Source organism: Xenopus laevis, chromosome 9_10L (assembly GCF_017654675.1).
Source record: "Xenopus laevis strain J_2021 chromosome 9_10L, Xenopus_laevis_v10.1, whole genome shotgun sequence".
Classification (NCBI taxonomy): Eukaryota; Metazoa; Chordata; class Amphibia; order Anura; family Pipidae; genus Xenopus; species Xenopus laevis.
Genome location: NC_054387.1, coordinates 6,074,915 through 6,363,272, shown reverse-complemented (window position 1 = coordinate 6,363,272; position 288,358 = coordinate 6,074,915). Strand labels below are relative to the sequence as shown.

The 288,358-nt window shown below is 42.2% G+C and overlaps 12 protein-coding genes and 1 pseudogene across 29 annotated transcripts in view; 7 read left to right on the top strand and 6 right to left on the bottom strand.

Annotated features, from left to right (window-relative positions):
- Positions 1-8,794, bottom strand: part of mrc2.L (mannose receptor C type 2 L homeolog) — a 32,849-nt gene extending 24,055 nt beyond the window's left edge. The window contains exons 1-2 of one of the 2 annotated variants that reach the window (XM_018234868.2): positions 8,471-8,794; positions 383-775 (exon numbers count right to left, since the gene is read on the bottom strand). In XM_018234868.2, the coding sequence (XP_018090357.1) occupies positions 383-775; positions 8,471-8,579 (502 nt within the window). In that variant the 5' untranslated portion in view covers positions 8,580-8,794. The remainder of the gene's footprint in view (positions 1-382; positions 776-8,470) is intronic. The other variant, XM_018234869.2, reaches the window with a different exon arrangement.
- A 14,079-nt stretch (positions 8,795-22,873) lies between these two features.
- On the top strand, positions 22,874-32,886 carry LOC108700857 (proline-rich protein 29). The gene is made up of 6 exons (XM_018234866.2): positions 22,874-23,173; positions 23,871-23,955; positions 26,097-26,212; positions 26,862-27,058; positions 30,174-30,244; positions 32,177-32,886. The coding sequence occupies exons 1-6, from the start codon at positions 23,084-23,086 to the stop codon at positions 32,206-32,208; spliced, it is 591 nt and encodes a 196-aa protein (XP_018090355.1). The 5' UTR covers positions 22,874-23,083; the 3' UTR covers positions 32,209-32,886.
- A 23,081-nt stretch (positions 32,887-55,967) lies between these two features.
- map3k3.L (mitogen-activated protein kinase kinase kinase 3 L homeolog) lies at positions 55,968-90,968 on the bottom strand. 3 transcript variants are annotated; one of them, XR_005964046.1, is made up of 17 exons: positions 90,475-90,968; positions 87,000-87,121; positions 85,236-85,276; positions 81,917-82,016; positions 81,232-81,345; positions 80,767-80,884; positions 80,246-80,379; positions 79,985-80,058; positions 79,626-79,693; positions 79,407-79,499; positions 78,736-78,927; positions 78,357-78,505; positions 77,381-77,512; positions 77,115-77,244; positions 76,264-76,441; positions 64,852-64,966; positions 55,968-56,100 (listed from the first exon to the last, which is right to left on the bottom strand). XR_005964046.1 is itself a non-coding variant. In XM_041576189.1 (16 exons), exons 1-16 carry the CDS (start codon positions 90,476-90,478, stop codon positions 64,933-64,935), a joined length of 1,683 nt encoding a protein of 560 aa, XP_041432123.1. In that variant the 5' UTR covers positions 90,479-90,968; the 3' UTR covers positions 64,778-64,932. The 3 variants fall into 3 exon arrangements, 2 of the variants coding, with proteins under 2 accessions (XP_041432123.1, XP_041432122.1); XM_041576189.1 differs by lacking the exon at positions 55,968-56,100 and having other exon boundaries at positions 64,778-64,966; XM_041576188.1 differs by lacking the exons at positions 55,968-56,100; positions 64,852-64,966 and adding an exon at positions 74,503-75,187 and having other exon boundaries at positions 90,475-90,967.
- Positions 57,053-63,335, top strand: limd2.L (LIM domain containing 2 L homeolog). Its single transcript, NM_001092803.1, is given in 5 exon segments — positions 57,053-57,063; positions 57,644-57,735; positions 58,925-58,969; positions 59,050-59,189; positions 60,769-63,335. Coding segments are annotated over 4 exon segments (390 nt in total). The 5' UTR covers positions 57,053-57,063; positions 57,644-57,693; the 3' UTR covers positions 60,932-63,335.
- A 298-nt stretch (positions 90,969-91,266) lies between the features above and the next one.
- Positions 91,267-95,223, top strand: LOC108700856 (annotated as a pseudogene).
- A 3,149-nt stretch (positions 95,224-98,372) lies between these two features.
- strada.L (STE20-related kinase adaptor alpha L homeolog) lies at positions 98,373-111,900 on the bottom strand. 7 transcript variants are annotated; one of them, XM_018234859.2, is made up of 13 exons: positions 111,795-111,900; positions 110,120-110,181; positions 108,969-109,026; positions 106,872-106,900; positions 105,114-105,219; positions 104,895-105,016; positions 103,670-103,778; positions 102,492-102,615; positions 101,374-101,545; positions 101,129-101,233; positions 100,775-101,007; positions 100,564-100,606; positions 98,373-99,821 (listed from the first exon to the last, which is right to left on the bottom strand). In XM_018234859.2, the coding sequence occupies exons 2-13, from the start codon at positions 110,129-110,131 to the stop codon at positions 99,675-99,677; spliced, it is 1,260 nt and encodes a 419-aa protein (XP_018090348.1). In that variant the 5' UTR covers positions 110,132-110,181; positions 111,795-111,900; the 3' UTR covers positions 98,373-99,674. The 7 variants fall into 7 exon arrangements, with proteins under 7 accessions (XP_018090348.1, XP_041433181.1, XP_018090346.1 ...); XM_041577247.1 differs by having other exon boundaries at positions 108,969-109,077; positions 111,756-111,888; XM_018234857.2 differs by having other exon boundaries at positions 111,756-111,888.
- ccdc47.L (coiled-coil domain containing 47 L homeolog) lies at positions 111,827-124,686 on the top strand. Its single transcript, XM_018234856.2, has 13 exons — positions 111,827-111,964; positions 115,397-115,686; positions 116,325-116,435; positions 118,233-118,407; positions 118,579-118,700; positions 118,783-118,848; positions 118,932-119,033; positions 119,114-119,224; positions 119,320-119,405; positions 120,617-120,675; positions 122,004-122,113; positions 122,421-122,588; positions 123,768-124,686. The coding sequence occupies exons 2-13, from the start codon at positions 115,411-115,413 to the stop codon at positions 123,846-123,848; spliced, it is 1,467 nt and encodes a 488-aa protein (XP_018090345.1). The 5' UTR covers positions 111,827-111,964; positions 115,397-115,410; the 3' UTR covers positions 123,849-124,686.
- A 6,712-nt stretch (positions 124,687-131,398) lies between these two features.
- Positions 131,399-146,598, top strand: ddx42.L (DEAD-box helicase 42 L homeolog). The gene is given in 18 exon segments (NM_001087100.1): positions 131,399-131,443; positions 134,506-134,724; positions 136,826-136,973; positions 138,362-138,423; positions 139,814-139,850; positions 141,130-141,282; positions 141,369-141,473; positions 141,552-141,671; positions 141,754-141,930; positions 142,802-142,930; positions 143,156-143,255; positions 143,528-143,575; positions 143,702-143,799; positions 143,919-144,195; positions 144,627-144,853; positions 144,997-145,107; positions 145,194-145,295; positions 145,388-146,598. Coding segments are annotated over 17 exon segments (2,844 nt in total). The 5' UTR covers positions 131,399-131,443; positions 134,506-134,512; the 3' UTR covers positions 146,126-146,598.
- A 6,608-nt stretch (positions 146,599-153,206) lies between these two features.
- On the top strand, positions 153,207-162,785 carry myl4.L (myosin light chain 4 L homeolog). Its single transcript, NM_001085756.1, is given in 7 exon segments — positions 153,207-153,376; positions 155,314-155,341; positions 157,683-157,832; positions 160,530-160,703; positions 160,889-160,966; positions 161,402-161,438; positions 162,594-162,785. Coding segments are annotated over 6 exon segments (573 nt in total). The 5' UTR covers positions 153,207-153,262; the 3' UTR covers positions 161,431-161,438; positions 162,594-162,785.
- Positions 162,786-177,048: 14,263 nt separating this feature from the next.
- On the top strand, positions 177,049-222,659 carry mapt.L (microtubule associated protein tau L homeolog). 7 transcript variants are annotated; one of them, XM_018234164.2, is made up of 14 exons: positions 177,054-177,151; positions 201,045-201,212; positions 205,434-205,517; positions 206,684-207,310; positions 210,442-210,491; positions 211,727-211,912; positions 212,355-212,466; positions 212,892-212,945; positions 213,749-214,005; positions 214,525-214,617; positions 214,806-214,887; positions 214,984-215,093; positions 217,629-217,752; positions 220,988-222,659. In XM_018234164.2, exons 2-14 carry the CDS (start codon positions 201,062-201,064, stop codon positions 220,990-220,992), a joined length of 1,935 nt encoding a protein of 644 aa, XP_018089653.1. In that variant the 5' UTR covers positions 177,054-177,151; positions 201,045-201,061; the 3' UTR covers positions 220,993-222,659.
- Positions 222,660-225,492: 2,833 nt separating this feature from the next.
- Positions 225,493-258,078, bottom strand: LOC108700853 (KAT8 regulatory NSL complex subunit 1). 3 transcript variants are annotated; one of them, XM_018234852.2, is made up of 15 exons: positions 257,921-258,078; positions 248,801-249,737; positions 235,004-235,145; positions 233,748-233,861; positions 233,290-233,351; positions 232,290-232,464; positions 231,319-231,478; positions 230,857-231,015; positions 230,357-230,521; positions 230,123-230,244; positions 229,821-229,939; positions 229,660-229,717; positions 229,436-229,542; positions 228,259-228,484; positions 225,493-227,409 (listed from the first exon to the last, which is right to left on the bottom strand). In XM_018234852.2, the coding sequence occupies exons 2-15, from the start codon at positions 249,637-249,639 to the stop codon at positions 227,206-227,208; spliced, it is 2,652 nt and encodes an 883-aa protein (XP_018090341.1). In that variant the 5' UTR covers positions 249,640-249,737; positions 257,921-258,078; the 3' UTR covers positions 225,493-227,205. The 3 variants fall into 3 exon arrangements, with proteins under 3 accessions (XP_018090341.1, XP_018090340.1, XP_018090344.1); XM_018234851.2 differs by lacking the exon at positions 257,921-258,078 and adding an exon at positions 254,045-254,409; XM_018234855.2 differs by lacking the exon at positions 257,921-258,078 and adding an exon at positions 254,045-254,408 and having other exon boundaries at positions 230,123-230,241.
- Positions 258,079-258,632: 554 nt separating this feature from the next.
- On the bottom strand, positions 258,633-261,661 carry LOC121398342 (basic proline-rich protein-like). Its single transcript, XM_041577504.1, has 2 exons — positions 261,607-261,661; positions 258,633-260,950 (listed from the first exon to the last, which is right to left on the bottom strand). The coding sequence occupies exons 1-2, from the start codon at positions 261,659-261,661 to the stop codon at positions 258,633-258,635; spliced, it is 2,373 nt and encodes a 790-aa protein (XP_041433438.1).
- A 14,701-nt stretch (positions 261,662-276,362) lies between these two features.
- The window catches only part of cdc27.L (cell division cycle 27 L homeolog), a 22,016-nt gene continuing 10,020 nt past the window's right edge, over positions 276,363-288,358 (bottom strand). Inside the window, exons 8-19 of the mRNA XM_018234850.2 lie at positions 288,254-288,358; positions 287,459-287,574; positions 286,253-286,352; positions 283,734-283,941; positions 282,669-282,841; positions 281,460-281,612; positions 281,140-281,348; positions 279,646-279,763; positions 279,323-279,451; positions 279,093-279,167; positions 277,352-277,532; positions 276,363-276,669 (exon numbers count right to left, since the gene is read on the bottom strand). The exon at positions 288,254-288,358 is cut by the window's right edge and continues 7 nt beyond it. Of these exons, the coding sequence (XP_018090339.1) occupies positions 276,587-276,669; positions 277,352-277,532; positions 279,093-279,167; positions 279,323-279,451; positions 279,646-279,763; positions 281,140-281,348; positions 281,460-281,612; positions 282,669-282,841; positions 283,734-283,941; positions 286,253-286,352; positions 287,459-287,574; positions 288,254-288,358 (1,650 nt within the window). The 3' untranslated portion in view covers positions 276,363-276,586. The remainder of the gene's footprint in view (positions 276,670-277,351; positions 277,533-279,092; positions 279,168-279,322; positions 279,452-279,645; positions 279,764-281,139; positions 281,349-281,459; positions 281,613-282,668; positions 282,842-283,733; positions 283,942-286,252; positions 286,353-287,458; positions 287,575-288,253) is intronic.

Here is a 288,358-nt window from a genome sequence, read left to right as displayed (position 1 = left end):
GCAAAAGGCAGTTATTTTGTTAGATTTTGTTTGTACTGGAATCAGTTATTTGAGTGAGCTCTAATACATCTGCTAGGAAAGGAAGCCCCTCCTATAAGATATATTGGATCTAACTGTCAGTGAATATCTGACACTCAATTGCTGCAAGAAGAGAGAATAAAGAGAAACAGATGCTGAGAAATTAACATGAACTTGTTTATTTCAGAAACGATGCAGAATATTTAATTGATTGTATTTAGAAAGTTTCTTATTTCAGTATGAGCAAGCTTATGCTAAATTTTCATTTTCGCAATATTTCCCCTTAAATAAGGTGCTTCCTCTTGTTTTTAAAGTCAAGTGCAAGTTGTATTTGCAGTTTATATTCATTTTAATTGTTGCCTACCCCAAAAAACAGCAGAGCAGATGCTTTGATTGGTTGCATTTATGAGCCACTGACTGGCTGGCTTGGCCGGTGGCTCCTGAAGGCCCGTAGCATTAGTAGTCCGTGGCAACAGAGCATTGGAAAGCTGCTCCAGCTGGGACTCGCAGCGCCGGATTGTGTGGAAATTTTCATGGTCGCACTGAAAGGTCGAGATGGTAGAGCTGGTGCCATTAGATGGGGAAGGGACCCATAAGCACTGGAGAGATCCCAAGTTAAAAAGCCGACGCCGTGACACCCATTGCCATTGCTGGTCGAGAGAACTGGAATTACAGGGACGTTGCAGACGCACTATGGAGTCTCGAACTGCCAGGCATCCTCCCGCGTCTGGGCTGTAAACCAAAAATGGGGCATTCTCTGTGGGGAAACAAAAAAACAAAAACAATGATGGAACTGGTGAAGATTGATTTTATCATTGGTATTCCATTGATAATATGAAATGAATGGATAACTGTTATTAACATGCCAATAGAAGGATGCTGGGCGCAGGGAGTTTATGGGGTATATTTATCAAAGAGTGAAGTTAATAGTGAAGTTCTGCCACTAGAGTGAAATTCTGTCACTCTCCATTCATTTCTATGAGACTTTTAAAGGCGTATTTAACTTTCACATTCACCCATTGATAATTACGCCTTTCAAAATCCCATAGAAATGAATTGAGAGCTGCGGAATTTCACTCTAGCGGCGGAACTTCACTCTTTGATATAACTTACCTGTGTGTGTTTTCAATACAAACTACATTTTATTACCGTATAAAAACGTTTTGCCCTCTTGAGCGTCAGTATCCCGTAAAGGTTCCCCATTCCCTGGAGGTTATTTTCCCTTCAAATCCACAACTTACAATTAAAATAAGAGTTAAGTTTTAAGGAGAAATCTGGTATTTGGAAAATGAGTTGAGGAAGTTTTTGGGTGGCGCTCAAGTCTGGGAAGTTACCACAACTGCAGGGGGGGAAGAAACACAGGATGCTGAGCTTTAGATGTGTGTTGGCAGCATTTACACAGGCAAAATATAGCCTTCATACCCACGGTTCAATGTCCAGTTTCCCTTTAAAGTTCAAAGTTAACTTTTGTTTGTATTTATTAATGTTATAGAATGAATAATTCTAAATTGGTCTCCATTATTTATTTTTAATAGTTTTTTAATTATTTGCCTTCTTTTTAAGACTCTTTCAGATGGGGGTCACTGACCCCATCTAAAAACAAATGATCTATAAGGCTACAAAAATGTATTGTTATTGCTGCTTTCTATTACTCATCTTTCTATTCAGGCCTCTCCTATTCATATCGCAGTCTCTTATTCAAATCAATGCATGGTTGCTAGGGTGATTTGGACCCTAGCGACTAGACTGATGAAATTAAAAACTGGAGAGATGCTGACTAAAAAGCTATATAGCGCCAAAACCACAAATAAAATAAAATCAAATCCAATTGCAGATTGTCTCACTACATCATACTAAAAGGTAATTTAAAATTGATCAACCCTTTTAAGGGCAAGTTCACTTAAAGAATTATTTTTTTTTACTATCTTGCAGCCTGGAGTATCCAAAGCAAAAATGTGTTTTCGTTTAGTTATTTTCTACTTTTGTGGGGGTGCCATAGATGTATGAGCACAGAGGCTGTTGTAGCTACCATTGGGATGAATGTAGTTTTACTAATGGGAATTCAAAAGGGAAGGGTAGGAAAAGAACGGCTAGAAAATATAAGGGCAGGAAAGAGAGAGCGAGAGAGCGAGAGAGAGAGAGAGAACGAGAGAGAGAACGAGAGAGAGAACGAGAGAGAGCACGAGAGAGAGCACGAGAGAGAGCACGAGAGAGAGAACGAGAGCGAGCACGAGAGAGAGAGAACGAGAGCGAGCACGAGAGAGAGAGATCTCAGAAGAGAATGGTATGGAGAAAAAGAAGAATTGCAGAGATAAGAATATAAAAGGAAAGAATGGGATAAAAGGGAGAATGTGAAAACAAAATCAAGAGTAATGTTGAAGAACAAGAACAAGGGAAGAAGGGAGTAGAGAATGCAAGTACAATGTGATATGCACAAATATGCAGGATTTTTACCCACAATGAAGACTTTTTCTGCCAAAATTTCAGAGTAGTAGCTGCTGCTTAAATTCCGATACAGACCCAAATAAGTATCGGCTTCAGTAAATTTAGTCCCAGTTTTGTGGAAAGCCACCAGTATATCATGATGGAACTGGTAGTGTAGTTATAGGATCGGTTATCCAGAATGCTCAGGACCTGGGGTGTTCCTAATAAGGGATCTTTTTGCCATTTGGATCTCCAACTTTGTCTACTAAAAAAAACACTTAAAGGGATACTGTCATGGGAAAAGAAATTTTTTTTTCAAAATGAATCAGTTAATAGTGCTGCTCCAGCAGAATTCTGTACTAAAATCCATTTCTCAAAATAGCAAACAGATTTTTTTATATTCAATTTTGAAATCTGACATGGGGCTAGACATATTGTCAATTTCCCAGCTGCCCCAAGTCATGTGACTTGTGCTCTGATAAACTTCAATCACTCTTTACTGTTGTACTGCAAGTTGGAGTGATATCACCCCCCTCCCTTTCCCCCCAGCAGCCAAACAAAAGAACAATGGGAAGTTAACCAGATAACAGCTCCCTAACACAAGATAACAGCTGCCTGGTAGATCTAAGAACAACACTCAATAGTAAAATCCAGGTCCCACTGAGACACATTCAGTTACATTGAGAAGGAAAAACAGCAGCCTGCCAGAAAGCATTTCTCTCCTAAAGTGCAGGCACAAGTCACATGACTGGGGGCAGCTGGGAAATTGACAAAATGTCTATAAAAAAATCTGTTTGCTCTTTTGAGAAATGGATTTCAGTGCAGAATTCTGCTGGAGCAGCACTATTAACTGATTCATTTTGAAAGTTTTTTTTTTTCCCCATGACAGTATCCCTTTAAACATAAAATAAACCCAATAGGCTGGTTTTGCTTCCAATAAGGATTAATTATATCTTAGTTGGGATCAAGTACAGGTACAGGACCTGTTATCCAGAATACTGGGGACCTGAGGTTTTCCGGATAAGGGATCTTTCCGTAATTTGGATCTTCATACCTTAAATTTACTTGAAAATCATATAAACATGAAATAAACCCAATAGGCTGGTTTTGCTTCCAATAAGGATTAATTATATCTTAGTTGGGATCAAGTACAAGCTACTGTTTTATTATTACAGAGAAAAATTAAATATTTGGATTAGTTGAATAAATCTATGGGAGGCGGCATTCCCTTAATCCGGAGGTTTCTGGATAACGGGTTTCCAAATAACGGATCCCATACCTGTATCAGAAATAAGCTGCCCTATGGCCCCAGTGTGGCTTGTTTTCATTACATTTCATTATAGTGCACCCTGAATGTACCCTGAATGTACCATCACCTCAAGGCTCGTGTTAATTCCAGCGTTTGCTCCATACTTTGCATTGTATTTAAGAAAGTATTGTGGTGGCAGGCTCCAAGTATAGAGGGGCGTGTAAGTATCTTTGGGTTAAAAGGAGCATGGCCTCATATATTTTTCACACCATACAATAAACAGAAACTCTCTTACTGTAGTAGAAAAGAACGGCCATAAATGGAATATACTAATCCAACAAGAATGTCTAATACATGTGACTTTTATTTATTTCCTTGTCGTTTTTAACCTAGTAATTGTTACAAACCAACATTTGTTTTTTGTTTGCTGCCAAAATATTTACACTGTTCAGCAATGGGGCATTCCAGGCAAATGACTAAATGCCGCGAGCTCCCTTAACCTGGCAGTGGCACGACCAATTGCTTCTGATAAAAATCGGTGATTCGCAGCAGGACAGAACTGTTTGCTGCAGGGAAAAAAAAGGTTGGTTTGAGGGTATTTACCCAAATTAGTTTTGTACGATATTACCGGTGTGTCTATGGCCACCTTTACTTAGCTTTACTCCTCACTTCTACTTGATGCCTGGCAGGTATTTTACCGACCTGGAGAGTATCAAACAATCCTAGATCCCAATGTTATTAAAGGGATACTGTCATGGGAAAAAAAAATTTTTTCAAAATGAATCAGTTAATAATAGTGCTGCTCCAGCATAATTCTGCACTGAAATCCATTTCTCAAAAGAGCAAACAGATTTTTTTATATTCAATTTCGAAATCTGACATATTGTCAATTTCCCAGCTGCCCCAAGTCATGTGACTTGTGCTCTGATAAACTTCAATCACTCTTTACTGCTGTACTGCAAGTAAGAGTGATATCACCCCCTCCCTTTTCCCCCCAGCAGCCAAACAAAAGAACAATGGGAAGGTAACCAGATAACCGCTCCCTAACACAAGATAACAGCTGCCTGGTAGATCTAAGAACAACACTCAATAGTAAAAACCCATGTCCCACTGAGACACATTCAGTTACATTGAGAAGGAAAAACAGCAGCCTGCCAGAAAGCATTTCTCTCCTAAAGTGCAGGCACAAGTCACATGACCAGGGGCAGCTGGGAAATTGACAAAATATCTAGCCCCATGTCAGATTTCAAAATTGAATATAAAAAAATCTGATTGCTCTTTTGAGAAATGGATTTCAGTGTAGAATTATGCTGGAGCAGTACTATTAACTGATTCATTTTGAAAAATTTTTTTTTTCCCATGACAGTATCCCTTTAAGAAGGAAAAACATAAATATATAGGAAGGTATTTTTTCAGTGGCACCACTATCCACCAGTAATTATTTTATCATTACATAATTGACTTAAGGCATACACGGGCAGATTCTGTTGTGTGAAAAAAACGATATTAGGACGATAGTAAAATTTTTGATCGTTCGGACAACATTGTCCCAACAGACGGTCGGACAGGGTTTTCGTCATGAAACGATGACATTGAGCGGTGGATGGGATTATCAGATAATCATCATTAATTGAACGTGGGAGCAGTGTATGAAACGAGCGTTGGGGCCCCCAAAAGTCAGGGCCACACCAAATCCGGAATGTGGGCATGGCGAATGCGAATATTTAAAAACCTACTTGGATCTTAACTCCAAATCACAATTTGGCACCTGGACTATCGATTTCCAGTTACAGCCATAACAGGGAGCAGCATCTTCATTCTTCTGTGATATGTTAATGATTTTACAGCAAATAGTATCTGGAGCAAACGTTAGCTCTTTAGCACTAAGCTACAAGTGGTTAAGGGATATCGTTTTGTTTCCCAAATATTCAGCAGTGTAGGAGGTTTGGAGATTTAAATTCCAGCCCTGGGATTAGGTCACACCCCATGTGTTGCAGTAACTGCAGAACACAGCTCCTATTATATCATGAGTGACCGCAGAGCTGACCCTCAAGGGAGCCAACTGCTGTGTTCCAGGGGATGGAAAGAGACAGAAAGAGAGAGAGAGGGGTCAAGAGCTCTTCCACCAATTGTTAACACTTTTGGCTCCGCAGCTATAGATTGAGGTGAACAAGAAGAAAGCACTACAGCTTGGAAGTAGGACACAATCATACACCGAACATGAGAAAGAATGTCATTAACAGGAACCAGTGATAAAGATGGAATACTGCAGGGTCAGACTAGCAGAGGATCTCCCAGTGGGCCTCCGCCTGTTGCTAAATTCTAATTAGCTCTTTATTATTTTCATGCTAAACCTCTAAAACGTCTCCATGGAACTGATGTGATATTGGCCCAAGATTTCAGCTTTTCTTGTGGGCCCAGTCCAGCATGGGAATACTGTGCCTGATCAAGAGCAAGTGAGTCAATAGTTATAAGAGAACTAAAGAATAAAATGGCCTTTTTAAATGACAAGACAAAGGTATTTTTTTCAAAGGTTGCCTCAAAAAGTCCTATACACATTCCCTTGGGTGCCTATTTTGAAAATACAGCATCTAAAATACTATCTAAAATGCCATTTAAAAAAAGGGGATTGGCACAGCACAAGCATGCAAAAAGTTCCTTGAGGGTGCCCAATTAGGTTTACAATTAGGGTCGGACTGGGACAGCGGGACACTGGGAAAAAAACTGGTGGGCCCCGACCCAGACCTGCTCCCTCAGCTGCATCAGAAACACTGGTTCCTGTGCCGAATGAGAATTTGGAGGTCAGGAGGGGGCCCCGGGTACTGCCAGGAGGGCCCTACTTTTGCAGCCCCAAGGATACAGTGCGACCCTGGCTGCAACTGGCTATTTGGTAGCCCCTATGTAGACTGGCAGACTGTAGGAGGCTCATTTTGGCAGTACACATTGCCTTTATGCCGCCAAATTTGCCTCCAAGCCAGGAATTCAAAAATAAACACCTGCTTTGAGGCCACTGGGATCAACATACAAGGGGTTGGGGAGCAACATGTACTGGTACAATTCCTGCATCAGCTCCTTTTGGCTTTGGCCAAGATTTCAGACAATAAAGCCGGGGGGGGGGGAGTTTGGCTTCAGTTTCCACGTGGACTGGAAACAGTTTCTGCTGAGCTGTTTTCTATCAGATTTAACCGCAACCGCTTAATGATATAATCTGGGAACATTAGAGCTTTCTCCGATAGGAATCAGCCCTGAAAAAAAATAGTAAATATATATATATATATATTTGCTCTGTTTTGGAACATAGATGACGTCAGGGTGGGACTGTATGTTATATGTATGTGGTCTGTATGTTATCTGTATGTTATCTGTATGTGGTCTGTATGAAGTCATTTGGTGCCCTGCCTCCAGGTCTGGACTGGGATTCAAAATAGGCCCTGGCATTCCTAGTACACAGAGGCCCAATCAGCCCCCCGCCCCACTAGCCTAATAAATAGTGACTGTCTATGGCATGTTACAGCAGTCCCTTTGGCATTTGCCAGAACCCACAGATTGCCAGTCCAGGCCTGATGCAGACCAATTCCAATCAAACACACACAGAGGGCAAACGAAAAAAAAAAAAAAAAATGTAACAACATTACGCTGTATTTCACAGTAAAGTTTAGTGATTTTTGTTAAACCAAGAAATGCAACGATCAGCCTCTGTGAATGTTTAAGGAATGCTGCAGCTCTGAGCCATGCTGACAGTCGTGTAACTGGATATCACTGGGCCCAACAGAAAATAATTTCTCAGGACCCCAAAATGTTTAGAGGTTGACTTGTTTTACCAATATTTATTGAAAGTGTATATGAATTAGGGCCTCATGTGGCCCCTATACCTCCTGCCCCCCTGCAGCCGCAGGGTCTGCTTCCTCTATAGTTCAGTTTTCATCCCCTGATTGTAAGTTTTCCCCCATTTTACATTGTTGTTTTGTGGTCCCACCTATCTATTATGCATAATACATTTCCCTTATTTTACATTTTTCCTGGATTTTACACCATTTTTTTCTGGTTCCCCTAAAAAATGTAAAATGGGGGTTCTACTGTGTATTAAAGTGACACAAAGGCTGTCCCATCAGGGTCGGACTTGGGGGTCCGGGGCCCACCTGTCCAGGGCCGCTGTCCAGAGCCCCCCTCCGGACCCCCAACTGTGACGCCGTGCATGTGCAAAAGGAGCCGCAATTTTTTTTTAGGCCCAGGAGATCGGGAAAGGGGGCCCATGAGGGCCGGGGCCCACCAGGTTTTTTCTCTGTGTCCCTCCAGGGCAGTCCGAACCCTGTGTCCCATTATTGGCCAGCTGCGACGGACCCCCAAGAACAGAGCACTGGGACCCCTCCATTTGGCAGGCTACAAGGGTGGTTCGCCGGTTTCTAGAACCCGTCCCCCCCTTCTACATATCTTACTTTTTTTCCTGATGTCTGAGTTTCTGATGTCTGGTACACCTCCCCCATTTTAACATGAAACTGTCCAATTCACATCTGCTTCTACTTAATTCTCTCTTATTTTCCCTTATTTTCTCTTGGCCAGGCCACCTCTCACTGCCACCCCAAATATTCCTGTTTGTGCCCCTTTATCCTGGGGGGATGCGGAGGAGGAAGCGCCGTGCATTAGAAACCATTACAAGTCTTCCCAAAGAACAATGAAATAAATGAACATTCCCAAAGACAAGTGGAGCATGCAGAGGGGCACGAGACCCCGGGAAGCCCCCCAGCTGGGTTGGCACAGAAGCACGAGCTTTGGACTTACCTCCAATGGGACTTGTAAGTTGCAAATCCGAGGCAGAAATGAGGCAGCAGCATTGGATAAGGAGGCAGATCCAGTGGAAGGCGGCTAGATGTCTGCTGCAGCAATGCATTCTAATACTAACCTACAGGGCTGCTGCAAAGGATGGAGGGGTGAAACGGCACAGATGAGTGGGGGGGGGACAAAAAAAGGAGGAGGAAATTTTGGGAGGGGAAAGGGAGTAGATGAAAAGCTCTAGTATGTCTGGGCTTGTGTGACTGCTGAAGCAAAAGGGCTGGATCAGACATTACGCAAGCAAGTGGGAAAAACCAGGGGGGAAGATTGAGAAAAAAAACAAGTTTTAGTGACTCCTCACCCGTCTCCTATTCCCTCCCATTGCCCCTGTCCTGAGTCATGGCCAGTTACTGTAAGCAAAATCTTTTCTGTGCTGCTTCAACTGACTGGTGAACAATCTCCCATGTACAGCAGCCCCTGTGCAACGTGGCTGGGAGAGGACGAATCCGGCTGCCTGGCACTGCTGGGGTTAAAGTGGCCATAGACGGAACAATTACCATCTTTCTTGGAAAGGATCCTTCCAAGAATGATCATTCGTTTCAATACACACGTGTAGAGCTGAATGGTCAGATATACATATATAGAAACAATAGAATTCTACCTGTATCTGACCATTCAGCACTAACAATGGCCGAACAATTTTCTATCCAGCCCAATCGACAAGCCGATATCGGTCAGCTCGTTTCCAACCATACACGCACCAAATATTTATTATTTTTTTGAATTCCAGGCTTGGAAGCAAGTTTTAATTGCATAAAAACTAAGTATAGTGCCAAGTAGAGTCTCCTGTAGCTGCCAGTCCACATTGGGGCTACCAAATAGCCAATCACAGCCCTTATTTGGCACCCCAAGGGACTTTTTCACGCTTGTGTAGCTCCCCAACTCTTTTTACATTTGACAGTGGCTCATGGGTAAAAAAGGTTGGGGACCCCTGATGCAGAGAGTGAGACAATTTTTATTATTTGTGGTTTTTCAGTTATTTCAGCAGTCTGGTTGTTAGGGTCCAAATTCCCCTAGCAACCATGCACTGATCTGACTATGACTAGGAAAGAGCCTAAACAGAAAGATGAGTAATAAAAAGCAGTAACAACAACAAATGTTTAGCCTTCCACGGCGTTTTTTTTAGTAGGGGTCAGCGACCCCCATTTGAAAGCTGGAAAGGGTCAGAAGAGGAAGGCAAATAATTCAAAAACTATAAAAAATATTAAATACTGTAATGAAAAATTGCTTAGAAGTAGCCATTTTATAACATACTAAAATTTCAGCAGTCTAGTTGATCGGGTCCAAATTACCCCAGCAAGCATGCATTGATCTGAATATGACTAGGAGAGGGCCTGAATAGAAAGAAAGTAGCAATAACAATACATTTGCAGCCTTTTTAGATTGGGTCAGTGACCCCCATTCGAAAGCTGGAAATAGTCTGAAGAAGAAGGCAAATAATTTTAAGCGATAAAAAAATGATGAAGACCAATTGAAAAGCTGCTTAGAATTGGCCATTCTATAACATACTAACAGTTAACTGAAAAGTGAACCGCCCCTTTAAGGAAAAAAAATTGTTATTATTTAAAGGGATACGGTCATGGGAAAAAAGATTTTTCAAAATGAATCAGTTAATAGTGCTACTCCAGCAGAATTCTGCACTGGAATCCATTTCTCAAAAGAGCAAACAGATTTGTTTATATTCAATTTTGAAATCTGACATGGTGCTAGACATTTTGTCAATTTCCCAGCTGCCCCTGGTCATGTGACTTGTGCCTGCACTTTAGGAGAGAAATGCTTTTTGGCAGGCTGCTGTTTTTCCTTCTCAATGTAACTGAATGTGTCTCAGTGGGACATGGGTTTTTACTATTGAGTGTTGTTCTTAGACCTACCAGGCAGCTGTTATCTTGTGTTAGGGAGCTGTTATCTGGTTACCTGCCCATTGTTCTGTTGTCTGGCTGCTGGGGGGGGGGGGAAAGGGAGGGGGTGATATCAGTCCAACTTGCAGTACAGCAGTAAAGAGTGATTGAAGTTTATCAGAGCACAAGTCACATGACTTGGGGCAGCTGGGAAATTGACAATATGTCTAGCCCCATGTCAGATTTCAAAACTGAATATAAAAAAATCTGTTTGCTCTTTTGAGAAATGGATTTCAGTGCAGAATTCTGCTGGAGCAGCACTATAGTATTTAAAGATAAAACAACAAATAAGAGAGCTTCAAGCAGTTACCCAATCAACAGTCACATCGTGACATACTCTATCTGGACTAAAAAATGTTAAAAAGAATATATATATATATATATATATATATATATATATGAAGCAATGAAACAATGTAGCAGAAGTCTAGGCTCCAATTGCTGCAATGCAATGTTTGCTTCTTGACCAGCCTCCTGGCTTTTTCTACATGGTTTCAAGAGTCGCAATCAGCAATGCAGCGAATAGAAAAGGACACGCAGTCACTGCTTTCATTTACAAATAACTATGAAACCCAATGACAATTTGAAATTCACGTATAATGAAAAGTGGCTTCTTCTACGTTTGCTTCAAGAGTCGCAATCAGCAGTGAAGCCAATGGAATATGACAGTTGCAATTACATTCACAAATAACTCTTTAACCACTGGGGTCATTTGCAACCACAAGTGCAATTTTGAAAGTAAGAACTATGGTTTTTTTTTTTTTTCGCCATAATGCAACAATTCCCCCAGAATTCCAGCATGGGCGTCAATGAGAAGGGAAATAAAGATTTAAAGAGACAGGAAGACTTTAATTTCCCTACAAACCACTTTTATAACCAAACCGGTTAAGTGGAAGATGGCGGCGGATTGATCATCAAATAAAATATGTTTTTGACTCTTTTCTTTTTTTTTTTTATGGCCACTTGTATTATTCATTTCCGAAGCGACTTTTCCAGATGCAGCCTGGGGAGATCAGGGAGATTGAATGACTTTCCACAGGTTGCCAAAACCCAATGCTGGATCCAAACTGAACTCCCATAAATCACAGTTTAGCTCCTTCATTTTAAAGTTCTTTACACTGGATTTTTGGAAGGTAGAAAACAAAAAGGATTTGACTCCCAGCGTCTCTTGCCAACAGGGGATTTTATAAACTGACGTCTTGAGGTGACAGGGGGTGATGTTAGGCACCGTGGGACTGTTTTGAATGTTCCATGTGAGCCATTAGCCTCTTAGCCTTCTATATAAAAGGGCTGTGAATATAACTGGAGTGGCATGAGGGACGTGGCCCACCAGCTTTTCTCCCGGTGCCCTGCCAGCCTAGACCCATGCTGTTTACAATCCTCTTTATTATCCTTGAGTCCCCAAATGTTGCTGGTCAACATTTCCAGGGACCCCCCTCTATATAAAATTACTGTGAAAGGATTTGGGTCCTTACTGGCCTCCCCCCTAAACTCACTAACCAGGACCTTTTTGTGTAGCTCCCCAACATTTGCTACTTGAAAGAAGGCATAATTCCTAACCATGACCATGACCCAACTGGCCTTCAGGTTGGGCTCCCCTTAACTACTATGGACCCTTCTTTTTTAGAGGAACCAAAAAAGGCATAATCCTAACTCTTGAGCTAACTAGCCTTCAGGATGGGCTCCCCTTAATTACTATGGATACTTCTATCTAGGAGGAACCAAAAAGGCATAATACCAAATCTTTGCCTAATTGGCCTTCAGGATGGGATCCCCTTAATTACTATGGATACTTCTATCTAGAAGGAACCAAAAAGGCATAATACCAAATCTTTGCCTAATTGGCCTTCAGGATGGGATCCCCTTAATTACTATGTACCCTTCTATCTAGGAGGAACTCAACAAGGCATAATCCCAAATCTTTGCCTAATTGGCCTTCATGATGGGATGCCCTTAATTACTATGTACTCTTCTATCTAGGAGGAACCCAACAAGACATAATCCCAAATCTTTACCTATTTGGCTTTCAGGATGGGCTCCCCTTAATTACTATGGATCATTCTATCTAGGAGGAACCAAAAAGACATAATTTCAAATCTTTACCTAATTGTTCTTCAGGATGGGATCCCCCTTAATTACTATGGATCCTTCTATCTAGGAGGAACCAAAAAGACATAATCCCAAATCTTTACCTAATTGGCCTTCAGGATGGGCTCCCCTTAATTAATATGGACCCTTTTATCTAGGAGGAACCAAACAAGGCATAATCCCAAATTTTGACCTAATTTGCCTTCACGATGGGCTCCCCTTAATTACTATGCATCCTTCTATCTAAGAGGAACCAAAAAGTCATAATCCCAAATCTTGACCTAATTGGCCTTCAGGGTAGGCTCCCCTTAATTACTATGGATCCTTCTATCTAGGAGGAACCAAACAAGGCATAATCCCAAATCTTGACCTAACTGGCCTTCAGGATGGGCTCCCCTTAATTACTATGGACCCTTCTAGGAACTCCACCTTTTAGGAACCACTCCATTTTTGATTAATGTGTCAAAAATGAGTTGCAGCTCTTGAGTCCTAGGTTCTATTCATACCTACTCACGTCACTCTGTCTGTCTACTACAAGAGCCACCCCTTTCCCAGTGGCATATTTGGGAACAGTATAAAGCATTTGGTTCTGAAAGTGTCAAGTCCCTACGAACGTTCTCTCCTGTAGGACTCCCAGGTTCTGATCCATATAAAGTTGTCTTGCCGTCCCTACTGTTATATCATCTGGACTATCTATCTGCCATGGTTATTTTCTGTATAATGTTGAGTTTTTCCTGATTGTGGTGTTACCCAGAAGGCTCCCAGTTTTTCAAAGGATTATATCTATTTAATCTGGGCTCCAGCTGGTTTGGTTCTCTTTAGCCGTCAGTGAAATGTACACTAATTCCATGTTTATTCCATGTCTGTGTCTGCTCTCACTGTGTCTCACCCGCACTGAAGCTTTGAGACTCTCCTTCTGCCCCCACTAATTCCTCCTGCCGTGCAGAGAATTCTTTATTGGAGCGTTTGGATGCTTTTATACAGGTCATGGAACTCCAAGGTAACTTCTAATATCCAGGGTCGGACTGGGCCGGCAGGAAACAGGGAAAAAACCCTGTCGGCCCCGTCGCCCCAGACCCGCTCCTGCACTCCGTCTCTTTTTTTTTGACAACGGTAGCAGCGGAAACTGTAAGCATGCGCGCACTGGGGAGCTTAGCGGCAGAATAACATAGGTATGCGCATGCGCGCGCAGGGGGGACTGGTGAAGCTGGTACAGATGAATTTTTTGCGCCACAGATATGTTTGCGGCTGGGGGGCCCGAAGGACGGTGTGGGGGGCCTCTGAGGCTGTAAGCCCGGTGGGCCCTGTGCCCCCCAGTCCGACACTGCTAATATCCTTATATTTTGCAACTGGGGGTACTTTATTTATTATACTACACACGTTTCAGTGAGTCATGTGACAGAAATGACATCACAACTCACCGTTTATAACTGATGACATCACTACTCACCATTTATAAGGATATAATTTACAAGATAATCATGGCTTTTGTGTAATATATATATATAGTGAATAAAGTACCCCCTCTTGTAAAATATAAGGATATTATAAGTTACCGAGGAGTTTCATGACCATATAAAAACATGATGTCAGAAATGACATCAGAACTCACCGTTTATAAGGATATAATTTACAAGATATTCATGGCTTTTGTGTATTATATATATATATATATATATATATATATATATATATATATATATATATATATATATATATATATACACACACACATATATACACAAGTCTTTTGCTTCAAAATAAAGTAATATTCAAATTATATATATATATATATATATATATATATATATATATATATATATATATATATATATATATAGATATATATTTATGGCCCTGCACTTAACCCCTTCTTGAAGCTATCTAATGTATCTACCAGCACCAGCACTTCAAGGAGAGAATTCCACAACGTCACAGCTCTCCCTGTAACAAACATTTTTCTATTTTAAGAGGGAATCTCCTTTTTTCTAATGAACGGGTGCCTGTGCAGTGTCACAGTGTTTATTGTGTGGTCCCCTGTGGCCAGTATTGTAAGGTATGTGCCCATATAAAATAAAGTAGGTAGCCTATAATATCATGGTCTGTCCCAGGGCTCACATTAGAGAGCACTAGCTACTCCATCTCTCTACTGTACATGCCTGTGGGCTGCAGCTTGTAAGCCCCATACAAGGGAAAGCTAATTTTGCTTCCCTCTCCCCAATAAAGTGCATTTAATCCCAATTGTTACAGAAAGCTCTCCCTCTCGCCTGCCTTCCCCCTCTTTGGCTTCCTTCAAGGATTGTAATAATAGTATATTAAAACCAGATGGAGACGTGGGGGTGAGAGAGGGAGCACAGTCACTTTTGCAGAGTTCCTGCTTTTTATTTTTCCAAATTCCAGTGCCCCCCTTACTCTCAACTGGATGTAGCCCCTGTGATAATATGCACCGTAGCTCTCCTCCTTGCACAAATATAAAAATGTACAGACCTCTGCAGAATTTGGCTGAGCGCCCCTTGCTGTGAGATATAGGGCAGGGGGGGGGGAAGTTTGGATGGGATTTGTAATGTCTGAAACAGATGTGAAGCGTGCAACAGGCCAAGCCTAACCCCCGCCCCAGGCAATGGGCCCACCAGTATATAGAGGCCAGGATTTCAGCAGTGCTTCTATGGACTGTCATACAGTGTCTGGCTGCCATATGGGACCGTTAATGATGGGTCACTCACTGACCTTAATAGTAGCATCCCTATACCCCATGGGAGAAGCATTCCTGATTACCAACTCTCTCTGTTACTCCTTTAAAGGAGAAGGAAAGGCTAAACTAAGTAAGCTTTATCAGAAAGGTCTATATAAATACACCAGTAACCCCTCAAAGTAATGCTGCTCTGAGTCCTCTGTCAAAGGAAACACCACATTTCTTTCCTTCTATTGTGTACTCAAGGGTTTCTGTAATAAATCTCCAAAAATCTAATGCAGGGCTGTATCTACCATATAGGCACCCATGGGCCCTTCTCTAGGGAGGCAGCTATAGGAGAGCAGGCCATGGGTACCCAGATTTGGACTTGGATGCCAGGACCCCCAGAAAGCCTTAGACAGTGGACCTTTCCAAACTATTATTCCTCCTCTCCTCACTCAACCTCTTTATTCTCCTAGTCTTTTATATATACTTACTATATTCTTCCATTAATAAGCATTTTCGACCATAAAGAAATAGGGAATGACCATGAAATAGGCACCCGGGCCCACCGTGAGTTTTCCTGGCATCACGGTGGGCCAGGCCAACACTGGCTCTGTTATACAGATAGCTAGAATCTCTGCCGTAAAGCAGGGCAGGACTGCTGCTTACAATGGGGATCAGATAGGATCTGTGCAGCCACTGGGACAGAATGCTCTGTTATACAGATAGCTAGAATCTCAGCTGCCATAAAGCAGGACAGGACTGTTGCTTACAATGGGGATCAGATAGGATCTGTGCAGCCACTGGGACAGAATGCTCTGTTATACAGATAGCTAGAATCTCAGCTGCCATAAAGCAGGACAGGACTGCTGCTTACAATGGGGATCAGATAGGATCTGTGCAGCCACTGGGACAGAATGTTCTGTTATACAGATAGCTATAATCTCAGCTGCCATAAAGCAGGACAGGACTGCTGCTTACATTGACTTTTCCGATATTGAGACCACTTGGAGAGAATGCTCTCACAAAAGACAATGCTAGAAACGTGTTGTGACTATTATTGTCCTGAAACTGCCATATTTTACAGAGATTATCATTCACATCAGTCCGTGCCCCAGTGGAGCTTACACTCTAAGGTCCCTGTCCCAGCACTGAACACTGCCCTAGGCCCCACTCTAAGCCCCACTATCCCACTTTTATCATCTCCACTTAGGGTTGCCACCTGGCCAGTGTTTTACAGGCCTGGCCGGTAAAAATGATGCTTGACCCCAATGTTATTAATTGGGAAAAAATCGACATATTTAGCAAGGCCGGTATTTTTTTCCAAAAAAAAACTCCTATCTCCACTGCTTCTCAATGTTGTTAAATATGACACAAAGCTTTCACTCGCTAAAACATTATATGATGATTTTTCCTTTATTTCCAGGAATAAACGTTACATTTCTTGCTACACTCACTTCCTGTTTTCTGGGGCTTTCTTTGCTGCACTATTGCAAATGGTGTAGCTTCTAAAGAGCTGAATATTTTGTAATTCCCCTTCAGATCTTTCCCCCACTGCACAATATGCATAAATATTTCTCTTACTAATCCCCGCAAAAAAAACCCATTAAAGAACTGAACGCATTACTTTCCCGTTATGACTTTTTAACCCATATTTATTCCGTTCCATAACTGGAGTCTCGGTTTTATAACCTTGGGTCCCCAGATGGTGTTAAACTACAACTACCAGGATTTAATACATGTTCATGGGTATAAAAAATTGTACAGGTATGGGACCTGTTATCCAGACTGCTCGGGGACCTGGAGTTTTCCTGATAACAGATCTTTCCGTAGTTTGGATCTTAAGTCTTCTAGAAAATCATATAAACATGAAATAAAGCCAAAAGGCTGGTTTTGCCTCCAATAAGGATTAATTATATCTTAGTTGGGATCAAGTACAGGTATGGGACCTGTTATCCAGAATGCTTCGGACCTGGGGTTTTCTGGATAACGTATCTTTCCGTAATTTGGATCTTCATACCTCAAGTCTACTAGAAAATCACAAAACATGAAATAAACCCAATAGGCTAGTTTTGCCTCCAATAAAGATTAATTATATCTTAGTTGGGATCAAGTAAGGCCGTCACTGGGCAATACAAGTATGGGACCTGTTACCTGGAATGCTCAGGACCTGGGGTTTTCCACATAAGGGATTTTTCCGTAATATGGATCTTCATACCTTAAGTCTACTAGAAAACCATATAAACATGAAATAAAGGCAATAGGCTGGTTTTGCCTCCATAAGATTAATTATATCTTAGTTGGGATCAAGTACAAGCGACTGTTTTATTATTACACAGAAAAAGGAAATTTGTATAAAATGGAGTCTATGGGAGACAGCCATTCCGTAATTCGGAGCTTTCTGTATAATAGGTTTCCGGATAACGGATCCCATACCTGTACTAAGAATTGTAGTCCAGCAATTCTAAGATGCTACATTTTTCAGCGTTCAGAGGGTCTGAACGACTTATTCAGAAATCTAACGGTTTAAGCTATTGTGCTTTATGCAGTTGTGGAGCTAAACTACAACTCCCCGCATCCCTTGTTCTAGCATAATGCATCCACTGAAAAAAAGTCAAAGGTCTTACACAAAGGTCTTATTTTATGCTTGCAAAGGAGAAATTGTGTGTGTAATTTACATAAATATAAACTGCTCGTCACCACTGCTGCAAATATGCATTTTCTGGACAAGATTTGCCTGTTGCTTTAACAAGCTGTTGAGTTACATATGGAGTTGTTTTCTTTTGTCTTGCTAAGCTTTCTTATCTTAATAACTCCCATTAAAGGGGTGGTTCACCTTTAGGGTAATGTCACACCTGGAGATTCGAGGAGATTTAGTTTCCGGGCGACTAATCGCCTCTTCTTTGGGGTGACTAATCTCCCCGAACTAGTTCCCCCTCTCTTCCTCCTGTTAAAATGAAAAACCGTCTGCGGCATGGCACTCGCGGTGCGAGGAAACTTCGGCGACTTCGGAAAACGAAGCACCGCGAGATTAGTCGCCCCATAGAAGAGGCGATTAGTCTCCCCGAATCTCCAGGTTTGACATTACCCTTAAGTTAATTTTCAGAATGTTATAGAATGGCTATTTCTAAGCAACCTTTCAACTGGTCTTCATTATTTCTTTTTTTCTTTTTCTTTTTTTTTTTATAGTTTTTGAATTATTTGTCTTCTTCTTCTGACTCTTTCCAGTTTTTAAATGGGGGTCACTGACCCCATCTAAAAAACAAATGCTCTGTGAGGCTACAATTGCTACTTTTTATTCCTCCTCATTCTATTTATATTCCAGTCTCTTATTCAAATCAGTGCATGGTTGCTAGGGTAATTTGGACCCTAGCAACCAGATTGCTGAAATTACAAAATGGAAAGCTGCTGAATAAAGAGCTAAATAACTTAAAAACCACAAATAATAAAAAATGAAAACAAAATGCAGATTGTCCCAGACTATCACTCTCTACTTCATAATAAAACGTTACTTTAAAGGTGAATAATCCCTTTAAGGGCCTAAAACCCTGCAATGATATAAACAGTGGTCAGAATGTTTGGATATAAAGTTTATCTTATGTTTTACAGGGTCGCTAACGTATCTGAAACCTATAATGCTAACAGCAAGCCAATTAAACATAATGATGTAAGATTATCAGTGAAAAAGAAACAGCAGAATGGGTTCAAGGGAAGATGTGAACAGTGCAATAGGCAGGGTGCTCCCTCTAGTGGCTGAATGATTTTATTAATGATTTTACTGAAACTCTTTGGTAGGTTTATATATATATATATATATATATATATATATATATATATATATATATATATATATATATATATATATATATATATATATATATATATATATATATATATATATATATATATATATAGTCCCACAGTGCCTGCACTCAATCCGATGAATGAAGCCAGAGGTGCACGATCCAAAATAGAAAAATAGAGTAATATATGAACAGAAGATCAGAACTCTCTGTAATTTGGTGAAACTGTGTTGATTTATTTCACAAAATATCACATCTTATCCAGATGTGATGATAAGATGTGATATTTTGTGAAATAAATCAACACAGTTTCACCAAATTACAGAGAGTGCTGATCTTCTGTTCATATATATATATATATATATATATATATATATATATATATATATATATATATATATATATATATATATATATATATATATATAGATAGATAGATATGTATATATATATATATATATATATATATAAAATCCGAAGGTGCACGATCAATAAGTGCAAAATACAAATCAAGGAAGGAGATCAGCACTCACAAGTCTTAAAAAGTCAAATAATAATTTATTAAGGAACTATGTGACATCAGAACTCACTGTTTATAACTGATGACATCAGAACTCACAAGAAGATATTCATGGCATTTGTGTATTATATATATATATATATACGTTCATCAGGAAACATTTCCATCTTGTACATATCAGTACTGCCTCTTCCTCTCTCCCTAAAGTGTGATCTGTTATACCCCATGCAGTCTGCACACAATCGGCCATTCTTTTTCAAAGAACACGCCGCAAGCCTTTGCGCTCCTTTTCGGAGTGATTCCCCCGAGCTGGAAAGTCCCGATTTTCTCTGCACTGAACAGCCAGAAAAAGAAACAAAGTTTCTAACGTAATTGGCTTTTTGCAGAGAGCACAAAACAGCTTAGATAAGGAGAAATATTTTCAAACTTTCATAACATGGTAATCAGGGGGTGTGGCCACAGAAAGGGGCATGGTCAAAAAAATCACTGCGCTATGTGCGGAAAAAACTTTTGTCCCTCTTTTTACTTCCAAAATGTTGGGAGGTATGTTACAAGTACAGAGAAGCCCAACCAGCTCCCGACCAGCCCAATAAATAGTGACTTTCTATAGCATCAGTCCAGGCCTGAGCGCAGCAACTTGCAGCCATTCTTTCCATATGCCACACAGTGTGTAAAGTGAAAAAGAAAGGCCAACTATGGGCTTTGCTTACACTGTGCACACTGCATGGGGCATGGAAAATAACGCCTATAGCTTGGTAAAGTCAGGTACGAGGTCTCTTAATATTCCTGACAGTTTTTACCACTAGAGGGCATGCTGCCTATTACCTTTAATTGAGTTCGTGAATTACAATTAGAAATTAACAGGGTGTCTAAAGTAGGCCGAACCCTTGTGGTCCTGGACTGGGACTAGGGTTGCCACCTGGCCAGTATTTAACTTGGTCTGGCCAGTCAAAATTATGGCTGATGCCAATGTTATTAATAGGGGAAAAAATGAATATATAGGAAGGCCGGTACTTTTTCCAGAAAAGGTGGCAACCCTACCTGGGACACTGGCTTAGAGAACTTCTTAATAGCAAAAAAAATGCTGCCTATGGGCCATCGCAAGAGCTTATGCAGCTAAAATACTTGACCACACTACCGAAAGTTTGCTAAAAGAAAAATAAAAAAAAATACATTTAATCATCAATTAAACCCAATAGGCTGGTTTTGCTTCCAATAAGGATTAATTATATCTTAAAGGAGAAGTAAAGGCTAAAATTAAGTACGGTAAGCTTTATCAGAAAGATCTATATAAATACACCAGTAATCCCTCAAAGTAATGCTGCTCTGAGTCCTCTGTCAAAAGAAACAGCACATTTCTTTCCTTCTATTGTGTACTCATGGGCTTCTGTATCAGACTTCCTGTTTTCAGCTTAAATCTCCAGGGCTAGGGCATGAGCATGCTCAGTTTGTTCCTCTCACCTCCTCCCCCCTCCTTTTTTACCCTTCCTCCTCCTCCCCTCCCTGCTGTAATTTGAGCCCAGAGCTATGAGTGAGCAGGGAGAGACTCAGGAAGGAAGTGATGTCACACCAAGCTAATATGGCAGCTGCTATCCTAAACAAACAGAGAGCTTCTAGAGCTGTTTACTCAGGTATGGTAAAGCATTCTGCATAATAAATATAGTGTTATAGATTGCACTATTGTTGTTAATCTATTGGCAATAATCTGCTTCGGTAGCTTTCCTTCTCCTTTAAGGTGGCCATACACGATAATATCTACTCGTTTAGCGAGGTCGCCAAACGAGCAGATCTTTCCCCGATATGCCCACCAACTGTCCCCGATATCGGGTTAATTCGAACTCCAGAGCCGAACGATCAGATTATAACGAAGGAAATGTGTGCTGACGGATTGTAGGACTGCATCAACTAGCCGATGCGCTCCTCGGTCGCAGGAAAAAATCAAACCTGCCTGTTCGATATCAGACCGGTTTTTGGCCTCATATCGATTAGGGAGCCCCACACATGGGCAGATAAACTGCTGAATTGGTCTAAAAGACTGATATCGGCAGCTTGAATCTGCCCGTGTATGGCCACCTTTAGTTCAACTACAAGTTGCTGTTTTATTATTACAGAGAAAAAGGAATTTTTTAAAAAAATATATGAATTATTGGATTAAAATGCAGTTTATGGCAGATGGGCTTCCTGTAATTTGGATGCTTTCTGGATAATGGATCCCATACCTGCAATAACACGAGGCTTGCACTGGTTGCATGTAAGCACAATCAGTGTGCAGTAATAACTTGTATTTATGAAAAGTGCCCCTGATTTTTCTCCATCATCTATATACCGGAGAGCAAAATTAACTCCAGGTCTAGTAACCCAAGAATCAGTGAACTTTTAGTATGATATAGAATGGCTAATTCTAAGCAACTTTTCAATTGGACTTTTATTTTTTATAGTTTTTAAATTATTTCCCTTCTTCTTCTGACTCTTTCTGGCCTTCAAATTGGGGGTCACTGACCCCATCTAGAAATAAATGCTCTGTAAGGCTACAAATTTATTGTTATTGCTACTTTTTATGACTCGTCTTTCCATTCAGACCCTCTCCTATTCATATTCCTGTTACTTATTCAAATCATTGCATGGTTGCTAGGGTCATTTGTACCCTAGCAACCAGATGGCTGAAATTACAAACTGGAGAGCTGCTTTTCATGTTTTTTTTCGCATTTTTCATCCGATTTTCACGATTTCTTCAGATTTTTCACCTGTAAAACTTCGGGTATTGGATATGGATGCACTGAATCCAGGATTCAGGCATTTTCAGCAGGATTTGGATTCGGTCGAATCCTTCTGCCCGGCCGAATCGTATCCTAATTTGCATATGCAAATTAGGTGTGGGGAGGGAAATCGCGTGACTTTTTGTGACAAAACAAGGAAGTAAAAAATTTTTGCATATGCAAATTAGGATTCAGTTCCGTATTCGCCCTAATCTTTCCAAAAAAGTGGATTCGGTATATCCCTAGTATTGCACGAAACCCAGCGAACATCAAAAAATCATTGGGATTTCTCCCATTGACTTTTATGTAACCTCGACAGGTCTGAGATGCCGGATTTTCTGATTCTGACTTTTCTATCCTCGGGGATTAGTAAATTCTGAAAAATTTGTGATTTTTTTTAAACGTCGGATTTTATAAAAAATAAATCGTGAATTTTTCACCATTTTTGCATTCAGAGTTTAGTAAATAACCCCCTAAAAGTTAACACACAGGTTAACAGGTTAAGCAAGCCGGTAAATGCAACAGGTCGATTGGTTGCCATGGGTTACTGCCACTGGAGTAACTTTTTCCTTTTTTATTTTACTAAACCTAAGAGTTCTTTTTCTCTTTCTATTTCTCTAAATTGTAGGAGTCGTGTTACATTCCAGTGTGTGTGTCTGTCCCTGACTCATGGAGCAAGTCTTGTGTACAATCTGTTACTATAGCACCTGTTATAGTGGAGCCTTCCCAGCCCTACCTGCCCAGCCAGGCTCAGTATCCGTATACACAACTTACTGGAATCACTCCACTTTATCTTTTAACTCTGGGCTTTGTCCTGCTCACCATGTCTCAGGGTTGGCCCGCACACAATGCTTGGTACAGTCTTCCCACACAGGACTTCAACTACAGCGGCGGACATGTAATCCCTTCCATGGTAAGTCACTTATGCTAAAAGCCTCAGTGCCTCTAACACCGTGTTTAAGCTGCAGATGTAACCAGAGTGAATGTATATTGTCATGTAGTGATGCTACACATGTCTATTAACTTCCTACAGAGACTTGCAGGGGGTTATTTATCACGGTCCGAATTTATCTCAGTATTTCTAAGTTAGAAATCCGAGCAACTCTGATTGCCCGAATGGACCTTATTTATGAAGAAAAAAGCCCAAAAAAATAGGGTCGGGCAAGCTTCGGAACTTTCCCCGAAAACTCCGAATTGTTCGGAGTTTTGTGCGCAAAAACCACAAACTCATCGGATATCAGTACGGACATCAGCGCAGACACCGGGACCTTACCCATTGACTTATACAGGACCTTGAGAGCTCTTAGATGCCGGGGGTTTCGGATTCTGAGTTTTTAGACCATCTTTAATAAATCTCGAAAAATTAATCGTTTTTTATTTTGCTCCAAAAACTACGAATTATTCGAGGTTTGGATATTCAGACCTTGATAAATAACCCCCATAGAGTTGCGTGGGTACAGCACTGTATACAAGTCATTGGATACAAATATTAATAACAGTCATGGCCATTGTCAGTGACATAATAACAATAAGGGCCATGATGTCACAGGATGTAATATATCACATATGAAATTTCCTTAGTGTTGTCAAACTATTCCCATATTCCCCAGGTTCCACAGCAACCGACAATAATCCAGCAGCTTCCTTTCAGCCCTCCGCTGTCTCACCCTATCAGACAAGGCCGTGCAAAAGAAGGTGAACCCTTTATATTGTCACATTTACTCCTGTCACCTCAATCTGCTCCTCAATATCATATCTTTGCTTATCTTAAAAGCTAGCGTCAAACACAGTATATTCTCTGTGGGTGAAAAAATGCCAGCATTGCCCGTGCCTCATGCCATTGTACAGGTATGGGATCCATTATATGAAAAACCCATTATCCAGAAAGCTCAAAACTACAGAATGCATAACAGGTCCCATACCTGAAATATATATATATATATATATATATATATATATATATATATATATATATATATATATATATATATATATACAGTATATATATATATATATATACATATATATATATACAGTATATATACAGTATATATATATATATATATATATATATATATATATATATATATATATACAGTATATATATATATATATCTATATCTATATATATATATATATATATATATATATATATATATATATATATCTCTCTCAAAGAAGAAGATGTACACCAGGATTTTTATACAAAAAAGTTAAAATTCCATATTTATTGGTTTACATTAAAAATGTAAAAATGTAAACCATGGTCTTGATAAGGGTCTTACGAGCAGACCAAAACATTGGCCGATTCATCTTTTTAATGTAAACCAAAAATAATGGAATTTTAACTTTTTGAATAAAAATTCTGGTGTGCATCTTCTTCTTTGCTATATGCATAATTTTGCCAGTGAAGATAGTACCCAGGTAATTGACTCAGTTATATATACATTACGGTGTGCTATAAGGACTTTTGGAATATATATATATATACATATACACACACACACACACATACATGTTTCTACTTAACCAGTTCTACATTTTGTTAGGGGAATCCAACTCTTGTGTGTTTAACAGAAAGTTCTCCTATGAACTAAATAACATTCATCCACCCCTACATGTTTAATAAACATATGCTAGGGCAGGGATTTTCTTTGATTATGTCAATGTTTTATTATTTTGGTGGAGTTGCCCTTTGATCCTACTCTACCTGTTCTTTATAGCCTCCGCATCTCCGAGGGCTTCCAATTGGAAATTTTAATTGTAGTTTTCCTTACACCTATTAAAGGTCTATGAAGCTCACAGGTCTATTTTCATTTGCTACTTAGCTACTACCCGTGTCACGTCATACCTATCCATGTCACGCCATAGCTACTTGTGCCACCCGTGTCACGCCATTGCTACCCATATCACGCCATGCCTACCAGTGTCACGCCATACCTACCCCTATCACGCCATAGCTCCCCTCGTCACGCCATACCTACCGGTGTCACGCCATACCTACCCCTGTCACACCATACCTACCCCTGTCACACCATGCCTACCCCTGTCACACCATACCTACCCCTGTCACACCATGCCTACCGGTGTCACGCCATACCTACCCCTGTCACACCATGCCTACCGGTGTCACGCCATACCTACCCCTGTCATGCCATACCTACCCCTGTCACACCATACCTACCCCTGTCACACCATGCCTACTCCTGTCACACCATGCCTACCGGTGTCACGCCATACCTACCCCTGTCACACCATACCTACCCCTGTCACGCCATACCTACCCCTGTCACGCCATGCCTACCGGTGTCACGCCATACCTACCCCTGTCACGCCATGCCTACCCCTGTCACGCCATGCCTACCCCTGTCACGCCATACCTACCCCTGTCACGCCATGCCTACCGGTGTCACGCCATACCTACCTGTGTCACACCATACCTACCCCTGTCACGCCATACCTACCCCTGTCACGCCATAGATACTTGTGTCACCCGTGTCACGCCATAGCTACCCCTGTCACACTATACCTTGTGTGAGGTTAGTGGGGCTGCCCAAGACTGTTGTCAAATGAGAGGCATTATAGGGACCCAGTGTAATGTTCTTTGACTGATATACAGGGTTGTAATGTGAATTCCATTAAAAACCCTGTTATTAATCAAAATGGAGGAGCAATGGCTTTTTAGACAAATGAGATGCTTTGCTAATACCCAGTCAATAGCACAGCCCCCCATAATGACTGGTCTCCTCACAGGGGCATAACGTTGTGAGCCCGGGCCCCCCAGCAGAACATATGTTGCCATTGCTCCACATCCATTCTACTTGTTATACCTACAGATTTAATTGAGCTGATGATGATCCAGAACGCTCAGATGCATCAGGTTATAATGAGCAACATGACCATGTCTGCGCTGTCAAGCTTTGGCTATGGGCAAGCCGAGAAGCCCCCCACGGTGAGTAGCAAACATACCTTTCAGTACCCAGAGGAGGTAGTTGAGACAGGGACAACGGTAAATGATAGTGTAGGATTTTCTAGTTTTCATGGTCAAAACTGTCAAATTCGACTAGGGAATTATTCAAATTCGATTAGTTTTGCAAAAAATCATCCTCTGGCCCTAAGAACTCAAATTCGACTAATCGCCACCTAAAACCTGCCAAATTGCTGTTTAAGTCAACGGGAGATGTCTTTCGATCAATTTGGAGTTGTTTGCAGCCTTCCTGACGTTAAAATTGTAATCAAATTCGGGTCGATCCTATTCACCCGAGTTTAAAAACTTTGATTTTCATAATAAATTTTCGATTGGTCGAATTTCAAGTTCATGGGAGTTTTGAAAAACTCACATGATTTCGAAATTCGACCCTTGATAAATGCGCCTACATATGTCAATCATCCTCAACCCCCGACTGCAGCTATCGCCCCCTTATGGACGACGTGTGTAGCGGGACCAGCAACATCGAGACCCATTAGGATTTTTCCTAATATCCCAGTGGGCCATTGTAATTCAGATCTGCAATATTATAGAATACCAGTGCAAGAATGTACAATATATATTTGCAGGGGTCGCAAGGAAAGTATAAACCCTTCTGACTGATATCTTTCAGCCCAGTGTGATACCAGTACAAATGGAGGAGGAGGAGGAGGAGCCAGTTGTTTATCACCATTATGAACCATACCCACCAGTGTACCCATATTACCCAGCATACCCTGCCTGGCAAGAACAGAGACCACCACCTCATCGTGAACCCACCGTCAGGCACATAGATATACAGCCTCACACGCCAACTCATGCCGGAGACCAGTAAGGCACAAATTAAACCGGTTACAGTTTATATTATATATATATATATATATATATATATATATATATATATATATATATATATTTATATAGTCAACTACAAGAGGTCCTCTGCACTCAACCCATTATCAATATATATAAGACAGAGACATGTTGTGCATACTGCTACTGAAAAATGCCTTACCCTTTAAACAACACAGGGATTGTTTGTCCATATATTGCAATATATTTAAGCTGAACAACTACGTCACAGTCATCCCATATCTGGCCAGTCCTATACTCAATTTTCATCTGATTCATTAAGAATTCAATTGCTTCATTATACATTTTACAAAGGGACTAAAGCTCCCCATAGACGCGACGATTCTTCTTGCCGAACGACCGATTTTAGGGAAGCCCGACCAATCCTTCGAAATTATCGTGCGGTTAGTGGTATTCGAACGATCGTACATCTTACGATTTTTCGGCCGACTTCTGTCGGGAAATTGATCGGCCAGGTCAAAAAATCTTTGTCGGTCCCAGTGCAATGTATCTATGTTTGCAGGGCCAAGCAGGCAGCTCCCCTTTGTTTTCCTGGTAAATTGGTCTTTTTAGTTGATGGTAAATTCGTATGATCGTACGATTGTTCTGAGAAGATCCTGGTCTCACGATCAGGATCTGATCTTTTAAAAATCTCAACATCTATGGCCAGCTTTAGTTTTACCTGCAACTTACTTGCTGCTTTCAAAGTAAAACTCCCAAACTTGGCTGCCCTTTTATTAGACACCAGTGGGATCACCTGACTATAGCTGGGAAGGGTGGGAGCTACAACATGGAGCTGGTCACTGCTCCTATATAAACTATAACAAACAAGGGAAAGTTGTGCTCACCACTATTTTTTAATAACCATTAGGCGGGGGTGCAATGAGGCTGTGACCACAAAATACATATAGTCAACTACAAGAGTCCTCTGCACTCAACCCATTATCAATATATTTAAGACAGAGACATTTTATGCATACTGCTACTGAAAAATGCCTTACCCTTTAAACAAAACAGGGATTGTTTGTCCATATATTGCAATATATTTAAGCTGGCCAACTACGTCACAGTCATCCCATATCTGGCCAATCCTACGCTTAATTTTCATCTGATTCATTAAGAATTCAATTGCTTAATTATACATTTTACAAAGGGACTTAGTTTTACCTGCAACTTACTTGCTGCTTTCAAAGTAAAACTCCCATACTTGGCTGCCCTTTTATTAGACACCAGTGGTATCACCTGACTATAGCTGGGAGGGGTGGGAGCTACAACATGGAGCTGGTCACTGCTCCTGTATATATATATGCAAAGCGGCAGCACTCCAAGGATTTTCAAACAAGTTAAAGTGTCAAAATAAGACAGGTTTATTGAATCCGACGTTTCATTTCCATACAGGAATTTTCATCAGGGAAAGCTTTCCCTGATGAAAGTTCCTGTATGGAACTGAAACGTTGGATATATATATATATACTTTACCTAATACAGGTTTTTATTTCATAATACCCTGTGGTTGCTGGTTCTTCTTTGCAAATGTATATTGATATTTAACCGTGCAACTGGGAGTAACCTGGAAGCAGTGTACCTTCCATTGAGCAACTATATATACACACATATATATATATATATATATAAATTAGGTTGTGGAGTGGGAGAGAAAAGAAATCATAGCCAAAACAAACAATAAAAACCCAACAATCTTGTGAAATGTAAGCAAGTGCTTCAAATAGGATGTTATATAATGGCAAAATTTCTATAAATTATTCAAATTAAATATTACTTTTTAGATTTGCAAAGGAACAACTATACCTTAAATAATATTATATCAGTGGTTTCTAACCGAGGGGGGCTTAGCCTGAAGGCCAGTTAGGGTAAGTTTAGGGGGTTATTTATAAAGGTTCGATTTGTGTTTTCCACAAAAATTCGAGGTTTTTGGGTAAAACGCACATTTTCAGGTTAGAAAAAAACTAAAATTTTTTGATATTTATTATACCCCAACCCTGGAATAGCTGTAATCCAAAAATACACCTGTCGAGGTCATGCAGGAGTCAATGGCACAGGTCCCTTGAACCATTTGAAGATGTTAATAGCCTTCATGATGTTCAAATTATTATCGAGTTTTTTTCACCGAAAATTTGATTACTTAAAGAGTTTTCAGGTTTTGCAATTGGCACTCAGTGAATCGAGTTTTTTCTTAAATAAGGAACCATTCGAGTTGTGAGTTCATTCGAGGTATTAAAAAAAACTCTGACGTTCAACCTTTGATAAATAACCCCCTAAATGTCAACTAGGGTAAGTTTTGGGGTAAAATCATATTTGATTTCTTTAAACTACAACAGCATGGCTCATACATTTTTCCGATATCTGTAACGTTGAAAGCGCTAAGGGGGCTTTGAGCAATGATAAGACCTCCAACCATCGCATTCCATGTTCATACCTCCCAACTGTCCCTTTTTCGGAGGGACAGTCCCTCTTTTGACAGCTCAACCCGCAGTCCCTCATTTTTACTGGAAAGTCCCTCTTTTCTATGCACTGAACAGCCAGAAAAAGAAACAAAGTTTCTCACTTAATTGGCTTTTAGCAGTGAGCCCAGAACAGCTAACAGGTGCAAATAAGATACTTTGTAACAATTTTGAGACACAAAAACACAGTTTAGATAAGGAGAAATATTTTCAAACTTTCATAACCTGCCAAATTTTGTAAAACAAACATGGTAATTAGGGGGTGTGGCCACAGAAAGGGGTGTGGTCAAAAAAATTGCTGCGCTACGTGCGGGAAAAATTTTTTTGTCCCTCTTTTTACATCCAAAATGTTGGGAGGTATGAAATGTTCTCTGGCTTTTTTATAGAAAATATCTCCCTGTTTGTAGAGTTACACACTCTGTGGGGCCATTATCAACACTGGGCAAATGTTGTAACCAATCAAATGCTTGTTTTCATTGTTCTACCTGCAGTTGGCTGGAAAAAGCTAATAAATGATTGGTTGCCCAGTAGGGATAGATGAGCCCAACTGAGTGTTCATTAGAGAACTGGCATGTTTATGTAAAGGGTAACTATATCCTGCACTGGCAAAAGGCTGTGTTGTGTCTCCACAGACGGGCTGTACCACCACCACCCCCTCTCAGCGCTACCGGAACTGTAGGTGCGGATGTCCCACCAGCCTCAGGTAAAGCTGAGAATACTAGTTCAGTCTTTCTCCTAAAGCAGCTGCAACATTCTGTGGCCCTTTATGCCCCGACACTTCTACAAACACCAGCTATGGCATCATAAATTCTGGAATTGTGGAAAAGTGAGGAATCAGCCTATGACACTTCATGAAAATGAATTACTATATTAATAATTCATATATAAGTAGGGATGCACCAAATCCAGGATACCCCAAATCCCACCACTTTTCGGATTCAGATTTTGGGGCGCCTGGCCGAACTGATTCTGAACATTTAGGGGTTATTTATTAAAGAGTTAGTTGTTTTTATTACTGAAAAATTCGAGTTTTCAAGGGTAGTTTTCAGTAAAAACCAGGTAAAAACAATTTATTATTTTTTATTTACTATACCCCGAAGCTGGAAATAGGTCAAATCCAAAAATACTCCAGCTAAAACCTGTTGAGGTCATGTAGAAGTCAATGGCAGAGGTCCCTTCATAATGTTCGGGTTTTTTCGCTCGATCAATTTGAGTATTCGAGTTTTTCATCCCGATTACACAGATTGGAGTTTTTTCATATATTAGGAAACATTCGCGTTGTGAGTTTATTCGAGGTATAAGAAAACCTCACAAACTCGACCTTTGATAAACAACTCCCTTAATGTCACAACAACTTGAGTTGACTTTTTTTTTAATTATGCCTTTTTTTTTGCTCAAATTTTAAAAAGCAAGGGTTCGGTTCAGCATTAGGGTTGAGCCCTACTAATAATGGATTTTGTGCATCCGTTTTAAAAAAAAAATTGTTTTTTGGTCAAATGATGTTTTAGTGCTGCCTCTCCCTAGAGAGAAATTATTTACCCAACTATTAGTGATGTGTGGGTTAAGTTTTTCACGACCTGCACCCGCACCCACCCCATCCCAACTCGAACCCAGCCCGGCCTGCTCTGTCCCCTCTACTTATAGACCCACGCCCGTCACGAAAGGGGTGGGGCAGGCGCGAGTCATTAAATTGATGGGGCGGAAGCAGACAGTGTGAGGTCACAGGCAGGAAGAGTGGAAGGGATTGGTCAACCCAAACCTGCCTGCAACCCGAAGATTTTTCTGCGGTAGCCGGCCCGGACCCGTCTGACTCCCAGGGGAAACCCATGGATCCCATGGGTTCCGGCCTGCACATCACTACTAACTACTATTTTCTTCTGGAAAAGGTGGCACTGACCTTCCTATATATTTATCTTAATTCCCTATTAATAACATTGGGATCACTGACCTTCCTATATATTTATCTTTATTCCCTATTAATAACATTGGGATCACTGACCTTCCTATATATTTATCTTTATTCCCTATTAATAACATTGGGATCACTGACCTTCCTATATATTTATCTTTATTCCCTATTAATAACATTGGGATCACTGACCTTCCTATATATTATCTTTATTCCCTATTAATAACATTGGGATCACCTATTAATAACATTGGGATCACTGACCTTCCTATATATTTATCTTTATTCCCTATTAATAACATTGGGATCACTGACCTTCCTATATATTTTATTCTTTATTCCCTTAATGAACATTGGGATCACTGACCTTCCTATATATTTATCTTTATTCCCTATTAATAACATTGGGATCACTGACCTTCCTATATATTTATCTTTATTCCCTATTAATAACATTGGGATCACTGACCTTCCTATATATTTATCTTTATTCCCTATTAATAACATTGGGATCAACCATCATTTTTACCAGCCAGGCCGGTAAAAAACTGGCCAGGTGGCAACCCTATTTGGGTATAAACCAGCTAGGCTAGGGTGGATTTAAAGTAACAGCTGAAACATTGAAACATCCCGATTTTCAGGCAGACAGAGGATTATGTTCTCTCCGTCCCGTCTTTAGTAAAGTTTTGTACCCGAATTAAATCTGTATTTTTATTGTTTTTACAGAATATTATGACTTGGCGGAAGGCAGATTGTAGCGGAACCATGTGCCTCCTTGATGGTCAGATAGGAAATGTTTCCACCTTTGCACCAGGATATGGCACCAGTATTCACACTCACCTATACTCAATGGACTTATCACATCCTACTGCAAAAACCCGAAGGGGGTGTCTTGGAACCTCCATAATCAAAATCACTTCAAGCAATTAAAACTGTACCCGGCACATTCACAATTGATTTCATTATTCGCCAATGCAAATAATGTAATGTATATATTTAATATTTACTTGTCCTTTCTCCTATGGTCATTTAATGTATATTTGCTTTATGTTTGACCCATCCTTGCCTCGTTGTGAACCTGTCCAACATGAAAAGTTGTGGTTCATAATGGGTCCAATACGCAGAACTTTGCTGCAAAAAGTCAAGTGCTTTATTGTGTCACGACATGTTTCGAGCAGAGCTTTTTTTCAAGCGTTGTAAACCTGTGTCTTCAACAAGAGCTGTATTTTATTGACGGATACATTAGGGAGAGAACTGGTTCAGTGCAGACGGTCGCTTCCTTCATGGGGATTTGTTAAATAAGAATGACTGAAACCATTTCTGTTTATTTCTCGGTCTTGTTTTAGGTTGTGTGAAGCCACGTAACTATGGCAAATTCCCTTTGTGTGGTTTATGTCCCCTGAAGAGAGTCTCAAACAATAAACTGTCTATATGTATTTTTGTCAAGGCCTGAGTGTAGATTACATCCTTTGTAAGTTATTACAGGCACCTAGGCAACCTATATATATGTGCACCCATGCACAGCCAGTCTGTTATATACAGTATATAGATGACATAATTACTCACTGACAGACATCAATTGTCTCTGTTGACTTTAGCCAGCAGCCCATAGCATCCATTACCCTTTTGTTTATATATTATAAACGTGTTAATCCTTCTATTTGTCGTATTCAGCAATACAGAGGCAGAGTGTTCTTCTCATATAAACTTGCCTGCTTTGCCTTCCCATAACCTTCCCTTCCCTATGGATGCAACCACCCACTACTGTGACTGAGAACATAGAAGTAAATTCAGTACTTTTCTAACCTTCCAGAAGGTGGCGCCATCATACCCCCACCCAGCTTTATGTGGAAGAGACATAGCAAGCCAAGCAGCAACTATTTAGTGTTGCTAATTCCCACAGCTAAATTCTTCCCCGTAATATTTACATGTCTATCATAGGGTTATAATAATATTTTTTTATAAATATTATAAAAAAAAACGCCCTATGGTGTCGTTCCCCTCTAACTGCAGACGAGACGGCTTGAACATTATTTTTAGACTGATGAGACCTTGAAGTATATGAGTTCAGGGTGGTTTTTACTCAATATACTTCCTTTTTTTTACTATAATAATATAATTATTGTGCTTCCCTTTTCCCCTCATGTCATGGCTGAATTTATTGCTCCTTGTAGATGAACCCAAACACACACGTTAAAAGCTTTACATCAGCACAAATGTAGATGTAGCACACAGATTCAGGGAGATTTAGTAGCCTGGCGACTAATCGGCTCTTCTTCGGGCGACAATCTTCCTGAACTGCCTTCCCCCTGCTAAAATGAAAAATTGCCTGCGGCATTGCACTAGCGGCGCTTCGATTTCGGAAGTTGGCTCACGAGGAAACTTCTGGCGACTTCGGAAATGTAAGCGCCTCGAGTGCATTTTTCGTTATACCAGGTAGAAGGCAGGGGAAAGGCAGTTCGGGGAGATTGTCACCCCGAAGAAGAGGCGGTTAGTCGAATCTGCCCGTGGGCTAACGCCCTTAAAGACAAGATAAAAAAAAAAAATATATATATATATATATATATATATATATATATAATACACAAAAGCCATGAATATGACTAGTGATGTCATCAGTTATAAACGGTGTATTATAATAAATAAAGTACCCCTTGTTGGAAAATATGAGAATATTAGAAGTTACCTCGGAGTTCCATGATCTATATAAAAACACTCGGTCTTCGGCCTCATGCTTTTATATGGTCGTGGAACTGCTCGGTGACTTAATAATATCCTTATATTTATATAATACACAAAAGCCATGAATATCTTGTAAATTATATCCTTATAAACGGTAAGTTCTGATGTCATCAGTTATAAACGGTGAGTTCTGATGTCATTTCTGTCACATGACTCACTGAAACTTGTGTATTATAATAAATAAAGTACCCCAGTTGTAAAATATGAGGATATTAGAAGTTACCTCGGAGTTCCATGATCCGTATAAAAACACTCGGCCTTCGGCCTCGTACTTTTATATGGTCATGAAACTCCTCAGTAAATTATAATATCCTTATGTTTTACAAGAGGGGGTACTTTATTCACTATATATATTTATTATAAATATATTTTTATATACAGTAGTAAACCATATTTTTTATTTAGAACACATTTACAACATTGGTTTGGGCCCTGGATGAGGGTAACAGATGGAACATGTCGAGCACAAGGAGTGGTGTGATGGAGGGTGGCTTACCTTAGGCTAGCTTACAGTACGCCCTGGCACTGGGTTGGGGCTCTAGCCGGTACCCATTCCAAAGAAAACCCAAGTAATCCGTGGTGTAACAACTGGGGGACCAGTGGGTGCGATTTTACCCGGGCAAGTTTCCCCCAGAAGGATCCACCGAAGTTGAAAATCTAAATGTAAGAGCGTGTGCAGGGCCGCCATTAGAAAACACGGGGCCCCGTAAAACAACATTTTTGTAACCCTCCCACACAGATAAGTTACAAAAAGCTATTGATGGTTATGTGTGGTGCCAGGGCCCCCATAAAAGTTTTTTTTTTTTAAAAAAAAACATTGGTGCCAGGGCCCCCCTTACAAGTAAATAAAAATTGGGGCCCCAAAGAATATTTTTAAAAAAACAGTGGCGCCAGGGCTCCCCTTACAAGTTAAACAAAAAAATATTTAAAAGAAAAAAGCATTGGTGGCAGGGGCCTATACAGTATTAAAAACATGCATTGGTGGCCAGGGGATTAAAAAGAATAAAAAAAACACACATTGGTGTTCAGTAGAATTGAACTTGTGGCTTCAGGACTTCAACTTCGCCTCCTATCGTGACTTTTCGCTGCTTCAGGACTTCGATTTTGACTGTTTTCGTGACTTCGGGTCTTTTTGCCGCTTCAGGACTTCAATTTCGGCTGTTATCATGACTTTGTGTCTTTTCGTCATTTCAGGACTTAAATTTCGGCTGTTTTTGTGACTTCGGGTCTTTTCGCCTTTCAATTTCGGCTGTTTTCGTGACTTTGGGTCTTTTCGCCACTTCAGGACTTCAATTTTGTCTGTTATCGTGACTTTGTGTCTTTTCGCTGCTTGAGGACATCAATTTCTGCTGTTTTAGTGACTTCACATCTTTTCGCCGCTTCAGGACTTAAATTTTGGCTGTTTTTGTGACTTCACGTCTTTTCGCCGCTTCAGGACTTCAATTTCGGCTGTTTTGTGACTTCAAGTCTTTTCACCGCTTCGGGACTTTAATTTCGGCTGTTTTCGTGACTTCACGTCTTTTTGCCGCTTCAGGACTTAAATTTCGGCTGTTTTCGTGACTTCACATCTTTTCGCCGCTTCAGGACTTCAATTTCTGCTGTTTTAGTGACTTCATGTCTTTTTGCCGCTTCAGTACTTTAATTTCGGCTGTTTCCGTGACTTCTGGTCTTTTCACCGCTGAAGGACTTCAATTTCAGCTGTTTTCGTGACTTCACATCTTTTCACCATTTCGAGACTTCGGCTGTTCGGCTTTTTCAGCACTTCTGCATTTTGGCTGTTCTGGACTTTCAAAAGAGTGGCACGGGTTCGGCACTGTCAAGGGGGGCTCGGCTCTTTAGAAAAGTTCAGCATTGCTGGGCCCCCCTTCAGGCCCGGGCCCGTTTCACTTGTACCCCCTATGCCCCCCTGATGGCGGCCCTGAGCGTGTGTGGTGCATCTTTTTAACTGCATAGCCCAGCTGCACTACTATACTGCAGCTAGGAATGGACTCTCTGCAAGGCCAATGCTGTTATTGTTTACCAGCAGCCACTTATCAACTGATATGTCAGGAATGTTCCATCCAAGTTGCTCGGACACGTTTGGAAAAGATGTTTCCCAGCTGAACAAGTTAATGCAGCCCAGATGTATGTATTTGTCAGTCCGTGGAGATTTCCATTACGAAACAGTTACAATGATGATGAAGAATATTAAAGGATCTAGCTAATACACAAGCTAATCTATGAGATACTGTGTAGCTTCTACAGTTGTGTATAGTTAAAAAAAGACTGAGCAGAAAGACAGAGGGATGTTTTCAACAGCCACATCATGTACAAATAACGTGTGGTTTACCTTTAAGTTAACTTATAGTAGGTTATAGAATGGCTAATTCTAAGAAACCGTTGAGTTGGCCTTCATTTTTTCTTTTTTATAGTTTATGAACTATTTGCCTTCTACCTCGTTCCAGCTTTCAAATGGGGGGTCACTGACCCCATCTAAATAACGAATGCTCTGTAAGGCTACAAATGTATTGTTATTGCTACTTTTTATTACTCCTCTTTCTATTTAGGCCTCTCCCAGTATCTAATCTAAATGAATGAATGGTTGAGCCGATTCAGTGCACAAAAAAGAGGTGGCTACTGCCCGCGGTACAGCTGATATTAACCAGCATATTTTGGCTAGCTTTAAGGCACTAGCCTTAAAATAACACCATTTTCATTGATCCAGAAGACGGCAAACAAAACAAAAAAACAGGATGACATGGCATATGTCTAACTAGAGCAATAGCTTTAAGGAGATCCCTTCATTCACAGAGTGATGGCCCCATATTAATTCTCCCTATTTATTGTGTCTGCCGTATTATTCCCGGCATTGCACTCTTGCTAAACAGACTAGCCTGCAGCACTATTAGACTTATTTAGATAAAGGACTTTCAGAGAGAGACCAACTGCTGTTGTTTATTGCATTGCCTGTGCTGTAATGATAGGGCTCTGCGAAACAAAGCCTACAATGAAGCAGAAAGTAAAGTGATGCTCTGATTGTACTCAAAGGAATTAATAATGGGTGGGTCCCTCCTGTTCCACAGCTTGGCTACTGTAATACACATACAATGGTAAAAACAAAAGGCAGTGCTCACAGAGAAGATTAACTGCTTCACTCTATAGAAAAGTAAGTAAATAAAAGGTCAGGTGGCACCGGGACATGATAATCTAGATTTTGACCTCATTTAATTTTTTTCTGTGTAATAATAAAACAGTTGCTTGTACTTGATCCCAACTAAGATATAATTAATCCTTATCGGAGGCAAAACAATCCTGTATATAATGTTTAAATGCCTTTTTTTGTAGGCTGAAAGTATGGTCTGATACTGATTAAGGAAAGACCTCTTATCCGGAAAACCCTCGGTCCCGAGCATTCTGGATAACAGGTTTTTTTTTTTTACAGTGTTTTTAATGCAAGTGTTGATAAGACTCATTTACCACATTTACTCTTGTGTGTTACTTCTGCTAAAATGTACTGACAAGAGAGTTGCACGGCTGTGGTTAAAATGGCACAATCATCATGTCTCACCCTCGCAAAAGAAAACAAAAATGTGCACCCTAAAGTGTGAGCTATTTAGCATGCCTGGTGAGAATGCCTTAACTAAAGCAAAAATAACAAAGAAAAAAAAAAAACATGAATACAAAAAGTATTGTAGAAGTGATACTACCCAGGCCCCTTCGTCAGGCAAAATACAAATGAAAGCTAGAAAGGCACAGCATATATACTGTTATATTAGTGAAAAGTATTCATGGGTAATACATTAGGAAGTTACAGATCAATAGAGATCAATTGTACAGATAATAAAAGGTTGTTAGTAAATGGTCCAGGAGTCAGGAATCAGTCAGGTCACATAGTGTGAAACCAGACTCTGTCTTAATGTGTTAAATAACTCCATACCATCCATTTAAATTCATAGATCTTCCGTTCCCGTTCAGTTCCCTTTTAGAATTAAGACCTCTAAATTATCTAAATTAATTTTATTTTACTTTATTATTATTATTCTGATATTTCATTATTTTATGTTATTTGTATTTCCCCTTTTTCTTTGTTTGTTTATTTATTTTGTTGTCTTTCATGTCAAATGTTTACTGTAATGCTCATGAATATTTCTTTTGCTCCTTATTGAAACACTGTATGTTTATCATATTGTCATATACTTGTATTTTATTGAAAATCTCAATAAAAAGAATTTCAAAAGAAAAAAAAGAAAGAAAGAATTAAGACCTATGGGGCAAATTCACTAAAATCCGAAGTTGCGCACAGGGGTAGCGTAAGGTTGCGAAGTTGCGCTAGCGTTGATTCGCTAAGCGAAGCGAAGTTACGCTAGCGATGGTTAATTTGCATACGGCGCCAAATTCAAATTTCAATGGAGGAATACGTAGAATCACTACAAATGCCTGGGAAACCTTCAAAACATCAAGTAAAATGTTTATTTTGCCCTACACATGTGCCCACTGTATAGTTAAGTTGCCATGAGTCAGGAAATGTAGGGGGGAAGGAGGGGAGCCCCAAAAAAAATGTCAAACTTTTTCACCCATAATATAGAAAAAACGCCAGCGTTTTTTGGGACTTAGAAAAAATGTGACCTTTTTTTGAAGCAATCCCTATCTACCCTATTGCGCTTCGCCTGGTCTGAGGTGGCGAAGGAAGTCTAGCGTAAAAGGTAGCGTTCAGTACACTGCGCGCGTTAGTGAATTTGCGTAGTTACGTCTGTAGCGAAAATTCGCCAGGCGTAAGGGTGCAAAGTAACACTAGCGAATTTACGCCAGCGTTCGTTAGTGAATTTGCGAAGTAACGAAAATGGCCAATGCTAGCGAATTGACGCTAGCGTTAGGTGCTTCGGCGTTTAGTGAATTTGGGTCTTTGTGTCCTGAAGACTGTGATTTTGATTGCAGAAGTGTTGCACCATACTATCACATGATTTGGTGTTGATTGTATGTCTGTGATGGTTCATCCTTGTGCGCAATTTTCGTCCTGTTTCGCCAATGTATCTGCCTCCTGTAGAGCACCTAGTACATGTAATCATGGATACCACATTGGATGAAGCACACGAATAGTAGTGCCGATTGGTGTAGACTTTTTGTTTATTTGGTATAGCAACTAGATCTTTGTACAGGATGTATTTGCAGGTCCCATGTCTGCTGCTGTTGCAGGAAAACTTACCTGCTTTATTTGTTTTAGGAAGAGCACTTCTGACAATCATTTTCGTCAGATTAGTTGGTTGTCTATAAGGGTTAGGCCACACAGGGCGTTTTGGGGAGATTTGGTCGCCTGGCGACTAATCGCCTCGTCTTTTGTGGCGCAGAGTCAGGGAAGGCGTTTGGGGAGATTGGTCGCTGCAAAGACGAGGCGATATTTCTTTTAGTCTGGTATCTGTATGGAGCATGGGCTGCAGTTTAAATTAATGGAGTTATTAAACACATTAAGACAGGGTCTTAATTTAGGGTCAGATTTCATGTCACACTATGTGACTTGACTGAATCCACATTCCTGGACTATTTACAACCCACCCTAAAGACCCCCCATACACGGCCGATAAAAGTTGCAGACAGACCGAGTCTGCAGCCTATTGGCCCATGTGTGGGGCCATCTGACGGGCTTCCCCGATCGATATCTGGCTGAAAGTCAGAGAGATCTCAATTGGGCAGGTTAAAAAATCGCGTTGGATCGAGACAGCATCTGTGCGTTTGTGTGGTCCCGCAATTTGACCGCCCGTATTGGATGTATTATGATCCGATTGTTGGGCTCTAGGGCCCACGATCGGATCACCCTATCACCCACCTCAATGTGGGCATATCGGGGAGAGATCCGCTCGTTTGTCGATCTCTACGTCTATGGCCACCTTAATTCATTTTATTATCTGTACAATTGATCTCTATCTGTAACTTCCTAAGGGTCAGGGCACACGCTCAGATTCGGGGAGATTAGTCGTCCGGCGACAAATCTCCTCTTCTGTGCGGCAACTAATCTCTCAGAACTGGCTCCGGAGGGCTAGAATGGCAATCGGAGCAATTCGTTTTCCGAAGTCGCACAAAGTTTCCTCGTGAGGCAACTTCCGAAAATCAAGCGCTCTAAATGCCATTCCGCCAGCGATTTACATCCTAGCTGTCGGGAGGCAATTTGGGGAGATTAGTCGCCCCGAAGAAGAGGAGAAGAGGACTACTTTTTGTATTTGGTTGTTGTTTTTATTTGTTATTTTTGCTACTGGCTAATACAGTACCACGGTTTATTTGTTTTGTGCTTAACTAAAGCAAGAAATAGGTCAGTTTTAATGTGCAGAGAAGGTAACAGTACACCAAAAAACAAAAAGATATTCCAAGGATTAACCTATTGTTATTAAACTGTACAGAAAATGACAAAGTGAACTCCTTGCTAATGTTAATAGAAGGGCTTGCTACACAGACATTGCTTAATTACAGCTTCTAAAAATCCCCAGAGAGAGAGCAATGTAACATGAACACAGATGTCACAGGCTCTGATAAATACATCCATAGTGAGGTGGGCAGTGATAGGTACAGATTATATGGTGCAGAGGTTTCTTTAAATAGTGATACTTTGGTTTTATCCCATACCCCATACGGTGCATCATATATTTTAGTGTAGCAGAGGCTGCTGAAGCACATCGACCCCATTTCCACTATCATGCATCAGGTAAAGTGACAATAGTAAACAACAGACAGACCACAATGCCTATATGCAGGACCGCCATCAGAAATCACAGGGCCCCATACGACAAAATTTCCTGGGTCCCCTGGGCTGCGCCCACCGCAAGCCCCACCTACAGGTCCACCCTCCCCACCCCACAGGTCCGCCCCCCACCACACAGTAAAAAAACAAAAAAAATATTGGTGGCTAGGGTTCCCACATGTTAATAAAAAATAAAAAGATATAGGTGGTCAGGCCCCCCCCCATAAAAAAACATTTGTGGCCAGGGCCCTCCCATTAAAAAAATTGGTGGCCAAAATTGGTGGCCAGGGCCCCCACCCCCACATTATAAGAAAATTGGTGGCCAGGGCCCCTTAAACGTCCATACCTTCCCGAAGTCAGCAGCTCTCAGAAAGATGGGGGGCCCGGCTAATCAAGTAAGCGTGGTGTGGCAGGGCCCCCCTTACCCTTGGGGCCCCCTACAACTCTCCCCCCTGTCCCCCCCTGATGGCTGCACTGCCTATATGGTGAATATAATAGATATAAAACAGCTCACAAAGCTCTCAAGGGAGTTTAGATTGTGTCTCAAAGCATCATATTCTAATGTGATTGACAATTATGGGTGTCAGAATCTCTACACACTGCCGAACTTGAGATCACCCAGCATGAAGTGAACGAGACCAGCAGCAACTCATCCAAGAATGCATGTGGCGCATTTAAAGTGTTTAAACCTAGCCCCATTCCAGATCATCAGGCCACCAGACATGTACCAGTAATTGTGTGAAAATGGTGACAATATTATTGGTACATGTATCGTGAACGTCTGATTGTGATTTCTTGTGTCTTAAAGGTACAGATATTTTTGAGTGCTACATATTCAACACTCACTGCACAACTTCAGAGCTCCATGTAAATGTTAAACCTTAAATGTTTCAGAATAATGTTACCAAGTCATGTGAAAAATTGTTGGGGAGAGTTCTAGATAATGAATGATCTAGAAAGTCTGCACTGACTGCATATAATACGGGTATGGGGCCTGTTATCCAGAATGCTCGGGACCTGGGGTTTTCCAGATAATGGATCTTTCCATAATTTGGCTCTTCATACTTTGTCTAGTAGTAAATCATGTAAACATGAAATAAACCCAATAGGCTGGTTTTGCTTCCAATAAGGATTAATTATAGCTAGGTACTGTTTTATTATTACAGCGAAAAAGGAAATCATTTTTTACAATTTGGATTATTTGGAGTCTATGGGAGACAGCCTTTCTGTAAATCAGAGCTTTCTGGATAACGTTTTTCCGAATTATGTGTTTCCGTATCATGGATCCCATTACTGTATACATGAAATCAACTTAGCCCTGCAAAATGAGTGTGTTAGAGGTGTCTATGAGTTTTCCGGATTTGTGATATACGTGTGAGTGCAGGCTCAAAGTATATTGTTACTTAATCAGTTGCATAGAGCCACACTCCAAAAAGTTTGGGAATAAAATCGTTTTTATTAGCATATGTGTCCAACGTTTCGGCCCCTCTTGGGCCTTTTTCAAGGATCCTTTTTACTTTTTTTTTCCTTGAAAAAGGCCCCAAGAGGGGCCGAAACGTTGGACACATATGCTAATAAAAACGATTTTATTCCCAAACTATTTGGAGTGCTCTATGCAACTGATTATATACAGTATATATATATATATATATATATATATATATATATATATATATATATATATATATATATATATATATATGTATATATATATATATATATATATATTATAGACATTTCTAATATATTTAAAATCAGCTTATTCATACCTTATATAATGTGCAGCCACAAGTTCTTAAGCCATAACTGCTTCTTGACCAAAGTTCAGACCAGAAAGTTCCTCGACTTTTACTGTTAATATGGGCTGTGGAGCAGATAGATATGAAATTTAGGAACAACATTAATACTAAACAAGATTTGAAATAAATGTTAAAGCAAAGTCAAATGCACTGGTTTGTGTGTAGCCATGCAGGAGGCATTGAAATTAATTATTTAATCAGCCTTCGGCACACAGATCTCCTATGTGTCCCCTCTAGATATCAAACTGAATGCAGCTAAACTGATTGCTAAGTTGCATGTAGTTTTATATGTGTAGATGGCAGCCATTTAGACAACCTTACTTAGCTTGAGGCTTCCCTTTTAACTATTGCTGAAGTAACAGTTGGGCCTCGGTTTATTAACCAGCACTGCATTACTTGCATATATGAGCAGCTGGAAGCTCCCAAGTAAATGTACAATTTCATCCTGATTATTTGGTAGCGTTTTGCTGAAACTGACTGGTAAAGAAACCAGGAGGAAAGCCTTGAAGTGGGTGTTCTTGGAGATGAACATCTTCTACTGGTTCCCTTCCTGAAATGAAATACACGCTGTACTTGGTGGTCATTAGTAGTCACCTGTTCTGGAAAAAAATACCAGTCTTCCTCTATTCTTGCATTTTTTTCCTATTAATAACATTGGCATCAAGCATAATTTTTACCGACCAGGCCGGTAAAATACCGGCCAGGTGGCAAACCCTAGCCATGAGGCATGTTTGTCAGACTATTTTAGATGAAGTTGTCTAATCTCTGCTGCTTCATTGAGGGAATTCTAACCTATTTAGGTCTCTCCTGACTCCAAATGATTTGGATTTAGTTCCTCTTTAGAGCAGAATTGTATGCAAACCATGAATGGGTGCTTTTTAATCATTGAATGTTCTTCAGCAATATCAAAATGGAATTGATAGGTAGGCATACAGCAGAGGAGAAACCCCCCCCCCCCTTACAAGTACCTATTTTAGGAAAACCCTATTCTAATTTTACAGCAGTTTTACAGCAGAGGCATAAGGCAGCTTTCTGTTCTGCAAAACTGGAAGTAAATACAACCACGATAATCTTCTTCACCTATCAGTGCTGCATTATCTAGAGATTAGAGTTTTTATGCATGCTGCAAAATGATATTTCATGTAAGACAAAGTGTACTGCTATATCATTATATGATTGTCCTAGGTATTGATATGGTATGAGCTGCAGGAATGCACTGAGATTAATGCAGTCCTACTGGGTGTAGTTTCTAGACTGGGCCTCATCTAAACAGGGCTCTGTCTGTGATAGACTAACCTGCACTCATAGTAATGGGATTTTTATATAATTTGGGATCTTTGGTCATCCATGTGCTGCCCAATGTTGTGATGCACTCCTCATATGAAGTCATTTTCTAACCTGCTTGATAGACTGCTGACAGTCATTGTATTCTGTTTGTTTTCTACATTCAAAAGTAGTCTCCATCTCTGTGGTAGAAACCTATAAAAAAGCATGAAATCAGTTAAAACTCATTGTTGTGTCATTGTTTAGACAAGGCAGCCCATTACCTAAAAAGTAGACACGGTTTAAGGCATATATCTGGGGTGTCTGGATGTCCCCATGACTAAACAAGACATGGCCTGAAAGGGCATGTAAAGGCAAAACAATAAAATCCTATTTTTACTTTTTTTATTGAAAAGAAACCAATCTCCAATATACATTAATTAAAAAATGTGTACCATTTTTATAAGAAACCTGACTGTATGCAGTGACATTCTCCCTTTATTTACTGCTGTGGATAGGAATTGTCAGACGGTCCCTAACTGCTCTGCAGGGAAACAATCATACTTATGAACAGCAGGGGGAGCCCCCGCCTTACTTCCCAGCCATGCAGAACTCATGCAGCTTTGTTTGTTTCCCTGTAGAGCAGTCGGCGACTGTGTAGAGATTTGTATTGGATTTTATTTTCCCTTTACATCCCCTTTACTGTTTCCAACTCCAGCTGCAGGGACAAAGATCATGGAGCCAGATTTAAACAGATAAACTGGGATTCTATTTGGAGGATTATTTTGGTTCTGCAGAGTTGGAGAAAGTTTGTATTAAACAATACAAAACTATAAAATCCTCATTCGATTACATGACAACACAGGACACAGTGCAGTCTGTATATTCTGATTATTAATCAGTCTTGTTGTATAGGCTTCTGGCAGATATTATTTGACTTGCGCTGTTTTGATCATTTATGACGATCCCTAAACAGCTCAGACCACACTGAGCATGTGCACAGTCTTGGTCTTGCAAAGATGTATAACAAAGTTACAAGATGGTGACCCCCTGTGGCCAACTTTGAAAGCATAAATCATTTGTTTGATTAGGCTTGTGGTGCAGTAAGTTCATGTTTATGTTTAGTATACAAAATACAGCATTTCTAGCATTATTCTATTTTAGACTTTACTTCCCATTTAAACATCAAGTTAAACCTAAAGCAGCTCAAACCATTTCACAGCATGTATGTTGGGAAGAGAAGCCAGGCTGGTTTCCAGAGACCTCAGAGAGCAGTTGGTTCCTATATTGGGCAGATCCGTCAACATACCATGTCAGCAAACAGTTAAATGTGCCCATTTGCATCACAGCTGCTGTAAATTTCACAAGTTCTTATCAAAAGCAGAAGTAGAAAAACACACAATGGTAAAGACCGTTGCCCAACAGTGTCAGTTTGGAAGGCAACAAATACCAGTATACCCTTTATCTGATCAATGTTATATGAATATCTTTAATATTCTGATTAATGTGGCATCTGTATATAGACACATTGTACATAGAATTTCCAGCCCTCTGTCTATCGTTGAACCACGCTGCTTTAGGTTTGCTACCTTAGCAGAAAGAGATGCAAAATAGAGAACGTATGCAAAGCAAGCAGGAGCTCAGCACATTGATAACATATGCAAATTGGCTCTGGTATGGAAGGCAAAAATAAATAGGTCATTGTGCATCTGTTCTTAGCCTGTCTCCTTTTATGCCTGCTGGATGCTGAGATTGGCATGAAGACATAGCATTGAGAAATTTGCCATGGATAAACTATCAATACTATCTATCTATCTATCTATCTATCTATCTATCTAACCTGGTTATAACATGGGGGATGACTGCAGATAAATGCAGCCTGTTGGGCAGCAGGCATTCTCAATAAGTAATAGTAAACCTACTGCACTCAGCATTAAAGGGATTCTGTCATCGGAAAACATGTTTTTTTTCAAAATGCATCAGTTAATAGTGCTACTCCTGCAGAATTCTGCACTGAAATCTATTTCTCAAAAGAGCAAACAGATTTTTTTATATTCAATTTTGAAATCTGACATGGGGCTAGACATTTTGTCAATTTCCCAGCTGCCCCTGGTCATGTGACTTGTGCCTGCACTTCAGGAGAGAAATGCTTTCTGGCAGGCTGCTGTTTTTCCTTCTCAATGTAACTGAATGTGTTTCAGTGGGGCATGGGTTTTTACTATTGAGTGTTGTTCGTAGATCTACCAGGCAGCTGTTATCTTGTGTTAGGGAGCTGTTATCTTGTTACCTTCCCATTGTTCTTTTGTTTGGCTGCTGGGGGGAAAAGGGAGGGGGGTGATATCACTCCAACTTGCAGCACAGCAGTAAAGAGTGATTGAAGTTTATCAGAGCACAAGTCACCTGACTTGGGGCAGCTGGGAAATTGACAAAATGTCTAGCCCAATGTCAGATTTCAAAATTAAATATAAAACAAATCTGTTTGCTCTTTTGAGAAATGGATTTCAGTGCAGAATTCTGCTGGAGCAGCACTATTAACTGGTTCATTTTGAAAAAAAAATGTTTTTCCCATGACAATATCCCTTTAAGGTGCCACACACTGAGGTCAGCTCAAGTACATATAAAGGTCACCCTAAAATGTTCTTACATAAAAGTACTAAGTGCAGGAGGACACCAATCATGAGATATTGCTATTGCATTATAACACAATAGAAGACCTGTAGTTGGTGATTAGAAAGTTTGGTAGAGGCTTGACAGATTCCTCCCACTCCTAGACTTATATACTGCTGGTGCTATTTAGCCTAACCCTACATCAGAGGGATCATTTACTACTGCAAAAAATGGGCACAAGCCATCTTTTTTTTTACTTTATTTCCAACCCTGCACATTAGAAAACTGCTGCAGGTCTCGTTTGAACTATAAAAAGAGAACCCCTAATGAATCCATCCCTGCCTGAATTTGTCAGAGCTGTATTTATTGGGGGATAGGTAGGCCCAGACTGGCAATCTGATGATGGCAAATGCCAAAGGGGCTGCTTTTATATGCCACAGATGGACACAATTTATTGACAAAGTTAGCATTTCCAGGTAAAATCCACTCGGTGTTGGCTAACAGGCTGAACCTCTTTCAGAATATACTCCAGTGGGGAAAACAACAGGTGTGCCATTTGCCTTAGTGCTCTTAAGACTTCTGTCTGGGGTCATAGTGAATGGTCCTTCAATTCTATCCTTGGATACACTTAAAAACAAAATTAGCAGGTGGGTGGAGCCTAAATTATAAATATTTGATAAACTTCCACTGATCTGACATTCTTAAAAAAATAGTGGTGCCCAAACAGTCAGCTAAAGTAACTAAAATTGAAACAAACATCATAAAGTTATGGCAGAGACACACTGTCAGATTCGGGGAGATTAACCGACTGACGACAAATCTCCTCTTCTTCGTGCAACTAATATCCTCGAATTGCCTTCCCACCAACTAGAGTGTAAATCTCCGGGGGGATGGCACTCTGATCACTTCGTTTTCCGAAGTCGTCCCGTGAGGCAACTTCGGGCGACTAGGAAAACAAATCGCTCAGAGTGTCATCCCACCGTTGATTTACATTCTAGCCGGTGGGAAGGCAGTTCGGGGAGATTAGTTGCCCCTAAGAAGAGTCGAAGAAGAGTTGCTGGGCGACTAATCTCCCCGAATCTGACTGTGTCTCTGCCCTTAACATCACTCTTTTCATTTTCTGATTTCTCTGCTTGCTCGTCTTCTTTTTATATACCCGCTCTGTCTTGGTGAAGATTCCTACAGGGTCAGAGATCAAAGGATTCCCAGACAAATATCGGAGACTCAGAATCCATTCTAAAGCAAGAGATCAAGGATAAAACAGAAATGAAAGGCTGGGAGGATGGTGACGAGAGAGAGGGGAAATGAAAAGTCAGGGCCAGATGTGGAAAGGCTGAGAGACAAAGGAGTGAACTGGCATTAGGAACTAGAGATAATGAGGTGATTTAGTTGAGGCTTATACACACTGCATAATGGCAGCTGCTGTGGGGCCGATCAGACGGGACTAAAAATCCTGTCTGATCACATCTGTTTGTTGATGCAGTCCCACAATCTAACTGACCATTTACCCATTGTTATGATCCGATCCTTGGGCTCTAGGGCCCACGATTGGATCAGCCCAATAATGCCCACCTCAAGGTGGGCATATCGGCGAGAGATCCGCTTGTATGGCGACATTGCCAAAAGAGCAGATCTCTCCGTGTATGGCCATCTTAAAGGGGGGGAGCAGATACAGAGCCTGACTGGGCCAGCGGGACACCAGGAGAAAAACCCAGTGGGCCCTGCAGACCCATGTCTGACCCCATCCCCAATTCAACAAAAGGTACAGACTGAGAGCGTGTGCAGAAGGGGATGGTGTTGGGTTTGCCATGCAGAAGATCTTGTGGTGGGATGGGGAAGCCCTGGTGGGCCCCGGACAACCCAGTTTGACACTGGTCAGATAGATGTTTTGGAGAACTGGGAGAAGTTTAGGGGAGAGACAGGAAGGGGGAGGCAATAAGTTTAATTGAGGGAGCAGAACCTATGGCTTCTGAGGAGCACTGTGAGTTACAGTAAGGTCCGGACTGAGAATAGGGTTGCCACCTGGCTGGTATTTTCCTGGCCTGGCTGGTAAAAATGATGGTTGATCCCAATGTTATTAATAGGGAATAAAGATAAATATATAGGAAGGTCAGTGATCCCAATGTTATTAATAGGGAATAAAGATAAATATATAGGAAGGTCAGTGATCCCAATGTTATTAATAGGGAATAAAGATAAATATATAGGAAGGACGATATTTTTTTCCAGAAAAGGTGGCAAACCTGAGAATTAAAATAGGCCCTGGCATTTCAGGTACACAGAGACCCAAACAGCCCCCACCAGCCCACTAAATAGTGACTTTCTATGGCACCTTACAGCAGCCCCTCTGGCATTTGCCAGAACCCACAGATTGCCAGTCTGGGCCTTGTCTTGAAAAGAGCAAAAACAACAAAAAAAAAATGTATATCCTAATGACCTATTAATAGATATTTTCCTGCTCTATTGAGGCACCATCTTGTCCTATTCAGTGTGTCGCTCGCTGCTCACCTGACAGGAATAGTGTGGGTTCTGTCTGTAACAGGAAGTAGTCAGAGCTCTGTCCATTCATTGGCTGATATCAGCCAGCATGTATGCGTGCCCTTGGTTTGTGTGAGAGCACAGGTCCTGAGGGACTTGTCTGTGTTTCAGTGTGAGGCTTATCCAAAGGCAAAGTTTCACATAACACAATTATTTCAATATGTTTTGTGTGAAATCTCTTTGTATAGAGACCTGCGGTGCTTACTGGTATCTTTGTATCTTTGCTTATCTTAAATAGTTACAAATGTATCAAAGTGCAGGCCCTGAGTATGCCTCCCTGAAAAACTTGTCCCACGAAAAACGGGACAGTTGGTAGATATGTGCACATTGTCATGGCCTAGGCTAGGGCATTATATATAGTGAATAAAGTACCCCCTTTTGTAAAATATAGGGATATTATAAGTTACCGAGGAGTTTCATGACCATATAAAAACATGAGGCCGAAGGCCGAGTGTTTTTATACAGGTCATGGAACTCCGACCTGTAGGGTACTTATTATTATAATACACAAATTTCAATGAGTCATGTGACAGAAATGACATCAGAACTCACCGTTTATAACTGATGACATCAGAACTCACCGTTTATAACTGATGACATCAGAACTCACCGTTTATAAGGATATAATTTACAGGATATTCATGGCTTTTGTGTATTATAAGGGAATCTATCTGCGAACAGAGGAGGAGAAGTGGGAATGGAGGAGAAAAAGGGAGACCAAGTAAAGGCGACAAATCGCCTCTTCTTCGGACTAGTCTCCCCTAAATGCCTTCCCACCGGCTAGATAGTAAATCATCGGCGGGATGGCACTTGGACTACTTTGTAAGGATACAGCGAATCCAGGATTCGGTTCAGGATTCTGCCTTTTTCAGCAGCATTCAGATTCGGCCGAATCCTTCTGCCCGGCCGAACTGAATCTGAATCCTAATTTGCATATGCAAATTATGAGTGGGAGGGAAATCGTGTGACTTTTTGTCAAAAAACAAGGAAGTAAAAAATGTTTCCCCCTTCCCACCCTGGATTCGGTTCAGTATTCGGCCGAATCTTTCACAAAGGATTCGGGGGTTCGGCCAAATCCAAAAAAGTGGATTCGGTGCATCCCTAGTACTTTGTTTTCTGAAGTTGCCCAAACCTTCCTCGTGAGGCAACTTCAGGCGACTTCGGAAAATGAAGCGTTCCGAGGACCATCCTGCCGGCGATTTACATTCTAGCCGGTGGAAAGGCATTTAGGGGAGATTAGTCGTCCGAAGAAGAGGCGAATTGTCGCTGGGCGACTAATCTCCCCAAACATTTCAAACATTTTTTCAGTTCAATTGTTTTGAGATTCGAACAAAGGAGGTTCCGCCTTAATATTGGGAAGTGTTTTTTTTTACAGTGAGAGCTGTGAAGATGTGGAATTGTCTCCCTGAATCAGTGGTACAGGCTGATACATTAGATAGCTTTAAATGGGAAAAAAAAATTTCTCAAAATAAATCAGTTAATAGTGCTGCTCCAGCAGAACGCTGCACTGAAATCCATTTCTCAAAAGAGCAAACAGATTTTTTTGTATTCAATTTTGAAATCTGACATGGGGCTAGACATATTGTCAATTTCCCAGCTGCCCCAAGTCATGTGACTTGTGCTCTGATAAACTTCAATCACTCTTTACTGCTGTACTGCAAGTTAGAGTGATATCACCCCCCTCCCTTTTCCTCCCGAGCAGCCAAACAAAAGAACAATGGGAAGGTAACCAGATAACAGCTCCCTAACACAAGATAACAGCTGCCTGGTAGATCTAAGAACAACACTCAATAGTAAAAACCCATGTCCCACTGAGACACATTCAGTTACATTGAGAAGGAAAAACAGCAGCCTGCCAGAAAGCATTTCTCTCCTAAAGTGCAGGCACAAGTCACATGACCAAGGGCAGCTGGGAAATTGACAAAATGTCTAGCCCCATGTCAGATTTCAAAATTGAATATAAAAAAATCTGTTTGCTCTTTTGCGAAATGGATTTCAGTGCACAATTCAGCTGGAGTAGCACTATTAACTGATGTGTTTTGAAAAAAACATGTTTTCCGATGACAGGATCCCTTTAAGAAGGGGTTGGATGGTGTTTAGCAAGTGAGGGAATACAGGGATATGGGAGATAGCTCATAGTACAAGTTGATCCAGGGACTGGTCCCATTGTATCTTGGAGTCGGGAAGGAATGGGGTACAAATGGGTTTTTCGCCTTCCTCTGGATCAACTGACAGTTAGGCAGGTTATATAAACATAAGGTTGAACTTGATGGACATGTGACTTTTTTTCAACCTAACTTACTATGTTAGATTGTTAACCAGAAATAAGATTTTTTTTTTCAATTACAATCCATTTTTTTTACAGTTTTTTCAAAATCTAAGATGAAAGTTTAAGGTTCGTGGTCTGGCAGCTCAGTAATTCAGGTGCAGATTCTGCGCTGTTACAATTTTGCAACATTTAGTTGGTACATTTCTCAGCAGCATCTCTGGAGTATCAGCAACTATTGTATCAAGTCTAACAGCTGCCTGTAATGAAACTCAGGGATTCTGCTCAGCAGGGACAAAGATAAGAAATGTATCAACTAAATGTATCAATTTAGATCAGTTTACAGGGTCGGCGACCCCCCCTCCCAGAGCTGCTTTAGAAGATCAAAAATGAAACTTTACACTTTAATATTAGAAAAACGGTCACACATAGAAAATAGAAAGTAATTGGAAAAAGTCTTTATTTCTGGTGAACTGTCTGAAACCAATTGAACTGAAAAAAGTGTTGGAAGGTGAACAACCTCTTTAAAGGGATTATTCACTTTCAATTTATGGTGATGTAGAAAGTGATATTCTGAGACAATTTGAAATAGGTTTTCATTATGTGTTTTTTGAGTTATTTAGCTTTTTATTCAGCAGCTCTCCAGTATGCAGTGTCTGTAATCTGGTTGCTAGGGTTCCAATTACCCTTCCTACCCACTACCCAACCTGAGGCAAATACAGCCAAATAATAGTTGGCAGTGAGACTATGGCAGGACTGGTACCAGTCTCTAATCTTCATTTCCTGGCCCCGTTACATGACGTGTGCTCCCATCTTCCCCTAGTGCTGTGACAGATCCTGCTACCTGGGTCCACAGCTCCTCCCTTCTGTCTCCATGGTAACTGACTCCAGATAACTAGAGCATCCTCTCTGTTGCCAGGGAGACAGCAGCCCTTTCCGCTTTTCATTCCAATACCTTTCCCAACCTGTCAGTTCTTTTGTAAGGTAGATATGTAGAATGCTCCACAGTCTTATGTGTGTCTATATTTATGGAGGAATATTTATGAGAAAAGCCAGTGCACTAAGTTGGCCCTAAAGCTGCTGATTTCCTTTGCAAATAACTGTATTTATGAATAGAGTCCTGCAGGGACCTGTGTGAGGGAAGGTAACATGGGGGTTAATAAATGAACAGGAAATAGAATTAAATACACAGAAAGCGCAGGGATAATGAGATGAGACTGGGGGGGGGGGAGTGAAAGAGAAAGGGGAGCACAAGTAGATGTCCAAAGGGAAAGGGGGGGTCAGGATAATCAGGGGAGAAAGAGACAAGTTGGGGGCACAGGAGGACGAGCCAAGAGGGACAGATGCACACAGTGCAGTATAGGGAAGGGGAGGAGGCAGAGGGCCAGGCTGACCAATAGGAGAATTGCAAGAGCTCAGGGTAACCAATAGAAGAAGAGAAGGAGGTATTGAGGAAAGACATGGGGGAGGGGGCAGAGGATGGAGGGAGATAGATGATAAGGGAGGAAGAGGGGGGGAGGGGGAAGCTGTTGCATGAAGCAGCCACACAAAGAACCTGGGCTGGTGAAAGAGACAGAGTGAGGAAGAAAGAGAGTGAGGAAGAAAGAGACATCTCACTGAGCCAGAGTGGTCTGGAAGGAGGTGAGTGCAGGGGACCAGGCTGGGAGATGCAGTTCAGCAGGTAACCTGTTCCTCGTTGCCAGCAGTCCTGGGGATACAGTGTAAGAGCTGCAGGAGGCAGGGGCATGGGGTTCAGATCCGGTGCCAACAGAGCAGGGAATGGGGGTAATGGGCATGCTCACTAGTGAATGGGGAGCCACATACTGGGAGCCGGCTCACTAGTAAGGGCAAGAGCTGGGGTTGGAGGTTGCCTGGAGCCACAATGTATTTACTCCCTTTTTGTCTTTAGGTTTATTTAACACTATAATACAGTATTTTTAACTGACATTAAAGCTCTGCATATCTATCCCCCATCCCGTCCAGCTGTCCCCTCTCTCTCTCTCTCTCTCTCTAGCTACAGCCCCGTCCAGCTGTCCCCCCCCTCTCGCTATAGCCCCATCCAGCTGTGTCCCCCTCTCTCTCGCTACAGCCCCATCCAACTGTGTCCCCCTCTTTCTAGCTACAACCCCGTCCAGCTGCCCCCCTCTTTCTAGCTACAGCCCTGTCCAGCTGTGTCCCCCTCTCTCTCTAGCTACAGCCCTGTCCAGCTGTGTCCCCCTCTCTCTAGCTACAGTCCCTTCCAGCTGTGTCCCCCTCTCTCTCTAGCTACAGCCCCATCCAGCTGTCCCCCCCTCTCTCTAGCTACAGTCCCTTCCAGCTGTCCCCCCCTCTCTCTAGCTACAGTCCCTTCCAGCTGTCCCCCCCTCTCTCTAGCTACAGTCCCTTCCAGCTGTCCCCCTGTCTCTAGCTACAGCCCCGTCCAGCTGCCCCCCTCTTTCTAGCTACAGCCCCGTCCAGCTGTGTCCCCCTCTCTCTCTAGCTACAGCCCTGTCCAGCTGTGTCCCCCTCTCTCTCTCTAGCTACAGCCCCGTCCAGCTGTGTCCCCCTCTCTCTCTAGCTACAACCCCGTGCAGCTGTGTCCCCCTCTCTCTAGCTACAGCCCCGTCCAGCTGTCCCCCCCTCTCTCTAGCTACAGCCCCGTCCAGCTGTCCCCCCCTCTCTCTAGCTACAGTCCCTTCCAGCTGTCCCCCCCCTCTCTCTAGCTACAGTCCCTTCCAGCTGTCCCCCTGTCTCTAGCTACAGCCCCGTCCAGCTGTGTCCCCCTCTCTCTCTAGCTACAGCCCCGTCCAGCTGTGTCCCCCTCTCTCTAGCTACAGTCCCTTCCAGCTGTGTCCCCCTCTCTCTAGCTACAGTCCTTTCCAGCTGTCCCCCTGTCTCTAGCTACAGCCCCGTCCAACTATACCCCTCTCTCTCTAGCTACAGCCCTGTCCAGCTGCCCCCCCTATAGCTACAGCCCCATCCAGCTGTGTCCCCCTCTGTCTCTAGCTACAGCCCCATCCAGCTGTCCCCCCCTCTCTAGATACAGCCCCATCCAGCTGTGTCCCCCTCTGTCTCTAGCTACAGCCCCATCCAGCTGTCCCCCCTCTAGCTACAGCCCCTGTACAGCTTTCTGATGGAGCAGATACTTGATTAGATGATTTGTGACCTTAAACATAATGACTTGGATCACCCTGGCTTTGCACCACAGTAGCCCTGCTATTGCACATTAGTGCTGCCCATAGTCTACTATAGCCCTGCACTTTTGACCCCCCCCCCCACTATGGCCTGGAGCTGTTACCCCCACACTGGCCCTGCCCAGGGTCTCCCTCTCATACACTGATGCAGCTATGAGCAGAAATTCTCCCACTGGTGGGTGCCAAGGGCCCTCACACATTCCCTCCTTGTCTCTCCCACATCAGCAATAGAGCTCACACTCAGGCCCTGGCCATAACCTGCTGCTTCTGCTGCTGCTGAATTCTCTCCTGACTTGCTCCTGCCCGGCAGACTTAATGGCTACTGGCTGACACTGATTGGCACTTTTATATCTATTCTAAATGCCCATTATATAGAGATGGAAATTACATTAACTGTGCAGATGGCTGAAATGGAATAGACCCATTACACTGAGAGAGAAAATCAATAATACAGGCAAATAAGTCTAGAAGTGAATTCCATCCTGCACCATAGAGACTTACAGAAGCGCTGCCCTGCAGATAAGGAGTAGTCCTGACAAGGCCAGACACGCAGTGGGGGAGGACAGATACAAGGCTAGACTACTGGCAACAGGCACTTTTAAAAAACGTATTTTTCCCTAATGCAATTCCAAGTTTCTAATAGATGTTCAGTAATTTTTAAGTTTATTGAAATATTATCTGTCGGACTGTTTATATTCTCTACACTGCTGGTTCTGACTTCTGAAACACTGTAGCTGATTATCAGAAGGAGAATTGACTTCTGCTACATTGTTTCGAGAGCCAGAACCTTTTTATTGTGCAAAAAAACTGTTTTTGGTTGGAGGATCCTTTTGTGCTTCTCTCCACCAGAAACAAATGAGAGAATCCTGGATGGTAATCTTGGAAGCAAATGCTACAGATCAATACAATGAATAAATAAATAATACTGAAACAGAAATGTTTGTGAAGGGAATCCTGCACACAAGCCTAATTTATACAGCCCTCTACAGACTTCTAATATCCTTATCATTTACAGTAGGGGGTACATTATCCCTTATAATACATGAGTGATACTCAGAGTTCCCTGTATAACTCAGCCTGCAGCCTTGTGTCTTTATATGGTCACAGAACAACCCCTCAGTGACTTCTAATATCCTTATCATTTACAGTAGGGGGTACATTATCCCTTATAATACATGAGTGATACTCAGAGATCCCTGTATAACTCAGCCTGCAGTCTTGTGCCTTTATATGGTCACAGACCCTCGGTGACTTCTAATATCCTTATCATTTACAGTAGGGGGTACATTATCCCTTATAATACATGAGTGATACTCAGAGTTCCCTGTATAACTCAGCCTGCAGCCTTGTGCCTTTATATGGTCAAAGAACCCCTCAGTGACTTTTAACATCCTTATAATATGGATAGTATAATTTAAATGATATCCTACCAGGTGGTCCATAATTACTGCTGCACATTGCATGTTTGTTGCTGCTCCCATTACAGAAGGTGCTTGTGAATGAGCGGGTGGGCATGCTGCTTGGGCCCTGGGGTTATAGTACAGACACTTTTGCACCTATTGAGTACAGAGGGAACAAGACAATATATATATATATATATATATATATATATATATATATATATATATCACCATTGAGTCAATGCCTAGCTGTGTATAGCAATACATTTCTGTTCTTTCCTCCCTTCTGAACACTCTCTCTCGCCTTTTGATCTTCCCTATACAGCTCACCCACATCAGCCCCTTGCACCCTTCCTGTAACCCCATCTCACCCCCCTCGCCCGCCCCTTATCTGCTTCCGCCTCTCAGTTTCCCAAACAAGGTGTTTTCAGCAGTTCTGTACAGTGATTTGCGCCCAGGCAATGACGTCACTAGAGATTTATTTTAATCCGAGCGTCAGCCAAAGAACAAGATCTCCCATGTGCAGGGGCAGAGGTAGGAGAGCGGGCACCAGGGTGCCACCTGGATGTTGGGCTGAGACCAGAATGACAGTGGGAGGGAGAATGGAGATGTATCAATGGTTGTCTCGGGGAGTGGGGGGGGGGGGAGAGAGAGAGAGAGAGAGAGAGAGAGAGAGAGAGAGAGAGAATGAGAGTAAAAGAGAGGGCTGTGTAGGATATAGAGGGGGAATGAGAGAGGGCTGTGTAGATTACAGAGGGGAATGAAAGGGAGAGACAGGGTGAGAGAGAGGGGACTGTGCAGGTTACCGAGGGGGCAAAGGAGGAGAGACTGTGTAGGTTACAGAAAGGGCGTCCCATAGAGAAAATAGAAGTGAGCTTATTATTTGGTAGCAGCAGTTCTGGTTACTGTGTCTTTGCATGGTTGGCTTGATAAGAGTGCAGATGGTTGGCTTGATAAGAGTGCAGATGGTTGGCTTGATAAGAGTGCAGATACTGAGCAATAGAAGAGCTGAAAGTAGATGGGGCACGTTCTCAGGAAATAGCAGAAGCCACAGTGTGACGGGAAATTACAGAAGTGACTTTTGTGCATTCAGCCTTGTGACTCCAACCAGACCAGTCTGTGAGTGAACTCTCATTGCTTTAACTGTTGGCCCAGTATGGGGCTTGGACAGCCTCCAGCTTTTGTCGATATGCACTTCTATCTACTACAACTTCTGTGCACTTCTATCTACTACAACTTCTGTGCACTTCTATCTACTACAACTTCTGTGCACTTCTATCTACTACAACTTCTGTGCACTTCTATCTACTAAAACTTCTGTGCACTTCTGTCTACTACAACTTCTGTGCACTTCTATCTACTACAACTTCTGTGCACTTCTATCTACTACAACTTCTGTGCACTTCTATCTACTATAATTTTTGGCACATTTATGTATGTGTGGCTCCTGTTTTCCTATCTCTTGTGGCCCCCTGCCTTGTGCCTAGGGGTGTAAACCAGCGCCAGGAGCCTTTTGGCTTGACATCGACATTAAGCAATACTCGTCAGGGACATGTTTCAACTGAACGGTTCTGGTTATGGAGTCAACATAGGCCTGGGTAAATGGATAAAAGCCCCGTTTGATTGGCAGTTGAGGGGTGATGGAATGAACCATATCAAACCAGGTAAAATGAGTTTGTTCTCCTTTGTCTTTCTGCAGATGCAAATAACATTGGCTTGAATTGTGCCAGACGCCCACCCACGAGAGAAATGTTCCAGGCCAAACTGCCCAATACCCCGGCATCGGGCAATGTAAGTTTCATGAGTCTATGTGTATTGTAATGGGTTTTCAGCAAGAGTTCTGCTCAGGGCAGAACAGGATTGATCATCAGTATGTATGCAAAATAAGCTGTCAATCACAGGAGGAGTCATACAGCAAAAAAATTCAGATGTAGGCTTTCAGGGTTGTTTGGGTGTGGATGAGGCAGCCTGTCAGTTCTCTTTACTAGTAGGGTAATAAAGCCCAGGGAATACCGAAATCTCAATAATGCCAAAATAATGTGCAGTTTGTTCCATATACAATTTCTCTTTTGGCACAAGCATGACCAACGAATGGTTCAGCCTTCTGCCTTTGGAGACGTTTCTGCTCTGGAGGTCACAACAATCCCAGTGGCAAGAAAGTGAAGATTCCCACCTGCCTCACAAGGAGTTATCCAAGCATTCCCACTGTGTATCCCTCTGTTCCAAAACCAAACACAACGTTTTATCCAGTCCTTAATTCCTCCTTGGTCTCCGTCCCATAGGCCAGCACCCACGGGTGCACGAGATCTAGTCTATATTTTGTTGCATAGTGAATTGCAAACAAGTATGTATGGAGCCAATCTATTTTGCCCCAGAGACATGGGTTGGTGACCCCAGATTCGTTGGGGTTCAATGTTGCAGTTGCAGAGTCCACCTTGGTGTTCGTAGCCAATCAGAATATTCCAAAGAGCAGTCAAATCTGGGTTTCATTTGTGCATGAAAAGTAGTTGGGACACAATGTTCCAGACACAAGAAGTGGAGACTTTTACAATCTGAGCCGAGGATAGAAAAGTGGATTTATCATCCAGCCAGACATTGGTTGCCTTGTGGCTGAAGTATATTTGCACCTATATAGAAGGAAAATGGGCCCTTAGTTTGTGGCAGGGGACCGGTGATGCTTCTTGCTGATTGGTTACTAGGCCTGGTGCAAATAACCTCATCTGTAGCATTCAATCTTCCTATTCCCCTAGCCTCTCCAGAAGTACAATGACCAGTGTTGGTTGGAGGGGTCGGCGCCTCTTCCGAAATACTGCAGCAAGAAATTTACCAAGGGGCACGCCCCCGAAAACGTTACATCACATGACTTAAATAAAAGTGCAGGGGATCTCCCCGCTACACCTGCCTAAAGTGTTTAGCAAATAACCGAATGCCATGGACACTGCCACCTGCAATAACATCTTTGGCTTTTATTTTATTCTAGGATTCCGGGTGCAGCCCTGCGGTCAGTGTAGTACAGAGATCTAAAGTAAGTGCTTGTTCCCTAGCGGGTTCTCTTCCGGGTTTTTTCAGGAAGTACAACTGTCTAATCAGCTCTGTCTCGCTTAGTCTTTTAGCATGAAGCCTGCGGTCAGAGAGCTGTGCTCTTCTTGCCAGAAAACCGTGTATCCCATGGAGCGGCTGGTGGCTGACAAACTCATCTTTCACAACTCCTGTTTCTGCTGCAAGCACTGCAGTGCCAAGCTAAGGTGGGTACCACTGTTCTGTGCCCGCTGCTGGGATTCCATATTCCCTAGAAATGGACTCCTGATGTGATCCTTGTTCATGCAGAGTTTGCTGTCTGCTCTGCAGTGTGCCAGGAAGGGGATCCTTCCCCTCACTCACATACAATGACCTTTACTTCGTTCTACCGTTCAGATTTATTTTTTTTTTTTGGTCAAAACTCTCAAATTCGATTGTGAATTATCCAAACTCGATTCGGGTTTTAATTCAAAATCGAATTTTGAGATTTATCATACTCTGGAACTTAACGAACTCAAATCCGACTATTCACCACCTTAAACCTGCCGATTTGCTGTATAAGGCAATGAGAGAGGTCCAGGGATCAATTAGCTGATGTTTGCAGCCTTCCTGACATTCAAGTTTTTTTTCATTCGAATCGAATTCGATTCGAGTTTTTGGGTCAGTTAATTCATCCGAGTTTGAAAAATTCGACCTTAATTCCTCCTTGGTCTCCATCCCAGATCTAGTGCACAAGATCTAGTCTATATTTTGTTTCATAGTGAATTGCAACAAGTATGTATGGAGCCAATCTATTTTACCCCAGAGACATTCATTGGGGTTCAATGTTGCAGTTGCAAAGTGCACTTTGGTGTTCGTAGCCAATCAGAATATTCCAAACAGCAAGTTGCATCCGGTTTTTATTTGTGCAGGAAAAGTAGATGGGACACAATGTTCCAGACAATCTGAGCCGAGGATAGAAAAGCGGAATTAGCATCTAGCTAATTCTGTATAAGGCAATGGGAAGGGTGCAGGCATCAATTTGATGACGTTTGCAGCCTTCCTGACATTCGAGTTTTTTTAATTTAAATTGAATTAGATTTGAGTTTTTGGGTCGGTTTAATTCATTCGAGTTTGAAAAATTAAATCTTTAATAAATTTCAATTGGTCGAATTTCGCGTTCATGGGAGTTTTAAAATAAAAACTCGCATGAATTCGAAATTCGACCTTTGATAAATGTGCCTCTAAGGGGCAGATTTACCTAGGGTCGAATATCGAGGGTTAATTAACCCTCGATATTCGACTGCCGAATTTAAATCCTTCGGCCTCGAATATCGAAGTCGAAGGATTTAGCGATATTCCGACGATCGAATGATTCGAAGGATTTTAATCCATCGATCGAAGGATTTTCCTTCGATCAGAAAATTGTTAGGAAGCCTATGGAGATCTTCCCCATAGGCTAACATTGACCTCGGTAGGTTTTTGGTGGCCCCATAGGCTAACATTGACCTCGGTAGGTTTTAGGTGGCCCCATAGGCTAACATTGGCCTAGGTAGGTTTAAGGTGGCGAACTAGGGGGTCTAAGTTTTTTTTAAAGAGACAGTACTTCGACTATCGAATGGTCGAATAGTCAAACGATTTTTACTTCGAATCATTTGATTCGAAGTCATAGTCGAAGGTCGAAGTAGCCTATTCGATGGTCGAAGTAGCCAAAAAAAAACATTCGAAATTCGAAGTTTGTTTTCCTCTATTCCTTCACTCGAGCTTAGTAAATGGGCCCCTAAGTGTCAGCAAACTCATGTTTTGTCGAAACTGAATGTTTTTCAGCCTGGGGACGTACGCGGCACTTCATGGAGAGTTTTACTGCAAGCCTCACTTCCAGCAGCTCTTCAAGAGCAAAGGGAATTACGACGAAGGATTTGGTCGCCGACCTCACAAAGATTTGTGGACCCACAAGGAGACAGAGGAGTCGAGGGACAAAGCACCCTGAGTGGTCCCTATGCTGGGTGCCATAGTTGGGGGGGTGGGGTGTATTTTCATGCAGATTAAGGCACTTTCCATAGGTTGTAGCTGGTTTCAATTAACCTCTTTCCTGCTGGGGAAGAGGTTCATACGCCTGTTCCCAGAATTCCTCCCTGGGGTCGTACTGATCCAGGGATTAAAGGCTGTTCACCCTATCCTGTGTACTTCAACGTTTTAAATCTTACATTCCAGGGTGAAGCAGCCTTTTTTTGAATTCTGGGTGCCCATGGCTAGTGGGTTGGGTGGGGGCGGGTGGTGGTTAGGGTTGCCACCAGGCCGGTAAAAATGATGGTTGATCCCAATGTTATTAATAGGGAAAATGATAAATATAGAGGAAGGCCGGTATTTTTTTCCAGGAAAAGGTGGCAACCCTAGTGGTGATTGAGGAAAGGTGTCCTGTTTGATTGTTGGGGGCATTAGCCGACGCTGCAGGGGCTCGGTCCCAATAGTCAACAAGTGCAGCTGTTTTTACATATCTCAGGGGCTGTAGGGGGGTTTCTAAGGGGGAGGGGGACATATGATTCTCAGGAGACACCGCTGATGTGTGTTTCTATAGTGTTCCCTCACCAGACCGTATGTTCAGGTCACCAGGACATTGTCATTTTGAGCTGTGGATAAACACACTGGTCAGTCCCTGAGCCCAGTGCAACTTCCATCCCGACTGCCAGTTCAGGAATTCAAGTGCCACTTCTTGGCCAAGTCTAGTGCTTGCTTCTCTTTCAGGCCCTCTACTTTTTAATTCCTCAAAAACCTCATCAGCCTCTCCTTCTCTAGGGGAAGAAGGGAAGCCGCAACATTCCTTAACTCTTCGGCTGCCGACGGCAGAAGGGGTTACTGGTTCTCTCTCTCTGCACTTGGCTTGATGACTTGTTTACAGAACTTGATCGCTACTTTTCCAGCTCTGATTGTACAATAAGAAGCCTCCCTGCTCCAGATCTAGGGTTTTTACCCTGCTGCAGTGCATTCTGGGTGTGGCCAGTGCCCCCAGTTAACAGTATCTTGGATTTTACACTTGCCACTAACAATATTTGTTTAGAAGCACATGCTGAACTATACCTTTCTGCCATGGACTCCCCTCCAGGAAATGAGTGGAGCAAAGCAATATTGCACCCCCAGCAGCTGTAGGAAATTAAACCTTACCCATAGTGCCCCTTTAGGCTTAAAAAAAGGCATTATTTTCATAAAAAATTAAATTAGCACCTGAAAATAATACCAGCATGCACTGCAGCAATCCTATATAGTGCTGGGGACCAGGCACATGGGTATTCTTGGGCAGATGTACAAAAATCAGAGGTAAAATAGAAATGATACCAAAACCAAATAGTTACTTGGACTATATACATTATAGATGGGGAGTGTAGCACAGTAAAACTCTTTCTGTACATAGGATTTAAACGTCATGCAATGGATTTTCTGCAACCTTTGTCTCTGCGGCCCCTGGCTGCTGAAGGATGCTGGGAGTTTTAATTCAGCCCCAGTGGGGAGAGACAAAGGGTGGCCCCTGGCTTCTGAAGGTTCCCGGGAGTTTTAATTCAGCCCCAGTGGGGAGAGACAAAGGGTGGTCCCTGGCTGCTGAAGGATGCTGGGAGTTTTAATTCAGCCCCAGTGGGAAGAGACAAAGGGTGGCCCCTGGCTGCTGAAGGGTGTTGGGAGTGTTAATTCAGCCCCAGTGGGGAGAGACAAGGGTTGGTCCCTGGCTGCTGAAGGATGCTGGGAGTTTTAATTCAGCCCCAGTGGGAAGAGACAAAGGGTGGCCCCTGGCTGCTGAAGAGTGTTGGGAGTGATAATTCAGCACCAGTAGGGAGAGACAAAGGGTGGCCCCTGGCTGCTGAAGGGTGTTGGGAGTGTTAATTCAGCCCCAGTGGGGAGAGACAAGGGTTGGTCCCTGGCTGCTGAAGGATGCTGGGAGTTTTAATTCAGCCCCAGTGGGGAGAGAAAAAGGTTGGCCCCTGGCTGCTGAAGGGTTCTGGGAGTTTTAACTCGGCCCCAGTGGGGAGAGACAAAGGTTGCAGAAGGCTGTTATTACTGTTATTAGGGAACAGCCCCACCTGGTGGTAATGGGGAGAAAGTACAAGAGAAGCACACACGCACATACAGAGATTTCTAGGCCACAGATTGCACAAGCAATGGATCTCAGGACCCACCTACACTCTGTAGATCTGGAGCTGAACTCTTCTTTTCTGTGTATATTCTACACCCTGGTTCTGCCTTATCCTTCTCCTGGCTCCTCTCTGGCTCGTGCCTTTGGCTGCATATTATCAGGGTGTTGCCCTGGGCCCCCAAAAAGCATAATCTCTCTGTGTGCTTCTGGATATGCCGGTGTACGACTGTTCTGTGATACAGGGTAATTATATAAAGCATCTCGCTGTTTTTGTTCTATGCTCTCTGCCTCTTCATTTCCTGTGTGAGTTATAGTTGCGACTAAGACTCCAGTGAATCAGTCTGGGGCAGGTCTCCAACTCCAAGCTGTTAAAGGGGTGGTTCGCCTTTAAATGAACTTTTAGTATGTTATAGAATGGCTAATTCTGAGCAACTTTCCAATTGGTCTTCATTTTTTATTTTTAGGTTTTTAAGTATTCGCCTTCTTCTTCAGACTCTTTCCAGCTTCATATAACCTGTTACTACAGGTATGGGATCCGTTATCCGGAAACCCATTATCCAGAAAGCTCCGAATTACAGAAAGGCTGTCTTCCATAGACTCCGTTATAATACAAATTTTTTAAAATAGATTTCCTTTTTCTGTGTAATAATAAAACAGTCGCTTGTACTTGATCCCAACTAAGATCTAATTAATCCTTATTGGAGGCAAAACCAGCCTATTGGCTTTATTTAATGTTTATATGATTTTCTAGTAGATTTAAGATATTAAGATCCAAATTAAGGAAAGAAGCCCTCAGGTCCCGACCATTCTGGATAACAGGTCCCATACTTGTACTATTGTTACTTTTTATTACTGGTTTTTCAATTCCAGGCCTTTCCTATTCCATATATATGCCCGTCTCTTATTCAAATCAGTGCATGGTTGCTAGGGGAATGTAGATCCTAGAAACCAGAGAGGCACTGAAATTCTAAACTAGAGAGTTGAACAAGAAGCTAAATAATCTGAAAACCAAAAATAATAACAAATGAAGACCAATGACAGATTGTCTCAGAATACCCCTCTCTTCTACATCATACATCTGTTAGCTAGAATTCTCAGGACCTGGGGCTTTCCGGATGAGGGATCTTTCCATAATTTGGATCTTTGTACCTTAAATCTACTAGAAAATCCTGTAAACATGAAATAAACCCAATAGGCTGGTTTTGCCTCCAATAAGGATTAATTATATCTTAGTTGGGATCAAGTACAGGTATGCTCAGGACCTGGGGCTTTCCGGATGAGGGATCTTTCCATAATTTGGATCTTCATATCTTAAGTCTACTAGAAAATCATATAAACATGAAATAAACCCAATAGGCTGGTTTTGCTTCCAATAAGGATTAATTATATCTTAGTTGGGATCAAGTACAAGCGACTGTTTTATTATTACACAGAAAAAAGGAAATCATTTTTAATCATGTGGATTATTTTTATAAAAAGGAGTCTATGGGAGGCGGCCTTTATGTAATTCAGAGCTTTCTGGATAACGGGTTTCCATATAACGCTATATGCTATACCTGTACTTTGTTTTTTATATAGGATATAGCTAATGGTATGCTAAGTTAGTGGCCCATTTATCCTACCTATTCCAGGTGAAAAAATACAGATTATTCTTGAAATATGTTTTTTTTTTTAAAGGACTGCTATTTCCACCAAGATGTACATTAGCTCTATGGAACCCAAACAACTTGCTATTACTGCTCCTCCCTAATAACAGTTCCAACAGCTTCTACAATGCAAACGCCTACCTGTAGGAATAATCATGCCGGGCTTGTAGAAGAACGTACAGAAATACTGCCCTTGCTCCAGGTATTGTACTGAGCCCATATTCAGAATGTGCTCCGGTGCAGGCAGCAGCAGCAGCTATCAGAAAAACATGAAAGTAGGAAAAAGGCAAGATTAAATACAGAAGGCTCATGTGATCTCTAGTTATTATTAATGGAACAAAAACTGGGTCATTTGTTAACATGGTGTTAAGACATCGAACGCTGCAGATTGGCATTCACAGACAATTTAAAACAACTCATGTTCTGTATTAGGGATAAGCAGCATGAGCCATTTACTGCAGCAGGAAAACAAACTTATTGGTTTGAGAGGTGGCAATAAAGGGATTAAAGGGCAAATATACCCAGCCATATAACTGTAAAATGACTCGGTGTTCTTCTGAGCAATTTCCACAAGTTTTTTTTTAATTTTTTTTAATAGATCTCATGATATTAGCAGTTTGTAGACTTCTACTATCCTGAATGTGTAACAGGAAGGTCCTCTGCTGCTCAGCCCAGTCAGACAGAATGTTTAAAGGGGTGGTTAACTTTTAGTATGTTATAGAATGGCCAATTCTAAGCAAATTTTCAATGGTCTAAATTTTTTTTTTATAGTTTTTGCATTATTTTCCTCATTCTTCTGACTCTTTCCAGCATTCAAATGGGGGTCACTGACCCCATCTTAAAACAAATGCTCTGTAGGGGCAGGGGCACATGAAGCTACTGGGGTAGATAAGTCGCCCAGCAACAATTCGCATCTTCTTCGGGCGACTAATCTCCCAGAACTGCCTCCCCGCCGATTAGAATCTAAATCGCTGGTGGGATGGCACAAGGAGGGATTCATTTTCCGAAGTCGCCCAAATTCTCCTTCGGAAAACAAAGCGCTACAAGTGCCATCCCACCGGCGATTTAGATTATAGTAGCTGTCGGGAAGGGTTTTCGGGGAGATTAGTCGCCCGAAGAAGAGACGATTTGTCGCCGATCTCCCCGAATCTTAGTGTGTGCCCTGACCCTTAGGATACAAATGGATTGTTGTTGCTACTTTTTATTACTCCTATTTCTATTCAGGCCTCTCCTATTCATATTCAAATAAGTGCATGGTTGCTAGGGTAATCTGGACCCTAGCAACCAGATGGCTGAACTTGCAAACTGGAGAGCTGCTGAATACAAAGCTAAATAACTCAAAAACAACAAATAATAAAAAAAGAAAGCCATATGCAAATTGTCTCAGAATATCCCTCTCTACATCATACTAAAAGTAAATTTTAAGGTGAACAACCGTTTTAATTGTTCAGTTTTGAATACCAGCACTTATCTGGTTGCTAGGTTTCAGTCTACCCTAGCAACCAGGCAACGGTTTGAATGAGGGGCTGGGTTATAAATAGGAGAGGGCTTGAATAGAAAAAGGAGTAAAGAAAAAGCAACAGTAAAATTATAGCCCGACATTGGATGAAAATCATTGATTCCCATTTGAAAACTGGAAAGAGGCAGCAAATTTTAAACTGTAAAAAAAAAGACCAATTGAAAAGTTATTTAGAAACTCAATTACATACGAAATCTTAAAGGGATCCTGTCATCGGAAAACATGTTTTTTTCAAAACACATCAGTTAATAGTGTTACTCCAGCAGAATTCTGCACTGAAATCCATTTCTCAAAAGAGCAAACTGATTTTTTTATATTCAATTTTGAAATCTGACATGGGGCTAGACATTTTGTCAATTTCCCAGCTGCCCCTGGTCATGTGACTTGTGCCTGCACTTTAGGAGAGAAATGCTTTCTGGCAGGCTGCTGTTTTTCCTTCTCAATGTAACTGAATTTGTCTCAGTGGGACCTGGATTTTACTATTGAGTGTTGTTCTTAGATCTACCAGGCAACTGTTATCTTGTGTTAGGGAGCTGTTATCTGGTTACCTTCCCATTGTTCTGTTGTCTGGCTGCTGGGGGGGGGGGGAAGGGGGGGGTGATATCACTCTAACTTGCAGTACAGCAGTAAAGAGTGATTGAAGTTTATCAGAGCACAAGTCACATGACTTGGGGCAGCTGGGAAATTGACAATATGTCTAGCCCCATGTCAGATTTCAAAATTGAATATAAAAAAATCTATGGTGAACGACCCCATTTATGGCGACTGCATAGAGTTGGCTGAAACGACCAGCAGGTGGGGCTGTTGTTTGAGATCGATTATATTAGAGCTGTAAAAACTGCTATTATCAGAAGGGCGCTCTGCGAAACGTTTGTTTAGAGGGTTTCCTTACGCTTTCAGAAATCTAGAAAAAGTATTATTATTGAGCAGAACCTTTTCCACGCGCGAAGAAGACGAGACTCGGCTCATAAAAACCACCATTTTTATTGTAAATAGTAACAAATAAAAACAGAATACATTGCAAGGGCTCTGCACTGCAAGCCCCAGGTCAGTATAAAGATATTTATATTTATAGAGATTTATACAGTAAATTGGATATTCCCTTTGGCACTTGGTTCCTCCCACATAAAGGAACACAGTATATACTGCAGCACCATTTAATGGCGGCGCAAAAAATAAAGTTTAACTCCTCCCCTGCCAGGAAGTAGGTCGATGTAATGATACATCCCCGTAATCTACACAAGCACCCCTTATCTTCCCCTATTCGGGGGGAGATTTTGTCTTCACTTTTGGCGACTATTGAAAACGCATCGCTGCGTGTGCTTTAGCGCAGGCGACTTTTCATTGTAGCCTATGGGAAAACACGCTGAGGCAGTTCGGGGAGATTGTCGCTCAGAAGACAAGGCGATTAGTCGCCAGGCGACAAAATCTCCCCGAATCTCCTCGTGTGGACTAACCCTTATGGGATACTACGTTACTGCCTCTTATTCTTTCCGAGGAAGAAAAAGAAAATATCTTTTTAATCTGAGACTTGACATCTGAGTCGTTAAGCAACAAACAAATGTAACATTTACTGATCAAACACATTGACGACGTTCCCTCGGCAGAATTCACGTTGTGTATAATAAGTGCAGGTTTATCAAAGGTCAAGGTCATTTTGGAATTCAAAAAAATTTGAGTTTTGAGCTATTTTTTGTGTACTTCGACTAGGGAATAGTCAAAATTCGATTTGAATTTCTAAAAAAAAAAAAAATGCGAACATCGAAATGTATCATGTACTGTCTTTAAAAATTCAACTTCGACCATTCGCCATCTAAAACCTGCCAAATTGCTGTTGAAAAATTGTTATTTTTGGGAAAAACTTCAAATCGATCGAATGCGCTATTACTTCGATTCGTAGGATACAAATTCACCTGAATACGGATCTATTCATCCAAAAAAAAAAAACTTAGACGTAATTTGGGTTGGTCTTTTTGAATTCGAATTTGGATGTTTTTTTAAATTTAAAATTTGACCCTTGATAAATATGCCCCTTTTTGTCATTGCTACTTTGTTTGTATTTCTCATCTTTCCATTCAGGCATCTCCTATTCATATTCCAGTCTCTTAAAAAAAAAAAAGAAAAGCTAAATAACTCAAAAACCACAAATAATATAAAAATGAAAACCAATTGCAAAGTATCTCAGAATATCCCTCTCTACATCGTACTAACAGTTAATTTAAAGGGGAACAACCCCTTTAAAGGAGCAGTTTTCTTCATTCTGACTGGAAAAGAATACCTCTGCCAGTACATTATATGTCATTATATATACTGTATATATATATATATTGATATCCTTGAGGCTCATGCTGTGTTTCTGCTTGTGGTGGTTTTTGGCCTTTCGATTGGTCGGTGGTATAGTTGCGACTGTGCATTTAATGCTGTAAGCTCATGACTGCCGGCAAGATGATATCACGGGGTATAAATGAAGACGCCCTCTTGCATGTGGTGCAGTGACATCCGTGTGGCTCCTTTAGGGTAGGACTACACAGATGATTTTGGCATGATCCGACGTGCTGCGACAAATCGCATGCGACAGTAATTAGGGTAGGACTACACGGATGTTTTTGGCACAATCTGATGTGCTGAAACAAATCGCATGCGATGGAAATAAGGAAAGAGATAGAAATGTCGGATGAAGTCGCATTGTTGATCCAACGCGGCACGACTGCACCTGCATCTGACAGTCGTGTCACGTCGTATCAACGCTGCGACTTCATCCAACATTTCTATCTCTTACCTTATTTCTGTTGCATGCGTTTTGTCGCAGTGCGTCGGATCGCGATGAAAACATCCATGTAGTCCTACCCTAAGCTTAGTGAATGCATTGTCGCAAATGCATCCGATGCGACATGACTGTTGGATGCAGACGCTGCACGCTGCGTCTGCATCCAACAGTCATGTTGCATCGGATCAACGCTGCGACACCATGCGTCAATGCATTCACTTACCTTATTTCCGTTGTATGCGATTTGTCGCAGCACGACGGATCGTGCTGTGTAGTCCTACCCTTAAACAAACGTGGGTCTGATGTTGAGCACACGCTTCCCGCAGCCCCTGCCATTGGGAAAACTTCTTTAATTCCATTAAAGCTAAATTCATGTGGGGTATTTAGCAGCAGCTTTCTAGAGGCAAGTCCCAGCGCATGGTCCCTAAAGCGCTGCATGCGAAAATCACGTATGTTGGAAAGGAAAACCATAGACAGAACATGCAAAGCTCCTACGTGTCACAACTAGAGCAGAAAAGACGCGTCGCCGCATTAAAGCATAAGTAAACCTTGCAAACCAAATGCCTTTTAGCAACGCTGGTAATACAAATACAAGTGTGGGATCCGTTATCCGGAAATCCATTATGCAGAAAGTGACAAATTACAGAAAGGCTGTCTCCCATAGACTCAATTTTATCCAAATAATCGAAATGTTTAAAAATGATTTCCTTTTTCTGTGTAATAATAAAACAGTCGCTCGTACTTGATCCCAACTAAGAAATAATTCATCCTTATTGGAGGCAAAACCAACGTATTGAGTTTATTTCATATTTAAATGATTTTCTAGTAGATTATGGAAAGATCAGTTATCCAGAAAACCCCAGGTCCTGAGCATTCTGGATAACAGGTCCCATACCTTTATATCCAAAGCACAGAAATACTTCTCCTGCACAGCCCAGAGTTTGAAAAAATGCAATTTCCGTTTCCAGTCTGAATCACTTAAAAAATTATTATTAGTGGTTTTTATGTTATTTAGCAGCTCTGTTTGCAATTTCAGCAGTCTGGTTGCTAGGGTCCAAATTACAATAGCAACCATACACTGATATGAAAAGGAGAGGCCTGAATAGAAAGAGAATCAATAAAAAGTAGCAATAACAATACATTTGCAGCCCTACATTGGTTTTGTTTTTTTAGATGGATAAACTGTCTTCAGTGTCAGCTCTGGAAACATCAGACTTGATATATTCAATGAGACCAATCGCAATGGGCCCGTGGCCCTATCCCGAGCCTCTGGCTGTGACACCGAGCTTAGCTGAAGACACCGCAAGTTTTCCTTTGTCGCTGGAATAAGAATCATCAGATACAGGTATGGGACCTGTTATCCAGATTACTCGGAACCTGGGGTTTTCCAGATAAAGGGTCTTTCTGTAATTTGGATCTTCAACCCTTAAATCTACTAGAAAATCATGTAAACATTAAATAAACCCAATAGGCTGGAGAGTTGAACAAGAAGCTAAATAATCTGAAAACCAAAAATAATAACAAATGAAGACCAATGATAGATTGTCTCAGAATACCCCTCTCTACATCAAACATTTGTTATCTAGAATTCTCAGGACCTGGGGTTTTCCAGTTAAAGGGTATTTCTGTAATTTGGATCTTCATACCTTAAGTCTACTAGAAAATCATATAAACATGAAATAAACCCAATAGGCTGGTTTTGCCTCCAATAAGGATTAAGTATATCTTAGTTGGGATCAATTAAAGGTATGGGACCTGTTATCCAGAATGCTTGGGACCTGTGGCTTTCCGGATAAGGGATATTTCCGTAATTTGGATCTTTCATCCCTTAAGTCTACTAGAAAATCACATAAATATTAAATTAACCCAATAGGCTGGTTTTGCCTCCAATAAGGATTAATTATATCTTAGTTGGGATCAATTAAAGGTATGGGACCTGTTATCCAGAATGCTCGGGACCTGTGGCTTTCTGGATAAGGGATCTTTCCGTAATTTGGATCTTCATCCCTTAAATCTACTAGAAAATCATATAAACATTAAATAAACCCAATAGGCTGGTTTTGCTTCCAATAAGGTTCATTATTTCTCACTTGGGATCAAGTAACTTTTTAGATTTAAGGTACGAAGATCCAAGGTCCAAATTATGAATAGATCTGTTATCTGGAAAACACCAGGTCCTGAGCATTCTGGATAACAGGTCCCATACCTGTATTAGCAAACTAACACTTTGTGTGGGGACGGGGATAATAAAACAGGTGAAATAAAGCGATTCCCTTCGTTATAATTCGGTTGAAATCAGCACCACAATGTAGTTCTCTTATGGTGCCAACGCCGCAACAAAAATGAAAAATAAAATCATAAACATATTCTCTCTGTCTTTAATAATATACTTAGTATACTTAGTAAGCAAAAGTTACCTGGTAACCATTCCTGCTCAATTTCACCGGACAGACAAATAACCGCTATCAATACTGCATTTATACGCCATTTAAAGCTTAACGGGTGCCCCGAGAAACGAGTGCAGAATTTCATGTAAGAGCCGGGGGCAGTTAACATTTAGTATGTTATAGAATGGCCCGTTCTTAGCAACTTTTCAATTGGTCTTCATTTTCTTTTTTTTTATATATATATAGTTTTCGAATAATTTGCCTTTTTCTTCTGTCTCTTTCCAGCTTTCAAATGGGGGTCACTGACCCCTTCTAAAAAACAAAAGCTCTGTAAGGCTACAAATTCATATTCAAATCAATGCATGGTTGCTAGGGTAATTTGGACCCTAGCAACCAGATGGCTGAAACTGGACAGTTGCTGAATAAAAAATTAAACTTAAAGAATAACAAATGAAAACCAATTGCAAATTGTCTCAGAATATCCCTCTCTACATCATACTAAAAGTTCATTTAAAGGCGAACAACCCCTTTAAAGGTAGGACTACATGGACGTTTTCGACGCAATCCGACGCGCTGCGACAAAACGCCTGCGACAAAAATAAGGTAAGAGATAGAAATATCAGACAGTCGTGTCGTGTTGAATCAACGCTGCGACTTCATCCGACATTTCTATCCGTTACCTTATTTCTGTTGCATGCAACTTGTTAGAGGCGTTTTGGCGCAGTTCGTTGGATCGCCCCGAAAACGTCCATGTAGTCCTACCCTGAGTCTCTTTGATATTGACACATCCCTTTCTTTTAAATCTGTTCATTTCTCCACTATATATATTGCACTTTTTGGAATAAAAAAAATAAATAATCGTAACAGCGGGAGCTGTCATCGTATAATAGTTTAAATATTGACGAGTCGAGTTTGGTGACATTAGAGGTTTTTGGAAATCATCTGTTATGTATTTTACTCGCATTGTGCTGTATCTAGTTTACACAACATTTCATACTGTCGACACCTTAGATTGCATTAAACAAGCTAATGACAGATTCCCATATGGCTGAAGGAACAGCAACGGATTCTTTTTTCAATTCCAAGTGCAATATATACAGTATATACATATATAAATATTCATAGATGTGTCATGATCACTTTATATTAAGCCTGAGCCATCTGCGCTCACATGGACTGCAACACTATCCCTTATTTTCAGTGCGGTGCAAAAAAATAGTTGTACAGGTATGGGACCCGTTATCCAGAATGCTCAGGGCCTGGGGTTTTCCGGATACTGGATGTTTCCGTAATTTGGATCTTCATCCCTTAAATGTACTAGAAAATCGTGTAAACATTAAATAAACTCAATAGGCTGGTTCTGCTTCCAATAAGGATTAATTATATCTTAGTTGGGATCAAGTACAAGCGACTGTTTTATTATGACACATTAAAAGGAAATCATTTATTATTGGATTATTTGGATAAAATTGAGTCTATGGGAGGCGGCCTTTCCGTAATTCGGAGCTTTCAGATTCCGGATCCCATACCTGTATCACATTGAATCGAATATATGCAGATAAATCGCAGCTCTTCGTGGGCAGCATTCTGCACTTGCTTTTCAGAAACAGCCTATCATAGTTTCCCGTTCATTTGGTGTGGTCGCACAGTAAGGGGCAGATTTATTAAGGGCCGAATTGAAAATTAGAATTTATGATTTTTTTTTTTATGGTCAAAACTATTAAATTCGACTAGGGAGTTATCCAATTTAGATTCGAGTTTTTAAAAAAATTCGAATTCAATCTCAATTTATCATACTCTGGCCCTTTAAAAATTAGAATTTGACTATTCGCCACCTCAAAACTGCCAAATTAATGTTTCAGTCAATCGGGAGAGGTCCAGGGATCAATTTGGATATGTTTGCGGCCTTCATGACATACAAGTTTTTATCGAATCGAGTTTGATCGAATTTTATTCGAATTTTCAGGTTTTTTAAATTTCGCCCGAGTTTAAAAAATTTGATTTAATTAATACATTTCGGTAAGTCGAGTTTATGGGAGTTTAGGGGAGTTTTAAAAATTCGACCCTTGATAATTGTGCCTCCCAATGTGCTATAACAAAATACAGACAAAAACACTGCTGTAGAAGAAACGCACCTCCCATACACCCCTCGTCATTGGTCGGCACCTCGTTTTCCTGACACAGATTATAATACATCCTACTGCCGTACATAATATGGTCTCGGAGTGATTATTACCCTCCTTGATTCCTATTGGTTTAAACAAAAATATAAAGATACAAAGAAAAGCATTTGCTTTGGTCTGGCAGTAAACGAGCCCTGGGTAGAGTCTCAGGCTGAACAAGCGACATTTTGAGAATGGAAATATCCTATAAAGTGATGCCGGGAACCTCCCGTTCTTTTCGTGTGTGTATAACAAAGAAAATATTGTGTTATAAAGTCATACAATCTCGCTTCCTCTGGCTGCAACAAGGCACGTGATGGCTTCATCCTTTGCATGTTGTCATGCTGATTGTGTTTGGCGTATATGCGTCGTTCCAAGCTAAAGGGCACAAAAGCCTCCAAAATGATTAATACAGAAAGGTGCTTGCATGGCATTGCCATCAACTCTTGGCAAAGCATTGGGTCAACTTTTCTTGTACAGTTTAAAGGGATTCTGCCATGATTTTTATTTCTAAATGACACTGTTTACACTGCAAATAATTCAGTCTAGAATATAAAATTTAATTCCCGAAACAACAAGTGTATTTAGTTGTAATATTGGTGTGTAGGTGCATCTCAGGTCATTTTGCCTGGTCATGTGATTTCAGAAAGAGCCAGCACTTTAGGATGGAACTGCTTTCTGGCAGGCTGTTGTTTCTCCTACTCAATGTAACTAAATGTGTCACAGTGGGACCTGGATTTTACTATTGAGTGTTGTTCTTAGATCTACCAGGCAGCTGTTATCTTGTGTTAGGGAGCTGCTATCTGGTTACCTTCCCACTGTTCTGTGAAAAGGGAAAGGGAGGGGTGATATCACTCCAACTTGCAGTATAGCAGTAAAGAATGACTGAAGCTATCAGAGCACATGACTGGGGGCAGCTGGGAAACTGACAATATGTCTAGCACCATATCAGATTTCAAACTTAAATATAAAAAAAATCTGTTTTTTGAGAAACAGATTTCAGTGCAGAATTCTGCTGGAGCAGCACTATTAACTGATGTGTTTTGTTTCCCATGACAGTATCCCTTTAACTTACAACGAAAAGGGCCGTCTGGAAACAGTCATCTGGCATCCCAGGTACAGGAGGAGTTACTTAAGGCACTTGTCTTGTATATCTTTTATGAATTCAGCTACCAGCATCTGTCTTGTGATGGGTGAGAGGACCCCCAGTTTGACACTCGTCAGGAGACGGAATGAAACAATTGCTCCAATGCTCTAACACTGATCGTGTATCCCCGGCGGCTAAGCTCTAGAACCTGCTCTAGAGACAGCACGGGGGATGATTGTCATAAACGCAAATATGTAATCTGGCTGCTTGATTGGCTCCAGCGTGTCTCTTTGAATGGGTCCAATAAACAAGAAGCAAACAGTGACTCAAAAAGTGAGCTGAGCAAACGGATGCCGAAGCAGTTCTTCGGCAGTCGGCCTCTGTCGTGCCTCCACCAATATCCGCTTTACAAAGTCCCGACATTGCTCTGAAGTGTTTGGCGGCAGCTGCGGGTTTGTCGGCTGGGTGGCGATTTTAAATATGGCCGCCATTGCCTCATATTCTGCCCAAGGAGGTTTTTCTGTTAGCATTTCCACCACTGTGCAGCCCAGGCTCCTGTTTAGTTGTAAGGGGAGAGAGATAGAGTAAGAAGGTTGAGTGAACCACATTAAATGACATTGGCAGAAAGGGTGGGGGGTGCAAGGGAGGAAACAGGAGCACTTGGAGGAAACCCAAACTGAGAGAGGAAGAACACCCAACTACATGCAGATATTCTCTGACTCAATCTCAGGACTGTAGTGCTGCATGGCAACAATTGTGCCCACTACACTACTATGCGGCTATGTCTTGTCTTCCAACCAGTGAAAACTGATATTTTTTAATAGCAGCATTAAGAAATGACATTTCTTACAATTAGGAGTCCTGAGTTTAAAAGAAGCAGTAGGAGGCTGACACAGGAAGAACTTTTGTTTGGTTCTGTTATATTGCGAGAAGTGCAAAGCATGCAATGCAGCACAGAAGAAGAGGCATGGGTGTATGCGCCACAAAAATAATGGGCAAAAACTGTCAAGTGTGTCCCTGAAACAGAGCCAAAACGGACCGTAGTAAAGGTCAATTAAATGGGCATTCATGTAGTCTTCTCCAAAGCAGCAAAGCGATGAGGGTCGGAGCATTTGAAAACAGGATTAATTAGAAGAGCGAATGGGAGAAACAAGAAAAGAAGGATGATACTTAAAGGGTAACCCCCAAGTATGAAAGTATTCATGCATTTTAACGCACTATGTGCTGGATTGCACTACGCCAAAAGTTTTATCACTCATACCGAAGATACCTTGCCTTATGCACTCCTTTTCTGTTTGTGTAACATCATAAAATAACACCATGACCCAATCCCTAGGAGTTATGCAGACCATTCCCACCTGCATCCCACATGCCCAGTATAACTGCTTCTATAGAAGCTGTAGAGGAATCCCTCAAGTAGGTAAATGATAAAGATAACATGCCAAAGCTGGTCTCCCACCATATCCTAGTTAATCCAAAACAGACTATTCATCAGGTATGAACAATCTTGAAAAAGCTTGGAAAAAAATTCCTGGCTCCTAGAGGTGAAATATTTTCTTAGCGGTAAGTCACAAATATAAAAAGCTAAACTCTAAATACACAAGCAATAAACTCTTGTGCCCGCCACTTACCAGACATCGGCTTTTCTTCCGTAGCCCTCCCCGCTGATTACTTCTGGGCTCATCCAATAGGGTGTCCCCGTCACTGAACGGATTCCTGTCCCCGTCAAGCATATAGTCTGGAGACGCTTACTTGCCCCAAAGTCTCCCAGCTTTACATTCCCAGCAGAGTCCCGCAGGATGTTGGCTCCTATGGAAACAAATAGAAAGAACATGAACACGAAAAGTTCTTTTATCAAAATGTATCAAAGTCAGAAGCAAAAAAGGAAGACTTTTGCTTTTAAGATTTGCTTTCTTATACAGAAAATAGAGAATAGACTCCAGATCAGCAGAACTTGCCACATTGGCTGAATATAGTGAATAAAGTACTCCCTCTTGTAAAATATAAGGATATTATAAGTTACGGAGGAGCTCCATGACCATATAAAAATACGAGGCGAAGGAACTCTGACGTGACTTCTAATATCCTTATATTTTACAACTGGGGGTACTTTATTTATTATAATACACAAGTTTCAGTGAGTCATGTGACAGAAATGACATCAGAACTCACAGTTTATAAGGATATAATTTACAAGATATTCATAGCTTTTGTGGTTTATAAGGATATCATTTACATGATATTCATGGCTCTTGTATATTATATATGTATATCCAAGAACAGTGCTATTATCTGGCACTGCCCTATATAGATAGACAGTCTTGACTCTTCTTATACCTCAGGCCACAATCATCCTCCATAACATGGTCTTCATGTATTAGAAAAACAGGTAACTCTGTAATCATGTGATGCAATTTTGGTATATAGTTTAAATAAATTAATACATTTAAATTAAAAATACAGTCTATAGTAAAGTATTTACCCTTAATGTCTCTATGCACAATCATGTTGCTGTGCAGGTAGGAGACACCCTCTAGGATCTGCCGTGTATATCTGCGGGTGACATTCTCTGTAAGAGCTCCATAAGCTTTTAGCTGATCTTTCACAGAGCCCTAAGAAGATAAAGCAAATGTTAAGGGTCCCAGAGCTGTTCAGAAAAGAGCTATCATGTTGCTAAAATGAGAAGAGATCCAGCGACAAATGAGCAGAGGATACTAAGAATGACACATAGCCCTACATGCTTCTTACCCCTGGCATGTACTCCATAAAGATGGTGAGTGTTCTCTCTCCTTTGTCTCGCAGGCAGCCATAATACTGTACTATTCGGTCATGATGAAGGTTTTTTAGCAGTTGGATTTCACATTCCAAAGCACTAACCTCCTTTAGAATGAAGATAGGATAGGATGTCAGACAGGCACAGAGAGGGCTTCCATATCATGCACCAAATAGAGATCATTTTTTTTAAATCTCTTTGTACTAAATCAAAGTTCCAATCAAAACCATGTAAAAAATGTAAATATTCTCTAATCAAGCTGACCAATAATGCTCTGGGAACACCCGAAAAGTTTGACAAAATATGGGACCTGTGGCTAGATGCCAACCCTCGGGTATCTTTACCAGATGACTAAACCTTAAAAATAAGTTGGTTTAACTCATGGCATCTCACCCAGGTTTTACAATAAGAATGCTTCAACACTTTCCTAACCCTAGCAATTAAAAGGATACAATTCAGGAAATAGCAGACCCTAACTTACTCTATATACCATGTACAATCTGTTGTTTTTTTCTTTTTTCGTACCTAATTTTGTCCTTAACTATCTTTTCTGTGCTATACAAGAATTTGTAAACATCTACATAGTTTATAAGTGCCTTTAATTTGGTGGATTAATGCTATGTATGTATTTTGAATAACTTTGATGCACAATAAACTTGCAAGTTGAAAAAAAAAAAAATGCTTTACACCGAGATGATCTGTGGCCTCTAATGTGATATGACAACCACTGATGATATGTAAACAATTGTATCTAGTCTTCTTTGTAAGTGTCAAGTGCGATTATTATTTTATCGTTATGTTGTTATTTTTCGTAAAATGCTAAATAAAAACCTATTACAAAAATGTAAATATAATTGGTAAATGTGCACAAAACCTTTTCACACAAGTCTCAGTCAAGTTGTCAACCAAATGCTACTATGTGCAATTGAATTATGCAAGTTTTGGATTAACCTTGCTAGTTTCCGGACTGTCTGGATCAAACTGGACTTGCTTGGCCGCCAACTCACGTCCTATATCCACATCATAACACAGATATACCCGTCCAAAGGCTCCCTGACCGAGAAGCTTCCCTCGACGCCAGTTTATAGGGGCACTGGGAGCTAGAGAGAAAGAGGGTCAAGCATGTAAATGCAATAATTCACATGGAAGTAAAAAAAATCCCCTTATTTGTCATACAGAAAACGCTTGGAAAATGGAGAAGAAAGTCAGGTAAAGAAGCAGACTCAATCTCTGTTATTAATAGGGATAGGAATGCTTAGATTAGAACTAATAACTCTAAATGAAATCTCTAGCACAGATTAGGAACTCCTTTTAAGTCTGTGCATCTTACATTTGCTAGATTTATTCCTCTCCTGGACAGTCAGGGTATTCTCACTATCAACACTGCGCAGTCGACCACGATTTTCCATATACTGCATGGTTAAACCGAGGTTTTCTCCATTGGTGCTTAAGGAACGACTCGATGGGACAAGTGTAAAAAGGTTTCCTTGTGGACGCCGTATCCGAGGAAATGTCCTGCGTCCTGCGAGAGGGAGAACATGATGCAGTCAGTACCTCCTTATTAGAAATGTGTGCGCATGCCATTACAAAAAGGCCCACGGAAAGACCAGCTTTGATCATCTGCAAACAAAGTTGCAGTTATGATTAACAAGTAGTGTGTATCTCCAGTGATATTACAGTTCTATTTACAAATGACAGAGCTTTCTGAAAAGCTGATTACAGTGTAGAACAAGCAACTGAGTTTAACATAACACGCTAGCAGGCTCAGAACAATGTATCACAGATAATTTACATCTGTTGTTGCTGATTCGCACCAATCCATTACTAACAGACAAAAAAGAACGTTGCTTTCTCTTTGTAACTTGCAGTTTATTGATCAAAACTAACTGCTGTTGTCACTGGAAAGGGCAAGTGTGAAAGTAAGCAAATATGTTATTAAACCGGAAAGCAGGAGTTGGAAATCTTTCATACTAACTACAACAAGTTTCAAACATAACTTACCATCATTATACTCTTTGTGTTGGATGGACACATGGTACCTCCGAGGGTAGGTGCCACCTTTCCCAGCTCGATCGCAGAATTGATTCTCACGATCTGAATTGAAAAGACAGAGCAAACGATTCCTTTACAAACTGAATGGCCAAGACAGAGCAAACGATTCCTTTACAAACTCAATGGCCTGTCTTACAGCATTTAAAAATGATGTGATCTTTTTATTACCTGAGAAGTCTTGCCTATTATCCGGATAACTCTGGGCTCTGGACATACGAGACTTCCTGAAGGAAGGGCTGCAGACAGAGAGAGAGAGGTTACAATTGGAGATATGCCGTACAACAAAAAGAGGTTTTGCACAGCAGTTACATATTGCTCTATTTCTAAACTAATTCTAACTTTATGCTCACACTTTATATGGGTGCTGAATATATTTAGGAAACAATGACAGAGACAATGCCTTTATGATGCAGCAAATGGGTTGATCCCAACTTTATTCCATGGTGCTCAAGACAGTATATACCACTGGTGTTTGGCTAGACCACTGTCAATACCTGTAACCCCATATTGTTGCTGAATATATTTACCTGTCTTCCGACTGATCTAGTGACTGGCAGCTTCCGGATATGGAATTTTCTGTACTACTTAGTGGGTCCAGTGCCTATGAAATGTATGAAACGATTGCCTATTATTGGTATTTAGAAATAACTGATTCAGTGAGATAGAGGGCTAATGAGAGAAAGAAGGGTTGAAAGACATACAGGAAGCTTTATTGACAGATGCATTATGTGTTTATTCATTGTTTACAGCACACACTGTTGCCTTTGTATACATTGTAGTAAACTTACACATTGCTCATTGGTCTCTGGTATAAACTCTCCCTCACTGTTAATGCTGGTGTAAGAACCCTGACGGGCAATTCTTTGCTGCCTTTCAGGTACGTATCCAGGAGGAGGGGAGCTGCGGCCTGTGTTCTGAGAAGCTATATATGCCGGAGGAAAGCAAAAGAACAAACAAGATAAGACATTATAGATCATTTTAACTGTGTCTTGTTTAAAAGCAAATCTAAAAAAAAAAAGAGCCTGGTGAAATATTTTGCACCTGTTTCTCTGTGGTTAATAAATTCAGAGATGTGTGCAATTTAAACTGCACGAGCAAAAGCGTCAAAAGAAAGTAAAGCTAGGATTTTAAATCCTTCTGCTCTCCCCATAAGAAGGTATATAAAACACACACATACGTACATACATTATATATATATATATATATATATATATATATATATATATATATATATATATATATATATATATATATATATATATATATATATATATATATACACACACACACATTGAAAAGTGTTACTCACTGACTGAGAGATGCCGGCTCCGTGGTTCTACTGAGTGATACACAGTGCTAACATCCCCCACAGACTGAGAGGCCTTGATACGCACTTGCTTCTGGATACCAGTATGGGATGATGATATCTGAGGGTGCAAGTGAGAAACTTGAGTTTGCTTTTACAGTAAATACAGTATTTATTTAAGTTACACTGAAGTGCTTTATTATTAGAACAACTAGGGGTCTTTCCATAATATGGAACAACTGGCAGGCCATATAAAAGCAATTCTTCATAATAACTAATCTTTATCCTTTATGTTACATAATAAAATATATCCTTAATCTGAACTGAAAGATCCCTCAGAAATTAATCCTGCCTGTAAATTTGCCCGGATTTGCTCAAACTATACGTCCAATGTTCTCCACTAATATTATGACAGATCATAATTCGCCCAGAGACAGATCACACCAAGTTTCCCAACTCCAGTCTTACATGATTCCTATCATGGGAAAGAAGCAAAATCCGGAGGCTTTTCATGCTGGAACTCCGGTCTAGGAGATCCACGGCCTTGTCCAGGTCATCTTGACTTCGGAGCGGAATGGAGAGCTGCAGTGAGAGAAAAATGATAAAATCATTTTTTATAATTTTTGAATTATATGCCTTCTTCTGACTCTTTCGAGCTTTCAAAATGGAGATCACTGATCCCATCTAAAAAAAAACAAATGCTCTGTAAGGCTACACATTTATTGCTACTTTTTATTACTCATCTTTCTATTCAGGCCTCTCCTATTCATATTCCAGTCTCTTATTTACATCAATGCATGGTTGCTGGGGTAATTTGGACCCTAGCAACCAGATTGCTGCAATTGCAAAGTGAAGAGCTGCTGAATAAAAAGCTAAATAACTCAAAACCCACAAATAATAAAAAATGAAAACCAATGGCAAATTGTCTCAGAATATCCCTCTCTATGTCATACTAACAGTTCATTTAAAGGTAATGACATTTGTCTGCATTCTGTCACAGTCTCTCTTTCCAGGAGACATTTCAACGACATAATGCTACAGAATGTGGCGCGATTCCAATTCATTCCAATATGGGCAGTGATACAATATCCCTACGTGGAACTAAATCTCTATGTTTAGCTTGTGTTTTGTGCTGTTTTACCACAATACCTACCTCGTTGTTCATGTAATAGAGGTCCAGCTGTTGCCCGAACACATTCTTGACTTTCTGCTCCACCTCTTCATACTTTACAGGCCTAGAAAACTGCAGGATTCTAAAAGGGGAAATTCACAAAGTCAGCAAATGTGCTTTGAAAAAGAAATACAGTTATTGGACCTGTTACCCAGAATGCTCTGGATCTGGGGTTTTCCAGATAATGGATCTTTATCCCTTAAATCTACTTGAAAATCATGTAAACATGAAATAAACCCAATAGGCTGGTTTTGCCTCCAATAAGGATTAATTATATCTTAGTTGGGATCAAGTACAAGCGACTGTTTTATTATTACAGGGAAAAAGGAAATCATTTTTTAAAATTTGGATTATTTGGATAAAATGGAGTCTATGGGAGATGACCTTCCCGCAATTCAGAGCTTTCTGGATAATGGGTATACAGATAACGGGTCTCATACCTGTACTAAAGATGTTTAATCATTCTCTGAATTCTTTCTAGGGTGCAAACCTAGGCAAAATACAGTACAGGACCCGCTCTTTGTATCACTTCCCTATGACCCTGGCTCACACTGTTTTCTATCAACAGAATCGCAGTAGATCTGGCCAAACTTAAAATTGGCAGATGCAGAAGTAAAAGGAATCGCACCTCTCAGTATCTCTTGTACAGACTCACTTGTGTGAGTTTGCTATTCAATCATCCGCATTGTCAGATATGTGGCAAGTCCTGGATTTTGCTGACTTTTATTTTACATCCTGAACTTATTGCACGAGGCTAAAGTTTCAGCTTGTCAATAGCAGCAATGATCCAGGACTTCAAACTTGTCACAGGGGGTCACCATCTTGGAAAGTGTCTGTGACACTCACATGCTCAGTGGGCTCTGATTGGCTGTTGAGAAGCTAAGCTTAGGGCTCGTCACTAATTATCCAGCAGAAAATGAGCTTCCCTGGCTGTAATATAAGCTGATGCTACAGGTTTGCTGATTATTAAATTCTGATGCTAATTGCACTGGTTTCTGTGCTGCCATGTAGTAATTATGTGTATTAATTACTAATCAGCCTTATATTGTGACATTTCTATTCTATGTGTACTGTATATTGTGAGTGGGTCCCTAAGCTCAGTAAGTGACAGCAGCACAGAGCATGTGCAGTGAATCAGCAGAAAAGAAGATGGGGAGCTACTGGGGCATCTTTGGAGACACAGATCTTTACTGCTAAAGGGCTGTGGTTGCCTTGGGCTGATACAGAAGCACAAAACATAATGTACAACATTTCTAGCTACTTATTTAGTAAGGCTTTAGTTCTCCTTTAAAGGAGAAGGAAAGCTACCAAGGCAGTTTATTGCCAATAGAGTAGCCACAACAGTGCAAGCTAGAATGCCATTTTTATTCTTTAAAATGTTTTTCCAACAGCTCTAAACACTGTCTTTGTTTGTTTAGGATATAAGCTGCCATATTAGCTTGGTGTGACATCACTTCCTGCCTGAGTCTATCCCTGCTCACTCATAGCTCTGGGCTCATATTACAGCAGGGAGGGAAGGAGGGAGGGGGAGGAGGAGCAAACTGAGCATGCTCAAGCCCTAGCCCTGGAGGTTTAAGCTGAAAACAGGAAGTCTGATACAGAAGCCCATGAGTACACAATAGAAGGAAAGAAATGTGCTGTTTCTTTTGACAGAGGACTCAGAGCAGCATTACTTTGAGGGTTTACTGGTGTATTTATATAGACCTTTCTGATAAAGCTTACTTAGTTTTAGCTTTTCCTTCTCCTTTAAAGCACCCTGTGTGCCACTGGCTAACACATAAGGACTGCATTCATATGAAATTTATAGGTTGGCATAGTTTTAAAACCGTCAGCCTCCATGTTTTATTTAATCCTGTTTGGGATTACATTATTTGGAAAGAAAGGAAACCACACGGAACATTCCTGAAATATTCTGTACCAGCCTTCGATGAATATTCAGCTAAAGACTAAAAAGCACTTTGGGATGCCGAAATGAATGAAATTTCACGGTGCTGTATTATAGAATTCTATCTAAATCCTCTCAGCTCACTTTCCGGCCATCTTACATATTTGTGGTTCGATCTGGCAGACTCTAAGCAACCACATGGCTGTTTCACTCCTCCTGTCTGTAAATGCAGGAGGAGGAGGAGGAGGAGGAGGGACGCCAGGGTACGAAACATTGCCAGTTCACAATTAGGCTATTCATTGGGAGACAATCTTTAGTTAACATGTTCTTATATCACCGTACAGAGGGCTCTTAAAGGGGTGGTTCACCTTTAAAGGAGAATTCAACCTGTAATAAACAAAAAACCCTACCCTGGGTAGACCCCCCTCCCTCCTCCCCCCAGCCTACCTGCACCCCTGAACCACTGTGCATGCGCCAAAAGTCACGAAAATTTCCGAAAATGTTTTTGCCGCATGCGCAGTTGTTCGGGACCGGAAATTTACTCCAACTGCAAAATGCAGTCAAGACACGAAGATTACCAGAGAAGAAGAAGATGGCTGCCATGAACTCCGAGGCCAGAATCTGCACGGAGGGTTGAGTAAAAAATTAGGGGCATTTGCCCGGGATGGGGGGGGGGGAGGAGGGAGGGGGGTCTACCCAGGGTAGGGTTTTTTTTAATTACAGGTTGAATTCTCCTTTATTATTATTATTATTACAATTATTTGTAATCATTTTTGAAAGATTTGCCTTCTTCTTCTCACTCTTTCCAGCTTTCAAATGGGGGTCACTGGCCCCATCTAAAAAACAAATACTCTGTAAGGCTACAAATGTATTGTTATTGCTACTTTTTATTACTTGTCTTTGTATTCAAACCCTCTCCTATTCATACTCCAGTCTCTTATTCAAATCAACGCATGGTTGCTAGGGTCATTTGGGCCCTAGCAACAAGATGGCTGAAATTACAAACTGGAGAGCTGCTGAATAAAAAGCTAAGTAACTAAAAAACCATAAATAACAAAAAGAGAAGACCAATTGCAAATTGTCTCAGAATATCACTCTCTACATCATACTTAAAGTTAATTTAAAGGTGAACAACCCCTTTAAAGTACTTTCAAATATATAGTGAATAAAGTATATTATAAGGATATTATAAGTCACCGAGGAGTTTCATGACCATATAAAAACACGAGGCCGAATTTAACTCCGAGGTAACTTTTAATATCCTCATATTTTGCAACAGGGGGTACTTTATTTATTATAATACAAAAGATAAAGAGACTCTTTTATAATAATGTTGTGGGCTCTGGAGGAGGCTGACCTCTTCTTAGAAATAGTATTTTTCATAGTTAGACTTGTATAATACAGATTATGACTTACCTTCTCTCCCCACTGTGCTCAAACTTTATTCTGACATCAGCCTGTAAGATTGAAAACAACAATAAATATAAGCAGGGCTGAAAGGAGCAACACTGACACAAGCAAAGTTTTGTTATTATATGAAAAAACGCAGGATTTACACCGGCTCTAACAGGCTGATGAAGTCTTCCAGATAAAGAATCATTACATACACGAAAGGACATGATCACATGAACATTTTCTGAAAGGACTTTGGAAATCCAATGCAGGAATGGGATCTGTTATCCAGAAAGCTCTGAATTACAGAAAGGTCGTCTCCCATAGACTCCATTTGATCCATATCTTTAAAACTGATTTCCTTATTCTGTGTAATAATAAAACAGTCGCTTGTACTTGATCCCAATTAAGATATAGTTAATCCTTATTGGAAGCAAAACCAGCCTATTTGGGTTTATTAAATGTTTACATGATTTTCTAGTAGACTTAAAGTATGAAGATCCAAATTACAGAAAGATCTGTTATCCAGAAAACCCCAGGTCCCGAGCATTCTGGATAACAGGTCCCATACCTGTACTACAATTACTTTAATTAATATGTATGATGGGAAATACATTTGAAGAGCTTGCACGGCAAGTGATGGATTACTACAAATATATAGGGTGGACTGTAATTAATGTTAATTAATGTATGTGCATTATGATGTAGACAGCAGAATTACAGGTATGGGACGTGATATTCGGAATGCTCAGGACCTGGGGTTTTCCGGATAACGGATCTTCATACCTTAAATCTATTAGTAAATATTTTAAAATTTTAAATATTTTAAACATTAAATAAACCCAATAGGTTGGTTTTGCTTCCAATAAGGATTAATTATATCTTAGTTGGGATCAAGTACGAGCTACTGTTTTATTATTACTGCTATAGTAATTCATCCCTAGCACCAGTCCTAGCAACCAGACCAGTGGTTTGTAATTCCCAAAAACCAGATAGTGGTTTGTAATCCATAGCAACCGGACAGCAGTTTGTAAAAGTAAATAAAATACATTTAGGGGCTTATTTATCAAACGATGAGTTGTTTTTTCCATGAAAAATGGGAGTTTTCCAGGGTATTTTTCAGTCAAAACTCGAATTTTAGGTTAAAAATTTGAGTTTAAAAAAAAACTCAAATTATTGGAGAATTATTTTACGCCAAATCTGGAAATAGCTTTAACTCAAAAATACACCATCTAAAACCTGTGGAGGTCACGTAGAAGCAGAGATCCCTTGAATCATTTGAAGATATTTGTAGCCTTCATTGAAGGCCAAAAACTCACCCTGACTACACCGATTCGAGTTTTCTCCTTAAATTAGAAACCATTCGAGTTGTGAGTTAATTCGAGGTCTAAAAAAAGCTCAAAAAGCTCTAAAATTCGACCTTAGATATAGGGATGCACCGAATCCACTATTTTGGATTCAGCCGAACCCCCGAATCCTCCATGGAAGATTCGGCCAAATACTGAACCGAATCCGGATCCTCATTTGCATATGCAAATTAGGGGTGGGAAGGGGAAAATCCCGGCCGAATCCCGCACTGAATCCTGGATTAAGGGCATTCCTACTTTGATGTTTAACCCCCATAGAGTCTGCAAAGGAAAATAATCAATAAAAACTGAGAACTACGAGAAAACGCAATTCTCACATTCGATACGTTTATTGTAGCTGGGGCATTAACCCAACAACTACAATAATTTAGAATCAAAAGCTAATAGCTAATATGATGGCCAAATATTAACAGACTCCCACCTGTTTATTGGGCTGTATGCTGCACTTTGTCTTCACGGCCTCAATTCCTGGTATTCGGTGTCTTCTGCCCATCTGGAGGGCAACAAGGTCCTTCATAATGGACTTCAGAGCTTCCTGTTCATCTGCATGGAAATGAGAAGCAAATTAAACTGGTCAATGTCTACTGGTTGCCATCCCACTGCTCCAGAGCAACGGACTATTTCATGCGAGAACCATAAACAGTGTAGCATAAGTGATATTTTTATTTATATATTCGGGGCTGGTTCCTCTGGTAGGGGCTCAGCCTAAAGACAAATTAGGGTGATAATTGTGGACATACAGGCGGGGAGACAAATCTCCTCTTCTTCATGGCGACTAATCTCCCCAAACTGCCTTCCGCCGGCTAGAGTGAAAATCACAGACGGGAAGGCACTTGGAGCTATTTGTTTTCTGAAGTCACCCAAAGTTTTCTTCTGAGGCAACTTCAGAAAACGAATCGCTCCGAGTGCCTTCCCGAAGCATTTTCACTCTAGCTGGCGGAAGGCAGTTTTGGGAGATTAATTGCCCTGAAGAAGAGGAGATTTGTCTCCCCGAATCTGCCTGTGTGCCCTGACCCTTAAAGGGGTGCTTCACCTTTCAGTGAACTTTTAATATGTTATTCAATGGTCAATTCTAAAGAAATTTTCAATTGGTCTTCATTATTTTTTTTTCTATAGTTTATGAATTATTTGCCTTCTTCTCCTGACTCTTTCTAGCTTTCAAAAGGGGGGTCACTGACTCCCTCTAAAAACAAATCCTCTCTAAAGCTACACATTTATTGTTATTGCTATTTTTTTTTTCATCTTTCTTTTTCCGACCCTCTCCTATTAATATTCCTTATTCTCATTCAAATCAATGCTTGGTTGCTAGGATAATTTGGACCCTAGCAACCAGATGGCTGACACTGCAAACTGGAGAGCTGCAGAATAAAAAGCTAAATAACTCAAATACCACAAATAATTAAAAATGAAAACCAATTGCAAATTGTATCAGAATATCCCTCTCTACATCATACTAAAAGTTAACTCAAAGGTGAACAACCTCTTTAAAGGAACAGTAACATCAATTTAAAAAAAAAAACAAAAAAAAAAAACACATAGACATATTAAACTTTTAGATTGCCAAGTCTTTATTAATAAATAAATTCCTGAAACTTTTAAAAAAAGGCGATCCATCAAACGGCGCTCGATTCCTCCTCCCTGGCTATCTCCTATAAGGAAAGCAGGGAGGAGAAATCGAGTGCCGCATGATTGAGCGCCGGATCTCCTTTTCTGAAGAGGAGCACAAGCGGAGTTTCGGTGAGTTATTTCTTAATAAAGACTTAGTGATTTAAAAGTTTCATTTGTGCTTGTGCTGTTTTTTGGTTCTATACTGACGAATGTTTTTTAAATTGATGTTACTGGTCCTTTGAAGGGATTGTTCACCTTCCAAACACTTTTTTCAGATCCGTTGTTTTCAGATTGTTCACCATAAACAAAGACTTTTTTCAATTGCTTTCCAGCTTTTATTTTTTTTTACTTTTTTCCAAAATTTTAAACGTAAACTTTAATGTTGGTGCCTCAGTCTGGCAGATCAGTGATCCAGGAGCATCTGAATGGTTACAATTTGCTCCATTGAGTTGATCCATTTCTCAGCAGCATCTCTGGAGTATTAGCAACTATTGTATCAATTCAGCTTCCTTAAATGAAACCCAGTGATTCTGCTCAGCAGGGACAAAGATAACAAATGTATCAGCTAAATGTATCAATTTAGAACAGTTTACAGGGTCAGTGACCCTCCCCTCCCGGAGCTGCTTTAGAAGGTGTTTAGATAAAATTTTACACTTCAATATTAAAAAAACAGTCACACATAGAAAATAGAAAGTAATTGGAAAAAGTCTTAATTTCTGGGGAACTATCGGCACTAAGCCTAACTGCTAGCTGATCCAGAAATAGTTTGTTTAGTATGTTATAGACTGTCTACTTTAAGCAACTTTTCAGTTGGTCTTGATTTTAAATTGTCTCTCTCCAGTATTTAAAGGGGTGCGGGTTCATTAACTCTGACAGCCAAAAAAACATTGCTTCTTCAGGTTTCAACTGTATCTTTTTATTCAGGGCCACTCCTATTCATCTTTCAGTCTGTCGTCAAACTGCTGCCTGGTTGCTAGGGTAAACTGGACCCTAGCGATCAGGCATCTGCTAAAATTCAAAACAAAAAGCTCAATAATTAAAAAAAAAAAAACACAAGACCGATAACTGTCTCAGACAATGTATATACTGGATACTATGAAAACAAGCTCACACGACAACAAAACAACCTCTCTCTGCCTCGGTTAGCTGCCAATATTCCTGCCCTGTCCAATTCATACTTCAAATCAACACATGGTTGCTAGGGTAAATTGGATCCTAGCAACCAGGTGGCTGAACATTTAAAACTAAAAACATTTTAAAAAATGGAAACCAATTACAAATTGTCTCAGAATATCACTCTCTACATCATAATAAAGGTTAATTTAAAGGTGAACAACCCCTTTAAACGTGACACAATCAATACAGTGAGTGACAGCAGGTAAAAGTAGCAAAGATGTAAGTAATGAGATTAATACACTGACAGAGAGAGACAGAAGATGACAGAAGAGAGACATAGTGCGTGACAGGAGAGACAGTGAGTGACAGGGAGAGATAGAAGGTAACAGAAGAGAGAGAGAGAGAGAGAGAGAGAGAGAGAGAGAGACAGTGAGTGTCAGGAGAGAAAGAGAAATATATTGAGTGACTTCAGAGAGAGACAGTGAATGACAGGAGAGAGAGAGACAGTGAGCATCAGGAGAGAGAGAGTGAGCGAAAGGAGAGAGAGACACAGAGACAGTGAGTGACAGGAGAGAAGGAGAGAGACTGACAGGAGAGATAGAGACAGTGAGTGACATGAGAGAGAGAAGTTGAGAGATACAATGAGTGAGTGACAGAGAGACAGCGAGAGAGTGAGACAGTGAGTGAAAGGAGAGAGAAAAACAGACACTGAGTGACAGAAGAGAGAGAGAGAGAGACTGTGACTGACAGAAGAGAGAGACACAGTGACAGGAGAGAGAGAGCGTGACTGACAGAAGAGGGAGAGACTGTGACTGACAGGAGAGAAGAGAGAGTGACTGACAGGAGAGATAAAGACAGTGACAGTGAGTGAGGAGGAGGAGAGAGAAGTTGAGAGATACAATGAGTGAGTGACAGAGAGACAGTGAGAGAGACAGTGAGCGACAGGAGAGAGAGACTGTGACTGACAGGAGAGAGAGACAGTGAGTGACAGGAGAGAGAGACAGTGAGTGACAGGAGAGAAAGAGAGGTTGAGAGATACAATGAGTGAGTGACAGAGAGACAGTGAGTGACAGAGAGACAGTGAGTGACAGTCCCAGAGAGAAGCGAGTGTCAGTAGAAGGAGAGAGAGAGTAGAAGAAAGTAATAAGCAGTGGGTAGGCCTCAGTACTTACCCATGGCGGCGGAGCAGGGGGTTAATATCCCGGCCAGTCCTGTCAGTTTCCCGAGCCCTCAGGCCTCCCCGGATTCCTCGGTAAAGCTTCGCTCAGCGCCTCCTACTGCACCTCCGCCTCCCCTGACTTCTCCTTCCCCCGGCTCTGCCCCGCGGCCCGTCACACACTCCGGTCACCTCATATCCGGCTTCGCTCGGGCTCCGGGGCTCAGGCCTTAACTCTGGGCCAGTTCCTATCCCGCCGCTGGACCTACTGACGTCACGGGTGACATCACTGCATCACGTGAGCGCCGAGCTAGTGGAGAAGAGGAAGCGTAGGTCATTGTACCGGAAGTGAGCGAGTCAGGAGAGCAGCAGCTATTAGTGTCCCAAGGAGGATACTGAGTGGAATGAAGTGCAGCAACTTTCTGTCCTTACTGCTGGGCCCAGTACTAAGTCTAGTGACATTTGCTGCTGCAGTGTTCTATAGGGAACTGTGACACAGGTGGGGAATCCTGCTGCTTCCACTGGTGCATCTACTGGTGATGCTACTGGTGTATCTACTGGTGCATCTACTGGTGCATCTACTGGTGGTGCTACTGGTGTATCTACTGGTGCATCTACTGGTGGTGCTACTGGTGCATCTACTGGTGGTGCTACTGGTGCATCTACTGGTGGTGCTACTGGTGCATCTACTGGTGGTGCTACTGGTGCATCTACTAGTGCATCTACTGGTGGTGCTACTGGTGCATCTACTGGTGGTGCTACTGGTGTATCTACTGGTGTATCTACTGGTGCATCTACTGGTGGTGCTACTGGTGGTGCTACTGGTGCATCTACTGGTGCATCTACTGGTGTATCTACTGGTGCATCCACTGGTGGTGCTACTGGTGCATCTACTGGTGCATCTACTGGTGTATCTACTGGTGTATCTACTGGTGGTGCTACTGGTGTATCTACTGGTGCATCTACTGGTGTATCTACTGGTGGTGCTACTGGTGCATCTACTGGTGGTGCTACTGGTGCATCTACTGGTGTATCTACTGGTGGTGCTACTGGTGGTGCTACTGGTGCATCTACTGGTGTATCTACTGGTGGTGCTACTGGTGTATCTATTGGTGCATCTACTGGGGGTGCTACTGGTGCATCTATCTACTGGTGCATCTACTGGTGGTGCTACTGGTGGTGCTACTGGTGTAGAGTAATCCTTCTGCAGGAGTCCACAGCTGAAAACATTTGAAACCCAGCGACACAATAACACCATCACTGGTTCAGTGCTGCTTTACATACATTCTCTCCTCTCCCACAGAACCTGTCCCGCTAGCAATATGTCCGTGGCCTTGAGTAGGATTTGCTTCACCCATAGAAAATATGCCTTGAGGTCTTTGCTCATTTGCCAAGAAGCACTGGGGCGATGGTGCCTCCCTGTTGTAGCCTCTCAGGAGGCCGACTTCCATACCTCCTTATTGACGTGTGCCGGGCACAACAAGTGGTCTAAAGTAAAACATATTAAGGGTCCCAAGGATGAGGCAAGGTCCCGCTTGTTTGCCAAACTCTCCATGATGATCAAAGTAGCTGTGAGAGGTAAGATAAGTAATGTGGAGGAAACAAGATCTCAACAGTAGTTGACCGATCAGATGTTAAATTCTCTTGGTCTTCACTAACAGAAGGAGGACCTAACCCAGACCTGAACATTACATTATCCCAACTGATTGAGCAGTGTCGGGAGAGGAACATGCCAAAGACTTCCATAGAAGCGGCAATGAAAGGAATGGTAGGTCAGATATAAGTACAATAAGCAATTCTGGAGATTGTAGTGCTCACGAGAAGGTCCAGGCTCTGGTTCTGAGTTACTTAAAATGTGATATTTAGCCCACAACAAAATAAAGCCAGTGTGCTGTGAGCCTTATAAGCATAGATAGTGGTACAGGCATAGGACTCGTTATCCAGAATGCTTGGGGCTTGGGACTTGGGGCTTTCCAGATAAAAGATCTTTCCGTAATCTGGATCTTCTTACCTTAAGTCTACTAGAAAATCACATAAACATTAATAAACCCAATAGGCTGGTTTTCAGAAAAAGAAATCAGTTTTAGAAACTTGGATTATTTGAATAAAATGGGAGTCTATGGGAGAGGGCTTTTCCATAATTCTGAGCTTTCTAGTTAATGGGTTTCTGCATAACCGATCCCATACCTGTATAGTGCAAATCAAAGCAGTAGGAGCTTCCTCTCTATTTGCCTGATTTAGGTATTGGAAGTTTAGTCTTGGTTGCAGGAGTCTAGGTATTGGGAAGTGAAAGCTTGATTGAAGGAGAGATTCTCAGCATTTCGGTTTGAGATTCAGCCAAATCCAAGCATCTTTCAGCAAGATTCAGATTCAGCCCAATCCAAGGGCCAAATTAAATGCGAACCCTACAAAAAGTTCAAAAACTGCTACTTGTGCAATTTTTAGCACACCAAACTCTAAACTGCATATGCAAATTAGGGTTCTGATTCAGTGTAGGCTTCGCCAAATCCCTAAAATGAGGATTCTGTGCTAACCATTATTTTATTAGATTTTTTCAGCAGTCCAGAGCATAGCAAAACCATTTCCAACGTTATAGAAGTATATATGTATATTGCCCTTTAATGTATTTTTGAATAAATTGCCTGCAATGAATATATAAATGTTATTTGGTTAAATTCCCCTTTAACGAGTTGCCGGCTATCTAATCAGTATATATTTTTTCTGTTTTAGGATAAAGCAAAACCATCTTCCTGTGTGTTGTACGAGGGCCGGGGACCTGGGGGAGCTTCTTTGCTCGTAGAGCTGCTAACGGTTAACAACAACCGCACCTATGCAGAGATCAAGCTCTTGATGGGAAAAAATGGGTAGGAGTCTTTACTCGTAACTGCGGATTAAACCAGGTTTGCTAAATTGGGAGGAGCCTTGTTTCCCCATCCCTAATATGAGCTTGTGCTGCTCCGTGTGCTTTGCTTTCCACTTTGCAGCACTGGAGTCTTAGGTTCGACTCTAGCCAAGTTATTATCTGCAAAGAGTTTGAATGTTGTCCCCTTGTTTGCAGGGAGAAGCGTTAATTGGCTCCTGATAGTATTGACCCAAGTGCATGTGATTAGGGATCTTCGATTATAAGCTCACCAGGCCAGAGACTGATGGGAATGATGTACAATCTACGTTATGATCTCTGGCCCCTGCTTTCTAATCCACAGTGGGGTGATGTGTGATGGAGCCCGGCACAGTTTCGATAAGAAGGGGGTGGTGACTGTACGGACTCATGACTGAGACGGAAATCATGTGCCTCTAGAAAAGGCCCTGGAGCTAGCAATTGAGGCTGGAGCAGAAGATGTGCAGGAAGAACAGGACGAGGAGGATAAGGAAGTATATAAGGTAAGAATACTGGAAGGATAGTGTGATTGTCTTATACAAACTGTACATTTCCTTATCTTGTTGTAAGTCCTAAATGGCATAGATCAAAGAGCCAACTGAAAATGTAGCTTTGTGTTCTATATGAATTAATTAATTCTACCTTATTAAAGGAATTTTCAGTATAAAAAGCACTGCGTATCTTGACAGCGCTATATAAATAAATGATGATGATAATAAAAATAAAAACCGGGGTAATAGGCTGTGCAAAATAAAAAATGTTTCTAATATAGTTAGTTAGCCAAAAATGTAATGTATAAAGGCAGGAGTGACTGGATGTCTAACATAATATCCAGAACACTACTTCCTGCTTTTCAGCTCTCTTGGTTTCCACTGATTGGTTACTAGGCAGTAACCAATCAGTGACTTGAGAGTGGGCACATAACTGTTGCTTTTGAACCTGAGCTGAATGCTAAGGATCAATTGCAGAGAAGCCCGGTTAAAGTCACTGACTAACTCAGCGTTAGAGAGCTGAAAGTCAGGAGGTAGTGTTCTGGCTATTATGTTACACATCCAGTCTCTCCAGCCTTTATACATTATATTTTTGGCTAACTAACTATATCAGAAACATTTTTTATTTAGCACAGCCTATTTATTTACTCAGCTTTTATACTGAACTGTTCCTTTAACTAGCACATGGCATTTGCCAACTCAACTGAGTCATTGTCATGTATATTGTATCCCCCCCCCTACAATCCAGTATATATGTGACATACCATCCCTGAGAGAGGTGCGCTCCAGTTTGTCCTCCTTCGGATTGGTGCCGATCTCCTCCGGGCCAGAGTTCCGCCCGACAACCACAGTGCAGCTCTCAGACACGGACATGGAACAGGCGTCGCATCTATTGGATTTATTAAACAACCGCCCAGAGGTTATTCGTGTCTACGATAACATCGAGTAAAAAAATAAGATACCCTAAAGAAAAACAAAGCTCTGCTAGTCATGGATCGTGAGATACATCCGATGGAAAGAAAGTCTTATGGATCCAACCCACATTACCAAGGAGATATCAGAGCAAACTCTTTCCTCACTAACTTCCATAGACATTAAATAGGAGATCTCTCCAATACCAGGACAAGATATTTATTGGAAAACCTCCTTTCTACAAGGGAAACTGGGGCTGGATCAGCATCTCCTGAGCAGATTCATATCAGGGAAAGACGCCATTTAAATTCTGTATGTCGATTTCTATTTCTATGCAGTGGGGACTATTGTAATCAGAGGTTTCCGGGGGAGATCTCATCACACAAAGGAGACAATTGTGCCTTTTTAAAAAACACGGAGCGTCTCAGCTGGCCAACCTTACAAGCAATTGCACATATGTATAATAAAAATTGGAATAGACTTATTTCTTATCATACTTGTCATTAGATTCCATTGAAAAGGAAAGCATTAATAGTGTTTAAAGGGGAAATCTAAACCCTCATTAGCACCCAATTCACCGCTCAATGCTCAGCAACAGGTTGAAGCCTTGGCACAGGGGTACTGCTCATAAACCACGGCATCACTAAGATCAGTTACCTTTTGTGTGGATCTGCAAGGGAAGCCCAGGCAGAAAGCAGGTGCTTTTTTGGGGGGAAGCTGCTCCTGTCTGTAGTTGTACATCACACAAAAATAACTGTGCACTCTCTCTCTCTCCCTGCTAGAAGCAGACCACCCACAACTAACTACAGCAGTGCAACCAGTAGAGGGAACACCTCTCCTTCTTGTTCTGTATTCCTACAGACAGTCTTGAATTGCTGACCCCAAAAGGGGTGGGCTTACCCGGAAGTGTGCAGACTAAGGGCATGTTGGTGTTACTGGCAATGCTGTTGCATACTGGGGGCATGTATAAACTGACTCAAATGTTGGTTGGAATATATTGTAGAACCGGCGTTCCTGTGGCAGTCTGAATTATACTCAATTAGACTTCAAATATAAACATAGGTACTATAACACATGTACTATAACCCCTGCTTATAAATACATTCTCGTTTCCCTTAAAGGGGAAGTAAAGTGTAAAATAGAATAAGGCTAGAAATGGTGCATTTTGTATAGTAAACATAAACTTACTGCACCACAAGCCTAATCAAACAAATGATTTATGCTTTCAAAGTTGGCCACAGGGGGTCACCATCTTGTAACTTTGTTATACATCTTTGCAAGACCAAGACTGTGCACATGCTCAGTGTGGTCTGGGCTGCTTAGGGATCCTCATAAATGATCAAAACAGCACAAGTCAAATAATATCTGCCAGAAGCCGATACAGCAAGACTGATTAATAATCAGAATATACAGACTGCACTGGGTCCGGTGTTGTCATGTAATCATAGTTTTTGTATTGTTTAATAGAAACTTTCTCCAACTCTGCAGAACCAGTGGCTGCAGCAAAATAATCCTCCAAATAGAATCCCAGTTTATCTGTTTAAATCTGGCTCCATGATGTTTGTCCCTGCAGCTGGAGTTGGAAACAGTAAAGGGGATGTAAAGGCAAAAATAAAGGGAAACAAACAAAGCTGCTTGAGTTCTGCATGGCTGGGAAGTAAGGCGGGGGCTCCCCCTGCTGTACATAAGTATGATTGTTTCCCTGCAGAGCAGTTAGGGACCGTCTGACAATTCCTATCCACAGCAGTAAATGAAGGGAGAATTTCCCTGCATACAGTCAGGTTTCTTATAAAAACTAGGGATGCACCGAATCGGGTATCAGCCAGGATTTTGCCTTATTCAGCAGGATTCGGATTTGGCTGCATCCTTCTGCCCGGCCAAACAGAATCCAAATTTGCATATGCAAATTAGGGGTGGGGGAAATCGCGTGACTTTTTGTCCCAAAACAAGCTAACCCACTCAGTCCCCTCCCTCAGGAATTTGCTTTGGCTGTTGACTTATGAGCATGCTCAGTTCTTCTCAGCTCAGATTACTAAACACACCCTCCAGTGTAACAGCCAATGACGAGATAGCATTCCTGGTTCCCATAGAAATGCTGCTCTAGCTGTCTGATCCTATTTTTTTTTCTCCTAAGCTCAGCTTGATCATTACAGTGCTCAACCCCAGCAGAACTTTGTATTAAAGTGTGTTGTGCCTGTGTAAATCTGCATTCTGTATTGCATGAACTTTACAGCATACATGTCCTGCTTGCAGATGTCAGTGTTACTGATGATGTGAGTGAAAATGGCCGCCGGGTGAGAGCTGCTATTTGTTTTAGGAAAATGTGATGGCTCTGGCAAACGGAGTGGTATATGCAGTACAAATGATGTGGTTTGGGTGGGGAAGAAATGCCCAACTTATATACATGGTAGGAAAATGTAGACTTTACATGTCCTGGGAATTAAACCTATTCAGTGAGGGGTGCCTTACATTTTGAAATAGGGCTTTCCTTGTCTTTTAAAGGAACAGTAACAAAACAATGAAATTGTTTTAAAATAATAACTATATAATGCAGTGTTGCCCTGCACTGGTAAAACTGATGTGTTTGCTTCAGAAACACTACTATAGTTCATATAAATAAGCTGCTGTGTAGCAATGGGGGCAGCCATTCAAGCACAGGATACACAGTAGATAACAGCGAAGTACTACTATAGTTTATATAAACAAGCTGCTGTGTATCCATGGGGGCAGCCATTCAAGCACAGGATACACAGTAGATAACAGATAAGTACTACTATAGTTTATATAAACCAGCTGCTGTGTAGCCATGGGGGCAGCCATTCAAGCACAGGATACACAGTAGATAACAGATAAGTACTACTATAGTTTATATAAACAAGCTGCTGTGTAGCCATGGGGGCAGCCATTCAAGCACAGGATACACAGTAGATAACAGCTAAGTACTACTATAGTTCATATAAATAAGCTGCTGTGTAGCCATGGGGGCAGCCATTCAAGCACAGGATACACAGTAGATAACAGATAAGTACTACTATAGTTTATATAAACAAGCTGCTGTGTAGCCATGAGGGCAGCCATTCAAGCACAGGATACACAGTAGATAACAGATAAGTACTACTATAGTTTATATAAACAAGCTGCTGTGTAGCCATGGGGGCAGCCATTCAAGCACAGGATACACAGTAGATAACAGATAAGTACTACTATAGTTTATAGTGTCTTTTTTCAATTTCTGCCATTGCTACACAGCAGCTTGTTTATATGAATAATAGTAGTGTTTCTGAAGCAAACACATCAGTTTTACCAGTGTAGGGCAACAGTACATAATATTTTAATTACTTTAAAACACTTTTTTTTGGTTTTACTGCCTATTTTACAGCTGTAATTTGGGACCACCTCTTTTTAACAGGGCCCCCCCCCCCGACTGCACTCCTGCCTCTTGCCCAGTGACAGCAGCTCTGCTACGGATAACTCAGTTCTGCAAAAATAAAACGAAAATATTAGCATCGTGCCAGCTTTCCCGGATGGCATGAATACACAAGATATTGTTTTATAATTACTTATATTAGATAAACCATGACCTGGATGAATGAAAATCTTCATAGTCAGAATACACAAGATACGATACCGACGTAGTGAAATATTTAAAATTTATTCCTTTGGCAACAAAATGCGTGTAACAGAGTATCTCCAGCTTATAAACATAAGACCAACATGCCAGTGCTGTTGCCAATTCTGGAGGGCGGGGAGATTTATATGAGACAGGAACAAATGCCTTCTTCTTCCATTGGGTATACATAACTCAGGCTCATCACCGAAACCCTTCCGATCATGGGTTCAGATGTAGGCCACCTCCAGCCCTGGGATTTGAGTTAATGCAACCAAGCCTGCCCCGTGCGCCTACAATGTTAGTTCAACCTACTCTATTCACACATGGCATCACTGGATAGTGACACAGCTTATCAATATTAAGGGGCAGGAGGTGCACTGCATAAAGTTCAATGGAAGAAGGTGTTCTAGAAGGATCTTTTGGGAAACTCACATTGGATCAAAAGAAAGACAAAAGGGCAACGCAGCTCTATAAAGTGTCTTATTTCCGTGCAATGTGAACATCACATGCCAGTTCAAACATGAATGGAAATCAGTTATATTAAAACACAAGGTTTATCCAAACGTGTATGGTCAATTCCAAACTTACACAGGTGGGCCTGAAGAAAACATACGGTAACTGTCACTGGTTTAAAAGCCAGGCACTTGGCTGGTCTGCTCCACCCAGAGACCTCAGGAATATGATAAATGAGGGGTAACTTCTCTTTAATCCACAAAACTGCAGCTTCCAATCAGAACCAGGCTTAGGGCAGAGACAGTCTTTTTGCCTTAGGCCCCACTGGTGTGAAAATATATTTAGCTGGTGGCCTAACTGCATTGCCCTTTACTTCTGACCCTGCTCCCAGTTTAGGATCGGCTGGAGAGAAACATGCTGCAGGTCCTGCTGTTAATTTCCATTCTAGATTTCCAAAACCAACGAGCCCAGCAGCGACCGCGGTTGCAAATTAATTGCCTAATTATTAACACAGACCCAGCTTAATGAGAGGTTCTGACACAATTGTTCAGATTCCACAAAATAAATGGAAACAAAAACAAATCTTGCTCAGGGCGGAGTTGCTCTTTAACACACTCTGTCGGCATACAAAAACAGGGGGATTAAATACACCGGTCATCAAGCACAGGCAACGGGACAGAAATGTACAAAAAAAAAAGTGAGAGAGTTCTAGTGCTGAGGCTTAAAGAGTTTTCACCATAGCCGATGGAGGTGTACAAACTCCTAAGCAGTGTAAGTGAAAGGGTTAACCCTCTTGCACCCATTCCCAATGAAACGTTTGGGATGCGTGCAGTGTAAACATGAACAGGTTCTGAATTTCTCCTTTTTTGCCCCTAGAAGTCCCAGTCCTCTATAGCTAGTTGCTCCAAACCAGACGCCGCTTCTAGAACTGACTGGGAGTTCAGAGTTGATTCAAAGCTGGTGATTGGCGACACAGGACAAAGCAGTTCTGGGAGGGCGTCTGATGCTCTGCGTTTTATCTGCAGGTAATAGGGAAAAGGTATCTTTCAGATAAAGACATATATAAAAAAAATCACAGCAGCAAAACAATAAATACTCTATCTTTCTCCATAAACCTAAGAGTTTGCCCCTACTATAGAGGTTTATAGAGATTATAACAGAACAGAGATTATAACAGAACATGAGGGCTAAGGGCAAGATAATCAGCGATAATGGCTGCTTAGCAAAGACTAATGTTGAAAGCTGAACCAGGCGTATAGTAAACGGATCCGCACACACTCGAGTTTATGCAGTCGGGGAGTGGACCCCTTTTATTATGCCACCAAACACATAAACGTTTCGGGGGTGGGGGAACACCCTCCCTTCATCTATCTATCGCTATTTATATCTATCTATATCAATCTATCTCTATCTATATCAATCTATCTATAGCTATGTATATAAATCTATATCTATCTCAATATATCTCTCTCTCTAGCTATCTCTATCAGTCTATCTATCTCTATATCAATCTATCTATATCAATCTACCTATCTATAAATACATGGATGCCCTAACAGCTAATACATGTGGAAGCTATACACTTATAGAGATACAGCAATGATTGCATATGTAGTTATAAAGCACAAGAGGAAAGCCAACAGGAATTCCATATCTTTGGTGGAACAAACAGAATTATAAAACCCTGTTTTGTGCCCCAAAAGTCAATGGACCCCCACAACTTGGTAGTTGAAAAAAAAAAAACCTACTGACAACTCTTACCTGTTTGAAGAAGGAATGATTGAGGAGGGTGCCTGCACTCGGCCTACAGAAAAACAAAATAGATGAAACCACTGGTTTAGACTCATGTATGGGATATTCTATACACTTGCTATTCAAGGACAGCAGGTGAAAGATGAAAGGATCTGTGGGAATTAATGGGGGACTGAATGAACCCCATGGAAGTAAAAGAAGTAGAATGCTAAGCTCTCACCTCAGCTCAGAGTTTCTCTGTAGACACTGCTCCACCAAGTTGTGGAATTGAGGGGAAAAGCTGCGGTTATAAGGATGCATAGATGGTTCCCCGTTGGAAGGACGACTAGACGTTCCCTCTCCAATACCAGAGTCTGCTCCTGAACGGGATGTTTTCATAGTCAGCTCCGAGGCTGGAATGGTGGCTGTGTCCAGCAGGCAGGGGACTGTGCCATTCAACTTTTCCAGTAGCATCTGAGTAGGATTTGTGATTGAAATATTTGGTTAACGGGAATGGAAGTGAAGCCATTAATTGTGATACTTATCTATTCTATAATAATCAATTTTTTGGTAGTTATTTAATCTGTGGCCTCACCTGTGTGGCTGGCATGTCCTTAAACGGTACGTGGCCATTAGCAAGCTCACATGCTGTGATTCCCACACTGTAGATATCAGATTTGGCGTCATACCCCTGTAGGTTCTACAACAGAACAAAAGAGAAGACACTGGCTTATGCTTCAGGAGAAAAATTCACATTGCGTGTCATGTTACTGGGCATTTCCAAGTCCTGCCATTGCTGGGTCTTTAAATGCTCCTACATGTGAGATGATGTTTTCCTACCTGCTGCAGGACCTCCGGGCTCAGCCAGGGAAGGACCCTGGCACTGTGCTTGGGAAAGTCGTGTATCACCTTAAGACGCTGCCCATGATTTATCATACTGTGGATGCTGCGCAGGCCAGAGAGGTAGACCTTGCCATCCAGAGAGATAAGAATGTGACTTGCCTTCACACTCCTAGGGACAATGAATGGGAAAAAAAAGAAGAATGGAGATATACAAACTAATTCCTTTTAAAAGAGATCATTGCTGCCCAAAGCACAATAAGAGGCTGTAAAACTCAGGTCCATCCTTATGATCAGGACTTGAGCATTAAATGGATAGGGATAAATGAGGTAACCCATTATAAAAGGCAGGTAATGGCTCAGTTCTAACTCCCCAAATGTATCTACCTTGTTTAGCATGACTTTAATGAATAGGGCATGTGCTGAACATACTTTTTGCCTACTGTTTTAATAAAGAAATCTCTATGGCTTTTATTTCTTGCACTAAACAGAAACTCAAAGTTTCCCATTTACCAGCCCATTGAGAATCCCTGTGTATAATAACTGCTCCATATCTCACAAAAGCTGCAGATGGGGAGAAGGAGGAGTTTATTTATACAGCTTATGCAGTTTAGAAATATATATATTTATAAGATGCTGGTTCTGGTATAAATATGCAGTCCCAGCACAAGAATGTTCTATGAAAGCTCATCATGTTAGTGAAACAGATAATTACAGTTATTTTTAGAGTCTCTGTGGAGCACAGATTAGCCAGGGTGAGTGTTAAGCTGGCCATAGACTCAAAGATCCGCTCGTTTGGCAACATCGCCAAACGAGTGGATCTTTCCCTGATATGCCACTAACGGCATGGCTATATCGGGGGTAATTAGAACGTAAGGCCGTATGATCGAATTACGATGCGCCAAGGGGCTCCGACGGGTCGGTTAAAAATCAAACCTTCCCAATCGATATCGTGGCCAGATATCGATCGGGAAGACCCGTCGGAAGCCCCATACAAGGGCAGATAAGCTGTCAAATTGGTCCAAACGACCGATATCGGCAGCTTTATCTGCCCGTGTATGGCCACCATAAGTTACATTTAAAGACCCCAAAGGAGTCCTGTTCCCTATGTGTTTTACCTATGAACGTATCCCATGTGATGGATATAATCCAAAGCTTTTAGCACTCCTAGAAGGATGTATGCGATTGCCAGCTCACTCAACCCATCTGTAAAGTGAGTACAGATAAGATCTTTGGCTGAACCTGCAGGGAGAGAGAGATGGACAGATGTTACTGCCAAATTATCCGGTTTCTCGAAGTCCAGCAGTGAAACTTTACCAGGTTCTGATAGGGAAGAATTGCCCACAATTAACTCTCCTTAACAACTGTTCTTATAAAACAGATTTATGCAAAGGATTACATAATGGCACATAATCTAAATGTTCTGTATAGTAGTTTTCTGATAAATGTTATAGAGAATGGTCTACTCACCCTCCTATAAATGTAAATCTATATGTATATGCTATGAATTTATAGCCTTTATAAGCAAATAATTACACATGTCCCACCTCAAAATAATGATGGCCCTTGCGTTTCTGTGCCATTTAATATATGAGCAGCTCTTATAGGGATACTGTCATGGGGGAAAAAAAATTTTTTTTATATTCAATTTTGAAATCTGACATGGGGCTAGACATATTGTCAATTTCCCAGCTGCCCCAAGTCATTTGACTTGTGCTCTGATAAACTTCAATCACTCTTTACTGCTGTACTGCAAGTTGGAGTGATATCACCCCCTCCCTTTCCCCCCCAGCAGCCAAACAAAAGAACAATGGGAAGGTAACCAGATAGCAGCTCCCTAACACAAGATAACAGCTGCCTGGTAGATCTAAGAACAACACTCAATAGTAAAAACCCATGTCTCACTGAGACACATTCAGTTACATTGAGAAGGAAAAACAGCAGCCTGCCAGAAAGCATTTCTCTCCTAAGGTGCAGGCACAAGTCACATGACCAGGGGCATCTGGGAAATTGACAAAATGTCTAGCCCCATGTCAGATTTCAAAATTGAATATAAAAAAAATCTGTTTGCTCTTTTGAGAAGTGGATTTCAGTGCAGAATTCTGCTGGAGTAGCACTATTAACTGATACGTTTTGAAAAAAACATGTTTTCGGATGACAGGATCCCTTTAATATATGTGTGCAGCTCCTCATCATGTGTTGTCGACCCAGCTGGGCCAGTGCTGAGATAAAAACAATACATTGCCGACATCCACCAGGACAGGGAAACAAGGAGCTACTTTCTGATGCTACTTACCATAAGCCATAAAGGGAGTTACCACCCAAAGCTCATTGTCAGCTATAAATGTGGCTCTGTAGGGAAGGATATTGGGGTGGTTGAACAACTTGGAGACATGGAGCTCAGTCTAGAATCAAAAATAATCTATTAAAGATGAAGGAAAGGTTAAAACTAAGTAAGCTTTATCAGAAAGGTCTAAATAAATACACCAGTAAACCCTCAAAGTAATGTGCCAATGTAATGCAGTTGTTAAGGCAATAGTTTGTTTCCTACTATTCCTCATCACTGTATGATCTACATTCCAGCTAGCCAAGTCAACTCTGTCTTATAGTGATGTGCGGGACCCACGGGTTTGGGTCAACCTCCTCACTTCCTTTGCAGGTTGTGGGTGGGTTCGGGTTGAGCTCTTCAGCCGGGTCTAATTTTCAAAACCAGCCCAAAACTAGCCAAGAGGCACTTCAAAAATAGTTAAAAAATAGCACAATATGTGCAGTGAAAAACAGTATAAAAAAAATATATGTGAAAATACGCCTTTTTCAAGTTTTCACTGTTTCGCTAATTTTTCCATGAAGCAAAATGGGACAGATTCGCCTGTAACCAGGGGCATAATTACAGAGGGGAGGTATAGGGGCCCCAAAAAGGCCCATATACATTTACAATTTCAATAAATATTGGTAAAACAGGTCAACCTCTAGACATTTTAGTGGCCAGAAGATTTTTGCCCCAAAATGGTCAGAAATTGAGGAAAGTCACCGGAAAATGCGATGGGAGACTGGGGTACAGAGCCCAAAATCTGGTAACTCCCGACTTCTATAAGTCAGTCCCACTGCATGCTGGGTATTGTAGTCTTATGTTGAACTCGGCAGTTGGCAAAAACTACATTACCCAACATGCATTAGGAGACACCGGCTTGGCACATTAGGGCAAGGAAAAAAACTTGCTAGTTTCTAAAGTACAAACCAGCCAAATGCCCAAAAAGTAGGCCAAATCCGTACCTTGGCTAGTTTGTACTTTCAGAACCTGCCTGGGCTTTAAATGTAATTAGATTTGCCTGGAAAACCGCCAACCTGGCAATCCTGCTATTGACATTACAAAGGGGCGTGGCAAGCGCATGCCTATAAAAATGGACGCAGGAAGTGTCATGCCCCTTTGTGATGTCACCAGCAGGGCAGGCCTATAAATAGAGGGGAGGAGGAGGGTGCGGGTCAGGGAAAACCAGACCCGCACATCACTACTGTCTTACCTGCAGAAAATTAACCATGTCATTGGTGCAGAACTCCAAATTCACCCTCCTGATACAAGCGTATTCTCCAATCGGTCTGTAACGAGCTAAATTTACAGTCATCAAGTCATCAAATCCTCTCCCTAAAAGGAAAAATAAATAAATAAAAAGTACATGAATTAAAGAGCAACTGACATTTGAATGTGATCTTTGCAGGACCATGTCTGTTCTATCACTCACCTATCAAAGTTAGCAGTTCGTAACAACTGCTGTCCGGGGTGTAGATTCCCATAGCGCCGGGACCATGAACAGATGCTACGGATTCAACACTCGCTGCTTCATTGGTCTAACATCCGCAAGGAGGGTGAAAACCGAGCGGGGGGCAAAGGGAGACAGAATGAGGCAGAGAAACGCAAATTTTGACGCTAGTGTCCAAATATTTTTGACGCCTGCGACAATTCAGACTCTGACGACAATTCTGACGACCACTAAAGTCAATAATTGTTGCTGGTGTCCAAATATTTCGCAAATTTGTTCGCTGGAGGCGAAACACAGAAATTTGCTGCAAATTCGCGCCTGGCAAATAAATTCGCCCATCACTACTTATATCCTTTCAGTACTTGAAGAAAATTTACTTTAACACATTTCCCTGATTTCACACTTTCCCAGATTTCACACTTTCCCAGATTTTATATAGTTTTTTCCTGGTTCCCTGAAAACGTAAAATGGGGGTTCGACTGTATTGTACACAATCAAAATACAGTCCATATCTCACAAACAGCAAAACATGGACTGTCACATAAATCAGATAAATACAACACTAAAAAGCAATAGGTGGGTTTGTAGGGATAGAATATATAGCAGAAGAACAGTTGCATTGGCATGATTCTACATGGGCTGAAAGGGCACAGAGACACATGCAGATGCCACTCACTCATGTTAATGTATATGAATCAATACAGACAAGGGAGCGTGCAACAAGATCACACCTTCCCCCGGCTCAACATGGCTCCCCGAGGTGAGAGTCAAACCCACAGCATGAGACTGAAATGAAACTACTGTAATAATATGTTTAGAGACTGGCAGCTTATCATGTGGCCTCCAATGTCTGATCCCTGCCATCCCATATTTAAAAAGTAGGGAGCGGCCATCGTTATATAGATGCACATGAGCTATAGTGAATGTTTAAAGGGGAACTATTGTCACTATAAGCTTCCTCATACCGAAATAAGAAACTTTCTGAATTCAATCAATTAAAAATTCTGAATTGTTTCTGAAATAATCAAGTTTATCTCCACTATTCCTCTCTCAGCATCTGTTTCTCTTCAATATGTCTCCATGCCCCCGTTTTTAAAAAAAAATCCAATTTTTAAAAACGGGTGAATGGGATCGACCCGCAAACTCGAATCAAATTCACATTCAATTAGAATTGTTTCTGCGAAAAAAAACAACTCCAAACTGATTCCAGGAGGTCCCCCATAGGTTAAAACAGCAATTCGGCACATTTAAGGTGGCGAATAGTCGAATTCTTAAAGGGTCAGTACATGATAAATGTTTTTTAAAAACTCAAATACAATTTTAACTGTCGAATTACATACAAAAAAAACTTAAAAATGAGAATTTTTATGTTTGAAATTCAAATTTTCACTTCCACTCTTGATAAATCTGCCCATAAGTATCTGCACTGCTGGGTTCCCTTTCTGCCCTGGGGTCTCAAACTACATTCAGTTTCAAGCTACAAACCGCTTTTCTTGGACAAAACATGTAAGGGTGCCTTTCTCTTTTTATTGTGTGTTGCACTTCACAGGAGAGGACATTCATTTCTATCAGGACTGTACCAACTGAAATTCCAAATGCAGATGAGAAACAACATGCAGCATTTCATGTGCATGACTTAAATCAGTTCTAGGCAAGGGATGAGACGCGACTCCACACTAAAAAACCACCAGTGATGAAGAGGCCTCCATGCAACACATACACAGAGAATGTCCCACTTACTTTCCTTCGAGAGTCCCTTAAATGCGAGTCTGGAGGAAGGGAGAGGAGTATCTGCTCAGCTTCATGCGACATATTTACTTAACACAGGCCATTATTAGCTAAACTAGTTGTCTGGGAGGCTTGCAATTCACTGTATAACAATGGCATGACAAGGCCCCAAAAAAGCTAAAAATGCTGCATTGTATAGACTGAACTCACTGTACCAGCCCAAAGGTTCAGCAACCCTATAACAGTAATGATCCAGGCCTTCAAAGTTGCCCCAGCAGTTCCCCATCTTGGACCTTGTTAGGCATCTTCGTTAGCACTGCACATGCTCAGTTTGCACTGAACTGCAGTTAAGATCATGAAATTTCACTGCAGAATGCACTGGTTTCTGAGCTGCCATGTGTTTGTGTGTGTATGTGTGTATATATATATATATATATATATATATATATATATATATATCTATCTATATCTATCTATATCTATATCTATACACACACACACACACACAGTGTATTGTGAATGGGTGAGTGACAGCAGCATATGCTGTGAATCAGCAGAAAAGATGATGGGGAGCTACTGAGGCATCTTTAGCAGAGACACCGAACTTCCCTACTAACAGGCTGCAGTCGGTAAAGTCCAAAATATAGCATTTAGCATTTCTAGCCTACGTCTTTGTCAAGTTCTCCTTTAATAATGATCAGACTTTCTCCTTCATTCCAAACTTTTTGCCGCTCCCTAAAGGGAAGCATATTCAATGTATCTTAATGGGGTTGTTCACCTTCAAACACTTTTTCCAGTTCAGTTGGTTTCAGACAGTTCACCAGAAACTTTCTATTTTCTATGTGTTTAATAGAATTAATTTTTTCACCTTCTAAAGCTTCTCTGGGAAGGGGGGGTCGCCGACCCTGTAAAATGTTCTAAATTGATACATTTAGTAGATACATCTGTTATCTTTGTCCCTGTTGAGCAGAATCCCTGGGTTTCAGTACAGGCAGCTGTTAGACTTGATACAATAGTTGCTGATATTACTAAAGTACTGCTGAAAAGTGTATCAACTAAATGTTGCAAAATTGTAACAGTTCAGAGTCTGCAGCTGAATTACTGAGCTGCCAGACCCAAACACCAGAGACAGGGACATTAAAAACTTTAAAATTAGATTTAAAAAAACGGTTAAAAATAAAAGCTGGAAAGTAATTGAAAAAAAGTCTTTATTTCTGTGGAACAATCTGAAAACAATTGAACTGAAAAAAAGTGTTTGGAAGGTGAAAAACCCCTTTAACTTTTAGTATGTTATAGACTGACCATTTCTAACCAACTTTTCAATTGGTCTTCATTATTATTATTTTTTTTTTTTTTATAGTTTTTGAATTCTTTGCCTTCTGTTTCTGACTCTATCCATCTTTCAAACGTGGGTCACTGATCCCATTAAAAGACAAATGCTCTGAAAGGCTACACATGTATTGTTATTGCTACTTTGTATCACTCATCTTTCTATTCAAACCCTCTTCTATTCATAATCCAGTCTGTTATTGGAATCAGTGCATGGTTGCTAGGGGAATTTGGAACCCAGCAACCAGATTGCTGAAATTGTTATCTGGAGAGCTGCTGAATAAAAACCTAAACAACTCAAAAAATAAAAAATGAAAACCAACTGCAAATTGTCTCAGAATATCACCCTCTACGTCATACTAAAAGTTAATTTAAAGGTGAGCAACCCCTTTAATGAAGTCACTTGTAAATCATAAATTTGTTTCTAAAATCCCTACGTCTCATTTGTACCTTAAACCATTAGTTTGTCTACTCTTGCGAGCAGCACTCTAATCCTATTGTACTCTGTAAAGCCTTGTTTGTTATTTACGGTTTGTTCCCTGTTCATTATCGAAAGTACAACACTGCGTCACTATATAAATAAATGAAGATAACCTTTCTCAAGAAACAAAGCTTTTAATGCTAGAGTATTTGTGATCCTTCAGTCGGTACTATCCACACCCCCCTCACAAATTCTGACTAGTTTGGAAATAGTTTTTAAAGTTACCAACCAAGGACGTGGCCCACTCCAAAATGAATGAATAGCCCTTTGTTACAGTAAAGGTTACAAGATCAGCTCACCTCCGAAAAACTCTAGTTCTCTCAAACCATCAACCAGGATCCTGTCCGACACCCAGCGCTGCGGAAAGAGGAGAATCGCTGCAGTAATCGAGCAAGTCCTAACAGGGATCTTTGGCATGGCAAGAATGGGTTTAAAGGAACAGTAACTTTAAAAAATTAAAGTACAGTTAAACCTCGATTTTAAGTACCCTGACTTTAAGCTTTCCCACATTTTACATTTGTGGTCCCACCAATCTATAAAGCGTTTCAATGGGTGCATTTTAAGTATTATTTTCCTGGATTTTACATCAAAATCTTATCCTGATGTTCCCAAAAACGGCTTTTTTTCTTCTATGAATGTTATTATTTGTGAAATAAAGAGGTTTAAACTAATCAGATGTATATTTTGCCTTGGGTCTCCCTGTAAATGGTCAATTGCAATGAGACTGATCCTTATACAGTCCTGCACCAATCACTTATTGCTTTAGGTTGTGTATGTGACAGAGAGTCTTGCACATGCCTCCCATAGTGTAACATTAACCCTGCAATGTTTAATTAACACACTACATATTGTATCTCAAAGTAAAACAGACTCCTGTGCTTATATCCTTTCAGTATTTGAAGAAAAAGTTACTTTAACACATTTCCCTGATTTTACATGATTTTTCCCGGTCCCCCGTAAAATGGGGGGTTCTACTGTAATAACAATATAATGCTGTTTTTGCCTCAGACACACTACTATTGTTTATATAAATAAGTTGCTGTGTAGCAATGGGGACAGCCATTCAAAGGAGAAAAGGCTCAGGTTATACAACAGAAAAGCTCTGTAGAACATAATGGTGTTATCTGTTATCCACTATTTACCTCTGCCATATAGACTTTTTTCAATTTCCGCCATTGCTACACAGCAGCTTGTTTATATAAACTATAGTAGTGTTTCTGAAGCAAACACACCAATTTTACCAGTGCAGGGCAACATCATGATATTTCCATTACTTTTTTGGTGTTACTGTTCCTTAAAGATGTTTGTAAAATGCAGCTGGTTCTGACTCTTGAAACGGTGTTGCAGAAGTCAGTTGCCCTCTGGGTCTGCTAATCAGCGCTGTTTCATAAAATCAGAACTGGCCGTGGCTTCATGAAAAGGATTCATTTACGAGGGTAGGATTACTTACGAGAAACGACATGGGGTCCTCTTAGCGCCGCCCGGACGTTCAAAGGCCATAAACTGGACAGTCTAAAGATAAGAGACACGTATGGGTGTGGCAAAGAGACAAGTCATTCATGTGAAAACCCTGCCTAGCTGCTCTCGTCATCACACAACCGACATGCTTAAAGGACAACTAAAGCCTAACTAAAGAAGTAGCTAGAAATGTTGTACATGATGTTTTTGCTTCTGTGCCAGCCCAAGGCAACCACAGCCCTTTAGCAGTAAAGATCTGCGTCTCCGAAGATACCCCAGTAGCTCCCCATCTTCTTTTCTGCTGATTCACTGCACATGCTCTGTGCTGCTGTCACTTACTGAGCTTAGGGAGCCACTCACAATATACAGTACACATAGAATAGAAATGTCACAATATAAGGCTGATTATTAATTAATACAGATAAGTATGAAGTCCTGGATCATTGCTGCTATTGACAAGCTGAAACGTTAGGCTGGTGCAATAAGTTCACTATATAAAATATGGCATTTTTAGCCATATTCATTTTTAGTGTTTAATTCTCCTTTAATGCTCACCTGACACAGGTCACTATTATTGCACCAGGGTAAAATGTTGTGCCCCCCTGGACTTTACAAAACAGTGCTCTATTCAAAAACCAGGGAACCCCAAAGCTTTGCACTTGAATACTCAATAGAGAAGGGGAATCAACAGCTGCACTTAGCTGGAACTGATAGGGATGCACCAAATCCAGGACTCGGTTGGGGATTTGGCCTTTTTCAGCAGGATTTGAATTAGGGATGCACTGAATCCTTTATTTTGCATTCAAACAAACGCCCGAATCCTTTGCAAAAGATTTGTACGTATTTGCATATGCAAATAGGGGTGGGAAGGGAAAACATTTTTTTACTTCCTTGTTTTGTGACGCGATTTTCCTCTCCATATAAGAAAATTAGGATTCTGTTTGATTGAGCAGAAGGATTCCACCGAATCCGAATCCTGCTGAAAAGGGCTGAATCCCGAACTGAATCCTGGATTCAGCGCATCCTTAATTTGAATCCTTGTGCCTGGCCAAACCAAATCCTAATTTGTAAATGCAAATTAGGTGCGGGAAGGGAAATCGCGTAACTTTTTGTCATAAAACAAGGAAGTAAAAATGTTTTTTTCCTTCCTTAGGATTTGGTGTTGGTCTTCAGCCGAATCTTTCATGAAGGATTCTGGGATTTGGCTGAATCCCAAACAGTGGATTTGACTCTAGTAATAGAGTCATTTTCAATGAGACTTCATCAATATTACCAACCAATGGGGGCTGGGCAACTCCAACAGCCGATAGGATACAGCCCATGCATTCAGTCTAGGAATTAGACTCAATCAGATTACACATGTGCCCCACACAAGGCAATTGCCTCTACCTCTGCCAATCAGCTGTCTGCCCTGTTTCAGGAGTCAGAACCAGCAGTGATAGCGCTTTAAACGAATATAAAACAACAATAAGCCCCCCCTGTTTCTGTCAGAGGGAGAATGTGTGTAATAAAGCGATGTATATAAAGCCATGTTGCCTCAGGGAATACAGATAATAAAGCATAATAACCACAGACGTGCACTGGGTGCTAATACATGAGACATGCCTGTATCTGTCAATAAGCGGTACCTGGACGAGAAGTGGAGTCTTTATTTACCCAATACACACCCCTTCCACTGTTGGCCGCAACGCTTCCGGTCTGTCACGGAAGCAGTCTGGGAGCTGGGCTTTGCGCTTCATTGCAACATCCGGTGCAGCCAGGTCAGCCGACGTCATATCCGGCACCGAGGCCTAGTCAGCAGGACGGGGGCAAAAAGCAGCTGAGAGTGAGCGGAACGGTGAGTGAGATCATAGGAAAAGCCGGGGTTTAGAATAAGGGCACTCGGTCATTTATATATTGTGTGGACGTCAACTCCCAGAATCCTCCTGTGCTGTGCTACTAGGTACTGGCAACATTTAACATCCTGCCTTTTAATTAAAGGGGAACACCACCCCCCAAAAATAATCCAGCATCATAAAATAATAACTTTCTTCTCTATCTAAACAGTATCTGTCAGGCTGATTATATTCACTGCACTGCTGGTTGTTACTCCTGAAACCACAACCATATTAGAGAATGGGACTATAGTATAGATTAGTATAGATACTGTAACTGGCCCTGCCCCCAGTCCATGAAGCTAAGGAGGGGGTGGGGTATCTGTGTCACCTGCTTCTCTCTGTAATGTTGACTCTCCCCCCATTGTAAATATGTTCAATTAACTTTAAGTATGATGAGATCATTTGCAATTGGTTTTCATTTTTTTATGTTGTTTTTGAGTTATTTTGCTTTTTATTCAGCAATCTGGTTGCTAGGGTCCAAATCCCCCCGGTAACCATGCATTGATTTGAACAAGAGACTGGAATATACATAGGAGAGGCCTGGATAGAAAGAGGAGTGATAAAAAAGTAGCAATAACAATACATTTGTAGCCTGACAGAGCATTTGTTTTTTAAAAGGGGTCAGTGACCCCCATTTGAAAGCTGGAAAGAGTCAGAAGAAGCAGGCAATTAATTCAAAAAGTTGCTTAGAATCAGCCATTCTATAACATACCAAGGGCAGAGACACACGTTCAGATTCTGGGAGATTAGTCGCCCAGTGACAAATCTCCTCTTCTTCGGGCGACTAATCTCCTCAAACTGCCTCCCCGCCGGCTACAATCTAAATTGCAGGCGGGATGGCACTCCGAGCGCTTTGTTTTCCGAAGTCGCTCGAAGTTTCCTCGTAAGGCAAATTGGGAAAACGAATCGCACCGCTTGCCAATCCGTCTGTGATTTACATTGTAGCCGGCGGGAGGCAGTTCTGGGAGATTAGTTGCCCCGAAGAAGAGTAGATTTATCGCCAGTCAACGAAATCTCCCAAATCTGAGCGCGTGTCCGAAGAAGCAGGCAAATAATTCAAAAAGTTGCTTAGAATGAGCCATTCTATAACATACTAAGGGCAGAGACACACGCTCAGAATCGGGGGGACAAATCTCTTTTTCGGGGCGACTAATCTCCCCAAACTGTCTCCCCCGGGCTAGAATCTAAATCACCGGCGGGATGGCAATCGTTGCGCTTCGTTTTCACGAGCAAACTTCGGGCGACTTCAGAAAACAAAGCACTTCGAGTGCCATCCCGCCGGTGATTTAGATTCTAGCTGGCGGGAGGCAGTTTGGGTCGCTCCGAAGAAGAGTCGATTTATCGACAGGCGACTAAGTCTTCGCCGAATTTGATCGTGTGTCTCTGTTATATTTTCTACAGACAGCAGAAATGTAACCTTTTTTTACATCTATCATAATATTGTCTTCGCATGCTAGCTATAATTGTGCCATAAAAGGCATTTGCAGATGCTTTTACTTTACCCATCTGATCCCCCATGTTCCTCTATGAGGGGGCTGCCATATTTGTGCAGCACGAGTCCGTTAGCGTTAGAAACTCTGACATGTTGAGAAGGGACAGTCAGGTCGACAAAACAGTCAGAATTAGGAATTTCAAGTGACAATTACTTACAAAAGTGAAAAACAATCAACGTGACCTATAGGTAACTTTTGATGTAGATTAATATTTTGAATAATAATTTTTTAGTGTCAGTATCACTTTAAAGGTGAACCACCCCTTTAATGTATCAAGGTAGATCAGAGAAGCTGTAAGATAATACATTAATTCTGTATGTATATATATATATCACCCGTTTTTTGGCCACTGCTGATCCTTTTTGCTTTATATGGAGATTAGTTGAGTATCTCCAGCAGTATGGCCGCCCCTCATTCATACTTAATACTTGATACACAGTGAGTGATTATGTACAGTAAACAGCTTTGCCCTTTATACTGTGTCTATTGAAGGGAAAAATGTCCATTCTGTGTTATTTCCAGCAGATGTCTTTGCTTGCAGACAAGATTTAAAGGGGAAGTTAACCTTCATTGATGTCTATTGCCTTGAGCATGAGTTATTCTGTTTATGTATTTGTCTCCCAGCCTCTGTGTATGATGTAGAGAAAGCTATAGAATCTGTATGGTCTCAGTGTGTAAGAGATGGTGCAGAAGGCAGGATTAGTGGTGATTTATTACTAATGAGCTTAGACAGGAGGGTTGATTTAATCTTCATAACTAATGGAGATAAGTTGAGTATCGTCAAGCAGTATGGCCGCCTTTCATATACACAGAATGATTGGGTACAGTAAAAAGCTTTGCCTTTATACTGTGTCTATTGAAGGGGGAAATGTCCATTCTGTGTTATTTCCAGTGGATGTCTTAGCTTTCAGGCAATTTTTAAAGGGGCAGTTAACCTTCATTGATGTATACTGCTTGAGCATGAGTTGTTCTGTTTATGTATTTGTCCCCCAGCCTCTGTGTATAATACAGAGAAAGCTATAGAATCTGTATGGTCTCAGTGTGTATAAGGGATGGTGCAGAAGGCAGGATTAGAGCTGGTTTATTACTAATGAGCTTAGACAGGAGGGTTGATTTAATCTTCATAACTAATGGAGATTAGCTGAGTATCTTCAAGTAGTATGGCCGACCCTCATTCATACTTTATACACAGAGAATGATTGGGTACAGTAAAAAGCTTTGCCTTAAGAGCAAAGACAAACGTGGAGATTCGGGGAGATTTGCCGCCCGGCGACAAATCGACTCTTCTTCGGGCGACTAATCTCCCCGAACTGCCTTCCTGCCGGCTAAAATCTAAATTGCTGGCGGGTTGGCACTTGGAGCGCTTTGTTTTCAGAAGTTGTCAAACGAGGAAACTTTGGGCGACTTCGGAAAACAAAGTGCTCTGATTGTCACCCCACCAATGATTTAGATTCTAGCTGGCGGGGAGGCAGTTCGGGGAGATTAGTCGCCCGAAGAAGAATCTTCTTGTCTGTCTCTGCCCTTACACTGTGTTTAATGAAAGGGGAAATGTCCATTCTGTTTTTTTTCCAGCGGATGTCTTTGCTTGCAGACAAGATTTAAAGGGGAAGTTAACCTTCATTGATGTCTATTGCCTTGAGCATGAGTTATTCTGCTTATGTATTTGTCCCCCAACCTCTCTGTATGATGCAGAGAAAGCTATAGAATCAGTATGGTCTCAGTGTGTGTGTGAGAGATGGTGCAGAAGGCAGGATTAGTGGTGATTTATTACTAATGAGCTTAGACAGGAGGGTTGATTTAATCTTCATACGTGCAGTAGATTTCTTATCACCTTCTGTGTTTTTCTTGTTCATCTCCATGTACATGCTCTCAATGCCTCTCACATCCGTTCCTCTGCAGGCTGCAGCCACACCATGATCATATTCACCCGTCTCCTGGTCCTCTCCCTTCTCCTGGCCTCCGGTGCTTTTGCCAAGTTTCAGGAGTTTGATGACGACAGCGATGATGTAGCGGAGTACGACGACAACGACTTTGCAGAGTTCGAAGACGCCGCCGACGAGGGGCCGACCGCTCGCCCTCCGAGCCAGCACACGCCAGAGAAAGAGGAGGAAAATGATGATGAAGACGATGAGGAGGCGACGGTAGAGCTGGAGGGACAAGAGGAATTTGAGGAGGATACAGAAGGACAGGTTGTTTACGTTGTTATATGGAGAATGTTGTTTCTATAAGCAGAATTCTGTGTACAGTAATTAAAGGGGTTGTTCATCTTCCAAACACTTTTTCAGATTGTTCACCATAAACAAATACATTTTTCAGTTGCTTTCCATCTTTCATTTTTTACCGTTTACCCAAAATGAAAGCTTAAAGTTGAATTTTCGTGTCTCTGTTGTCTCAGTCTGGCAGCTCAGTGATCCAGGAGCCTCTGAACTGTTACAATTTGCTCCATTTAGGTGGTACAATTAGTTGATATATTTCTCTGTGGATTATCAGCAACTAGTTATCAATTCTAACAACTGCCTTTAATGAAACCCGGGGATTCTGCTCAGCAGGGACAAAGATTACAAAACATATTCACTAAATGTATCTATTTAGAACAGTTAAAGAGTCGGCGACCCCCCCCTCCCAGAGCTACTTTTGAAGGTGAAAAATGAAACCTTACACTTCGATATTAGAAAAAAAAGCTCACAAATAGAAAGAAATTGGGAAAAGTCTTAATTTCTGGTGAACTATATGAAACCAGCTGAACTGAAAAAAGTGTTTGAAGGTGAACAACCCTTTTAAAGCAAAGGGTAAATTTCGCTAATCGAACTATTGTTATAACCAATAGGAAGGTGACGCCGATGCTGAACCGTATGATGATGAAGAGTTTGAGAATTATGACGACAGGATGGATACTGGCACTCCAAACAAGATTAAAGACCCAATTACCATTGTGGATGTAAGATCTGTTTGTTTTGCTCCACTGATTTCATCCTCACATATTCAGATGTAACTTAAAGTGATCTGTCTCATTGTATACAGGGATCTAGTGGGGCGCAGGGTGATGCCAAAAGCCTCAGTATGGGTGGGTTGGTTCAGGCCAGTTACCTCTGTTGCTGGTGACATCTCAAAAGGATACAATAGTACATTATATTGTAAGGTGCTCCACTTTTTATTAGTGCCTTTAAGGTGAGGATTGTGCACTGTATGTTTTCTCTGTTTTCAGCTGACCATACACAGGTTTATATCGGCTGCTAACTCCAGCATTTTGTCAGAAGACTGCTTTATGGCCTCTTACAACTCTGCATAAGCTCCTGCTGCGATCCATTTGTGCATAATAATAATAATAACATAACAGGCTCTATTTAGGATGTTTTCATATTTGCCCAGCTCAGTTGGCAGATTAGGTTTGCGAAAAGTGATAGGAGTGGTAGAGCGGTTGCAAAGAGACAATGTATCAGTGAGACATGACAAAGCTTTGGGTCCCCCTTTAAAGGAACAGTTCAGTATAAAAATAAAAACTGGGTGAATAGATAGACTGTGCAAAATAAAAAAATGTTTTCAATATAGTTAGCCAAAAATGTAATGTATAAAGGCTGGAGTGACTTGGTGTCTAACATAATAGCCAGAACACTACTTCCTGCTTTTGCAGCTCTCTTATTGGTTACTAGGCAGTAACCAATCCGTGACTTGAGAGGGGGCCCACATGGGTCATAACTGTTTGATTTTGAATCTGAGCTGAATGCTGAGGATCAATTACAAACTCACTGAACTGTTATGTCCCATGTCCCCCCTTATAGTCACTGAGCTGAAAAGCAGGAAGCTGGGTTCTGTTCTGTACATTACATTATTGACTAATTATATTAGGAACATTTTTTATTTTGACACAACCTATTTACCCAGTATTTTATACAGAACTGTTCCTTTAAAGGGATACTGTCATGGGAAAAACATTTTTTTCAAAATGAATCAGTTAATAGTGCTGCTCCAGCAGAATTCTGCACTGAAATCCATTTCTCAAAAGAGCAAACAGATTTTTTTATATTTAATTTTGAATCTGACATGGGGCTAGACGTTTTGCCAATTTCCCAGCTGCCCCAAGTCATGTGACTTGTGCTCTGATAAACTTCAATCACTCTTTACTGCTGTGCTGCAAGTTGGACTGATATCACCCCCCTCCCTTTCCCCCCAGCAGCCAAACAAAAGAACAATGGGAAGGTAACCAGATAGCAGCTCCCTAACACAAGATAACAGCTGCCTGGTAGATCTAAGAACAACACTCAATAGTAAAAACCCATGTCCCACTGAGACACATTCAGTTACATTGAGAAGGAAAAACAGCAGCCTGCCAGAAAGCATTTCTCTCCTAACGTGCAGGCACAAGTCACATGACCAGGGGCAGCTGGGAAATTGACAAAATGTCTAGCCCCATGTCAGATTTCAAAATTGAATATAAAAAAATCTCTTTGCTCTTTTGAGAAATGGATTTCAGTGCAGAATTCTGCTGGAGCAGCTCTATTAACTGATGCGTTTTGAAAAAAAACATGTTTTCCGATGACTGTATCCCTTTAAGGTTTTAACTCTCTCTCTCCATTGGACTTTGGACATTGATATCCAGTTACTGTTCTTCCGATTACTGTTACTTTGCATTTTGAGTATCTTTCTTTTGTGCATTACTTACTACTACTAATAGAGAAGTGTACTTTATAAGTACCATTGTGCCCTCGATCATATTCCCATGCGTTGTGTCTGCCAGGTTCCTGCTCACCTACAGAACAGCTGGGAGAGCTATTACATGGAAATTCTTATGGTTACTGGGCTGTTGGCCTACATCATGAACTACATCATCGGCAAAAACAAAAACAGCCGGCTAGCACACGCCTGGTTCAACTCTCACAGGGAGCTCCTGGAAAGCAACTTCTCTCTTGTGGGTAAGTTATAGATATGCACTAAAATAATGTATTCTCCATACATACCCTTTATATTACGGCAGGGTACAATGTTTACGTTATAATACAGTATATTAAGGGAACAACAAAGTGTGGGCTAGTGAAGGATTTTATTCGATGTTAATGGGATTGATTGTTCTCGTTTGACAACAGGGGATGATGGAACGAATAAGGATCCTGTAAGCACAGGAAAGCTGAACCAGGAGAACGAGCACATCTATAATCTGTGGTGTTCGGGTCGGCTGTGCTGTGAAGGCATGCTGATTCAACTCAAGGTAAGCACGGAGAAGCAAAAACAGTCTGTTAGAAACAGTAGGGAGTCTGCTGGGTGTAATCGTGATTGTCTTTTTCTTCTAGTTTATTAAGCGTCAGGATTTGCTTAATGTATTGGCTCGTATGATGCGCCCTGTATGTGATCAAGTGGTAAGTACTGTGCCCCCACAGTAATAAATAACCGTCATGTAGCTTCAATAATATGCTTCAATAATATGCACTTTGTCTCCCAGCAAGTAAAAGTGACCATGAATGAAGAAGACATGGACACCTACGTTTTTGCCGTGGGAACTCGGAAAACGCTGATCAGGTTGCAGAAGGAGATGCAGGACTTGGTGTGTTAATGTGGCAAATAATTCTGAAGTCGTTCTTTCCCAGGGGGCAAACTGTAACCCTCTCCTTTGTTTTCATATAGAGTGAATTCTGCAGTGACAAGCCTAAATCTGCTGCTAAGATGGGTCTTCCTGAGTCCATGGCCACCCTGTCTGAGATGGGGGAAGTGACAGACGGTATTATGGACACCAAGGTGAGGATTGGCAACCTTCCTTTCCCATCTACAAATCAACATTCTCCTTATAGTTGTCTTCCCTGCTAACAATTCTTTTTTTCTGTCTCACACAGATGGTTCACTATCTCACGCTCTATTCCGATAAAATAGAGTCCATCCAATTCTCTGACCAGTTTTCCGGTCCAAAAATCATGCAAGAGTAAGTACCACCAATAGCATTGTCTATGTTTTCACTTGTTTTTATTTTCTCCTCATATTCTGCCCACGCTCCATCTCTCTTATACTGCCATGTAAAGAACTTCTTTTTTTTAGGGTGATGTAGAGTGGATATTTTTTTTTTTTTTATAATAAAGATTTTTATTGATTTTAACAAGTTATTGGATAGTATCCCCTGGGCCTTAGCATCACAAATGTCCCTTAGGGCTATAATAGACTGGACATTTCCCAGTATCTGCTATGCATGCCTGATTCTATTGGAGCAGAGGCAGTGAGCATGCCCAGTAGGGACCTCTCTGAGGTCTTCATAGTCAGAAAGAAGGAGAGCTTAGGGGGCTTCACTCTAGACAAGGAAGCGACTATAAGCTGAAGTTGAGCTGCTTGTAATTACAAACCAAATAAGATTCAATGCGTGGAGCAAGGTATGTTATTCTGGGGGATGTTTAGAGTAATCATAGGGGATTTTACAATAAAAGGCTTACTCATCCTTTAACGCCATACAATCTTTATTGCAAAGCATGTTAAAGGGATACTGCCATGGGAAAAAATGTGTTTTAAAAAAAATCACATCCGTTAATAGTGCTGCTCCAGCAGAATTCTGCACTGAAATCCAAGAGCAAACAGATTTTTTTTATATTTAATTTTTAAATCTGACATATTGTCAGTTTCCCAGCTGCCCCCAGTCATGTGACTTGTGCTCTGAGAAACTTCAGTCATTCTTTACTGCTATACTGCAAGTTGGAGTGATATCACCCCTCCCTCCCCTCCCCCCCAGCAGCCTAACAACAGAACAATGGGACGGTAACCAGATAGCAGCTCCCTAACACAAGATAACAGCTGCCTGGTAGATCTAAGAACAGCACTCAATAGTAAAATCCAGGTCCCACTGAGACACATTCAGTTACATTGAGTAGGAGAAACAACAGCCTGCCAGAAAGCAGTTCCATCCTAAAGTGCTGGCTCTTTCTGAAATCACATGACCAGGCAAAATGACCTGAGATGCACCTACACACCAATATTACAACTAAATACACTTGCTGGTTCAGGAATGTCATTTTACATGGTAGAGTGAATTATTTGCAGGGTAAACAGTGTCATTTAGAAATAAAAACGACATCATAAAAATCGTGACAGAATCCCTTTAAAGTATGATTTTCCAGTCATAACATGCTAATAATTTCCTCTGCTTTTCAGGGAAGGGCAGCCACTCAAACTCCCAGAGACAAAGAAAACTCTCCTGTTTACATTTAACGGTAAATTCAGAGGATTAGTGGGAATATATTCAGTTTGCATGAAGGGTTGGTTTATTTCTTATTATGCAGATAGATCGTAAAATGGAGTATAAAGCAACATGTCTTTTAATTAACATAAATGTGGTTGCCATCTCTTTTGTCTGTGCTTAGGTAAACATGAGCGTCTTTTGGTTTGCCTCAGCAATATGGCGACCAGCACTCAAATCCGTAGATTTATTCAGCGTAGAAATGTTCTTTACTTTGCAGTTCGCTATTCTTTGATACTTTCTTTATAATGAAAGGATAGTGGAAGACCGTATCTATAACAATGCTATCCAACTTTCTCTGTTAGTCAGGGGTCTGCCCCTAAATAGTGAGCACATTGAACCAGTATGCAATTCAAATGCCAGGGACACCATAAAAATCCTATGGAGGCCACATCCGTCCTGCAGTTGGGCAGCCTTAGTCTAAAGGAGGCCATAGACGTAACAATTACGATCTTTCTGGGAAAAGATCCTTCCAAGAAAGATTGTTCGTTCCAATACACACGTGTAGAGCTGAATGGTCAGATATATATATATAGAAACAATAGAATTCTACCTGTATCTGACCATTCAGCACTAACAATGGCTGATGTTTGGGTTCCTTCAAAGGCACCCGATCAAGATTTTCCGTCCAGCCCGATTGACAGATATCCAAGTCTTCTGCCTATATCAGTCAACTCTTTTCCCACCATACACGCACCGAATATCATACAAAAATTTGTTTGTACAATATAATCTGTGCATCTATGGCCACCTTAAAGGAGAAGGAAACCACCTGGGCGCAAACCCCCTCTCCCCTGTGTTGCCCCCCCCTCCCCCCTGGCCTACCTGTCCCCCTGGGCAAATGCCCCTAACTTGTTACTCACCCCTCTGCGCAGGTCCTGTCCACGAAGTTCACAGTCGCCATCTTCTCCCACGCGTGTCTTCTTCCCCGCATGCGCCGAATGTCACGAAGTGAAATTGGAAAACTTTGTGACATTCGGCGCATGCGCAGTAGATCCGTACCGGTAAATGTTCCTACTGCGCATGCGCCAGAAGACGCCGTTCAAAGCAGGAAGAAGACACGCGTGGGAGAAGATGGCCACTGTGAACTCCGTGGACAGGACCTGCGCAGAGGGGTGAGTAACAAGTTAGGGGCATTTGCCCAGGGGGACAGGTAGGCCAGGGGGAGGGGGGGCAACACAGGGGAGGGGTTTTGTGCCCAGGGGGTTTCCTTCTCCTTTAAGGCGATAATGCAGTCCTTATAGATATCCCACAAAAGGATCGCCATTTATAACAGCCTACTAACTAATTTTACACTTGCAGTGCCTGGTTCTGGAAATGCATCTGTGAAAGATATGGAGGCCCTTCTACCACTGATGAATATGGTGATTTACAGTATTGATAAAGTTAGAAAATTCCGTCTAAACAGAGAGGTGAGTACATCTTTTAGTACACACACTTTAGAAACTGCTCCAGTTTGCCTGGGGTGATGGGAGTTTTTGTTTAATTTTTTTGTCGTTGTGTAAGTCTCTGCTTCTTTTCTATCAGACCCGAGGCAGTCTAGTCTTGATTTATCCCGGCTATTCTAACGTATAGTCTCATCTTAGAATCTACACCACTGCAGCATGTAGATATTACATGTAAACCTTATATCCAAGTCCTCCAATAAACTGATCACAGTGATGTGTTTTTCTCCTTACTCATGTCCCTGCAATCTTCTTTCTGTTTTGATTTTCAAAGGGGAAGCAAAAAGCTGACAAGAATCGGGCCCGAGTCGAAGAAAACTTCCTGAAGCTCACTCATGTACAACGACAGGAGGCCGCTCAGACCCGCCGTGAAGAGAAGAAGCGGGCAGAGAAAGAACGCATCATGAATGAGGAGGATCCTGACAAACAACGGCGTCTAGAGGTGAGCGCATTTAACCAGTGGGTGCAGCCACTACCAGTATACAACCGGTTAAAAAGTACTGGTATGCAGTATTAATGGTGACTCTTGTATACTGTTGGTATTTAGTGGGCTGTTCTGTAAAATGATGTAACACCCTATTTATGTCCCCACAGTTACAGGATATTAAGTAGGGATGCACCGAATCCACTATTTTGGATTCGGCCGAACACCCGAATCCTTTGCAAAGATTTGGCCGAATACTGAACCACATCCTAATTTGCATATGCAAATGAGGGATGGGAGAAACATTTTTTACTTCCTTGTTTTGTGACAAAAAGTCACGCGATTTCCCTCCCGTCCCTAATTTGCATATGCAAATTAGGATCCGGATTAGGTTTGGCCGGGCAGGAGGATTCGACCGAATCTGATTCCTGCTGAAAAAGGCCGAATCCTGGCTGGAACCCGAACTGAATCCTGGATTCAGTGCATTCCTAATACTAAGCGATGTTGATGGTTCCATAGTCTCTTGATATACCAGAAAATATAAAGGAGCTTTTGTCAGTTATCTGGTTAAAGAGATAAGAGAAAAACATTTTTTTTTTTTCTTCAAAATGCATCCGTTTATAGTGCTGCTGCAGCAGAATTCTGCACTGAAATTCACTTTTTCAAAAGAGAAAACATATATTTTATTTTATATTTAATTTTGAAATCTGACATGGGGCTACACAAATTGTCAGTTTCCCAGGTGACCCCAGTCATGTTACTGCTGTACTGCAAGTTGGAGGGATATCAACCCCTCCCTTTCCCCCCTGCAGCCTCACAAACGAACAATGGGAAGGTAACCAGATAGCGGCTCCCTGGTAGATATAAGAACACTCAATTGTAAAAATCTAGGTCCCACTGCAACTCCTTCATATCCATTGAGTAGGAGAAACAACAGCCTGCCAGAAAGCAGTTCCATAGTGTAGCACTGGCTCTTTCTGAAAGCACATGACCAAGCAAAATGACCTGAGATGCACCTACACACCAATATTACAACCTAAAAAATATACACTTGTTGGGTTGGGAATGAAATTTTACATGGTAGAGTGAACAGTCTAATTAAGAAATAAAAACGACACCATAAAAATCCTGACAAAATCCCTTTAACTGTCTTAGCCCTTTTATTAAAAAAAATAAAACTCTCTTGCTACCCCTTAGGAAGCTGTTCAGCGTCGAGAGCAAAAGAAGATGGATAAGAAGCAAATGAAGATGAAGCAGATCAAAGTAAAAGCCATGTAACTTGTCCAAATGATTCCCTCCAGCAACAGCAGAGTACAGTAAAGGAAGGAAAAGAATAACCTATGATAAATCGTCCAGTCTGGAAGTCCTTCCTTTCTCTGGATTCTATTGGTGTCCTTTATTCTGACAGGGGCGCTCTTGTCTCTTCAATGGCCTTGTGTTGAAATACCTAATTCCTGGTTGTCTATTTGATGGGCCTGGAATGGGCTGAAATACCTATCAGAACTAAAGCAAGGTAAAGGGGAAGTATTACTCTTGACAATAGGCATAGTAATATCAACTGATGCTCCAAGATGTACAACAAACATGAAAACCTTAAGTCAGATTCTCAGACACATTCAGCACGGTCACCGACGCCTATAAAATATCCTGCTGGAGTTATTTTGGATTTACATTTTTTTTTTTCAATGGTTTGTTTTAAAATAAAGTGTCCACTAATTCCCCTTTACTATTCACCCAAGCATGGGTGCTGATATGTGCAGAGTTATGCAGCCGGGAAGTTCAAGTAATTTGGCAGGTCTCCAGCCTTCGGTTTAAGAGCCAGAGACCTCCGCGCAGAGTTTATATATAATATTAGTATTTAAGTTATTGAGACATTATAAAAGGAATGACACAAATGTAAAAGGATTGGTATTATTTACAAAGTGTCATTTCTCAAGGAGATGTAACCATAGTGTAGCTTGGCTTCCTTATCTGCCAGTTTCATGGCTGATATCTGAATATAGGTATGGGATCCGGAAACCCATTATCCAGAAAGCTCCGAATTACAGAAAGGCTGTCTTCCACATTGTAATCAGATAATCCACGTTTTAAAAATAAATTTCATTTTTCTCTGTAATATTCAAACACTCGCTTGTACTTGATCCCAACTAAGATATAATTCATCCTTATTGGAGGCAAAACCAGCCTATTGGGTTTTAGGGAAGCACCAAATTTTTTGGATTTGGCCGAGCCCCCGAATCCTTCACAAAAGATTCTGCCAAACCGAATTTGCATATCCAAATTAGGGGTGTGAAGGGGAAAAAACTTTTACTTCCTTATTTTGTGACAAAAAGTCATGCGATTTCCCTCCCCTCCCCTAATTTGCATATGCAAATTAGGGTCCGGCCGGGCAGAAGGATTCGGTTGAATCCTGCTGAAAATGGGTGAATCCTGGATTGGTACATCCCAATTGGGTTTATTTAATGTTTACATGATTTTCTAGTAGACTTAAGGTATGAAGATCCAAATTACAGAAAGATCTGTTATCTGGAAACATCCAGGTCCTGACCATTCTGGATAATAAGTCCCATCCCTGTACCTCTGGATCATACTGAAAAGATTTAATATTTTAAGTACATAATTTATATGAAATCTAAATTACTCCTCAAAACATCTGATTTCAGGCAAACACACCCGTGGGGTAAGGGGGTAGCAGCCTGACGTCTTCTAGGGTCTCCTTTGTGAATTGGACCTAAAAAATTCAGATGGCTGCGCTGCCAGCAACGGGATACTTTGGGAGTGGCAAAAACTTAAAAAACCTAGGAAATTGGGTTTTGTACCAATGTAATCTTTTTAACAGAGGAGTACATACACTTTGCTCACTGCCGTTAACCCTCTTTGTGCAGGATTGTAAGTAGGCAATATTTTTTTTGTTTTATATGTTTCATATAGAGATGCACCGAACCCACTATTTTGGATTCGGCCGAATCCTTCACTAGTGATGTGTGGGCCGACCCGCGGGTTTACCAGCGGGTCGGGTGGGTTCGGGCCGACCCCTGGACAAAATGCGCAGGGTGTGGGTCGAACTCTTCTCCTGCTCTCCCCGCCTGCGACCTAGTACTGCCGGCACCAGAATTTATAGACTTCCGCCTGCCCCGCCCCTTTTGTGATGTCACTGCGGGGCAGGCGCGGGTCTATAAATAAAGGAGAGCAGCGGGTAGGGAGCGTGCGGGTTAGGGTCGGGTACAGGTCGAGAAATTCTCGACCCGCACATCACTATCCTTCGCGAAAGATTCGGCCGAATACCGAACCGAATCTGAATCCTAATTTGCATATGCAACTTAGGGGTGGGAAAGAGGACCCTTTTTTTTTTTTTTTACTAACTTGTTTTGTGACAAAAAGTCACGCAATTTCCCTCCCACCCCTACTTGCAAATTCGGTTCTGCCAGGCAGAAGGATTCGGACGAAATCCTCCTGAAAAAGGCCAAATCCCGAACCAAATTCTGGATATGGTGCATCCCTAGTTTCATACACACACACACTGCTGAACTTACAGGTTTTATTATTTTTAAGAGTGAAGCATTTTGTTATCGGGCTGTTGCACTCTAAGCTTGTGAGGGCCCTGAGCTACTTGCACCAGGTCCTGTTTTTCTCCATTGGAAAGCGATCTGCTGTCATCATCCGTTTCACGTTTGCAATAAAAGAGGTAGCCCATAGTTCCATAAGAACACTAAGAAATGTATCAATCTGAATCTATGCAAAGAGCAAATGTAGTGAAATCATAAGATTGTTGCAGCCCAAACCGTTATTTATCACTGCAACGTTATGCAAGCTGATTCAATGACGTCGAAAGATGGTGTGAGTTTTGAAAAGCGATACGATTCGAATAAAGACAATTGTTGATTTCTGTAGTTCCTGCTTTCTGCTAATAAATTATTTTTATTTGTATATTCTGCTAGCATGTGCTGCTTTTATTTTCGTGAAGTCTCCGCAAAGGTTACAGGCGTGACCTCTGGTTTTTTCGATACACTATGGGGCACATTTATCAAAGGTCGAATTTGTGAGGTTTTTAAAAAAAAAAAAAACCATAAATTCGACCAATCAAAATTTATTCATAAAATCATTTTTTTTTTTTAACTCGAATGAATGGAATTGCCCCGTAAACTCCAATCGAATTTGAATCTAATTTTAAGAACTCTATTTTCTCTGAAAAAAAATTGAATGTCAGGAAGGCTGCAAACAACTCCAAATTGATCCCTGGACCTCTCCCGTTGACTTAAACAGCAATTCGGCAGCTTTTTAGTTGGCGAATAGTCTAATTGGCGAAAACTCTAATCGAATTGAATAGCTCCCTAATCAAATTTTACAGTTTTGACCGTTAAAAAAATTGGAATTTTCAATTCGACCCTTGATTAATCTGTCCCTAAATGACCAAAAATATCGGAAAACCCTGAATTTTGTGGTCTAAGTAAAAATGTTCGATCGAACGATGAAATCCTTCGAATCTAACGTTTCAAAGGATTTCATCCATGGATCGAACGCTTTTACTTTGACTTCAAAAAACTTCTCTAGAAGGTCCCCCATATGCTAACATAGCACTTCGGCGCGTTCAATTTGGCGAAGTATTGAAGTCGAAGTTTTTTTTTTAAAGAGCCAGTACTTCGAGTAAAGAACAGTGATGTTTGTGAGTCAAGAGGGTACAATAAGACTTTTTGTCCAAGTCATTTGGTGGGGTGATTGACATACTCCTTAAAAGGGTGGTTCGCCTTTAAATTAACTTTTAGTATGTTACAGAATGGCTAATTCTAAGCAACTTTTCAATTGGCCTTCATTGTTTATTTTCTATAGTGTTTTAACCCTTTCCCTGCCAGCCGTTTTGTCCTAGATGCGAACATTTACTGCCAAGCAGTTTTCAGATATTTTGCACTCTTTCACTTTAAGGGCCTTTCCTGGTGCGGTCTTTTAGTTTACCCAGGAAACAATATATTGTTTTTTTTCAGGACAACCTGAACTTTCAAAATAGGCTAGAATTTTGGTGTAATTCTACTTCTGTAAAAAAAAATATAGGCTTCTAAGTGTCTAATAAAATGAAAAAAATCATGTTTCTCAAAGAACAATCACATATATCAGAAACATCATTTATTTTATGTACGAAAACACAGCCGATTTGGAAAGGTCTGTCTCCTGAACGCGGCAATACCAAATATATATAGTTTTATGGAGATTTCTCACTTATAGATAAGATCAAAATCTACAAGCAGTACACTAACAAATTTCCAAAGCAGCGCTCCCCAAACGGCATACTTCTGATTTCAAGGCCAAACATTCCACTAACAGTAGGTTTACCATAGAAAACTACCCATTATTAGAAAGAACAGATTCTGGTGAATCAAAAATGGGTAAATATATCTTTGTACTCCAAACGATCAAGTTGCAATGGTTTCCTAAAGTTAATAATGTTTTAGTGGTGAATTTTTTGAAAAATGACCTCAAAGCTTCCAATCTACAGCATCATATCTCGCACACATCATTAGGTATCCATGTAAAACACCCCAAATATGAAAGCCTGGGGTCCACTGAACAGTTTGATGCCCAATATGTATAGGTGTACCCAAGCATGAGGCATATAGGGGTCCTAAAATGTAGACACCTCATTTGAGCTATCAGTTCTGTAATTCCAGATTCTGCAAAATCAACACATTTACATAGTTTGGGGGGGCAAAGTTAGAAAAAAAGTAAGTTCACGCCAGAAAACCATATATTTTCGGAAAGTACACATTCCCCTGAATCCAAATTGGGTATGCATGTCTTTCTACTCCAAAGCACCAAGCCGCAAACCCTTCCTAAATTTGGCAATTTTGGTGCCATTTTCTAAAATCACCTCAAAACTTCCAACCTGCAACATCGTATTTCCAACATACTATTGTGTATCAATATAAATCACCCCAAATCAGAAAGCCTGGGGTCCCCTGAACAGTTTGATGCCCAATATGTATAGGTGTACCCAAGCACGTGTCATATAGCGGCCCAAAAATGAAGACACCCCATATGGTCTGTCATTTCAGGTACAGCAAAATCAACACATTTACATCGTTTGGGGGGGGGGCAAAGGTAGAAAAAAGTAAGTTCACCCCAGAAATCCATATATTTTCGGAAAATACACATTCCCACGAATATAAATTGGGTATGCATGTCTTTGTACTACAAAGTACCAAGCTGCAAACCATTCCTAAATTTGGTGACATTTCCAAAAATCACCTCAAAATTTCTACCCTGCAGCATCATATTACCCACATACTTTTAGGTATCAAGAGAAATCACCCCAAATATGAAAGCTTAGGGTCCTCTGAACAGTTTGATACACAATATGTATAGGTGTACCCAAGCAATTGGCATATAGGGGCCTCAAAAGAAGACCCCCCAAATGGTCTGTCATTTCAGGTAGTGCAAAATCAACACATTTACATCGTTTTGGGGGGGGCAAAGGTAGAAAAAAGTACATTCACCCCAGTAAACCATATATTTTCGGAAAGTACACATTCCCGTGAACCCAAATTGGGTATGCATGTCCTTGTACTCTAAAGTACCAAGTCGCAAGCCTTTCCTAAATTTGGCTATAAAAGCAACGGTTTTTACATTTCTGAAAATCACCTAAAAATATTGCAGTTGGTCGCATTTATCTCACCCAATTTCTTACATACAATTGTAAAACACCCTAAATGGTGTACAAAAAGACAAAAAAATCCAGAAAAGCAAAAAAAAAACCACACCTACCTTTAGTTACATGTGTAGTGTGTAAATGTGTGTAAACCAGGAAAGAAACGCCACTTACCGTTTCTGTGGCTGGGGGAGTCCTTGGCAGCGTTGGAGGGCCCAGGATCGCTCACAGGAAGTGAGTGGGCGGCGCTGGATCGGGTCCCACCATGTCTGCGACGTTGCCTCTAATATGTGAGTAGAGAAGTTGGCTCCTGCGACGATCGCGTTGCAGGACCGAGGTGGGAGCCCCCTTAGCTCGTTGCCTAAGGGGTTGCGGACACATCAGACTCTCCTGCACGGCGGCAAAAGCCCCCAGTGCAGCGAGGGAGCCCTGAACTGCGCAGCACGTAGGTACAACGCGCTTGTCAGTCAGAGAGCATTTTCCTGCCAGAACGTAGTACCTACGTGCTTGGCAGGGAAAGGGTTAAATATCTGCCTCCTTCGTCTGGCACCTTTCCAGCTTTAAAATGGGGGTCTAAAAACAAATGCTCTGTAAGGCTACAAATGTGTTGTTATTGACACCTTTTATTCCTCATCTTTCTATTCAGGCCTCTCCTATTCATATTCCAGTCTCTTATTCAAATCAATTTTGAGTTATTTAGCTCTCCAGCTGCCAGTAGGGATTCAAAAAACAACTGGACTTGCTGAGTAATTATTGAAGACGTTTCACTGCTCATCCGAGCAGCTTCTTCAGTTCTTCACCTCCTAGAAACTGAATCTGGGTGATTTGTGGCCATGTCCTGTTATGCCTGCCCAAGCCTTGCAATGTCCTGCCCCTAAAGACCCTGTCTATGCCCCTTGTTCTGCCCCTAAAGACCCTGTCTATGCCCCTTGTTCTGCCCCTAAAGACCCTGTCTATGCCCCTTGTTCTGCCCCTAAAGACCCTGTCTATGCCCCTTGTTCTGCCCCTAAAGACCCTGTCTATGCCCCTTGTTCTGCCCCTAAAGACCCTGTCTATGCCCCCTTGTTCTGCCCCTAAAGACCCTGTCTATGCCCCTAAAGACCCTGTCTATGTCCCTTGTTCTGCCCCTAAGGACCCTGTCTATGCCCCTTGTTCTGCCCCTAAAGACCCTGTCTATGCCCCTAAAGACCCTGTCTATGCCCCTAAAGACCCTGTCTATGTCCCTTGTTCTGCCCCTAAGGACCCTGTCTATCCCCCTTGTTCTGCCCCTAAAGACCCTGTCTATGCCCCTGTCTCTGCCCCTAAAAACCATGTCTATGCCCCTTGTTCTGCCCCTAAAGACCCTGTCTATGTCCCTTGCTCTGCCCCTAAAGACCCTGAGTACCTCCCCAACATTTTGGAAATAAAAAGAGGGACAAAAAAGTTGTCCACTGTATTGACCACGCCCATTTGTGTGGCCACACCCCCTAATTACCATGTTCATTTTACAAAATTTGGCAGGTTATGAAAGTTTGAACATATTTCTGTTTTTTTTTCTAGTTATTACAGTTTTGTTAATAAAGAATTGCCCTTTAAGCTGTGAGTCTAACTTCTCCCAAGGGACCTGTTATCTTATATTGTCACAAATAATTATTTTCTTATCTCGAAGTTGTTACAAAAGTATCTTATCTGCAGCGTGTGGCTGTTCTGGGTTCTCTGCCAAAAGCCAATTAAGTGAGAAACGTATTTCTTTTTCTGGCTGTTCGGTGTAGAGAAAAACGGGACTTTCACTTTCCAGTACAAACGAGGGACTGCAGGTTGAGCTGTCAAAAGAGGGACTGTCTTTTATAAATAGGACAGTTGGGAGGAGGTACAGTCTATGCCCCTACAAACCCTGCCCATGCCCTTTGCTGTGGCCCTAAAGGACTAACAGGGACCTATTTACTGGAGGTGCTGCATATGGGTGCCCAGTAAGGCCCTTTATTTCCCTAGCTTGGTCCCTCCCTGAGCCACAACCAGAGACCAAAGGCAGTTTAAAAAAAATGAGGGACATTTCGACGCACAGAGAGTCATAAAAAATCGCTCCACCTCACTCTCCCAGAACACCACAGCGCTGGAAGATACAAGCCAGTCACGTGACGCGCTCCCTGTTCCTGACGTCATCTCGGTGCGACGGACGTGTTTACGAGGCGCTGAGCTCGGAGGTGGCTGCGGCGGACAGCGCAACGAAGGAGGAGCAGGCTTCTGAGACATTGGGGTACGGGGATAATCGTATTGCTGGGGGGGGGGCGAGTAATTAGGGGGAGTCGAGAGAACAGTGCGCGGGGGCTCAGTATTGGTCACGGAGGGCAAGTCGTACGGACAAGGGGCGGGTTGTATAAACACAAAGGCTCTGCCTCCTGAATAAACGTAATGAAGGTTTGGGGGGAGGTGCTTGTACCTATATAGATACATTATTATACACATTATATACATTATTATATACGTGGCGGAATTCTCACGATTTTATTGATAGGCATATTATGAATTATTACAGAGGTTCATTCAGTACAGCTGCTGTGTAGCCATGGGGGCAGCCATTCAAGCACAGGATACACAGTAGATAACAGATAAGTACTACTATAGTTTATATAAACAAGCTGCTGTGTAGCCATGGGGGCAGCCATTCAAGCACAGGATACACAGTAGATAACAGATAAGTACTACTATAGTTTATATAAACAAGCTGCTGTGTAGCCATGGGGGCAGCCATTCAAGCACAGGATACACAGTAGATAACAGATAAGTACTACTATAGTTTATATAAACAAGCTGCTGTGTAGCCATGGGGGCAGCCATTCAAGCACAGGATACACAGTAGATAACAGATAAGTACTACTATAGTTTATATAAACAAGCTGCTGTGTAGCCATGGGGGCAGCCATTCAAGCACAGGATACACAGTAGATAACAGATAAGTACTACTATAGTTTATATAAACAAGCTGCTGTGTAGCCATGGGGGCAGCCATTCAAGCACAGGATACTCCGTAGATAACAGATAAGTACTACTATAGTTTATATAAACAAGCTGCTGTGTAGCCATGGGGGCAGCCATTCAAGCACAGGATACACAGTAGATAACAGATAAGTACTACTATAGTTTATATAAACAAGCTGCTGTGTAGCCATGGGGGCAGCCATTCAAGCACAGGATACTCCGTAGATAACAGATAAGTACTACTATAGTTTATATAAACAAGCTGCTGTTTAGCCATGGGGGCAGCCATTCAAGCACAGGATACACAGTAGATAACAGATAAGTATTACTATATTTTATATAAACAAACTGCTGTGTAGCCATGGGGGCAGCCATTCAAGCACAGGATACTCCGTAGATAACAGATAAGTACTACTATAGTTTATATAAACAAGCTGCTGTGTAGCCATGGGGACAGCCATTCAAGCACAGGATACACAGTAGATAACAGATAAGTACTACTATAGTTTATATAAACAAGCTGCTGTTTAGCCATGGGGGCAGCCATTCAAGCACAGGATACACAGTAGATGACAGATAAGTACTACTATAGTTTATATAAACAAGCTGCTGTGTAGCCATGGGGCAGCCATTCAAGCACAGGATACACAGTAGATAAAAGATAAGTATTACTATAGTTTATATAAACAAGCTGCTGTGTAGCCATGGGGGCAGCCATTCAAGCACAGGATACACAGTAGATAACAGATAAGTACTACTATAGTTTATATAAACAAGCTGCTGTGTAGCCATGGGGGCAGCCATTCAAGCACAGGATACACAGTAGATAACAGATAAGTACTACTATAGTTTATATAAACAAGCTGCTGTGTAGCCATGGGGGCAGCCATTCAAGCACAGGATACACAGTAGATAACAGATAAGTACTACTATAGTTTATATAAACAAGCTGCTGTGTATCCATGGGGGCAGCCATTCAAGCACAGGATACACAGTAGATAACAGATAAGTACTACTATAGTTTATATAAACAAGCTGCTGTGTAGCCATGGGGGCAGCCATTCAAGCACAGGATACACAGTAGATAACAGATAAGTACTACTATAGTTTATATAAACAAGCTGCTGTGTAGCCATGGGGGCAGCCATTCAAGCACAGGATACTCCGTAGATAACAGATAAGTACTACTATAGTTTATATAAACAAGCTGCTGTGTTGCCATGGGGGCAGCCATTCAAGCACAGGATACACAGTAGATAACAGATAAGTACTACTATAGTTTATATAAACAAGCTGCTGTGTAGCCATGGGGGCAGCCATTCAAGCACAGGATACTCCGTAGATAACAGATAAGTACTACTATAGTTTATATAAACAAGCTGCTGTTTAGCCATGGGGGCAGCCATTCAAGCACAGGATACACAGTAGATAACAGATAAGTATTACTATATTTTATATAAACAAACTGCTGTGTAGCCATGGGGGCAGCCATTCAAGCACAGGATACTCCGTAGATAACAGATAAGTACTACTATAGTTTATATAAACAAGCTGCTGTGTAGCCATGGGGACAGCCATTCAAGCACAGGATACACAGTAGATAACAGATAAGTACTACTATAGTTTATATAAACAAGCTGCTGTTTAGCCATGGGGGCAGCCATTCAAGCACAGGATACACAGTAGATAACAGATAAGTACTACTATAGTTTATATAAACAAGCTGCTGTGTAGCCATGGGGGCAGCCATTCAAGCACAGGATACACAGTAGATAACAGATAAGTACTACTATAGTTTATATAAACAAGCTGCTGTGTAGCCATGGGGGCAGCCATTCAAAGGAGAAAATGCTCAGATAGCAGATAAGCTCTGTAGAACATAATGTTATGCATCTGTTATCCACTATTTAACCTGTGCCATATAGCCTTTTTTCAATTCCCCCCATGGCTACACAGCAGCTTGTTTATATGAACTATAGTATTGTTTCTGAAGCAAACACATCCGTTTTACCAGTGCAGGTCAACACTTCATGATATTTTCATTACTTTAAAACACTTTCATTTTTGGTGTTACTGTTCCTTTAATGAATCAATTCACGGCCTGTAAATCCATTTATATTAGAAATAGGACAGATCTTCTCATTGGCAATGACAGGACTAATGCTTTAGGGCAATGTTTACTGAATTATGGGAAGAGGCCTGATCCCTTCTCTTTGTGTTGCTGATACCTTTTCTGGGACAAGAACAAATCTCCGTGTACGTCATGAGCCGCATTTTATTAATATTGTTATATGTGCGTGTTTATTCGCTAATCTCACTATTGTTATCTTGTGTCCTCAGCGTAACCATGAACTGGAACAAGGGAGGATCAGGCAACAAGCGTGGATTTGGGTTTGGAGGATTTGCCATCTCCACTGGGAAAAAGGAGGAGCCCAAGTTGCCCCAAGTCTCACACAGTGCCTTTCAGTCGGCGTCCTCAAAGTATGGCTCCACTAGTAACCAGCTCCCCTCGTTCTACAAAATTGGCTCCAAGCGGGCGAACTTTGACGAAGAGAATTCGTAAGTGATGGGGGGCCAGGGGTAAGAAATGATGTCTAACTGGAAGCCCACAGGCTAAATGTAACTCTGATTTAAATGTATATGTAATGATTTATATGGCGCCAAACTGCTCAAGAGCTCCATTGCTTTAAAGGAGAAGAAAAGTCTTCTTCCACTTGCGGGTGCCAAATGTTTGTGATTGTATTTACTTACCTGAAATCCCGGGGCCGGTGCTCCTATCAGCAGAAAACTGCACCGGCCGGGGTTATTCCAGTGAGCCCCATGGATCGATCCTCTTTCGGCTTCTTCTTTCTTCTCTCAGCTGCGCATGCGAAGTAGAGCAAACAGCTGAAGTTTAAATAAAGTCGCTTTTCCATTATACTGCATATACGTCTGGCCCTGGAAATTTGAAGAAAGAAGAAGCCGGAAGAGGATCACTTTGTGGTGCTCACTGGTATAACCCCGGTGCAGTTTTCTGCTGATAGGAGCCTCAGCCCCGGGTTTCAGGAAAGTAAATACAATCACTTAGGGGTTCCTAACATCTAGCACCCCCAAGTGGAAGAAGAGTTTCCTTCTCCTTTAATCACTGACATCATCATTTCATTCTAAATTTACCTCTGACCATATAGTGGGTAACTGACCCACCGTTGGAGAGAACTGGTATAAAGAATAGTTATTAGCCTTTGTTTAGTGGTGACATGTTCCCCAGAGGTTTTCAGAGATTGTTAAAACGGTAGTTCACCTTCAAGTTAACTTTTAGGGGCCCATTCACCAAGCTCGAGTGAAGTATTCAAAGTAAAAAAACTTCGAATTTCGAAGTGTTTTTTGGGCTACTTCGACCTTCGACTTTGAATCGAAGGATTCGAACTAAAAATCGTTCGACTATTCAACCATTCGCTAGTCGAAGTACTGTCTCTTTAAGAAAAAACTTCGACCCCCTAGTTCGCCACCTAAAAGCTACCGAACCCAATGTTAGCCTATGGGGAAGGTCCCCATAGGCTTGGCTAAGTTTTTTTGGTCGAAGGATAATCCTTCGATCGTTGGATTAAAATCCTTCGAATCGTTCGTTTCGAAGGATTTAATCGAACGATTCCTTCCTTTTTTTGCGCAAAAATCCTTCGACTTCGATATTCAAAGTCGAAGGATTTTAATTCCTAGTCGAATATCGAGGGTTAATTAACCCTCGATATTCGACCCTTGATGAATTTGCCCCTTAGTATGTTATAGAATAGCTAAATTTAAGCAACTTAGTTATTTGTTTTTTATATTATTTGCCTTCTTCTTCTGGCTCTTTGTAGCTTTCCAATGGGGGTCACTGACCCCATCTAAAAACAAATGCTCTGTAAGGCTACAAAGGTTTTGTTGTTGCTACTTTTTATTACTCCTCTTTCTATCCAGGTCTCTCCTATTCATATTCCAGTCTCTTATTCAAATCAATGCATGGCTGCTAGGGTCATTTGGGCCCTAGCAACCAGGTTTGTGAAAATCCAAACAGGAGAGCTGCTGAATAAAAAGCTAAAAAACTCAAAAGCCACAAATATTAAAATATATGTATATAGGTCATGCCTATGAATAAGTTGGAAGCACAGAATCTCAAGAATGCCATCTTTTTCTTGTAGCCTTAAAGGGGTGGTTCACCTTTTTGTTAACATATAGTATGTTATAGAATGGCTAATTCTGAGCAACTTTTCAACTGGCCTTCATTATTTATTTTCTATATTTTTTGCTACTTTATTAGTCATCTTTCTATTCAGGCTTCTCCTATTCATATTCAGTCACTTATTCAAATCAGTGCATGGTTGCTGGGTCAATTTGGACCCTAGCAACCAGATTGCTGAACCTGCAAACTAGAGAGCTGCTGAATTAAAAGCTAAGTAAAAGTCAAAACCCACAAATAATAAAAAATGAAAACCAATTGCAAATTGTCTCAGAATATCACTCTCTACATTATACTAAAAGTTAACTGAAAGGTGAACAACCAATCAGTCCCTGCTCCGGTGCAGCTTACTGGCTAAGGTCCCTGTCACATTCACTTTATATTATTAAAGAATAATATAACCTCATCCAATGAAGCACTACCCACAGCTGGATATCCTGTAATTCAGATTACTTCTCTATGCAGTTATTTTGATGATGAAGAGGAAGACTCCAGTAATGTAGACCTGCCCTACATTCCAGCTGAGAATTCCCCGACCAGGCAGCAGCTCCGTTCCAAGACGGATTCCGACAGTGAAGAGGATCCTCTGGAGGCTTTCATGGCAGAAGTTGAGGTTAGTCTCTTTATTTTAAAGGGATGGTTCACCTTCACAGGGGTTGTTCTCCTTCCAGCACTTTTTTTCACTTCAGTTGGTTTCAGACAGTTCACCAGAAATAAAGACTTTTTCCAATTATTTTCTATGTGTGACTGTTTTACTAATATTGACATATAAAGTGTCATTTTCACCTTCTAAAGCAGCTCTGTGAGGGGGGGTCGCTGACCCTGTAAACTGATCTACAGTAAATTGATACATTTAGTTGATAAATTTCTTATCTTTGTCCCTGCTGAGCAAAATCCCTGAGTTTCATTACAGGCAGCTGTTAGAATTGATACAATAGTTGCTGATACTGTAGAGAAATGTATCAACTAAATGTTGCAAAAGTGTAACAGTTTAGAGTCTGCACCTGAATTACTGAGCTGCCAGACTGTACCAGACATTAAACTTAGATTTTGGAAAAGCTATAAAAAATTTAAATGGAAAGCAATTGGAAAAAGTCTTTATTTCTGGTGAACAATCTGAAACCAACTGAACTGGAAAAAAGTGTTGGAAGGTGAACATCCCCTTTAAGTTAACTTTTAGTATATTATAGAATGGCCAATTCTAAACAACTTTTCAGTTGGTCTTCATTTTTTTCTTCTCTAGTTTTTTAATTATTTGCCTTGTTCTGATTCTTTCCAGCTTTCAAATAACCCCATCTAAAAACAAATGCTCTGAAAGGCCACATATTTAATGTTATTGCTACTTTTTATTACTCATCTTTCGATTCATGCTTCTCCTTTTCATATTCCAGTCTCTTATTCAAATCGGTGCATGGTTGCTAGGGATTGCTTGGACCCTAGCAACCAGATGGCTGAAATTGCAGAGCTGCTGAATATAAAGCTAAATAACTCAATTAATCAAAAAGGAAAACCCAAATGCAAACTGTCTTAGAATATCCCTCTCTGCGTCATACTAAAAGTGAACTCAAAGGTGAACAACCCCTTTAAGGTGACCACACACCATGCTTATTAGGCCCATATATTAGCCAAAACTCCCTCTTCTATTGATAACAGATCAGGCTTCTTTTTGGAATCAATAGGATTTTTTATCCTGTCCTTACTGAGCTCTGAAAACAGGTCCATGGCCAACAGCTTTTTGAGGGCCCTTGATGTAATCTAATATCAATTATCCCTTGTTCTAATGATTTGATTGAATAGGCCTGCTACTTGGATGGCTAGATCAGCTATTGGATAAATATCTGGTCTTTTAACAGCCTGTCCTGCAACAAGGGCAAAGTGTCCTCAAAGGATCTGTGGTCTTCAATGTGTAAATTTTTTTTTTTTTGGTTGTGGTGCCAGATGCACCTTTTGCAAGGAAATACATCTGTTATGAATGAAGCTCAATATTTTTCTCATATGTAGGATCAAGCTGCCAAAGATATGAGGAAACTGGAGGAGAGAGACAAAGAGAAAGCGAATGCCAGGTATGTGTATTCAGGAATTGAACTCTGTGTCATGTGACTAGTGCAGGAGCAACAGTTGCACCTTAATTTTCAGTGCAGAGGTTCTGTGCAACAGTAACTAGGCATATAGGGAGGTAATAAGTATGCAGTAGCACGTACCTTGTCATGAGGTCTTAATGTCATGTCATGGGAAAAAAAAAATTTTTCAAAATGAATCAGTTAATAGTGCTGCTCCAGCAAAATTCTGCACTGTAAACCATTTCTCAAAAGAGCAAACAGATTTTTTTATATTCAATTTTGAAATCAGACATGGGGCTAGACATTTTGTCAATTTCCCAGCTGCCCTGGTCATGTGACTTGTGCCTGCACGTTAGGAGAGAAATGCTTTCTGGCAGGCTGCTGTTTTTCTTTCTCAATGTAACTGAATGTGTCTCAGTGGGACATGGGTTTTTACTATTGAGTGTTGTTCCTAGATCTACCAGGCAGCTGTTATCTTGTGTTAGGGAGCTGCTATCTGGTTACCTTCCCATTGTTCTTTTGTTTGGCTGCTGGTGGAGAAAAGGGAGGGGGTGATATCACTCCAACTTGCAGTACAGCAGTAAATAGTGATTGAAGTTTATCAGAGCGCAAGTCACATGACTTGGGGCAGCCGGGAAATTGACAAAATGTCTAGCCCCATGTCAGATTTCAAAATTGAATATAAAAAAATCTGTTTGCTCTTTTGAGAAATGGATTTCAGTTCAGAATTCTGCTGGAGTAGCACTATTAACTGATTCATTTTGAAAAAATTTTTTTTTCCCATGAGAGTATCCCTTTAAAGGTTCTATACCCTAGTGATTACAATGAGCCCTGTAATTAGGCTTTACATTGAAAGTGTGTTTTGACTATTATTTAGATCTAATTTTGTTATTTGATTTGATTGTGTTTACTTACTTCGAGTCTATGCAAGGAAAAGCTCAGTATAATAAGTTCTTACCTTTTTTTCTGCCTGTCTGTGTCTTATGCAGAATAAATAAGGAAAGGAGCTCATTATACAGGAGGGAGAATTAATCCTTCGCATTATGATTTCAAAATGTCCAGGAGGCAGGATTATGTTTAACCTGAAACTAGTCGTTATTTGCTCTGTTTAATAAACAGACAACAGGAAGTATAGATTCGGGTTAAATTCAGATAATAGTCAGAAGACAGTTTCCAATCAAACGCTATTTATCGGGCTCATGTGCACAACTGATTTGCTGTACTTAATGCTGTTTAGCAGGGAAATATATCCCGAGCCTGTCACTGACCAAAACCTCTTCTGATATATTGTGTGCTTGCCAGTAGGGGCAGTATTTCATGCACTCTGTGTGATTCACAGCTGAGCATTTGGACCACTTGCAGGGAAGTTTGTTTCTCTTCTTCTTTCTTGCAGGGGTATCCGTGACGACATTGAGGAAGAAGATGATCAGGTAAATGTGTAGATATTTATTTTTGTGTCTGGGTATTTGGGGAGATCAGTGCAGGGTCTAGCAGTTAGAAGAAGAGACCCGAGAGCAAATAGGGTACATGCATGAGAGTAGACATGGATATCAGGGCCTGCTGCATATAATCCTTTTATATGTTATGGCTTTTCCCTTTTGTGGTGGCACCGATGTGAAGGAAGGTTGCACATATCCTTTTATATATAGTCATAATATTATTTTAATATTACAATAGGCACTCAGAACGGCACTAGGTAATATTTCAAGAACCAGACTATTGCTTTTCTGCTCTTACCTGAAGCCCTGTTGTAGGCATAGTTTATAATTTCCTTGTCCACAAGAATGCAAATTAAAAAAAAAAAATACAGTTCTAATTAGGGCTGAATCTTCTCCCTGTCGGTCATTAAGACAGAGTGGACTGCATTGAGAGCACTGTAGCATGGGTGAAGCTCTTAAAGGAGAAGTAAAGCTTAACTATAGAAATGTTGTACATAATGTTTTGGGCTTCTGTACAAGCCCAAGGCAACCACAGCTCTTTAGCAGTAAAGATCTGTGTCTCCAAAGATGCCCCAGTAGCTCCCCATCTTCTTTTCTGCTGATTCACTGCACATGCTCTGTGCTGCTGTCACTTACTGAGCTTAGGGACCCACTCACAATATACAGTACACATAGAATAGAAATGTCACAATATAAGGCTGATTAGTGATTAATACAGATAATTACTACATGGCAGCACAGAAACCAGTGCAATTAGCATCAGAATTGAATAATCAGCAAACCTATAGCATCAGCTTATATTACAGACCAACCTCATTTTCTGATGGATAATTAGTGACGAGCCCTAAGCTTAGCTTCTCAACAGCCAATCAGAGCCCACTGAGCATGTGAGTGTCACAGACACTTTCCAAGATGGTGACCCCCTGTGACAAATTTGAGGTCCTGGATCATTGCTGCTATTGAGATGCTGACACTTTAGACTGGTGCAATAAGTTCAGTTTAGGGTTTAGTTCTCAATCAAGGCTACACAGTTGGCATTCATAGGATTACTTTATTATTTGCTTGCTTTTTTTTTGTTGAACTGTTCTATATAAAAAGATGTGATTTTGGTATCCATTTTAAGTATCCTGTCTATCACTTGCCAGACCTCTGTGGGATTCTTGTCGCCACTGAAAATAAGATTCTTGTGAGCAAAAAAGGTTTAAATGGGGATGGAGGGAGAAATGTAATACCTTCATTCCTCTAGTCCTTTTTCCTTTTGCCCCTGCAGGAAGCTTATTTCCGATACATGGCTGAAAATCCAACCGCCGGCCTTGTTCCGGAAGAGGAGGAAGACAATCTGGAGTATGACAGTGATGGCAATCCCATTGCCCCGACTACAAAGCGCATTATCGACCCTCTGCCTCCTATTGATCACACAGAAGTGAGTGTTTATCCCTTACCTGTCGAAGGATCCCACTGGCATACTGTTTACAACTGATGTATTCTTCTGTTTAATTTCACATACAGATTGAGTATCCACCTTTTGAGAAGAACTTCTATGAAGAACATGAGGCAATCACCTCTCAGACCCCACAGCAGATCACAGAGCTGAGACACAAGCTAAACCTGCGGGTAAGAAAACGAATTAAGTAATTTGGAGCGACATTATTCTCTATAATCTCACACAAATGTTTCATCCCTTACACACAGGTTTCTGGGGCAGCACCACCACGTCTTTGCAGCAGTTTTGCTCACTTTGGATTTGATGAACAGCTACTGCACCAGATCCGGAAGTCAGAATACACTCAACCCACGCCCATCCAGTGTCAGGTATGTGCAGCGCGTTCTGTCTTCATTCTGTCTATTCTTTCTTTACTGACTTTCACCTAAATCTTAACCCCTATATATTTAGGGAATCCCAGTGGCCCTGAGTGGACGAGACATGATCGGCATTGCAAAGACTGGAAGTGGTAAAACTGCTGCATTTATTTGGCCAATCCTAGTGCACATCATGGACCAGAAGGAACTGCAGCCGGCGGATGGGCCCATTGCTGTGATTGTGTGCCCCACCCGTGAGCTGTGCCAGCAGGTACTACACACCTTACTACAGTAACTACACAAGTGGTCTACAGAAATGTCTATCAGACTATACATTGATAGGATCATGCATGCAATAGCTTTAGTAATTTGCACCAGATGATAATTAGTATTTAGATTATTTTCTCTTGATCAGACTGTAATATATTAAGGCAAATGTCTTATGTCCTGTTGACAGCAGTCGTAGGATATTATAACACAGTAGGAGATGTAACAGTGGAGAAGAAGGATTGTGTCCAGCCAGTGTGAGAGAAAATGGCAGCTTAAGCATGGATGAGCATTTTAAGTTACTAATACTTTTATAGCATTTGGGGGGGGTGAAATATATTGATCTCTTATTGCAATGGTGAGACAAATAAAAGGGAAACTATAGAATCTCTTTAAATAATATCTGTGCTGAATATGTTATGGGCATTGTGCATTTTGCTCTTAAATAATGTTCGTACTTGCTTAGGTGAAGTCTATATTTCTGAATATAAAGCATGTTTTTTTTTTACATAGTAACCTAGTAAATTAGGTAGGAAAAAGACACACATCCATCAAGTTCAACTTTTTAACTCTGTTTTAACCTGCCTAACTGCTATTTGATCCAGAGGAAGGCAAAAAACCCAATTTGCCTGTCCAATTTGCCTGTCCAATTTGCCTCAGAGGGGGAAAATCCTTCCTGACTAGTCTCTGGATCAACTTGTACTATGAACTATCTTCCGTAACCCTGTTTTTAGATTATAAGGTCCAATTAACCCTCTTGTATCAGTCTGTTTGTATTGTAATCTGTATTTATGATGTAGAGACTTTTCTATTGTACACACGGCTGAGTATGTGCTTTATAAATATGTGTTATTATAGTAACGTCTCCATCTCAGATCCACAGTGAATGCAAGCGGTTTGGGAAGGCGTATAATCTGCGCTCTGTAGCAGTGTATGGAGGCGGCAGCATGTGGGAACAGGCAAAAGCCCTACAGGAAGGCGCCGAAATAGTTGTGTGTACTCCGGTGAGTAAAGACCAGATTGTATATTACTATAGAGTCTGTATTAGAACCAATGCAAGGATCTTAATATAACAATTAATATGTTCTTCAACTTTCAAGGAAGTGTTATATGGTCCATAGATTGAATGGATAAAATTGGACTATATATCTAACACACAAACCCACAATCACCCACCACATGAAGCTGTAGAGGAACACTCTAACATTAACATCTTACTTCCACTGCAGGGTCGACTTATTGACCATGTTAAGAAGAAGGCTACCAATCTCCAGCGTGTCACATACCTGGTGTTTGATGAAGCTGACCGTATGTTTGACATGGGGTTTGGTAAGTAGCTGGCCTAATAAGTGGGGAACAGTGAGAAGGAGGAAGTTTAGTAACACACTATTATGACAAAGGACTAAAAAGAGATGGTACTAACCATCCTGACATCAGTTCCTGTTCAGTGTAAAGAGATATTTCCACTAAAAGGGTTCTTTTTATAAGGATATTCTTCAGAGTTTGGTTGTTGGTAGTGGACCTTCTTCAACTTGAGAATGTTGTGGTGGTAGGAAGGTCACACGTAATAGTGTATTTTTTTGTTTGTTTGTTTCTGACAGAATACCAGGTTCGATCCATTGCAAACCACGTGCGACCGGATAGACAAAGTAAGTTATTTGACAGTTTTGTACAGGTGCAAATGGATATGAATGACTGGCACAGTATTATATTGCTAGAGTCAATATGCTTGTCAGGAGCTCACAGTGATGGTTTACTCTCTCCTTCCCTGCCAGCTCTCTTATTCAGCGCCACCTTTCGAAAGAAGATTGAAAAGTTGGCCAGAGACATTCTAGTCGATCCTATCCGTGTGGTTCAGGGCGATATTGGAGAGGTGAGATAGTTGAAAACCTATGGTATATATATTTTGACAGTATCCACACCTCTTCAGATTATACACATACATTCTGTCTGTATTCCCCATGTTACCTCTTGTGTCCACGTACCTCTCAGGCAAATGAAGACATCACTCAGGTGGTAGAGATTTTGCCCTCTGGCCCAGAAAAGTGGACGTGGCTAACACGCAGACTGGTGGAGTTTACATCAACTGGAAGTGTCTTGGTGTTTGTCACCAAAAAGGCCAATGCAGAGGAGCTGGCTGCCAATTTACGACAAGACGACCATCCCCTGGGTCTTCTCCATGGTGATATGGACCAGAGTGAGAGAAACAAGGTCATTTCTGATTTCAAGAAGAAATCCATCCCTGTCCTGGTTGCTACAGATGTGGCAGGTAGGAAAGTCGATCAGGCAGCAAGACAAAACTCTTTGACCTCGGGTCTTAATATGGTCCGCCAGCAGCATAAACATTTGTGCACTGGAGATGACTAGAGTCTGCAGTTAGATCTGTTTGGGTTTTAAGTGTGTCTAATATAAGGCGTTATATTGAAATGAGGCTTGATTCCTATGTCTCCAGGTCAATTGTGTTTGGTCAGATCATTAATATGTATAATATTTCCAAAGGCTGCTAAAAACTGTGGAATCACAAGCTTTGCACAACCCTAAAAATGGCCAAAATACGAACACGCCTGTTCTGTAGCAGTTGTTGCAAGCAAATCAACATGTTTCTGATATAAGTGCAGATCCTTATGTCGTCGTTGGTTGTCCTTGTCTCGCGACATCCTCAATTCTTTATCAGAATAACACATTGCATTTTTTCGGCAGCCCGGGGCTTGGATATTCCATCAATCAAGACTGTGGTAAACTATGACGTGGCACGAGACATCGACACGCACACTCATCGCATTGGTCGAACAGGCAGAGCGGGTGAAAAGGGAGTGGCCTATACTCTGTTAACATCCAAAGAGAGCAACTTTGCTGGAGACTTGGTGAGAAACCTCGAGGGTGCCAATCAGTACGTGTCAAAAGAGCTGCTGGATCTGGCCATGCAGGTAAAACAAATCCTTCAGAGCTGCTTTAACCTATGAAATAATGTAACATATCTGAGCCCCAGTGTTGACAAATCTGTCTTCATTTTGTTTGATTTGCAAGTTTGTGATTTGACTTTTTTTTATTTTTTTCCTCCTCTTCCAAGAATTCCTGGTTCCGTAAGTCTCGCTTCAAGGCTGGAAAGGGCAAGAAGTTAAACATTGGGGGTGGAGGCCTTGGATACCGTGAAAGACCCGGGCTAGGAGCTGAAAGCTCGGTGAGCACAGACTTCAATTGTTTTCAAATGTCTTCAATTATCATTGGCCTTGAGATGTCTACAACATTTTTACTTTTTGCCCCTAGGAACATGGCACTGGTGGAAATGTGATGAGCAATTATGAAGCATTTAAACCTTCAGGAGGTGCCATGGGAGACAGGTTATCTGCCATGAAGTCTGCTTTTCAGGTGAGCATTTTCATGGTTTAAACTACAAGCATATACCCCATGGTTTTGCAATGCAAACATAGAAAATTCACCTATTTCTCCTCTGTTGACAGTCTCAGTACAAGAATCATTTTGTTGCTGCCAGTGCTAGCACCCAGAAAACTGGTACGTCTTCAATTAACTCTGGAGCTTGGACCAGTGCTGGGAGTTTAAGTTCTGTTCCCAGTGCACATCCACCTAGTGGGAAACTCCCTGCAGAAGCTGCTCCACCACCAGTTCACACAGCCATGCTAGGCTTTACCAGCAGTGGGACTCTTAGCAGCATTCCCACTGGTTATCCAGCAAACATCAGCAGTGCCAGCTACCCAGCAGCTACATTGTTTGGTGCCCGCGATGGTGCAAGTGCAGGTAGTGAAAGTGGTGGTAGAGAGCGACATAGTGACAGCAAAGGACGCCATGGGGACAGCCATCGTCCTAGTGATCGGGAAGGATATCGGCATGGAGATGGACATCGACACTCAAGCAGTAGTCGTCACGGAGAGAGAAATGGAGGCGAGGGAAGGAGAGAAAGCTCCCGAGATGGGCGAAGAGACAGCTCGCGGGATGGAGAAAGTCGTAGAGATGGCTCACGAGATGGGGGCGAGGGCAGGCGCGAGAGCTCTAGGGATGGGGAGGGACGTAGAGAGAGTTCTCGAGATGGAGATGGGAGGAGAGAGAGTTCAGGAGATGGGAGAAGAGAGGTAGTAGGGGATGATGGAGACAGCAGGAAAGAGGGCACCAGGGAGGCAAAAACTGACACCTTTGCCATACCCGTACCTCCCAAGCGTAAGAAGAGCCGATGGGACAGTTAAGCCAGCCGACAGCGTCCCAGAATGAATTTGCATAAATGTATTTGTTTCCTTTTTGTTTTGCTTGCTGCTGGGGAAGCCACATTGTGCAAGAGCTCTGCCAGTTATCTGCTTCTGATCTTTATCTTCAAGTTTCCATCTTGGTAATCACCCCTCAGGTTCAAGGGGGTTTCCACTCCATGTTTGCTTCTGTTGTGCTTTGAGAGATCCATTAAGAGCAACCAACCAGCTCTACATAAAATACACTAAACTGTATCACTCTCCATTAAAATTGAGAATAGATCTGCTCTTTAACAAGAAACCTGCTTTTAAGTGCTTATCCTCTCCCATTTTTGGACACTCTTTTGATTGTGTGTTTAGATAATGTGTTTTCTGTACATAGCAAAAATACCAGTTTTTATGTGTATTTTTTTTTTTCGTCCATTGTGCTCATTTCACAGACCAAGCAGAACATTAAAAGAACATTTTTGTTTTTATGTGGTCCCTGTGTTTTTTCTTTTGACTGTTCCTTCAGAATTTCTGTTTGGACAGAACAACAATTTGGAGGAACCAATTACAGAAATATTAAGTGGGGATAGTATTGTTATATGATTGGATGTCAGTAATGTCAACCTTTGGCTAAGTTTTCCTCTCCTAAATGTACTTGTCTGTACAATAGATCTCTTCCAACTCTAAAGCCGGAAGTAGAAAACAAGACAGAAAGAGATAACTAAGGCGAGAAGGAAAAAAGCTACAAAAAAAAGGGAAAGATCAGAAGAGAAAGCTTGCTAATGCGGAGAGAACAAGAAGAGGAAATTTACATGACAAGAACATGGCTTATGGAATTTAATAAAAGAAAGATGTAAAAGCAGGAGTATAGCTAGGAGAAACAATGAACATACAGTATATCCTTATTTTATATTAACATATTTTTCGCAGAGAATGCAGAGGGCCAACAACAAAGCAGCGAAGGAGATGGAGTAACCTATGGTGCAAATCAGCCGCAATCGCTCAAACAGCTCCTGCAGGGGGCAAGAGAGAAAGACATTCCTTATTAGATCTTCTGATGCTAATTGCATTGGTTTCTGTGCTGCCATGTAGCAATTATGTGTATTAATTACTAATCAGCCTTATATTGTGACATTTCTATTCTATGTGTACTGTATATTGTGAGTGGGTCCCTAAGCTCAGTAAGTGACAGCAGCACAGAGCATGTGTAGGGAATCAGCAGAAAAGAAGATGGGGAGCTACTGGGGCATCTTTGGAGACACAGATCTTTACTGCTAAAGGGCTGTGGTTGCCTTGGGCTGGTACCGAAGCACAAAACATCATGTACAACATTTCTAGCTACTTCTTTAGTTAGGCTTTAGTCTTCCTTTAAGTATAAGGAGCCCACTCTAGATTTTTAAATAGTCTAGTCTACACCTTTGAAATATTTCATTTTAGCTCAGTAGAGCGAGCACAGTATGGCAACTTAGCTGCACCAAGTGTGCCAATATTTGCTGTGCCTTTTCTTCTTTTGGTGGGCAGTTATGTACCAGAAGATCTGTTTTTTGCATGGTCACTCATCTACATGAAAACTCCAGTTTCTCCTGGAAAGTGGCAGTAATTTCTTTGAGTATGTGCATCAGCTTCCGCCACAAGGAATTCTTAGGACCCTCTCCCTCAGGGGAGTTTTATTGAGAAATGGAGTGCTCCATGTCCTTTCAGAATTACCTGGAAGTGGCAGAAAAAAAGTCCATGGAAACCCAGATGGTCCCATTGTGTAACAGAGGAGCCTTTGAAGCTTGTACTTATGAGTCTCTGTAAAGAAGTGATCAGATCATTGTTGAAGCCTTCAGGACCAGATTACATTTTTGTGTTCTTCTGTCTAAAAGGATGGAATATGAATGGCAGACAGGGAGGGGTGGGTGCTTTTGCAGATTAAGTGAACCCTTGCACATCATGTGGCAGTTTGTTGAAGGTGGCAGTGGGGAGTGAGATGTTCTTTTGGGACCTCCTGACAGTGTAGGGTGTGAATTCCAGTGAGGTTGGGCAGCAGAAGGTGTGAGGTTTTTATCCCATGCTAGAGATTAGGCTGCTCATACCATCTAATCTAAGGACCACTTCTCAATGTTGTCCTTATGTGCGAGACCCAATTATTGATATTACAACCTGACAGTTTTGGGATGCTGGGAGGGGGTCAGTCCGGAACAGCCGATCACTGCAGGTTGGATGTATACAGTGTAACTGACACCGTCTGGCCTTACTATACACAATATACCACAGATTCTGGTGACTGTGATGTGGAAAAAAAGAACGTTCAAGAGATAAGAAAGGAAACTATTCCGGTAACGAGGAGAGAGAGAATGGAACAGTGTGTGATGTGACTACTGAAAGGAGAAGACAGAAGCACCTACTTGAATTAAGGAAAGGTCAGACTAACTGAGGCATAGTTCCGTGGGGGTCACATACTTCTTTTATTACCCCCACCCAAACACCATCTTTCTGCATTCCCTTATCAACCATGTCTGTCTGTAGATGTCCATTCTGTATCCAAGAACACATTATTGGCTCGGCTATTTCCCCTTTTATTGCCCTAAACAGAAGCTTTATTTTATAGATCTTTTTCTTGTGCAGTGATTGGGTCAAATACCAAAGTGAACCCAAACCACAAGTTGTAAAGATTGTTCACCTTTGAGATACAGTAACTGTTAGTATGACGTAGAGTAATATTCTGAGACAATTTGCAATTGGTCTTCATTTATTGTTATTTAAGGTTTTTGAGTTATTTAGCAGCTCTTCAATTTGCATTCTAATAAGAAACTGGAATTTAAACAAAAGTGGACCTGAAAAGATGAGTAATACAAATTTGCAATATACATTTATAGCCTTACAGAGCATTTGCTTTTAAGAGGCAGTCAGCGACGACCATTTGAAAGCTGCAAAGAGTCAGAAGAAAAAGGCAAAAACTATAAAAAATAAATAATGAAGGAATGTTGCTTAGAATTCTATAACATACTAAAAGTTAACTTAAGGGTGAACCATCCCTTTAAAGCAGAACTAGGGGTAGGCAGAAAATGCAGCTGCCTAGAGTATTACTGGATAATACTCTTCCCTCTTGCTGGCCATGGCTTATACTAAAGCTGCCCCTACACTTTAATATCTGCTTCTTTGGCAAGGTCACTCAATGGGGAGCAGGCCAAACAATCTGACCAACCCAATTTGGTCCAGAAAATAGGTAGCCTCGTTGGGCTAATCAGATCAGTTTAAGGACCCCTTCAACACACTAATGCGGGGCCTGCAGACTGGATTTTCAAACCTACCCAATAGATATCGAGACAATTTTTGGCCAGATATCTATTGTAAAGGCTGTTGGGGAAAAGCCAATATGAGCAGGTAAGTTGCCAACTCTGAAGTCTGAACTGGCAGCTTAAGATCCTGAAAGGGTGAGCTGGAGTGATCTGCCTTGTGAAAATTAGGGATGCACCGAATCCACTTTTTTGGATTCGGCCAAACCCCCGAATCCTTCTTGAAAGATTCGGCCGAATCTGAATCCTAATTTGCATATGCAAATTATGGGTGGGAATCCGAATCCTGCTGAAAAAGGCCGAATCCCGAACCAAATCCTGGATTCAGTGCATCCCTAGTGAAAACCGAACAATAATTTGGCCAAATGAAAACCAATTAAATACCAAGATACTCCCCTTGACATGCCTCAGTTATTATCAAGTGCAGTTAATTAATTTATTGTTATTAAAGAAACAGAAATGAGACAGAAAAGCACAACTCGCACATGACTAATTTGCATATAAGTGATGTAATAACCCTGACCCAGCATCAAAGCCCCACGACATCATTGTGCCTGCCTCTGATGTCATCATGCCCACCCCAAGATCACTGCTCCACCCCCAATGCTATCTGCCACGCCCCTATTGTTCGCGTTTAGCCACCGGCAAAGGTGCCAACCCTAGTGGGAGCCTTGGGCACTGATTTAAAGGCAAGGAAAGTATAAATGAATGGGGATGCCTGCTCTGAAAAGTCCTAGTGGTTCTTTGCAGCTGTCATGGACTGTGTGCAAGTAGGTATGCACCAAATCCAAAATTCGGTTCAGTATTTGTCCAGATTCGGGCGAATCCTTGTGCCTGGTCGACCAAATCCTTAAAATCATGTGACATTTCGCCGCAGACAGCCTGTGCACGCAGCTCTCTTTGCCCCTCACTGATTTGCATATGCAAATTAGGGTTTTAGATTGGTTCGGTATTCGGCTGAATCTTTTGCAAAGGATTCAGGGTTCGGCCAAATCTTTCACGAAGGATTCGGCAGAATCCAAAATTCGGTACATATCTAAGTACAACCCACCATTTTTACTATACTGCACAAAATTAATTATAGAGGGGGGATGGCAAATAAAGATAAAAACAATGAAAACATGATATTGACAATAAATTCTAGCCACAGTTTCAGAGTGCCTGGGTCGCTGTAGAAGAAACCAAATTACTTTTTTTTTGTCATTTTGGCTTTGGAGAGAGGCCAATTTAAAAAAGAAATTAAGAAATAAATTTGATTAGAAAGGATATAATGCAAAGGTGAACTTTCCTATAAGGGGATGGCTGCTGCTCTGTCTCTTGTCAGTTGAGGGACAGACGTACAGACGCTCTGCAGGTCTCGGCACTAGAACTTATCATTGTACATTGTTGCACTAATGGGAACAAAGCATTATATCCCACTTCTAATAATAGCCATCGCTCCTTCACACAAATAACCCCTACTCTTCCCAAAGCACCGAGTCCCTACTCGTCTCACCCCCCGATGCTGCCGGCACATGTTTCTTTAATGCCGCCACATTATTATTTTTATATCACAATGCTGGTCGGTGGGTGCAGCTGTTGTGCAGATCAGACCTTGGGATTTGGACAATGCCCCCCTGAGCTGCCAGCTGTCTGCCCCTCTCCCTATATCCCAGAAGGGTTTAGAAGCCTATATCTGAAGAATGTGCTTTATCTGAGACTGAAGTCATATCTATGGGCAAGGCAATTAGATGCACTCAAGTAGCCCCTTATATGGATTTAACCCTTCTGTTGAAAGACTTGGACAATTTAATGGGGGGGGGGTAAATGTGAAAGTGATTGATGCCAGGCTGAGTGATGTCTGCCTTGTACACAGGAGTGCGGGGGTTAATTAATAGCATTGGACTATTAACTGCATTGTTCAGTCTCTGATTAAAAGGAGATCTAAAGCCTAAAAATTAACATGGCTAAAAATGTCATATTTTATATAGTGAACTTATTGCACGAGGCTAACGTTTCAGCTTGTCAATAGCAGCAATGATCCAGGACTTCAAACTTGTCACAGGGGGTCACCATCTTGGAAAGTGTCTGTGACACTCACATGCTCAGTGGGCTCTGATTGGCTGTTGAGAAGCTAAGCTTAGGGCTCGTCACTAATTATCCAGCAGAAAATGAGCTTCCCTGGCTGTAATATAAGCTGATGCTACAGGTTTGCTGATTATTCAATTCTGATGCTAATTGCACTGGTTTCTGTGCTGCCATGTAGTAATTATGTGTATTAATTACTAATCAGCCTTATATTGTGACATTTCTATTCTATGTGTACTGTATATTGTGAGTGGGTCCCTAAGCTCAGTAAGTGACAGCAGCACAGAGCATGTGCAGTGAATCAGCAGAAAAGAAGATGGGGAGCTACTGGGGCATCTTTGGAGACACAGATCTTTACTGCTAAAGGGCTGCGGTTGCCTTGGGCTGGTACTAAGGTTGCCGTAAGGTTGCCACCTGACCAGTATTTTACCGGCCTGGCCGGTAAAAATGATGGTTGATCCCAATGTTATTAATAGGGAAAAAAGATAAATGGAAGGCCGGTATTTTATTTCAGAAAAGGTGGCAACCCTAGCTGGTACAGAAGCACAAAACATAATGTACAACATTTCTAGCTACTCCTTTAGTTAAGCTTTAGTTCTCCTTTAAAGAGTTGTTCACCTTCCAACACTTTTTTCAGTTCAGCTAATATTGAAATGTAAGTCTAATCTTCCTCCTTTTAAAGCAGCTCTGGGGATGGGGGTCGCCGACTCACTGTTCTAAATTGATACATCAGTTGATCCATTTCTTATCTTTGTCCCTGCTGAGCAGAATCCCTGAGTTTCATTAAAGGCAGCTGTTAGAACTGATACAATATTTACTAATACTCCAGAGATGGCAGGGGCAGATTTATTAAGGGTCGAATAGTAAATTCGAATTTTTGCATTTTTTTTTGGTGTAAAAATTCATACATCTGAATTTTATTCCCCCTATTCAAATGTAGATTTGAATGTGAGATTTAACACACCGAGACCATGGGTACAGTCCTAATTCGAATATTCGCCACCTAAAACCTGCCGAGTTCAGGTAGAAGTCAATGGCAGAGGTCCATTGAGCCATTTGGAGATGTTAATAGCCTTCCTGCATTCAAGTTTTATTTTCAGAGAAGAAAACTCGATTCGTACGATTCGAAGACGATTGAAATACGACTGCAATTTTCGGGTTGGATTGAATATTGAATTAATTCGAAATTCGACCTTTGATAAATGGGCCTCCAAATTTGTAACAGCGCAGAATCTGCACCTGAATTCCTGAGCTGCCAGACTCAAACGCCAGAGACAGGGACATTCAACTTAGATTTTGGAAAACCAGTAGAAAATAAAAATTGGAAAGTAATTGAAAAAAGTCTTTATTTCTGGAGAACTATCTGAAAAAACACACCTAAAAAATGGCAAATCACAGCTACTGGTTAATAAAATATAGGGAAGAAGGGGGTACTGGTAGTGTTAATCAGGGACCGCCAGCTGTTTTTCTACTACAACTCCCAGTATTCCCCATCAGCTTGTTAGTACGTGCCTTAAGTTAACACATGGTTTTAAAGAAAGTGTTAAATGCTTTCTTGTATGAATGGAGATGTTACATTGCATTCCACGTTTTTGTGTCCCTTCTCATCCCCCCTTAGAAGAGACGGGTCCTGATAACAATGGATAAGTCCCTAGTGGGACAGACCTGGCTTCTCCTTTTATGGTCCTGCAGTTCCCACTCCCTGAATATAAGAGCCCGAGAGACTACGCTGGCTCTGTCATTCATTCTGCATCTTCACCTGACATCTCTCCAGGAATCAGCAGCAACTTCCGTCCTGAACATCATGCCCCCCAAAAAGCCAGAACCCAAAAAGGAGGCACCCAAACCCGCCGCAGCCCCTCCACCTGCAGCACCAGAGCCCCCAAAGGAAAAAGCATTTGACCCAAAGAGTGTCACTGTGAGTATTAATCTTCACATCTTTATAACTGAGCTCCATTTGTTCTCCACTTGTTATTGTACAGACTCATTATTATATATAGCTGTGCAATTACCCTGACATTTCCCTATGCTCCCTCACTTCACTCACTCTCCTAATTAATCCCATGGCATCTCCACACCTAAATTGTTTCAGGTCATTTGCCTCTTTGTTATATTCTCTGTACTGCTGGTTCTGACTCCTAAAACAATGTAGCAAAATCAGGATTCTTCAAAAACCTAAAGCAATTTTTGCTACAGAGCAAGGCTTATATACGTTTAAATACGGTGAATTTTTGTCTGACAGAGCTTTCAAACTAGCCCACTGGCTAAATCTAAGGCCCAAGGCTTTAATCAGTTACATAGGCTGGGGCTCGGTTGCAAAGGATGCTGGCACTGTGCTTTAAGGGTAAGGCCACACTAAGCGATAGCGTGGCGATTTGACTCGCCGCGACTATTCGCCGCGACTTTTAATCCTCAATCGCTGGCGAAACTTTGGCGCTGGCGTCTATGGGAAATCGCGCAAAATCGCCAGTGTAAAAACACACGCGGCGATCTTTTTTCTATTGTCGCTCGAAATCGCCTAGCGAGGCGATTTCGAGCGACAATAGAAAAAGATCGCCGCGTGTGTTTTTACGCAGCGATTCCCCATAGACGCCAGCGCTAAAGTTTCGCCAGCGATTGAGGATTAAAAGTCGCGGCGAATAGTCGCGGCGAGTCAAATCGCCGCGCTATCGCTTAGTGTGGCCTTACCCTAAAGAGTTTTCTCACCTTTGTGATAACTATTAGTATGATGAGACCATTTGCAATTGGTTTTCATTTTTTATTATTTGCGTTTTTTTGAGTTATTTTGCTTTTTATTCAGCAGCAGTTTGCAATTTCAGCAATCAGGTCGCTAGGATCCAAATTCCCCTAGCAACCATGCATTGATTTGAATAAGAGGCTGGAATATGAATAGGAGAAGCCTGAATAGAAAGATGAGTAAGAGAAAGTAGCAATAACATTACATTTGTAGCCTTAAGGTGGCCATAGACGTAGAGATCGCCATCTGAGCGGATCGCTCCACGATATGGCCACATTGAAGTGGGCGATATTGGGCTGATCCAATCGTTGGGCCCTATCATAATGGATCAGATACGGCGGTCGGATTGCAGAACCGCATAGATGCACAGATGCGGGATTTTTTAACCTGCCCGATCAAGATCTGCCCGACTTTCGGCCAGATATCGATCGGGGAAGCCCGTTGGATGGCCCCACACAGGCCAATAAGCTGCCGTCTCGTGTGTCTGAAGAAAAAGGCAAATAATTCAAAAGCTATAAACAATAAATAATGAAAACCAATAGAAAAGTTGCTTAGAATTGGCCATTCTATAACATACTAAAAGCTGAATCACCCCTTTAACACATACAGAGTAAAATAATCCTCTGTTATATCAGAGACTAAGAGAGCCATACTTTTTTCTTTAGTAGCCATTTATCCTCAGCTACATCATATTACAATACCTGCTAGCACCCTTATCCAAAAGAGGGCCGTCTAGCTGGAAGCCTGGGGTATTTTATTTTATGGGTTCCCATCAACTGTGTAGCTTATCATCACATATACAAGTGAATGCTTCCCGTGGGCAGGTCAGCCTTGTCATCGCCTGACTCCAATTAAATTAGAGCCATTTACACTAACTGTTCCATTCAAAAGCACAGCTTCAGATTTATGTAGGGATACAGAACATGCTCAGAAGTGAAAGTTATTATCTGCAAACACCTTGCCTTTTAATAATCCACATATAATCCATAATATATATTATATATACTGTATATTTATGCTGGAGAACAAGTTAGGGCAGCACGGTTGCTGCTTTAAGCCTATTTGCCCAGATTTGCTCGAAATAATCAACAAATAAATCATATTTTTTCCTTCCTCAGGTTGAGTTCGCTGCTGATCAAATTGAAGGTAAATCTGTTTCTCTGAGTAATAAGCTTAATTTTTATGACTTTTTTTTGGATTTAGGAGATGAAAACTGTAATCGGTAGTTACCCAGGGTGCACCCATCAGGGCATCACTAAGGGTAGGACTCCACGGGTGATTTTGGCACGATCAGACGCGCTGCACAAAAATACAATAAGCAATAGCAATGTCGGATCATGTCGCACCGTTCGTCCGACGCAACGCGACTGTTGGATTCAGACGTTGCATGCTGTGTCTGCATCCGACAGTCGTGTCGCATCGGATGGATGAACTCTGCGACGCGATCCGACATTTCCCTCTCTTACCTTATTTTCGTTGCATCCGACTTGATGCCTGCGTTTTTGCACATAGTGTTGGATCGCACCGAAATCGCCCATGGAGTCCTACCTTAAAGGTGGCCATAGACTTAAAGATCCGCTCGTTTGGCGACATCGCCAAACGAGCGGATCTTTCCCCGATATGCCAATAACAGCATGGCTATATCGGGGGTAATTCGAGCCGTATGGCCGAACGATCGAATTACGATGCGCCAAGCGCCTTCCCGATCGATATCGTGGCCAGATATCGATCGGGATGACCCGTCGGAAGCCCCCATACACGGGCAGATAAGCTGTCAAATCGGTCCAAACGACCAATATCGGCAGCTTTATCTGCCCGTGTATGGCCACCTTTAGGAGAGAGCTGGTACAATAGCAGCTACTCCAATGGGAGTGAAAGCCTTCTTTTGTAATGCTCTTTGTGTTGCCTTCGGGTGGTGGCACACAGGGAAATTGCAGCAAATCTTCGCTTTTCTTTTTTATTGTTATCTTGTTGACTTTAAAGCCTCTAATTTTTGGTTTAAGGGTGGTGGTACACAGGGATATTAGTCGCCTGCAGTAGCGCAGATTTGCTGCAGGCGACTAATATCCCCAAGTACCACCACCCTTAAACCAAAAATGAGAGGCTTTAAGGTTAACAAGATAACACTGAAAAAGAAAGGGGGATAAAGGGTCACTTCTGGACCTTTTTGGTGAGGTTAACCCCCTTCTTCTGTGCCCGAAATGGGGCGAGGAAGCGTATTATTACTAGTGCAGGGAGGACAATTGTGTATATATATTTCCAACTCAGCATTATATATGACCATGGGCAACATTTCTGTAACCGTCCTTTACTAACTTGCTGTTGTGCCAAAGACCTGAGCAATCTGGCAGCAACAATTACTTGTCCACAGGCAACCACTCCTAAAGGAAAAAATATTAATTACACCTGAAACAAGCAGATTCTATTCAAAGGAAATAGAGTTTAGCTAATATAGAGAAATATAAAGCTAGATGGAGAGGATGGAAAGGATAGAAGATTAGACTCGCAGAACAATGGCTCTTAATTACGGAGACTGGAATGAACGACATGTGCCCCTGGAATGAGCTTGGACTAAACTATAATAATCCCTTTACATCTCTGATGGGTTGTACAGTAATCTAACACCTAGAGTGCCTCATTGCTCTGACAGGGGAAACCTCTCAGCTGTTAAGCCATATTTCATTTGTCACTGTGATTGTGAAAGTGTTTATGTGCACTCTTTGTGTTTGTTGTGCCTATTCAATCATACACTGTATAGTATTGTACTACAGGGGGGACAAATACAGCAATAAATATACACATCATAAAAGACACAAGAAAAAGCAGTTCCCTGCCCCATAGAAATGTGATATATGTATTGTTCCCATTCAGCATACTATCTATCTATATATATATATATATATATATATATATATATATATATATATATATATATATATATATTAAAGAGGTGGTTTACCTTTAAGTTAACTTCTAGTATGTTATAGAACGGCTAATTCTAAGCAACTTTTTTTATAGTTTTTAAATTATTTGCCTTTTACTTCTAACTCTTTCCAGCTTTCAAATGAGGGTCACTGACCCCAACTAAAAGCAAATGCTCTGTAAGGCTACAGATAATTCTATTGCTACATTGTATTGCTCATCTTTCTATTCAGGCCTTCGCCTATTTATATTTCAGGCTCTTATTTAAATCAATGCATGGTTGCTAAGGTAATTTGGACCCTAGCAACCAGATTGCTGAAATCGAAAACTAAAGAGCTGCTGAAAAAAATGCAAAATTACTTGAAAAGCACAAATAACACAAAATAAAAACCAATGTCTCAGAATATCAATTTCTACAAAGTTAATTTAAAAGTGAACAACTCCATAAAAAAAGAATATATATATATATAGATATGCCTTGATCTTGTCACACAGTGTTTCAGGGGTGTTGCTATTTTGCTAAAATATGAAAAGAAAATGTCAGCAAGAATATTTGTGCCCACAGAATTCAAAGAGGCTTTCCAGCTGTTTGACCGCACCCCAAAAGGAGAGATGAAAATCACATACGGCCAGTGTGGGGATGTGCTGAGAGCTTTAGGGCAAAATCCCACCAACGCAGAGGTGCTGAAGGTTCTGGGGAGACCCAAGCCAGAAGGTAAGAGAGAGGGGGCCGGTGCTGGAGGGAAGCTAATATGGGTATCAGACCTGTTATCCAGAATGCTCAGGGTTTTCCAGATAAGGAATCTTTACACAATTCAGATCTCCACACTTTAAGGGGGTTATTTACTAAAATTTTAATTAATAACCCAAATAAATCTGATTTTTCTGACTTTTTTCCCGAATCGCTCGTTCTTTTCGAGTTTTTGCCTAAAAAAGTTGCATTTTCGGCAGTGGTGTATCTATATATTACTGGGCCCATAGCAAATTATTTTTCTGGCTTCCAAAATGTCTAGAGGTTGACCTGTTTTACCAATATTCATTGAAACTGTATATGAATTCGGGCACTGTGGGGCCCCTTATACCTCCTTGGCCCCCTGCAGCTGCAGGGTCTGCTTCCTCTGTAGTTACACCCCTGATTTTCAGGCTAAAGCCAGCATAGACTACGAAAACTTCAAATTGAGATAGGTGCCTCTCCGATTGACATATAAAGAACATGTCTGAGATGGTGGATTTTTGGATTTGGGCTTTTTGTAGCATCGGGGTATAATAAATCTCAAAATATTTGAGGGTTTTTTTTTAATGAAAAATTCGAGTATTTGCCCCAAAAGGTCTGACCAGATAAATTCAAAGGTTAAGTAAATAAACCCCTAAATGTATTAAAATTAAATTTTAACATTAAAACCCAATGGATTGTTTTGCCTCCAATTAAGATTAATTATATAGTTGGAATAAAGTACAAGCTACTGTTTTATTATTACTGAGAAAAAAAGCAAATATGCTTTAAATTTTTGAATAATTTGATTAAAATAGAGTCTATGGGAGACAGCCGTTATTGTGGGTTACTGGGTAATTGATCCTAAACCTGTACAGATATTTGGATACAATATCATCATTGAGAGGTCACATATTAAAGTATAAGGTATCTTATACCTAAACTGCATCCAGGATTTGGTTCCAAATTGAATCCCAGCACAATATGCAGAATTTGGATGGGGAGAAATGGACTGAATTAAATTTGAAAGTACGGTCTCATTCATTCAGACTTGGTGGAGGATTTGGTATTCAGCTGAATACAAAAAATTTTCTCTACATCCCAGATTTGGGAGTTTAAGGAGTCGTGCCTCATTACCTAAGGTCCTAAGCAGCAAACTGCATTAGGGCGAGGGGTAATGTGCAAAAAAAAAAACGGGTGTTTTTTTTTGCACTTTGCATCTTACTCCACTATTTGTAAATGAGGCCTTGGAACATAAAGGCAAAACAGTGTGGCAACCACATTGCTAGATAATTGCTGCACTATGTCTCCCTGCTTAATACCTTTCCCAGCACCCCCTGCAAGGCCAACCAATAACTACAGAACGGATGAAAAGCAGACAATAAGCAGACCCAATTAGCAGACAATCCTGGGTATTAATATCCTCCTTTACGAAAGTTATCTGAGCGTGAGGATTTTCTGGCTTATCCCAGCATGCCTTCCATGTGATAAAAATGCAAAGCCCTCCACACCTGGTGTCGCAGCACAATTTAAGAGAGACAATCTAAGCCCCTTCTCTTGGTCTATGCAATATAAAAAGGGGGAGAGCTTATGGCTGCAGCTAACTCAGAATTATTGTAATCTCACCACTGCTATTTTTGGGGACCAGTCAACCTATATTCAGAAGCGAGGGGAGGGATGAACTTCTCGGTATTAGAGAGACAGGAGAGGCCTGGATTACTCTTCTCTGGGAGATAAGAACAAGAGAGACAAAGCATTCAGCGGTGGAATCTCTGGCTATGTAGGTTCAGATATAGAAGGGAAAGCTTCTTGTTCTTGACGCTGAGCTGGGGAGGGCTGACATTTCCACTAAGCTGGGCTATGCCTGTTGTTATCCATGAATGGTGTCCATGACAGGGCACAGAAAAGCCCTAGGGCCTTTGGATCTTATGAGATCACCGGTAGAAGTCTGGATTCCAGGCTTTGGACTGGATACTGGAATTCCTGCAGCCATGGGCATCCAGTCAGGTTATTAGTAGAATGATATTACAGCAGTCTATGATGTGAAGTGTGCCAGTCCTTTACAACTCCAGAAGATCTCTGCTAGAGATTCAGTTTTAAGGTTAACACTTCTGGGACAGGAAATGTTTTTCTGCCAGTAATCAACAACCCTTGCAAGACCTATAGAATTTTGGATATTTTCACATCTTTCAATAAAGCCTTGAACATGATTTACATAGTTAACAAAGTCCATCAAGTTCAACCCCTCCAAATGAAACCCAATATCCATACACACACCCCTCCCTACTTTCACATAAATTCTATATACCCATATCTATACTAACTATAGAGTTTAGTATCACAATAGCCTTTCATATTATGTCTGTCCAAAAAATCATCCAAGCCATTCTTAAAGGCATTAACTGAATCAGCCATCACAACATCACCCGGCAGTGCATTCCACAACCTCACTGTCCTCACTGTGAAGAACCCCCTACGTTGCTTCAAATGAAAGTTCTGTTCCTCTAGTCTAAAGGGGAGGCCTCTGGTACGGTGATCCTCTCTATGGGTAAAAAGGTCCCCTGCTATTTGTCTATAATGTCCTCTAATGTACTTGTAAAGTGTAATCATGTCCCCTCGCATGATTTGTCTTCTTTGTGCTGAAGCCTCTTATATCCCTAGGATGAAAATCTATTCTAATCTGAATTTATTTCCTGGCAGAAATGAACACCAAACTCTTGGACTTTGAGACTTTCCTACCGATGCTCCAGCACATCTCTAAAAACAAGGACCAGGGTTCATATGAGGACTTCGTAGAAGGGCTACGTGTCTTTGATAAAGAAAGTAACGGCACTGTTATGGGCGCTGAGCTGCGCCATGTGCTTGCCACCCTGGGTAAGACTTAGCCAGAAGAAGGTCAGCTCAGAATGGAATGGTTTTGTTATTCTGAAAATATCTTTGCTCATTAGGCTTGATTAGAACCAGGCTTAGAAGCTGATCTCTTTGTCATGTCCTCCTGATTTGGTGCAGATTTGTATCCATTTCTCACAAAGGCAGTAATAGGTTTACCTCCCATGCAGGTGAGAAACTGCAAGAGAACGAGGTAGAACAGCTGATGGCTGGACAGGAAGATGCTAATGGATGCATCAACTACGAAGGTATGATTCTCGCATCTTCTCTCCATGCTCATTGAGAAATTTCACTAGACTCCAACCTTGCCTTTTGCTTCACACTCCAGATTCCCACACAATAGTTTTCCTTTCCTGATGAAGGCAAAAGACATGCCTCAATGTATTCTCCACAGGATTTCCAAGAAGTAGCCACGATTCTGTAGACTACATAATCTTATATATCCAACTCTTTCTAATTCATCTGCCAGCATGACCTTTTCTGGGTGTACTTGTTATAACCCATTGACCCATTTCTACAGGGTAGATCGTCCTCTGCAGACATGGATTTCAAGTTACAGAGATCCATACAGGTCTCTAGCATGTGGACCTTCAGCGTTTTTCATCTTCTGTACAATAAAGCGGGGTTATAAAGCAGTTATGCTTACAATTACTGACTTAATACTATTTTTCCATTCTTTGCAGCCTTCATCAAGCACATAATGTCTGAATAAAGCCCATGGTAAGTCTATCCCTTTTGGCATTTTCTATAGCCCCTTTGCTGTGCCAAGTGTTGCCGGACAACACCGAATCTGGAAACAATAAATATATGGTCAGAACCACAGATTTTAAGATAGACAACCAGTCACAGGATCATAGAACTGTGCATTGCATGTATCCATGGTGGTAAGAATTCCCATTAGACAGTTCTTATTTCTTAGCATTTATTTAAGTTATATGCAGTGTTGGTCAAACCCTGATGTTAAAGGACTACAGCTCCCAGCACTCTTTATCCCTTGCAATGTGAAGTTGGTAGGGGCTGTACTTCAGCAACATTTGAACAGCAGTGTTTGAATCTGCTTTGGTTTTAGCCCTATGATCAGGAGTTCCATTAATAAATGCTTTCTCGATGTTGTAGGAGCACTGGTGGATCAGTAAATCGGTCAATCAGTTGGACAGGTCAAACTTTATCCTTTTCAATGGTTATGTGAGGGCAAAGATGGATTATACTGCATGTGATATTGAGGCGAGGCCTTTGGCTTTGAGCTTCATGAATGTCCAAGAATCCTTTCCATGGGTTGGAAGCCCCATTGAAGGAGTAGGCTGTTTTCTATGAGATATTTATATGTAATACTGGATTAGCTGGGTATGTCTCTGAGTCCCATTGCAAAGTCATTTTCAGATCCCTGAAGGTCAGAAGATGTCTAGTTTCACAAACATGTATAGATATGGGACCTATTATCCAGAATGTCAGGACCTGGGGCTTTCCAGATAACCGATCTTTCTGTAATAAGTATCTTCATACCTTAAATCTACTAGAAAATCATGAAAACATTAAATAAACCCAATGGGCTGGTTCTGCTTTCAATAAGGATTAATTATATCTTAGGTGGGATCAAGTACAAGCTACTGTTTTATTATTATTATTATTATTATAGAGTAAAAAGAAAATAATTTTTAAAAATTTGGATTGTTTTGATAAAATGGAGTCTGTGGTAGATGGCCTTTCCGTAATTTGGAACTTTCTAGATAATGGATTCCATACCTGTATTGACAATTCTTATAAATCAGAGTTACAATGGTGCTAAGTCATTTTAGCTGCAAGCTATTACTGATGACATAGTATCTAAAATGAATCTCTACACCACTAATAGTAATTGTTTTTATTTTTTAACAGAACGTGACCAATTCCTGATCCTCCCTTCGGCTGTCCTCCAGAGTCTGAATTCTAGGCATCCCTAAAAGGAAGATACACCTAAAAGATGAAGCTGTGCTCTTCAGAAATGCCCTGTTCGCTTGTAAATTATTTGGGATATTTTTTTTTCTCCCACTGACTTTTCACCAAATAAATTTTACCAAGGAAAAGTTACATTTCTTGTGTTCTAAATTTGAAGCTCTTTTTAGGTTTCATTAAAAAGTGTTTTTTGTAGCAAAAGCTTGTAAAAATGTCAAGATGCAAAAAAAAAAATTCTTCTGAATGTTTGTAAATTAGCCTTTAGGGCAGTGATCACCAACCAGTAGCTCGTGAGTAACATGTTGCTCTCCAACCCCTTGGATGTTGCTCCCAGTGGCCACATAGCAGGTGTTTACTTTTGAATTCCAGGCTTGGATGCACATTTTGGCTGCATAAAAACCAGATGTACTGCCAAACAGAACCTCAATGTAGGTTGACAATCCACATAGGGGCTACTAAATGGCCAATCACAGCCCTTATTTGGCGCTCCAGGAACTTTTTTCATGCTAGTGTTGCTCCCCAACTCCTTTTACTTCTGAATGTTGCTCATGGGTTCAAAAGGTTGGGGATCCCTGTTTTAGGGCATAGGCACACAGGCAGATTATGGGAAATTTAGTCGCCTGGCGACTAATCGGCTTTTCTGCGGGGCGACAATCTCCCAGAACTGTCTTCCGTCTGCCATAATGAGAAAACTCCAGCGCCAATGCACTTGCGGCGCTTCGATTGCCGAAGTCGCCCGAAGTTTCCTCGAGGCAACTTCGGAAATCGAAGCGCTGCGAGTGCATTGTTGCTGCCGTTTTCTCATTATGGCAAGCGCAAGGCAGTTCGGGGAGATTGTCGCCCCGCAGAAGAGGCAATTAGTCGACATGCAACTAAATCTCTCTGAATCTGCTCGTGTGCCCTGCCCTTATAGTGTTTGAGAACAACTGATTTTATTTAATATAAACGTCTCAAACGACTCAGTATGCAGTTTAAAACCCTACATGGGCTCAACGTGTTATTTGTATAGTTCCGATTTGGCCCATAACTTCGTTCTGCAGATCAGCCAAGAGCAGCTTATTTCTCAGCCTGGACAAATGAGCTGATCTTTCTATGTAGGAGCAGCTTTTATTCTTGATCCATCCATAACATCATTACAGAATGCCACACCGAGTTTATTCCAGTTTATTCATTGGAAGGCGTGAAATAAATGGGCCTCATTCTTCCTATTCCTGATAATATCTTGGTCAGAAAACCACTTTGGCTGTCTAGGACCATGTACTGTAAAAATCTGGGGCCCTCTTTGACTTACTAAATATATATATATATATACAGTGGCGGAACTAGATATTACTGGGCCCCACAGCAGATTATTTTTCAGGCCCCCAGGTTGACCAGTTTTACCAATATTTATTTAAATTGTATATGAATTAGGACATATATATATATATATATATATATATATATATATATATATATATAGATATATATATATATATATATATATATATATATGGAACATGGAGAAGCACTCACCAAAAACACATCATGGCTGGGTGCAGGTAAACTGTGTACAAAATAGCACTTAACAGGCTCATTTAGAGTAACCGATTTTAATAGAAAAACAATAGAAAGTCCAACGTTTCGATCACATAAAAGTGATCTTTCTCAGGGAAGTTCTATGGGAAGGTCAAGAGCTATGAATATACTGTCAATTATATGTTTGATGATGTCATCGGTTATAATCGGAGTGATATAACGTCAACTCAGTGTTCCATGACCTTGGCCTTTGGCCTCGTGTTTTTATATGGTCATGGAACTCCTCGGTAACTTATAATATCATTATATTTTACAAGAGGGGGAACTTTATTCACTATATATTCTATGCCCACTTGACACACACACACTGTCTTTTATAAGCTGCAGTAGGGTATCTGGTCCATCTACACAAATAAGGCAATGAGTATAAGTCTACATTTAAATTCTGGTATTTTAATCCACAACCTTGAAGCCTCCACCATTCTGGTAAAAATAGCCTCTCAATCCCAGTAAATATAGAGTAAACTCTCATCTCAGGGAGATAAGGGAAAGGCTTCCTACCAAAGAAGGCTTGGGGGTCTGCACTGCCCCCAGAGACACTTGTGATAATCACTCCCCCCCTCTTCCAAAAGTCAATCACCGATTACACCTTTAAAGGAGTACGACATGCATGTATCCCAATAGCTCCAAAAATATATAATATCAGCTTATCAGTGTCTGGCAAATATCAGTGTTGGAAAGGGTCCCTGTCACCAATACATAACACCCTATGCACTGTAGTATTTAATATATATAACAGCCACATGCTCAATAATAAAATAAAGGTGTACATGCCCTAAAAGTACCATAAATACATACGGAATAGTGTAAATAATAAAAATATTAGATGTCTCAATCACTTGACCATATAAAGAAGGGATTCTTAGCCTATGTGCTTGGGAATCAAAAATGGGTCCCTATGCAGTGGGGCTTCTGTCTTCAATATAAAACAACCATTAAATGAGAAAAGCTGATATACAGAAAATACATATTAGCAGTGTAAAACTGCCAACACCATGAACACACAACAGAACGCAAAATGATTCAAAATGGCAAAAGTGCTCATTCTATCCAAATAATCCACATTTTTGAAAATGATTTCCTTTTTCTCTGTAATAATAATAGGGATGCACTGAATCCAGGATTCGGCCTTTATCAGCAGGATTCCGTCAAATCCTTCTGCCAGCCAAACTGAATACGAACCCTTATTTGCATATGCAAATCAGGGGTGGGAGGGAAATCGTGATTTTTTTGTCACAAAATATGAAGTAAAAAATGTTTTCCCCTCCCCACCCATAATTTGCATACCGAATCTTTCGGGCAAATACCAAAAGATTCGGTATTTGGCGGAATCTTTCGCAAAGGATTTGGGGGTTCGGCCGAATCCAAAATAGTGGATCCGGTGCCTCCCTAAATAATAAAACATTAGCTTGTACTTGATCCCAACTAAGATACAGTCTAATTAATCCTTATTGGAGGCAAAACCAGCCTGTTGGGTTTATTTAATGTTTACATGATTTTCTAGTAGACTTAAGGTATGGAGATCCAAATTACAGAAAGGCCCTTTATCCAAAAAAAGCCCAGGTCCCGAGCATTCTGGATAATATTTCCTGTATATGGAAATATTTTATAAGTTATTCATGGCTTGTGTATCTCATAGACACTTTAAGCCCATACATGCATTCCACACGATTCATGCATCTGCTATGCATACTTAAACAACATAGACTTTATGCACAAGAAAGCCACCATTCTTGCTGCAGATAGTAAGCACCTAGAATCCTAACACCAGGTGGAGTCTATCCTAGGAATTTAGGATACTGTTATTAAGTGCTTGCAACCCAAAGGCTGTAAAATGTAGATTACAAATATTGTATATCTAGTTATGGCTGATGGTTTGATATACACAGTATATTGGGAGATAATACAACACTGCCACCTGTTGTTATCTTCTAATCATTACGGTTGCACAAACCCCTGGAAATGTCAGCTGCAATGGGCAAAACAGGTATTGTTCACACAAACTGCCTGCCATTTTTTTGCGCTTCCTATAGAAATGACATCACAACATCAAAAAAATCCCTTATTGCTGGGCTCCAAGGTTTTTTCAAATTAAAAAAAGGGAATATAAAGGGGAGGTGGGCTACAGAACATTATAAACCATGCCCACTTTTAAAAGACAACTCCCTCTTTAACGTCATATTTAAAAAAAGACAAGGTTGTCGTTTTAGGATTCGTATTGTCCAGTAAAATAAGGTTTGGGCATTGCAAAAGAGGTATACCGGAGACCCCTACTGGTAAATAACCAGTACAATCATCTCAGCTATTCAATGGGGAAATATTTATCAAACACTAAAACAAAGTTGCCGGAGAGAATTTTCAGTTGTTTACTTGTATAGGATAAATTTGGGGTCATATTAATCAAATCAGAGCAAACCCTATTTACACCTTTCAACTCAAGTGCGCAGCATTACAGGGCAACAATATTAACCACAACAACCCCTCATATTCCTTTCGTACCATTGAAACTGGAGAGCTGCTGAATAAAAAGCTAAATAACTCCAAAAACCACAAATAATAAAAAAATGAAAACCAATTGCAAATTGTCTCAAAATATCCCTCTCTACATCATACTAACAGTTAAATCAAAGGCGAATAACTCCTTTAAAGCTTCAGATCCAGTTCCACCAAGCACTTGGAATCAGCTGAATCTGAATTCGGCCGGAAAAAAAAGGCAGAATCCCGAATTGAATTGTGGATTCAGTGCATCCCTAATTGTTGTATCTTTCAGCTCACAAATGTTAAATGGGGAAAATAGTAGAGAACAACAAAAGAGGGGTTTTGAAATGTTGACAATAAAGGGCTGTGACCTATGGTATTGAAATGTTGATAATAAAGCTCTCCAACCTCAGGAACCCCCTCTGTGGTATAGAAATGTTGATAATAAAGGTTTCTGAATTCAGCAACCCCCATCATGGTAGTGAAATGTTTATAATAAAAGCCCTGTCCTGAGAAAGGCACCTCACTATAGCATCCAAGCACTGAAAACATTGTAGTCTTCTGTAGAACCAAACCATAGGTATTAAATAGGCTTAGACCTAAAGAAGAGACCTGCACCTGACTCAAACCCGTTGCTCCTCCACCTGCACCCTACCCTAACCCTGTGCGGCCCTCTCTTTATATACCTGCGCCTGTCACTGTGACATCACGAAAGGGGCTGGGGCCTGCTCGAGTATATAAATTAAGGAGCGCAGAGGCAGAAGTAGGCCACAGGCAGAGTGAATTGAGGCTAAAGTTCTGAAGACAACGTGCAGAAGCCGGCCTGAACCCTTCTGACCCACGGGCTTCGGGCTGGCCCATACATCACTGCCCCTGTGGATAAAAACATTGACAATAAAGCATAAGGTTTTGGATAGATGTATTTGCATGGCAGAAATTGTTTTGCGTACTCTGCACCTTATGCCACATTTTTTATCTATTATCTAAACCAGGACAGAAGTGCCCTTGGAATGAGCACTAAGAGATGAGGTTTTGAGTCCCTTTTTGCGCTTGTGCTTAAATATAGATTTAAGGCAAGGGCTGGTCAACATTTCTACTTGACAACATGCAAGTAGAAACAAAAGCATTTAAAGAGGCCAAGGTTAAACGAGGGGACATGTTGGAAATTTCCATTGTGTATCGGGGTGAGTGGCATTGAAGGTTGGGTGGATGATGAGAATGCCTCAGAATATCAAGCAAACACTTGCAATCTATTGAGAGGAAAATGTGAGATCAGGCCTGGCTGTGCCGCATGAGTTTAAGCAGCGAGCCTATTCATACGGAATAGAAAAGACGTATTCATCATAGCATAGGGCACCATGTTCACAAGCCTGGTTTGGCAGAAGAATGGCATGATTATATTATTTAAATAGAACAGACAAAAGGGGAAGAACATACTAGTAATGGGGCATAGATGGGAATTGTGAGGTTACAAGTTGTGTATTTTCCATTTAAAGGAACCGGATATCTGCAAGAAGTTTGTATGCAGTTTGTAGGGGACCACAGGCCTGGGTGCAAAAACTGCACCCAGATACAACCCTCCAGTCTGTCCACCTGTCGGGACATATGTCGTCCTTTATATTGCATATATTCTTGTAGCATTCTCTACTGGGGGGGGGAGGTATTTGCATCCATTGCTCCCACAGTAGTTGTGTCACTTATGCCTTGAGTTTTAGGGCTAGCTACACCCCTACATCAAGGTTCCCTAAAATGCTCACTAAGGCAACATTTATTCCCCCAGTCTGCCAAACTATTCAACAAAATATTAATCATTGCTTTTAGGCATAAATGCAGACTTTAAGTTTTCTTTTCTTGATGAGAATGCCCATTTTGGTGCCAGATATAATATTGTTAACATTAATATGCCTACAGTATAAGTGCCACATCTAACATTGGCATGAAGAGTTCTTCTATCAGCAGAAGTTCACATCACCTGATTTGCTGGCATCAGTGAGGCCATCTCCCATGAAATTATAAGTACTGTGATAAGTAATTATTGTCTGTCTCCTATTCTCAAGCTCCAATGGGAGATTGTGTAACCAGTTCTCTAATAACAAGACTCGGTTTCAGACAATTACCTCTCTTGATGCCTCAGGGAGGTTTGGCAATTAAAGATCATTAAACATCAAATAGTTAGAGGCAAGGCAGGGAGTGCAGACATTCTGGGGCATTCAAAACACAGAAGCTTTACTGGATCTGCTGCATTCATTCTGAATACCCTATAATAATAATACTTCTGTATCCTACAGCCAGAGAGACAGCTCAGGATCTATAAGCCCCTTATTCTGCATAATTCTGCGCTGGCCTCCAAACACAGAAGCAGCTCAGGATCCATGTAATACTGCTTGTATGTCCAAAAAACAGCAGCTGGAGATCAATAAATCTCTTATAGCATATAATATGTGTTTACCAGCTTTCCCTAATTCCCAAAATAGTCCAAAATAGTGGATTTGGTGCATGCCTATGCATTGTATATTGCTCCGCTGAACAACAACAGAGGGAGAGGAAACATGATTTTTGCTTTAAATTACTTGTGCAAATTAATACTTTTAGAGGCAGATTTATTAAGGATCGAGTTGTGTTTTCCAGGTTATTTATTTATTTATTTTTTTAAACTCAAATTTTCCGAGATTTATTATACCCCAACTGTGGAAATTGCTTGAATTCATTAATACACCATTTAAAACCTGGTGTGGTCATGTAGGAGTCAATGGCACAGGTCCCTTGAACCATTTGAAGATGTTAATAGCCTTCATGATGTTTGAATTTTTTTGGGGGGCTTTCTTAAATGAAAAACCATTGGAGTAGTGAGTTCATAGTGAGTGCCCATATGTAATTAAAGGCACTAAGTTTGCCCAGGAGCAGTAACCCATAGCAACCAAGAAGGTGTTTGCTTTTAAACATGTGACCAGGGAATGCTACCTGCTGATTGGTTGCTATAGGTTACTGCCCCATGGCAAACTTAGTGCCTTTAATTACATAACCCCCTTAGTGTTTTGTGCTTCTCGCTTTTATTTTTAGAAGCCATAAACAGTATTGATAGGATCTCAGTGGGCAGAAGGTAAAATTACTACAGCATCTTCCTCCGTCTAGTGCAGGTAGAGGTTCAACGAGGGGCATAATTAGAGGCTTGTTTCCAAAAATTTAAAAAATTGATCAAGAACTCCACCTGCTTGCATTGCTTGCCAGACACCACCAGTCTTTACTTCAATCATACGGTTGCTTGTCAGCCCTTGATTTGTTCATATATGCAAGATCTAATTATTTGTGACAGTCATCATACTGCTACCCCTGTGCTGTGCCAGCCATAAACTATGTCTCCTAAGGGTGCCATAAGACTGTAGCACAGTACAGGGTTTAAACACCTGTGTAGCAAAGGCATTTCCCATATTATACTCTTATATCCCCGGAAAACAGAAGTGGTTATAGATCTATAAACCACTTATATCAAATAATAAATTGCTCTGGATCTAGAAACTCTTCATGTCAATTAATTATGCTGTAAGCTAATACCTAGGCAGTGAGAAGAAAATGCTTATGTTCTGAAGAAAGAAATGACTTCAGTGGGAAAGGTGAAACATTTGTTTGTCTCTTTATTTTACACAGTCATTGCCTGCTCATATTGTTAATTTGTAGAAAGATAAAATTACAATTGTGTTCATTGTGTTCTTGTGTGTAGTGCAGCAAAGTTTGGTGCAAAAAAAACTTTAGTATACTATAGAATGGCTAATTCTAAGCACTTTTTCAATTGGTCTTCATTTTTTCTTTTTTATAGTCTTTGAATTATTTGCCTTCTTCTTCTGACCTTTTTACAGCTTTCAAATTGGGGTTACTGACCCCATCTAAAAACAAATGCTCTGAAAGGGTACAAATGTATTGCTATTACTACTTTTTATTACTCGTCTTTCTATTCAGGCCCTCTCTCATTCATACCACAATCTTTTATTTAAATCATGCATGGTTGCTGGGGTAATTTAGACCCTAGCAACAAGATTGCTGATATTGCAAACTGGAGAGCTGCTTGATAAAAAGCTAAATATCTCAAATAATAAAAAATGAATTCCAATTGCAAATTGTCTCTGAATATCACTCTCTGCATCATACTAAAAGTTAACTCAAAGGTGAACAACCTCTTTAAAGTACTTGCAAATATATAGTGAATAAAGTACCCCCTCTTGTAAAATATAAGGATATTATATGTTACCGAGGAGTTTCATGACCATATAAAAGTACGAGGCCGAAGGCCGAGTGTTTTTATACAGGTCATGGAACTCCGAGGTAACTTATACTATCCTCATATTTTACAACTGGGGGTACTTTATTAATTATAATACACAAATTTTAGTGAGTCATGTGACAGAAATTACATCACTACTCACCGTTTATAACTGATGACATCACTACTCACCATTTATAAGGATATAATTTACAAGATATTCACGGCTTTTGTGCAAAAACGGAACTAGAGGGGGGCGGGCCCTGGCGCAGGACGCGCAGCCGGGCCCCCGCCCCCCTTCGTAAACCCGGAACTGGCCGCCGAACATGCAGCAGGCGGACTGCTGGGGGGCCCTGAGGGGGTGCGGGCCCTGGCCCGCTCGCAACCCCTGCTCACACGGTAGTTCCGCCCCTGCTTTTGTGTATTATATAGTGAATAAAGTACCCCCTCTTGTAAAATATAGGGATGTTATAAGTTACCGAGGAGTTTCATGACCGTATAAAAACACGAGGCCGAAGTCTGAGTGTTTTTATACAGGTCAAGGAACTCCGAGGTAACTTATAATATCCTCATGTTTTATAACTGAGGGTACTTTATTTATTATAATACACAAGATTCAGTGAGTCATGTGACAGAAATGACATCAGTACTGACCGTTTATAAGGATATAATTTACACGATATTCATGGCTTTTGTGTATTATATATATATATAATAACAGGCTGCAGGTCATTGGGTCCAGTTTGGGAACGGGTCTGAACAGGATAGGGGACACCTTTGGTTGGTTTATGCCTGTTTTTCTGCACTTTGCACCCTGCACTACCTTTTTAAATGTTTTAAACTTAACACCTGGCCAGCATAAAAGTGGAAACTATTTTTCAAGGGGCATAAAAATTCTGTACCTGAAAAATATGACAAAATGAACAGCTAGGAAAGACTCTGTGGTGTAATACACATTTGTAAAGTGTAACTATTGCCGGGGTTAAACATTAGACAAATTTTTCTATGTAAACAAAGGCTGTAGGTCAAAGTAGTACAGCACATGGAAGAAGAACAGAATGAGATCAAAAAAAATGTTTTCCAGAATGAAATATCAGTTGACGTAGTTGCTGCATGGTATTTATCTGAACAAATGTCTAAAATATATGTACATGTGGAAAAAAAGCATTTAACATTGCTGGACTGTTGCTAACCTGACCGAAATAGCAACGGGCATAAATACAAAGCATTACAGCACAGGCCCCTGAGAAAAGGAACACAGATGGGTAGGTGGGAGTCATGCCTGTAGTTTATTTTGAGGATACCTTAATATGGTTGGCAAACACTATGATAATATTTTGGAGCAAAAGAGCCCAGTAAGGCAGTTGGATACAGAGGCTGAAAAATATGGAGCACTAATGAAGAGGAGAGCACTAATGAATCTTTCCTACTTGAGTGCAAGCTTTCGTGAGCAGCACCCTCTTTATTTCTAGTGTGTCTTTTTATCTGTATGTGTGGATGCATTTACCCATCTCCTCTTACAGTACTGCAAAATAAGTTGTTATTTTTGCCTGGCCAAACGTTTTCATACTTGTTGCAGCGGTATGAATGGGGGTGGGACTAAACTCTTAGCAAGGCTATAGAAACATAAAAACATTTTAATACCCATCATTCTCTAGTTCTGAAGTTGGCCATTTGGCTGGGCCCCCTTAGCCTGTAACTAGTTACAGATACATAGAAACATTGGGGTAACAGTCACCCTGCTATAGTTCCAGGGAGATCCAGGGCACAAATAAGCTCTCACCCCAAATCTCCCCCTAACTGTCCTTCAGGCTGGGCCCCCTTAGCTCATAACAAGGTTACACATATATAGAAACATTGGGGTAACAGTCACCCTGCTATAGTTCCAGGGGTACCCAGGGCACAAATAAACACTCACCCCCAAATCTCCCCCTAACTGACCTTCAGACTGGGCCCCCTTAGCTCATAACAAGGTTACAGATATATATAAACATTGGGGTGTCACCCTGCTATAGTTCCAGTGATACCCAGGGCACAAATAAGCATTCACCCCAAATCTCCCCATAACTGTCCTTCAGGCTGGGCCCCCTTAGCTCATAACAAGGTTACAGATATATAGAAACATTGGGGTGTCACCCTGCTATAGTTCCAGGGGTACCCAGGCCACAAATAAGCACTCACCCCAAATCTCGCCGTACCTGGCTTTCAGGCTGGGCCCCCTTAGCTCATAACAAGGTTACAGATATATATAGAAATATTGGGGTAACAGTCACCCTGCTATAGGTTTTGTAAAAAGGATAAACCGAATCTCATATCCAGTGAGAAATTCAATACATGTATAAGTACAAGTTCAGTGAGGTCTGATAAGGTTACTCTACCTTTAATTAGGTTTGCCAACTTTTCTGGATAAAAATACCGGCCTTCCTATATATTTATTGTTTTTCCCTATTAATAACATTGGGATCAACCATCATTTTTATTTTGAGGCCAATACTGGCAGACTAACACCAGGAGAAAACCTCTCCTCCCCATTCATACCTCTAGCTAGGGCTATATGCAACTTACCTTGATAAATACAGGATAAACAAATTTTACAGCTGTAATAGTTCAAAAACTGACTTGTAACTGTAACTTACAGTGGGAAATAATTCAGCACAAATAAATATGCTACTGTACCAGCCTTCTGGAAGGGAGGATTCAGTGGAAGTGTTGTGTGTGGTGTTCATGATGGGTGATCGGTGCCTCAGATTAGAATGCTGTAAAAGAAATCAAAAATATACAGTAAAATCTCACTGTTACGTTTCCGGCATTTTACATTGTTTTTTGTGGTCTCACTTTTATATTATGCATAATACATTGCTCTGATTTTACATTTTCTGGGATTTGCACCATTTTTTCTGGTCCCCTGAAAAAACGTAAAATAGGGGGTTCTACCATATGGTGAAAGGTTTACACCCTTGATTAAATATAATAAAGATTAAAGGGCCATATGTCTGCCATGATAGTTTTTATCAGTTCCATTACTCTTCCAGCTTAATGGCATTTATACAAAGGATTTACCCTGTGTTCCTGTGCAGTGGATATTCGTTTACAGCATGGGAAGGCAGGAGTTAACTGATCAAAGTCTTCTCTATGGGGACTGTACTTACGGGAGTTGATATAAGTGCTGAATTTGGACCTACACAATTTTATCTGCATTCAGCATTTACATGCTTTCCCATGGGAACAGCCCCCATAGAGGAGATGCAGGTTGGGTTAACCCCTATGTTCCTGTGTGATGGAAAGCATAAAACACTTACATTGCACAAGAGTGAAGGTGCAAGTGCCTGTGTATAAGAGCCCTTTATAAAAAAAAAGTCAGGTTCAGTTTCCTGATAAAATGTATCTACAGATTTCTCAACAGTAGAAATAAACCCGAATTTTTTTTTCTTGTGAGATAGAGATTGATTACACTTCAGTGTACAGAGTGCAATGGTGCAATTTTAAAAGCTGCAGTGCTTAGCTGTGCTTTAGGATAGCTGCAGATGGGGCAATACACTATTTTATTTTAAGGGGGTTGTTCCCCTTCCAGCACTTTTTTTTTCTGTTGGTTTCAGACAGTTTACCAAAGATAAAGACTTTTTCCAATTACTTTCTATTTTCAAAGTGTGACCATTTTTCTAAGATTGAAGTGTAAGTCTAATTATTTTCAAATAATCGTGAAAAAAACGTAAAATGTGGACTTTATTGTTTTCAGTCGGATGAAAAACGAGAAAAAGTCTCATTGGAAAAAGCTTTAAATTTGCCAAAGACACTACTCCTGCTGCCAATTTGCCATTTCATTATCACTAGGGATGCACCAAATCCAGGATTCGGTTCAGTGGCGTAACTAGATATTACTGGGCCCCACAGCAAATTATTTTTCAGGCCCCCAAAATGTTTAGAGGTTGACTTGTTTCTCCAATATTTATTGAAATTGTATATGAATTAGGGCCTCATGGGGCCCCTATACCTCCTGGGCCCCCCTGCAGCCACAGGGTCTGCTTCCTCTATAGTTACGCCCCTGATTCGGTTGGTGTTTGGCCTTTTTCAGCAGGATTCGAATTCGGCGAAATCCCTGTGCCTGGCCAAACTGAATCTGAATCCTAATTTGCATATGTAAATTGGGGGCAGAAAGGGAAATCCCTATACTTTTTGTCACAATACAAGGAAGAAAAAAAATTGTTTCCACTTTTTCCTTTCCCACCACTACTTTGCATTTGCAAATTAGGATTCAGATCGGTATTTAGCAGAATCTTGGGGATTCGGCCGAAGATTACTGGACAAAAAGAAGATGGCTGCCGTGAACTCCAAGGCCAGAATCTGTATGGAGGGGTGAGTAAAAAATTAGGGGCTTTTGCCCGGGGTTCAGGTAGGGTGGGGGGAGGAGGGGGGTCTACCCAGGGTAGTAGGCAGGGTTTTTTTTTATTACAGGTTGAATTCTCCTTTAAAGGGGTGGTTCACCATTAAGTTAAGTTTTAGTATGTTATAGAATGGCTAATTCTAAGCAACTTTTCAATGTGTCTTCATTATTTTATTTTTTTTTGGTTTTTGCATTATTTGCCTTCTTCTTCAGACTCTTTCCAGGGTCACTGACCCCCTCTAAAGACAAATGCTCTGTAAAGCTGGCCATACATGAAGAGATCCACTCGTCTGGCGACATCGCCAAACGAGCGGATCTTTCACCAATATGCCCACCAACGGCAGGACTATATCGGGGGAATCCGAACATTCAGCCCTAGGGCCGAATGATCGGATTACAACAAGGAGCAATGGGCTCCGACTGGTCGATCGACTGAAAAATGAAACCTTCCCGAATGATATCATGGGCAGATATTGATCGGGAAGACCCGTCAGAAGCCCCTATACACGCGCAGCTAAATTGCTAATTTGGTGTATGGTCACTTTAAGGCTACACATTTAGGGGCAAATTCATCAAGGGTCGAATATCGAGGGTTAATTAACCCTCAATATTTGACTGGGGAATGGAATTCGATATTCGAAGTCGAAGGATTTTGCGCAAATACTTCGATTGAACGATCGAAGGAATAATCGTTCGAACGATTCGAAGGATTTTAATCCAACGATTTAAGGATTATCCTTCGACCAAAAAAAGTTAGGCAAGTCTATGGGGACCTTCCCCACAGGCTAACATTGAGCTCGGTAGCTTTTAGGTGGTGAACTAGGGGGTCGAAGTTTTTTCTTAAAGAGACAGTACTTCGACTATCGAATAGTCGAACGATTTTTAGTCGAATCCTTCGATTCGAAGTCGAAGTAGCCCATTCGATGGTCGAAGTAGCCAAAAAAACACTTCGAAATTCAGAGTTTTTTCTCTTCTATTCCTTCACTCGAACTTAATGAATGGGCCCCTTAATGTAATTGCTACATTTTATTCCTCATTTCCTATTCAGTCCCTCTCCTATCCATATTCCAGTCTCTCATTCAAATCAACGCACGGTTGCTAGGGTCATTTTGGACCCTTAGCAACCAGAGGGCTGAAATGGCAAACCGGACAGCTGCTGAATAAAAAGCTAAATACCATAACTAATACAAAAGCATTTGTCTCAGAATATCACTCTCTACGTCAGACTAAAAGTCAATGTAAAGGTGAACATCCAGTTTGGAGTGTTTAGAGGGGCGAGCAGCAGCTTCTCCTCACACAAAGGAGCTATGGAAGGGGGGATGGGAGGAGGAGGAAGGCCCCTGGATCATTGATGCTGCTGATCCTGTATCCATGACAACCAGCCGCAAAAAGCGGTACCACAGCGGCGAGCTCACCGTTCTAGCCACTCCCACCGAGTGCCCGCGCTAACACGGGAGGGGGGCGTGCCTTGGCTTCAACTCTCTCTCTAATGTTTCAAACTGGGTCATTTGTTACTATTTTACCTCAGAAAGTCACGCGCTCTGCTTTAGTTTCTCATAACTAGCAGGTCACGCTCTCTCTATATTACGCCCCTCCTGTGGCGCCGAACCCGCCTCCCCTCGCTGGTCACTCTGTGCCAGTCGCCCATCCCTCCCTCCCCTTCACCGTCACGTGACTCGCTTCTCCTGACAGCTCCTGCGCGCGTTCCTTCTGCGCGTTCCCGCCTCCCTCCATCTCCTCCTCCCTTTTCGTTCTGCGGAGCAAGGAGACAGCGAACACCGGGCAGCACCGTTAGGACTGCACGGCCAGGTACCGGCAAATAATACAATGCATAGGGGGGTGTGTGTGTGTGGCACTGGGGGGATGGGCAGGGGCATGTGGTGCCAGTCTCTCAGCAGCAGCAGCAGCATCTGAGGTGCCACAGGGAAACACTGAGCTGAGTGTAGGCACGCAGGGACAAATAGATGAGACTGCTGCTTCCTCTCATCCCTCAGTCTCCAGGCATCTCTCTTAAAGGGCAACTCCACCCAATTCCATTCAATGCACCTTTAAACAGCACTGCTGCCCCATTCCCTTTCTTTTTTGACTCCTGAGAGCATCTAGCACAATCCCCGGCTGATTCCCAGTCCTGCAGGGGGAGAGCCGACTCCTGAGAGCTACATTGTTCCGAGAGTCGGAACCGCACACAACGGCGAAAGGGATCTCAACCAGCCAGCCAGTGACAAGTACTAATAATGACCACTCATTATATACACAGCAGAACCCCCATGTTATGTTTTGCAGGGGACCAGAAAAAAAAAATGGTGTAAAATCCAGGAAAATGTAAGAATCAGGGAACTGTATTCTACATAATATATAGGGGGAACCACAAAACAACAATGTAAAATGAGGAGATGTAAAATTGAGGTTTTACTATATATATATATATAAATCTATAGAGAGAGAGTTTGGGTGGAGATCCCTGTTAATGTCTTTCATTGCTGCTGCTGCTGCTACAGATTTGCCACTGGTCCTCAACTGTCAGTTCTACTATTTTTCTGCCTATTTTGTAGGGATGAACCGAATCCTATCCTACTATTTTGGATTCGGCCGAATCCCTGCCCGAATTTACATATCGGAAGGAGAAATAATTTTTTAACTTACTTGTTTTGTGATAAAAACTCACGCAATTTCCCTCCCGGACCCTAATTGGCGTCTGCAGATTCGGATTCGGTTCGGCCGGGCACAAGGATTCAGCCGAATCCGAATCCTGCTGAAAAAGGCCGGACTGAATCCTGGATTCGGTGCATCCCTACTATTTTGTGTCTGTCTGTGTCATGTACATATTTCTGTTATCCAACTGTGTAGGTCTGTTTTATATCATCTATAGATCAATGCCTAGTCTATTCCTTACCCTCCTTATATATATATATATATTCATTCATTCATTGATATATCCATTCCTTCCTCATTCTAGGTCACACACATATATATATATATATATATTATGTCGGTACAGTGAACGCACTCCTCCCGGATATAATTCAATCGATGGTGGTGCGTTGGTCAATGTTTGATAATACAATCCAATGAATGGACCCGCACTCGTTCATATTCAGTGAAATAAATGTGTCTTTATTCACAGGGTCATTTCCAACGTTTCGGTCCTCTCTGGGACCTTTTTCAAGGATGAAAAAGGTCCCAGAGAGGACCGAAACGTTGGAAATGACCCTGTGAATAAAGACACATTTATTTCACTGAATATGAACGAGTGCGGGTCCATTCATTGGATTATATATATATATATATATATAGATATAGATATAGGGATGGGACCTGTTATGCAGATTGTTCGGGACCTGGGGTTTTCCGGATAACTGATCTTTCCATAATTGGGATCTTCATACCTTAAGTCTACTAGAAAATCATGTAAACATGAAATAAACCCAATAGGCTGGTTTTGCTTCCAATAAGGATTACTTATATCTTAGTTGGACTTGGAATCAAGTACAAGCTACTTATTATTTGTTATTAGTTATTTGGATAAGATTAAGTCTATGGGAGACAGCCATTCCATAATTTGGGTCTCTCTGGATAAAGGGTTTCTGGATAATGGATCCCATATATCTACATTGCAACATTACTATGTGATATTTATACCCATTTACACCTCTGTGAGCATCACCTACATATCTCTCATCATTACGTTTGATTATTTGTCTGTCTATGTCTGTCTATTTCTATATCCAGCTATAGCCGTTACCCAGGTCTCCACCTGCTCTGTATGTCCATTCATTTTCCATTATGTCTGTCTCTTCTGTCTGTCTACCTCCTCTCTTTGTGTCTACGCTATATAAATCTATTAAACCTTCTGGATTTATCATCTATATATCCATGCTTTCATTGGTCTGTATAACTGATATCCCATTTTATATTTATTTATCTGCTGCTATCTGCCATATTTATACCTCCCCATCACTGCTGGATCTCTGTTCATAGAGTGTAGGTGTGTCCTAATTGCAGGTTCCGTCTACAGGCGTTGAAATAGAAAATTATAACTGTTCAGCTTGCAGCAGCCACACCACACTGATAATTATATATATATATATATATATATATATATATATATATATATATATATATATACACACACACACATACACACACACACACACAGGTATGGGACCTGCTATCCTGTTATCTTTCTGTAATTTGGATCTTCATACCTTAAGCCTACTAGAAAAATCATGTAAAATAGACTGGCTTTGCTTCCGATAAGGATTAATTATACCTTAATTGGGATCAAGTACGAGCTACTGTTTTATTATTAGAGAGAAAAAGGAAATCATTTTTAAAGATTTAGATTATTTGTATAAAATGGAATCTATGGGAAACAGCCTTTCTGTAATTCAGAGTTTTCTAGATAAAGGGTTTTCGGATAACGGGTCCTATGCCTATATATATATATATATATATATATATATATATATATATATATATATATACACACACACTCTGTCCTATGCATATATATATATATATATATATATATATATATATATATATATATATATATACATACACACACATACAATCATAGTCTATAAATAAGGCACTTTAATATGAGTGGCCTGCGTACTGATAAATACTATACACTATATATATATATATATATATATATATATATATATATATATATATATATATATATATATATATATATACATATACATACACACACATACAATCATAGTCTATAAATAAGGCACTTTAATATGAGTGGCCTGCGTACTGATAAATACTATACACTATATATATATATATATATATATATATATATATATATATATATATATATATATATATATATATATATATGGATGCCTGAGTACTTGTGTTTAATTTGATCCTAACGAGTTCTTCGTTAGTAGTCTGGCAGGTGAAAAAAAGGGGCGGCCACCGAGAGAGAACAAAGGCTGAGATCTCTAGAGCAATTTTTTTATTCTTTCCTGTGGCAGATTCGGTTAAAAAAAAAAGAGTGGGCTATTCTCCAGCTTTAACACTTTCTCTGCCGGCCGACGTTGCCCATAAAATCTCACTGCAGTTTTCTGCCAATGTAATGCAACCTGTCTCCGACTTTATTCGCAGCTCTGTCGTGTATTGGTCCCTAATGGGCATTAAGGGTTAGGCGCTGCAATCCCTGAGTGTATATATTAATATATATGTGTATATTTCTATGTGTGCCTTAAATGTGCAATCCTTCCATTATGTATTTGGGTTGGGCGGATCTGGGAGGGAGGGGGCGCTCAGCTTCCATGCTGCCATCACCTGCAGGCACGATCCATTTCTTTATGATGTATGAAAAAGGAACTGCATTTGCTTTGGGGGCAAACGTTATTCTGTGCCGCACCCCAGTGATGCCCTTGAAGGTGGTACATAGCGGGTGAGGGGCAGAGTTAAGAATGGAGGCTGCACACAGCATGGTGGCATAATCGCATAGTCTGGCGACTGGAAGGGCTGTTGTTCTTTGCAAATCCCACCATCTGCTTTCCTGATCTTTGGCATTTAGGTTAGCGGCTCCTCCTGGCTGTTGGCACGTCCCTGACTGCAGTAGGTAGCCCATTCCTGTGCTTAACAAAGCCAATTGTGGCTTCTGTCCTCACTGCGGTTGTTTTAGTCTTGTTTATAAAAATATACGCCGTTTTTTAACCCCTTTCTGTGTCAGTGAACCTCCCCCCCTGGCGTAAGCAAGCTGAGTCTTGCCTAATGTTTGTGTATTGGAATTCCGCATTTACGGCTGAAGTCCTCGTGATTTTTATTGTGTGTGTGTTTGTGTATTATGTGTGTTCCATGAAGCCCGAGACACACCCCTTGCAGCGCAGTCGCTCCCCACTTTGCAGATGTTCTGCATCACACACCAGCCCCTTTTCCAACGTCTCCGCGTATCAATCTCGGCTTTTGTTTGGTTCCCAAAGTCGTGGTGTACAGAGCCCCCTCCGTCACATCTGTTGGTAGTTTATTCTCTCAGACCATTTAGTGGTTTTGTTGTGTCCCTCCCCCGCTGCAATACACAAGGGGCGAGACTGTGTCTCCTTTCACTTGCTCCTGTTGTTGCCAACGAGTGTATTTGTGGTCTTTGTCTTACGACGAGGCCAAAGGATCTCGGTCGAGGCTTTCGATTCTAAAAATGAACCCTGGACAGAATGAATATTTCACAATCCCATTGTTTACGTAAACAGTATAATAATATATATAAACAGTATAATAATTTTAGGATGAATATTGTAACACCGATTAGCTTCCTAGCTCTTACAAATTTAACACATTTGTCTTGCTGTCGAAAATGGAAAAAAATAACTATAATTTTCGAAGTTTGTCATGTCCTTTGCAATGTTTAATCATTCTTCTTGAATTTCGTGTAACCCGCCCGGCAGTTTGTAATGTGTGCCGCTATATTTATACATTGATGCCAACATTTTGAAAGGACATTTCGTCCTGGACCTTTGCACGAAAATGGAGCATAAGTTGACGTGCCTGTCATTGGTCGTGTTTATAGCACTGCAGTTGAATCTGATGGTGAGAGCAGATACCCTTGGCTATAAAGGGCAGTTCTATATGTATGGTTTTGGAGAACAATTGACTGCTTTGTAAGCAGAATAGGTTGATTTATTAATTAAGAACAAAGGTATGTGTTAAAGGAGCACTAAACCCTAAGTATGAATATGGCTAGAAATGCTATATTTTATATACCTAACTTACTGCACCAGCTTAAAGGTTCAGTATACATTTCAGCTCTACAACAGTAATGATCCAGGCCTACAAAATTATGCACAGGAGCTCGCCATCTTGCATTTTGCTAGACGAGTCAGTGATGCTGCACATTCTCAGTGTGCTATGGGCAGCTGGTGACAAGCAAAGCTTTGGGGTCGTTGCAAATCATCAAAGAGAAAAAAAAGTCCATTTGCCATCGAAGCTGATGCTACAGATCTGATTATTAAATTCTAATGCAAATTGCACTGGGTTCTGAGCCGCAAGGTAATGCGAAAATGAAATAATGACAAATTAGCCTTGTTTAGGACTTTTCTATTCTATATATACAGTATATTAAGTCCCTAAGCTCAGGTAAGTGATAGCAGCCCAGAACAGGTGCTGTAAAGGAGCAGAAAAAAATACAGAGAGCTGCAGGTATAGGATCTAATATCCAGAATGCTTGGGACCTGGGGTTTCGGGAAAAGTGATCTTTGTATCACTATACCTTAAGTCTGCTAAAATTATATTTATATATATTTATAAATAAAACCAATAGTATTGTTTGGCCACCAATTTGGAGCCATGCAGCTTAGTAAGGAGCAGGTTCAATGTACTGCTTAATTATTACAAAGAAAAATCATTTTTAAAAAACAGAACGTTATACTTATAATGGAGTCTGTGGGAGATGGCCACCCCAGTAATTTACATAGTTACATAGTTAGTTAATTACATAGTTAAATTGGGTTGAAAAAAGACAGTCCATCAAGTTCAACCCCTCCAAATGAAAACCCAGCCCCATACACACACCCCTCCCTACTTTTAATTAAATTCTATATACCCATACCTATACTAACTATAGAGTTTAGTATCACAATAGCATTTGATATTATGTCTGTCCAAAAAATCATCCAAGTCCCTCTTATAGTCATTAACTGAATCAGCATCACATCATCACCCGGCAGTGCATTCCACAACCTCACTGTCCTGACTGTGAAGAACCCTCTACGTTGCTTCAAATGAAAGTTCTTTTCTTCTAGTCTAAAGAGGTGGCCTCTGGTACGGTGATCCTCTTTATGGGTAAAAAGGTCCCTTGCTATTTGTCTATAATGTCCTCTAATGTACTTGTAAAGTCTAATCATGTCCCCTCGCAAGCGCCTTTTTTCCAGAGAAAACAACCCCAACCTTGACAGTCTACCCTCATAATTTAAGTCTTCCGTCCCTCTAACCAATTTAGTTGAATGTCTCTGCACTCTCTCCAGCTCATTTATATCCCTCTTAAGGACTGGAGTCCAAAACTGAACTGCATACTCCAGATGAGGCCTCACCAGGGACCTACAGGTATAAAGAGGCATAATTATGTTTTCATCCCTTGAGTTAATGCCCTTTTTTATACAAGACAGAACTTTATTTGCTTTAGTTGCCACAGAATGACACTGCCCAGAATTAGACAACGTGTTAATTTGGAGCAATTTGGAGCATTCTGCATAACAGGGTTCCAGTTTAGGGATCCCATACTAGTACTAGTGGCATTTTCAGAGGTGCTACCTGCTAAAGTGCTGGTACAGAACCCCAAAACATAATATATAGCATATGTAGCCTAATTCTATGTTAAGCTTTAGTTCTCCTTTAGTTGAATGTAAGAGAACATTTAGGGATAGATGAGACTTTGAGACTTGTGAAACTTTTAGGGGACCTGCCAGGACACATTATTTCTCACCAGAAAGTATAGAAACGTTTTCTCCGATTAGATCACTTCTCCAGTTCTCCTATCATGTCTTTCGATCAAAGTGAATTTTGAGTTTTGCCCAAACACACCAAATGGCATTGCTAGTGCTCGCCTATGAATGAACCCTCATCCAAGACCGCAGCAGATTACATTATTAATAACTCAATTATACAGCAAATTTTAAAAAATTCAAAGCAATACTCTTTATTCAAAAAAAGCTGGCATCCTTAATATGATTATGTTATCTGCGTGCAGCAGTATGGCTTTGGTACCCAGTGAATAAATAATAGACAGTTGCTGTTAAATACCAAAGTTTATGTATGGGCATATCATAGTCTTTGTATCTGGGATTGCCCTCTGCACTATTGGAAGCAGTGTTGGACTGGGACACCAGGGGCCCACCCTAAAACCTCAAACCAGGGGCCCACCAAAGAACCATAGACCAGGGGCCCACTCTCAGTACTATTATTATTCTTCTCCTCACTCAACCTCTATTCTCCTAGTCTCTATTCTCTACAAACTATAATTCCATATATTTAACCTCTTTGTTCTCCTAGAAATAGGAAATGGCCATGAAATAGGCCAAATCTTTAGCAGCTCAAGGGCCCCTTGACACCTGGGCCCACCGGGAGTTTTCCTGGTATCCCGGTGGGCCAGTCCGACACCGATTGGAAGGACCTAAACAACATAAAATCATAAAGGTACAGATGTTACATACTTTCTGGTTATTTCAAAATGGCAGAACCTTTACTAGGCAAGAGTAGTGCTAAAACTTATTTTTGGATGCTCAACAGGCTTGGGTTTCCTGTTTTGTGGGAACTGAGTAAAACAGCAGCATCCTGACTCGGAGATGATAAGGACCACACAAACAGTGGACAAGAAGCTGATGGCGACCTTGACTCTGTGGGAACATATTCCTGTTTAATATCTCCTTACATATGAAACACATTGTTAACCCTTTTCTATTTTCCCTTGATTTATAGATTACTGGAAAGAAATGAATAACTAGAGATCTATTAAAATGAGAAAAAGAAAGAAATACCATTTGAAAGTTCTTTTCATTGCCTCAGCAGTAACAATCATGGGCCGTGAGCTACTTGCTCCAGAGACCTTCATGTTGAGGTTCACTAATATATAGAGAGTCATTCAATAAATTTAAAAAGAAACATATGAAACCTTCTCAACAACTTTCATAGAAATGCAGACAAGGACTAACGTTCCTTTAGGCGAGAAGGCAGCAATGATTAGACGCTAAGGGAAGGCTGCCTAAATGTAATCAATTTCTCCCTATGGTTTAAGGATGTTCGCTCGATCTTCATGTGACACTGGGTATGTGTTACTGAATGAAGCCCATGAATCGAGGAAATTAAATACCATCATTAGAAGTCTTACCAAGTTTACCAATATCTTCTGCTTCATAGAGGCATCCAATTGGTGGTTGATTTGACGCAAGCTCAATGGATTGTGAACTCACAAAGAGTCAGAACCCTGAACAAATGAATCACAAAGTTTTTATAGACTAAATAGGGAGTTACCGGTGGGAGAGAGATATTGTTCCAAAGAACAGAGAAACAAAGAACTGTTCTTACAGCCAGTCAGGTGGTTCTTCTTCAAGGCCAGGGTACTAGTGACCAAGACTAGTTTGAGAACAGAATCCATCCAAGTCAGAGGGGCTCCAGGGTACTCTTCACGCACAGATTTTTATTCTTCTTTAATGGTAATTCTAGTGTGTATGTTGGATTAGGCAGAGGACAATGTGATGAGAACCCCTAGAATTACCACCAGCCTGAAGGTGAACGTAGCTTCAGGGCTTCAATAAGCGCACTTGCATGTAATTCAGACTTGGGAGGTGGAAACAATTGCATTGGTGTCTAACACAATGTTTCTGATATGTGCTTCCATTGGATGCTTATAGATCGAAGTAGTGATAAAGAAAATTTACAGCATATAAATAAATCCCTCAGTTCAGCATCACTGACAGATCTACGTTAACGTTTTTTTGTGCATTACTGTGGGATCTAGGAGTGTCATATTTAATGTCTGCATTTATAGCTTCGCTGACAGATCTGAGAGTCTTGTCAATACTCTTCAATGAGACCATTGCTGACAGTTCTGATCCTCTTAGAAATGCTTTCCCAAAGAACGTTACTGACAATTACATGCTGTGTTCACCAATACGGTCATTAATGATAGATGCTGGAAATACTCCCCAGCGACACATTACCTTTTGCTTTTAAGTAGGCGAGAACCTGCCTTATCCATTAGCTCTCAGTGATCTTGAGAGTTGCCGAAGGACCATTCTCCCAGTATTACAGGGAACATATGAGTTATAAACCAAGATGCTTGTTTTTTTTGTGAGGACTTAAATGCCCTGGCAATTTTATTTCTTTCCTGTACAGAACAGAGCACCCCGATATCATCCTGCAAAGGACTTATATTGTAGACACAAAAGATAATACCCAGGTGCAAAGCGTGTTTGTTAAGTAGAGTAGCCCTCTTTAGTAAAGGTCTAAAATGCTAACGATTTAATAGTGAACGGGACACTGGATAAGAACAGATCTGGGAAACACACCCAGTGGTTTGAAAATGGCTTTTCATGGTGGAATGTGCAACATAAATGAATTCACTTAATTGACAAGCATGATGAAGTCTAAAAGAGGTGGTTTAGAGTGATAAGCATGAGCCGGAAGGAAGGAAAACTTTTTATGATGCTGTATGGGACAGCAGATTATATAATTTGTAGATGGTGTAGCTATAAGCTTTTGTGTACTTTCACAGAAGTTGTGTGCAAGACATGTCTTGCCTTCTGTATCTACCAGATAGCAGTGACCTGGTGCTTTAGTGCCTACTAAGACCTAACTGCCACCCTGCTGACATCAGTAGCATACCATTTTACCACTTAGTATTGACTTACTTTTCAATCATATCAAGGTTTACACATATAGTAACACCATGGATGTTGCACTTTGTGTCTTTATTTAGCATGGTTATGTATTTTTTAAGCTTTACACAATCCCTTCATAAACCCTCAACAAAAGTTAATCAATACGTGGAATTGCTTTGACTCTGACAGTACGTAGTAAATATATTGAGATGATTTTTGCCGCTAAAACCATATTATACCCATCAAATCTATGCTCAGCTTTTATTGTTGAGTAATACAAGGACCTCATAATTTCTGAGGGATCACTAACGGCTCTGCTTTAACCCCTCAGCAGTATCCACCAATCAGTCCAGTGTTCTGTGTCAAGAGTCTTCCAGGACACTAAACCTTATACAGATTCATAGTCCACTGAACTGCACCTTTGGTGGAGAAGAAAGGGAAGATGATGGCTATCAAGGTCCCACTTTTTGCCGTTGTTCTTCTTCGTTACATGGCTCTAATGCTGATTCATTTTCATTCCTTTCCTCGGACACATTACTCATTAATGAAGATACTTGTCCAGGGGGATTGAATATTAACATACCTTTGGAAAGTGATGAGCTTACACCGTAGAATTCCCTAATTAAGTAATGATGAACACAGCAAGCCCAGGAAGGCCATACATATTTAAAGCCAATTAGGTTAAGCTGTATCTGGGATATGTAATATGCACACTTTTTTTCTGCTAATAGGACAAGTGTTGATTTTGGAGAAAGTCCCTTTGATATTGGATAGGGGATGATCCAGATGATGTCAGAGCTGCCATTTTGATTTTCATCCAGATTGGGCATGCCATTGTAAAAAAAAAAAAAAAAAGATTCTCAGTTTAATATTAATTAAATTCTAGCAGAAAAAGGGCAGAAATGTATTTATAAATCTGGAAGTACTTCTACTCTTAGTGGTATTTGTCAAGAGTATCAGTTCTTTGTGGCCAATGCCAAGGCCAGGAGCTCCATTCATAGGCTTTGGAGGATACAGAGTGGAACTAAAGCACCAAAATAACTTTTCTTAGAAATTTAATTTAGAGCCATACGGCAACTAATTGCTCGATGTAAGCAAATTATAGTGGGTATTTTTACATAAGGTTCTGAAGAGAAGGTTGGTTTTATCACTGTTTCTTGAGAGACCTGCTTGGAAGGTATGTAGAAGAGACAATTGTTCTAGTTAATGCTACAACATTTCATTGACAGTTGAGAATGACTTAATGGCACTTCCATAGATGTGGTCTTTGCTTCTGGATGTAAAGTGATGTATATATCCATTTAATGCTGAATAATTGAAAGGCCTGGTGATGATATGAAGAACTCCTTGTACTGATAATGATCCATTATTACACTTCAGAGGATTCTGATGCATTAGCAAAACTAGATCACTCCTGCAGTGCTGCTCTGAATCTGATAGCCAATGATTTGTAAGTGTTTCTATTCTGTTTATTCACTTTAACCAGGCTCCTCATAAATACAAATATTGTAATGTTCTTGGCTACAGTTTAGATGATCAGCAGCCCAAGTAAACCAAAGAACAGAATTGGTAAGGTACCACAAAGATTTCATCTTAACGGTCTTGGAGAGCCCCCCAAACACTGTGTTTGGAACAGCCAAAACAATAATGTACAGACCTGGTGAAGCTCGGAAAATAATATCAGTAGCCACCGTCTTGAATTAAAGTTTTTCTATAGTCATCAGTAGTGGCATTGAGAAAAAGTGAAAGCTCATTGCTGGCAATGGAATTGGGAACTGGTGACCTGCATGCACATCTTCAACTACGGGAGTCTGTTATACCTTAAAGACAACATATTGGATTCTGAGTGTATATATTGATTCCTTTTAAGATAAACAAGGCACTCAGTACTCATGAACTAGTCAACCCAAATCTACAGGACAACAAGTTTACAGGTTTACCTTAGGGAACTACATAATATATGGACCTTCTTGAAAAAGGCTGTGATGGTGACTTTTCTTCCAGTTGGAGATTGAAGTACGGAGCTTCAGCTGGCTATACAGGTACACGGTGGTTCAAAGACCCAGACTGATATCTGTGTACAAATGGATATTGGTTTGTCAAAGAATTGGGCAGGTTTACAAATGAAGCAGTGAGAATTTTCCCCACTAAGGCACTGTTAGCAGAATTTAGTGAGATGTGACCTTTGGTCAAATCCTGTGAAGATGTGTTTGCCGAGGCAAGCAATATGGGGATTGCTACATGCATAAAGGCAAAAAATGCAGAGGAGAAAATCGTAGGGCCTTATAAGACGCCATGACCTCTTACTTGTCTGTTTCATGAACAAGAAGCCTGCTTATCACACATCAATACCCCCAACAAATGGTCTCCACTACTGCTCTAAATTGGTGCATCTTCATTCTAGACACTCATAGGATTTATTCAACTAGTGTGTTCCACTGAGGCTCTTTAAATAGATATATATGCTTCAGAATTTATATGGAGTAATTCCCGGCATCCTTAGCCTGTGCTTCTGGCTGATTTGTTAGCGTATAGCAAAGGTCTATAGATTTTTCGGGTTTGAGACTGCACTGCAGCCCAGCATTTGGCTTGGGCATCAAACGGCTCATCATGAGTTCACAAAGATATGAAAATGTGTCCATAACTGGTACTTTCCTGTTGTTTCAGGGGGTTCCCAATAGGGTTACGAGGTGTAGCAGAAGCCAGATGATTAATAGACGCGGGAGGAAGCATGCAAGCCTGTTTTGTTGGGGTTTATATTCCCTTTAATTTTATTCCGTTGGTTACACCATGGTGTTGTGGTATTTCAAGCAGGGAAGGCATTGTCCTTTTAACGAATGGCATTTTTAAGGGAAGCAAGTGATGAAAGATGGGTACGACTGCAATTCTCACCTCGTTTACAGCAGAGGCAGAAACTGCAGTGTCAGATACAGAGTAACAATGCACCTTGGTTCCTGGAATGCATTTAGACGGCTCAGATTTCCACGAAGGTTTCTTTTTTTGGATGCGTTCTCCTGATGCTGCAACTCTCACGTTCGCCTTATTATCCCCCTCCTTTTGTAGAACAGAGTCCTCCCTCCTTTACTTTCTCGCCTGACTCTGTTATCCTAACTCTGTCCTCAGCACCTGGAGGCGAAACGCGTCAGTGCTCAATGGGAACCCGACAGCTGCCAGGGAAAGTGAGGATGGGGCTGAGACATGGGAACTTAAACAACCATGCCAACACTCTGAGTAATCACAAATTAAAAGAAGAGCTATGAACTAAAGCCCAAAATTTGTCCCATCTTTCTCCCCCACCTCACGAGAGCTGCCAGTGGTGTTGCCTAGCACCGAGCAGCATCTGTGTTTGCACCAGTGTTTTTGCTTATGTTGAAGTGACAGTTTGGTTGATCTGCTTGGAAAGCTCCATTCCCCCAGCTCTAGAGCTATTAATAGAGGAGACACAGGAAGGATTGATGTAACCCAAGCCACCCTTCTGCCGGCTCATGTATCCCCCCTACACATGACACACAGCTCCCTGTATGTAGCTTCCACTGCACAGGGGAAAATTATTTGGTATTACCTTCGTCTGGCAAGGAAGGGGTTATAAGAGAGAGAGAGGCAACAGAGAGGTAAGAGAATACCTGACTGTCATCTAAGGGGCACCTAGGTGAATCCCAGACTTTCAATGTCCCACTGGGAAGTTTATAAGCTCTGTAAACTGTTACAGACTTGTTTAGGCCCAGTGTTTTACAAAGAAGTACCACTGTATACTGATTATTCTATATATATATATATATATATATATATATATATATATATATATATATATATATATATATATATATATATATATATATATATATATATATATATATACATAGAGAGATAGAGCAATCTGCCGTGCTTGTAGAGCATTACTTTATTTATAGTTCTGATATAAATACTCATACATTACATACTCATTTATTCTGATATACATACGCACTACATTTTGACCTGTTATCCGGAAACCCGCTATCCAGAATCCCGCTCAGTATTACGGGAAAGCCCTTTCCCGTAGACTCCATTTTAATCAAATAATTGAAATTCTAAAAAATGATTTCCTGTTTCTGTGTAATAATAAAACAGTCGCTTGTACTTGATCCCAACTAAGATATAATTAATCCTTATTGGAAGCAAAACCAGCCTATTGGGGTTGTTTAATGTTTACATGATTTTCTAGTGGATGGTATGAAGATCCATTATCCGGAAAACCCCAGGTCCCAAGCATTCTGGATAACAGGTCCCATACCTATACAGCTTTAGAAGAATAAACCCCCTAAAAATAAAACATTATTCTAACGACACATTCATTATAGAGCGTCTGTGTTCTTGAAGTTAATTTTAAATGTAGTTGCTATTAAAAATGAATTTCTGTCCCTTCCTGCACTGCTGGTATTCCTCTTGACACAATGTAGCAGAAGACAGCCTTGTATGCGACTTCACAGGGCTGAGAAGTAGGGATGCCCCGAATCCAGGATTCGGTTCGGGATTCGGCCAGGATTCGGCCTTTTTCTGCAGGATTCGGCCGAATCCTTCTGCCCAGCCGAACCGAATCCTAATTTGCATATGCAAATTAGGGGTGGGAGGGAAATTGCATGACTTTTTGTCAGAAAACAAGGAAGTAAAAAATGTTTTCCCCTTACCACCCCTAATTTGCATATGCAAATTAGGGTTCGGATTCAGTTCGGTATTCGGCCGAATCTTTCACGAAGGATTCGGGGGTTTGGCCGAATCCAAAAAAGTGGATTCGGTGCATCCCTACTGAGAAGAGGAAGGGACAGACAGATACAGATATGGGATCCTTTATCCGGAAACCCTTTATCCAGAATGTTCCAAAATTCTCCCATAGACTCAATTTTATCCAAATTTTTAAAAATGATTTCCTTTTTCTGTGTAATAATAAAACAGTACCTTGTACTTGATCCCAACTAAGATATAATTCACCCTTATTGGAAGCAAAACCAGCCTATTGGGTTTATATAATATTTAGATGATTTTCTAGTAGTATGAAGATCCAAATTATGGAAAGATCCGTTATCCGGAAAGCCCCAGGTCCCGAGAATTCTGGATAACAGGTCCCATACCTGTACTGTTTTCAATAGCAATTCCGTTTATAAATGTATTAAAAATCACTGAAAATTCATCAGAATTGTTGCCTAGAATTAAATGTTCTATCCTAAGGCCAAAAGTTGAATACGATATGTAGCTGGCGATTCTGTTATAGGAATTTCATGCAGTTACTGACCCAAATGGTAAATATTCATCACCAAATGAGGCAGAAAAGTGTGATCAGACCTCGTTTATCAGAATGGACAATGGCACGTCTCTCTCCCAGCCACTAATTAAAAACCAGAGAGGTCGTTGTCATTGTTCGGCTAAAGGGGGACAAAAAAGGGGATTTGATAGAAGTGAAGCCATGTGTGCAGTAATGATCACCCGCACACTCGCTTGCATTCTAATTCACCAGCGTTACATCGATTGGCTCCAGCCACTGTGACCTTTTTATAGGAGAATCCACTGAATGTAAAGAAACGGCATTAAAGGGGCAGTTCACCTTTAAGTTAATTTTAAGTCTGTTATAGAATGGATAATTCTAAGCAACTTTTCAATTGCTCTTCATTTTTTATAGTTTTTTTAATAATTTGCCTTCTTCTGACTCTTTCCAGCTTTCAAATGGGGGGGTCACTGACCCCGTCTTAAAAACCAAATGCTCTGTACAGTTTTTAAATGTATTTTTATCGATACTTTTCATTCTCCGATTTCTATTCAGGACTCTCCCATTCATGTTCCAGTCTCTTATTAAAATCAATGCATGGTTGCTAGGGTAAATAACTCAAATAATAAAAAATGAAAACCAATTGCAAATTGACTCAGAATATCCCTCTCTACATAATACTAACAGTTAATTTAAAGGTGAACAACCCCTTCAAAGGCATGACACAGTGGGTAGTTTACCTTTATTATGACGTATACAGATATATTCTGAGACAATTTGCAATTGGTCTTATTTAAAGGCACAAGGCTGCAGTATGCGTTTATTATAAGGGATAATGGACACAGGTAGGCCTCATGCTGAATAATTACTATTTATGTAACTTGTTGTGTGACTATTATTTCGTTCACGGGAGAAGCCGCAATTCCTTTACCCTCCTCTCTGTGCTACGACTCCCAGCTCCTCCATGTGGCCTGTATGTTGTAGATAAAGCAGTCACCCCAGCAGCAAGATAAGGCACACTCACACTTATCTGCAAGAGGGGCCTAAAACTATTTCACTGCATCTACCGCATTTGCAGCGATAGCCGGATACCTTCTTGCCTTCTATTTAAGGTAGGTTTATGTATTAGCCATCTCACCTTCCTGTGTTATGTTATGGGATATTCCATCAATAGGGTGAGCAGGGCTAGTTTTAGGGTGGGGCAAGGGAACATGCCCTGGGGTCCAGCAACAGAGTGGTTGCAATGGATATAAAGTACAGTAGTAGAAAGGGGTATGCAGGTGCTTATTTTTGAATTCCTGGTTTGGGGGCACGTTTTGGTTGTATAAAAACCAGGTGTAACGCCAAACAGAGACTCCTATAGGCCGACTGTCCATGTTGGGGCATATTGGGGTTACGGAATGGCCCTTATTTTACACCACCCAGGAAAATTTTTCATGCTTGCAATGCTCCCGACTTCTTTTACATGTGAATGTGGCCAGGGTTGGACTGGGGGGCCCAAGGCCCACCGGGGCTACTGTCGCAGTGCCCCCCTCCAGGTCCCCTGCCGCCGGGTTCCACTGGCGAGCCGACACCCCACTGCCGCACATGTCTGTGTGCACACGCACTTTGTGTTTGCCGCAACCTGCGGCAGGAAGATTAGAACATGGAGCGGGACTGGCCTGGTGGGGCCCACAAGAGCCAGGGGCTCACCCGGTATTTTCACAGTGCCCTCCCGCCCCAGTCCGACCCTGAATGTGGCTCACGGGTAGAAAAGATTGGGGACCTCTGGTGTATAGTGTAATGGTTTTTATTTGGAAGACGCTGGGAGTAGAGACACAACAGATGGAGGGCTGCATGTTGTATGCTTTCTGGAGATGCACCGAATCCACTATTTTGGATTCAGCCAAACCCCCAAATCCTTCTTGAAAGATTTGGGCAAATACCGCATATGCAAATTAGGGCTGGGAAGGGGAAAACTTATTTACTTCCTTGTTTTGTGACAAAAAGTCAAGCAATTTCCCTCCCCGCCCCTAATTTGCATATGCAAATTCGGATTCGGTTCGGCCAGGCAGAAGGATTCGGCCGAATGCGAATCCTGCTGAAAAAGGACGAATCCTGGATTCGGTGCCTCCCTAATGCTTTCTTGCATTGCCAGGACCCCTCTTAACGCAATCTGGTTGGCTACTGCCTATATAATTTTTTTCCCTTCCCTCTGGTTTTGTCAGGATTACTGTGTTGTAATTCAGTTGGGTTTCTAGGAAATAATCATGGGGGAGTACGAGCAGCGCTGAAGAAATGTAAATGCAGGCAGCACCCAGTTTTATATGGAGAAGCAGCCATGTTGTTTGCTTTAGTCAGTACAGTATGAGGGTATGACTTGTGTGCAGGGAATATTCCTTCTGCGTGTATTATGTTTATAGACAAAGTAGAAGTGGTGATGGTCAATGTGTTTGGTTTAAAATATATTAGGGTTTCATGCAAGGCTAAGCAGGCGGCCCCTGGATCCAAATGCGGATGAAATAACAAATGATTGAATGGTTCCTCCTTGAATCTTGGTTTGGGGTTAATTGTGAGAAGCGGAAGCCTTGTTTTAATTCCACACTCACCAAACTTTGCTCTTGGGTTTCCAAAAATGTGAGCGAGAGCTGGAAGCTGCTCTGTATCCATTACAGGACCTTGGAGAGGGGCCCAGAAAGTGCCCTATAATATAATAGGCCCAGAGCATGTCAATAAGGGGATGTCAGCGTTACTCTTGCTTCAGGGAAATAAGCGCAACACAGAATTTAATTTAAATTCATCACTGGAAGCGACCCACAATTTCAACATTCCCTTTCCTAAGCACAGCTCCTTACTCCGAACCTATGTGCTTTATCCCTTAGCTTGCCTGCCTTGTATTGCTCTTATAACTTTGGAATACGGATGTTTTCATTAAATTGCTTATTTGTTAATGACACATTGGGGGCACCCCAATACCCCCGGGGCACACCAGCAGTGCAGGATCCTTGTAAGCTGTATATGTTGGTCTCCCTCTATTGTCATTTTGTGTTTGTTTAATTATGTAACTATCCTAGAGCTTTATACGCTGATAATAGTTTCCAAGAGGCAAAAAAATAACCTGGAAAATATATTAGGGATGCACCCTGCTTTTTATGGTTTGGGGCGAATCCCCAAATCCAGATGTACAGATTCGAGGAGATACTAAAGCAAATCTGAACCCTTTGTCAGTGCCGGAACAACAGGTATATAGGGTTTGGATTTTGTTCGGCCAGGCTCTTGGATTCGCCTGAATCCTGATAAAAATAGCTTGGATTTAGCCGAATCCCAAACTGAATGTGGTATTTGGTATATCCCAAAAAAATATATGTCATCAGTCATATTCAGTGACTAATGATGTAATCAGCTATAATCAGTGCCTAGTGATGTCATCAGTATTATAATCAGTGCCTAGTGATGTCATCAGTATTATAATCAGTGTCTAATGATGTCATCAGTTATAATAAGTACCTAGTAATGTCATCAGTTATATTCAGTGCCTAGTGATGTCATCAGTATTATAATCAGTGCCTAGTGATGTCATCAGTATTATAATCAGTGCCTAGTGATGTCATCAGTATTATAATCAGTGTCTAATGATGTCATCAGTATTATAATCAGTGCCTAATGATGTCATCAGTTATATTCAGTGCGTAGTGATGTCATCAGTATTATAATCAGTGCTTAGTGATGTCATCAGTATTATAATCAGTGCCTAATGATGTCATCAGTTATAATAAGTACCTAGTAATGTCATCAATTATATTCAGTGCCTAGTGATGTCATCAGCTATCTTCAGTGCCTAGTGATGTCATCAGTTATAATCAGTGCCTAGTGATGTCATCAGTTATACTCAGTGCCTAGTGATGTCATCAGTATAATCAGTGCCTAGTGATGTCATTTTCAACAGGATTCGTATTCAGATGAATCCTCATGACTGGTCGAACCAAATCCTAATCCCTAATTTGCATTTGCAAATTCCGTTTTGGTTCTGTATTTGGCCAAGTCTTTCATGAAGGATTCACCGAATCCCAAATAGTAGATTATTTGCATCCCTTGTTATAATTGGTGCCTAGTGATGTAATCAGTTATACTCAGTGCTTAGTGATGTCATTGGTTGTAATCATGTCTTAATGATGTTGTCAGTTCTAATCAGGGCATAGTGATGTCATCACTTATACCTGGAGCTGAGTGTGACTGTTTATTTTGATCAATTTTCTGCACCGAAACAAATCATCTTGTTTTGGGGGGTCCAATACTAATGGTGCCGAGGGGCTCGTTGCACTGTAACAAGGAAAGGCCTTAATGTAACTGCGCCCTGTGCTGTCTGTCCTTGGGTTCTCGCTAAAAAATAATCCATTTAACAGCTGTGCAGTTACATAACCTACGTCTGTAGCGACATTCAGCCGCAAGCTCTCTCTTTGCCATTCTGATGATTTTATGGAGCACACGGGGAATATAATCCCGGCTGGAACCCTCATAAATACACAGGGGCCGCCCCAACCTTCTTGTTAGTGTCCCTGCGATTCATTTCACTTTCTCTGCTGGATTTATTGCTCCGTGGGAGTGAGTGGAGATCCTGTGTCCATATATATATATGTATTTAACGTATGTGCCATTGTTTGAGTGGGGCTGTAAGAATACACAAAAAGATATTCCCAGTCCGGGTTCCAGAAGTGGATCAGCCGCATGACTTACTGGCCGGTAAATAGAAGCAGCAAATACAGGAAGGGCATGTGACTCATAGATTTCTTCCTCTGGGATCTATAAATACTGCTGGGAGATCAGCCGCAGCCTCTGCACTCGCTTATAGCACCAGGGAGAGACCGGCCTGTGTGTACGAATGTTACTCAGGCCTAAATAATCAGCCCTCTAATCTAATTATCTCTTCTTCCAAAGATGTCAATTTTCATAATTTGTATTCTTAACTTTAATTGCCGTGTTATTATTCATTTCTTTTTGGCTGTAGTATTGCATGGGAATATTGTTTAAACCCAACTTGCACTTTATTATGGTTGTTACTATAGGCACCATCTCTCCCTACTATACCTGCTATCCCACAGTCACACTCCCTTCCCAGAGACTATTATCCACTGTTACTATAGACACCATCTCTCCCTACTATACCTGCTATCCCACAGTCACACTCCCTTCCCAGAGACTATTATCCACTGTTACTATAGGCACCATCTCTCCCTACTATACCTGCTATCCCACAGTCACACTCCCTTCCCAGAGACTATTATCCACTGTTACTATAGGCACCATCTCTCCCTACTTTACCTGCTATCCCACAGTCACACTCCCTTCCCAGAGACTATTATCCACTGTTACTATAGGCACCATCTCTCCCTACTTTACCTGCTATCCCACAGTCACACTCCCTTCCCAGAGACTATTATCCACTGTTACTATAGGCACCATCTCTCCCTACTATACCTGCTATCCCACAGTCACACTCCCTTCCCAGAGACTATTATCCACTGTTACTATAGGCACCATCTCTCCCTACTATACCTGCTATCCCACAGTCACACTCCCTTCCCAGAGACTATTATCCACTGTTACTATAGACACCATCTCCCCCTACTATACCTGCTATCCCACAGTCACACTCCCTTCCCAGAGACTATTATCCACTGTTACTATAGACACCATCTCTCCCTACTATACCTGCTATCCCACAGTTACACTCCCTTCCCACAGACTATTATCCACTGTTACTATAGGCACCATCTCTCCCTACTATACCTGCTAACCCACAGTCACACTCCCTTCCCAGAGACTATTATCCACTGTTACTATAGGCACCATCTCTCCCTACTATACCTGCTATCCCACAGTCACACTCCCTTCCCAGAGACTATTATCCACTGTTACTATAGGCACCATCTCTCCCTACTTTACCTGCTATCCCACAGTCACACTCCCTTCCCAGAGACTATTATCCACTGTTACTATAGGCACCATCTCTCCCTACTTTACCTGCTATCCCACAGTCACACTCCCTTCCCAGAGACTATTATCCACTGTTACTATAGGCACCATCTCTCCCTACTATACCTGCTATCCCACAGTCACACTCCCTTCCCAGAGACTATTATCCACTGTTACTATAGGCACCATCTCTCCCTACTTTACCTGCTATCCCACAGTCACACTCCCTTCCCAGAGACTATTATCCACTGTTACTATAGACACCATCTCCCCCTACTATACCTGCTATCCCACCAGTCACACTCCCTTCCCAGAGACTATTATCCACTGTTACTATAGACACCATCTCTCCCTACTATACCTGCTATCCCACAGTTACACTCCCTTCCCACAGACTATTATCCACTGTTACTATAGGCACCATCTCTCCCTACTATACCTGCTAACCCACAGTCACACTCCCTTCCCAGAGACTATTATCCACTGTTACTATAGGCACCATCTCTCCCTACTATACCTGCTATCCCACAGTCACACTCCCTTCCCAGAGACTATTATCCACTGTTACTATAGGCACCATCTCTCCCTACTTTACCTGCCTATCCCACAGTCACACTCCCTTCCCAGAGACTATTATCCACTGTTTACTATAGGCACCATCTCTCCCTACTTTACCTGCTATCCCACAGTCACACTCCCTTCCCAGAGACTATTATCCACTGTTACTATAGGCACCATCTCTCCCTACTATACCTGCTATCCCACAGTCACACTCCCTTCCCAGAGACTATTATCCACTGTTACTATAGGCACCATCTCTCCCTACTATACCTGCTATCCACAGTCACACTCCCTTCCCAGAGACTATTATCCACTGTTACTATAGACACCATCTCTCCCTACTATACCTGCTATCCCACAGTTACACTCCCTTCCCACAGACTATTATCCACTGTTACTATAGGCACCATCTCTCCCTACTATACCTGCTAACCCACAGTCACACTCCCTTCCCAGAGACTATTATCCACTGTTACTATAGGCACCATCTCTCCCTACTATACCTGCTATCCCACAGTCCACACTCCCTTCCAGAGACTATCATCCCACTGTTACTATAGACACCATCTCTCCCTACTATACCTGCTATCCCACAGTCACACTCCCTTCACAGAGACTATTATCCACTGTTACTATAGACACCATCTCTCCCTACTATACCTGCTATCCCACAGTCACACTCTCTTCCCAGAGACTATTATCCCACTGTTACTATAGACACAATCTCTCCCTACTATACCTGCTATCCCACAGTCACATTCCCTTCACAGAGACTATTATCCACTGTTACTATAGGCACCATCTCTCCCTACTATACCTGCTATCCCACAGTCACACTCCCTTCCCAGAGACTATTATCCCACTGTTACTATAGACACCATCTCTCCCTACTATACCTGCTATCCCACAGTCACACTCCCTTCCCAGAGACTATTATCCACTGTTACTATAGACACCATCTCTCCCTACTATACCTGCTATCCCACAGTCACACTACCTTCCCAGAGACTATTATCCCACTGTTACTATAGACACCATCTCTCCCTACTATACCTGCTATCCCACAGTCACATTCCCTTCACAGAGACTATTATCCACTGTTACTATAGGCACCATCTCTCCCTACTATACCTGCTATCCCACAGTCACACTCCCTTCCCAGAGACTATTATCCACTGTTACTATAGACACATCTCTCCCTACTATACCTGCTATCTCACAGTCATACTCCCTTCCCAGAGACTATTATCCCACTGTTACTATAGACACCATCTCTCCCTACTATACCTGCTATCCCACAGTCACACTCCCTTCCCAGAGACTATTATCCCACTGTTACTATAGGCACCATCTCTCCCTACTATACCTGTTATCCCACAGTCACACTCCCTTCCCAGAGACTATTATCCACTGTTACTATAGGCACCATCTCTCCCTACTATACCTGCTATCCCACAGTCACACTCCCTTCCCAGAGACTATTATCCACTGTTACTATAGACACCATCTCTCCCTACTATACCTGCTATCCCACAGTCACACTCCCTTCCCAGAGACTATTATCCACTGTTACTATAGACACCATCTCTCCCTACTATACCTGCTATCCCACAGTCACAGTCCCTTCCCAGAGACTATTATCCCACTGTTACTATAGGCACCATCTCTCCCTACTATACCTGCTATCCCACAGTCACAGTCCCTTCCCAGAGACTATTATCCCACTGTTACTATAGACACCATCTCTCCCTACTATACCTGCTATCCAACAGTCACACTCCCTTCCCAGAGACTATTATCCACTGTTACTATAGACACCATCTCTCCCTACTATACCTGCTATCCCACAGTCACACTCCCTTCCCAGAGACTATTATCCACTGTTACTATAGACACCATCTCTCCCTACTATACCTGCTATCCCACAGTCACACTCCCTTCCCAGAGACTATTATCCACTGTTACTATAGACACATCTCTCCCTACTATACCTGCTATCCCACAGTCACACTCCCTTCCCAGAGACTATTATCCACTGTTACTATAGACACCATCTCTCCCTACTATACCTGCTATCCCACAGTCACACTCCCTTCCCAGAGACTATTATCCACTGTTACTATAGGCACCATCTCTCCCTACTATACCTGCTATCCCACAGTCACACTCCCTTCCCAGATTATCCCTTCACGACAGAATTATATTCTTTATGAGGCTTTTAATAATAAATGCTGTAATGATTAGGGGAGCTAGTATCTTTAGAATGAATAAACTCTCCTTGAAATCAATTTTTATACAGGAAAGTTGAATATATCTGAAGGTAATTATAGTAAAAGCATCCTAACTGTCAGCTGGGGCTGTGTAACATATCCTGCTGCACAGTTTTACACATCAGTGAGATAAAGCAGACTCCCATTCTGTAGTCAGGCGATAACTCGTAAAAACAACATGGCGTGGGACTTTCCTTAAGAAAAGAACCGTTCAGAAGGCACTGTGGGGGGTCATTTGTATACATGGCATTGATAACATTTATCACTGCTAATATCATGGTATAATATGTTTTGGGAAGAAGTATTTGCCCTCAACTTTTATTTTGGTTGTCTTTCCCTAGGTTCACCTCGTGGCAGGATGGCTGATCATTACCAGGACTATGATTCGGTGGGAGACCACACCGCAGACGGGTCAGCTCAGCAGATCTACACGGGAGGCGCCGGTGTTCACGTTCTGGAGAGCAGTCAAGAGAGCGTTATACGACTTCCTAGCGCAGCACATGGAGATGGTAGGGTCAACTTTTTGCATTTTTCGGTCAAAAACTACCTGTGCTCTGGTAATATAGTTTATCTTATTCTGCAGCTAATAACAGTATTAACTGTAAACATACATTAAACAGACAGCAGATGCTTGTATAGGCTAGACAGGAGAATTGTGTAATCTAGACTGGCATTGCTTCCCGAACTTTTCACAATGATCCTTATTGTATATTTGAATCTTATTATATTTGGCTTTTCATCCAGAAGCCTCAGGAACGTCGTGCTGATTGTTCCCCTGTAACACCTTTTGTTATCCTAGCATGGCTGATACAGATTCACTTCTCAAAAGTATTGGCCGCATTGGCTCCTCTCACAGCTATTGAAGATATTTATCAAAGAGTGAAGTTATAGTTAACCACAGTCTGCTATAGTGAAATACCGCCTCTCTAGGTTAATTTTTTGAACTTTCACCCTTTGATGAATACGCCTTTAAAAATACCATAGAAACAAATGGAGTGGCAGAATTTTACTCTAGAGGACTGTGGCGATCTCTAACTTCACTCTTTGATAAATATACCCCATAGAGTAAGGTGACCAGATTTATGGAAAGAAATCTGGGGATAGAGGGGAATGTTGACACCCCCCCCACCCACTAAACACTCCCCATTTTACAAATACACTCTCTGCGAATATATTAATGAACGTAGTGGCAATTCCATGTACAATACCCCAGAATTCATAGTAGGATGGTATAGAGGCAATTCCATGTACAATACCCCAGAATTCATAGTAGGATGGTATAGAGGCAATTCCATGTACAATACCCCCAGAATTCATAGTAGGATGGCATACAGGCAATTCCATGTACAATACCCCCAGAATTCATAGTAGGATGGTATAGAGGCAATTCCATGTACAATACCCCAGAATTCATAGTAGGATGGTATAGAGGCAATTCCATGTACAATACCCCCAGAATTCATAGTAGGATGGTATAGAGGCAATTCCATGTACAATACCCCAGAATTCATAGTAGGATGGTATAGAGGCAATTCCATGTACAGTACCCCCAGAATTCATAGTAGGATGGCATAGAGGCAATTCCATATAAAATACCCCCAGAATTCATAGTAGGATGGTATAGAGTCAATTCCATATGAAATACCCCCAGAATTCATAGTAGGATGGCATAGAGGCAATATTTTCTAATTAAAGGTAAGGAAAGGGTTAATGGTGGCACAATGAGAGAAACTAGGTGAAACAGCTAAAACAAAAGCATTGAGGGGGGAGTGAAACTAAGTGAGACAGACAAGAAAATAAACAGAACATTACCAGCATTCTCAGCCTGCCACTGATCGTCTGGAAGGAGGGGGGGAGACTGGATACTGGAACACAATCCTGCCTGATCAGCCGACTCCACCAGAGATGCATAGACGCTCCTTTCCTCTTCAGTCTCCTCGTGATGTCATCAGCCTGCTGCCTGCTTGCTCTAGAGTCCTGCGCGGAACCAATCTCTAAGACCCGAACCCGCAGCCAGCGACCCAAACCACAACTCGCATATTTATCCACTTAATCCACTACACGGCCAGGACCCACTACTGCCTTATCTGCAACCCGCCGACCACCATCACACAGGAAGTGATGGTGCTGCAAACTGCGATGTCATCAAAAGTGGGCGGGGACAGAAACAAGCTTTGTAAAACTTTAATAGGAGTAAAATATAGACAATATTACATAAGATAAGAAATTTAGATGAGACCCGCGACCCGCATCTATACCCACCCGCACCTGAAAATCCTCCCCTCCTTCCACAGAGTGCCCACTTTTTTTGTGGACTCTAGCTTGCTCTCTCCTGGGCCCCTGCCTGTAGAATTATGCATTTTTGGCCCTGATTTTTTTAAAGATTATTCTGCAGACGGGGATGCTTCATGGGGCACTTTCTAACCGAGGTCCTGAAATGGGGCCTGTCCCCATGAAACGGGGATGAATAGTAAGCTTACCATAGAGCCTTTAGTGATAGCAGAGGTGGAGCCATTTTTCTGTAAGCATCTCGTAGGTAAGGGGCACACGCCAGAAAACCCTGCTAGAAAACCCGGCAGGACTTATGCAAATGCAATGTGCAAAACTGTGGCTATTCATTTGTGCGCACTCCTATATTCTTGAGCGTTACACTAAAACACGTAGCTCTGGAATTAACACTTACTATAAGGAGAAGTTACTTCCTAATAAATCGCACACATTCCGTTGTCACAATCATCGCTGCTTGCACTTGATTTACCAACTTGATTTACCAGCATAGACGCCAGTTTGGTAAATCACGAGCCCCACTTATAAATACCTAAAAAATAATAATAAAAAGTTATTTTCATAGTTAGGTGGACTGTCAAGCGGTCAGCATGAAAATATTTTTTTATTATGTGATTTGAATAATAATTGATTTTTATGGACTTTGAGCTATGGGATAATTTTTGTGAAGTGTTTATAAGTGGTGCCTTGGGGACCAGTAGCTTATTGCCCAATAATATTTTCCCAAGAACTTTTGAACGTAATTAAATCACGGGCACTCGTCTGCAATTAGGCTTGAACTGTGAGATATGGGGCAGATTCACTAAAAACTTTAAATTACCCACCATCTGCAAATTGACCTAAGCGCAAGATCAAGAACGCTAGCGCATCTTCGCTATGAAATGCTCGCACTGCCGAAGTAATGCTAGTGAAAAGTCTCCAGTGTTTGCATATTAGTGAATTGGCGTAGCGCATTTGCGCGAGGTGTGCTAAGCTGACACTAGCCAATATTCGCTCATTAGTGAATCTACCCCATAGTTCTGCCCACGGGTAGGAATATGGCTCAGTTTTTGCACCCTGCACTTGTGTTAGTTAACGAGCCCCAGTGTGTTTGTGCTAGAATGTTCAGTAGTATTCGTCTAGAACAGGGATCCCCAACCTTTTTTACCCATGAGCCACATTCAAATGTAAAAAGAGTTGGGGAGCAACACAAGCATGAAAAAGTCCCTTGGGGTGCCAAATAAGGGCTGTGATTAGCTATTTGGTTGCCCCTAGGTTTGGCAGTCTACAAGAGGCTCTACTTGGCACTTTACTTTGTTTTTATGCGATTAAAACTTGCTTCTAAGCCTGGAATTCAAAAATAATCACCTGATTTGAGACCGCTGAGAGCAACATCCAAGGGGTTGGAGAGCAACATGTTACTCACGAGCTACTGGTTGGGGATCACTGGTCTAGAACATGTTCATTCGTTTCCGCCCCCTTTGTTTTTGGAACCCCACATTGGATAAAACGCAATGGAAGAAAGGAGCAGAACAGATACAATGCTGGAATGGCGGTGTTAATCCGTAAAACGTCTATCCACAGTCACAATCGCTGCTCCTACTCAACCCCTCTGGTATTTTGTATATCCTCGTGAGCTCTCATTTCCGGAGAGGGATTCCTCTATCATAAAATGATACACGAACTTTGGTGCAGCCATACATACACCGGCTGCTGCTCTACAGAGCGGAAAGTTTGGAATGAGCTACTGTTTTCCTCGGATGCTTTACCCCATAAATCAACTGAGCTTCCTCTGAATTTTTTTTTTTTTTTAAATTGCTTTTCCGAATTGAACTCTTTAACTCAACAGCGTGGGCTGTAGCAGAATGGAACTGCCCACACAATCCACAGCTATAAATATTTCAACATGAACGCGTTTATTATTAGGGGTTCTTGCATAATGCATCTCATTTACAATCAGGGGCAAAGTGCAAAAGCCAGGCACATAAAGCACGTTTTACTAGTATAGGGTGCAGAGATTGGCCTGTAACTGGCTTGCAGGTTAAGGGGTGTGATGTGATTGTCCCCTTGGGTGATCATTACTGGTACCCCAAAATGATAAGGATTAGATTTGGGGGTGAATACTAATTCGATGTACAATAGCAAGGTTATTTTGTGTATCTCTAAACGTCTTGTAAGCTCTAGTAATGTTTTAAAGGTGTTTTTAAACATAAGTAGAGTCTTTACCCACCCCTCTTATACCCCTACATCCATAAGGGAAGGAAAGGCTCTAGCAACAACTAATTTGAAAGTACATTGTGGTTATAATTTCCTTTCAATATGGAGGGGACACACAAAGGTAATAAGTAATACGGCATAATAACATTTGAAATAATGGGCAGAGCAAGTGGTGCTGACCTGAAGATAATCTGCCTGAAATAAAGGGGTATATTTATTATTTAATATTTATTATTCCCCTGTGTTAGATGCGGCCTCGGTGCAGGAGGAACTAGCGAATGGGGAAGCAGTGAGAAGCCAGGTCCGTGCACAGATCCCTGAAGGAACGACTGGTAAGATAATAATGACAATAAACGCTCATACTTTGAATTTTATGAACTGGCTGAATACCAAATAGGCACTGGTCAATTACATCTCACCCACTAGACATCACACGGAGTTCACTTTGTGGCATTATTATGCTCTATGCGGAATAGATTTCCACTTATTTCAGATCTTTCCTTGACAAATGGTTTGGTGTTCCTCGGGAAAGTTACTGATACGTTTCTGGCTGGAGCCTGGGGACTATGGGCACATGGAAATAGGGGCGACACCTGCAACCAAGGTTAAAGGCGGCCATTGTTTGCCCTCATTGTACGCCAAAGGGATCACATTACAGAAGTCGTAGGGCCTATCATTACCAGCTTGTGCCAAGTGATCAAAACGGCAGCCGTTGATGATGAGAATGGAATGCACACATATAAATGTCCCTTTATGTGTCCTACAGAAGCTGCCGTTGGGCATTCCCCCAGTCAACAGGACCACGCCGCAGGTAATGCAGGTACTAGTTAGAAATGTGTAAGCCATGGAAACCTTTTCCTACAACAGCTTCCATGTCATGTTGCATTTGGCACAAAGCAGGTTGGTCAGGCTTAGCCTTTGTACAAGTACAGACACTCCGAGACACAAAAACACGATAATTGACATGACGCAACAAAGCTGCTTTCCCAGAAATTGTCTTCTATTTCATAGGTCTGGAGGATACACCTGTTAGTACAGATCCAGATGTCTCCGCTGTGCAATTATTCTCACCTTATTACCCATTACTGCACCTTAGTTTCTAGACCACAGACAGCCTTCTGAATACCCTCAAGTAAACTCCTAAAGTTTATTGCCCCGTCTTGCCAGTTCTGCTGCGATTACAATCTAGGAAAGGTGAATAAAATGATGGTTCCTGCTAAATAGGACCGGGGGCAGTTACATAGCTCATGTTCAGGTCTTATTATTTTTTTTTTTACATTTGTTCTGCCATCCCTGTTTATTCAGTTTACACTTAGGGTAAGGAATTTAGTTTTTATAGTCAATCATTTGGGGCCCTATAGTGTTATATAAAAACACAGCTTGTATGAATGAGTAATAATACTGTGCAGGCCTTCTGGGTAGTATAGAAATAAGTCATATTCATGACATCATGTGTATGTGACTTCATCAAACTTGCCATTCTTACCTCCAACCCCAGAGGAGATTGCACTTCTAGCAACCGCAGGACAGGAACGTGAGCCGGACACAATGGCGGCAGCTGTGAAAGTAACGGCACACGCTGAGGATTATGGGATTACAGAAGAAGCCGACGGGGAGTCTCAAGCAGACAAGGCGGCTATAAGCAGTGGTGTGGTTGAATCAGCTCTAGAGGAAGACTATTATAAAGAATCAAATGGCAAGGACGTGAATCTAGAAATCTGTGAAGAGGACACAGAAGGGTGGGAAGAGCAAGTCGATGAAGGCTGTGAGATGAGGCAGGATGATGAGGATGAAGAGGAGTTGTCTCCGGTAGAACAGCCTCAGACTAACGGCACTGGGACTGATCCGATATTCCTGGAAGATAATAAACACGAGCAGAAGGAAATTGAGGAGCCATATGTGGACATACCGGCCAGTTCTTTCTCCGTGGGTCAGACACGCCCACGAGCTTCAGTGTCCGTCTACCAAGTGGAGATCGATGCCAACATACCTATCAACGGCAAAGAGGCGGAGAGCGAAGATGTAGGAATTGCTGATACCACCGAGGAAAAGCTGAAGTCCCCTCGCAAGCGAGTGCCAGCGCACGGATCAGGAATACCAGTCAGTCGGGTGCCAGTTCCTAAAGGTGTGTTGCCGGTTCTCCGCTAGTAATGCCCAGCCTTCCACAGCCTCCTCTGGCCTCCCTGGGCTGCCTTTTTGCTTTTCCAAACCCGCTTGAAAGAATCCCATCAGACTTCTTCTTCACACGAGCAGTTAGTCAGTCTGCTCCTTCTTTCCTCATCCATTTTCGGTTTGATTTCTTCATGACTTGGTTTGTGGGGTTTTGTTTTAGTTTGCCATTTTTTTTTGCTTCCATTGCATGACCTGTTTGCATGATCACTCTTCATCCTCCTTCACCACGGGGCATATTTACTAAGGATCTTAACGGTGGAAGTCCATGATTTCACTTGCCCATTCATGAAGCCTCAAGGCTTTAGTAAATAAGCCCTTTAACTCAACCCATAATATTAACATTTCTAGCAAGTAGGCAAGTGTCGTATCCTATTCTGCCAGGCCTCTCACTTTAGCCTATGTACATACATTTTACTTAAGAAGCAGATGTGTCACAGTCATGAAGAGCAGGAATGAATAAGGCCTAGATTTCCAGGTGAATCCATCTGTGTAAGTCTGTGTAAGACCCATTGGGGGGCAAAATTGTCCATGGACAGTTATCCATGGCAACCAATCAAACTATGGCATTCATTGTTCTACCTGCAGCTGCCTGGAAAAAAAAGCCAAGCACTGATTGGTTGCTATAGGTTACTGCCCATGGGCTTATTTGTCCAGTGTTGATAAATGAGCCCCATTGGCATCCAACTAGAAGAGACAGATATTGGTTTATCCTATTGGCAGGTTGCACCAGGGCAGTTGCCTATTTCACCCAATCGGAGGTTCATTTTGATTTGCTACCACTTGAAGATGAAAGCAGTAATCTGATTGGCTGCTATTGGCTGCTGCACTTCTGTCTTTATAAATCAGCTCTAAAGATGGGTATATTCATAAGGCAGATATCACACTGTGTGTTTTCTCCGCTGATGCCGCCCTCCAATCAAAATAATGTAAAATCGATCAGAGCTGTCTTTGTATTTTTGCTAAATATAATGAATTTGAAACAGCAACTCCAACTGCTGGTTGGCTCGACAGCCGTTTCCCGATTCTCAGAAAACGAAGTCAGTGAGCAGAGAAGAGTCTCCGCTCCAGTTATTTCTGTTGTCAGTTTTAAGCAACAAAATGTTTCCTTTCTCAGGAAATTAACTTTCAGCCGGTTGCCTGATGACCAGCAGGTGGCGCTGTTGTTTCAAATCCATTATTTAAACACTGCAAATATCTCGAAAATGAGAAATCAAGACATTAGTTGCAAAAGTGCTTAGACAATCGCTCCGAGATCATGTGTTTAGACTGTTTACATTCCATTATATTGTTTTTTCTATTCTTATCTAATGAAGGCTTATTCATCTGAACACACATTAGGGATAATTTATTGTCACAAGTGCAAAGTATTTAGATTTTAGTCAAACTGTGTCCATTGGAGTGTGCTGATTTACTGGTTATGGAGGCATCTGATCACTTCCATTTGGGAAAATCTACCTGGACTGTTAATTTGGGGTCATATTTAAGGGGAGACTGCACTTAATGAGATTTCCAGCTCTCAACCTTGCAGTAAGAGGGATTCAGGGGAGTTGTAGTTCAGCATCTAGAGGGTTACGGATCGGACGAGCCTGCTATGGAGTATCGGTGGTTGTATGGTCAAGGCAGTACGGCTGCCCCACTATTGGTTCAGGCACGGGCCCCTATAATAAACCCCCATTCAGTCTGATTGGATTACTATTCATTTTATTGTTAATGCCTGTTTATAAAGCACCAACATATTCTGCAGCACTGCATAGTTAATGGACATATACAATGAACATACACATAAAAAAAATACAGCCAATAACCGATGCAAGAGGACAAAAGAGCTTACCATCTAAAAATCTGTCAGCGTCTTCATATACGTCTGTCTAAGCCAACACTCTGGATCCATGCCGTACGGCTCTCCGTGTGTATGACCCAATCAGACTGTAGCCCTACAGTTGCCTTGTGTTCTGATTGGCTGAGGAACTCATTGGTCAGCCCCTATAAGGTCAATTGCCACACAAAGTATAAATTAGTGCTTGTGCAGAATTTAATTTAAAGGGCAAAAACCACCCTTATTGTTTTGAATTTTTTTCTGAAATTGTAAATATACCCAGAATAGGAGAAGGCAGGAACTCGTTTTATGGGGGGGGGGCTTATTTGAAATTTTATACTATACAGATATGGGACCTGTTATCCAGAATGCTTGGGACCTGGGGTTTTCTGGATAATGGATCTTTTTATAATTTGGATCTCCACAACTTAAGTCTACTAGAAAATTGTGTAAACATTAAATAAACCCGCTGGTTTTGCCTCCAATAAGGATTCATTTTATCTTTGTTGGGGTCAAGTACAAGCGACTGTTTTATTATTACACAGTTATGGAAATTTAGATTATTTGGATAAAACCGTCTATGGGAGACGGCCTTTCCGTCTGGATAACGGGTTTCCAGATAATGGATCCCATGTACTTGAATTATCCTGACAATTTTATTCTATTGCTAAAAAATCTCCGAATTGCAGGATGGCCATCTCACATAGACTCCATTGTATCCAAATTTTTAAGAAGATTTCCTTTTTCTCTGTAATAATAAAATAGTAGCTTGTAACTGTCACTATTTATAGTTCATCGTTTCTTCAAATCCTGACCTCAAATACCTGTGAGGGTGATGAGGCGGAAGACCTCTGGCTGGAAGACCACCAAGCACATGGGGTGAAATGTCCCGGATGTAAATAAAGTCTTCTTGGGGACGATCCATAGTTTGACTGATCACCTTCAGACATCAAGAGACTCCAAAGACTGAGTCAAGGACTGGACTGACCGTGATCTTCTTGTTAGGGGTCAATATCTCAGTAACCCCAAGGATTATCCCAGTGTCTGTCTATTGTTGCCTTTACTCTTGTACCCGTTGCAGAAGGGAATTCTCTGGATATTCCATAGTTTTGTATATTACCACGTGTTTAAGAGAGAGCGTGACCCTGGGGTTTCCTTGCTAAAGACTTGATTGCATGACTGGTTGGATCTAACCCGCTAACCCACAGATTGTCTCACGAGTGGCCTTTGTTATTGCCGGGGGTGACAGGGTGTCTTTGTTTTTGCAGCACATGAGCAGGAGAAACACGAGACCGACTCGCAGGAAAAAGGAGCGCAGGTGAGTAGACAAGGTCCAACTGGATCTGCAGAAACATTCCAGGTTCCCTCACTGTCTTCACAATAAGAGTAGAAAACTTTAATTCAACCTGTACAGAAAGACATCCTGCTCCTTCTGCCTTTTGGAGGTTTCTGATCATTTTGGCTGTTGGGGGGACAGGATCCTGCTCGTTCTGCATTTTGGGGGGACACAGGTTTATGCTTATTCTGCCTTTTGGGGTGCACAGCATCCTGCTAGTTCTGCCTTTTGGAGGGACACAGGTTTCTGCTCATTGTGCCTGTTGGGGACACAGGATCCTGCTTGTTGGGGGGACACAGGATTTTGCTCATTCTGCCTTTTGGGGGACACAGGTTTCTGCTCATTGTGCCTGTTGGGGACACAGGATCCTGCTTGTTGGGGGGACACAGGATTTTGCTCATTCTGCCTTTTGGGGGACACAGGTTTCTGCTCATTGTGCCTGTTGGGGACACAGGATCCTGCTGGTTCTGCCTGTTGGGGGGGACACAGGATCCTAGAGGTTATTGAGTCAGCACTTGTGCCTTCCAATTTGCATCAATCTGGTGCAAGTCCCACAGTTTCCACCTCCAACTCGTTTACTGAAATCTATATTGTCACTGTGCCTTGATAAAACATTGCCGAGTGTTTGGGTCAGAGCCCATGTTCCAATAAAGGCGTTTAAAGAAAAGAAATTTGTTAATGGTGCTCTCAATGACGATATCGATTTCAGGACACAGGATCCTGCTCGTTCTGCCTGTTGGGGAGACACAGGATCCTGATCATTTCACTTCTAGAGAAAATTGGTTCCGGATTATTCTTTCTATAGAGACACAGATTTTTTTGAGCATTTTAAGGTCCTTTGCCTCCTCCCCCTACCCTGGATCTTGTACCCCTGCATCTTATCCGAGTGCAGACAGACAATCTCCGTCACCCTCCAATCAAGACCATTATTTTTTTTCATACTTTTGTTCAATCCAGCAATCTTCTTAAGTTTGATTCATCCAAGAGCTTTGCTTTAAGGTGCAAAAATCCGAAGGTGCCACAAGCATGTAATGTGTCCAAATTATGAACCTGAGTTTTATTCCATGCGCCCCCTGATTATGTACCCCATAGTGTAACCGATTGCACCTCAAAGCTCTGCTCTTACCTTTCCCATCTGCATTTGTTTAATTTTCTTTTTATCTTTGATTTTCATTTTATTTGGCTGTTTCTTTCATGTTCTGTTTTGCATTCTGAAGATTTCCACCAAACACCCCCCAGCCAAACATCCCAGCAGGCTACACACTGTTCCCCACAAGTCACCCTCCTCTAGCACCTTAAAAAGTCCCTCCAGTCCAGCCGCCTCCTCTGTACGGAGCAGCCAGAGAACATCACTCGGTACAGTTGGCCAGTTGGGCATTACCACAAGGCTGCACAGAGCCAAGGTAAGGAAAGCAAAGTGAATGCTCAGCGGGCTCCTCAGCGGAATAAAGCTAATATAATATAAAATTGCCATCTTTAGATGATTCCCAGTTAGGGATGCACCGAATCAACTATTTTGGATTCGCCGAATACCAAACTGAATCCTAATTTGCATAAGCAAATTAGGAGTCGGAAGAGGGAAATATTTCTTAGTTCCTTGTCACGCTATTTTCCTCCCCACCCCTAATTTGCATATGCGGATTTGTTTTGGCCGGGCAGAATCCTGCTGAAAGAGGCCGAATCCTGGATTTGGTACATCCCTATTCCCAGCAAAATGTGAAATCAATGTGCACAGGATTTACCAAAGCAGGTTCTTATTAGGCCCATACAGGGGATACTTGCACCCCTACCCGTGCCAGATACTTTGGTAAAGAAAGACCTTCATATATGAACTTTTGTTGCCAGGAGGATGGAGGTCCAGAAAGTGCTACAGCCAAGCTCACTGCTTCAAGGAACACACCCACCGCCTCCAGAATCCCAGCAAAGACTTCATCCATCCCCAAGACCCCCCCTAGTAGTAAGTTGGTATGGTTTTGAAAACGGTGCCAGTTTGGATGCGTTTGTGTGCCATGATATGGTTGGCACACGCAGAGTATGAGTTGAGGGAAGATGATAAAGATCACTAAGTGCCAACCAGCAGTCTTCCAAGTGCCAATAGAGCTGGTGGGAATAGAAAGGGGCATTATACAGAGAAAGGGAACAGGAGAGGGAGAGATACAGGACAGAGGAGCCTGGGGAATTTATTTAATGGCACAGGGAATGAGATACAGAAGTGAGAGGGGAGAGTACATGGTAAACTGAGCAGCCAAGCTAATACAGACATACAGTATGATATGGGAAGGTTTCTGATAACGTGATACCTGTTACTAATCTATGATGCTGCAGTCGGTTTGATTCTGTATGTCAGGACTCTCTGTAATGAATATGTTGCTTTTCTAACAGCCGTCAGAAGGGATCAGAGAAAGCCACCGTCCAGTATGGGAAAACCAGACAGAGGTGAGTGTCCCCTATACCGTGTCATTATAGGGCTGGTTCACCTTTAAGTTAACTTTCAGTAAGTTATAGAATGGCTAATTCTAAGCAACTTTTCTATGTTTTTTTTTTTATATATCGTATTTGAATTATTTGACTTCTTCTTTTGACTCCAGATTTCAAATGGGGGTCACCCCATTTAAAAAAACAAATGCTCTGTAAGGCTAGATATGTATGGTTATTGCTACTTATGACTCATCTTTCTATTCAGGCCTCTCCTATTCATATTCCAGTCTCTTGTTCAAATCAGTGCATGGTTGCTAGGGCAATTTGGACCCTAGCAACTAGATGGCTGAAATTGCAAACTGGAGAGATACTGAATAAAAAGCTAAATAAGTCAAAAGCCACAAATAATAAAAAATGAAAACCAACTGCAAATTGTCTCAGAATATCTCTCTCTACGTTCATTTAAAGGGGAACAACCCCTTTAATGTCATGACATCACCACTCTCAGGCTATACCCATGCGATATATATACTGGTCATTATATTCAATCTGTGGGTACTGTGGATATGTGTACAATTATACAGTATAATGGTGGTTCTTGGAAAGTCCCGGAACATTTTTGGAACCAAAAATAGCCTCTGGCACAATCAAAATGCACATAGCTCAGTGTGCCGGGGGCTGGATATTGCAATCGGCTGACAGCTGGTGTTGCAGTTCCAGGATGATTTCAGGGTTTCCGGTCCTGTGATTGGACCCGTTTGGATTGTCCTGTTGTTATCCTCTTGTTCAGTTCTAATGCAATTTAACCCTTGTTGCAGCAGAATCCAAATCTGGCGAGAGGAGTGGGTACAGCAGTCCTGGATCACCCGGCACTCCAACTGGACGCTCTTCTTCACAGACACCCACAAACCGAGAGCCCAAAAAGATTGCCGTCATTCGCACCCCTCCCAAATCCCCAGCGTCTGCCAAGAGCCGCCTTCAGCCAGTCACTAGCCCAGCAGCAATGCCTGACCTGAAGAACGTGCGCTCAAAGATCGGCTCCACGGATAACATTCGGCATCAGCCAGGAGGCGGCAAGGTACCAGGGAGGCGTTTAAAGGAGAAGGAGCAGTTTATTGCCAATAGATTAGCCACAATAGTGCAAGCTATAACACTATATTTATTCTGCAGAATGCTTTATCAGCTCTAGAATTGTTTTATGTTTGTTTAGGATAGCAGCTGCCATATTAGCTTGGTGTGACATCACTTCCTGCCTGAGTCTCTCCCTGCTCACTCATAGCTCTGGGCTCAGATTACAGCAGGGAGGGTGGAGAGAGGAGCAAACTGAGCATGCTCAAGCCCTAGCCCTGGAGGTTTAAGCTGAAAACAGGAAGTCTGATACAGAAGCCCATGAGTACACAATAGAAGGAAAGAAATGTGATGTTTATTTTGACAGAGGACTCAGAGCAGCATTACTTTGAGGGTTTACTGGTGTATTTATATAGAGCTTTCTGATAAATCTTACTTAGTTTTAGCTTTTCCTTCTCCTTTTCGGGTGCAGACCATTGCCCTTGTATCTATTCCATTCCTCGACTTACCTTTGTTCTTCTCTTTACAGGTGCAGATAGTTCACAAGAAGGTGGATTTGGGCAACGTGCAGTCCAAGTGTGGCTCAAAGGACAACCTGAAACATGTCCCAGGAGGAGGAGCAGTAAGTGGCCCCGCCTTCATCCTTTCTTTGGACGTTGTAGTTGTGCAACATTTAGTGTGTGTCCATAATGTACAGTCTAGTTACCGTTGTAATTATCATATTAACTCTTTACAACATATCTGGAACCATCACATCAGGAAACCTGTTCCTCTCCTTGGGATTCTCACTTTCCTCTCTTTATCTCTCAGATACAGATCACTCACAAGCCCATCGATCTGACCCGTGTCACTTCCAAGTGCGGATCTTTTGTCAACATCCACCACAAACCAGGTACAACGAGCCTTCGGGATTCCTGTTATTGGCCGGCACCAATCCCACCTGCACGGCCAACACTTTGCTCACCTATTTGTTTCTTCTCTTGCCCAGGGGGAGGCAACGTGGAATTAAAATCAGAGAAACTGGAGTTTGACAAGATTCAGTCAAAGATCGGATCCCTGGACAATGTAACTCATGTACCCGGAGGGGGCGCGAAAAAGGTACGGCGGGTTTGAGAGCAGCACGGAACAGGAAGCCAAGACAGTGTGGATCAAATCAAAAATTAGTGGGCAGATAGATAATCTCCATATTAGGGATGCAACGAATCCAGGATTCGGTTCAAGATTCAGCCTTTTTCAGCAGGATTCGGCCGAATCCTTCTTCCCGGCCGAATCCGAATCCTAATTTGCATATGGGCGGGAGGGAAATCATGTGACTTTTTTGTCACAAAATAAGGAAGTAAAAAATGTTTCCCCCTTTGGTATTCGGCTGAATCTTTCACAAAGGTTTCAGGGGTTCGCCTGAATCCAAAATAGTGGATTTGGTGCATCCCTACTCCATATACACATATACAATTTATTTTCTTGCATTTATTGCAGGGCTGACATCTGTCCCAGGCCCTGCGGTTTTTAATGTCTTAGGGGGGCCCGGCCATGCTTCACTTACTTGATTATCAGGGGTCCCACCAGCGTGCTGGAAGCTTCAGTGGTCAGTTAAAGTTTAAGTCCCAGTAAAGCTGCTTTTGGATCGAACAAGTGAGTTAGGAACTTCCCCTCTAGCCTATCCAATCCCAATGCAGCTTTACCGGGACTTAAACTTTAACCGACCAATGAGGGTACATAGAACTGAATAGGAGAAAATTCATGTAGGCACCGGAGCTCCAGTCCTCTCCACTGAAGCTTGCAGCATGGCCGGGGCCCCCTTAAGACCCAAATTTTTATGGGGGACCCTGGCAAGCAAATTTTTTTTTTACATTTTGGGGGGACTGACCACCAATGTGTTTTGGCTGACATATAGGTGACAGTTTAGTGGATCCACACTGAATTGGCTTCCTGTAGCCTGTGACTAACCCCCACGGCCAACCTGTTTCTGCAGCTTCTGCTAACTAACTGTTTCCAAGCACATTGGGCAGATTTAAACAAAGCCAATAGAAGCGGCTCTGCAGCTTTAAGCACAGACATGGGCATGGGCTCATTTTGTGTCCTCTGCAGGTGTTTCCCTAAGGCTACGCTCTGGCCTCTCTTTCTCTCTCTCTCGACAAAAAAAATGTTCCTTCCAATCTCATCGACTCCGCTCCATCACTGCTTTGCCTTTACCTGTCTCCAACTCCCCCCTTTAATGGAACTCAATGGACTATCCCACAGTCTCCTACCCAGGGGCGCACCAAACCCATCATTTTTGGGTCCTAGAAAAGATTTGTCCAAAATACTGAACCAAACCCTAATTTGTAAATTCAGATTAAAGCCAAGTCCCCTAAAAACCTTCAGAAGTGCAGCACCTTAAAGGGGTTGTTCGCCCTTAAATTAACTGCTAGTATGACGTAGAGAATGATATTCTGAGACAATTTGCAATTGGTTTTCATTTTTTATTATTTGTGGTTTTTGAGTTAGTTTGCTTTTTGTTCCAGTTTACAGGTTCAGCTGTCTGGTTGCTAAGGTCCAAATTCCCCTAGCAACCATGCACTGATTTGAATAAGAGACTGGAATATGAATAGGAGAGGCCTGAATAGAAAGATGAGGAATAAAAAGTAACAATAACAATACATTTGTAGCCTTACAGAGCATTTGTTTTTTAGATGGGGTCAGTGACCCTCATTTGAAAGCTGGAAAGAGTCAGAAGAAAAAAGCAAATAATTTAAAATAAATATCAAACAGACAAAAGCTGCTTAGAATAAGCCATTCTGTAAGATACTAAAAGTCAACTTAAAGGTGAACCACCCATTTAACATGACAGCAAGGCCTCAGATCTGAACACTAAGGATTTGACCCAATTTTGGGTTTGGCGTCTCCCTCCTCCTCTTTCCTTTCCATTATCAAAAGTTCCTCCTTCCTCTCCTTGAATTTAATTCTAGGACTAAATGCCAGCAGCCAGTGCAAACAGGCAGTCGGAGGGGGGTATATAGAGAAGAGCCTGACTGTATTAGTCCCAACCCTGAGACAATCTGAATATCCTGGCAGCAATAATTAGGGTTCCCTTGGGCTCTGTCTATTTCCGTGGGGCTCATTTATCAACACTGGGCAGTTACCTATAGCAACCAATCAGTGATTAGCTTTTTAAAGCCAGCTGCAAGTAGAACAATGAATGCAGCAATCTGATTGGTTGCCATGGGTTACTACCCAGTTCTGATCAATTTCCCCCAGTGTGTGTGTGGTCCCTGATCATGCAGAGCATTGAGTAATGGCACAAAGCTCCGTCACTGATTGCTGCTGCTGCGGAACATCTTTAAAGCTGTGATGAAAATGCAGCATTTGCCCTTTACAATGAGAGCAGTGGGACAATATAGTCACTGGCAATGGAGCAATAGCGCCCTCTGCTGGACACAGGAAGAAACCCAGGATACAGGATCAGATATGAGCAACTGCCTGTTTGGAGCAGAAGTCGAGTATATGGGGGAGGGGATAGGGGGGTCTGCTGGTGGCATCAGGGTCCTCTTCACCCCTTTCCTTCATTTTTTCCTGCCATTTCTCCCCCAACCTGCATGTTTTTAATCAATCCAACCCCACCCTCCCCTTTCCACCTCATCTTGTCACCCCCAGAGAGAGGAAGGGAACGGAGAGCAGACAGGGGACACCCCTTCCCCTCCTAATTGCCTGTTACACGGCCCTCTTGCCCCCTTGACTGAAGAAACAGAGGTGCCACACTTGGTAGCCCAGGAGGACGGTAAGTAGCCATTTGCCCAGCGAACTTCTCATTTGTCCCTGGGGACTTGTGATTGGCTCGTGTCAAGCCTACGACTCAAGCTGCTTTAGGGCAGAGACACAAGCTCACACTTTCCTCGTGAGGCGACTTCGGGCGACTTCGGAAAACAAAGCTCACGATTGCCATCCTGCCGGCGATTTATGTAAATCACCGGCGGGGTGAGCTTTGTTTTCCAAAGGTGCCTGAAGTTGCCTCACGAGGAAAGTTCGGGCCACTTACATTCTAGCCGAGGGGAAGACATTTAGGGGAGATTAGTCGTCTGAAGAAGAGGCAATTTATTGCCGGGCGACTAAATCCCCCCGAATCTGAGCGTGTGTCTCGGCCCTTATACTGCGATGTTTATTGAGTTGTAGCAGGAGGGGATCTACTATAAGTCACAAGTTGGGATGGGCAATTTTTTTCGCCACAAAAATGACGCCCATAGACTTGTATGGCTTTGCGCACGTCAAAAAAATGTTGACGCCCATAGACTTTAATGGGCGTCGGCATCATTTGACCCGCCGGGCGAATTTTTGGCGAAACGAAACTGGTTAAATTCGCCCCAAGCCTAGTCACGAGCCATTGCTTCAATTTATGTTGCTCTTCCATAGGAATAAGATGCCCCTTAAAGAGAAAGGTGCCAGTTTTTAGCTCTACCACTTAAAAACGATTATGACCAAAAATGAATATAATAAAGGAAAATACTCACAGTTCACCCCAGTACATGGGAGCATATAGATATATATAGATAGAGAGATAGAGAGAGAGAGAGAGAGAGAGAGAGAGATGATAGATAGATAGATAGATAGATAGATAGATAGATAGATAGATAGATAGATAGATAGATGATAGATAGATAGATAGATAGATAGATGATAGATAGATAGATAGATAGATAGATAGATAGATAGATAGATAGATAATAGATAGATAGATAGATAGATAGATAGATAATAGATAGATAGAGAGAGAGAGAGAGAGAGAGAGAGAGAGAGAGAGAGAGAGCGAGAGAGAGATAGAGAGATAGAGAGATAGAGAGATAGATAATAGATAGATAATAGATAGATAATAGATAGATAGAGAGATAGAGAGAGAGAGAGAGAGAGAGAGAGAGAGAGAGAGAGAGAGAGAGAGAGAGAGAGATAGAGAGAGATAGATAGATAGATAGATAGATAGATAATAGATAGATAGATAGAGAGATAGATAGAGAGATAGATAATAGATAGAGAGATAGATAGAGATAGAGAGAGAGAGAGAGAGAGAGAGAGAGAGAGAGAGAGAGAGAGAGAGAGAGAGAGAGATAGATGATAGATAGATAGATAGATAATAGATAGAGAGAGAGAGAGAGAGAGAGAGAGAGAGAGAGAGAGAGAGAGATAGATAGATAGATAATAGAGAGAGAGAGAGAGAGAGAGAGAGAGAGAGAGAGAGAGAGAGAGATAGATAGAGAGAGAGAGAGAGAGAGAGAGAGAGAGAGAGATAGATAGATAGATAGATAGATAGATAGATAATAGATAGAGAGATAGATAGATAGAGAGAGAGAGAGAGAGAGAGAGAGAGAGAGAGAGAGAGAGAGAGATAGATAGATAGATAGATAGATAATAGATAGATAGATAGATAGATAGATAGATACAATAACAAGGTTTGTGAGGTTTTTTCAAAAATACCAAAAAGTGATCCAAAATGTCAATACATTTATTAGGACAAAACAGGTGTAACGCGTTTTGTGCCCATTGGGGAACTTACTCATAGACTCAGGCAATAGGCACGAAACGCGTTAGGCCTTCACCTGTTTTGTCCTAATAAACGTATTGAATCAGTTTTTGATTAAAAGCAGTAGCAAAGGCTGCTGGGAAATAAACTCTGATCTGTTTGACTGGAGAGTGAAATAAGTTTGGGCTGAATTTGCAACCTCAGGGTTCATTCTAGAAGAGCTGCAGCGGGGGGTCAGCAAGTTTCTTAGGCAGGGGGGCAACTACAGATGAAGCAGACCCTGCGGCTGCAGAGGGGCCCAGGGGGTATAGGGGCCCCATGAGGCCCTAATTAAAGGGGAAGTATTGGGAAAATAAGCATGTAATATAAACTTCCTCATTCTGAAATAAGAAACTTTCTAAATACAATCAATGAAATATTCTGCATTGTTTCTGAAATGATCAAGTTTATCTTCACTATCCCTCTCTCAGCATCTGTTTCTCTTCATTCTGTCTTCATGCAGCATTTGGGTGTCAGATATTCACTGACAGTTAGATCCAATATATCTTATAGGGGGGCTCCTTTTGCCTAGAAGATGTATTAGAGCTCACTCAAATAACCGATTTCAGTACAAACAAAATCTAACAAAATAACTGCCTTTTGCACAAATCCTGCATGTAGAGAGACATGATGTCTGGTGATTTTAATTAGGAATGCACTGAATCCACTATTTTGGATTTGGCCAAACCCCAGAATCCTTTGCGAAAGATTTGGCTGAATACCGAACCAAATCTGAATTTGCAAATTAGGTGTGGAAAGGGGAAAACATTTTTTACTTCCTTGCTATTTCCCTCCTCGCCCCTAAATTTGCATATGCAAATTCAGATTCGGTTCGGTATTCAGCCAAATCTTTCGCAAAGGATTCTGGGGTTTGGCCAAATCCAAAATAGTGGTGCATTCCTAATTAAAATCCCCAGACATCATGTCTCTCTACATGCAGAATTTGATTCGGTCGCGTAGAAGGATTCCGCCAAATCCTGCTGAAAAAGGCCGAATCCTGGATTCGGTGCATCTCTAATTTTAATAGAGTGAGCTCTAATACATCTGCTAGGAAAGGAGCCCCCCTATAAGATATATTGGATGTAACTGTCAGTGAATATCTGACACCCAACTGCTGCATGAAGAGAGAATGAAGAGAAACAGATGCTGAGAGAGGGATAGTGAAGATAAACTGGATTATTTCAGAAACAGAACAGAATATTTAATTGATTGTATTTAGAAAGTTTCTTATTTCAGTATGAGGAAGTTGATATTAAATTTTCATTTTCACGATTAGAGCGATCTCAACATATATTGGTAAAACAGACTCTGGCTATTAGGGGCCCTACAATGAATTACCCGTGGGGCCCAGTCACAAGTAATGACATAGGAGAACTCAGACTTTATTGCATGTGGCGCCCCCTAGTGATACCAGTGGCAACTCCCTGCAGAAATAACTCTCCCCTTTCCCCGTTTCTTCTGACAGATTGAGTCGCACAAGTTGAGTTTCCGGGAGAACGCCAAAGCCAAGACGGACCACGGAGCGGAAATCGTGTACAAGTCCCCCGGCCACTCCGGGGAAACCTCCCCCCGCCGACTCAGCAACGTCTCCTCTTCCGGCAGCATCAACATGAGCAACTCCCCGCAACTCTCCACCCTGGCCGACCAAGTCTCCGCCTCCCTCGCCAAACAGGGCTTGTGAATCGCTTCCCCAACCGGGGAGGGAGGAGAGATGGAGGTGGGGGGGGGATTGAAACTAGATAAAAAGGGGGGAAAAACCCAAAATATGTTATACAATAGAAAAAAAAACTAAAAAATTATACAATAGAAAAAAAAAACCACAACAATTTTGATAATGAAATTCTCCTCTCGCTTGCTTATTTATTAACCCCCCTGACCCCCATGTATAGATGGGCCTCTCCGACTGGCACGTGGGCTCACACTAGTCTCATGGCTACAGAGGCAAATGATACATTGGGGCTCATTTATAAACACTGGGCAGTAACCCTTAGCAACCAATCAGTGATTAGTTTTTTTTCAGTTGATCCCTGAAAGCAATCGGATTGGTTTTCTGAACAGGATAATAAGCCCCAGTTTTCTAAACAGGATATTGAACCCCAGTTTTCTGAACAGGGTATTGAACCCCAGTTTTCTGAACGGGATATTGGACCCCAGTTTTCTGAACAGGGTATTGAACCCCAGTTTTCTGAACGGGATATTGAACCCCAGTTTTCTGAACGGGATATTGAACCCCAGTTTTCTAAACAGGATAATGAGCCCCAGTTTTCTGAACAGGATATTGAACCCCAGTTTTCTGAACAGGATAACGAGCCCCAGTTATCTCAACAGGATAACGAACCCCAGTTATCTCAACAGAATAACGAACCCCAGTTATCTGAACAGGATTAGGAACCCCAGTTTTCTGAATAGGCTAACGAGCCCCAGTTTTTTGAACAGGATAACGAACCCCAGTTATCTGAACAGGATAACGAACCCCAGTTTTCTGAACAGGATAACGAACCCCAGTTTTCTGAACGAGATAATGAACCCCAGTTTTCTGAACAAGATAATGAACCCCAGTTTTCTGAACGAGATAATGAACCCCAGTTTTCTGAACGAGATAATGAACCCCAGTTTTCTGAACAGGATGAGCCGCAGTTTTCTGAACAGGATAAGGAACCCCAGAAAGAATGGAAACCCCTCTCTACCCTGCACTCTTCCTTTATTGAGTGGGAGAGAGAGGGGGGACGGTTACCCCTCTGCCAGTATTGGGGGGCACATCTAGGCGCATGGTATAAATAAACCCCTCTGCACGTCTTCTCCCCCCCCATAAAAGCCGACTCCCCACCCCAACGTCCCACTCACTCTCTGAACTTTGTGTGAATTTCAACATAAATTAAGGAAATGGCCGTGGCTGCTTCTTTTATTTGCCAATGTTTCCCGGCCCCCCATTAACTTTTTATTTCAGTATTACCTCCCCCCCCTTCCATTGCTGCCATTGATACTCAGATCCCCTAATCGACCCCCCTAGGATATATTCTCCCCCTTCCCTCTGCCTTGTGTCTGTGACTGTCCATATTCTGTGTCGTGTCTGAGCAGCTGCTTCACACGGTCTGTTGTTCAAGTGGATTTGGAAATAAATTAATTAATACAAACGACAGGAGGGTGCGGAGTCTTTCTTGGTATCAGGGGGCAGTTACCCAGCATTCCTTGCACTTCACCTGCCCATTCATTCGCCACCTCATATGTTCTACATTATCCCTTATAATACATGAGTGATACTCAAGAGTTCCCTGTATAACTCAGCCTGCAGCCTTGTGCCTTTATATGGTCACAGAACAACCCCTCAGTGACTTCTAATATCCTTATCATTTACAGTAGGGGGTACATTATCCCTTATAATACATGAGTGATACTCAGAGTTCCCTGTATAACTCAGCCTGCAGCCTTGTGCCTTTATATGGTCACAGAACAACCCCTCAGTGACTTCTAATATCCTTATCATTTACAGTAGGGGGTACATTATCCCTTATAATACATGAGTGATACTCAGAGTTCCCTGTATAACTCAGCCTGAAGCCTTGTGCCTTTATATGGTCACAGAACAACCCCTCAGTGACTTCTAATATCCTTATCATTTACAGTAGGGGTACATTATCTCTTATAATACATGAGTGATACTCAGAGTTCCCTGTATAACTCAGCCTGCAGCCTTGTGCCTTTATATGGTCACAGAACCCCTCAGTGACTTCTAATATCCTTATCATTTACAGTAGGGGGTACATTATCCCTTATAATACATGAGTGATACTCAGAGTTCCCTGTATAACTCAGCCTGAAGCCTTGTGCCTTTATATGGTCACAGAACAACCCCTCAGTGACTTCTAATATCCTTATCATTTACAGTAGGGGGTACATTATCCCTTATAATACATGAGTGATACTCAGAGTTCCCTGTATAACTCAGCCTGCAGCCTTGTGCCTTTATATGGTCACAGAACAACCCCTCAGTGACTTCTAATATCCTTATCATTTACAGTAGGGGTACATTATCTCTTATAATACATGAGTGATACTCAGAGTTCCCTGTATAACTCAGCCTGCAGCCTTGTGCCTTTATATGGTCACAGAACAACACCTCAGTGACTTCTAATATCCTTATCATTTACAGTAGGGGGTACATTATCCCTTATAATACATGAGTGATACTCAGAGTTCCCTGTATAACTCAGCCTGCAGCCTTGTGCCTTTATATGGTCACAGAACAACCCCTCAGTGACTTCTAATATCCTTATCATTTACAGTAGGGGGTACATTATCCCTTATAATACATGAGTGATACTCAGAGTTCCCTGTATAACTCAGCCTGAAGCCTTGTGCCTTTATATGGTCACAGAACAACCCCTCAGTGACTTCTAATATCCTTATCATTTACAGTAGGGGGTACATTATCCCTTATAATACATGAGTGATACTCAGAGTTCCCTGTATAACTCAGCCTGCAGCCTTGTGCCTTTATATGGTCACAGAACAACCCCTCAGTGACTTCTAATATCCTTATCATTTACAGTAGGGGGTACATTATCCCTTATAATACATGAGTGATACTCAGAGTTCCCTGTATAACTCAGCCTGAAGCCTTGTGCCTTTATATGGTCACAGAACAACCCCTCAGTGACTTCTAATATCCTTATCATTTACAGTAGGGGGTACATTATCCCTTATAATACATGAGTGATACTCAGAGTTCCCTGTATAACTCAGCCTGCAGCCTTGTGCCTTTATATGGTCACAGAACAACCCCTCAGTGACTTCTAATATCCTTATCATTTACAGTAGGGGGTACATTATCCCTTATAATACATGAGTGATACTCAGAGTTCCCTGTATAACTCAGCCTGAAGCCTTGTGCCTTTATATGGTCACAGAACAACCCCTCAGTGACTTCTAATATCCTTATCATTTACAGTAGGGGGTACATTATCCCTTATAATACATGAGTGATACTCAGAGTTCCCTGTATAACTCAGCCTGCAGCCTTGTGCCTTTATATGGTCACAGAACAACCCCTCAGTGACTTCTAATATCCTTATCATTTACAGTAGGGGTACATTATCTCTTATAATACATGAGTGATACTCAGAGTTCCCTGTATAACTCAGCCTGCAGCCTTGTGCCTTTATATGGTCACAGAACAACACCTCAGTGACTTCTAATATCCTTATCATTTACAGTAGGGGGTACATTATCCCTTATAATACATGAGTGATACTCAGAGTTCCCTGTATAACTCAGCCTGCAGCCTTGTGCCTTTATATGGTCACAGAACAACCCCTCAGTGACTTCTAATATCCTTATCATTTACAGTAGGGGGTACATTATCCCTTATAATACATGAGTGATACTCAGAGTTCCCTGTATAACTCAGCCTGAAGCCTTGTGCCTTTATATGGTCACAGAACAACCCCTCAGTGACTTCTAATATCCTTATCATTTACAGTAGGGGGTACATTATCCCTTATAATACATGAGTGATACTCAGAGTTCCCTGTATAACTCAGCCTGCAGCCTTGTGCCTTTATATGGTCACAGAACAACCCCTCAGTGACTTCTAATATCCTTATCATTTACAGTAGGGGGTACATTATCCCTTATAATACATGAGTGATACTCAGAGTTCCCTGTATAACTCAGCCTGAAGCCTTGTGCCTTTATATGGTCACAGAACAACCCCTCAGTGACTTCTAATATCCTTATCATTTACAGTAGGGGGTACATTATCCCTTATAATACATGAGTGATACTCAGAGTTCCCTGTATAACTCAGCCTGCAGCCTTGTGCCTTTATATGGTCACAGAACAACCCCTCAGTGACTTCTAATATCCTTATCATTTACAGTAGGGGGTAGATAATAATCCAGGAGTGATGGAGTTCTCAGTAGATGGTCACACATAGAAGAAGCAATGGAATTTGACAGGTCAGACAAGAGACAGTGTTTAACTGGTTTATTATTTAAGTTTTTTTTGGCTTTTTTCCCTTTTTTTCATCTTTTTCTCCAGCACTTTAGCCCAGTGCTTATTTTTTTTTTTCCAACAGGATAAACACATTAAACAAAGAAAAGATTACTCTGAAAACAACAAAAACGCATCGTTTCCCCCCCCCCCATTTCCCGCGTATACAACCCAGTAACCGGCGCCCGTTCCGCCGTCCAGAAAAATAAACCAAAATAGGCAAAAAAATAAAGCGAATAAAAAGTTATTTACAAAATACAATTCTTTACCGATCTCCTTTGTACAAAGCTAAAAGTTCTCTCGCCGGGGGGGTTCAAGGTGAATTTCTTGCTGGAGAACTGAAGCCGTTAATTAATGCTCAAAGACTGGGGGGAATTAAAAGGTGTTTAACCCGTTAAGTGCCAAGGAGCCTTTGATTGGCACAGAGAGTAAAAGAAAAACAAATGAAAATCAGGATAAAGACATAAAACGTGTAGAACTGAATTGTAAGGGGTGTAAACTCGGGGGGGGAGGGGTGTTTATTCTCAGTTACGCACTCGCATTCATACACAGTGCAAGAAGTCGGGGGTCTACTTGGAAAGACGGGGGGCACAATGTCAGTCTGTTGCCACATTATGGGGGGGAAACAACAACAGCCAATCAGGAGCTGGAATTCAGATTCCCAGGCAGCCAATTGCATTTAGGAGAGATCAAGGGGGATCTTTGCCTGATTGGGTCACTCAATAATCAAAAGAGGGGATCAAATCGGCAGTTTTCATTGGCCTGTGAATGACCGGCTTAAAGGACCAGTAATATCAAATTTCCTCTTCCGAAAAGGTGATGATCCATCATGCGCTGCTCGATTTCTCCTGCCTGGCTCTCTCCTATAAGGTAGACAGGGAGGAGAAATCGAGCGCCGCACGATGGATCGCCCAATCGCTCTCTGAAGAGGAGATTCGGTTAAGTTATTTCTTAATAAAGACTTTGAGATTTTAAAATGTCATTCGTCTTGGTGTTTTTTGTATGTGAACGACTTTTTTTATTTATTTTTTTGATGTTACTGGTCCTTTAAGGTTTCTGATTGGCTGAAAAGCTGAAGGCGGGGGGCAGGGTTTCCAAAGCAACAGAAGGAAGCTGATTATTTTTAGGAAGGGGCATGGAGGGAATTCACTAAATGATTATTCAGGATGAGGAATAGGAAACGGAAAGTAATGGGACTTTATAGAGGAAACAGAACAGACAGACAAAGGGTGATCAGGAAGAGAATCGCTAGTTTCTGCTGTTGATGATTGTGAGCTCTGTAAACAAGTCCCGTCTCCCCACTGAACACTAAGTGCTTAATTAACATGACGTCTAATTGTAGGATAGAAGAAAGGGGAGGGGTCTAAATGAACATACCAGCGGGGCGGGTCTCTCCTCTCTCAGCCAATAGAAACAGAGAAAGAATCAACATGATCGGCTTTACAAACTGCCAGCCCTGCCTTGTGCCCAAGTTGCACCCAGAGAAGAGCAGTTTCCGCGCCCCCCCATCTCGGAATAAAAAAACAAAGCAAAAAAAAAAAAAAAAAATTCCCCTAAATTCTTTGAATTCACTAAAAATTGTGAAAATGGTGCTCACTCTTCCGGGGATCAAGTTTGAATATCAAACAGTTGGATTTTTTTTTTTTTTGGAGCCAAATAGTCTGTTGTCGGGGGCATCGCTCTCCTCTCTCTCTATCTGTGAAGAGGTCGGGGTCTTGAGACAGGACAGGGGGGAGAGGACGGGGGGTCGTCGGGGTCTTTGGCGGTTCTAGAGCTGCAGGAGGGACGGCGCGGGGGGCGGGGTCCTCCCCAGTCTGTGGGCTCACAAGGTCCTGCCAGTTCCCGCTTGGGGCTGTAGGAAAGGGGGAAGTTTCTCCGTTCCCACGGTTGCACCGCCTACGAGAGAGACGACAGTCAGATAGAAACTCATATATATATATATATATATATATATATATATATATATATATATATATATACACACATACATATATATACACACACACCCCCCCCCCCCCGGGCTACTTTCCCTTTCTGCATCGCTCCAGTATCTGGTTGCAAGGGCCACTTACCCCAGAAACCAAATTGGAATCCTAATTTGCATATGCTAATTAGGGGAGGAGGAAATCTTGTGACTTTTTGTCACAAAACAAGTAAAAAATGGTTTCCCTTCCCACCCCTAATTTGCATATGCAAATTAGGATTCGGATTCAGTTTGGTATTCGGCCGAATCTTTCGCAAAGGATCGGCTGAATCCAAAATAGTGGATTCGGTGCATCCTTATACTTTTAGTATGTTATAGAATGGCCAATTCTGAGCAAATTCATTATTTTCAACAGTTTTTTTAATTATTCTACTCTCTTTCCAGCTTTCAAATGGGGGGGGGGGGTCACTGACCCCACCTTAAAAACATATTCTCTGTAAGACTGCACATTTATTGTTACTTTTTATTACTCCTCTTTCTATTCAGGCCTCTCCTATTCATATTCCAGTCTCTTATTCAGATCCATGCATGGTTGCTAGGGGAATTTGGACCCTAGCAACTAGATGGTTGAAACTGCAAGCTGCAGAATAAAAAGCTAAATAACTCAAAAACCACAAATAATAAAAAATGAAAACCAATTGCAAATTGTCTCAGAATATCCCTCTTTGCAAGCATCATACTCAACAAACAGTTAATTTAAAGGTAAACAACCCCTTTAACTCCTTTAAACCCTCCACTTAGGTTTATGACACAAAACTCACCATCTCCTCGCGTCCGGAGTCAGACACGGAGCTGTGGGTCTCTTCTGAGAGGAGGCGGGAGGTCTCTCGGGAGGTGGGGGTGGGAGGAGCTGAGAGGACGTCGGGGCTGAGAGGGGAGAAGTCGGGGAGGGCTTGCCAACTGCCTGTGTCAGGGGATGAGGGTTGGGGGGTGAGGGGCCGAGGACCAGCAGAAGGGGTGACGGAGCTTTCGGATGTTCTGTGGGTCCTGAGAGGAAAATGTATTATATCAATTAAAGGACAAGAGAAACATAGTAAAGTTATTTATTTGGAACTCTGCTATAGAAATAAAAGGAATGGTGAGAGTGAAAGCTCCAGTAAGGTAAATACGTCTCCTGGAATTCCACCTGTCGCCAGCAGAGGGCGCAGTGCATTGAGTCTGATTCAAACGGATCCTGTTAGGATGTCGTTTTTATTTCTAAATGACACTGCAAATAATTCACTGTACAATATAAAATGTCATTCCTGAACCAGCAAGTGTATTTAGTTGTAATATTGGTGTGTAGGTGCATCTCAGGTCATTTTGCCTGGTCATGTGATTTCAGAAAGAGCCAGCACTTTAGGATGGAACTGCTTTCTGGCAGGTGTTGTTTCTCCTACTCAATGTAACTGAATGTGTCTCAGTGGGACCTGGATTTTACTATTGAGTGCTGTTCTTAGATCTACCAGGCAGCTGTTATCTTGTGTTAGGGAGCTGTTATCTGGTTACCTTCCCATTGTTCTGTTGTTAGGCTGCTGGGGGGGGGGGGGGATATCACTCCAACTTGTGCAGCAGTAAAGAGTAACGGACGTTTACCAGAGCACAAGTCACATGACTGAGGGCAGCTGGGAAACTGACAATATGTCTAGCCCCATGTCAGATTTCAAAATGAAATATAAAAAAAATCTTTTCAGAAACTGATTTCAGTGCAGAATTCTGCTGGAGCAGCACTATTAACGGATGTGTTTTGAAAAAAAAATAAAAAATTTTTTGCCATGACAATATCCCGTTAAGATCCCTAGAGAATAGAAACAGATTGCCGGATCTGTTTGCTCCAGAATCAAACAACAGCCACACTACTCAACTATGTGATTAAGCAGCAGTAGAGACATATCGTTTTTTATTATTATTATTTATTATTATTATTTATTAAAAGGCAGTGACAGAGATGTCTCTTACCGGCTTCCACGGCGCTGGGGAGGGACACTGCTCTGCCATCTCAAGCGCTCCTGTTCTTCACACACTGCGTGCAACGAGGAGAAGGCAGCGTCTGAGAGATCCTCCAGCTGAGAGGAAGGGGAGAAAATTGGTGCCATTAGTTCTAAAAAAACCTACTATATAATAAATATAAATCATAGAGGGATTATTAAATAATAAAAAAAGAATAATATCCGCCAGCTCACCTCCTCCGGATCTTCCTCATTATTTGGGGTAACAGGAGTGATGTGAACCACACGCCAGCTGCAAGAGAGGCAGGGAGGGGTTAATATAGAGATACATAATATTAGAGAGAGATATTAGTGCATGTGATGGGTAAGAGTCGGGGTATAAGGCTTCACAGTACCTGGGTGTGAGGATCTCCTTGTACTGCAGTTTCTCTACTCTTGTTGTTGCAGCCACAGACATGGGGATGACAATGTTGTTTATGTCATAGGAGCTTTCAGTTCTGCGGCGCCGGGAGACCTGTTAGAATAAAACAGCAATGTAAGTGGAGACCAGAGCTGGAAGTGGAGTTTAGGGCATGTGACCCCCATACGGACTGTTTTGTTCTTCTCATGCCCACGGCTGTGGCCTCTATATGTCACCCCTATAACAAAGGTCCGATGGAACTGCCCGTGCACCTACAGTGTAACAGAAGATACTCACCGCAGAGGCAGAATAGGAAGAGATTGGCCCCTCAGATGATGCAGAAAGCTGGCGGATGAGAGGGGGCACAGGATTGACTGCTATAGGGCTGCTGACTGATACATCCACTTGCTGTGCTCCTGCTGGGCATAAATGAAAATTATTAAAAATACTGAAAGCGGAGTGGGTGCCTTGTATAAGTGGGGGTGCCTGGTATAAGTGGGTGCTCCCTGTAACATTCAGCCAGCCACTTACCATTTCTGTCTGGCACTCCCAGCTGCCGTCTCTTGACATGAGGAGCAGAGGTTGGGACCGAGGGATCGGGCCTGGAGAGGAGGGATCTGTCAATCTTCAGAGTGCGGAGGGGGGGTTCCAAGTGCTGTTTGGGAGGGAGATCAGCAGGTCGATGGTGAGAGACTCCTGGTTGGGAAAACAGATGAAGACTGTTAAACAAACCTAGGATAATGGATAAGTAAGAATCAGAAAACTATAAGGTTGAAAGTGGAGACTCAAGTCTGTGCAGCTTGAACACGTGGGCAGTCTGAGGATGGAATAGTACAGTATCTGCTGCTGAACTACTACTCCCAGGAATCCATGACAGCAAAAGACAGAGAGATGATGAAGTTTCTGGTGAAAAGGATGACTTTTCCCACTCAGAACACTTTGGATTTTGTGACGCGAGAATGGGGAATGAGAGGACAGGGAATGGGAGGACAGGGAATGGAGAAAGTGCTTAGGAAAAAGCAAACACTTACTGTGCACATTAGGAGTCCCCTGTAATCGGTCCCCACGTGGGGGCTCAGGAGTAGATTGGAGCTGGTTGAGAGGCCGCAGTTTTAGCTTCTTTATGGACTTGCTCCTGTCTTGTTTGTGAGAGCGGAGAAGAGAAAGGAGACGTAGGCTTGCGGGGATATCTAAGAGCGGAAAGAGAATTGCAGAAGGATGGAAAGGTTCAATCTTTTATAAAAACCAATAGGATTTCAGTGTTGGGATAGGAGTCTAAAGGACCCGAGAGTCCCCCAGGCAATAGTATAACATCTGCTCTTATGGCTACCAGACAGGGCAATCAATCTGAAAGTAGCCGTGTCTCTGAGCCAATATTGGTGCCAACACTAAACAAACAGCAGCACAACTGCAAGAGATCTGCATTGCTACAATGAGACACTGTGAGCAAGACTGAACCTTGGGGAGAATCATAACCATTAGCAGCAACTTACCATGTGGGAAAGATAAGACGGGGTGAACTGATGGATCCAGCAGTGCCAGACGCTCAGCCAGGGGGTCACTGTATTGGAATTGAGAGGAGGGCGCAGGGAGACTGGCACACATAACACAGGATGAGGAAACCTCACAGACATGCGGGGCGACCCTCTGAACCTGAAGCACGAGAGTAAGAGAGAGAGAACAAGATATTAAATGTATGCCCTGCTCGTAACCCCATTAGTGATCTTACAATTCCTGGTCGGATCCCTTTAATAAATCTATAGTCTGGCTACCTAGTTGCTTTAGACAACAGCAATTAAAGGGGTCGTTCACCTTCCAACACTTTTTCAGTTTAGTTGGTTTCAGATACTTCACCAGAAATAAAGAATTTTTATACTTACTTTCTATTTTCAAAAAAAAAAAACAGGAGGGGTGGGGTTGCGACTCTTGAACTGTTTTAAATTGATACATCTAGTTGAAATATTTGAGCAGAATCCCTGTTTCATTAAAGGCAGCTGTTCGAACTGATACAGTTGTTGCTAATATACCCAAGAAAAAAATGTATCAACTCACGTAGCCACAAAATATATCCAATTGTAACAGTTCAGATGCTGCCAGATCAATATGCTGCTCGACTGAGACGCCAGAGACAAGAACATTAAACATAAAACTTCCATTTTTAAAAAAAGAAAAAAAGGAAAGCAATAGAAAAAAGTTTTTATTTCTAGTGAACAATCCAAAAACAGCTAAACTGAAAAAAGTATTTGGAAGGTGAAACAGCTTCTTGGTCTACATTTCCTCCTTTGCTCTGTACAAGGGAAGTGGTTTACCAACTAAAGCCAAAATACAGCCATTAAAATGTCTGCGAAAACAATGGAACTTATTGACTCGTTGGTAACCAGGTTATACCTCTTATTCACTTCATGTATAGAAACCTACACTTGCCCAATCCCCTCTCCATGTTGCCCAGGTTCAGCCCTCTCACCTTCTTGTTAAGCGGCATCAGTCGGTCAGGCCTCACAATCCTCCTCCGCTTGCAGCCGACTAGAGGCCTGGCCCTGGCACACACACACGTGGCATCTGGGAGAGGTGACAAAGGCTTACTGGGTGTCAGCTCTTGGGGGTCTGAGCCAGGCCGAGGGGGCAATACGGGAGGAAGCCTTTGAAAAATAAAGAATATACAGTGTGAGACGAGAGAACACCAAAAAAGCAGGTTACATGCAAATAAAACCTAAGCATAAAGAGCGACACTCTCAACCCACATCTTTTTAACATTTAAATGGAAATGATTCAATCTGTTCCACATTTTATATGTTTTCCCTTCTTGATTGGTGCTTTACAACACTCGTAGTATTTACGGGGCCTATACCCTCCGACGTAAAATTTCCACCTTAAGGGAATACATGGGACAACATTTATGATTTATTATTATTATAAACTATTTTTTTTTTTTTTTTTTTTTAAAGGGAAAAACCTCCTGTCTCAACCAACTTATTGAAGCAATGACTGCAGAGTGCTAAAGTTTCCAGAGTTTATATACCTACATTGTCTGCTTCTCTACCTACATCGTCTGCTTCTGTACCTACATCGTCTACTTCTCTACCTACATCGTCTACTTCTACACCTACATCGTCTACTTCTCTACCTACATCGTCTACTTCTCTACCTACATCGTCTACTTCTACACCTACATCGTCTACTTCTCTACCTACATTGTCTACTTCTCTACCTACATCGTCTACTTCTGTACCTACACTGTCTACTTCTCTACCTACATCGTCTACTTCTCTACCTACATCATCTACTTCTCTACCTACATCATCTACTTCTGTACCTACATCGTCTACTTCTACACCTACATCATCTACTTCTACACCTACAGTATCTACTGATATAACTACATTATCTAGAGAACATAAAAAATAAAATCCATATGAAAATAATTGAACGTGATCATTTTATGCGCAGGATAGGACTATACTTACATGTTAACCACCCCATTAATTGGTCTCTGCAATGATTTGGCTTCTGGGGTGCCTGACTCAGCCTATGAGGAAACACAAAAGGTCAACGGCCTCGTTAACAAGGGGGGAAAAGCCAAGTTTATTGTGCGCTGCAATGAAATGATTGACATGCGCATTGTTATTCATGCGCTGCATTCACATGTGTCAACAGCAGGGGGTGCTACAGCACAAGACACAGACACAGGGAATTAGAGTCACACAAAAGAGACAATCACATGACATTCGCTTCCACATTAACTCCCCCAACTGACTGCGGTTAAGACATCTGCACTCTTATTTACAGGAGGGAAGTTTGCCCTTTCCTGCGGCAAAATGCAAGTAAAGGAGAGCTGCATGTAGAAAAAGAACAGCACCTTCCTTTTTGTACCTCCCCTCAATCCAGCCCCAAATATCCTGCTCCTCGCAGCTCCCAGACTCACCCGCCTCTCTGCATCTGCTGAAGGAGAAGAGGATGTTCTTGAGTCTGAAAGCGAAGAGCGCAGAGGCTCCCCAGCTGTCTCAGAAGGACTTGCCTCCCCAAGCAGCACTTGCCCCTGGGGATAAAATAAAGACGGGCCACACGTTAAAGGAACAGTTCAGTAGAGTGCGAACACAGTTGTTACACCCTTAAATAAACTCATATTATAAGAGAGTCTTTATGTGTGCAGCATACTATTGCCTCACAGTTAAAGGAAAAGTTCAGTGTAAAAATAAAAACTTGGTAAATAGGCTGTGCAAAATAAATAATCTAATATAGTTAGTCAGCCAAAAATGTAATGTATAAAGGCTGGAGTGACTGGATGTGTAACATAATAGCCAGAACACTACTTCCTGCTTTTCAGCTCTAACTCTGAGTTAGTCAGTGACTATAAGGGGGGCCACATGGGACATAACTGTTCAGTGAGTTTGTAATTGATCCTCAGCATTCAGCTCAGATTCAAAAGCAACAGTTATGACCCATGTGGCCCCACCTCAAGTCCCTGATTGGTTACTGCCTAATAACCAATCAGTGGAAAGCAAGAGAGCTGAAAAGCAGGAAGTAGTGCTCTGGCTATTATGTTACACATCCACTCACTCCAGCCTTTATACATTACATTTTTGGCTTACTAACTAAATTAGAAACATTTTTTATTTTGCACAGCCTATTTATTTACCCAGTTTTTATTTTTACACTGAACTGTTCCTTTAATGGCTGTGCATGGGGCATTAAAGGGGTGGTTCAACCTTAAGTTAGCTTTTAGTAAGTTATAGATTGGCCGATTCTAATCAACTTTCCAATTGGTCTTCATTATTATTGATTTTTAAATTATTTGCCTTCTTCTGACTCTTTCCAGATTTCAAGTGGGGGTCACTTTAGACCTCATCTAAGAAAAACAAATGCTCTGTAAGGCTACACATTTATTGTTACTTTGTATTACTACTTTCTATTCAGTCCCTTTCCTATTCATATTCATATTCCAGTCTCTTATTCAAATCAATGCATGGTTGCTAGGAGAATTTGGACCTTAGCAACCAGATGTCTGAAATTACAAACTGGAGAGCTGCTGAATGCAAAGCTAAATAACTCAAAAATCACAAATAATAAAAAATGAAAACCAACTGCAAATTGTCTCAGAATATCCCTCTCAATGTCATTCTAAAGGTGAACAACCCATTTAAGAACCAATCAGCCCAAACTCGCCCCCTGGTTGCTTACCTTCCCGGCACGGAGCTGTCGGTAGAAGTCCGTGTGCTGCCGGATCCTGTATTCCAGGTCGGACACGTGAGCTTGCAGCCAGTTCCATCGACTCACCACATCCGCACGCTCCTGGGCCCAGCTCCATTCACATCGGCGCTTCCTGCATGGGAATAAAATGATGGAGATCATTAACGAGGAAAAAGAGTGTGATGGTTCCTTAAAAATATTTGAGGGGGGTGGCTGTTGCCAGGGGAAGGTTCCCAGTGACCCCCTCAGGTCTTGTCGTAGCTTTAGTCAAATAACACCGACTGCTGTTCTATCAGAAGCTGCAGAACCGAGCAGAGAAGCGTCCAGAGATGTTTCCTGCATTAAAAAATCGTTTTTGCGCATTCTCCAACCTCTGCCAGCTGGGAAAAGCTCCCTCACTGGGTTTCTCTCTTCTATAACTCAGCTCAGATCCCAGAAACAGAAAACTATTGATACATATCAGCCCCCTGTAAGGGCTAGTCCACACGGGGAGATAGCCCTGCGTTTGCGGTCGCGGCGCTTTGTCGCCGCGACCGCAAACGCAAGGCTATCTCCCCGTGTGGAATAGCCCTAATTGTCACTAAGCTCTTGGTTGGGAAGGTCCAGGATAACCCCCCGGCTAGTCACTAAGGAGGCAGCTGCTTATCTACTTGCCCTGCCAGAACAATGGGAAGGTAACCAGATAGCAGCTCCCTAACACAAGATAACAGCTGCCTGGTAGATCTAAGAACAAACTCAATAGTAAAATCCAGGTCCCACTGAGACACATTCAGTTACATTGAGTAGGAGAAACAACAGCCTGCCAGAAAGCAGTTCCATCCTAAAGTGCTGGCTCTTTCTGAAATCACATGACCAGGCAAAATGACCTGCACACCAATATTACAACTAAATACACTTGCTGGTTCAGGAATTAAATTTTATATTGTAGAGTGAATTATTTGCAGTGTTACGGTGTCATTTAGAAATAAAAACAACAGAATGCTAAAAACTGAAATTGCAAAGGCAACTTCCCCTTTAAATGTGCAGCCCAGTAACCCCGAGTGGTTGAGCAGATGATCAGGTAATTTTAGTAGGGACGTGGGAATAGGAGCCCTGAAACATATACACCTATTCTGTGCTGCGGCACCTGCTCCAATTTTGAAAGCACAATTTGTTGTATACTTGCCCTTTAAATGTAATAAAAGTATTATTATTACTCTTAAGACACACACATAAATATATAAAATATAAATAACTGTTCCCCCTTCCCCACAAGCAGCCCCCATTGATGCCCAGCCCTCCCCTAGACAGATCCCTGCCTCCATGACCCCCGGCTGTTTATTCCTAAGGAAACACGTGGCCCCCGGCAGGGGGGGGGTGTCAGTCTGTCTGGGGATTTAACAGCAGCTCAGACAGAACAATCTGGAGATGGGGGGGGTCTCTGTACTGATCAGCGCTGACATAATGTAGGACAGGGGCTGAAACACTAACTCCGTCGCTTCCATCATTTCTATATTAACATATGGTAAAGCCAGAGACCCGGGGGAGCATGAGAAATACATCAATAAAATAATCACTGAGCCAGAAATAAAAGCCTATGGCATTCAATCCGACAGTCACAGGAGGAAGCTGGGGGGTGACAGTTCTGGAATGAAACAAATGTCAAACAATAGGAATGTAAAAATAAATATATATATATATATATTGTAAATTATATCCTTATAAACAGTGACTAGTGATGTCATCAGTTATAAACGGTAGTGATGTCATTTCCGTCACATGACTCACTATAATAATAAATAAAGTACCCCCTGTTGCAAAATATAAGGATATTAGAAGTAACCTCGGAGTTCCACTCTCTGCCTTCGGCCTCGTGTTTTTATATGGTCATGAAACTCCTCGGTAACTTATATTATCCTTATGTTTTACAAGAGGGGGTCGTTATTAAAATGTGGATTTTTCCACCTTATATATATATTTATTTATTTATTTTTTTTTTTAAAAACGACTTTCTTTTTCTCTGTAATAATTAGGGATGCACTGAATCCATTATTTTGGATTTGTCGAACCCCCAAATCCTTCGGTAAAGATTCATATACAAATTAGGGATGGGAAGGGGTAACAAAAAGTCACACAATTTCCCTCCCCGCCCCTAATTTGCATATGCAGATTCAGTTCGACCAGGCAGAAGGATTCGGCCGAATCCAAATCCTGCTGAAAAAGGCGGAATACCGAACCGAATTCTGGATTTTTACACTGAGGTAGGACTAAGCCTTATTAGAGAATAGAGGAAGCCGGCCCTTTAAGCATCCAGGCGCTTGCAGTCTGTCCCTGCATGTTCTCTGCTCAGCAGTGCTATAAATGCCTTTCCTATACAGCCCATTGAGATTACAGCTTCCTACCTCTACACCATCTGCCATAAAGCAAGGAAGCACCGCTGGCTTTTGCTAGGAAGGAGAAAAGGCACAGTTTACATTGCACGTAACGGGTAAAACACCATTGTTTTGTACAGAGCTTGAACCCTGTGCCTTTTCTCCTAGAAGCTCTTAAAGGGGTGGTTCACCTTTAAGTTTACTGTTAGTATGTTATAGAATGCCAATTCTAAGCAACTTTTCAATTGGTCTTCATTTATTTATTTTTTATAGTTTTATAATGATTTGCCTTTTTCTTCCGAGTCTTTCCAGCTTTCAAATGTGCGTCGCTGACCCCAACTGAAAAACAAATGCTCTGTAAGGCTACAAATGTATTGTTACTTTTTATTGCTCCTCTTTCTATTCAGGCCTCTCCTATTCATATTCCAGTCTCTTATTAGTTAGAATAATGCATGGTTGCTAGGGCCATTTGGACCCTAGCTACCAGATTGCTTAAAATTCAAATTAAAGAGCTGCTGAATAAAAAGCGAAATAGCTCAAAAACCGTAAATGATAAAAATGAAAACCAATTGCAAATTGTCTTAGAATATGACTCTACATCATACTAATAGTTAACCCAAAGGTGAAAACCCCCTTTAAATCTGATTATTTTCAGTGCTTGTATTTAATTAAAGTCGGAACATTTCGGGCGACTTCCGATACCCAAAATTGCTTCCGACTCCGACTCCACAGCTCAGCCTAAAAGTGAGTTTCATGTAAATAAAATGCGGCTCGTTTCTGCAGTTGCAGAATGAAAGACTGACAAAGGGACAGATGCCTCCACTCCAGCTCATGGCTATGAAACAAAAGCATGGGGCAACAAAGCCTGACCCCCAGCATGTGCCGCTAAATCTGCCCTTTTATTGTGCGACAGGCCTTGACAAGCTGCTGGAGGGGATTTAAAGGGCAGCCGGACAATGAAGGGTTAAGTAGATGGTGCAAGGAGGCTAAATGCAGCCCCAGCCAGTGAGTGAGGGTCGAGTAGAGGAAATCACTGAGGTTATTATTTCCTGACCGGCGCAAACACTCAAATACAAAAGAGCCAAAACATTGGGGCCTGGAAGGAAATGTAGTCGGGTTTCATTTATTTTGCAGGTAACACAGGGCCGGGAGCCCAGGGAAAACACCGCTGGGAAGTAAATCTGTGCCGTTATTATAATTAACATTTATATTCCTGTAAAGAGCCAACACTCCCTGAGTTTATCTGCCCAATGAGGCCGCCCATGTGCTGGGGCAAAGCAGACTGATACTATAGTCAGCCCCGGGGCCCCACATCACATCATATACACATATTAGCCAAAGACTCGGCAACCAATGGCAATAGTTATCAGTCCCTCCCATGTGCCAAACTGCTCCACTAGGTCCCCCCTCAGAACTCTGCGGAGTTGCCCCATGTATCTGCCCCTCACAGCTCCACCCTAGTCTCCCCGCATCTCTTCATGAATTCAACACCCACAAACCCTTATCTTCTTCCTCACCCAATAACCACTCACCTCCTTATCAGCACCAGTGTCTCCCGGCTCATGGCACAAGCCACAAGGCAACAGAACACAGTCTGTACATTGCCCCCACACTTTGTAACCCCCATAATCTGCCCCCAACTCCTTCACCCAATGAGCACCCTCACCCCTCCTCACATGGGCCCCTGTATCTCACACTCACTGCTTGTATCAGCCCCTCACTCCTCCACCTGTGTACCCCTAAATCTCACCCCTCTGGGTCACCGAGATCTGGCCCTGCTGTGTCCCATGTATTTGCCCTGCAGCCCCCTCACCTCACCTTTCTACCTGTGTCCCACCCCCTCGTATCTGCCCTGTGAGTTTCCACCAAGAAATGTACCCCTCACATTTCCTCTTTTGTTGCACCCTGGTATCTGCCCCTCTCCTTTCCGCCCTCCCCCCAGTATCTGCCCCTCTCCTTTCTGCCCTCCCCCCCCAGTATCTGCCCCTCACCTTTCCATCTATCCCCCCTACCCTCGTGTATCAACCCCCCTCCTTTCCATCCCTGTCCCCCCAGTATCTTGCCTGCAGTCGTCATTGTATTTCTTGGCACGTGGATGAGAAATAGAACAAGGAAATCTGTATAAACATTGGCTGGAATGTTCCCTGGGAAATAAACAAGCAACATCAATGGACAGGGATATACGATATGATATGGGATGTCACATGTCATAGACACAAAACATCAGCGTTGGATTGTTGTGCTGCCAAAACCTGCCAATGACACAGAATGGAACATCCCATCTCTGCGCTCACTAAATACAGAATAAAATCATGATACATAGAACAGCCCGGGTCACCTTGTACATAGAAGCCTCTATTATTTATTTATATATATATATATATATATATATATATATATATATATATATATATATATATATATATATATATATATATATATATATATATATATATATATATATATATATATATATTTATATATATATATATATATATATATATATATATTTATATATTTATATATTTATATATTTATATATTTATATATTTATATATTTATATATATATATATATATATATATATATATATATATATATATATATATATATATATATATATATATATATATATATAGACTAAAGGGTTAAGCCAGGCTCCCAGCAGTAGGTCATGCACCATCACTGGAGCGGAAAGAGTTAACCGCACCCCCACACACCCAGGAATTCTCGGAATGTGAGAAGAAGAGAGATGATTGGTCAGCAGAGACCACGGTTACCATGGCAGCTAAACCCGCCTTATAGGGGCACAGCCGATGGTCTTTTCCACTTCATTTATGCACAGGGCATGGTCTCCATGGTGCAGCGAAACTGCAGTGACTTTACCACACAGTGAATCAGATCTGCTCAATCACGTCTCCTCTAGTCCTTCTCAGCCGCTCCAGTCCTCCCCTTGTAAGGCTCCTCCTCTGCTGCTGCTGCCTCTCTCTTTCTCTCGGCAACCCGCACTCCCTGAATTCTGCTTCCCAAACATTTTTTGTGGTTATCTCTGAGATGATCACTAACCACGCCTTCCTCTCCGAATAGTCGATCACATACGCAGCTTTCGCCGTTAGATTAAATTTTTTTATTAGGGGCGTGAATCTAAAAGCGTCTCTGGATAGTAATAGCCTGCGAGCTGCAAATTGCTCCCTTTAAAAACAATCATTGCTCCTGCCCTAACAATATGCATAAAAGAGACATATTGTTTAAGTGCCCTTTAAATGCACCTGTCCAGTTAAGCAGATGAACAAGTGATTGGCAGCAATACGTGGGTACCTGCCTTTCTATTGATCAGGGGGAAGCTGCTGATTGGCTAGGGATGGGCATCATTATTCCCATCTATAACAAGCCCTACACACAAATGGATTTTCCCTGCTGTTTATTTCATATTAAAGGAGAAACCTGTGAAACGTCAGAGAAAAGGAGTTTCTAGCAAAACACCTGTTTGCGGCAGAACTTGAAGAAAAAAAAAAAATTATACTAATAATAATAATGCAAATATACAAATCTTTAGATTGGGGTCAAGTGAGACAGTAACAGACCAGATAATACTGGCCAATGGCACTTCAATCTGTGCGTGACACAATCCCTAACCCCTCTACACAAAATAATTGGGAAAGATGCAGAATAACACAATATTACACATATACAGGTATGGGACCAGTTATCCAGAATGCTCGGGACCTGGGGTTTCCTGATAAGGGATCTCCATACCTTAAGTCTACTAGAAAATCATATAAACATGAAATAAAGCCAATAGGCTGGTTTTGCCTCCAGTAAGGATTAATTATATCTTAGTTGGGATCAAGTACAAGCTTTATTACAGAGAAAAAGGAAATAAAAATTTATTTTATTTGGAGTTTATGGGAGACAGCCTTTCTGGAGCATTCTGGAGAACGGATTCCATACCTGTATATATAAAATATATTTTTTAAACTTAAAGGGGTTGTTCACCTTTGAGATAACTGCATCTTAAGCAATCTGGTAACTAGGGTCCAAATTACCTTAGCAACCGTGCATTGATTTGAATAAGAGACTGGACTATGAATAGGAGAGGTCTGAATAGAAAGAGAAGTAATACAAAATAACAATAACACATTTGTAGCCTTACAGAGCTTAACATAACACTCCTGTTAAACATATATTTACCCTAGTAGTGCAGAACACAGACTACCCTGCCTCACTGAATACGTGTATCATAAGCAGCTTCAGTTAAAAATTAAGATTTTCATTTTACTCTATATCCCTTTTCTAAGGTGCCACAGGGCATTGCCTCTGTCCTGGAGATACAGGTGTGTGTACATAACTGATGTACTAACACCCGAGAGTCCATTGTTATTTCGCAGCGACACTTCTCATGGGTGAGGCCTGGGTGCTGCCTATACAAGTAAGGAAATCCCTGAGCACAGGCTACAGTCCCTTTGCAGGTCCAATTTTTTAAAGGAACAGTTCAGTGTAAAAATAAAAACTGTGTAAATAGATGGGCTGTGCAAAATAAAAAATGTTTCTGGTATAGTTAGTTAGCCAGAAATGTAATGTATAAAGGCTGGAGTGAGTGGACGTGTAACATAATAGCCAGAACACTACTTCCTGCTTTTCAGCTCTCTAAAGCTGCCCATAGATGTAAAGACTTTTAAAAGATCCAATAGTTATCGTGAGACCACGATGATCTCGAAATGATCATTCCATTTCAGGCGATATTGTCAGCAAAACTGAAGAGTAGCTGCCTGCTTGGCCCTGCAAACATAGATACATTGCACTGGGACCGATAAAGATTTTAAAAGCTGGCCGATGTCGGACGAAGAATCGTAAGATGTTACTGCCTGGTAACCAATCAGTGGAAACCAAGAGAGCTGCAAAGCAGGAAGTAGACTGAACTAAAAAAAAGTGTTGGAAGGTGAATAACCCCTTTAAAGGAGTAAAACTTGCTATAGGTAACTCGACCTGTGACCCACAAACCTGAATCAGAAAGTCCTACCCACAACCCACAGGTACCTGACCCTGCACTGGACTAGGGCCCTGCCCCTATTTCACTCCTGGGCCCCTAGGGGTGTCCTGTACTAAATGCTACACTCCCCTAGGGACCAGCTGTGAAATAGGGGACACATTTTTAATATTCAAACAAACATGTTGTTCAAATCAGAGCTGCCACTGCCAGGAAGTGGGGACATTAGAGGGGTATAACACATTATACATCCCTATACCCCCCCCTGCAATCTCTAACACATTATACATCCCTATACCCCCCCCTGCAATCTCTAACACATTATACATCCCTATACCCCCCCCTGCAATCTCTAACACATTATACATCCCAATACCCCCTGCAATCTCTAACACATTATACATCCCTATACCCCCTGCAATCTCTAACACATTATGCATCCCTATACCTCCCCTGCAATCTCTAACACATTATACATCCCTATACCTCCCCTGCAATCTCTAACACATTATACATCCCTATACCCAATTATACAACCATATAAACCAATGATACATCTCTTTAGCCCCCTGCAATCGCTAACACATTACACATCCCTATACCCCCCCTGCAATCTCTAACACATTATGCATTCTTATACCCCCCCCCCATACACATGCAGATATACAGCCTCCAGTGATGAAAGTGCAAATAAAACAGGACACGATTGCCCAAACACAGCAGCGCTGCAGAAAGCAAAAGTAACTGCAAGGAAGGAAGGAAAGTGCTGCTGTGGGAGTCAAAAAAAAAGGGAGGGGTAGAGAGAGGGTCAGCAGGTTGTAAAAATACAATCCAAACACTAAGATTAAATTACCGTGGGAATGTCTGATGTTTTACATGAACCCTGGCAGTGGCTGTTTCTCTATACACTTGCCCTGGATACTGGATACTAAGTATACAGTATACAGTATCCCCCCCCAATTAGTTTCTGGTAGTTTCTGGTATGGCATTATAACACAATAGGAGGGCTAGGGAAGGAAGGACATGATTCTGAACAGCCTGAAAACTCATATTTAAAGACAAATACAGAAAACACACATGCATTGATTATACCCATTTGTTTTGGTCTGAATGAAGCCCGGTCTATAACATGAGCACGCTGCCTGTAATAGCGGAGCAGCAGCAGCAATGGCTGACTTGTGTAACAGCCCTAAATGAAGCCTGAAGCACCACTTGTATTTCATAATGAGTGTCAAAGTGAAATCCTCATTTCCTATGATACTTTACCTTTAAAATGTAAAGTTGGGCGGGGCCTGCCCTACAGCAAATATCACCGCCTGATTTGCTTACGTTGGTTTAAACGTGGAACTTCGGGCGTCAGGGTAGGGCAATATTCACAGGAGGCAGCAGATTCCAACATTGTGCTAGATACAAGTTCTGCGAAAAAGGCAGGGCGCCAGCTTTCAAATGGGGGTCACTGACCCCATTTAAAAACAAATGCTCTGTAAGGCTACAAATTTATTATTATGGCTACTTTTTATTTCTCATCTTTCTATTCAGACCTCTCCTATTCATATTCCAGTCTCTCATTCAAATCAATGCACGGTTGCTAGGGTAATTAGGACCCTAGCAACCAGACTGCTGAAACTGCAAACTGCAAAGCTGCTGAATAAAAAGCTAACTCAAAAAACGCAAATGATAAAAAATGAAAGCCAATTGCAAATTGTCTCAATTTATCACTCTCTATTTCATACTAAAAGTTAATTTAAAGGTGAACAACCAATTTAATGTCAGGAATCAACATGTCGGCACATATCAGTAATAAACACACTCTTGTCTGCTTTGGTCGCCCAGGCTGAAGGCCACACTGGGTAGATATGATCATTTGGCTTCTGGGGCACCTAATGAATAGGGATGCACCGAATTCACTATTTTGGATTCGGCCGAACCTTTGAATCCACTATTTTGGATTCGGCCGAATACCGAACAGAACCCTAATTTGCATATGCAAATTAGGGGTGGGAAGGGGAAACATTTTTTACTTCCTTGTTTTCTGACAAAAAGTCACAATTTCCCTCCCTGTCCCTAATTTGCATATGTAAATTAGGATTCGGATTCGGTTCGGCCGGGCAGAAGGATTCGGCCGAATACGAATCCTGCTGAAAAAGGCCGAATCCCGAACCGAATCCTGGATTCAGTCAACAGATATCTGGCTGACCCCAAACCACATATCAGCCGAGCAGGCCGGGTCATTTAGGCCCTATATGCTGGGGTTAAAGGTAGCCATACACGTACCAATATTATTGTAAGAAATTAATTTTCATACGACATTGGGTGTATGGTGGAAGACCGGCAGAAGATTTGGATATCGGTCGGCTCATCGATCGGGCTTTTGATCAGGCTCCTTTGAAGGCATCAGAACATGGGCCATTGTTAGTGCTGAATGGTCAAACACAGGTAGAATTCTATTATTTCTCTCTGTATCTCGGACAATTCAGCTCTACACTTCTGTATTGAAATAAATGATCTTTCTTGGAAAGATCACAATGGTTACGTCTATGGCCAGCTCTTCTTCGGGCGACTAATATCACCGAACTGCTTCCCCTCCGGCACTCTGAGCGCCAAGTCTTCCGAAGTCTCCTCGTGATGCAACTTCGGAAAATAAAGCGCTCAGAGTGTCATCCAGCCGGGGATTTAGATTCTACCTGACGGGGAAGCAGTTTGGGGAGATTAGTCACCCGAAGAAGTGGCGATTTGTCACCAGGCGACTAATATCCCCACGTGTGTCTCTGCCCTAATACGTTTAAAAAGGACAAGGAAAGTAAGATTCCCTTGGGGTGCTAATAAGTTTGGCCGATGCCCCCTGGAGAAAGTGACCGCTAACCTAGGACACTGGGCTGGAGCTCTTTTCCTATTAAAGGGGTTGTTCACCTTCAAACAACTAGTTGTTTTCAGATAGATCACCAGAAATATTGACTTTTTCCCCAAGTACTTTCTATGGGTCACCGTTTTCTTAATATTGAAGTGTAAAGTGTAATTTTTCACCTTCTGAAGCAGCTTTGGGAAGGGTGGGGTCGCCGACCCCGTAAACTGTACAAAAATTGATACATTTAGTGGATACATTTCTTATCTTTGTCCCTGCTGGGCAGAATCCATGAGTTGTTAGAATTGATACAATAGTTGCCAATAGTCCAGAGAGGCTGCTGAGAAATGTTGCAAAATTGTAAGTTTAGAGTCTGCACCTGAATTTTTGTCTGAAACACCAGAGACTGGAACACTTCACGTAGATTTTGGGAAAAAATAAATAATGGAAAGTAATGGAAAAAAGTTTTTATTTCTGGGGAACAATCTGAAAACAACTGAACTGAATAAAGTGTTTGGAAGGTGAACAACCCCTTTTTTCAAAATTTTACTACAAGGATTCCAGACCAAAGCAAGGGATCATGGGAATATACTGTGCATGCCCTGGCTCCAGGTATGGCAGAATCCCGGATGGACGGGGTAACATATTAGATTGACTAGCCAAACTGGTGTTGGCCCCAGATGAAATGGAGGATCCTTGCCCTTTAATCTGAGCAGACTATAACACCTCCCTCTGTAAAACAGGCAGTTTAAAGGTGCGTGGAGACGACACCCCACAGAGGATTACGGAGGCCCGACCTGAAACTGACACTGCTGATGCAAAAAGGAGAAATGTCCACAGAGATACAGACAACGAAAGTTTTGCTCGAGTCCCAACTGTGCTCTATTGTTACAGAGGTCTCTCTGGGCGGAGCCTCAAAACTGTCAGCTTGAAAGGCAGCAAGCAGTTATTGTGAGCAACTAAATTTAGCTGAAAGCTGCATGCATCAAACATGGTGACTTGGAAAGCCAAGGGGAAATATACACTGTTAGGGCACGTTCCCGCCAAGCTTCTCTAGCACATTAACTGCCTTATTAATTAACTGCCTTATTTGCATGTGCCCCTATTAGCTGAACTGCCCTAGAACAAGATTACGGACACAAAACCCAATGAAAATGCAACAGATGTTTTCAAAAACTACAAAAATGAAAAATCAGAATTGTGCTTAGTACAGGGGAATACCTATACTGCCATAGTTTTATAGGATCTCTCTGTACAGACTATGAGCAAACTTAGGGACTGTTCCTGCTGAATTGTGCTTAGTACAGGGGAATACCTATGCTGCCATAGTTTTATGGGATCTCTCTGTACAGACTATGAGCAAACTTAGGGGACTGTTCCTGCTGAATTGTGCTTAGTACAGGGAATACCTTTGCTGCCATAGTTTTATGGGATCTCTCTGTACTTGCTATGATGAGCAAACTTAGGGGGCTGTTCCTGCTGAATTGTGCTTAGTACAGGGAATACCTATGCTGCCATAGTTTTATGGGATCTCTCTGTACAGACTATGAGCAAACTTAGGGACTGTTCCTGCTGAATTGTGCTTAGTACAGGGGAATACCTATGCTGCCATAGTTTTATGGTATCTCTCTGTACAGACTATGAGAAAACTTAGGGGACTGTTTCTGCTGAATTGTGCTTAGTACAGGGAATACCTATGCTGCCATAGTTTTATGGGCTCTCTCTGTACAGACTATGAGCAAACTTAGTGGACTGTTCCTGCAGAATTGTATGGTGAGATATGGTATGGCTCTAAGCAAACGGAGGCAGTTTGAGACCTTTTTCATGTACTCCATGTCATAGCGGCTTCTTATAATGGTTTGTCACTACTTAGTGGCTCAGCCCTGAGAAGACACACAGGGCATGCGTATGTGTTTGAAAGGAAGGCTTTTTTGCTAAAGAATTCAATGAGGCAACAATGTTACGTTCAGTCTCAGAGCAGTGTAATTGGACGCTACACATCAGGCCCTAAAACCCAGGGCCACATGCAGGAGACCCAGACTAAGCATAAATGGGCACTTATCTGTGTAAACTGACACACCCTTAAATTGCATGTGATTCTAGTAGTGCAGCCACAGGCACAACACACCCAGTACTTCGAGTCTGCACAAGGCACGAGTTGTATACAGGCCGCTGCTCCTTGTACTTCAGGCAACAAACAAGACGTATCATTGCTAGTATGGAGGAGTGCGTCTGAGTATGACCCTCTACTGGCCTCAATCCTGCACCCATATCAGCACCTAGCAATCATAAATAAAGTTTTACTATGTATGCCGAACAAGCACTATACATCATGTGTACAACATAAGTGTTGCTGTTCTTTCCAACAACATAGTCCCATTGTCAGCTGACACACATAAGTCAAGACAACAAGCCACACTACTTGCCATGAGTCAGCCATGGACCTCTGACTTTCACACGAGGCCGCCTGTTCCTAAAGGGGAACTATTATGAAAACTTAATATAAGAAACGTTCTAAATGCAATCGAATATTCTGCATTGTTTTAGAATATTGTTATTATTATTATTCTGCATGTAGAGAGACAGGATTTCTGGTGAGTTTAATAGAGTGAGCTCTAATACATCTTCTAGGCAAAAGGAGCCCCCTTATAAGATATATTGGAGCTAACTGTCAATGAATATCTGACACCCAACTGCTGCATGAAGAGAATCAGATGCTAATAGAGGAATAGTCAATATAAACTTGATTATTTCAGAAACAGTACAGAATATTTAATTGACTGTATTTAGAAAACTTCTTATTTTTCAGTATCAGTTCTTATATTTCAGTATGCTGAAGCTTATATTAAATGTTCATTTTTGCGATAGTTCCCCTTTAATGAAGCAAACACCCTCTTGTTCTCGTCATTGCCTATTCTCAAGAAAAAGAAGCTGCTTCTGGGGTCTCACTGTAAGGCTACTGCGAAATGAAATAAGTGTGTGATCCCTGGGTCTAATAGGCTAATATTGCCGCCCAAAATATGAAAAAAGAAATCTATTTACATACACACAAATACAATTTGAGGACACAGGCATGATCATATTTAAAGGGACATATAGGATAAATGAAACAACCCTAATTAAGTAATATATGGGGTTGCTTTTACATTGTGCTGAAAATTAATGTTATCTTTAAAAATAGCCTCTTTATTGGCGTTCGCTATAGATGTTCACTGATCCTTGTTTCAGATGCAGGGTGGGCATGTCCTAACGGTCCCTGCCAGAAGCATAGTAGGAGGGGGACAGCCAATCACAACCCTGCCGTCAAACAAGCACAGACAGGCTTCAGTTCCCTATCAGGTCGTGCTAGCTGCTGCTGTCCTACAGTGCAGTGAGCTAAATGCCGCCGGCAGCCTGGGAATTTAGGGAGCAGGTAGTAGAAGAGAAGGATTATTAGGGTTTTTGCAGAAATATGCAATAAATCAGCCTGAAACCCTTCTAAAGGAATATAATGTACTGGTACATTCTTATTTTTTACACAAAAGGTCTCCTTTAGTTATATGAAAGGCCCTGCCATCCAGTGAGTAAGAAATACACAGAGGAAGGGTTCACCAAGTCAACAATACTCACAGTGGCACGTGGTTCCTCAGTGTATCGGGCCGATTCAGTTCCTCCTCCTCAATATCTGAATCTCCTCCTGAACTGCTCTCAGTAGCATCAGAATCAAATCCAAGCTCGCACGCCCTCAGCGCAGCTCCACCTGATAAACTCAGCTTCTCCAGCTCCGGGGCGGCTTCCTTCATGAAGGCATCTGAGCCGGCACCTTCCTCCTCCACCCTGCGCTGGGCCTCTGCCTTCCGAGTGAGCACGTTCAGCCGAGAACCAGGAGACTCGAGGGTCCGGTTTACAGAAGCTCCGACAAGGCCCCCGAGTTGCTGATGGAGGTGCCGCTCCACCTGTTTCGCTTGTACCAGACGCAGCCGTTTCTGCAGGCGCCGGGCTCGCTCTTCCATTTCCCCATGGCGGCGTAAAAGTGCTTGAAGTCGGGCCCCTGAAGCAGGTTCCACGGGAGTTCCCTTCTCTTCTTGTGCTGCAGCAGGGGATTCTGGGGAAACAGCTGGAGTCTTGACCCAAGGCTCCAGGTTGGGGACAGCATTGAGTTTCTTTGCCAGCCCATTCAGAGGTCCCTCTTGCCCGCCTCTCCCAGAATTAGTGATGCCTCTTAGCTCCTCCAGGTTGATCTCCAAGATTGACTGAGACAAGATGGAGCAGGGGCCAAGGACTCCGGCCAGTTTCAACTGCTCCTTGCCTATAGTTCCACAATAACTAGATACCAGGTCGGGGGCAGGAGGCAAAGAGCCGCCGTTAACCTGACCAAGGGGGAGAGAGGATGATGGGGGCGCCAGCTTGAAGTGTAGGTTGTGGGCATCAGGGGCGGGGTCAGTGAGAGCAGGAGCCATCGCAGCCATTCAGCACTGGGGAGAAGAAGGGGAGAGGGAGGGGAAGGGCTCCCCAGTTGGGGAAGCCGGGGCAGGCCACGTTGCCCTTGTACAGGTCCAAGAGAGATCTGCAGAAAAAAAAGAGAGAATAGATTAAAGGGATACTGTCATGGGGGGAAAAAATCAAAATGCATCAGTTAATAGTTTCTCTAAAATGTTTCTCAAAAGAGCAAACAGATTTTTTTATATTTAATGTTGAAATCTGACATGGGGCTAGACATAGTGTCAGTTTCCCAGCTGCCGCCAGTCACGTCACTTGTGCTCTGATACACTCTTTACTGCAAGTTGGAGTGATATCACCCCTCCCTTTCCCCCCAGCAGCCTAACAACAGAACAGTGGCAAAGTAACCAGATAGCAGCTCCCTAACACAAGATAACAGCTGCCTGGTAGATCTAAGAACAACACTCAATAGTAAAATCCAGGTCCCACTGCGGCCAGAAAGCAGTTCCATCCTAAAGTGCTGGCTCTTTCTGAAATCACATGACCAGGCAAAATGACCTGAGATGCACCTACACACCAATATTACAACTAAATACACTTGCTGGTTCAGAAATGAAATATTATATTGTAGAGTGATTTATTTGCAGTGTAAAAAGTGTCATTGAGAAATAAAATCATAAAAATCATGACAGAATCCCTTTAAGGGTAAGAACAATGAAATTTGATCAAATACTGTTAACACTGAGATTCAACAGAGCTTTCCGCTGGATATTGTACCAGCGACCGCCATAGGAAGTCTCCCTTCTGGTCCTCTCCATGCTGCAGGTGTGTAAACATAAACAATGGAAAGCAAGTCTTCCAGATAACAGAGCAGAGGCCGGGGGGAGACTGTGGCTCTCTTATAAGGAAGGCTGGAACAGGAAGGAAGGGAAGTCACCACCAGGAAAAGCATCTATCACAGCAAACAGGGAAAGTGCCTAAAAAAATTCCAAATTAATGTGGGTGTTTTGGGCTAAACTGGAGCCATCGGGAGTTTCAACGGGAGTCAGCAGGATCTTACAATCTAGCAGATCTACAGATAACACTGTATAAACTGTAGCATGATGTGATGTATAGAATTAAACAATTTAATCTTGTATTTAAACAAATAAATAGAAACATATTAATACAAAATAACGGGGGCATCGTGTATGTCTAGATTTGTTTCATAAGCCTAAACCAGGCTCTGGTCTTCACACGTTCCCATAAAAGACAAATGGAGGAAAGAGGAGGCCTCAGTGTAGCTGCACACTAACACATCAACACACTAACACACTAACACACGAAATACATCATTTTTTTCTGCATTTGGGCAAATGACATTCTTGGCAAAAGATCTAGTCAAATCTTAACCATAACTTGCATCAGGATTCAAAAACAATGACCATGCTAAATATATGCAAGAATATAAAGCAAGGCACAGAGGCTGGCACGGAGGGCAAAAAAATAAAAAAAAAGGACACAAAAGACTGGCATGAAAAGGGTAAAGCAGGGGGAGGACTGAATCAGACACACGCAGAGGCTGGCAAGGGGAAAGCAGAGCAGGATCAGATGGCTGATAGAAGATAGAATGGTACAGGCACACAGAGATAAAAATGAAAGGCTGACACAGACATGTAGAGAACAAAATGAAAATATTTACCCTTTAAAAAAAAAAGATTTAAAAAAAAAAAATACGTTTCAGCCCCCTTCACTTCACTTTAAAAAAAAAAAAAAAAAAAAAAAAGATAAAATCACAACAGGATTAAGATTAACCCCTCAAACCAATATTTATCCTTGAAACACAGAGAAGAAAGGAAGAAAAGGGGCAGTAAAGAGACGACGGCCGGCATAAGCACAGGATACTAGCGGCACCCCAGGGACAGACTCATATATCCTTATATAAAGTCTAACTGCAGAAATAATAAGGAAGGTGACAGTGGAGATAAGGATAAAAACATTGGGGGGCAGGAGCTGAACAATGGGTTGTGGGTAATGGAAGAGTGAGGATAGTGGAGCTGAAATTTGGAGGGAGAAACCAGACTTGTTGGGGTTGTTACCAAAGGACAGGGCTGGAGTCTAAAAAAGGAAAAGAAATGAAGGCTAATTATACGGAGTGCAAATCAGAGGGAGCAGAAATGGAGGTGGAAGTGAAGGGGGCTGAAACGTATGTGGGTGACAATAATGGTGCAGAAAAGGGGTGTTAAACAGAAGCTGAATTAAGGGGTAAAAGGAAAAGAACAGAGTGAGGGAGACAACAGAAAAGAAGGATATAATGGAGAATAAAGGTTGTGGTTGGATGTAGGAAAGTGAGAGGATCTAAATGGGAGAAGCCACAGGAAAAGGAAAGAGGCCAAGTACAGAAAAACAGAGGCTGAGATGGAAGAGGAAGAATGATGGCGCAAGAAGAAAGCTAACAATGAAGAGATACATGCAGAAGAAGTGAAGCAGAGAGGGAAGAGACACTGCAGATGTAGGGAGGTTGAGAGGGAAGGTAAATAGGACAAGCCCAAAGAGAGGATGAAGGGAAGGAGGATGAGTAGAGGGAATGCTGAGAAGTAAGAGACAGAATGAGTGGAGAAGAAGCTGAAATGGAAGGGAAAGACAATGAATACAAAAGAAGAGAGGCTGAGAGGGAAGGTAGGCTGAGTGCAGAAAGAGGGAGGCCGAGAGGCAAGGGAGGATGAGTGAAGGGAGGACGAGTGAAGGAGGGAGGACAAGAGGGAAGGGTGGACAAGAGGGAAGGGAGGATGAGTGAGGGAAGGAGGACGAGAGGGAAGGGAGGCTAAGTGAAGGAGGGAGGACGAGAGGGAAGGAAGGCTGAGTGAAGGAGGGAGGACGAGAGGGAAGGGAGGCTGAGTGAAAGAGGGAGGACGAGAGGGAAGGGAGGCTGAGTGAAAGAGGGAGGACGAGAGGGAAGGGAGGCTGAGTGAAGGAGGGAGGACGAGAGGGAAGGGAGGACGAGAGGGAAGGGAGGATGAGAGGGAAGGAGGTAATTGGAGAGGAAAGGAAGGATGAGTGAAGGAGGGTGGCTGAGAGGAAAGGAAGGATGAGTGAAGGAGGGTGGCTGAGAGGGAAGGGAGGCTGAGTGAAGGACGGAGGACGAGAGGGAAGGGAGGACGAGTGAGGGAGGCTGAGAGGGAAGGGAGGACAAGAGGGTAGGGAAGATGAGTGAAGGAGGAAAGCTGAGAGGGAAGGGAGGCTGAGTGAAAAAGGGAGGACGAGAGGGAAGGGATGCTGAGTGAAAAAGGGAGGACGAGAGGGGAGAGAGGACGCGAGAGGGGAGAGAGGACGCGAGAGGGGAGAGAGGACGCGAGAGGGGAGAGAGGACGCGAGAGGGGAGAGAGGACGCGAGAGGGGAGAGAGGACGAGAGAGGGGAGGGAGGACGAGTGAAGGAGTGAGGCTGAGAGGGAAGGGAGGATGAGTGAAGCTGAGAGGGAAGGGAGGATGAGTGAAGCTGAGAGGGAAGGGAGGACAAGTGAAGGAGGGAGGCTGAGAGGGAAGGGAGGATGAGTGAAGGAGGGAAGTGGTGAAGGAAGGTGGCTGAGAGGGAAGGGAGGTTGAGTGAAGGACGGAGGACGAGAGGGAAGGGAGGACGAGTGAGGGAGGCTGAGAGGGAAGGGAGGATGAGTGAGGGAGGCTAAGAGGGAAGGGAGGATGAGTGAGGGAGGCTAAGAGGGAAGGGAGGATGAGTGAGGGAGGCTGAGAGGGAAGGGAGGATGAGTGAGGGAGGCTAAGAGGGAAGGGAGGATGAGTGAGGGAGGCTAAGAGGGAAGGGAGGATGAGTGCAGAAAGAGGGAAGGGTAAGAAGACAAACACAAAAGAAGAGTGGATGAAAGGAAGGGGAAAAGGGATAAGTACAAAATAAGGGAGACTAAATGGAAGGAGAATAAGTAGAGAAGGAGGGAGGCTGAGAGCAAAGACAGAGAGGCAGAGACAAGCTGACAGAGCAGAGAGAAGACAGAGAGGCTGGGGGGAGAGATAGTGAGATACATGTGTAGGGTGAGGGCAGCGGTTTTCTAGGGATATGGAGAGATAACACAGGGGCTGCTTAGTAACAAGTCATGGCAAAGATCATGGGGGGGGTTGCAGGGTTTCAACATAAGAGCTGATTGGCTGGCTGGATGTGCAAGGAGATGTGGCTAGCTAGGCATGCTGGGAGGCTGGATATTGCTGATATAGAGATAAAGCACCATGTGGGAATGAGCAGGAGAAACACTGTAGCCTATTAATGACAAGTAAATCACACACAGTCCCATATAGAGGCTCAGGAACATGAAATGTCTCAGCAGGTAACATAACTTTTTTTCCCTATGAGAGTCACATGATCTACCTGCCCCCCTCCCCTTGTAGAACTTGTGCAGGGCTCGCAGAGGATGCTGGGAGTGGTAGTCTGAAATAAAGAGAAGACTTACAGCAAGTGGATCAGATCACTGGAGCTCCATGGGGGGCGCTGTTCTACAGAAATATCCCTCCCCCTGCCGGGGGCAATCCAAGCTCTGGCGAGTCGGAATAAAACGTGGAAGGGGCGAGGGGAGGGTTAAAGGGGAACAAAAAGCTTCTCTCCGCACGAGAAAAATAAACAGCCGAGTTACGATCCTGCCGGACACGTGCCCGGGGCAAATCAGCGGGGTCGGCGAGGCGCGGACTCTTCAGTAATCCTATCGCGGGCTCCCGGGTAGGAAAGGGGCAAAATGGCGCCGTCACAGAGACGGACGGAGAGGAAGACTGCGAGGGAGGGAGGAGCAGGCTGCGATAGTAACATAAGGGGGAGGAGACTGACGCGCCTCAAGGCTGTTCCCAGGCTCCACCTCCCGGCGGCTGAGAGAACTGCACTCGGCTCTGTTTGTAGCGGGGAAACCCACGTGCCCTTTCTATCCTGTATAGATCCTGTATATATATCCTGTATATATGTCACACACAGTCTCTGTCACTGTATAGATTCTGGATAGATCTATAGTATATTTATTACTGAGCGGCACCGAGTCCCCCGAGACAAGCCCAACTCATAATAAAGTTTCCTCAGCGTCACCCACAAAATGACAGCCACCAGGGGGCGCGCCACACGCTCCCGCGCACAACAAACAACACCAGGGAGGGGCGTGACGTCACACGGGGAGAAGGGCGTTGTGGGAAATGTAGTTCGCGAGCAAAGAAGTGCACAATGCAAAACAAGCCATGCTGCTGCTGCTGCATACATACATACCCCGAACATCTGCAGTCAGGAGGTCACTGCCCACGGGAACACACGAATGCAGCAGTGTGACAGCATAGCCTGCACTTAACTCTCCCCGAGGCCAGCTCTCATTGGCTGAGCCTCTCTCAAATCATCTGCTGCATGAGCCTGTCCAGAGGAGCTCACACTCTACATTCAGCAGCAGCTCAGCACACCTGCCACTAGCAAACCACTGCCTCCAGATACTGGCAAGACTACAACTCCCAGCATCCCCCACCCAAACGATAACTGCAGACTATAAGCATGCACTGTAGCAACATCACAACATCTACAGACCCCTTTGTGCACTTGAGCCCACTGTGATGTTGCTGAACTACAACTCCCAGCATACTCCAACACAATATCAAACATGTTGGGGGTTGCAGTTTAGCAACATCTGAGGAACCAAGGTAGGATATGAGGTTATCAGGTGCACCCGCCTTGGTGTAATGAGGCTTAAAAGGTGGCAGTGCCTGAAGGGGAAAGGGGGGCTAGTAATCAGCAAGTACATTTTAAGATGCAGAACCTCAGCACCTCCCCTGATTAGTTGCAGTCAGGAAGTCTCCCTCCATCCAACTGCCACTTTATAGCTGCACCCACTGCCCAGAGCCTCCCAGCACTGCCCGGATCATTTGCACTCAGAGCATCACCCATTGTGATATCACCAGTCTCTCAGTCACCCAGCACTGACTGCTCTCACATTCTGCAGTTTGGGTCTCAGCCTGCTCTCACATTCTGCAGTTGGGGTTTCAGCCTGCTCTCACATTCTGCAGTTGGGGGGCTCACCCTGCTCTCACATTCTGCAGTTGGGGGTCTCAGCCCGCTCTCACATTCTGCAGTTGGGGTCTCAGCGCGCTCTATCATTCTGCAGTTGGGGTCTCAGCCCGCTCTCACATTCTGCAGTTGGGGTCTCAGCCTGCTCTCACATTCTGCAGTTGGGGTCTCAGTGCGCTCTATCATTCTGCAGTTGGGGTCTCAGCCCGCTCTCACATTCTGCAGTTGGGGTCTCAGCGCGCTCTCACATTCTGCAGTTGGGGTTTCAGCCTGCTCTCACATTCTGCAGTTGGGGTCTCAGCACGCTTTCACATTCTGCAGTTGGGGTCTCATCCTGCTCTCACATTCTGCAGTTGGGGTCTCAGCGCGCTCTATCATTCTGCAGTTGGGGGGCTCAGCCTACTCTCAAATTCTGCAGTTGGGGTCTCAGCGCGCTCTCACATTCTGCAGTTGGGGTCTCAGCACGCTTTCACATTCTGCAGTTGGGGTCTCATCCTGCTTTCACATTCTGCAGTTGGGGTCTCAGCGCGCTCTATCATTCTGCAGTTGGGGGGCTCAGCCTACTCTCACATTCTGCAGTTGGGGTCTCACCGCGCTCTCACATTCTGCAGTTGGGGTTTCAGCCTGCCTCTCACATTCGCAGTTGGGGGGCTTCAGCCTCCAAAGTTGGGTTGGTCGCGTCTTCAGGCCTGCTCCACCATCTCTTGATCAGTTGGAGGTCTTCGATCATGCTTTCACTCATCTGCATGGCTACCACTTTTGGGTTCTTCCCGCGGCCCCGGACCGCCTCTTATCACATTTCAGCCAGTTGGGGCGTATATACACGCGAGAATAGTATGATTTTTGGGGTCTCAGCCCTCTTCTCACATTATGCAGTTGGGGGTTTAGCCCGCTCTTCACATTCTGCAGTTGAGGGTTCTCAGCCTGATTTCACATTCTGCAGTTGGTGATTGGTCTCGCTTCAGCGCCATTGCTTTTAGCATTCTGCGTTTGGGGTTCTTGCGCCGCCGCTCTCACATCTCTGCAGTTCGGCGGTCGTCAGCCTCGCCTCTCACATTCCTGCCAGTTTTGGGGTTTTCAGGCCTCTCTCACATTCTGCTGTTGGGGGGCTCAGCCTACTGTCACATTCTCGCTAGTTGGTGGCGTCCTATCAGCCTACTCATCACATTTCTGCCAGTTGGGGTCTCCACTGCCCGCTTATCACATTTCTGACGTGGGGTTCTCAGCCTGCTGCTCACCTATTCTGCACGTTGCGTCGGTCTCAGCCTGCAGCGTGGTTTCTAATAAGGGAGGCACACATATGGGGGATGATCTGCATGCAGAAGCTGGTCCATGATTCTCATCCTCCGTGACCCTCTGTCGTATTCGGTAGTCAAGCGCACGTACCTTACATGCTGTCAAATCCCTTTTACTAATAGGGAAAGCACTCTCTTACTGAATTTCAATTCACAGCCCCCCCCCAGCAAGTGAACGGAGTGAATGAAACACTGCTGACCCCCTTCCTGAACAGAAATTCTAGTGTAGAAATTTATAATCGATCATTATATCGAACGCATATATTAGCGCTGCGTCTCACAACATGCACGGGCAACTTATAGCGAATTAACTATATCACTATCTAGCATGGCTGTGGTGGTGTAGTATATAAGTACCTATACCTATACCTTATCATTATATATAACTATATATATATATATATATATATATATATATATATATATATATATATATAATATATAATACACATACACATACAGAGACATGCTAATACAAATAACACTAATAATAACCCTGGCTTGTCCCTTGCCACATGTTCTATTACAGGGGGAGTATGTATAGGCAATATACAGCAATAAACAATGGCAAGCATCTCCCTCCAGGTGACAAAGGGTTAATCAGAAGCAGCAAAGCCCAAATCTGCAGCAATGTGGCTGCAAATGCGCCAAGGTTGGTGCCAGGGCTGATCACCAGCGAGGAATGCTGCTGCCCTCTTCTTGCAACAGATGAAAAAAAAGAAAGAACTACATTTCCCAGAATGCAACGAGGCCAAAGTTGCATAAATAAAATAAATGCTGCCAAAACAGCTGCAGAGTGAAGGCAAAAGGCTCCCCATACAAATGCAGAGAATGAGTAGAATGTCCCCAGCAATCCAGTGGCAAGGGGAGAGCAGGAGAGGGGGGCTGTAGGCTGCAGAGCTGACACTCAAGTGAGGGTGGGGGGGTGTCCTCTTGACATGGAGGGAATTTCCAAAACAAAAGAGGACAGACAGACAGACATGGGACAGAGAGAGGCAACCACTTACCCACAGCAACTCACAGCAGCGAGACAATGCGGGGCTCCCGGGGGCCAGTGAAGGAGAAGCTCCCAGTAGTAGTAGTAGTAGTAGTAGTAGTAGCAGTAATAGTGGAAGTAGGAGAGGGACACAGGTCATATCTCCCGCACGTCTCAGGCGCACAACTTGGCTGCCTGGAAACCCGTGCGACTGGAGTCATCTCCGACAAACAACCCGCTATCAGCCTGAATCATGTACAATCCTCCACCCGCGGCTGAGCGGCAGCTCGGGGATTCCACAACCTCCTTAAGCCCGAAGCCCAGCGCTTTTGCTCCGACCGAACACTGCAACGTCTCCCGATGTGTCTTGTAAGATCCGCTGCTAGAACTAAGTTGCATAGCGGATCAAGCATCCAGAGGCGGCAGACACAAATCTACCGCTTCTAGTGTTCCAGGTCACCCGCTCCCCTCTCGTGACCACAGTCCCTCAACTGGGTTATCTTCCCACTCTCGCTGCTGTTGTTCGGAATATAATGCGCTTGTTATTTGACACTAGCTGCTGTCCACCACAGATGGGTCGCGTCTCTCGTCACACCAAACGTGTCATATGCCGAGCCCATTAATGAACCAGGCCACTTAAGATTACTGAGCTGAACCAGGCTACATTGCACTCGCCGCACTTCCGCCTCCCAATGGGTCACAGCAGGTAGTCCGTCGCACACTACACCAGGCCAGGGATGCATTCACAAATAAGCTCGGACTCCAGTGCCCTGGCGGAGGCGGGCGGGCGCGGGCGCGGTGGGAGCGGCGTCGGGCGGATGGGAGGGGATGCGGTGCGGTCGGTGAGGTCGCGATGCGGCGCGATGGGGTGGGGGGACTCGGCGGCGTGGTGGTGGGAGTTTGAGAGAGGCGGTGGCTGGCTGGGGGGGGTTGTGGGGGGGGGGGGCGGCGGAGGCCCCCCTGGTGGGGACGGTGGCGGGCGCGGAGAGCTGCGGGGTGGGTGGGAGGTGCGCGGGCGCGGGTAGGCGGTGAGATCGGGTGGCGGCGGCGGGGCGGGGGGCGAGGGGCGTGCCGGCGGCGGGCGGGGGAGGGTCGCGGGTGGGGGGGCCAGTGGTGGGTGGCGGGCGGCGCGGGTCGGCGGCTGGCGGAAGGGGGAGGTGCGGGGGAGCATGGGGCAGGGGGTGGGCGAGGGTGCCGTGTGAGGGGCTAGAGGATGCGGGTGCAGGTGCGTCGTGGGCGGACGGGCGTGGGCGGGTGGTGTGGGGCTGCGCGACGCACCGGCGGGCGCTGGATGGCTGATCGGGGGTGGGCGGCAGGCGCCGTCTGGAGTGAGTGGGAAGGCTGGTGGCGGGGAGGGCGAGAGGCTGTATGGAGCGCGTGGAGTCGCGCGCGGGGCGCGCGGCTGGGCCGGGTGCGGGCGTGTCCGGCCGGGATGCGGGTGACGCGAGGCCGGGACGCGCGTCGGGTGGGGCAGCGTGTAGTATAGTGGCCAGGGTCGGTATCTGCCAATGAGCGTGCAGCTGCGGCCACCCTCGAGTCGGCGCGCAGGCTCTGGATACTCGTCGGAGCGGCGAGGGCGGCGTAGGGGGCTGCCGCGTGCTGGCCTCGCAGCAGCGCCTGACGAGGGGCCGTGCGGCGGGGGCGCACGGGCGGCGCGGGACGGGGGGTGCGGGGGCGATGCGTGGGGCGGCTTCGCGCGGACGGTGCCGCGCGCGATAGCGGGAAACGGCGTGGGGGTCCGGGGGGTGCTGAGCGTTCGGGTGGCGACGGGTGCAGCGTGGGACGGGGAGGGCGGCGTCGTTAAGTATCCGCCGCGTCGTGCGGCGTGGCGACGCGGCTGGGGCGGTTGCGGCTGGGCCGGCCGGGATGCTGGCGGTAAGCGAGGGGCGGGGGCGCGGCGATGCCGTCGGTGGTGCGTCGGGGGCGGCTCGGGGCGGCGACGGGTGGGGGACTGGGCGCGCTGAGGAGGGGTGGGGCGGGGCGCGGTGTGGGGCGCGGCGGCGGCGGGGCGGAGGCGGGGGGGGAGGGGAGAGAGGGGGTGGCGGCAGGCGGGCGGCGGGCGGGGGGCGCGCGGCGCGGGGCGAGTCGGGGGGGGGCGGGGCCGCGGAAGCGAGGTGGCGCGGGTTGGTGCGCCCGCAATCGACTCCTCGGCGACGATTCGGTGCCGCTGAGCGGCGTGGCGCGGCGCTGGCAGGGGACGGGGTGCGCGGGGCGGGAGCACGGCCGGCTGCCAGTCGGGACGAGACGGCGCGTGCGCGAGGAACGGCTGCGAGTGCGGGCCGCGGGTGGCTCAGCGCGTGTATAGACGGGGCGGGGGGATGCTCCGGCGGGGGTGGGGGCGGGAGGGTGGGTGACGCGGGGCTCTGGGAATAGGGCCGCGCTGGGGGGATGGTACGGGGGCGGGCCGGCGCGGGTCGCGGGCAAGGCCGGGGCACGTGTGGGCGGGGGGACCTGAGGAGATGGGGGGCGCTGGGGCCTGGGCGCGGGGGTGCGCGGCGGTGTCGGGGGGCCAGGGCGGTGCGCGGGGCGGGGGGGGGAGGGTGGGCGAGGGGCGGGAACGAGGGCGGGCGGCCGGAGGCGGGGCGCGGGGAGGAGGGTGCGGGGGGAGAGCGGGAAAAGGAATGGGGCGGGTCGGCGGCGGAGGGGGGGGGGAGGCGTGGGGGGCGGGGCGGGGTGTGGGGGGGGAGGTGGGCGGAGGGCGGCCGCGGGAGGGGACTTGGAGCGCGTGGTGGAGGGGGCGGGCCCGGGGGTGCGGGAGTGTCGTGGCGAGGGCGTCGTGGTGAGCCGGGCGGGATGTTGGCGCCGGCGCGGGCGCAGGGGATGGTGGGGTCAGCGGCGCTGCGCCGAGGGTGCGGGGTCCGGGCGGGGGTCGTGGGACGACGCGGGCGCGGCGGGGAGAGGGGTAGGCGTGGGGCGGCGGGGGCGGTGGGACGGTGAGCGGTCGGATTGGGGTGTGGCGTCTGAGACCGGGGCGACGGGGAGGATGCGGTTGGGGGCTGGGGGGTGGTGTGGGGGGAGGGGTCTGGCGGAATGACACGCGGAAGGCGGGCGCGCACCGTCGCTGAACGTGGGGGGATGGGGCGCAGGAGCGGGCGAGGTGTGGGGAGGCATAATGCGGGGGGCGGGGTTGGGGGCGGGGGGGGGGCTGGCCGTTGTGGGGGTGTGTTGTGTTGTGGGTTGTGGGTGGGTGGGTGGGTGGGAGGTGGGTCGGAGCGGTTGGGTGGGGTGGGCCGGGTGGGGGCGCGGGCGGGCGGCGCGGGGGGCGGGCGGTGGCTGGGGGGGGCGTCGGGAGGCGCGGCGTGAGGGGGGCCGGGTGCGCGGGGGGGGCGAGGACGGGGGGCCGAGGCGGGGCGCGGGGGGGATTACCATGTGTTAATAAACATAACAGCAAGCAGAACACTGTGTTCAATAAGCATGCATGAACTACAACTCCCAGCATCCTCAGCCAGCATATTATTTGTCTATTGCCCCAGAAGATGCCACTGCTTTGGGCAGGTTTGAAACAGCTGCTGTCCCTCCAGTCATTTAAGATTCGGTGTCCCTCCAGTCCACTCCACAGTCTGCTGTCTCCTCCCAGTCACTGACAGCTGCTTCTCCTCAGTCACTTACAGCTGCTGTCCCCTCCAGGTCACTCTACATGCTGCTGTCCCTCCAGTCACTTAACATGCTGCTGGTCCCTCAAGTCACTTACAGCTGCCTTGTCCTCCAGTCATTTACAACTGCTGTCCTCCAGGTCACTTACAGCTGCGATTTTTTTGTCGCCTCCAGTCATTTACGAATGCTGTCCCTCCAAGTCATCACAGCTGCTCGTCCCTCCAGTCATCACAGCTTGCTGTCCCTCCCAGTCATTTACAGCTGCTGTCCCTCCAGTCACTTACGAAGCTGCTGTCCCTGCCAGTCACCTTACAGCTTGCTGTCCCTCCAGTCACTTCACAGCTGCTGTCTTTTTTATTTTCCCCTCCAGTCACTTACAGCTGCTGTCCCTCCAGTCATTTACAGCTGCTGTTCCTCCAGTCACTTAAAGCTGCTGTCCCTCCAGTCACTTACAGCTGCTGTCCCTCCAGTCACTTACAGCTGCTGTCCCTCCAGTCACTTACAGCTGCTATGTCCTCCCAGTCACCTTACAGTCTGTGTCCCTTCCAGTCATTGACTGGAGCTGCTTGTCCCTCCAGTCACGTTACAGCTGCGTCACCTCAAGGTTCATTACAGCTGCCCTCTGCACAGCATCGAAAAGCTGTAGGGAGAAACATCATTCTGGCACCAGGCAAAGCCCAGCAATGTATTAGTATCAAAGATAATCAATATTTGATGCTCCGCCCTACAAGCTCGTCTCAGAACTTACCAATTCCCCGAGCCATTCCCTAGAGAGCGAAAGGCACGTAGCTGTCCACACAACACGAGAGAGACTAACAACACGCAGCATCCAAGCTTTCGCTGTCGCATGCCTTCCCGCTGTCGTACCCACTGATCCTGTCTCAAAAATTAAAAAAAACCCTGTATATGTATAATAATATTATCCCCACAACTGTGCAAATAAACAGAGAGCCTATTTGTGGTGCGTGTGAGAGACACAAACAGGTGGTGCAGGGACATCTAGAGGCGCAGGGTGGAACAGGGGCGGGAGCACATTTACGTAACACACACACAAAATGGCTTTTTCCTGTTTTCCCTTCTCAGCGCTCCCTCGCACACAGGCTGCCATGTCAAAACACGTCACATCTCACCCCACGCAGACAACGGGGCTGGAGAGATCGTAACCAGGGGGCAGGACGCATAGCAACTTACACTGGATTGCATCATATACTCGCCAACAGAAACATCCTGCCCACTCACTGTCACATCATACCAGTATATTGTATATCCACAGCTAATGTGTTATATTCTGCAGTCAGTTCTATAGTGGTACTGAGTATAAGCGACTGCTCCTCTCATTATACTAGGTACAACAGAGACAACTTACTGGCATCCCTCTCCTCCTGATCCTTCCCAGCTGCCTACATCTAACAGTAGCTGCTTCTGTAATGGGGTTCACAACACAGCCTCCCCGATACTGCCTCTAGAGCTGCGGTTACAGGATACAGCTGGAGACTGATCGACTCTATCTTGCATCTGCTGCCTTACCCATAAATCCCTCTCCTAATTCATGAATCAAGACTCATAACCCTCATGTCCATGTTTGCAAGTTGGTCCATACGGTATCTTGTAGCCACTTCATCTTACTAATCCTTCCCTGTGTTGTAATATCATTGTGCATAAAACAGACACTGGAGCTATACTACATCTATACTACGGGGCCCATTTCTCTGTAGTTGAGTGACAGGAAAGAGAACAAAAGTGTTTGAAATTCTCGAGCTGGATTTGGCTACTTCGACCCTGAACGACATGGGCCCGCCACTTCCGACCTCAATCGACTATGCACCCTCTCGAATCAAACAATTCCAATGACTAAAATCCGTTCGACTATCGGATAGCTCGCAGCACCATGTCTCTTTAAAAAATTCTACTCGACCCCTAGGTCCTGCTGAGGCCCAATGTTAGGTCCCCTGCTCTAACAGATTTTTCTGATCGAGGGAAAATCCCTCGTTTCGATCGATGCGATTAAAGTCCTTCGAATCATTTCGATCGTAGGAATAGGCTAGATTCTTCGACTTCGGATACTTCCGAGGTCAACACGATTTTACTCTCGCGCGTCAACCGGTCGGAATATCCGAGGTTACATTAATCCCTCGATATCTCGCCCTAGGTAAATGTGCCCCTACATGTTTTCTGGGCGGCTTATAGATAAGGAATTGGCACCTGCATTCTATCCGTGCCATGTGTTTGGGCATCTAATGATGCGAACTTTGGCATTTATCCAGCCCCTGTCGTTTCTGTCGCATATTACCTGGAATCGGCACTGCTGTGCCCAGGGGCATTTACTATATGATACATTGGCACTCTATTTCAATCCTGCCATTTGCTTCGCTCGGGGGGCCTATAAATGGAATTGTCAATTGCAATATTCTGTGTGTCTGTGGGCCTTATAGTGGAACTTGCCTCTGATATTTATTCTGCTTCTGGAAGGCTCATTATACTGGAACTGGCACGATGCATGTCTCTGCATGTTGTTCGTGGAGGTATTCTATATGAAACTGTCACCTACACCGAACTCCCGCAGAGGCTGTTCGTGCGAGCGTATTTATCAAGGAGCACATCCACTGCCCATTTAGCCGCTATGAACTTCTGGCACGTGGTATAAGATATGGAATTGGCCTCTAGGAATACCATCAAGGTAATTTGACTGAAACAATGTTTTTGTTAATTACAACCCCTCGCATCACCACTTACAGAGAGTAAAGAACTCTCCAGGGATATTCTTTCAAGAAACGTAATTCAGCGCCTATTATAACTCATATCTTGTCCAGATACCATGCCCGTCTTGTTATTAGATTGTATGTCTTGAGCAGACATCTCCCAATCCCAACCATCCAGAACCATGACACTTCTCGACAGTAGGAACCCCCAGAATGACCAATGCTCAGAAATGATATCATCAGTTGAGCTTCTCAAAGCCCAGCTAAGTATGGCCGGTATCTCATACCCTTTTCATAAACCTATCGGTTAGCAGTCTTCTAAAAGGCGCACCGCATCTTTTGACTTTCGATCCGTCTTGCGTGCAATCTAGATTGTTCCCCATTCTCTTCATGCGCACCAAGAGGTTTTTAGAGCCAACTGCGATGAGGAGCAGGGTCCTTCATCCACCATTACCATGCCAGCTCACAAATCGACTCAGTTAGCGGCGTGACAAAACACGAACGCATCCTGCCGAAGTCCCGCTGCACTCGGCACTTATCTCGGCCTTATTCACGAGGGCACAACTGGCACGTCTCAAATCCCCCAGACGTGCCATCCAGTCTTGTCGAGCATAGAAAGCACCTGCTCTTTTGCTCTTAAGCCCACCCTTTTTTAAAAACACATAAATATGACATGCTGCATAGAAATGAACTGCTAATCCTATAAGATTTATATGTCCTATGAATTTAATTCGCCTAATTTCAATCCAGTCACCCTTCATCAATGCCATAAAAATACACAGACAATGAATGGAGATGAAAGGAAACTTTCTATGGGTACCACCTCACACGTGCATCACTCTGCAGCCCTCGCTTATTCACGACCTCTTACTCTGTTATGTTCCCTACGGATTTGCTTCCCTTCGTCCGGCCGGGTACTCCCTCACGCCTTCACGGCCCAGATCTCTTGTCGCCATTGTTGGGCCAACGGGCCCGCAGTTGGGCGGTCTCCTCCTGTTTTTCACTTGATATTCCTCTCCGCGAACACACATTCTTTAAAACCAAACATTAACAATATTTTCCATTGGGCGCCAACTTCTGATAATAACTGTGTAGAGGGTATGTGTGTGGATATTAGTAACCTTACCTATACTCATCATCATGTAGAATTCATTCGGACTCACCCATGTCTCTTAATTGCAGAGGTGCCTCTTACAAAATTTTAACAGAAGTCCATTAGAAGACAAATACAAGGCCACGACCATCAAGATTAATCAAGAGAATTGATTATTAACTTGCATGGCTGTATCAATGCGGTTTTCAGCCTGACAACGGTCCCTGATCACACAGTGCCTGATTCATGGACTGCTATCTCTTATATCTATCTTATATATCTATGATACTACTCTACTAATCCTCCTAATATATATATTACTAATCTTCTCCTATATATACTATATATCTAACCCTACTATATACTATACTAAATTTATAATATCACCGTCAATCATACTATATACAATATAATATAAATATATTGCCTGTTACTGTCATTATTATATATTATCCGCCTATTACTATGATGCTGTATATATACATATTAAACTATACATATATACCTCATATTACGGTAGTTGTTCATTATTTTTAATTAGCACCCCACCCTCTTAAGTACGTACTTATACTACTACTATACTATATATCCGTAACTACCTATTTGCCCTGTCATGCTATGTGTTATCAGTATCATTTACCAGTATGTGCTGTTGTTATTATCATGCTTATGATATCAATGAACCCAACTCTAGTCAATCAGAGATAAAGTACCCCTTCTTTGTAAAATATAAGGATATTATAAGTCACCGAGAGTACTCTCGCAATAGACCACCGTAAATCAAGCAAACGACCGGCCTGAGAACTCCAACCTGACTATCGACTCGTATTAATGAATATACACTGCTCGATCATATAACCATAGTGAAACTATAACAGCTGCAGAAGTAAAGGGTTATAGTTATAAATTAATAGTAGAGAATTTAACCTGTCAATCAATGGATATACATTAGTATCGTCAACATGCATATCGAACCTGCTACTTTATATAAGCATGCATATGAACTCGTGTATACCAGTCCTAATACGATGCACAGATTAACTAATCTGCATCATATAACTGAAATATGAAGATGCAATAATCAAAACCTGTATATTAAAATGCAAAATAGAAATGGTATATAATGAATTAAGCCTTGAATATGTTGCAATCTAGTATAAATGAAATACCCCCGCAATGTCTATGCCCATGACATATAACTGCAATATTAATTTATATACAATGATAGAAACATCCGATCATATCATAAATGCGATTATACACAAAATAAACTATTCAATCTGAACCTCATAAGTAACATCAAACTACAAAAATGCCGCGTCAAACCTTATAACACCCTGCTATATACAACAATGCAATATACACTGCAATGCCCGTTAATATAACATCCGGTGACATACTGAATAAACTATTAAATGAATATAACATTGCTATATAAATGAATATAAATAACACTATAACTGAATATAACTGTATATAATATGACATATAAACGCTTGCACCCTCTCATATTATACTGCAAAATAGCAACATGAACTTTAGCCTTATCACCGCCTGCCCACTCTTACGTATGCAACATGACCGCCATATACAATGTATCTCTAACATGAACCTCGTATACAGCCATGTAATCCTATACACTATGCAATTAATACATGTCTCCGCGCATACTACTACATGGAGATGAGAAGCTCACATGAAACTAAACTGCTCTCATACATATTAAATGAATACTCAATGTCGCTTATATTACAAATGACGAAATAGCCTCCACCGTACGACGGCAGAGAGTAAGATGAATTTTAATCTGATGTATATAAATTCGAAATATACTGTATATATGTATATACTGATATATAAAATAAATATAAAATGAATTAGTAACTGTATATAACTTATATACATAATGGAATATAACCTGTATGATAACACATGAATATAGAAAGTGTCAGTATATACAATGCATACCTATACGTGACACTAATAATAAATGTAATCGCAATGCCTAGCAACATGAATGACTAACCTGTTACTCACGTAATGCAAACTCTGACTCCAACCACTGATAATACGAACCCATTGACACTATAAACTGGAAATACAAATGAAATAGAAGATGACATAGGCGACAATCCGAACTTACTGAACTGCCCCTACTTATATAATATCATAACATCATAAGTAACTGCTACTCTCAACGCAACATGCACATATAACCTCGTCTTCACACTGTAACTGATGCCCCTACTAACCGCGTCGCTCTATATTACACTCCTACCCCATGAATATCTAACATGAACAACATAACTCGCTCCCTGTCTAATAAATGTCCATCAATATCAAACTGCAACGTCTCATAACTGCTCTGCTCATAACTGAATCCTACGTACGTATACACTGCGATATAAATCGATCAATAACTGAGTCCTTTATATTAACATGACATATAACTGCATATATCAACTGAAATATAAATGAAATATAACCTGTATCATCATATGAATAAACTGATGTATACCTGTTATAGCAATGACCGCTGCTATAAACTGCTCATATAAATGCATTAAGATCGAAGCCTCATAACTGCCTATATAACTGGAATTTATATACATGAACCCTACTACATCTGTAGTATAAACCCCTCCTGAATATACCTGAGTCATAACTCAAACTGAATGATAACTGCTACCGCATTAATAAACCACATGAAGACCTAGAAATCGACATGTTACTAATGCGCTATAAGGCAGCCACTACGCATCGCCTGTGGCTGTTGCAGGGAGTGGAGCTCACCATGTACATGGAGTGACACAGAGCGACGCTGCGACCAGCTGCATCCATCCTGCTAGTACTGAAGTATTCCCCTCACAGCTGATCCTATAAAGTTCTAGTCAGTAGTGTATGTGGCCTGGTGCTGCCTCTGCTGATACTGATACTCCTTTCTCCTCACAGATTCCTCACAGACCCCTCATGCCCAACTCCTTCTTCGCATTCTCCTCAGGATTCCCAGGGCTGCTCTACTCCCACCCTCACTGGCACCTGGAGCAGGAACCCCTCAGCCCAAGCACCCCTCAGTTTGCACCTACCTGCATAGCTCAACCACTACTGCTGGCTCCGGCGCCACCCTTTACCCGCCCTTGCAAGATCCGGATTGGTGAAAGTCCCGAGGAGCATCGCGCGATTGGTCGATGAGTTGTCCGTCAAGCTGTTAGGGGCGTGACCCTGTGCGATTACTGTGTCCCTACTTTGTGTCTGGTTGCAGGATATGAATAAGGGGAAGGGGGCGCTGGGAAAGGGACTCTTTGCGCCCTGAGCGCTAAATGTATTATCTATAAACCTCAGGGAGAGTTAGTCTGTATCCAGAGCTGGGAAGTGGCTTATGAATTGGGGTCTGTCTGTCTATGAGATGTAGGGTTGCCAGGCTGCTGGTTTTGCAGCCAAATTGGGCTACTTTTTGGGCCTTTGGCTGGTTTGTGCTTTGGAAAGTTATTTCTTGCCCTAATGTGCCTGTGTCTCCCAATGCATGTTGGGTAATGTCGTTTTGTTTAACCATTTGCCAAGTTGAATGTAAGACTACAATACCCAGCATGCAACGGGACTGACTTGTGTAGAAATCGGGAATTACCAGATTTTGGCCTCTGTACCCCAGTCTTCCATCCCATTCTCACATTTTCCTGTGACTTTCCTCAATTTCAGACAATTTTGGGTAAAAATCTTCTGGCCGCCAAAATGTCTAGAGGTTGAGCTGTTTTACCAATATTTATTGAAATGTATTTATTGAAATATATATGTATGAAGCCTTATGGGGCCCTTGTACCTCCTGCCCCCTCTATAGTTACACCCCTGGTTAGGGGGTGCCCCTGTCTGTATATGAGATCTAGGATTGCCAGGCTGCTGGTTTTCCATCCAAATTGGGCTACTTTTTGGGCCTTTGGCTAATTTGTGCTTTTGGCACAAAACTTTTTGGGCCTTTTGGCTAGTTTGTACTTTTTGGGCCTTTGGCTAGTTTGTACCTCCTGCCCCCCTCTATAGTTACACCCCTGATTAGGGAAGAAGTCGGGAGTTACCAGATTTTGGGCTCTGTACCCCAGTCTCCCGTCACTCTTCAGCATTCTCCCATTTTCCGGTGACTTTCCTCAATTTCAGACAATTTTGGGTAACAATCTTCTGGCCACCAAAATGTCTAGAGGTTGAGACGTTTTACCAATATTTATTGAAATGTATTTATTGAAATATATATGTATAAGGCCTTATGGGGCTCCTGTACCTCATGGCCCCCCCTCTATAGTTACACCCCTGGTTAGGGGGTGACCCTGTCTGTATATGAGATCTAGGGTTGCCAGGCTGCTGGTTTTCCAGTCAAATTGGGCTACTTTTTGGGCCTTTGGCACAAAACTTTTTGGGCCTTTTGGCTAGTTTGTGCTTTTTGGGCCTTTGGCTAGTTTGTACCTCCTGCCCCCCTCTATAGTTACACCCCTGGTTAGGGAATAAGTCGGGAGTTACCAGATTTTGGGCTCTGTACCCCAGTCTCCCGTCACTCTTAAGCATTCTTCCATTTTCCGGTGACTTTCCTCTATTTCAGACAATTTTGGGTTAAAATCTTCTTGCCACCAAAATGTCTAGAGGTTGAGACGTTTTACCAATATTTATTGAAATGTATTTATTGAAATTGTATATGTATTAGGCCTTATGGGGCCCTTGTACCTCATGGGCCCCCCTCTATAGTTACACCCCTGGTTAGGGGGTGCCCCTGTCTGTATATGAGATGTAGGTTTGCCAGGCTGCTGGTTTTCCAGCCAAAATGGGCTACTTTTTGGGCCTTTGGCTGGTTTGTGCTTTGGAACGTTTTTTTCTTGCCAAGCCTGCGTCTCCCAATGCATGTTGGGTAATGTAGTTTTTATTTAACCATGTATTAGGCCTTATGGGGCTTCTTGTACCTCATGGGCCCCCCCTCCATAGTTACACCCCAAATCTGACCTGTTTTGCGTCACAGTGAAAAATTTGAAAAAGGTATATTTTCATATATTTGTTTTTTTCCAGGCACATATTGGGCTATTCTTGAAGTGCCTCTCGGCTAGTTCTCAGCTGGTTTTGTAGCCGAATTTGGCTGGTTTCGAAAATTAGACCCGGTGACCCTGATGAGATCTCCCTTACAAAAGGACACTGCAGTGGCTGAGTTCCCAGCATGCTCTGAGGAGTTGTAGAGCTCAAGTGCAATTATGACCCAAGCTGCCCATCACAAGCAACAATGTACGGCAGTTTACAGGAGCAACTGTCAGCTACACCACCCACACCCCAGTACTAGTAGCCTCATTCCAGGGGTGTAACTACAGAGGGAGCAGACCCTGCAGCCCAGGAGACATAGGAGTGGCCCAAATAATGATCAATTGCAATCTCTGGATATGTTGGGGCACTAAAACATACCTCCCAACATTTTGGAAATAGAGAGAGGGACAAAAATATTTTGACCATGCCCATGTTTGTGGCCACACCCCCTAATTACCATGTCCATTTTACAAAATTTGGCAGGCTATGAAAGTTTGAACACATTTCTGTGGTTTTTATGTGTTATAACAGTTTCGCTAATGAAGGTGAATTGCCCTTTAAACTGCAAGTCACAGTTTCACCAAGAGACCTGCTTATCTTAAATTGTTACAAGTGTTTCTTGACTTATCTTAAATTGTAACAAATGTATCTTAGTGCACCTGCCACGTATTCTGGGCTCTCTGCCAAAAGCCAATTGACTTTTAGAAACGTTGGATCTTTTTCTGGCTGTTCAGTGCAGGAGAGCAAAGAGAAAATCGGGACATTTTGGTAACCATCCAGGACTGCGGGTTGAACTGTCAAAATCAGGACTGTCCCGTGAAAAACCGGAAAAGTTTCGGATATTTTCGTGAATTCCGGTGCACGCACAGTGGTTCGGGATCAGAAATTTACTCCAACTGCGCATGCGCCGAACAACACAGAAGAAAGAAGATGGCGCCCGTGAACTCCAAGGCCAGAATCTGCAGAGTGGGGTGAGTAAAAAATTAGGGGTGAGTAAAAAATTAGGGGCATTTGCGTGGGGGGGCAGGTTGGCTGGGGGGGGTCTAACCAGGGTAGGGGGGAGGTTTTTTTTTTTATTACAGGTTGAATTCTCCTTTAAGTCTACTAGAAAATCATGTAAACATGAAATAAAGCCAATCGGCTGGTTTTGCTTCCAATGAGGATTAATTATATCTGAGTTGGGATCAAGTACAGGTATGGGACCTGTTATCCAGAATGCCTGGGATCTGGTGTTTTCCAGATAAGGGATCTTTCCATAATTTGGATCTCCATACTATAAATCTACTAAAAAAATTATTTAAACTTTGATTAAACCCAATAGGATTGTTTGGCCAACAATAAGGATTAATTATATCTTAGTTTGGATCATGTACAGGTATTGGACCTGTTATCCAGAATGCTCAGGACCTGGGGTTTTCCGAATAACAGATATATTTCTGTCATTTGGATCTTCGTACCTTAAGTCTACTAGAAAATCATATAAACATTAAATAAACCCAATAGGCTGGTTTTGCTTCCAATAAGGATTAATTATATCTTAGTTGGGATCAAGTACAAGCGACTGTTTTATTATTACACAGAAAAAATGTGAGCTATTTATTTAATTATAATGACGTCTGTAGGAGGCGCCTTCTCCTAATTCAGAGCTTTCTGGATGATGGATCCCATGGTGCCCTCACCTCGCTTCCATGCTCCCCGTCACTGGTTTCCACAGCAAAATTATTTTAATCCCCTCACAATAACAAGTCCCTTTCCTCCAATATATATTGAAATTGCTCATCAGTCGGTCATTTCTGGGTCAACCTTAAGGTGACAATACACAGAAAAATTTCAGTGGGCCCCCTTACAGTCTCAGAGTTTGCTCCCCCTACCATTACCCTTTTGTAGAGTAAGGGTCTGGGTACACAGTCAGATTCGGGGAGATTAGTCGCCCAGCGACTAATCTCCCTGAATTGTCTCCTCTGCCTTCCCGTTGGCTAAAATGTAAATCGCCGGCGGGATGGCACTCTGAGCGATTTGTTTCCGAAGTCACCCGAAGTTTCCTCGTAGGGTGACTTCGGAAAACGAATCGCTCCAAGTGCCTTCCCAAAGGCGATTTACATTCTAGCCAGCGGGAAGGCAGGGGAGAGAATTTGAGGAGATTAGTTGCCCCGAAGAAGAGGAGATTTGTCTCCGGGCGACTAATCTCCCCGAATCTGCCTGTGTGCCCTGACCCTTAAATATTGGCAGTGTATCTCTTATACATAGAGTGGTAACCTAAAGCTGAAAAAATGAAAAAATTTTATATCTTCAAGATCTGAAACTGAAGAATTAGATGTAGCTTCATGGTGTCTCTTGGACTTCCCAATGAGGAGCAGAGGAATCTACAGTAATAAGTTATACCAGGGATAATGATCTTCAACATACCAGATAAAGCAAAACCACAACTCCCACTGTTACTTTAGGAAAGTTCGTGGAGTTCGTTTGGAATTCGGCAACATCTGGAGAACTGTGTTTATTTGCGACTTATCCCCTCCAAATCCACATTAGCTTTAGGTAGGTCAGTGGAACAGAAGCAAATCGTGTATGCAGCTAGCAGATGTTTCTGCACAAGCAAAGAAATTATTTATACTGCTGATCATTTAATAAACAAGTTGCAAAAACCTTCGCCTGACATTAGGTGTGTGTTTCCTGTCCCTCGCCCCACAACTTCCTGTGTTTTCTTGTAAATGACTCCAGATGTAAACATCGTTCTTCTTCATTTGTAGAACCACGGAGAGAGAATAAAAAGGACATGCCTGGACACCCAAGGAGGCAGGACTACTGAAGAAGGTGTAGCTTTAGCCATCCATTTTGTCCCATGTCTCCTCTTCCCAGATGAACACCAATAAGCAGGTCAAAATAGTGATGTCAACTAATCAACAAAAGAAAGGGGTATATTTTGTAGGGATCCAGAAGAAAATAGTTCACTGGTAATCCATTCATCTTTTACCAAGTTGGTGCCATGTCAAGTTCATAGTGCCCGACACTACTTCATAATGGTCCTCTTAGATATTCTCTACTTCACCAAGAGGCCGTGACTCACAATTGTGACTGAGAGTGTCGGCATTTCTTAGGGTTGTTCTAGATTTCTGAAATCAGGACCTCAATGTCCTAATTGATGTGAAAATGGACCACAGCGTGGACAACGTCTTTGCCAAGAGAAAAGTTTCCTTCTAGATTAGACACTTCAAGTCACAAGTCCATGGTGGCTTAGGGAAGCTTCTGAAGACGTGAGGACCATCAGTGGTGGTGGTGGTGGTGGTTCTGTTGTTGGGAGGGTCAATAAGCTTGACCACTTGGTTTCTTAATGGCCAGAGTCTTCAAGGCTACAGAACAGATATTGGTCAAGGTTCTTCGGTAGGAGGTAATTTAGACTAGAGTGACTATGGGTGGGAATGAGTATTGTGGCCAACACTATGACTCTTGCACAGACACTTGTTCTCACAACTGAACCTCAACTATTAAACTGGCCCTGTTATAGGTCTCTATAGATATCTATATCTAAGTGAACCCCAGGGAATCTTGTCCTCAGTGATGATCCCCCTAAAAGTCTCAGGTGCCTGAAATTTTTTTTATTTGCCTTATTCTGACTCTTTCCAGTTTTCAAATGGGGGTCACTGACCTCATCTAAAACAAATGCTCTGTAAGGCTACAAATGTATTGTTATTGCTACTTTTTATTACCCCTCTTTCTATTCAGACCTCTCCTATTCATATTCCAGTCTCTTATTCAAATCAATGCATGGTTGCTATGGAAATTTGGACCCAAGCAACCATATGGCTGAAATTGCAAACTGGAGAGCCGCTGAATAAAAAGCTAAATAAGTCAAAAACCACAAATAATAAAAAATGAAAACCAGTTGCAAATTGTTTCAGAATATCCCTCTCTACATCATACTAAAAGTTTATTTAAAGGTCAACCACCCCTTTAAGGGCAAGGGCAGACAGAGTGTAAGCTCCACTGCTCTCAGCCTGCAAGAAGCAGATCTGCTCCATCTTTATTGATTTTAATAAGATCTGCTCAGTATGTGGAGGTCGACCCAAATCCATGATAGCAGCCATTTTTGGGCTAACCTCCGCACCGCTAATGTTTCTTTCACATCCATCTGAATCTCACTAACAATGTGAAATATTCCAATCAGAACGGGACCGTCTCTCCCCCCCCCCCCCCATGTCCAGTCCAACCTTTTGAAACATCTTAGAGTTTCTTTCACACGGATCCAGTAACCTCTAATGGGACATTTTTAAAACAAGTTTTTATTTGGATTCTTTTTTTTTCTTTTTATTTTTTACATCCTTAAATGATTCGCAAAATATATTAAACAGGAGCCTCCCATCCAATATAATGGAACACTGTACACTTCCCCAAATAAAAAAAACGAAAAAAATAATAAAAAGACAAATCACAGCCACACGTTACAGGGACCCCTTCTTGGCAGAGAGGGGCCCAGAGCCATACAGCAGAGTCCTTCATTTGGCTTTGATGGAGAGAAGGTAGAGGAAGCCATTTCTCATCATGCCTGCAATGTTTGGGGAATCCATTTTTTTCCCCCTGCGATTTCTTAATATGGGACCAGATGTAAGCGGAATAATACCTGAAAAAAAACAACTTTTGGGTAGGGAACCGGAGCAGAGATTGAGCGATAACACAGTATCCTCGCGAACTGCCCGAAAACTTAAAACCATTTGGGGGTCAGGGGTAGCATCTGCTACTTTGGTTCTGTTACTGCACGATGGTAGAATAAACACAAATGAAGGAGGAAAAGTTAGAGGGAGGATAGGATGAAGGTTAAAGGATAAGAAAACCTTTAAAATAAGTGAATGCAAAATTGATGAGGGGGTTATTCTAAGCACTTTTGTAATTTACATTCATTATTTATTTTCCTTTTATTCAAAGATATTAAGGGATACATGTATTGTTAAGATTTATGAACAGCGATCAGTTTCTGACCAGTAAGTAGTCAAGGGAGTTGTCAAGAGGCTGCTCTGATGTTCTTCTGCTTAGGAAAGATGTGAGAAAGGTTTCTAATTTTATTCCTAAGCAGAAGAACATCAGCCTCTTTCTTTCTCCTGACAACTTCCTTGACTTGCTGGTCAGAAAATGACCAGCAGGTGGCGCTGCTGTAACAAAATTCATAAATATTAACAGTACATGTATCCCTTAATATCTTGGAATAAAAAGAAAATAAATAATGAATGTAAATGACAAAAGTTCTTAGAACAGTTCCCTCATCAATTTTACATTTACTAATTCTCTAAGAAGATACTATAACAGAGAGGGATAGGAAATGTGCCAATCACATGATACACTCACAGTAAAGCTTCTCATCGCCTGCCCCAGCCGCAGGGGCCGTTACATACTTCCGTCGCCCTCATTTGCAGAGGAAAGATTTCAGTCCATAAATATACTTACGCTTTGACTGAATAGCAAGCAGCTCTTGACTTCATAGCATGCAGAGCTCTGCACAACCTGCTGCTCTGGTAGCAAACGAGGGGGAATAATTAGGGGGCAAATGGCAGGTTATGGCTTGTCCTCATCAGCACTGAAGCACGTGGTGGGGTAGATAGCAGCTCAGTCATAATGGCCCATACGCAGAATTAAGTGCTGAATAAATGTTATCCAGGCACAACCTTCAATGTCCATCCTACTAGGATTCCGCCCATGCGGGGAATCATTTAGAAGCTCAGAACTGCGACTAGAAGGGATAATTGTGCCTTTAAAAGGGAGAGTGGGGCATGAAGGCTGAAAGGAGAGTGTGGCAGGCACAATTGAGAAAATACGTATCCAATCAGAGACTATTACGGAGCCATTAACCAACAGTACAGGTCAGGTTGGTTTCCATCCTGCAAAGTCTTCAATCAGGCAGCGAAGTGTCTGTGTTACAGCATACCTTCTTTTTAGGCTAGCAAAAAACACCTTGTGGGCTCCGAGTATTGTTTCCTATAAATAAAAAGAGCCAACCCCTGATGGCCGAGAGAAAGAGAAAGAAAGAGAGGGAGAGAGGACGCTGAACGCTGCCCCATATTGCACAGTCTTTAATTCTCTGCGGGGCATTAAAATCAGAAGGACGGGAAACAAAAATAATAAAGTCCAATAATGATGGTGGAAGAGGCGATGGTGATACAAAATGGCCTGTGAGAGGTGTCGGAGAAGGCAAGGGTGTGAAGCCAGGGTGGTGTGAATTAAAATAACAGTCAAACACCCCCCCGTCCCCCCTCAGGTGCCAGAAGTTCTGCAGGAAGAGTTAAAATTCATCGCTTTCAGCAGCGTGCAACTGTGTGTCGTCTGCGTCTGTCATACTGCTCTCCTGTGATTCGTCAGTGGCCACTGCAAGGGAACAACGGACACGTTAGAAAAGGATCAACTTTAAGGGGAACTATCGCAAAAATGAAAAGTAAGAATCCATTAAATATTCTGCATTGTTTCAGAAATAAACAAGTTTATCTTCACTATTCCTCTATCAGAATCTCTTTCTCTTCATGCAGCAGTTGGGTGTCAGATATTCACTGACAGTTAGATCCAATATATCTTATAGGGGGGCTTCCTTTCCTAGCAGATGTATTAGAGCTCACTCAAATAACCGATTTCAGTATAAACAAAATAACTGCCTTTTGCGCAAGTTATATTCTGCATGTAGAGAGACATGATGTCTGGTGAGTTTAATAGAGTAATACTAATACATCATCTAGGCAAAAGGAGCCCCCCTATAAGATATATTGGATCTAACTGTCAATGAATGTCTGACACCCGACTGCTGAATGAAGAGAGAATGAAGAGAAACAAATGCTGAGAGAGGGATAGTGAAGATAAACTTGATTATTTCAAAAACGGTATGGAATTTTTATTTGGTTGTATTTAGAAAGTTTATTTCAGTATGCTGAAGCTTATGTAAAATTCACAATAGTTCCCCTTTAATGATTGGATTACAGAGCACTTGCATGTCACTAGGGACTTCAGTGCTAGCAACAAACCACAATGCCATCCCAATCACTAGCCGCCATCTCCTGACCTGATTCATAGGGGTAACACTCGCTGATCTGCTCCTCTTGGGTCACAGCCTCCTCATCGTCTGGCAGGTACCGTTTGTCTATGGCCTCTTTGATCTGATTGTTAGCACCTTTGGGGTCCAGGTCCATGGCCCAGGAGAAATTCATCAGAGCCAAATGTGTCTGTCCTAACTTCTTGTATACCTAAAAGGGATTCCGAAAAACGGACACTTTATAACGGGCAGTGGAACAGAGCGAGGCAAAAATAATAAGCAAATTGGTCGACGGAGTATGAAAAGGCAAAATATAGACTTGTTTATAAGTCTCTTCATTTTAATTACTGCAAGTGCAGGTATAGGATCTGTTATCCGGATCCCCGTTATCCAGAAAGCTCCGAATTACGGAAGACCATAGTCTCCATTTTAGCCAAAATTTTTAAAAACGGATTTCCATATCTGTGTAATAATAAAACAGTCGCTTGTACTTGATCCCAACTAAGATATAATTAATCCTTATTGGAGGCAAAACCAGTCTATTGGCTTTATTTAATGTTTACATGATTTTCTAGTAGACTTAAGGTATGAAGATCTAAATTACGGAAAGATCTTTTATCTGGAAAACCCCAAGTCCCGAGCATTCTAGATAACAAATCCCATACCTGTATGTGCAATATCTATGGCTCTACTGCTGTATTATTTCATGCTAGTGGCCTGAACCCTGCCCAATATTAATACAGGATATAGAAAATAAATGCAGCTTTCATATGCCAGACAAAAACAGGGATACTAAAGGAGATGAGTGATCACATATGTGTAGGAATTCTTAATCAACTGCAGTTTAATGGATGTCAAACAGCTAATGGCAAATGCCTATTATACCAGGGTACGGTGTAACTTGGAGATACCAAAATGATTAAAGGGGTGTTTCACCTCCAACGTTAATTGTGTAACTGAATTCTAAGCAATATTTCAATTGGGCTTCATTATTTATTTGTTATAGTTTTTTTTTAATCATTTGTCTTTTTCTTCTGACTAGTTCCAACTTCCAAATGGAGATCACTGGCCCAATCTAAAAAACCACTGCTCTGTAAGATTACAAATATATTGTTATTTTATAATTACTCCTTTTTCTATGCAGGCTAGAATCCTGCAGCAAGTCGGGTACCCGCAAAAACTTCTGCAGATAGAAGTTTCGGGAGTGGGTTTAGACGCGGGTCGGCAGTTCTTTGGGTTTGCAGTTTGCGGGTCTTCTCAGTAGCGAGTTTTACGCCTTTTTTTTCTGATCACGCCTACTTCTAATGAGGTCACTTCTGGTTTACAATAACAGCACTTCCTGTTCTACTCCTTTTCGGATCACGCCTACTTCTAATGATGTCACTTCTGGTTTATAATGACGGCACTTCCTGTTTCTTGATGGTCAGATCGGGTTGCGGATAAGGTACTTGCGGGTCGTGTAGCGAGTAAGTATGCAGGTTGCAGGTTTGGGTTTAACAAATTGGTTCCGCGCAAGACTCTTATGCAGGCCTCTCCTATTCATATTTCAGTCTCTTATTAAATCAGTGTATGGTTGCTAGGGGAATTTGGGCCCTAGCAACTAGATGGCTGAAATTGCAAGCTGCAGAATAAAAAGCTAAATAACTCAAAAACCACAAATAAAAAATTAAAACTAATTGCAAATTGTCTAGGAATATCAGTCTCTACATCATACTAACAGTTAATCTAAAGGTGAACACTCGCTTTAAAATAAAAAACAAGAGTTCTTTACCTTTCCTATTAAGAAGTACACCAAGGATTCCTTAGGTACAATCTGTTTCAGCTCCTCCAATTCTTGCAGCGCCAACTAAAAACGAACAATAAAATATATACAGAAAGTCGTGCTTTGAGCATAGGTCCAAAAAACATTCATTATTAGCATATTCATCTTTATTGGTTCTGTTCTTCTTCACAGATATTTACAGTTCCCAAATAACCCAACTCTGTGACTGCAGCTCATACCTTGTACTTCTCATTGGCAAAGAGAATGGAGGCTCGATGGAACTTGCATAGAGGGTTTTTGGGGTCTATGGAGATGGCTTTGTTTAGTGTGTCCAAAGCCTTGTCAGACTTCTTGAGCGCATGCTGCACCTAAAAGCACCAATAAAAAACATTCAATCATTAGAATCTATTCATGACAGTTTTCATTAACCCAGAGACATTTATTTTCATCTAAAGCACAAACAGTTTAATCTAAAACTGACGAGTTCCGGCCACCCTCTCCTTTAGACCAGATACTGAAATGGTGTCAGATCCCGGATTAAATTGAGAAAATGAATACGCACCACTCCAATATGACACAGCAATACGGAACTCTGGGGGTTAATATCCAGTGCTTTCTGAAAATGCATTTCTGCCAAGCTGAACTTCTCTTGCTTGTAGTAAATCATCCCAAGTCCATACCTGTAACAAGATGATTTCAGGTTACCAGCCTTACACAAAGAGAAAAAAAAGGATCTAAAATTCTCTCTCAATGGGATATATTTATTCATTTCAATGGGATTTTTAAAAAGTATTAAAAGAGTATTTACCAATGGGTGAAAGTGAAGGTTCATCCTTTGTTAAATACGCCTTTTAAAATCCCATATAAATGAATGGAGAGTGGCTTAATTACACTCTAGCAGACTAACTTCACTCTTTACAAGAGAGAGAAGGAAAGAGAGAGAAAGAGAGAGAGAGAAAGAAAGAGAAATAAATGACACTCTAGCTGACTATGGCGATCTCTAACTTCCCTCTTTGATAAATTGACCAGAGAGAGAGATATATATAGATAGATAGATAGAGATATATAGATATATATATATATATATATATATATATATATATATATATATATATATATATATAGGCAAATTCACTAAGCGCCGAAAGCTAGCGTCAATTCGCTAGCGTTGGGCATTTTGGTTACTTCGCAAATTCACTAATGAATGCTGGCGTAAATTCGCTAGTGTTACTTCGCACCCTTACGCCTGGCGAATTTTCGCTACGGACGTAACTACACAAATTAACTGACGCGCGCAGTGTACTGAACGCTACCTTTTACGCTAGACTTCCTTCGCCACCTCAGACCAGTCCCAAAAAACGCTAGCGTTTTTTCTATATTATGGGTGATAGGCTGAAAAAGATCGAAAAAATTTTTGGGGCTCCCCTCCTTCCCCCTACATTTCCTAACTCACGGCAACTTAACTATACAGTGGGCACATGTGTAGGGCAAAAAAAAAAATGTATTTGATGTTTTGAAGGTTTCCCAGGCATTTGTAGTGATTCTACGTATTCCTCCATTGAAATTTGAATTTGGTGCCGTATGCAAATTAACCATCGCTAGCGTAACTTTGCTTCGCTTAGCGAATCAACGCTAGCGCAACCTTACGCTACCCCTGGAGAGAGAGAGAGAGAGAGAGAGAGAGAGAGAGAGAGAGAGAGAGAGAGAGAGAGAGAGAGAAAGAGAGAAAGAGAGAAAGAGAGAGAAAGAGAGAGAAAGAGAAATAGAGAGAGTGAAATAGAGAGAGTGAAATAGAGAGAAAGAAAGAGAAATAAAGAAAGAATATCTAACTTCACTCTTTGATAAATTTACCCGAGAGAGAGAGAGAAAAAGAAAGAGAGAGAAAGAGAAATAGAGAGAGAAAGAAAAACCATACCTGGTGTATTTTGGTGCCAAAAAGCAAAGATGTAGAAGAATACAGGCTAATTTGCATACTTTAGGCAGGTTGCAATTGGTCTACTGCATATAAAGCATTTCTTAACTTAACATAAAAGCATAAAAAGTGTTTGTGTCTCACCAGGCATTGTAGTGTCTGGGGTTAACTCGTATGGAATTTCTGAAACACGCCAACGCTTTGTCCAGCTCCTCCGTCAGTACAAACTCGTGTCCCAGTAGAGTAAAAGCGTAGGCATAACCTGGATCCACCTGAATGGCCCTCTGGAAGAACTTTATTGCAATGTCATGTTCCCTTTGTAAACTAAAGCAGTTTCCAGCGGCGCACCAGGCCTTAAAGAAGAATTGGAGGCCAGAGGTAAGTCATATTTAGAGACTGAGGTTACGGCTGTGTATTGCTATAGAATACAAGACTAAAAACTAATGAGGCTAGCACTCGCATACCTCTGGAGAGTTCTTGTCCATGTCCGTCAAGTCCTTCGAAAGCACAGACAAGGCCACGTCCTTCTGCAAGTGCCACAAAGTAGTGGAGTAGATCTCCATGCCTTCTACTCGATAGCTCTCAAGTCTCCGCACCTCCGAGAACACTCGCTCAGCCTGCAGAAGATGCTACTTATTATTTGAAGGATTTAAAGGGGTCACGTGCCAGTCACACATAAACATAATAGGAACGTATATACAGGTATAGGACCTGTTATCCAGTATGCTCGGGACCAGGAGATGTCCAGACAATGGATCTTTCTGTAAATTGAATCCTCATACCTTAAAGGGATTCTGTCATGAGTTGTATGATGTAGTTTTTATTTCTAAATTACACTGCAAATAATTCACTCTACAATATAAAATGTTATTCCTGAACCAGCAAGTGTATTTAGTTGTAATATTGGTGTGTAGGTGCATCTCAGCTCATTTTGCCTGGTCATGTGCTTTCAGAAAGAGCCAGCACTTTAGGATGGAACTGCTTTCTGGCAGGCTGTTGTTTCTCCTACTCAATGTAACTGAATGTGTCACAGTGGGACCTGGATTTTACTATTGAGTGTTGTTACCTTGTGTTAGGGAGCTGCTATCTGGTTACCTCCCCATTGTTCTGTTGTTAGGTTGCTGGGTGGGAAAGGGAGGGGCTGATATCACTCCAATTTGCAGTACAACAGTAAAGAGTGACTGAAGTTGATCAGAGCACAAGCCACATGACTGGGAGCAACTGGGAAACTGACAATATGTCTGGCCCCATGTCAGATTTCAAATTTAAATCTGTTAGTTCTTTTGAGAAACAGATTTCAGTGCAGATTTCAAAAAAAAAAAAAAAAAAAAATGTTTTCCCACGACAGTATCCCTTTAAGTCTACTAGAAAATCCTGTAAACACGAAATAAAGCCAATAGGCTGGTTTTGCCTCCAATAAGGATTAATTATATCTTAGTTGGGATCAAGTACAAGCGACTGTTTTATTAATACAGACAAAAAGAATCAGTTAAAAAAATCTGGATTATTTGATTATAATTGTGTCTATGGGAGACGGCCTTTCTGTAATTCTGAGTTTTCTGGATAAAGGATCCCATACCTGTATTAGAAGTGAACAAATAAGCATTAAATCAAGTCAAAGCTAGGAACAGGACACCATATTAATACCTGGTTGGATTGAATTCAGCTCCTACCTGTAGGTACTCTGCCAGCTCAAAGTAGGCACGGCCAATCTGGCACAAGACCCAGCCGGTGTTGTAGTGATGAGACGGGAGATGGCTCAGTATATTTATTGCCTCCTTGCAGTTGTAAGAGCACAAGGCCACGTAGCCCTTCCCCATATCCCTTAAGAGACTCATCAACCCTTCTGGGAGAAAGAAAGGAAAGTGTAAGAGGAAGCACGACTAAATACAAACCATGTGACAATGCTTTGCTCATGTAAATCATCTTACACCAATAGCTTTGCACATGTTGTTGTTATAAACTTCCATTTATCCCCCCTGCAATATGCTAAATTCAGCCTGTGGAACTGCATGAACCCTATTTAAAGGGATCCATCCTGTCATTGGAAAACATGTTTTTTTCAAAACACATCAGTTAATAGTGCTGCTCCAGCAGAATTCTGCACTGAAATCCATTTCTCAAAAGAGCAAACAGATTTTTTTATATTCAATTTTGAAATCTGACATTTTGTCAATTTCCCAGCTGCCCCCAGTCATGTGACTTGTGCCTGCACTTTAGGAGAGAAATGCTTTCTGGCAGGCTGCTGTTTTTCCTTCTCAATGTAACTGAATGTGTCTCAGTGGGTTTTTACTATTGAGTGCTGTTCTTAGATCTACCAGGCAGCTGTTATCTTGTGTTAGGGAGCTGCTATCTGGTTACCTTCCCATTGTTCTTTTGTTTGGCTGCTGGGGGGAAAAGGGAGGGGAGTGATATCACTCCAACTTGCAGTACAGCAGTAAAGAGTGATTGAAGTTTATCAGAGCACAAGTCACATGACTTGGGGCAGCTGGGAAATTGACAAAATGTCTAGCCCCATGTCAGATTTAAAAATTAAATATAAAAAAATCTGTTTGCTCTTTTGAGAAATGGATTTCAGTGCAGAATTCTGCTGGAGCAGCACTATTAACGGATTCATTTTGAAAATTTTTTTTTTTCCCATAACAGTATCCCTTTAAAAAAATATTCTCGAATTCCAACATCAATCAGATTTTGAATCCCTTCTTCGTTGGGGGAACACAAATACGGGCCCGTCTTACCTGCCGCCGCCTTCTGTAAAGTAAGCGCCTGGATTTGGGGGGCCACGTTGGAGATTTTGCCCTCGGAGATAATGGAGGAATCCAGTTTACTAATCTCCAGGCTGTCGTTCAGGTTGGTCTGCGTCACGCCGCCTTTACTCGTTTTACTTTTGGTCTTTCGATTTGGCATTTTGGGCGGAAACTTCATTTTTAACTTTTTGCTGTTTTCCTGCAGTGGAAAAGCAAGGAGCTCGCATCGTCATCAGGTGTCACTAGGCCAACAAACTGTAGGCTTTTTATATCCACTTATAATTATATCGGTTTCCCCTTTCTATCCTCCCCAGATAAACTTGCTGGTGAGGATAGAACAATTTAAGGTAAAGCTAATAGACCTGCTGGCAGTATTTCTTTTGTTCCTCTACTAGTCTTGAAAAAAATACGATGTGAAAAAAACATTTAACAGAGGGAAAGCACAGGGGCTGTTCATCTTCCAACACTATCAGCAGAAATAAAGTTTTTTTCCAATTACTTTTTATTTTCTATGTGTGACAGTTTTTCGAATATTTAAGTGTAAAGTGTAATTTTCCAACTTCTAAAGCAGCTCTGAAAAAAGGTTTGGGGAGGGGTCGCCGACCCTGTAAACTGTTCTAAATTGATACATTTCTTATCTTTGTCCCTGCTGAGCAGAATCTCTGGGTTTCATTACAGGCAGCTGTTAGACTTGATACAATAGTTGCTGATACTCCAGAGATGCTGCTGAGATATGTAACAACTAAATATTGCAAAATTGTAACAGTTTAGAATCTTCACCTGAATTATTGAGCTGCCAGACCCAAACGCCAGAGACACAAACATTCAACTTTAAACTTAGATTTTGGAAAAATGGTAAAAAATTCAAAGTAATTGAAAAAAGTTTTTATTTCTGGAGGACAATCTGAAAACAATTAAACTGAAAAAGTGTTTGGAAGGTGAACAACCCCTTTGTAAAGGCAAACCTGTATGCAGTGAAATTCTCCCTTCATTTACTGCTGTGGATAGGAATTGTCAGACGGTCCCTAACTGCTCTGCAGGGAAACAATCATACTTATGAACAGCAGGGGGAGCCCCCGCCTTACTTTCCAGCCATGCAGAACTCAAGCAGCTTTGTTTGTTTCCCTGTAGAGCAGTCGGCGACTGTGTAGAGATTTGTATTGGATTTTATTTTTGCCTTTACATCCCCTTTACTGTTTCCAACTCCAGCTGCAGGGACAAAGATCATGGAGCCAGATTTAAACAGATAAACTGGGATTCTATTTGGAGAATTATTTTGCTGCAGCCACTGGTTCTGCAGAGTTGGAGAAAGTTTGTATTAAACAATACAAAAACTATAAAATCCACATTAGATTACATGACAACACAGGTCCAGTGCAGTCTGTATATTCTGATTATTAATCAGTCTTGTGTATCGGCTTATGGCAGATATTATTTGACTTGTGCTGTTTTGATCATTTATGACGATCCCTAACTAGCCCAGACCACACTGAGCATGTGCACAGTCTTGGTCTTGCAAAGATGTATAACAAAGTTACAAGATGGTGACCCCCTGTGGCCAACTTTGAAAGCATAAATCATTTGTTTGATTAGGCTTGTGGTGCAGTAAGTTCATGTTTATGTTTAGTATACAAAATACACTATTTCTAGCCTAATTCTATTTTAGACTTTACTTCCCCTTTAAGGGACACACATGTGTATGGGTCCACTCTGCATATCAAGCCTCTTTTTGGAACTACTGGACAATATGGGAGTCTGGGAATGAGAGGCGGGACATTTAAATGCTTTAAAGGAGAAGGAAAGCTACGGAGGCATTGTATTGCCAATAGATTAGCTCAATAGTGCAAGCTAGAATGCTATATTTATTCTGTAGAATGTTTTACTATACCTGTGTAAAAAGCTCTAGAAACTCTGTTTGTTTAGGATAGGAGCTACAGTATTAACATGGTGTGACATCACTTCCTGCCTGAGTCTCTCCCTGCTCTGGGCTCAGATTACAGTAGAGAAGGGAGGGGGGCGGGGGAAGAGGAGCAAACTGAGCATGCTCTTGCCCAGGGCAATAAGGTTTAAGCTGAAGGCAGGAAGTCTGATACAGAAGCCCATGTTTACACAATAGAAGGAAAGAAACGTGGTGTTTCTTTTGACAGGGGACTCAGAGCAACATTACTTTGGGGGTTTACTGGTATATTTAGATGGACCTTTCTGATAAGGCTTACTTAGTTTTAACCTTTCCTTCTCCTTTAATAGTGTGTCGAGCACTTTAGTTTGTATCCTGAAGAAGGGAGGGTAGTGCCCACCCAAATATTAATGGTGGTGGTCACAATACAAGTATCTTCTATCCATTGTTAATACCTCCCATGGAGCTTTAAGGATTATAACCAACACCTGTGTCTGACAGCAGCCATAGAACAAAACAAAAAAGCTGACCCTATGATCGTGTAAAGTGCGTCACGAATACTTTTTTTTTATTTTAAAGATCAGATGACTGTGCACAGATCACACGTCCCTACCTTGGTGGTGGAGCTGTCGCTGGTAAAAAGCCGAGAACTACGACGTGGTAGTGCATTAGGTGGAGCGGCTATTGTTGGGCTCAGTACCTGAGGAGTGGTGCTAGAGAAGGAGACACAATGTAAGAAGTCTGAGCACGAACTTCAGCCCATGAGAATATAAATGGGCAGCCTAGATCCCCCTGCTAAAGAGACTTTTCATAGGCCCTTATTGAACAAAGTATCCAACCTGACCCTTATGGGGTTTTTTTACTAAAACTCAAATTTATCTGGTCAGGCTTTTTGGGGCAAAAACTCAGTGGGGGAAAAAAAAAAAAATTATTTTTCGAAACTTATTATACCCCGATGCTGCAAAACGCCCAAATCCAAAAACCCGCCATCTCAGACCTGTCGAGGTCCTGTATTAGTCAATGGGAGAGGCATCTAGCTCAATTTGTAGTTTTCGTGGTGTGCACTTGGTTGAGCCCGAAAATCCCGACTTTTCCGGGCAAATATTTGAAAAGAAAAAAGAGTGATTCCCGAATGAAGCCCGGAAAATTCAAGCGGGTTTTCACTCAATTAATTTGGGTTATTTTATTAATAAATATGGCAAATCGAGCATGGCAGTTTGGTTGTGTTTTTTTTTTTAAATAAAATACGAGATAAATTCAGATTTTAGTAAATAACCCCCCTTAATTCCTACATATACTGCAAGTGTGTTATTATTTAAACTACAGGGGCTCGGTTGGCTGCACAACACCAGACTGTTTAATTGTATCAGACACTGGGATATCCGACGGCTTTTTAAAGGGATACTCTCACCATTTTTTTTATACTTCAATTTTTTCTCCTATGTTACAGTATCCCTTTAAAAAGCCATCTGATAACCTAGTGTCTGATACAATAAAACACAGCCAGGGTGCAAGTAGAAAGACGCTACACTGGGATACCCAGATTCTGAGTTAAAATGGTTGCTGGTTCCAGAGTGTCTTTTCAAGTAGGGTATATTCCAAGGAGTCTGTTACACTCCAAAAGTTATCAAAATAAATTAATAAAGAGGAATAAACAGCTTCCAGGCAGTATTTTCAAACTGCTTGTACCCGAAACACTACATGTTTCGGGTACAAGCCCTTTATCAAGTGTGCAAGAACAGTTGCAGTTTGAAAATACTGCCTGAAAGATGTTTATTCCTCTGCATCATTTTTTTTTAGAAAATCAAACATGACCAACCTTGTTTGAGGACCAGAGCCCTGCGTCTGTACAAGGAGAACTGGGGTGACATCCCGGCTGTTACCGCTCTGAGAAAACACAGACTTTGTTCCTGCTTGGCTGATTCTAGCAACAGACTAAAAGGGGGGGGGAAAAAAAAAAAAAAAATCGAGGAAACGTTACACTGGCAGACGTCACAGCAACATCGGGACAGTGAGAAAGAGCCAGAAAGCAAGAGAATTTCAGAGAAGAGGTGAATCTCAAGAGATGCCCTAACATGATGAATTGGCATCTGTTGCTTTATTTTTATTGAACTGAAATTAAATGTAATAATAATTCTTTATTTTTATTAGGGATGCACGGAATCTAGGATTCGGTTCGGGATTTGGGCAGGATTCGGCCTTTTTCAGCAGGATTCGGATTCGGCCGAATCCTTCTGCCCAGCCAAACCGAATCTGAATTTGCATATGCAAATTAGGGGAGGGAAATTGTGTAACTTTTTGTCAGAAAACAAGGAAGTAAAGAATGTTTTCCCCTTCCAACCCCTAATTTGCATATGCAAATTAGGGTTCGATTCGGTTCAATCTTTCGCAAAAGATTCGGGGGTTCGGCCGAATCCAAAATAGTGGATTCGGTGCATCCCTAATTTTTATTATGTAAACTGATGGGCTTTATTGTTAGTCAATATTTTGTTGACTTTGCTCTGTTTCATTTTTAAATACCAATAAACATAATTGGAAAAGAAAGAGATGCCTGAACAGAAGTAGTGACTGAAGTAAGAAATCAAGGGGCAAGAGAAGGCATCATAGGATGTACCTTTTTTATTGGGGCGCCAGATGATGGCACATCAAGGACACAAGAGGAGTTGTAGGTTTGTAAATACGACCCATCTCCTGGGCTGGGGGTTTCTAGAGGCAGAAT

What these genes read in the sequence shown, in the direction of transcription:
- LOC108700857 (XM_018234866.2), top strand. Translation starts at nt 23,084, where the DNA reads ATGTCTCAGGGTTGGCCCGCACACAATGCTTGGTACAGTCTTCCCACA. An exon ending in GACATGTAATCCCTTCCATG is followed by an intron (nt 23,174 to 23,870) that starts GTAAGTCACTTA and finishes CATATTCCCCAG; the next exon opens with GTTCCACAGCAACCGACAAT. An exon ending in ACAAGGCCGTGCAAAAGAAG is followed by an intron (nt 23,956 to 26,096) that starts GTGAACCCTTTA and finishes TTATACCTACAG; the next exon opens with ATTTAATTGAGCTGATGATG.
- map3k3.L (XM_041576188.1), bottom strand. An exon ending in TCTATTACATGAACAACGAG is followed by an intron (nt 81,346 to 81,916) that starts GTAGGTATTGTG and finishes CTCTCACTGCAG; the next exon opens with CTCTCCATTCCGCTCCGAAG. An exon ending in TTTCCCATGATAGGAATCAT is followed by an intron (nt 80,885 to 81,231) that starts GTAAGACTGGAG and finishes TTGCACCCTCAG; the next exon opens with ATATCATCATCCCATACTGG.
- strada.L (XM_041577247.1), bottom strand. An exon ending in ACATGGTTAATTTTCTGCAG is followed by an intron (nt 103,779 to 104,894) that starts GTAAGACAGTAG and finishes TTTTGATTCTAG; the next exon opens with ACTGAGCTCCATGTCTCCAA. An exon ending in GCCCGGAGGTCCTGCAGCAG is followed by an intron (nt 101,234 to 101,373) that starts GTAGGAAAACAT and finishes GTTCTGTTGTAG; the next exon opens with AACCTACAGGGGTATGACGC.
- ccdc47.L (XM_018234856.2), top strand. Translation starts at nt 115,411, where the DNA reads ATGATCATATTCACCCGTCTCCTGGTCCTCTCCCTTCTCCTGGCCTCC. An exon ending in GCCCTGTATGTGATCAAGTG is followed by an intron (nt 118,849 to 118,931) that starts GTAAGTACTGTG and finishes TTTGTCTCCCAG; the next exon opens with CAAGTAAAAGTGACCATGAA. An exon ending in ACGGTATTATGGACACCAAG is followed by an intron (nt 119,225 to 119,319) that starts GTGAGGATTGGC and finishes TGTCTCACACAG; the next exon opens with ATGGTTCACTATCTCACGCT.
- mapt.L (XM_041575535.1), top strand. Translation starts at nt 201,062, where the DNA reads ATGGCTGATCATTACCAGGACTATGATTCGGTGGGAGACCACACCGCA. An exon ending in TCGGGTGCCAGTTCCTAAAG is followed by an intron (nt 207,311 to 210,441) that starts GTGTGTTGCCGG and finishes TTGTTTTTGCAG; the next exon opens with CACATGAGCAGGAGAAACAC. An exon ending in TATGGGAAAACCAGACAGAG is followed by an intron (nt 212,946 to 213,745) that starts GTGAGTGTCCCC and finishes CCCTTGTTGCAG; the next exon opens with CAGAATCCAAATCTGGCGAG.
- LOC108700853 (XM_018234852.2), bottom strand. Translation starts at nt 249,639, where the DNA reads ATGGCTGCGATGGCTCCTGCTCTCACTGACCCCGCCCCTGATGCCCAC. An exon ending in CAGCAGATGCAGAGAGGCGG is followed by an intron (nt 233,352 to 233,747) that starts GTGAGTCTGGGA and finishes GTTTCCTCATAG; the next exon opens with GCTGAGTCAGGCACCCCAGA. An exon ending in TGATGCCGCTTAACAAGAAG is followed by an intron (nt 231,479 to 232,289) that starts GTGAGAGGGCTG and finishes CTCGTGCTTCAG; the next exon opens with GTTCAGAGGGTCGCCCCGCA.
- LOC121398342 (XM_041577504.1), bottom strand. Translation starts at nt 261,661, where the DNA reads ATGACTGGAGGCGACAAAAAAATCGCAGCTGTAAGTGACCTGGAGGAC. An exon ending in TGACCTGGAGGACAGCAGTT is followed by an intron (nt 260,951 to 261,606) that starts GTAAATGACTGG and finishes CCCCACGTTCAG; the next exon opens with CGACGGTGCGCGCCCGCCTT.